The sequence below is a fragment of the Pseudopipra pipra genome, chromosome 20 (assembly GCF_036250125.1).
Source record: "Pseudopipra pipra isolate bDixPip1 chromosome 20, bDixPip1.hap1, whole genome shotgun sequence".
Lineage (NCBI taxonomy): Eukaryota > Metazoa > Chordata > Aves > Passeriformes > Pipridae > Pseudopipra > Pseudopipra pipra.
Genome location: NC_087568.1, coordinates 1 through 266,348, shown reverse-complemented (window position 1 = coordinate 266,348; position 266,348 = coordinate 1). Strand labels below are relative to the sequence as shown.

At 42.7% G+C, this 266,348-nt stretch overlaps 11 protein-coding genes and 13 long non-coding RNA genes across 50 annotated transcripts; 21 read left to right on the top strand and 3 right to left on the bottom strand.

Moving 5' to 3' along the window:
• Positions 1-43,283: 43,283 nt before the first annotated feature.
• ZBTB43 (zinc finger and BTB domain containing 43) lies at positions 43,284-52,511 on the top strand. Of its 4 annotated transcripts, none has more exons than XM_064676488.1 (3): positions 43,304-43,393; positions 45,354-45,514; positions 45,601-52,511. In XM_064676488.1, the coding sequence occupies exon 3, from the start codon at positions 45,624-45,626 to the stop codon at positions 47,016-47,018; it is 1,395 nt and encodes a 464-aa protein (XP_064532558.1). In that variant the 5' UTR covers positions 43,304-43,393; positions 45,354-45,514; positions 45,601-45,623; the 3' UTR covers positions 47,019-52,511. The 4 variants fall into 4 exon arrangements, with proteins under 4 accessions (XP_064532557.1, XP_064532558.1, XP_064532556.1 ...); XM_064676489.1 differs by lacking the exon at positions 43,304-43,393 and adding an exon at positions 43,587-44,598; XM_064676487.1 differs by lacking the exon at positions 45,354-45,514 and having other exon boundaries at positions 43,284-43,393.
• On the top strand, positions 43,317-65,466 carry ZBTB34 (zinc finger and BTB domain containing 34). 3 transcript variants are annotated; one of them, XM_064676483.1, is made up of 4 exons: positions 43,317-43,393; positions 52,692-52,804; positions 53,354-54,023; positions 62,349-65,466. In XM_064676483.1, the coding sequence occupies exons 3-4, from the start codon at positions 53,641-53,643 to the stop codon at positions 63,868-63,870; spliced, it is 1,905 nt and encodes a 634-aa protein (XP_064532553.1). In that variant the 5' UTR covers positions 43,317-43,393; positions 52,692-52,804; positions 53,354-53,640; the 3' UTR covers positions 63,871-65,466. The 3 variants fall into 3 exon arrangements, with proteins under 3 accessions (XP_064532553.1, XP_064532554.1, XP_064532555.1); XM_064676484.1 differs by lacking the exons at positions 43,317-43,393; positions 52,692-52,804 and adding an exon at positions 61,273-61,387 and having other exon boundaries at positions 53,909-54,023; XM_064676485.1 differs by lacking the exons at positions 43,317-43,393; positions 52,692-52,804; positions 53,354-54,023 and adding exons at positions 54,093-54,679; positions 61,273-61,387.
• A 7,318-nt stretch (positions 65,467-72,784) lies between these two features.
• Positions 72,785-151,960, top strand: RALGPS1 (Ral GEF with PH domain and SH3 binding motif 1). Of its 2 annotated transcripts, XR_010435406.1 has the most exons (23): positions 72,785-72,923; positions 74,156-74,272; positions 77,088-77,183; positions 79,058-79,180; positions 80,811-80,918; positions 82,756-82,806; positions 85,754-85,837; positions 86,315-86,404; positions 87,856-87,948; positions 89,013-89,139; positions 118,124-118,261; positions 119,951-120,044; positions 126,368-126,435; positions 137,565-137,691; positions 138,570-138,718; positions 139,929-139,980; positions 140,269-140,349; positions 142,510-142,615; positions 143,703-143,795; positions 143,970-144,075; positions 145,072-145,163; positions 150,691-150,839; positions 151,811-151,960. XR_010435406.1 is itself a non-coding variant. In XM_064676468.1 (22 exons), exons 4-22 carry the CDS (start codon positions 79,124-79,126, stop codon positions 145,539-145,541), a joined length of 1,746 nt encoding a protein of 581 aa, XP_064532538.1. In that variant the 5' UTR covers positions 72,785-72,923; positions 74,156-74,272; positions 77,088-77,183; positions 79,058-79,123; the 3' UTR covers positions 145,542-149,215. The 2 variants fall into 2 exon arrangements, 1 of the variants encoding a protein (XP_064532538.1); XM_064676468.1 differs by lacking the exons at positions 150,691-150,839; positions 151,811-151,960 and adding an exon at positions 145,512-149,215.
• On the bottom strand, positions 93,038-109,722 carry ANGPTL2 (angiopoietin like 2). The gene is made up of 5 exons (XM_064676469.1): positions 109,253-109,722; positions 100,017-100,870; positions 95,561-95,754; positions 95,125-95,395; positions 93,038-94,643 (listed from the first exon to the last, which is right to left on the bottom strand). Exons 2-5 carry the CDS (start codon positions 100,819-100,821, stop codon positions 94,444-94,446), a joined length of 1,470 nt encoding a protein of 489 aa, XP_064532539.1. The 5' UTR covers positions 100,822-100,870; positions 109,253-109,722; the 3' UTR covers positions 93,038-94,443.
• LOC135424879 (uncharacterized) lies at positions 126,442-135,326 on the top strand. Its single transcript, XR_010435408.1, has 2 exons — positions 126,442-130,732; positions 131,809-135,326. It is a non-coding gene; the product is annotated as an uncharacterized LOC135424879 (long non-coding RNA).
• A 137-nt stretch (positions 151,961-152,097) lies between the features above and the next one.
• LOC135424878 (uncharacterized) lies at positions 152,098-159,119 on the top strand. 2 transcript variants are annotated; one of them, XM_064676480.1, is made up of 3 exons: positions 152,098-152,918; positions 156,989-158,365; positions 158,701-159,119. In XM_064676480.1, the coding sequence occupies exons 2-3, from the start codon at positions 157,050-157,052 to the stop codon at positions 158,711-158,713; spliced, it is 1,329 nt and encodes a 442-aa protein (XP_064532550.1). In that variant the 5' UTR covers positions 152,098-152,918; positions 156,989-157,049; the 3' UTR covers positions 158,714-159,119. The 2 variants fall into 2 exon arrangements, with proteins under 2 accessions (XP_064532550.1, XP_064532551.1); XM_064676481.1 differs by adding an exon at positions 154,199-154,332 and having other exon boundaries at positions 156,989-159,119.
• Positions 159,120-159,264: 145 nt separating this feature from the next.
• Positions 159,265-179,903, top strand: LOC135424876 (uncharacterized). Of its 7 annotated transcripts, none has more exons than XM_064676472.1 (3): positions 159,464-160,103; positions 165,720-165,806; positions 165,967-179,903. In XM_064676472.1, exons 2-3 carry the CDS (start codon positions 165,759-165,761, stop codon positions 167,320-167,322), a joined length of 1,404 nt encoding a protein of 467 aa, XP_064532542.1. In that variant the 5' UTR covers positions 159,464-160,103; positions 165,720-165,758; the 3' UTR covers positions 167,323-179,903. The 7 variants fall into 7 exon arrangements, with proteins under 7 accessions (XP_064532545.1, XP_064532542.1, XP_064532541.1 ...); XM_064676471.1 differs by having other exon boundaries at positions 159,464-163,620; XM_064676470.1 differs by having other exon boundaries at positions 159,464-163,717.
• On the bottom strand, positions 170,067-177,408 carry FBXW2 (F-box and WD repeat domain containing 2). Of its 3 annotated transcripts, XR_010435407.1 has the most exons (7): positions 176,919-177,408; positions 175,419-175,613; positions 174,492-174,625; positions 173,803-173,889; positions 172,969-173,138; positions 171,601-171,718; positions 171,350-171,513 (listed from the first exon to the last, which is right to left on the bottom strand). XR_010435407.1 is itself a non-coding variant. In XM_064676478.1 (6 exons), the coding sequence occupies exons 1-6, from the start codon at positions 177,406-177,408 to the stop codon at positions 171,225-171,227; spliced, it is 1,365 nt and encodes a 454-aa protein (XP_064532548.1). In that variant the 3' UTR covers positions 170,067-171,224. The 3 variants fall into 3 exon arrangements, 2 of the variants coding, with proteins under 2 accessions (XP_064532548.1, XP_064532549.1); XM_064676478.1 differs by lacking the exon at positions 171,601-171,718 and having other exon boundaries at positions 170,067-171,513; XM_064676479.1 differs by having other exon boundaries at positions 171,350-171,718.
• Positions 178,207-179,903, top strand: LOC135425132 (uncharacterized). The gene is made up of 3 exons (XM_064677092.1): positions 178,207-178,213; positions 178,673-179,310; positions 179,527-179,903. Exons 1-3 carry the CDS (start codon positions 178,207-178,209, stop codon positions 179,563-179,565), a joined length of 684 nt encoding a protein of 227 aa, XP_064533162.1. The 3' UTR covers positions 179,566-179,903.
• On the bottom strand, positions 178,860-220,681 carry GARNL3 (GTPase activating Rap/RanGAP domain like 3). 7 transcript variants are annotated; one of them, XM_064676465.1, is made up of 30 exons: positions 220,482-220,681; positions 215,175-215,244; positions 212,761-212,835; positions 211,235-211,334; positions 210,762-210,880; positions 210,068-210,132; positions 207,590-207,653; positions 207,316-207,342; positions 206,858-206,933; positions 206,144-206,242; positions 205,518-205,621; positions 204,233-204,341; positions 202,905-202,950; positions 200,358-200,464; positions 199,388-199,509; positions 198,539-198,643; positions 195,994-196,068; positions 194,947-195,058; positions 194,117-194,215; positions 193,430-193,546; positions 192,609-192,781; positions 192,138-192,296; positions 191,338-191,404; positions 190,301-190,408; positions 189,757-189,875; positions 189,198-189,333; positions 187,938-188,147; positions 187,518-187,629; positions 180,470-180,531; positions 178,860-179,611 (listed from the first exon to the last, which is right to left on the bottom strand). In XM_064676465.1, exons 1-30 carry the CDS (start codon positions 220,535-220,537, stop codon positions 179,586-179,588), a joined length of 2,919 nt encoding a protein of 972 aa, XP_064532535.1. In that variant the 5' UTR covers positions 220,538-220,681; the 3' UTR covers positions 178,860-179,585. The 7 variants fall into 7 exon arrangements, 6 of the variants coding, with proteins under 6 accessions (XP_064532535.1, XP_064532534.1, XP_064532537.1 ...); XR_010435405.1 differs by lacking the exon at positions 178,860-179,611 and adding an exon at positions 186,082-186,786 and having other exon boundaries at positions 180,460-180,531; positions 220,482-220,680; XM_064676467.1 differs by lacking the exon at positions 178,860-179,611 and adding an exon at positions 186,082-186,191 and having other exon boundaries at positions 180,460-180,531.
• A 2,225-nt stretch (positions 220,682-222,906) lies between these two features.
• Positions 222,907-226,345, top strand: LOC135424871 (uncharacterized). Of its 4 annotated transcripts, XR_010435403.1 has the most exons (6): positions 222,915-223,130; positions 223,587-223,658; positions 224,114-224,243; positions 224,340-224,911; positions 225,184-225,322; positions 225,744-226,345. It is a non-coding gene; the product is annotated as an uncharacterized LOC135424871 (long non-coding RNA). The 4 variants fall into 4 exon arrangements; XR_010435401.1 differs by having other exon boundaries at positions 222,907-223,130; positions 224,340-225,322; XR_010435402.1 differs by lacking the exon at positions 224,114-224,243 and having other exon boundaries at positions 222,909-223,130; positions 224,340-225,322.
• A 516-nt stretch (positions 226,346-226,861) lies between these two features.
• Positions 226,862-232,240, top strand: LOC135424866 (ATP-dependent DNA helicase PIF1-like). Of its 3 annotated transcripts, XR_010435397.1 has the most exons (7): positions 226,862-227,122; positions 227,769-227,875; positions 228,432-228,519; positions 229,061-229,206; positions 230,183-230,374; positions 230,714-230,854; positions 231,531-232,240. XR_010435397.1 is itself a non-coding variant. In XM_064676459.1 (6 exons), the coding sequence occupies exons 2-6, from the start codon at positions 227,825-227,827 to the stop codon at positions 230,768-230,770; spliced, it is 534 nt and encodes a 177-aa protein (XP_064532529.1). In that variant the 5' UTR covers positions 226,862-227,122; positions 227,769-227,824; the 3' UTR covers positions 230,771-230,869. The 3 variants fall into 3 exon arrangements, 2 of the variants coding, with proteins under 2 accessions (XP_064532529.1, XP_064532530.1); XM_064676459.1 differs by lacking the exon at positions 231,531-232,240 and having other exon boundaries at positions 230,714-230,869; XM_064676460.1 differs by lacking the exons at positions 226,862-227,122; positions 231,531-232,240 and adding an exon at positions 229,651-229,691 and having other exon boundaries at positions 227,771-227,875; positions 230,714-230,869.
• A 10,100-nt stretch (positions 232,241-242,340) lies between these two features.
• Positions 242,341-244,228, top strand: LOC135424870 (uncharacterized). Its single transcript, XR_010435400.1, has 3 exons — positions 242,341-243,026; positions 243,193-243,261; positions 243,419-244,228. It is a non-coding gene; the product is annotated as an uncharacterized LOC135424870 (long non-coding RNA).
• An 84-nt stretch (positions 244,229-244,312) lies between these two features.
• On the top strand, positions 244,313-246,193 carry LOC135424869 (uncharacterized). Its single transcript, XR_010435399.1, has 3 exons — positions 244,313-244,991; positions 245,158-245,226; positions 245,384-246,193. It is a non-coding gene; the product is annotated as an uncharacterized LOC135424869 (long non-coding RNA).
• Positions 246,194-246,263: 70 nt separating this feature from the next.
• On the top strand, positions 246,264-247,439 carry LOC135424868 (uncharacterized). Its single transcript, XR_010435398.1, has 3 exons — positions 246,264-246,957; positions 247,124-247,192; positions 247,350-247,439. It is a non-coding gene; the product is annotated as an uncharacterized LOC135424868 (long non-coding RNA).
• Positions 247,440-248,230: 791 nt separating this feature from the next.
• Positions 248,231-250,126, top strand: LOC135424865 (uncharacterized). The gene is made up of 3 exons (XR_010435396.1): positions 248,231-248,924; positions 249,091-249,159; positions 249,317-250,126. It is a non-coding gene; the product is annotated as an uncharacterized LOC135424865 (long non-coding RNA).
• A 78-nt stretch (positions 250,127-250,204) lies between these two features.
• LOC135424862 (uncharacterized) lies at positions 250,205-252,092 on the top strand. The gene is made up of 3 exons (XR_010435393.1): positions 250,205-250,890; positions 251,057-251,125; positions 251,283-252,092. It is a non-coding gene; the product is annotated as an uncharacterized LOC135424862 (long non-coding RNA).
• A 70-nt stretch (positions 252,093-252,162) lies between these two features.
• Positions 252,163-254,058, top strand: LOC135424864 (uncharacterized). Its single transcript, XR_010435395.1, has 3 exons — positions 252,163-252,856; positions 253,023-253,091; positions 253,249-254,058. It is a non-coding gene; the product is annotated as an uncharacterized LOC135424864 (long non-coding RNA).
• Positions 254,059-254,128: 70 nt separating this feature from the next.
• LOC135424863 (uncharacterized) lies at positions 254,129-255,744 on the top strand. The gene is made up of 3 exons (XR_010435394.1): positions 254,129-254,821; positions 254,988-255,056; positions 255,214-255,744. It is a non-coding gene; the product is annotated as an uncharacterized LOC135424863 (long non-coding RNA).
• Positions 255,745-256,093: 349 nt separating this feature from the next.
• On the top strand, positions 256,094-257,697 carry LOC135424860 (uncharacterized). The gene is made up of 3 exons (XR_010435391.1): positions 256,094-256,787; positions 256,954-257,022; positions 257,180-257,697. It is a non-coding gene; the product is annotated as an uncharacterized LOC135424860 (long non-coding RNA).
• A 364-nt stretch (positions 257,698-258,061) lies between these two features.
• On the top strand, positions 258,062-259,957 carry LOC135424859 (uncharacterized). The gene is made up of 3 exons (XM_064676458.1): positions 258,062-258,755; positions 258,922-258,990; positions 259,148-259,957. The coding sequence occupies exons 1-3, from the start codon at positions 258,384-258,386 to the stop codon at positions 259,358-259,360; spliced, it is 654 nt and encodes a 217-aa protein (XP_064532528.1). The 5' UTR covers positions 258,062-258,383; the 3' UTR covers positions 259,361-259,957.
• A 507-nt stretch (positions 259,958-260,464) lies between these two features.
• Positions 260,465-261,896, top strand: LOC135424861 (uncharacterized). Its single transcript, XR_010435392.1, has 3 exons — positions 260,465-260,721; positions 260,888-260,956; positions 261,114-261,896. It is a non-coding gene; the product is annotated as an uncharacterized LOC135424861 (long non-coding RNA).
• A 96-nt stretch (positions 261,897-261,992) lies between these two features.
• LOC135424854 (uncharacterized) lies at positions 261,993-263,608 on the top strand. The gene is made up of 3 exons (XR_010435388.1): positions 261,993-262,686; positions 262,853-262,921; positions 263,078-263,608. It is a non-coding gene; the product is annotated as an uncharacterized LOC135424854 (long non-coding RNA).
• A 348-nt stretch (positions 263,609-263,956) lies between these two features.
• On the top strand, positions 263,957-265,823 carry LOC135424849 (uncharacterized). Its single transcript, XR_010435383.1, has 3 exons — positions 263,957-264,649; positions 264,815-264,883; positions 265,040-265,823. It is a non-coding gene; the product is annotated as an uncharacterized LOC135424849 (long non-coding RNA).
• The last annotated feature ends 525 nt before the right edge of the window (positions 265,824-266,348 follow it).

Genomic DNA, 266,348 nt, shown 5'->3' with positions numbered 1-266,348 from the left:
TGCTCTCCAACTAAACACCCCTTGGGACTAGGACAGCAGTTCTTGCTGTGTCAGTTATCCCTTCAGAGTCTTCTCAAACACAGGCAGCTGTTCCTGTACTTATACACAGCTGGTTATATTGCATGTATATTCTCAGGTTGTCTCCTAAAGCTTTCGAGACACACACTAATTCCATTTTTTGTATTGAAAGGTTGCAGCCTGATCTAATCATGGGAGGTCAGGAGACAGGGGTCCTACAGTCATATCCATAATTTCCTAATCCAGTCCTGACAAATGAAGTTTTTGCAGCATAAACCACTCTCAGAGAGCTATTTCTCACTGAATTCCTTTATTTTACTGGAGATAAATTTGCTGCTGTTCTCACTGTGAAGAACTACTGCCCTGAGTTTAAGCAAATTCTGTAAAACCCAACTCCTAGGTAAAATTCCTGAAGACTTTCCATTGCCATAGACCAGGACAAGGTGGTTGCAAGGTCTCATGTCACCTCCAAGTGAGTAGAGAAACAGTATTTGCTTGCCAAAAGCTGTTCATATTGCAAATCCTTTCTAATTTTTCTTCTTCTCCAGCATTCTCTGGAGCAGTCACTGGAGAAAAGTAACCAGAAGAAGCAGGCAGTTCCAGTAACCTGCCTCTCCTAGCACACAATCTGCCATGGGTATGGGTGTGCTCAGCTCTTAGTGATGCAGAACTCACTCAGCAGAGACCCTTGGTATCTCTTTTTAATCAGTAATGGCAATTTAAAACAATAGTTGTATGGTTTTTCTCCCTTCTGTTTGAAGTATCCCAGCTTCAGCCTTGCTCTTTGATGCCAGAGTATGTGTTCACTAGGGGGTGTGATGGCAGTAAACGGACCCAAACCTCACAACTCACAGAGACTGAGTACAACAAAAAGTTTTGGTTCCCAGGGATTCCTGGAAGCTGCAAACTACTAAAGATTATCTGAAATTACTGTTCTCTATGCACCCAATGGTGAAGTCATGCTGCCTGTCTGAAACAAGCACCTGAGGAACAGCACTCCCCAGCACTTGTGTTACAAAGGTGCTTTCCTGCCCTTGAGACCTGCAGATATTGCTGTGCTTAAATAGGAGTAAGAGGAGAAAGCAACAGAATTCTAGAGGCTAAAGTGATCACTGAATCATGCCAGGGAACTCATACCAGGCCCGTGTCAGGCTACAGCCCACAGAATGGCCAGCCCAGGACACACCAGCCCCACACACCCCCAAGGATCTCACCCAGTTTCTCTGGGTTCACATCTCCCATGTTAGGATGGAAATTTCTCTCCATGGCTGCATCAGTAGCTGACTGAAATAGGAATCTAGTTAGTCTTTAGAGCACACAAACAATAGGTATTATGATAGCTCTGGTAACTAGAGTGTTACTGGTGCTAACAATTAGTTGCTGTAATTTTAATAAAGTATTAGTAGTGTAAATAATTAAATCTGCATGAGAACATCCATCAGGAAACCCAAGCAACCAAAAGAAAATCACTTCTAAAACTTAACATCAAATTGATTAATTTTTAAGGCCTGAATTTCTTCTTCCCATGGGGGCTGGTATGGGAGAGCGAGGTTAGACCCAGCTAGATGCTATTGTGTCTCTATGGCAACGGGGGAGTTCAAGTAGTCTCTGCCATTCCCTATGATTGGCAAAATCACTACACAGTGGATAAACTGGCCAAGAGAAGCAGCAGCCAATAAATACAGAAAATCCTTAAATCAAAGAGACACAGAAATAAGAGATGGAAACAACCTGTTAGATCATCTTGCTCATTCCCTGAGGCCCTGTGCAGTATTATTAACAGCCTCAAGAACCTTGAAAAAATCCTAAAAATTCCATCCAAGATACTTGTAAAAAGTTAGTGAAGGGGAGAGCAATTTCTCAGGAAGTTTTAAAAAATCTTCCTAATCTGCTTTCAGGTGTGTACTGAGCATGCTTAGACATCAGGTTCTCCAGCCTTTGAGAAATGGGATGCAGGGAAGAAGTTTAAGGGCATTACTCACCCTAACACAAGTACTTTTGCCAAAAATGAGACATCCTTCAGTGTCAGCTATATCCCTCCAAATTCCCCCCTCCTCACCACAGAACAGTTTTCTGTATCTTCAAAGCAGAATAACTGTTTTAAGAGCCTGGTTGTCCATTTCAGCTGGTAGTTCCAGGTGTCCCACTGATGAGTTGCAGAACAAATTTCAAATAGAAAGAAGATATTTTAGACAAGCATTTGTGTTAAAGTTATAGCTCCCCTCCTGCTTTTTCAGTGAAAGGGAAGAGAGGGATTAGACTGCTTCAAAACTTGTGAACCTCTGTCAGGAATACAGAGGGAATGCCCACATGTGCCAAAGCATCCTAGTGTGCCACACTCTGCAAAAGCACACACATTCTACTTTCAATAAAATAATGAAAAAAATGTATCATATGTATCATTCAGGTGGTATAAGACTGGAGAAATCTACCTGGTCTTGTTCTCATTATTGCAAAGCAGTTGAAGACATGATGGTGGAAACCTGTGCCCTCCTACCCAAAGTGATTTACACCTACCAGGTCAAATACTGCTGTTACACAAAACTGTGCTGCTCCAGAGTAATTTTCTAAAGCCAACAGCATTAATATAGGTTTGCTCAGGTTAAAGGAAGATATATCTTTGCCACAGGGATTATATGCTGTCTTCAGGCAGAGCTATGACTACAGGTGTGACATCATCAGCAGCACAGATATATCCTAAAGATATATAGATATATCTAGAAATATGGATATATCTTAAAGGAGTGCTACCTTCACTTTGGCATTAGGTTATTGCTGTACTACATAACACAGTGACTGAGGCAGCTGCAGTTTCTACATCTACAGCTACATATCTACAGTAATGGGGCAGATGTCACCAAACACTTGAGAAGAGGTTGAATGTTGGCTGGATGAGGTAGGAGCAGGACTGTATCTCCTCACCCTGCTCACCTGTCTCCCCCCAGCCTCTCCTGAACTGCACAGCCTCAGGAATGAACCAGGGCTCATGCCTGGTCTGCACCCCCCAGTCAGGGCTGGGCTGCTGGGAAGCATCCCATTACTTCCCAGCCTGAGAAGGACTAGCGAGGAAGAGGGGACTCACCTCTGGAGCAGGAGCTGCCAGGAGAGTTCTTCTGCAGCTGCTGAACCAAGCTATTTAGTCTGTCAGCAATTGGCTAAGCAGAAGTAATGCTCAGCAGCTGACACAGAAGTTCTGGTATCTCTGCACATGCTTTATTTTCTTGCAACCACCTATTGATCACACTCAGCCTCTCAAGAAGAGAAAATAAGACATCTCATCCTATATTTTTATTTCCTTATTTTATCCCATCTGCTGTTCTTTCCAAGTGTGGGACCCTAATTATGTTCATATTCAGGATTGACTCCTCTTCTGATAAAGAAATGTGGACTTTGAAGCTAGCCCAGCCTTGGATCACGTTACCAGGCCAGTTACATTCCCAGTGGAAATGAGTCTTATTTTATTTATAGATAAAAAAATAAAAACTTAGTATTGTCTATTATCCCAAGGGCATTGTTTACATTAATTTAGCAACTGCTTCCAAGGAGCTACAGCGTTCAAGAGCATTGCTAAACAGTGAGAGCCCATCCTGGATTGAGTTACTGACAGAATTACAGCTGACACTAAGAACTGCTTGAAATGTCTTGAGGGGAACTGCAGACAATGGGCTGTATTATTTAGCAGAATAGAGGTGAAGTTACAGGGGATACTAGAGAACAAGAAAGGCAGAGTCAGTGAATCTACCACAAGTATCTGCTGTGGCTGTACTAACAGCTAGCAGGGATCCCAGATCAAGAAAAGATGTTAAACTTGAAGTAAGCCAATTTGTTGAAACTTCAGCAATTTTTATTCTTTCTTCTGTAACATTCAGCCATACATTGGACCATCAGATACACTCTTTGCTTACTGTTCTATCAATGCCTTCTTTATAATCATTAATACAAAAGATGGAAAAACATTTGAGTTAGCTAATAAAACCACAACATATTCATGGTATTTCACAGGTAGAATAAATATGTCAAAGAAATTATTTGCTGGACATTATTCTCCAGATACCTCATAATTAGTTAAAGACACCAGGCATAGAATGCAAAAAAGAAATGAAAATGTTTCTGATACCAATGTTTATTTACCATGGGGATACTTTATAATTCTCCCATTCCAGTGGATGTTTTGAAATTTCTTTCCAAGACAGGTGTGATATTTTCTTGACAAGTATCAAGTGGAGGTATTGTAGTGATAACTATGTTATCAATAGTGTTGAATGAATCTCCTGTTTGTAGTTAGCTAATAAAGCATAAGTGTCTTGTGCTCTGCTAGTAGGGGAGCATTATTGCATTGTGGGTAGGGACAGTGGGCAGAGTTTTCCCACTTCACACATAATTGTAGCTCTTGGCTTGATATTTCTGCACTTGGCTAGTTTGTGGAGCACTATATGAAATTCAGTCAGATCGGTTTCTTTTACTGCCCCTATGTCAGGGCAGTTCTCAGCCTCTTGAGAAAATCTATAGAGAGCAGTAAAGCCAGATTGTCCAACCAAGCTCAGTAATTGGGTCAAAGCACTATCAAGGGGTTCAAAATCATTTTTCACTCAGCGTTTCTTATGAGTAGTTACTCTCTACTTTAAAGCCCTTCTCCACAGCATATTTGCATCATTACTGTTCTAGCACTGCTTAAGGCCTCTGAGCAAAAAACAAGGATTGCCTAAATGATAATTTTGTTGCTTACTTCAGCTAGGGTATGAGGTACAACCAATTAGCAAGAGCTCGCAGCCTGTCAGAGGTATGTCCCACAACACCTCTCAGCAGAGCAAGTGCAATAGCAGGCACTGGGATCCCATGACAAATTACTTCACTCTTCGTTTAACTGCTCTGATAAAGAAGCCCTAGGAAAAAAGTCTCAAAATCACAATTTTTTTCTTTTGAATGAAAGAGCAAACACAGAGATGGAACTGAAGACTGAATTCCAGAACTCTCAGAATAAAGTGGGAACAGTCTGACATGGTTGCATAACCCTGTAAACATGCCTGTGCTTGAAAAGTTGTCTGCTTCTATAGCTATTTACAGTAAGCCACAAAAGAATAAATTTGCACTAATAACCTTGAGGGTTTAGTTTCCACCTGCACATCATGACACTTACAGCTGACACTGCCTGTTCCTTTTAACTTCTTGACCCACAACTTTTACCACTAACTCAAGCAAACAGAGCAAGCTGAAAATAGATGGATGAGATTGAAGAAATCTCCAAATCCATTCAGTCTGCTCCAAAGCTGACTTTTCATGTTGCTGGAATGTCTCTATTAGCAGCAATTTCCAAACTGAAGTCTTAGCTGAATGGTGACCTTCCCATACTCACAAACACAATCTGTAGCTGAGTATTTGCTGTTCTTCTGGACTGTGGCTTCAGCTGCTGCAGCATTATCTCAGCCTCATCCTGAGGATGAGCAGTTGTCATGGTTTTCCACACAGATTTTGTGAATTTGCACTGAAATTCAGGGGTTGGACTCTACCAGATGGGCACTGGCAAATGCAACATCTTCTATTTTGAACCTAATTTCTATGCGATTTTTAATCTGCAATTCCCCAGTTCTGGTCCTCATAGTGTTCTGTACTATGGTCTTTGTCCAGGTAACCACTGCAAGCATCACAAAACACATGAGAGGTCTTTGCAAGTAAAAGTGTCTCTGTCCTAAGAATCTTGCTGTCAAGTGACATCTTGCCATGAGCTGTCATGCTGTCATGCCCAAGAGCAGCCCCTCTTAGTGGTGCTCTGCAGTTCTGCTTCATACAGCTGCTGGACCCTGGGCTGAGGCCCCTCGTGCTCAGGGGTCCACAAGAGAGCTTCTGGTAGCCTTTCACAGGAACCTCAGGCTGAATTTGATTGCTTCTTGAGGACCATGGAAAACATGCACCAATTTTCTTCTCTTCCCTGCACAAAATACCTACAGGAGATAGCAATAGGAGTGTCTACCCTGACAGCGCCTGCTGGCAACTGAATTGGGCTGCAAAGCTGCACCCCTTGCTCTGGACATCACACACACAGGTATGCACAGACAAAGCTGACGTGGCTTCACTGTGAACGGGCAATTTTGAACTCAGAGACCATGGTCAGAAAGCCCATTCTTACCACAACAGCAGGGAAGGAGGTGGGATATTTGTCAGCACCAACTAAATTGTTATCTTTCCAACTGCTGCCAGTGCAACTTTTCACGAGCTTGGAGAGGGTGATTCCCTTCCACAACATTTCCTCTGCGGTTGCACTCCAGCAGCAGCGTTTCTCTTTGCAGATCACCAACCCTCCATATGATTCCTCCCTGCCCTTCCTCTTCTCTCACGCCTTTTTCTTCTCCACCTTCCCACAGTGGGACTCAGCCCTAACAGGACTCTGCAGGAAGGCAAGAAGGAATCCCTCCTCCCCTCCATGAGCAATAGGAGATCATTCCTCACATATTTTATTCAATATTATTTTGACATTCTGAAGTTAAAACAAGATCACTTGGCAGTAGGGCCAGCAGAGTAGTGTCCTTCTTTGATCACAGGTCACTGCACAGCCCCTGCTGGGCTACCTCACAGTTTGTGTTCAGTAGCTGTGCTGGGGGGGACTGGGAACCCCACCACTGCTCTGGCCCCAGACAGTGCACCATGTAGGTGTTTCTCTACCAAAGTCACACATAGCAATGAAAATCACAAAGAAACAACAGCAATGACAAGATCCCTGAGCCACAGAGAGCAAAAGGCTGCTGAGGCCGAGTTTGTGTTGATCACTCCACACTCAGCCTTCACCCCTCCAGTCAGGGTGAGTCAGGAGAACAGCTGGCATGAACTGCATGTAAAATGCTGAGACAGTGGCCAAATCTTGGAGGGATAAATACAGTGATGACATCTCAGAGAGAATCCCTCTTCCCACTCCTTCTCACCTGTGTCCTGTAGGTACCATCTTTTCCAGAGCTGGAGGGAGATGAAATGACTTATTTCCAGCATGAGAACTTCACTGAGCAATATAGCTCAGTGTAGTGCTAAGCCTGCTGCACATGCCTGACCAGCCCCATCCAAACTCATGTTGTCTTCCCAGTCTCTGGGCTATCCCAACACATACTATCTGCAGCAGTATTTGTGCAAGAACAGGAGAAGCAGGTTCTCCTTCCCTGTGCAGCCCTCCAGATAGAACCCAGGCAAAGCCCCTGGATCTGAGGAGATGGGAGGTAAAGCACAGGAGCTGCCCATCCAGGCAGATACCTTTCCCAATAACCTGCTCAGTGGAGGAAGCACCCACCTCCAATGCCAGCTTCCTTGAGTTTGCAGGTGATTGGATCTCTATTTCAAAAAGAAAATGACAGCTGCTTTGTTCCTTCACTCCAGCTGAACACTGCAGGTTTTTGCTCAGCAGATGTGCAGGAGGGAAGATAATTTTCCCTGACAGCAAGGCCAGAAGAACTACAGAATCTCTCTCCTCCTAAGCAGCAGCTCACTGTGCTGAGCACAGTCTCCAGGAGAGGGAGGCCAGAACAGTGGGTAATTCACTGAGAGGGGGAGTATGCTGCTTCTGCTGGTCCCAAGTTGAGACTCACAATGTTGATGCATGTTTTACCACAGCAATCTCATAGGATATCCCATAGGATACTCAAGGGATAGCGAGTGTGATGTAAGGTAAGAAATAAGGGGATAGGACCAGGTTCTGGTGTCTGTAATTGTAGGCAAACAAATTATAAAAATAATAGTAATTTTGAATGTTTCAAGAGATTAAATCAGAGATAACATTTACATCATAAAAATGTAGCTGTTTAAATTTTACTTGAAAACTGTAATGAAATCTCTGCAACTGGTAGCTTTTGCTGTATATCTCCCAGTTATTCACATTGATCTGCTAATAATAGGATATAGAATGCTTTTCATCACCAGAGAAGCTGTAGTTATTAGTCAACCTTGGAGTTTTTGATTCAGTTCATTATTCTCAATTATGCTAATGAAAAAGCTGATGTGGAGAAATGAGCCTGTTGATTTTCCTGTGATTGCTGGAAAGCAGGAGCACCAGGCACCTCCCTAGGTCTTTGCTCTTACCAGCTGCTCTTGCCAAGCTGATCAGAATGTCCTGGATCCATGGACAAGAAGTAGGAATGCTTGTTTTCTCAAAAAGGTAAAATAAGGTCTAAAGCAAGCCAGGCCCAAATATCTTGAGCAGTACCCCTACCCCACCTGCTGTTCTCCTAAGCTATGCTGTGGAGCTTATCTAGGAAGCAGCTGAAACAAAAATATCTAAGTCAGGGAACATTTGTTTTCCTAAAATTTTCCCTGGTTGCAGCCAAAATTCTTCCAATGGAGCCAGCTGTTCAGGTACCATGGTTGAGTCAGGATTAAAGGAGCCCTCAGGTGGTCAGTAGCTCTGAGCTTCATTCACCGTTGGTCACTGGCAAAGGTTCAGGATTTGGCTCCCTTACCTTTTCCCATGAGCTAAGCCTCAGAACTCAGCAAACAGTGACAGCTGTCTGTACATGACCTGCAAAAAGACGTCACATTGAACTCTGTGGATCACTCAAAACTAGAGAAATTACATCACGAGCTGGATTTGATCTGCTGAGTAATAGCCATGTCCTTTCACTGCTGAGCAAGGTCAGACAACACCATTAAAAGCACTAAATAAAAAATACAGGTAAATAGGTAATTTTATTGTGTGGCATTCCTATCGGCAGGTTATGAGACAAATCACTTCAACAGGATTTAAAACAGGGCAGATAAGTTGGCAGAACCCAAAATAATGCAAACACATAAGCTTAGGGAGTGATGCATAACAAAGCATGCTCTGGTGTGTAAAGTGACTCTCTGCATGTCAGAGACACCTCTGGCATGTCAGCTCTCTGCAATTGGCACAAACTGCAGTGAGAATGGTCAGGGGTGAGAAGGTACTCACGGGACCAGGGCCAAGGTGAGGGCAGATGACAGATTCCACACCCCCCACGGCACAAAGGCTGCGGCACGGGCGGGTGGCAGACCCAACTGACCTGGAAGAAACTGTTCTCCTCTACCAGCTGTTTTAATGGTCAAAATATCTTTTGTGAAAAGTACTTCATGCATTCCCACATTAGAACTTAATCTTGCCCTACAGATTCCTTCTTAGAGCTGTTCCTATTTGCATAATTAAAATGAGGACAGTAGAGTCTTTTGTGTCCTTTTTTTTTTTTTTAACTCAAGCCAGGGGCACCACCTAATGGCCATTGAATCCCCAGCTTTGCCTCCCTGTGGCTGGAGAGTTGTTCTACCAACACTGACACTACAGGTAGCAGAGATAAAATCCAACTGTTAAATTGAGTTTGAACTAACAATTACTAATCCTGAAAACTGGCAAGATTGATCAGGGTACTTTACATTATACAGACAAGCACACCACCACACTCAGCCATGCACACAACTGATCTTCAGAAAGAAAATTAAGCCTCCATGGGTCACCAGGCCCTGAGGGCATCTGGCAAAAATCAGGAACGGCTCTGGCTTTTAGGGCTGGGCTAGCACAGCAGACAGCACTCTGTCCCAAACACTTCTAGCCCTTTTGCTTTTGTGGTTGGCCACTTACTCTGAGCAGTGCAGCTCAATTAATCCTCAAGATGGTTCACAGCATCTGTGATCTCACCTGCAGATAGTGCATGGCAAGGACAGGAAGAAAAGAGCACTTCTTGTGCTTTTGTGAAATCCAAATGCTGGTAATTTGAGTGTTTGGAGGAGTTGCAAAACTATAACTGAATAACACAGATCAACATATTTAGTGGCAGAATGTGTTACAAACACAGGGAGAGTGTGAAGTAGGAAGATACAGACAGTCTAAAGAGCATGTTCTTCTAACACATCCAGGAGGAAATTTATTCTATACTCTCTTCCCTTCATCTTTAGATAAAACACTGGTTTATAGCACGCTCGTGGGAAATACAGAGATTACTCCTTTTTCTGTGGATGATGGCAAAGCACAGTTCAACTCATGCAGCTTTGCAAACTTGCTATACACACCTGTACAGGAAAATTTGTCCCACTTTGAAGTGCTTCTTTGGGAAAGGAAACTCACGCAACTAACCTAACAATTACATCAGTAAAATCACATGAGAAAAAGGGCACTTTTAAGTTTTTTTCATTAAAGACTTTGGGTCACAGTTCAAAACTTGCCAAGGAAGATGGTTTCTTAATAGTTTCTCACAAGAGTTCATCAAAACTTAAAAAAAGTAATACCTCTTCTCCTTATGCTAACTGGGCAAGTCTAACTCTGGACAAACTTTGAACGTGTGCAAATGTCACCTGTATAGCTGGAGGGACTCTTCACCTACACCAAAATGCTTCCTATACAGTAGCCTTTTGCCACCCATGTACCTAGACCTGCTTTAGCTTGTCATCTTTTATAGTCATTGCTCTCCAATTAACTTGGGGTGTGGACAGTTTCCATCAGGATAGCTAACTCCTTCATGAATCTCTCTAAATGTTTTATCATTTTCTAACAATTTCAGTGGTTCTCTGAAAAGCAATCCCCCCATCAGCCTCATTTATTCAGCATGATGTGTCAAGGAACTGCTTTCACTTTAACATAGTGTGAAATTCATAATAAAACTTTCAATTTCTATAAATACGACACAAATTATTTCATCTCTAAGTATTACATAGACAAAAACATCTGGGAAGTTTCTGTGGCTTTCTTCTTTGTCTGCAGAGATGTATTTGTCAACCAAAAGTAAAAAAATGACACGACTGCTCATTACTGCAGTAAGCAAGGGCTTCTGGACTACAGAGCTAGTGCCCCAGATACTGCCACTGAGTATGTTCAAGCTGCTTGCTTTCTCACAAAACCTCCTTAGCAGCCAGGTGAAGATGATTACTGCCCACTCTGATGAAAGTATGGTGTACTTCTGCTACCTTTTGAAAAATGACTGGCTTTGTTTGTTATAATTGGCAAAAAGGGACCTAACCTGATTTCAGCCTTGATAAAGTAGAGATATGGGCACTTTGCTCTCTTTTTGGAAGAGGATATGAGGAATCTTTACCTGATATGACCTTCACTTTAATGCTTTTTTATAGCTTTATATTTCAAAATAAGTTTGGACATAATGAATTGTTTTTACCACCAACGGGGTGTAAAATCTGCATGTGCCCTACCTGCACTGCAGCAGCAGGCAATGCTCTGCACTGCTGCAGGAGTCAGCTCAGCTTAGGCCACAGGAGGTCAACAAATAATCCCCAAAGCATTGAATAATTTAAAGGGTAATTCGGTGGTCAATGAATGTCAGATCTTTGTAATTCCATAAATCATCTCTCAAAATGATCAATAAATTGCATTACACAATGAATTTTACACAGTTCTCCCATTGACTGTCTGTCCCACATAAGTATGGATTTCAGGTGGGTAATTGTATATGCTCCAGTTGTTCTGATGATTTGTAGGACAAGGAAGCCAAGCTGAGTATTGCCACTTGCATTCAGAAAAATGTGTGACAGTGTCCTACCAAAAGATAATGCAGTAGGACACCATCTAGTGAACACAGAGGCTCACAGAGTTTGAGGTTGCTGTCCTGAGGGTTCATCAGGAACACTTTGTTCTACATGAGCTTCATTTTTATTTCTTGATTTGTTTTGAAAAAATGGAGAATGTTAAAATCATGAGCTGCCTGACTTCTGTAGACTGTACAATGGATTCTGTCAGCCACCCATTTAATTGAGCTGAATCTGAATTTTTCCTTCCTATAAAGTTTTTACTGAGCATACCCAATGATATGTGAAAGTGTCTTTTAACTAATCTTCTCCATATTGCTTCTTTAAAGTTCTGAAGTGGACATGTTCTTTTTCTGTGCTTTCTTCCAAGTAAATCTGTCTCCAGCAAGTAACTGCAAGGTCAGGGCTATTGACATACAGACAAGGAATGGGCAAACCATGAAAAGAGAAGCTTAGTGACATCTTTTCCACCTCAAGCCGAGCGAAGGTGCCAGCCTCAGTGTCCCCTGTGGCCCAAGGCAAAGCACAGGTTCTTTCAGTCCAAGAGTCAACAGCTCTGCTGGGCAGTTACACCTGGGCAAGGCAGACCTAACATGCCTGTAGTACTTTCCTCACCCCAGAAATGCCAACTGTCTCCCTGGGCAGCCCAAAGTCACTTTGTGGGCAATCAAGATTGTTTTTTCTGAGGCTTGTTAGTAGACTCCACAAAGCGTAGCAGACAGTTCTGGGTGCTTTTTTGTGGTGCTGATCTTATGTTCCCATTGCTATTAGAAAACAATGAAATATAGAGGAAACTAATATATCCATCTATTTAACCTCGAAAACTGATGAGCAGATTATCCAAGGTTACTGTACCTGCTTCGGAGATTAAACATCATTTGGAAGTCAAAGGGCAACTATTTATCGGCTGCAATGTATTTAATTCAGAGCCTTGAGCAGGATTATGTTTCTCATGGGTATTTGTGCTAATTTCAAAGGCTAGACTGACAGACAGTGTCTGAAAACAAAAGTATAGAGGGATGGATTTAAACAGAATGTTTTTCTTTCCAGAATCCAAAGTGGCCTTATTTTTCAGTTGGTGGACTGAAAAATACTTCCACGTCCTTGGAGGATCAAGGGCTATCAAAACAGACAAAAGGAAGATCTGTGATTTAGTGGCATCACAGTTCACATGGTTTGTATTTCTACTAAGCTTCCTGTGCTGTTTCACAGACCATGTGGCTTGGGATTGCTTTCAGACACAGAACTATGCACGGAAGTACAGATTTAGATACAACCTAAGATACATCCACAAATATTTTGTGCTTCTGAACAATCTGTATTGAATCAAACCTGCTTATATTAAAGTATTAAGTACATGTTTTCTTTAGAAATTTTCAAAGGCATCTTCGGGAAGTTGTTATGTGGAAAATTTAAGTAATAGCTTTAGACCAAAAGGACAGTGGGCCATCTGAACAAACAGAGCCTGCAGAGTATCTTTTAGAGTGAAGGACTATTTCACTTGTAATTACCACAGCAGCAGCATTGGATTGTATTATTCTAGCACATGCTTTCAACAAACCATATTTTTCAGTTTCTTCTTGATTAAAACAATTATTTTTGCATTCATTCAGTGCTCCCAGTGCAGTGTGAGGAAAAAAAACGTCAGAGAAAGGTCTGAGATGACTTTGGGAGTGGAGAGTAACTCTTGAATCCTGAGAAAGTACTGCAGCTTTTACCTGACAAATGATCTGAGGTAAGTTGGAAGTCTAAGTTGCTGTGCCATGTAAACGTTGTGGGTTCCCCCTGGTAGTAGCTCAGCCTCACACAGCCATTGACTCACTCTCCAACTGCCCCCATCAGCAGGATGGGGAACAGAAGAGAAGTGGAAAGGCAAAAGTGGGAAAACTCATGGGTTTTACAGTTTTACAGGTTTTACAGAGATAGTTTAACAGGTAAAGCAAAAGCTTTCCACACAAGCAAAGCAAAAGAAGGAATTCATTGCTCACCTCCCACAGGCAGGCAGGTGTTCAGCCATCCCCAGGACAGCAGGGCTCTGGCACGGGTAACGCTGAGTTGGGAAGACAAATGCCATCACTCCAAGCATCCTCTCCTTCCCTCTTCCCACAGCTTTTATTGCTGAGCACGATGCCATATGATGTGGGATATCCACCACTGGTCAGTTGGGGTCAACTGTCCTGGCTGTGTCCCCTCCCAGCTCCTGGTGCACCCCAGCCCCTTGCTGGTGGGCTGGTATGAGCCCTGCTCATCAGTAACTGGAACACTGGTTACCAGGGTGTTATCAAGGCTGCTTTGGTCACACATCCAGATCACAGCACCATACCAGCTACTTGGAAGAAAAGTAATGTTATCCCAGCCAAAACCAGAAAAACAAAGCAGTAGTAAAATTTGTTCACCAATCATATGCAGTCATAGTGGACGGTAGCAGAAAACAGGGATTTCTAAGAGAAAAGAACAAGCATTTAGAAACCAATCAACTTTCTCCTTGAAAACCTGCAGTGAACAAGTAGATCCAGGTTTCAGCCTTGCAATGTGCATCTGAGAGGGAAGCATTACAAAATCTTTGGCTGGATTTGAGTCATTCTTCTAAGCAAAAATAATCAGCACTGTGGGCACTGGTTGTAAATTAATGACCAGCTAAAAGAGTTGGCCTAGGACATGAACTGTAGTGAGTTATTAACTCTGTAAGCCCCTGAGCCAGTGTCATGACTGCTATGCCCCCTTCAGGGTTCCCATTCTGTTCGGAGGAACTCGTCCCACTCTATTTGCAGTGTCAGCTGTCAGCAAAGGCAGAGCTGATGGATACGTGCATCCCTGACACAAGCATCTGCCCATTCCTTCAGGTCATGCCAGTTCCACAGGCTCTTTGCACACCCTCTGACCTGATCCACTGCCAAAATCTTAGTCAGAGAGAGCTTGTGTCATTCTTCCTTACAGTACTCATTACCTACAAAGTAACACTGTAGCAGCACGTATAGCAAACAGTACTCCAGGATTTCCATGAGCCTTTTGTCTAGACTGTGAGCTCTTTGAAGCCCTCATCCTCAGCAGAGGTGGAGGGGAGAGTATTTAGGCACTGGAGATACTAAGGTTTTAGCTCCACAGCTAAAAAAATCTGCTTTGGTGCTTTTCAGTTCCTTTCAAATTTCAGAATTCCCCAGTCTGGGACACAAACAGTTTCAAATGCAGAGAACTGAGTCTGGACCCCTTTAAGTTTTGCACAAGAGCTGCTAAAAGCAACTGACTAGTCAAACCCAAAGAGCAGATTTGTGCTGATCCTGGTTCTTGATGCTGGGGTGGAAGATTTCTCCTTCAAAACAGCTCTAATCACAGTTTCAGAATATAAGATGCCTTTTAGGATGCCAGACCACACTACTCACACTTGAGGTCCACCAGCATCCCCTTCGATCTGCCCTCTGCTCTCTGCAGGGTACTGCTGGTTGTCACAATCTGTGTCAGGCACAGCCACACACCTGCAACCTGCACAAGGTAAGACAAAGCAACAGGGAAAGGAATTTTCAATGTAAGACAATGAGAAGCACTCTTGGAGGAATAGGAGATTGCAGGGTTTCTTCACAGTACCTGCAGAGTCTCTGCTCCTTGTTCCCCAGTCATGGTGTCAGCCATCTGCAGAGAACCCTCTGCAGTGTACCATCCCAGCACCTCTGAAATGATGTGTCTGGAGAACCACACACTGGTTCAGATCACTCCAAAGCCCCCTTAGTGGTTAGTGCTGTGGGACATTAGTTCTGGATGACTAATTATTTGGTTTAAAAACAGGGGTTTTGTTTCTTGGGCTATAAAGACAACATGACCACTTTCTGTACTTTTGACCCCAGGGAAAGAAAAGCCACAGATAATAGAATTAAACCCTCATTTCACTTGACATAATATTTGTATAAGCTCCCTTAGTAAAATGTCGTGTACACTGCCAAGTCTGCAGGTTATCACTTCCACAGTTTGAGTGTTTGGAGACAGGGCTTGGAAGTAGGGGGTATTTGGGTGAAAGCTCTGAGAATTATAAGACCTGTAACTGTAGAACGTTTTTCCTTCTCAGCCCAACATTTCCTTCAAGACTTGAGCTCAGACAGAATAACGGTTAGGATATTTTTTATTGGCCCAACACAGGAACATTTTATGAGGTTTCAAGGCCACACAGATGATTTTCCCCCTTTTAGTAAGACTCTCTGTAGACTTTGCAGGGAGAAGAATCAACACTTTCAACTATGATTCCAACCGTGCTCCTCTTTCAAGGGATTATTTTAAAATTCTAAGCACCATGAAGCAAGAGAGCAAGTCCTCCCCATCAACACTCAGAGCCTTTTCCTTATAACTCTGAAATCACACCAACAATAATAAAGCTTCTTGGCCAAGTGTTAGTTTGAGACATGTCATTCCATTCCAGGGAAGAAATGAGCTAACCCTCCCTTTTCCTGCTGCACTCCTATTGTGTTTGGATGCCCATACAGTTTCAGGTAACCAAGATTATTTCATTCCATAACACTGGAGCCAGTCCTTCCACTGCCTTCTCCCTTCCCCAACATGTTATCTTTTTTGCTTTGTAAATTGCAGTACCCGTTGTGCAAAAAAAAAACCAATGGCACAAAGAGAATTTTAAACTCTCCTTGACCTAGGTAGCACTCTGAGCAAGTTGGGTGATCACACAATACAGAGCTTTTTTAAGTGGCTTGTCTTCCCAATAAGGAAATGAAATTGAGGAACTTAACTTCAAAAAGTACAAGTCAATTTTTTAAATATTTATTATATAATCAGAACTTCTTAACTGCAGAACACCACTCCAGCCTTATCTGTGAAGGAATCTAAACTACCAGTTCTCTATTGTGCCTGTCCTCTATCAAATCTCAATACACTTTTTTAGGGTGCACATGTTCATTCAGTCAATATACCATGGTGCAATGTTTTCCTTAATTCACAGCTTCCAGCTGTTTCTCCTGTCTTTTTATCTCCATGACAGAGTTGTAGAGGCAAAGCCCTGGCCCGGTGTGTCTTCACGTACAAAGCTGGTTTCTGTGGGCAGGGAGGGCTGCTGGAACTAGTCAAAGGAAAACAGGAGAGAAAGAAAATATTAGCTCTGCTTTGTGCAGTATCTTTGGTGTCTTGTTACAGAATAGTCTGTCTACAGCAGCAATCCACGTCCCTGCACGATGCCACTGATGCCGCTGAGACCTGACACAGCATGCACGTGCATTTATCCATGCTTTCATTCCATATCCCCCTCACAGGCTGGTGTCCGCAGCAAGCAGCTCCAGAATGTCTGTTTGAAGCACTTGTCCAAAAATACTGAGAAAGCTGAGCTGTAAACAAGTTCCAAGAATGAAATGGACAAAGGCATGAGGGAGAAAGTTTGCAGAAAGCAATTAAAGCAACCTATATTGTTATGACTTTGCTGCAGAATTCTGGGGTTGGAACAACATGAAAAACACTGGAAGTGGAAAGATCCTGTCCTTCTTGAGTCCTTTTCATGCTTCTGGCAATGGCTAGTCCAGTAATACCTGACAAAAAGAAACATGACCTGGCATACGGGAGACTGGCTTTGTTGGTCACAACCAGAAGCACAGCCTACAAGTGGAACTGCCCTACAGTCACCTCCGCAGGAGACAGGCACTTGTCAGTCAGGACAGGCACAGCCCCAGCTCTCGGGCAGTGCCAGCTGGAGCCTTTACTGTCCACTGCTCCAGAATGCCCATGCTTCCAATCGGCCCCAGAAGATTTCTGCAGTGACTTGATGCCTCTGTGTGCATGTGTTCAGGTGAACAGACGCACACAGATTTGTTTGGTATTATCTCAGATATTTGTATAGCAGTTGAATGAAAGAACAGGCTGTGCACCGCTTTTATTATCCCAATTTAAACCTGGCACATGGCCTCCCAAAAGCAGGTGCTAGATAGAAGAGCCTGTGGTCTTGAAGGACAGCTGTACAATACACCACTTTTAAGGACATAGGAAGGCTTCTGTGGTTACTTAGTGTACACTATGATAGAATAACAACCAATACAACAGTCTCTTACTGAAAGGAAAAAAGAAAGGATTGTTTGAACAGAAATCTTAAAAATAAGTAAATAAATAAAAATTTCCACAGTAGTTTAAACAGATTATTTTAAAAATCATAGTATTAGTAAAGCCTTTAAAAGTCCATGTGAGAAGGATTATACAGCCAAAATCCAAGAGAGCAGTAGCAGATAACTTCTAGTTGTCTTACTGTTCAAGCAGAGTCCTTCCCAAGAATTTCCACTACTCATCCTCTGTTTCCATCCCTCCAATAGAAAAATGAATAAATGATCTGTCCTCAAGTATTTCAAATACTTACTATTGAGCAATTCAGGATCCAGAAAAAAAGAAATCTTCCAAGTCTCCTTTTTCAGCCTTAAAAATGCTACAGAGGATATAAACACTATTTCTTCTCTTTAGCAGGTCACTTGTAATAGACAAGCTGCTTTTGATGCATTCCATGCTGGGACCAGCTATAAGCCATGCATCTGCTGAATTTAGGAATAAAGAGCTGGTCCATAAAATGTGGAATCAGAGGAGTGGTCTCAGGGGCATAATGGTGCATTTCTGCTGTGAGATGAGAGTGTTTCACTGAAAGATATATATTGTTACAGGAAAAGGGCTTCGATGCTTTTTGATTCTGTCATTATTTATGGTTGGCATTGCTCGTTCTGTGGTGCTCGATCACACAGCAGAGAGAACTCCACAGCTGGCTCTGAAGCTCACATTATTTGCCGTGGCAAAGGAAAGTTTTGTTATTAGAGCAAGTTGTGTGCAAGAACATTTAAGCTACTGCTTAAATGGAGGCACTGAGCCTGTGGATTGAGTGGTGGTGGCAGCAGGGTCACCTGCAGGGTCACCTGCCCTGTGACCCTGCACACAGGCAGGAGGTGCAGCCCTTCACCTTCTCCAGGCACCGAGTGCCACCAGAAACAGCAGCAGACAGGCAGGTGGATCTGCAGACTGTGGGAAACGCCCGCTGCAGTGCAAGGGGATGGTTCTGTGCTATGCATCTGGTTTGTAAAGATGATACTTTCCTTATAGAAAGCCTTGTCACTCTCATACAAGGTGTCCTTTATTTCTTCTGAACAGCTCTTGGCAGCTACAAATGGAGTTTCTAGGTAAGATGCCAAAACAAGCTTCATCTCTGTAATCCCAGATCAAGTGAAAGCCTCCAGAAGATTAATTTGGGAATTTTCTCTACAGGGCTGCTCCTGGAGAGCTCCAAAACAGACCCAGAAACTCTGGTTTGCTCTCATTTTAGTTCCCATATTTTTACTTCAGGGAAGGCTCTGAGGAACAAGTGTCTAAGTACCAGCATTAATGGGGCCTGTACTTGCCCTTTCCATCCCCTGTCATTTTTACCCCTGGAAATGGGAGATTCGGCAGCATCTTTCCCCAGAGGACAGAGCTGTTTCAGACTGAAAGTTATTGTTGGAGACTGTGTGTAGGGTTAGAGGGTAAATGTGAATTTGTTTTTTATAAAACAGTTTCTCCTGCACTGATTTGTCAAATATTGACCTCAGGGTCCTATATTTCCCATATTAAATTGATGATCTCATATATTCTGCTTAATGTGGTACCTGTTCTATGAGATATTGTATCTAAATATTTCTTTGGAGATGCATTTACCTTACATTCCTGCTGGAGACAAAACAGCTGAGATTTTATACTGTACTGGGATTCATTGTGTGGTTTTTGGTAAAAGTTTGTGAACCTCATTTGAAGGTATTGGGGTTTTTTCCAAAACATATATGGATGCCTGAACATACTGCTAGATATTTCACTGAGGTAATGTATTAATATTCTGAGAAGATAACGTTGGTGAATGCCTTCTTTAATACAAATACCATACAAAAGGATATAAGACATAAAAATTGCATATATATGCTTGATATTCAGTCAGAAAGTCATCAAACTGGTCAGAAAATGTAATTGCAGCAGGGTGAAATGCAGAGAAGTGGTTCTGTACAGCCACAGCCTCATCGCTCATGGGAACATATCAGATCTGCCAGCCCTAACCCACTCCAAAAGTCAGTGCTGAAACAGCCAAGTTCTTTCTGGACTTTAAAGAAAGAAATTAGATGCAGAAAGAGAACTATGTCCATTTTGCAAGGATGAGTACTAGGTTAGGGGTCTTTATATTTTTTTGTAAGGAAAACCTTCATGAGATGGTTATCCTCATGAACAGTCAAAACAGACATCCTTGGGACAATAGAATATGAAACTCCAGAAACATAGCTCAGGATCAATCCCCTGTTCATATACAATCTTTATTTACTTTGAGCTTGGGGGGGCAGGAATTAGTTTTAGTTTGGGTTTGGTGTTTGTTGGGGTTTTTTTCCTGTTAAGGTTGAGGGGCTTTTTAGCTTGGATTTTACAGCAGTACAAGAAAAAAACTCAGTATTGATCCTTTAAGGTTAAGAACTTGGTGCACTTAAATTATTCTAACCCAGAGAGTTTGAAATTTATAGTCCCTCTTGAACCTCCCTGCCTCACCAGCTTCCTTGGGAGGACCCTGCTGCAGGCTGCACGCCAACTGCAGTAAAATTTAAAGAGGTGAGAGAGAAACTTCCCAGAAAATATAAACATTTCATGGAAATGAAATAAGTCTTCCCTTATAGGAACTCACCTCAGCAAGCTTTAGATAAATGGAAAGGTATTCAGAATTGTAAGTGGATATAAAGTGTGGTGGTTTAGATACATTTGTTTACGAGCAATGCAGAAATGCACATTGTCCTGGAGGGTCTGGGGGCCATCAGTGCCCTTGTCCTGGGCCAGTGGTGGGCAGGGCCAGCGGGTGGGTTTGTCCTTCCCTCTGAGGTGATGGCAGCCCCATACACCTCTGCCCCCAGGGACACCCTCTCCCTGCTCACTGCAGCCACAGCACTTGAGCCCGTGACATCCACACACCCTGTGAGAGAGGGAAACACTTGAGTTCAGAGATGGGAAACTTAGAAAAACAGCAGCAAGCAAGGCACAGGAACACACTCTGCTCTCGTGTCCAAGGTCTCTGCTGACACAACACAGAAGACTCACATGGCTGCACAATAACAACAACTGTGGGGAGAAATAAAGTGTGAGCACTAGGAGGGCTGTAAATTCCTCAGCCCCACTCGCGGGTACCGGCTCCAGAGGCCTGCTCCTCCTGCAGCTTTCTGTGACCCAGGTTTCCGCAGAAATCTCACCACATCCGTGGAGCGTCTGGGAAACTGCTGGAAAATGACATGCTGGAGGCAAGAAGGGGTTTTTCAGAGGGGACCCTTTTTATGGCCGGGAAGATGCTGGAGAATTCAGATCCAGTGGTGGCTCGGAAACATCATGGGGTTGATGCCCATCTGGTGCTGCTCTCCATGAAGGTCCTTGTCATGACCTCAGGAGAGACCTGGCCATCCCTCTCACATGGTCACTCATTCAACCAACAGTGATTTCAGCTAAGAACGTGGGTGAGCACAGCAGAGGTGTGAGCTGGCTCTGCTCAGCAGCCCTGTGTGGGTGTTTGCTCACACTCTGTGCTCCACCCCATCGGCACCTTCTTGTCAATGGTTAATTGACCCCAAGGTGTACCCAGAGCAAACCAGGTGTTCACATCTGCATATGCACAGAAATCACAGATAAAATCATGCCCTTATCAGGCTTGTCACATTTAATAGGAAATATAGGAAGGGAAAACAGATGCACAGGACAAATCACATAGTTCTACCAACTAATCCTAAGTCTTTAAAGACACTTAGCAAACACTCTGCAGTTTAATCCTTCTAAGGTTTCCCATGTCCCTCAATGAATTTTAACTCTACGCTGCTGCTGCAGCCACAGTTTATGTGGATGCATTGCCATGAGAATGAACATCTGTGAATGCAGAGAAGTGATGCTGCACTTCAAAATGCCATTGAGCATCACAGGACAGGTGCCAGCATGTTCCTAATGCATAAAGCAAGGTAATCACTGTCCTTCAGATGCCAAATGGGTACCAGCTGAGGAAGAAAGAAGACAGAAGGTTCTGAAATACATTATGTGCATTGAGAGCTGATTAGGCCATGAATCCCATGATGTAACATGTAAACAGTAAGAAGTCACAAAGCCGGACATTTCCACATGCTGTTACTGACTGAAATGGTTCTAAAGTCAGGTTTTCCTTTCCCAGTTGTTTCTCCACAAATGTATAAACTCAGTTCATGTAGAAACTTAAAATTCAGCAGTTTAGAGATAAAATTTTTCACACCAATTCTTTTGAAATGGGTGTCCTGGTGGTGTACATCTCTCTCAGAAAAGCTTTACTGTCCATAATTTAGTTTAGATGTTTTTTTGAGTGAAGTTGCAGATAAAACAAGGATGTCATTGCTTTAGCCAAAGGCAGATAGAGGTATGGACGGGTGGAGTTGTAATGCCCCAATGCCCTCCCCATTCTTCACACTCTAAAATGTAATCCTGCAGGCTCTCTGGAGTCCCAACTTTGTCCCAGTCCCTGGGAGGGCTCTCCCACTGCCCTATGTGAGCTCTGCAAGGGAGCCAAGAGGAGCCAGGGCTCCCTGTCCCTGGTTAATGTATCTACATTGTCCTGGAGGCATGTGGAGGAGGCAGAGGGATGGTGGCACCTTCACTCTTTTCTATGACATATTACATCCAGAAGAGAAAGAATTGCCTTGTAGGGAGCATAAATCAGGGGCTGCTTTCAGCTTTTAAAATGAGGTAACGTTTGTATGAATATAATTACAGCCTCTGATGCAAATAAAATAAGATGTGACAGATACAGAAGGCTGCCACTACTAAGCTAATGCTATAAAACTTCAGTAAGTGACTAGCAGTTGGCAGGAAGTTCAAAGAAGATTTTACTCCCTCTGACATTGATATTGTGTCTAAGATATCTCTTTTCAAAGCTTTTTGTTGAATTTTATATACTTTTTTAAACATTGATTAGTTAAGATTGCATTGAGCTGCATCATTTAAGCCAAATTTATTGATTCCAAAGTACCAAATAAGTTTCTTCAGTCCCAAAACCAAAGTTATGCTCTTTGTGGTATTTGTTTCTTGGCAGTGATGTTACATTTTCATATGGCAAACATATATTCTATTTTCTAGATTCAGACTAATTGAGGTTATTACCTAATGTCTCTCTATAGCCAGTCTTACCTCATATCTTTGAAAGACTACATCACTCCATACGTCTCACAGACTGATACATATGCACAGACATGTGTGTTCACCCAGCAGCAATGAAGAGTTCAACTCCTTCATACCCAAAGCAACTTCCTACAGGGACCTTAAGACAAGAGGAGCTGGGTGTTTTGGGTTTTTTTTGTTTTTTTTAAAAGAGTGCTTTCCTTATGTGTGTAGCAGAGCAGTGTTCAAATACTTGGACAATGTTCTCTATAAGGTGCACAGGTTTCATAAGTAGACATAAAACAATATATGCCAGGTAACCATTGGACCAGGTACACAGTATCTGGAGGACTGTCCTGTCAGGAATTTGCAGGATTTAGAGACTCTCTATTAGAAGTCACCCAACTGTTCCCCATTTTACTGCTCAGATACTCATCAAGTAATCATTGACCATGACTCCTCACAAAGATAACATTCTGAGTAAGAGTAAATTACAATGATGAAATCTCTAAGGGACTATCTATACAAAGTATAATTGCAAAAGGTTACTCTCTATGACACTTTCAACTTCTTATCACCAAGTCTTCTACAATTTGTTACCTTAATTACAAGTTGCCCAATTTTTCTGGTCTAATTTCTAGAATGACCAGAAATTAGACTGCCTGGTATACATTCCATGTTTTGCAAGGCTAGGCACTGTAAGGGTCATAGTCACCACTGCCTTAGTGGGATGAATCACTGACATAGACATTTGCACCAATGTCTTGCATTGCTTTTACTTCAATAAATAATTATGTTGTTGGCACATATTTTCCCCTGCAAATAGAGCATGGTGCTGGCTGCATTGGTCTTCAGTAGTATCTCTGTGCCTCTCTGTGACAGCCTCTTTTTTTGGTGGCAGGTGACCTTTAAATCTCAGGTGTGCCTTGCCATGTGACTCCGTCTCAGAGAAGTTACTTGTGAGCACAGCTATTCCTGCCCAGGCCATGCCCTCTGCAAACTCAGAGCAAGACAGAACAAAGCACCATGTTTTGCTCCCTCTGTAGGGGAATTTTTACTTTTTGTCCCAGGATAAAGTATTCTACGGTGAGCTAATTCCAAAAGGAAACTTTCCTTTTGTCACCTAGCTGCAGCAGTTCTTGTCACTGAAGCAGATCTCTCCATACAGTGTCATGCACACATTTCAATGTCAGTTCTACTCTCAGAAATCTCTCTGACTTGTAAGAATGAGCCCTCGTAGCTACACAGGACAGGGAGAGCCCAGCAGCCCACAGAACTGCTGGGATGAGACCCCCACGGAAGTGAACAAGGGTCTGGTGCCACTCAGTGCAAGTGTCAGCTTTTGTGCTGCCAGGTTAGGAAGGGAGTGGCTGTAAATCTCTGACCAGAGCCAACTAGAACCTCAAATGGAAAGATCCTCCAGAAATTCATCCAGGCACCCATGGGTTTGCAGTTTCTGCTCCATTGCCTCTACCATTGTTAACCCTAAAGCCAAACCTAGAGGACGGGTGTCTTGCTCCAGGCTGCACAGCAGAGTGGATGCAAGGAAAGAGGAACGCAAGTGGCTTTCACAGGCCAACAGGCTGTCTTAAATCTCAGGTATAACAGGAGCTGCATTCTTACTGTTTGTCTTCCTTAGGTCATTGCAGCAAAGGCAAGGGGAATGTTACCATGTGAAAAATGGGATACATGACATAAGAGCTGGTCATATCAGACCCTGCCATCCTCCTTTCTCTCTCACTATTGCTGGCAATTTTGTCTTCACCTCCAGCAATTGTGAGAGCCTTCTGAATCACAGCTGCATTCCCTCTGAGCAATATGACTTCCACCAGGGTATTTGCTGTTTTGAGCATATTGAAAGTTTTACAAAATGCCCTATTTTCCACCTCACTGAATGAGACTATTCAGTAACCTAACATCGGTCAGTGCCAAAGAGCAGGCAACCTTCAGTACTGCCAGTTCAATTTTCCTCCCCATGCCCCAGCACCAACTCTACTCTGAGATGTCATCACAGACCTCCTGAAGGAATTAGAGACAAAGAGTGACAATGGCAGCAGAGATCAGCCTTGTGCAAAGGAGAACAAGGAGATCTAACCCCTACAGCACAACAGCCAGCAGCAACTCACTCCAGTGATACTGCCACAGCAGAAGCTGTGGGCCAGTGCTGGAAAGGCCATGCAGCAGCTGTGGTTCACACTGTTCAGTGAAACAATTAATGCAATCAATTACTTTTCAAGAATGTCTTGTCTAATGAATCACTGGGCCATTAACCTGAACAGTTGTAATGTATATTCCCAATGTCGGTATTGTTTGAATAATCCCCAAGGGGTTAATTAGAAGTGCATCACAGGGAGGAATGTGTAATACATTACTGGATCCTAGTAAATACTGTCAGGGATTTAGAAAGGTGTCAGTGGATGGAAGACAAAGAGGATGAGAGAGAGGCATGATGTGTGTCTTGCTGAGGTAGCTGAGGTTGATACCTCACTGTGAGTTTAGAGAATTTTTCTATCTCCTTAGGACATCAAGACTGAAGATGTGAAGCAGAGAAAGAAGGAAGTTATTTAAATTCAATGGTCAGATTGTTTCTTGATATGGGATTTAGTCCTCCCTGTGGCTAACCTATCAGTCTAACTTGCTCCCTATTTAATATAGACCCTGGTGTCTATATAATCCATTCTTCAGTCATGGCACTTCACACTTAGGCTCCTCTCTAGTTAGCCAGTTAATTCCACCCTTGAAGCAACCCAAGCAGAGCTAGCTGAGTAATTCACACAAGAGATACTCCAAGAAGAAATTATACACTAGAAGAGGCAAATTGCCCTGCCTCTGTCCAGGATAGGCATTTAACACTACATCAAATGCCTCCATCCACCTTTGCCACAAGATACAGAACATTCATCCTCCATGCAATGTTTTAAAAAATTATCTAGCCCCCTCCCCTTACCCCCTTTCACTACTACAGAAATTACAGTTGTGTGGTTTGGGAGTACAAGGCATGCAAGGAAAACATTACCAACTTCTGCAGGTATGGATGGACACACTGTCCCCCAAAGGATGCTGGCCATGACCAACACAGACAGGAGCTATCGACAGAGCAGAATAGTGTCTTTGTCTGTCTGCCTCGATTTCCCATCCTCATAAGCTGTTATTGGTATTAATATTTATTTAGGTCAATATTAGGACCTAAGCACTGTTACAGCCTGTGTCTCTACACAATAAGAGCTGGTAGGCACAGTAGGATAGAGATATGACCCTGAGTCAGTTATTTCAAAATCAAGCTAAGCTGGCTCCTCATAAAAACCCTTTGGTAGAAAATCTCACTTTACACACCTAAGACTGTGACAAGATATAAAGGATTCACTGTCCTGCATCTTTCTTACTGCAGAAAATATCCTAGGTAATACAAACATATAAATGTAGATATACATCTACCATCCACATTTTTTTTCTCATGAGGATGAAGGGTACATTAAGTGACCTTCCTCTCCAATAGGATGAGAAATCTAATGCCAGCTTAGGAAACTTAAAAGTTGTTAGCAGTTATATATTACTGGCAACATATTTTACACTAGGCAGCTATGAAAAAAAAATCATAAAAATGCAATTAAATGTCTGAACTGTTGCTATTTTGGAAATTAAAACAACACACAGTATCCTTGCTGCAGCTTATATTACTTACTTACGACTTGTGCACAGTTATTTTCACCAGTTTAACCATGCTTCTTTTCCATAAAAGTCTGCTGTTAATAGGTCCTTTGGGAACCCTGAAAATAACAAGATCTGTAATAAAAAAATTAATAACACTGAGAGAAAACTCAAGTTGGAAAGGGGTTTTAGAGCACATTAAATGTTCTATGAAAAAAAAAAGAAATATTTGCAGAGAAACCCCCCAATGCTCTGTAGCAGGTAGATCTGAACTGTCACTGTGGAGAAGTAAGAGAAGGGAGATGCAGTTTTCAAGAAACTGAACTTTATAGTTGTTGGGAATACTACTAGACTCTCTGATGTTGCATTAAAGAATCGTTTTCTCGTGATAAAAACATACAGAATAACATTGCCAGTGAACATCAGTCATGTTTACATTATTTCTATTTATAAATTCTTCCTGTACATGAAAAATTCCAAGGCAGCACAGCCCAATTCAATTCACAAAGCAGAAGGTAGAAACCAGATTCTTTTACGGTTATGAATATTCCAACTGAAAAGTATAAGCTAAAGGAGAGAAAGAAAGAGAATTATACGAACAAAACAGATCACAGAACATTGCCAACTGGTAGAATGCTGAATTCTGAACTTTTGTGGTTTCAAAAGCTAATGGTTTGTCTTCCTTGTTGCTCAAAACTCGTCACATATTTATCTAATTGGGACATTGGTGTTGTATGCAGAAGGACTACAAGGAGTTCTAAAGATCGTGCTGTTTCAAATGAAAATGGCACACTGTCTGGTAAGGCAGAAAAAGACGGTGTTCAGCATATATTTCTATCCCAAATGTGAGAAAAATTAACCAAAAATGGTTATATTGATGGAAGGTGATGAAACAAAGTTCATCAGAGTGAGTCTGATGGTTACTAAAGGAGCAATAATTAAAGAAAAGATGGTGTAACCTGTTTGGAAAAAGGTGATCTACAGTGGCTGGGTGCTGAGAGAAGCATCTCAGGGAATGTGTCTTCTCCTCTTTCCCAAAACACCGAGTGCCTGTCCTGTCTTTTTTTTTTTGAAGTCAGAAGCAAACTGAGGAAATACCACATTATGCTGGATCTTTTGGCTGCAGTCTGTGGTCAGGGTTTTGAATCTTAGACAAACTCTACGCTTTATAATTCTATTTCATTTATTTATTGATTTTCAGTCCTAGCCCTTCTTTGTAATACAACGTAAGTGCTCAAGCAATCAAAACTAATAACAAGAACTGACCACACCCAGAGGAGGTCACCATCTTTGTTTCTTCTTGTGATATCCAGACACTGTAATGTAAAACAATAACAGAAGAGCACTTTTGTACAGGCACATGCAAAAACTCCTTGATGTGATGGAAACAACTCTGAAGATAAGTTGTCAAAGCCCAGATGTGTGAGAAGTCCAACTCAGCAGACTCTTAACCTGTAGATTTTGGTGTGAGATATATTTTAACAACTAAAGTGTCCTCTGTAAAGATGATCAAAGACTAATAGACTATGGCATACTACATTGCCATTAGAGCTGCCAGTTTTATTATTCATTATCCCGGCACCCAAAATGTGTCAGGCAGCAAACAAATATGAAAGAAAGTATTAACATACAGGTTACCTGAAGGAGAAAATTGAAGACTTGTCATACTAATCCTGTCATGTAAGAAACTTTGTATGATTTGAACTTTATAACAGCAGGCAATTGGAAGTGCTTACTAAATGCTAATTGTACGTGAGGTGACAAAACACCTTGATTTGTAGTTTTATAGCCAAACATTGCTGGCAATGTTTGTATAGTACGTCAGCAGTGGCATCCAAGACCCAAATCTCTGATAGCTGCTATGGGCTCAGAGCAAAACGCTGGTAACCCACACAATTAAAATATTAAATGATTATGGATTATTGAAACCTTCTTCTGCTTGCTCTCTCTAAAGAACACTGTATGCAGCTGAGAACTGCCTTGCTACGGGGAGGACTGCCTTGCTACTCTGAGAAGCCAAACAGTTAACAGTGAACTGACATCTGGTGCTCCAAAAGAGCCAAGAATGTTACTCCAGAGGTCACAAGGTGAGTGGCGCAGTCCCCGAATAAAATGAACTGGAAGATTTCATGTAGAGTATCACATTTCTGAACATATTCCTGACATCTTGTCATATACACATCACCAGTGTTGCAAATGGGATGTAATAGCAGTTCCCTTAGAATGCAGTGCTTAAACAGCCAATGTTCTTCCAACAAATTCTCTGGTTTTGAAGAGAATTGAAAGTTGTACATTTTTAAAGCAATATGTTCAATAGGAATAAATAACAAGTCCCTGCAACGTGTAGACAATGACTAATCCATGGAGACAAAGACTTTTACACAATTTCACCCAACTTTTCATTTAGTTCTTCTATTCATCTACCCATGTACCTGGCAAAATGGCAGTGAGATAAGCATTATCTACAGAAACTATTTTTGGAATTATGAGGACGTAAAGTGTTCTTGGAGGTTGGTGGTTTGGTGTGACAACCTCAGTTGAGATGTGGCTGGCAGTGGTGGTCACTGCCTGCCCTGCCCCTCCCTGGCTCAGTCCAGCCCACAGCAGTGGTCATGGCCCCATTAGCACCCAGGTACTGAAGTAAAACCAGGCACAAACACGAGGTAAAACACATTGGTGTTTTCTCATGAGTGAAATGTAAAGCAAACTATTTTGTTTTGCATTTGTGATGCAATGAGTGCAGAGAGAGAGATGTGCTGGTTCTGCTGATATATAGTAATTACCTACACTGTGCTAATGGGATCACGTGACCGAGCATTTTGTCTTATTTAATCTGGGTATATAAATACTGGGCTGTTTATAACCTAATTGCTGGTGACAGCCCTCATATACCATCTAATTTCACCTTTCCTTCTGTGCCACAATGCTGTGCAGTCACAGCTGGAATACATGAGGAAATGCCAAAGGAAAACCCCCTTTCTACCCTGCCAGTGAGGTGGCTGAAAAAACTTCCATTGTGTGCTAGGAAGGAAGAGAACGTACTTCTCTGGACAGAACAGTGAAAGCAAATCCAAAACTGTTAGTATAATATTATATCTTTTATCGTATCAGTGTCAGACAAGCTCCTGGGTACACAGACACCCCTCGTATCTGAAATAGCAGCATATGATAGAGAGAAAAGAAGAGAAAAATTCAAATTGGAGAGGAGAAGAAAGGTGGGGCCAAATCTCCTCCATAATATTCTGGCAGTCGGACACTCCATGTGTTCATCTGACTTCCCCTTGCAGGGCCACTTTCTTCCCAAACACAGGGTTAGTGCTTGTCCCAGCAGAAGCAACAGTTTTTAATATCTCTAAAGGTGTGAAAGAAACCATGATATTATTTCTTCCACTGTTTAAAATCTGCTAAACACCTTCTAAGCTTCCTGTGCATTCCACAGGATGACCAGGAAGAAGAGCCTTTCCTGTCCTCAGCTGCATTTGTTCTTACATTATGAGCAAGGATAAATGTGAGAGTATGATTTTCTGTGGACTCTTTTGATTTCTCATTATTAGATTCTCTCATTTTCATCTCTTCTCTCAACAAAGCCAAGCTATTTACTGTAAAATCAAACGATTTTTGTTGCCTGCCTCTGGACTCACTGATATTTGCATTGTATCATTTTAAGAATGAATGAAGTGGACAGAGCAGCCCTAGAGCTTGGATCTCAGTAATATAATTCTAACAGATTTTAGTAAGTTTGCCTAAATTTTATGTACTACTTGTCTTTGACTAAAGGTTGCACTTTCTCTGAAGCATTTGCTCTCCCAAACCATCTGTTCTCCTTCTTGCCAAAATATGTTCTCACTCCTCTCTAAGTCTGAGGGCACCCAGGCATCCTACATCCACAGTGTCTGCACGTCCAGAGATTTTACCTTGTGCTGACTCTGCATGTGAGCACCAGCAGCACTTGATGAGGATTCCAAGAGTGCAATCCTGGCCTGAACACCACCACCCCTTTGCTGTACTTTTGTATTTCTTTCCTTCACTGTAAGCCTTCTATCACCAGCCCCACCAAGGCCCAAGGCACCTTATCACCAAATTAAAGTTATCTTTTCTCAAAAAGCATGTAGGTAGAATATGTCAAAGCTATATACATTGTAAAATTCATACTTGATCCCAAATAATGTCTCTCAGTGGGTTCATATGTGTTTGTTCCAAATTGTCTTTTTAGTTCAGTTTCTCTGTTGTGTTTTCTCTGGCCATCTGACAACATCCACTGACCAGCAGTGACATGGCAAATCCAACAAGTCATTGGTGGTTTTATGAGTTGTAGCTGAGACATCAATTAGCTAAGATGTAAATAGCCTTCATGGGCCTCATAAAGTCACCTCCAACATCTGCTCTGCTAAGTGCAAAAGGCATCATGGTTCCAAGCCTCTGTCACAGCACAGCACTGGAGGAGCAGCTGGTGATGACTGCATTATGAGAGATATTATCTACCTATGCCAGCGACTACCAACTGCTGAATAAATGTTGGAAGACACAGCAGGGCCATTTCAGTAGAATGCTAAGGATCAGCTGTAAATTGGTAGCATGACCACTCTTCAGGCTTATGATAAGACAGGCTAGCAAAAATTGTATTCTGCTAAACACACCTTTCTTTCCCGGACACCAGCAATGAGCCACCGAAGGGCAATCTCCTCACAACAGGTCTGAGGCAACAGTGACCCAGACTCCATGTTCCATAGAAAAGCAAGGAGAATTACATATCCAACTCCTCCATTGCATCCATTCACAATCCATAACCAGCATTTAGCAAAGAAATTTTTTTAAGCTTACTAGCTGTTTCATTCTTGCAAAAAACATTTCCAAATCAGTTAACTGTCTATACAGAAAAAAAATCTGCTATATGGTTAAAACAAGGGCCAGACAGGAAAACCTATTCTGCTACAATGTGGCAGAAGTGGCAGAAACCCTGTTAGTCACTTCTGTAGTTTCATCCCAGAGGAAAAACTGGTTAAGGGGCTGGCAGCCCTGCCTTTCCCACCACAGTCCAGTCCATTTCCAATGCACTCTGTGCTAAGATCTGAGGGTGCAGATCCCTCCCAGTTCTTTGGGATTGCACTGGGAGCTGACTCTTCATCACCACTTCTTTTTGAATACCTATTGTCAGCGCTGACAAATGTGCAACTCTGCCTTCAAACAAGAACTGCAAATATTACTGGGATTACCTTGCATGTCAATGTCACTATCCAGTCACTTAACAATCACTCAAAGAAATGATATAAAATATCACTTTTTTACATAGATGAATAATAGAGTGTTTGTCAGTCACTTCTAGGCTGACTGAGCCCCTTTAGCTCATGGAAACCAGAGTCCATTTTTTTTCCTAAACCTCACGAGAAAATGTTGACAAAACAGGCAATTTTCTGTAATTTCTCTGCAAGCTTCTGTCAGCACAAGAGGCAGCCAGAGCCCGCTCATTTCAGATAACACCACGGGGTAACCTTTGACATCCACCCCCTCGCTGCCATTGGAGGCTCCTCTAAGTGCAACAGTTGTGTCTTTCAGGTTGCAGGATGCAGGCCCACAATTTGGGCTCTTGTTCGCTGAAGGCTGTCTTTGTTTCCCAGCTGACTAAGAAGCTCTTATAAAAGGGATAAGAAATGTAGTTAATAGCTTGAGAGTGGCCTAATCATCGGCTGCTATTACCCCTCCAATATTAGGGAGGATGACAGACCTATCAATAACAGAGCCCCAGGTGAGGTACGGGAGCTGATAAGGTGAACTTTGGCTTGATCTTTGCTCTGCAGAGCACAGCACTTATTTGAAAGAGAAGCCAGCATCTATTTTGTTCTTCATATTGTGCCAAAAATCATTCAGCTGAGCAGCTTCTGTTGTGTTTTTCTATCTTAAACCACAGTGACTTGACCAATTTAATTTATAAGCAGAGATGAAAATTTAAGAATTCTCCTATCGGACCATGTAAGCTAGAGATATGCACCTGTGTGATGTGTCCACTTAGGTGAAAGTAAAAGGAGGTGAAATGAGAAAGCAGGTCTCCATGTGTTACTCATCTTTACATACATGTGAGTGCAGACACATTTTTGCACAGATTCGCACATGTGCTCATCACACACATACTGGGTTCCAAGCAGTTAGTGTTTCCTTGAGTAAACAACATGCAAAAACTAAACATATAGCAAATGCACTGTAACAGCATCTTATGGTCCTGACAAATAAAAACACAAGCAGAATCCACAGATGAGACCAACTGGATATACTTTTGCTTGGAAACAAGAGTACAGAGTCTCCTTTAGTATCACATAATCTCAGAAGTTATCAGCATCTCCCTAAGAGGGAAGAGACTGGGAGCTGCTGGAGAAGGAAGATGAAGGTCCAGGGCTGATAAGAGGATAAGGGAGCCAGGGCAGACAATGGACACGATGATTCACTGACCTCTCTCCTAGTTGCATTCTCTGCCTCCAGTCTGGAGGGGAAATCAGGACAGATCCTTATAACCACAGGCTTAGTTCCAGGCCTGTGGAAAGGGGTGGGAGTCTTTCCACCATCTGCAGTGTGTTAAGGTCTGGGGCTGTAAGCAACTGGTGCTCAAGCAGCTGGTACTGGGACTAACTCACTTTCTGTCATACCACTGAGAAACTTAGGATGCAAACCACAGCCCTCAGCAGGCAGCTGCATGCTCCCATTATGTTGCACTGAATGAAGGTTAGTATTTAGAAGAGATCACAGCTAAGCAGGTTTTCTTCATTGTCAAACTATGTTCAGCTTGTTTTGTTTAAAAAAAAAATCTGTTTAATACTTTTCTTCTGAAATAAGGGAACTTTCAATATAGGCAAAGTGGATGCTGTTTTTAAATAGATACAGTCGTTTGAGAACGGCTTTGTTTTCATCAGGTATTTAACTGGAGTTTTGTTACTAATGCTGGACTTACAGCAGCTAAAGCCAATATAATACCTTCCTGAAATATTGCTCAGAACTGCTTAAGCTAATATTTCCAAAGCCAGACTTCTTTAAAAAGCTAAGGGCACAATCTCAAATGGCTCAGAGCCACATACCACAAAGTCTGACTCTAAAATGTTTTTTAGGCAAGTTCTGTGTTCTTAAACTGTTGTGGCAATTCTTGTACCAACTCCTGTGACGGCAACCTTCTCCTGAACACAGTCCTGGCACTGTGAAAAGCATGTGAATTTATAATCCTAACCCTGAAGAGAGGATGCAATGAACAGATTGGGATCTAAACCCAAGGAAATGTGAGCCCAGAAGAAATAATCCCTGTGAATGCCAGCAGCATGCTAAGGTGAAGGAGCCACCCTGGCTGTGCTTGGGGCCCTCTGTGATCTCCTGGCTGAGAGGATTAGGCAGCTCTTTGCAGAGAGACAGCTTCGCCCCACAGATGTTACCTTGGTCTGCAGCTCTAGTTCGAATGTCACTGTGGTTCTGGAGGTTCAGCCCAGCTGCAGATGGGCCTTAGGGCAGAGCACCCCAGTGACCACAGCAGCTGCTGTCCCTGCTTTGGCAAAGCTGGCCCCACCATGGGCCTGTGCCCCAGCAGAGAGCTGAGCACCAGCTGCTGCTCAGCTCCACACTGGGCTGAGACCCTCACACGCCCTCCTGGCTCAGTCCCTGTGCCTGCAGCAGCACCAGCTGTGTTGCCCAGCCTGGCTGCCCTGTCCCTTGAGAGCCACGGGGGGCTGGCAGCCTTGCCATGATCACGGGCCGGCAGAACACAAACAAGGCCCGGAGAAAGGTGCTGGTTTTGTAGAATGCACAAAATCTGGCTGATCTGGCTGTGCTTTTCAAGTTCACTTCCACCAGCATGAATCCGGGCAGCTACCACATCTTATCCAGCCCAGGATGAGCACTTGGAACATCGTCCTTTGCCTGCTAAATTCCATCTGTTCTCTGTGAGTGTGGCAGGGTCGATGTCTCCACTGTGACACAGCAATGCCATTAGTTATATTAACCACCCTCCACCCAGAAATGACAATACAGCATATCTCCAAATTAGCCTTTTTATTGAAATCAATAAAGGAAAAAAATACATGGCACTAAACTATTTGGTGGCAGCTTTTTTATAAACTCATTACTGGAAAAACAGCAGCTGGACAGACCTTTAACCACAGCCATTGATTCCAGCACAGCAAGGGTGATCTATGGAGTTAATCAGCGGAGTCACTGTGGACAGCCCTGGTCATGTGCTGCCCTGCCTGGGACTCGCCCACATGTCAGCAAAAACTCCCCGTGTACAGGAGAGTTGTAGGCCAGGTATAAGCCTCACAAAAGCAAACCTGACACCACCACCACTCCCCAAACAGACTGATTTTAAAAGCAGTAGTCTCAGTGTCAAACCAGCTGGCAACACTCACTTTGGCCTCTGCAACCATTTAGTAGTGGGGGATGAGTTGCTTTCCCCAGCGTCAGGTTTGGGGTTGCTGCAGGGGTTGGACCAGCTCACCCTTTGCTGATGCCTTGGTACTGCTCTTGAGCTTCAGAAGATTCACAGCCACACAGAATTGGCTCTGCATGAGCAGCTCAGAGCACACTCCCAGTTTGAACAGTTCTGCAGAGACATGTTTTTAGGAATTGAGCCGAAGTTTCAAAGGCCCCACCCATAGAGTCAGTTTTGGCAGGGCTGACCCTTTCTGACCCTCTGCCTGTGTCATGCTCAGAGTTCTAGCCGTTCATATGTGGGTAAATTTCAGGACTATTCACCTGAGGAAATGGCTTTTTTCCTCATGTAACTACATTTTTAAAGCTCCATTTGTGTTCCTCAGAATTCCTTTTTTATCAAGGTTGCTGAAAGAGGAGACAGCATCAGCATGAACACAGTGCTCTATGTCTCATTCCTGGCCTTGTGACAGAATTTAGACAGTAAAACACTTAAAATCAGATTTGTTTCACAAGAAAGAGTGAACTGAATTTTTGCAGGTATCCAGTATCTGAAACCTTTAAAGAGCCAGCATCTGATAACAAATATTCCTTCAAGAGCCTGGTATGAGTTTATTCCTAAATACATATTTACTTGCAGTCATTTGCCATCAAGCTGCTTTTTGAAAATACCAGGATACAGCATGTAACACCAACTAATTTTTTAACATTCTTTTTGTCCACGATGCCCCCAGATAAGTATCTTCTCATAAGTGCCTGTGCAGTTTAAAAGAAAAAAAAAAAGAAATTCAGATGGAAAGCAAAAACATTGTATAAAGAAATGCCTGAGAATAGGGCACATTTTTTGAGGCATGTGACACAGAATTTTCTATTTTCCACCTCAGAAAATCTCTATAATAACAACCACAATTTAGAAGTAAATTTCCAGGTGCTTCCAGCCACATTTGCTGTTGCCATGCAGCTCCTGGAACAGGGTGGGACAGGACAGCCCATCTCCCTCAGCTCCTCAATGCTGGTTCTGCTGCCTGCCTGAGACATGGGCTCTGGCTGTCACCAAAGATGGGCAGGGCAGGGCAGGGTTAGGGTTAGGGTTAGGACTAGCCAAAGCCACCACCTCGACATCAGAGATGCATCCTCCCCCCAGCTGCTGTATTAAACCTGAGCTAAAATATTTTTCTTCTTTATAGATCTTTTTTTTAATGGATTTTCCCATGCAGGCATTCATTTCTTTTTACAGGATACTCAAATTCACCCCAGGGAGAATTTATTCTACTTACTCAAATGAAACTCAACTGTTTTCCCTGGGAACTTTCTGCAGGTTTCTCCCTGGGATGAAATTCACTATTTTTTCATGGAAACATAGTTAATTCAAGCTTTAATGACCTTTACAAACAAAATTTGGATTAAAAGATATGTAAGGATTTTCGGCACTCTAGATAGCAACAAGTCTATGACTCACAGGCAGGCCTTATTATGACTGAAGGGCTTTTAGTTTATGGTATAAGAAAATCCTGCTCCCAGGTCATTCTATACTTTATTGTGGCTGAGGTAGAGGTACTGTAGTTTTCTGTAGCAACAGCACCAGATAGTCGTGGTGTGAGTTGTGTGCCGAGAAGATGATTTTTTTTTTCTCAGTGTGTTATACTGCTCCTTCTTTGAATTGCCTCCTTTCATACCCCCGGCATTCAAAACTTTCAGTGGGATTATTGTTTATTCTTGACTGTCTGTCCTGGAATGTTATTAATTTAACGGTTTGATTCTGTACATCCTCAATTCCCAGTGATCAAAGTTGCAAGAACTTCGGTCAAAGCTGCATCAGAGTTTTAAGTTGTGAAGTGCTTTGTGATGTCCTCTGCTTATGCAAAACTACATAACTTACAACAGAAAAGAACTTTTCCTTCCTACTTTTTCCTTGAACTGTTAAAATGACCTTGTTGCTAAACATCAGTATTTGGCACATAAAAGGTCAAATAATTTTTCCAGAGCTTTATTTAACTCCTGAAAGGATGTGACAAGTAACTAGTCATATATTGGTCCAGTATTCCTTCGGATACCCAGGAAATTTGGGAAAGACTCAGTGGTTGCCACTATTAGAAACACAGCCAGCAGAAGCATACTGTGCATCTTGTTGAGAAGTTCTTAAGCTACACATTCTACTTTAGAATTATACCCCAGTTTTTAAGTTCCAGGATAGTGGCTTCTCCAGAGACAGTTTGGGGGTGTCATGCTTTGATTCCTCATTCAGTTCAGAGGAAAGGGAACAAAAGGCAAGGAAAGCATTTTGTTCAATGGCCAAGTTCACCTTATTCCCATCATATTGCAGAGTCAACTCCAGCCCATTCCAAAGGGAAAGAAATGAGATACTGCTATAAAGTGCACAGACTCAAGCCCTGATTTAATACTGGAACAGACTAATGTACCTATCATGGGAAATATATAAATACAAAGCTTAAAATAGCTCACACAGTGCATTGTAATGGGATATGTGTTCAGATATAAATATAATAGAAATTGTTTTGAAAATACAAATGAGGAGAAACATACAGATACTGTGTATTCCAAAACTTCTAAATTTTGGTCTTTGCATGGTTTTTTATCCTTGATCCCATATCCAACAAAATTAGATTTACTGTCCTCCTTCTTATGAAATTACACAGAGGCTGCAGCTTTATTCCTCTCCAAGACAGTAAAAAGCAATAAAATTCTTGCAGATTTTGACAGCAGGCAATTCAATAAAAGGCTATGTATATTTTATAAGTACAATAAAGACAAGTCTATAGCTGAATCATAAATGGGGTTTTGTTTGGTTGGTTTGTTTTCTGCAAGCATCAGTGTTAGAGTCTGTTTTCAACACAGGTTGGTCTTCTCAGCACACAGCCTTTCCTTTTTGGAGAGAAGCAGAATGAAATTTATATCTTTATAATGTATTATTTGATTTTGCTCAAGGGATTTTGCAATGTGTGTCTATTTAAATTTTAAAGCTGTTCTGGAACTGAATACTTTCCTGTTCTTGATTAGTGCTATAAAAATTTACTTTTTTTTTTTTGTTACATTGTAAAGTGTATCTATCTTATCATTGTGTCATTCCCTTTTTTTATGAGCAAACAACAAATATATGATACATACACGATTATTTCCTAGACTTCCATCAATGCTCAGGGATTTTTACTTCTTCAATAATATAAGATAACATGGAGATTAATGGTTTGGTGTATTTCTGAACAATAGTGCTACAATGCATTTACAGTGTCTGTCTACTGAAATACAAAATCTTATACAAATGTAAACCCAAAATTGACAACATGCAAATGACCCTCCCTACATAATTGCAGATGTGTCAATTTTTTCTTCTCACTTGAAGAAAGAAATTTTAAAAATACGAAGAAGCTGATTAAAGAAAAAATGTCCTCCCTATTTGTCTTTGGGATGAGTTCTCCAGCACTGAAAATCAGCAAGAGGTTTATCTGAGTGGAGTCTGTGGCATCAAACGCCAAGTTTCCCAGAGAAGGAAACTTTACTATGTATCTGCATAGAATCCACAAGTACCAGTTTGCCCTTCTGAGTAGTTTGGTAGTTAAGGGCTGACTCATACAGCAAGATATAACTAGTGTAATCTTAGAAGATTAACCAAAAATACAAACTTTCAGAGTGTATGAACACCATGGGACAGACCTAAACACATTTTTCTCACCATCTCTGTGCAACTAAAGCTGCTGTTGTCCCTATTGCAAGAATTATAGAGACATTTTGTTTATCAACACAAGGGGATGCAGACTATCTCCATCTCAAAATCCAAACAAATATGATTTGGAAAGACACATATGTCAGCCTGTCAAATGTCAAGAAAGAATTCCCTTTCAGCTGACTTCTTAGAACATTGTGTTTCTTGTTATGACAGAAAAAGTATGAAACCCACCACCTTAAAAATAAATTTTAATTAATCACAGCAGGGAATACAGAGGAGGAAAAAGCCACACTATTACAAAAAAAGTATTCAAGGAAAAAAATCATGGTCTCTAAGTTTAGAATGATCAAGATGTGAGTGGGGGAAAAAAAGAAAAGCATGAGAGCTATGGACTCATCTCAGATTTCTGTTTCCAAATTGTTGGTGATTTGAAACCTACTCCTAGATACCGTCCCTACCAGACCTGGTACTCAGGATTGGCATGTAAGTGTTAAACCCTTCCTAAAATAATTGCAGGCTTCTACTTTCTGCCAAAAACTAATGATAACACGCTCCTTTGGCATTGTCATTTTGCTATTTCAAGATATGTAATCTGGTGACTGTATTAAAAATCTATTGATTGACACCTCACACCCAAAGACGCAGCTTCACAGAAGCACATGATTTTTCCTACCTGGAGTTCAGACATGGGTCCAAATTCCATTAGTGAAAGATGGAGGTAACACTGATTTTTAGCACCAATTTTCTCTCTCAGCAATGTAAAATAACATCAGTGCAACTGCATGCCTGGACACTTGCTCATGACTCACAGAGTCAAACTCAGCCCAGCAATCTATGCCAAGCAACTAAGAGTTTTAAATCAGACTTTTCTTTGCTGAAAATTAATTGGGAGTTGGGGTGTCTTATTCTTTTTTATTAGTTTTAACAAACACTTATAAAGGGTTTGATTTGTCAATGAGAGAATTTAATGAGTATTTCATTTTAAGGAGCTAAGCAGTTGGCAGTGCTATTACACAAAAGAAGTATTTCAGGTATTTGGCTTTGGAGATCACAAGCAAGATACTTCAAAATAATTTCTCTTGCACCAATATGGTGTTTCTATTTTCCAGTAGTAAAAGGAAATGTTTTACATTTCTTTTTGAATGGTTTAAAAGTAGGCAAGACCAAAAATTTCCAGTGGTTCAATTCAATGTCAAGAGTGGCCAGATGACACCACATGGGAATAAAACAAGGGTTCCCCTCTACAGCACAAGCTTCTGGGACGGTGCATCCAAAGCTCTGGGAATTACACCATCTGTGGCTTCCTGCTGACCACAGTGGGCCCTGGAGTTATGTGTGACCATCATGGCTCAGCTCATGAGCAACAACCAGGCAACATTCCCAAAGGCTGCTGCCTGCAGGAACAACCAACAGGCAGGCATTCTTCCAAATTAAGTTAATTCTTCTTAAAAAAACATGGAGAGAGATAAGCTTATGAACCACCTGCACGGTCCATGCAACTGGTAACAAAGGAATAATCAGTCTGTAAATTGGGCCAGTTATTTTATCTCTGCAGAAGACTCTTGGTAAGAGAAAGAGGCCAAGTTGAGTTGCCAACCAGCTTTTCAGTCAGCATCCTGCTGCTTGTCTTCTTAGTGCACCCAGTGAGCACCAGGGAAAACAAAACCAGCTACCAAAAATATCCACATCGAAACTAACCTGGATGGGTTGCATAAGTATTTATTAAACATCCAGCTTCTAAAAGATAAGAACAGTATTAGCACCACATCCACCAAAATCAGGAGAAAGGAGGGAGGCCAAATATATGCTCTCAAGTATGCAAACTGCAGTGCCCCAGGCTATGAGCAATGCTCTTCAGTAGGACCTCTTAACACAAACATCTCACTAATTGAAGCTGCATTTTTGTGTAATACTCTACAATTCTAATATTCCTATTTTGATGCTGTTTATAACAACCACTAGCCTTTGGGCCTCTGTTTGTGCTGCAATTAAAATGCAAATTAAACTTGTACATGCTAGTAATAGACACCAAAATCTAGCACTTGGTTTCGATTCACGAGGGTTTTAATGTTTTGTTGTGACTGTAGATCCTGAACTGAAGCTTCATTATTTACAGGTGTCTAGAAACACCAGAAAGTGCCAAAAATGGTAATATCCTTGCTTATATTCGTTAATTTGATCCAACCTTTATAAACTCAAGAAAAAATAAAACATAAATTAGTTAATGCTGTTTCCATTTGTTTCCTATGTAAAATAGAAATTTTGATTTCGTAAACTAGCCTTGACCCTGCAGCTCTGCTCCAGCAGTCAGTGTTATCACATGGAAACTGCAGAATTAACCATGAAGGAAATCCAAAATGCTTTTCAGGCCATGCTCATGGTTAATCATAACTGGCATTGAGACAGATTTTATCTTTAAAAACAAGATTTTTTTTCTGAAGAAAATGCAGGATTAGGAAAGCAGGAAAATGTAGCAAAAGTAGCTGTTAATTCACAAAATCCTGAAAAGTAAATAATTACTGAAATTCACAGCACATCTAACATGCTAACATAAGGAGTGCTCTCTGTCTCTTAACTATATAGAATGATTTTTTCTGTATTTCAAATAATAATCATATATTACTCACACCACAATGCCTTTCTCGCACTTATTCCACCCCCCGAGTGTGCTGCAGCCAGCTGCCACGCCTCACGTCTCTTTTTCAACAAATATTTGGGCAGTAATGTCCTTTGTTTGTTCATTATTCAGCTCTATGGGATCCTGACTCTGATGGGGACTGCCAGTGCTATTTCAGTATAAATGCTGAGCCTATATAATATTCCAAATCTTTCACTGAGAGTGTTAGGAAAAGAAGCAATGTAGCATGCATTCTTTAAACCTGAAGAAAATGCAAGACTTCCTGACTGGCAAAGGATCAGGTGGGACAGAGGACAATGCTTTATTTTTAATCCTGTTTAAGATTCTGTATTACAGAAATGTAGAAATAAAGTAAAAAAAATTAAAAGAAAAGAATTTAGTAACTTCCAAAATTATGAGGAAGAAAATGTGGGTTTGATTTGTAATTCTTCACCGTGATTTCAGAATTCTACTCCTTAGTTCAGAGCTGTACCAGGTGCTTCCCATTGCAGCTGACTTCTAGACACTGCAGAGGCTGAGGCCGTTTCAAGGCAAGGAGGAGAGAGGATTCTGGCAGGTGTATAATCATCATCACCTGACTAATTTATCAGAGAAGGTAGCAGCAGATTTTAAGACTCTCACTGAGGCCCCAGTTTGCAGTACGAACCTGGCATTAGTCAGGATATCTTCTAAGTTGTGAGATTTGCTGGTGCAGGCTTCTTGCTGGGGAATTGTGGTGCTGTCACAGCCAGAGGATGGATCTTATTGAGTCAGGTATCAATTGTGTGTGTGTTTTGACTCTTTACAGAAATCTCCCATTTAAAAAGTACATGATTGCTTTCCTATCCAGATGCTTAGCAAAGCTACCTGGCAGGCCAAGCAAGGTGCAGAGTTAATACTGTGGTGGTCTGGAGAGAAACTCCACAATACGTCCCTACGAAAGTATTTTATGCAATCAGTTCCAGTGGACATTAGATGACTCTTATAAGGCTGTACCTGAACAGCTCCTACCAACAGGGAGTACTTGAACCCCCACATGTGGAGCAACTGAACCCTCTCTCCTCTCGTCTCTTGAATGTGCAACAAAGGCTGCCAGGGCAGCTCCTGCTGTTTATGCTACTGGCAATCAGGTGAGTTCTCTTCTGTTGTTTCTTTCACATTGCTCTATGGATCTTTATTCACTTTTTGCAACACTTTGCACTTTTAACTGTGGGATCACAGTGTTCTCCACACAGATCAAAACATACACTTCAGTTAGCTGTGTACTATTTAATCTCTCAAAACTTCCTTGTTTTACTGCTTATCATTCTTATGCGGTGCTTAATTTGCTCGTGTATTCTCATAACGGCTATAAAACAATGAGATAATTGTGTTGTATTAAAAATTGGCTTTCTCATGTTTGTATTAAAGTTTTTATTAGGCTTCCCATTAATGTAGGAAGGATATGGACTTAACCCAGCACTATGCACTACCAGACTTGAAAATACACACAGACCAAATTCTGTTCAAACACAGCAGTTGCTAAAGCAGAGGTGGCTTCTGTCTCAGAGAACTCCCTTAGCTCCCGTGGCATGGGATGCTCTCCCTCCTCCCCCTGGATTTTAGCGTGTTCCCTTGCCCATGCTCAGCCCCACAACCCCTCCGTGGCTCTGGCTCGGCCGCAGTTCTCTGCCGGAGGGGCCCTGGGCCGGGGCGGCTCCGCCTCGCGGGCTGCAGGTCGGGGCCCTGCCGAGGCCGCAGCCCGGGGGCTCTGCGAGCCGGGGGGAGCCGGGCCGGTTGAAGTCTTTGTGACGAATTTAAAACCCAAGCTATTATCGCCAGTTTTCCTTAAAAAACCCAAATAATTAAAGCTTAAGCAGATTTATTACTAAATTTGTACGGGTTTGATCGGGGGAGTCTTCGGGCAGCAGCCACGGGCGCGGGACGGGCCTGGGCGGGGAGCAGCGCCCCCTGCAGGCGGGCCCGAGCGGGGTCACGGGGGTGGGGGAGCGTGGCCACGAGAGCGGTTCGGCTGCAGGACAGTCCCGGCGCTGGAGCGCGTCAGGGGCTGTGCGGGACACGCGGGCCGAGCCAGCCCCCGGCGCGGACAGCGGGCTCCAGCCGTACTGTCTGGTGCTCCCGTCCTGGCAGTGCCCACAGCAGCGCTGAACGTATCACCCTGGGTAGCAGCTGCGGAGCAAAGGCAGAGGAGAGGAGGGGAGGGGAGGGGAGAGCTCAGCCCGGCCCGGCCCGGCCCAGTGGGTCTGTAAGACCCCTGCGAGCCCCCGCGGCTCCACCAGGGGGCGCCGCCGCTGCCCCGGCGCGAGCAGGATGCGTGTCCTTCTGTCACGTGACCGGAACGCGGAAGTGCCTGCCGGAAGAGGGGGAGCTGCTTCCGGCGCGGGCCGGGCTGGGCGCGGGCAGGGACGGGGCCGCACCGAGCGCCGGGGCCGCACCGCCCGCTATGCGAGAGACGCCGCAGCCCGTAGGTGAGATGCTGCCTCTCGCGGCCACCAGGAGGCCGCGCTGTCGCCGGGCCCGCCCCGCAGGCCCACTCTGGGGTGGGGCGGCGCGCGAGGCCTTCCTGCCCTCCGCGGCCGCGGGTCCCGCTCGCTCCGGGGCGCGGGGGCCGCCCCGGGCCGAGCCGATCGGCAGGGCCGCGCGGGCGCGCGGGATGCCGGGGCCTGTCCGGGCCCGCAGGCTGGAGCCGGGCCCCGCGCGGGGGCGTTAGGAGGGTGAGAGATCGGTGTCTCTGTGTGCAGAGGGGAAGGAACTCCCTGCCCGCACTTCTTCGAAGTAACGTTATTTTAAAGCAACTAATATGTGCCTTGTATGTTTCACTCAACCCTGCAGCATGGAGACTAATTTTTTTATTATTAGTTGAAATAGAAGGGCTTTATGAGTTTGGGGTAAACAAAATGCAGAAACAGAACAGGTTGTAGAAGGAGGAAGTGAAACCCCTTTGGAAAACTGAAATTTTCCTGATGTTTATAGCTTTGCTAATAGAAAATATTTTCCTTACATTTTGTTTTCATGAGACCTTAAAATGCATGAAAGTCTGCTATCACCTGGATTTTTTTCTCTGGTGACATGCTGAGTCCTTGCTGAAAGTTGGCAGTGTAGATTAGCAGGAATTATATATAAATTCTACAGGCATCTACAGGCATATATACAGAATTATATATGAATTCTACATGTTCAACTGTCTTTAAATTTCAGTTGAACATGTCCTGAAGGCTTCTCTTTTTTATAGGCTAGTGTTGAAAAATAGAATCTGAAATCTGAGAATATTCTAAAGGGAGGTAAGGACCTACATCTGTATAAAAAAATCTGATTGTTTAAAAAAAGTAGGCATAATGTACACAAGGTATAAGGTAACTCAAAGTACTTAAATAATTATGTCAAGTTATTTTAAGCAAATTGGTAAGAAAAATAAACAATTAAACTGGCAGGCACAGAATTCCATTGCTCCCTGGAAAAGTATCGGTAGCTGATTTGGTCTCCTGGTTGGTACTTTGAGGAGAAAAACTGAGGAGTGCTGAAGACAGTAGATTTAAGGGTGGTCTGCAATTGTGTGGGTGGCAACTTCACATAACTAGGCAGAGGATACCCCTTGCTGCCCTGTGGCTCTTTGGGAATCCCACTGCCTTCAATCTTCTCATTATCAAATTGAAAATGGCGCAAGTTAAAGGAGGTAATGTTGGTCTTTCATGGTTGGATTTAAATTTCTGTAGTTTCTAATGATAGTAGCATGCAAACTTATCTCAAATTCAATTAAAAAGTTCAATCATGCTTTTTAGAAAGTTGTATTACTGCTTAAGGGACTTTGTAGTGAGATGTCTGGATGATGTGGGAACACAGATGTGAAAATCTGGGAGCTCTTAGCTGAGGTTCTGGCACATCGTTGTTGTGTTGTTACTAATATTCACATTTCAGGCAGGAAAAATTCTGTACAGCAGAATATCAATTTCCTGATTGACATTTTAAATTCTGTAAGATTTTTCTGAAAGTAATGTTATAATAACATCTCGATAGGCTCGGAATTAAAAATCGGATTATAGTCCTGCAGCTGTACAAGCTGTTGCTGTTCTACCTTCCAGTTAATGAAATGACAGGGAAATGTCAGGAGAAGGGTCATAAGCATCATTTTCAGTGGGGTTCTGCCTGTGCTGCTGTTGTCATGGGGTGAGTTGATACAGTCGCTTTTGAAAACTTCATCTGAAGTGAAATATTTCATGAGTACAATCAGTGTTTATTGGGGGAACAAGGAGGTTGTTGGCAGTTGAAATACAGAATCTTTCATATGCTGTTACAAACTCTGGGATATCCTGGAATTAGAGCACTACTGCTATAATTTCATGAAATAACTGGTTTGTTATCCAAAACTCATGCTTGAAATGCTTAGTCTATCCCAACTGGGTAACATGCTGTTTGTATCTCCTGCTGTAGTGGATGAGTCCTCTTGGAGAGAAGAAACACAATAAAATGTGCTGGCATAGCAATTTGTGGCCTCAGTATGGCTTTCAGAAGAGAGAGAAATGAGGTGGAGTGGGAGAAATACAAGTACAGCAGTGACATAAGGTTCCGGAAGATGTTGGGTTGAGTTCCACGTGAGTCTGTTAAAGTTTAGGTGGAAATGGAAAGGTCAGTAATTGACTAAGCAGAATTTCTGATTTTTTTTTTTTTTCACTTGCAGCACAACACTTAATTTGTAATGAAATGGAGTCTGGGTCAAGCTCATTTCGAGTGGAATTTCCAGATTTTTCCAGCACCATTTTGCAGAAGTTGAACCAACAGCGCCAGCAAGGACAATTATGTGATGTGTCCATTGTGGTTCAGGGCCACCTCTTCAGAGCCCATAAAGCTGTTCTTGCAGCTAGTTCACCTTACTTCTGTGATCAGGTTCTCCTGAAAAACAGCAGGCGAATAGTCCTGCCTGATGTGATGAATCCCAGAGTATTTGAAAACATTCTTCTGTCTACCTACACAGGCCGGCTGGTAATGCCTGCACCAGAAATCGTCAGTTATCTGACAGCAGCAAGTTTCCTTCAGATGTGGCATGTAGTGGATAAATGCACTGAAGTGCTAGAGGGGAACCCAACAGTTCTGTGTCAGAAGATGAATCATGGCAGTGACCATCAGTCCCCAAGCAGTAGTAATTACAATGGCCTTGTTGAAACCTTTGAACTTGGCTCTGGAGGACAGACAGAATTCCACAAAGTACAGGAACTAAGGGATGGCGAAAATGAAGAAGAAATCTCTAAAGATGAGCTGTCGTGTCAGCTGACAGAACACGAGTACCTTCCCAGTAATTCTTCAACAGAACATGATAGACTTAGCACTGGAATGACCAGTCAGGATGGGGAAGAAGGAACTAGTGATAGTGCAGAGTACCAGTATACCAGACCAATGTATAGCAAACCCAGCATCATGTCTCACAAGCGGTGGATCCATGTGAAACCTGAAAGGTTTGAACAGGACTGTGAAGGTGTTGATAATCCTTATGATGAACACCAGGTTTCTGAATCCATGAATGCGATTCAAGCAGATCATTCAATCCAGTCTTCGGGTGTTGAAGACTTTCACATAGGTGACAAAAAGATGGAAACAGAATTTGATGAACATGCAGATGAAAGTAATTATGATGAACAAGTTGACTTCTATGGCTCATCCATGGAAGAATTTTCTGGTGAAAGGGCAGAGGGCAATTTAAGTGCTCACAGACAGGATCTTATGATAGCAGCAGGCTATGGTGAGGGCATTGATATGGCTGCTGGGATTAAAGAAGAAACATCTCTCACTGGATTCTCCCATGCTGATAAGCTCTATCCTTGTCAGTGTGGAAAAAGTTTTACACACAAAAGTCAGAGAGATCGGCATATGAGCATGCACCTTGGTCTTCGACCTTATGGCTGTGGTGTCTGTGGTAAGAAATTCAAAATGAAACACCATCTTGTAGGCCATATGAAAATTCATACAGGCATCAAACCATACGAATGTAACATCTGTGGGAAAAGATTTATGTGGCGGGACAGTTTTCATCGGCATGTGACTTCTTGTACCAAGTCCTATCAAGCTTGTAAAGCTGAGCAGAGTACTACTGAGATGAACTAAGACATTAGTGCTTACACTTGTCTAATAGAGTAAGAAAAATAAACTAATTATGCAAATAATGTCTGGTACTTGCTATTGTACATTCTCAAAAACCAAGTTTTAGTGATTATGCTGGTATAAACAGATCAAACATATTTTGCTTTCTGCAGTATTACTCCAGGTGTTCAGTGTGTGAAGTGCAAATGGTTAATCTGAAAGGTGCTTGTAAAAGGAGTCTGACGTTGATGGTAATCACAGCAGTATTTAGAAGCCCTCTTGTATTTCTAAGTCATCTAAATTCACAGTAAAACTCAGCTCTAAATTGACAAAAATCCTGAAAATACCTAGATGAAGCGGGAGTCCAGGTAGCACTACTTAATAGAAAACTAAGATGACCAAACTGGGTTATATGATTCACATTTTAATGAAAAAAAAAATTAGAATTTCACCTCAAACTGAAGACTCCAATGTACTTCCCATGAATCATTAGATAGTCTATGTCATTCAGTAGCCTTTGCTGTATTGCTGAATGCAAGGCAGTGGTAAAGGTGCTTTGGCTTTCCTTTATCTGTCTTTCATTTTTTTAATCTATCTTCAGTAAAACAAATGTCTAATTTTGTGCTAATTTTTATTTAAAGTCTGTAAAGCACTTAAATGTAGTTTATCAATATATAAACTTCAATATGTATTAAGTATAATTTGTCCTTGCTCCTCTAGGGTCTAATGCTGTATGACTCTTGACTTCATTAGATTTTAATTGCTACATCGTGAGAGCTTTTAGAAGTGTGTGTAATAAGTATGAAAAAAAAGTAATATGTAACATTTGGAACTTACTCAAAGTAACCATATATATTTAAACTGTAGGTTTTTGTTCAAATTTTTGTGACTTACTACAGTAGCAAGTACCAAACTGGGTTCATGAACTGACTTTTTATTGGTACAAAAACTTCTTTGAGAACTTCTATCTAGTTTTTGAAACCTGCCTTAGGAAAATTATGTAGTCATTGGTAGGTATTTATACTTCTAATTCTTTACTCTATAATTCTTTATTATAGTAAGAACTATAATATAGATTCTTGGTACTAAACTACTGTGACTGGTTAGGTGTGATCACGAGCAGAGTTGTTTACCTCTTCAAATGAAGTTGCTTGTGAAAAAAAGTAGGAAGTATGTGATTTGGATCTTCTAATGGTACTGCAGAACATGGTACCATGCTTATGTCTGAAGTTGGGATTCTTGCTGGGAAAGTGGCACTTGTTCTTTGTTAGGATTAGGATCTATGTGTGGGGCTCTCGTTTGTGGAGATGGATGGAGGAGTGTGTACAGTTCTGAGAGATGCTGCCAGCTCTGAAGGGAGAGGGAAGGCATGAGTTGTAAAGGTGACAACAGGATTTTTGGGTTGAAAGCTTAATGCAGTCCAATGCAAAAGCAATTAACCCTTCTCAGTAGCTTACTGAAACATAAAAAGGAAAGAGCCTTTAGAGCATGCATAGGCTATAATAGAGAGAGGTGATGTCCAAGTACAGTGCTGATAACATAGGAAAAATATTAACCAGCATTGAAGGCCCGAGCCTGCGCGGCCCCAGTTTCTGTATTAGGCACTGCAGTGTGCAGGATAATGTCCTGAAACAGATGACCCTGTATAGTGAAGCAAAACCACACAAAGATTATTACTCTTCAGTTTCTTTTTTGCAGTTTCTTTTTTAACTCCCAGTTAAAAACTGTCTTAGGATGCAACTGAACTGTATCCTGAACATGAATGTCTGCTATGAGCTGAGGGTTTACTACTCAGTGGGCTGTAATTACTGTAATTTCTTTACTGGCATTCTACTTACAAACTTTAATTTTTTTAAGAGGCTCTTAATTCTTAATCTTCTAATGCTTCAGATATTTTTCATATGGAGTTTTGTTAAAACAGATATTCCCAAATACAATGAACCCATTGCTGGCAATGGGCACGAATGGTCAGCACCACAGAGTTCCTGTTCTTCGCACTTAATTGAACTCTACAAATATTATGGTGGCCATGTATAACCCTTGTGATCAAGGTACCAAAACAGGGATTTTGCTCACTAACACTGTAGCCTGCTTAATGTATAGAAGCACTTTGTATTTAAACAAAAAAAAAAAAAACAAACCATAAAACTTTATAAGTATGTTTTTTAAACTTAGAAATTATATTCCCCTTATGGTTTGTTTCCACACTGCTAACACTGTCTTTTTTAATATTTAAAAAAAAATTATAATGCTTGCCTGTTTACATGAGTGTAGTGGAAAGGGTTCTTGCACTCTCTGGCCCTATTTTTCCATTCTCGAAGGCCTTACCACATATAGGGTGTCATTTCTGCAAGTACCATCATCACGTTTGAGAGAAGGCATTAGAATCACACAATCATAGAATGGTTCGGGGTGGAAGGGGACCTTGAGGATCATCTAGTTCCAGTGTCCCTGCTGTGGGCAGGGACACCTTCAACTAGACCAGGTTGCTCATCCAACCTGGCCTTGAATACATCCAGGGTGTTCCTTCACATACTCATTTCAAGAATGATCTTGTATATTACATTAGTTCTCAGCCCCTTTGAAATTGTCACTTTAGTTTTGCATAAAAAGGTTAAGAGTGCCTCTTCCCATTTAACCATAAAAAAGGCTGGACAGAAACACCAGTCTGAAAACCATGGTCAAGCAAAAAATATGTCTGTCAAACCCAGACCATCCTACAGAGCTGCCAGCAAAACTGTTTCTTTTACCAGCTTGGAATGACTTTTATGTGGGATATTTCAAGGTTAAACATTACTTCTATTTGCAGTTAGATTACTTTGAAATAAAGCTTTAAAATAAATTGTACTGCGAGAGACACTTTAAAGGTTTTATAACAGGTCCAGTAGATCATATTATGGAACCATGTCCTTTTTTAATGACTTAGCATGCATAGTAACCTTTTAGTATTTGCCTATAGCTGTTTTACCCCATATTTTTGGCATTGTCTTAAAAGTCCAACAAATGTTGCTCCACTGATCTTGAAGCACTTGGCTGATGTTAATTTACATGAAACCAATTGATTGCAGGAAAATACTGATCTGATTGTCATGAGATCAAGTTGAGAGGTTCAATGATTTAAGGGCAGCTTCAGATACATGTCTAAAATCCTTACTTTTGCATGGCACAGGTGAAACAGTTGTCTTGTGGTGTTTTTCCTGAGTTCAATGAATTGCCCTTTGACAAACTTCTAATCACCATTTCAGGTATTGGGGGGAACAAATGACAAAAAATTACTTAAACACTTAAAAAAACATCTTTCCTCTCCCTGCTTCAGGCTCATCTTAAGTCTAACACCTCTCCTCCCTGCCTTTGTAGTCTCAGTTTCCCTTGTTTTCACCAAGAGTTGCATTTCCTGCCATTTCCTTTAGTGAGGTGAGGGTCACGCAGGAGGTTGGGCTCGTATGCACACTGCCTTGTCTGATGCTCTTCATTTCTTAGTGGGTGTCCTCTGGTGCTCTGGGCTGGTTAGTGTCACTGTTCATGGTGACGCCGGGCCACAGTCCCTTCAGGGATGGGTCTGTTCCAGTCTGGCTCTCCTGTGGGCCTCAGTTACTTCAGAGGTGTACTGCTCTGGCATGGCTTAGCTGTAGGCCAAAGTCCTCTCAAAAGTAAATCTCAGACACAGAGCGTGTCCTTCTGTGAGTATGTCTAAACATATCCTCAGTGACTTCTCCAGGTATTTTCCCAAGAGCAGTTCTTCAGTTTCTCCACATGTCCCCAGGAGTATATTCTCTATATGTGTCTCCCTGCACCTCTTGCTAGCAGCTGCCACTCTTCCTTAAATATGTTTAAACAGAGGCAACACGCACACCTCTGGTTGAGATTTTGGCATGCAGTGGATTGTCCACATCTGTTTTGGTGCAGGCTGAACCCCACTTGACTAGCACAGGGCAGCTCAGAAGCTCTGGCCACTCATCCCCCCTGCAGCCCCTGCCACTGGTGCCACTGCAGTTCTACATAGCCAAGATACACAGACAAGGCTTCTGTCAGGCTCTTAATCTTTGCTAATGGAGTGGTCTTGTTCAAGGTACAAAAAATTATTTCTTGTTTGTGGGGAGGAGGGAAGTGATCCATATATATATATATATATATATAAAATATGAATGCATATGTATACAATGAATTTCATTAATCTTCCCTTATGCTTCATTACCTTCAATAATGTGGCTTTTGGCTGTAGTAAAGTGTCATCTGAAAACCAGCATCATTGTACACACAGGAGGCTTTCAGAATTTCCTGCTGCTGTGAAGCCATTCATTGTCCTAGCAGTGGTAAGAATACTTGATGATACTACAGCTAAGTTCCTTTTCATTCCATTTTGTAACTCAGATGTTAATTACCATGGAATCTGTGTAACTGCCATTCTGAAATATTCAACTGTTAGCAGGGTTGCTTAGGTGGATATCAAAGCCTTTTGAGGTTGGAGGTTCTTTTATTTCAGATACCACTGTTGTTTTGGGGTGTGTTTTTTTGTTGTTTCATTTTTTAAACTTTACCTTCTTTGTTTCATGGGTGAGCAGGTAGACTCTAGAAGGTACTGTCAGTACAGTTTTTGGTCTCAGCTTTTTTCATCTGAGGTGTGTCTGAAGTTGAGAAACTGTTCTGTATCATGAGCAAGGCAGATGATCAAAGGCTGATGTACTGTGTTTCTCATTATAAAAAGAATCCTTGACGTCCTTGTATTATTGAGCCTGAAAGAATGGAGGCACATCAGGGTTTGTAATCTCAACCCTTTTGCTTTGTGCCAGCAAGGTGACCTGTCTGAATTATGAGACCTACAGAAGTATATTGAGTATTTTGCTTTAACAGAATTAGGACCTTTCTCAAAACAATAAATGAAAGTTGTTTTTTTGTCATTTAGTTGCTTCATTGGATAGCTTGGCTTCTTTAGCTATTAGCTGTAAATTGTCAGTGCCCTAGGGGAAGATGCTGGAAAAGAAAATGGTATATTTTTAATGTGATTAAATTGTAAGTTCTGATTTTTGCTTGAAGCCTGTGTCTGTCAATTGCTGCTCTTTTTTTTTTTATTATTCATGGGATTCCATATTTCTTTCAGAAATGTAACTGTTTATGCAAGTGAATCTTCCTTAATGAGCTATAAGTTTTTATTCTAAACAAGTCATTTATAATAGTAAATTTGCATAACTTGATATTTTGTGAGATGTTATGCCTGTATTGCAGAGGTTGGATAGTTTTGTCTATAAATATTGCTGTCCTAATTGTACAGCATGGTTTTAATTTAATGTTACTGTTCAATATTTTCTTCTTATAGAAGAGTCCCATGCCCCTTTTTCGTATAACATGTTTTAATAAACGTTATCTGTCAACTTTGTAAATGTTTTCTTAAGCTTGACTGAAAGGAATGCATGTCTAGTACTAGTATTTAATATTTCACTTTGCCAAAATAAGTGCTCAAAGAAAAGTACAAATTCAAAAGTTGTTGATATATAACTTTATTAAATATATAAAGAAAAAGTATCTGGTAATGTGTCTTCTTGAAATATTGAGAACATGCCAGCCTGGTCTAATTAAAAACTAAACTAAAACCTGATTTTTATAACACAGTAAGTTTGATGAATTTGTAGAATTGGACCCATTTCCTTGTTGCTTTAAGTAATTAGTTTCCATAGGTTTTGTTATAACTGTCTTTTGCAGAATGGTGATCTCTGAAGTTACAATACAGAATGTACATGCTGATAGGGAAATTCCAAAACACACAGACAGAGTAGCAGCAACTGCATGTCTCCAAAACCTCCTGGTACACTTAAGTAAGTACAGATAAAATATAGATTTTTTTTTTCTTGTCTAAGTATGAAAGAAATTTCATACTGGGAAAAGTATTAAAGACTAAGTCTCCCTTATCTTCCTGTGAGGATTCCTTCTCTCCCTGACTAAATTCATATACTCATCCTGAACAATTGATTTTGTCCAGCCTCCATCTGCTCTGCCCTTGTGGAACCATCCCAGCTGCTGCTTGCTACCTAAGCAAAAATGAACTCGCTCTCATTGAAAGCATGTTCAGCTAATTCCTGGAGAAGGCAATATTTGTATACCAGGCTCCTCAGTTTTCAGCAAAATCAAATGGACTATGGTACAATCAAATTAATTTTCTCTTGCTGTTGGTTACACTTACTGAATGCATGTAAGAACAAGCCCAAAGTTTTCGAGTTTCTTCTATGTGAGTGAACAAATACAATTTGTGTGTGTGTTCTTTAGCTCTATTATTTGTGCCCTCATCAGGATGCTCCCCAGGCTGCTGCTTTATCTGATCAGCATTCAATGCCTAATTTCTGAAGACTGTGTTCTGTGTTTTATAGGGAGAGAAAGACATACCTTAAGAAGACAGAATGTGGTGTCCAAAGTTAGACCAGGTGGATATCCCAGCAGGACCTACTGCACCAGTCACTCTGACTTTAATCGTAGTACATCAACTGGTAAAACACTGAGTCGTTGCACTACCTGAACGACAAGTATGTGCAAGATAACAAAAATCCCTGTGCATGCATGCTGAAGCGATTTGTGTGAGTTACAGGGACAGTGTAACACAGGTGAACGTCTTAATTCTTTGCTCAATAAAGGTGGCAGTTTACAGCTGGGGTGGGGGATGTTCTCCCTCAAAAGCTTCCTCACTGCCTCTGTAAGGGCCCAGTGGGGTTCTGAGCGCGTTTGTCCTCGGGAGCTGCCCCGTGGGAGTTCTCGGAGCGGCTCTACCCGTATTCACGCCGGATTCAGCCACAGCTCGAACCCTTCTACCTCCCTGGGGCGCCGCGCCGGGAAGGCGGCTCCGCCCGGCCCCGGGAAGCGCCGCGGGCGGGCTCCCGGACGGCCCCGGGCTCCGCCCGCTGCCGGGGCGGCACCAGGAAGCGGAACGGCCGCCAGCGGAATCAGTTCCGGGTGCGAGTGGCTGCGGGAGCGGGCGGGAAGCGGCGGTGGGAACGGGCCGGGCCGGCCGGGGACCCGCCATGTGAGAGCCCCCGACAGCCCCAGGTGAGCGGCGGGCGCGGCGCTCCCGGGCGGGACGGAGTCGTGCTCGGGGAGGGGGTCCCGGCCCCTGACAGGCCCCGCGGGAGCGGCGGGCCGGGGCTCGGCTCGGCTCGGCCGCCCGGAGCGGCGGCAGCGGCTCCGCCGGGGCTGCTCTGGCCCGGCCGCGCTTCGCCGGGGGCTGTCGCGTCACCCGAGTCGGTGTCTCCGGTGCAGCTTTGCCGCGGAGAGAGCGGGTCGGGCGCGCGTGTCGGGTCTGCTGTCACCTCGGGCGAGGCGTCACATCCCCGGCCCCTTCGGGGACGTGTTCGTTGCCGGGACGTTTGGGACCCTTCAGCCGCTACTGTTCCGTCAGAGGAAGTGGAAATCCTAAGTGAAAACCCGATCTCTTTGATGCAAAGGTCTTTCCAAATCCCCGCAGATGTGCACGGCATACAAATTTGGTTTTGGTCTAGAATAAATCATATTTGAGAGTGAATTTGGGACACGCCAGAACAGTCTCAGAAACATTGACATAGGAGAGCCTGGTCGCCAAGGGAAAACCAGGCGGTATAGGATTAACTGCACTGCAGTCGATAAAGAATCCTCAACATCTGTGTCAGAATGTGACTGTGCTTCATCGCCTGTCTAGGGACAGCCACAAACTGTTCCGTCTGTCCCAGGTAACGGGTTGGAAAAATGCTGTGAAAAGGGCTCTTCACAGCTACTGTAAATCTACTGCAAAAAATGTTGCTGATATCTGGAGAATATAGTTACTTCATTGCCTAAAAGAAACATTGAAGCCAAAAAGTTATGATTTGCTGAAGAATGACTAAGCCTTAAAAAAAAAAATAGAAAAGTGGATGGATTAAAATGCACAGTGGTGATGAAGTATTACCTTGGTAGTAAATAATATTGTGATAGCAGGAGGTTCAAGAGCCCTCTCCCCCTCCTCTCACTCCCCACTTGTGAAAGTTCTACCTATATATGTATCCTGAGTCTCAAAATATAAGCTGGTGTTTTTTTATAATTATAGTGGCTTCTCAAAGCATAGGTCTCAAAGTTGTCAGATATTCAGATGTGACTATTTAGCATTACATAATGAGGATATTATGAAATTTGTGCATAAAAGTTTTTGATCATTTTTACTTGTAAGATCTTGCTGATTTGAAGTGCACGTATCACCAACATGTCCCTTTGTTTTATTTATCTGACAGAATACTTTCGTCAATATTGGAATCATAGACTTACAGAATAGTTTGAGTTGAAAAGGACCTTTTGATCTTGGCTTGTCTCCAGTTTGCCTCCTAGTGACTTTTTTTCTGCATTCAGAAATAAATACATACTTGTAACTTCTTTTGTAGTAATTTAATTTCTAGAGCCAAAATTTAGAGATTATTTCTGTTGAGGTTTCTAATTGTTAAGTGAACCATTTTTTATGCATTGATGGTTGTTTCATTTTTACTCTTTCAATCACTTCACACAGGCAAGCAGTTGTGAGGAAAACAGTTAGAAACTAAGGGATGAAGGTGGCCCTTGGACTTCAGTTTTACATCTGCTTGCTTTGGATATTTGTTCAAATAGGAGGCTCCCTTTTTTTTTTTTTTCCCCTATAAAAATGCTAAATATGCAATTTCAACAATTTCCCTGCTGCACCATGCTAACCACTGAGAATGGGTTTGTAGTGTTACTGGTATTGGAATGTGTCTATGCGTGCATGTGCATATATGTACATACATATAAATAAATTGGTTGTATTTTGATATTAAAATCATCCACTCTTTGAAGTGGTTTTCTGTTCGTCATGTTGTGGACCTTGGTGAGGTAAAAATAATTCCTTTTAAATTTTGGTTAGACAAAAGTCTGAATTAGTAAAGCTGTTCTGAACCGAGTGTCAGGAGTTACTGCGTTGCTCCCTGGGCAGCTGGTGGTGTTGTGTCCTGCAGCACTGAGCTCACCCACCAGGCAGGACCTCTGCTCGTGGCTTCACTGCAGGTGTTCAGTACTTAGGGAAGAGCATGGCCTCTCTGGCTGCACAGGGAGGATGATGACTTTCACTGGAGTGTTCTGATATTTACTGATGCAAGTGTGCAAGAAATAAGCTTTCTAGTAACTACATTGCAGAACACACTAAACTGGCTTCAGTTTTTGAGGAAACTGGGTATTTCCTGCATGTTTAAGAGGTAAAGTAACAAAGTTTTTAATTGCTTTGTAGTCTTCACTACTCTATCAGATTCTGTATTGTAGTCTAAAATAGAACTGAAGCAAACTGATTTTCAAAGCTGTTTTCTAATGAGTAATATTCCACATGCACTCTTTGTTGTGTGCTTTCCTACAGATAATTTGGGCAAACTGTCTGTTTCTTCTTTGATTCTGATGGGCACTTCAGAAGAAGTGAAGAATTGATGCAAAAACCAGTTCTACATATTTGCATTGTATTTGCTGCTTATATTATTTTAAGTTTATTGTAGTTCAAAATTATCTCAATTGCTGGGAGACTATGGGGTTTTTTCACCTTCTTTTGGTGGTTTTTTTTTTTTTTTTTTTTTTTTTTTGTTTTTTTTTTTTAGTGGCTGCAGTATTAAAATCTGTTTTCTAGAGGTGGGGAAGCTACCCTCCTTTGGGGTTGGATCTGCAGTGAAGCAGTTGTGCTGTGTGGCACACTTCTTAAAGCCATGCAAGGGCACTGTACGTTGACTTTTAAAAGATAATTAATACTTTACTGCTATGAGAGGTATAAACTGGTAAAAATATTCTATGAACAGTCTCTTCCCTATTTTTAAAAGCTATTTAAAGAGTGTCTTAGAGACCCCCTGTAGCCTGTGACATACCTTATGGCGGTTTTTCTTGGATACAGCCAGAATTAATTAGTGTGGCTGCTGTAAATCTGAAGACTAATGCAAATGCAGTCTGAAAGGAGTGAGAGTGATGATGATCTTTGCCTAAAAACTTCCATGATCACAGCTGATAGGTTACATTCCTAGGTTAAAATTCTTTTGAATGATGATACGTATTTGCAGTGATGTCTTGAGTTCTCACACAGATGGTGTAGCAGATACTGACTCCTACAATATGCAAGGGGGAAGTGCACTGCTCTATATAAATACCTATTTATTTTTGTGCTTTTTCTCTGTACTCTGAGCAGTAATGTATGGAGGGAGTATCACAGAATCATTAAGGTTGGAAAAGACCTCCAAGGTCATCAAGTCCAACCTGTGACCGATCACCACCTTGTCAACTAGACCAGAGCACTGAGTGCCATGGCCAGTCATTTCTTGAACACCTCTAGGGATGGTGACTCCACAACCTCCCTGGGCAGCCCCTTCCAGTGCCTGACAACCCTTTCCATGAAGAAATTCCTCCTAATGTCCAACCTGAACCTCCCCGGCACAGCTTGAGGCTGTTTCCTCTTGTCCTGTCACTTCTTGTTTGGGAGAGGCATTCTTGGTGTCATGGAGCACTTTGCTTTGTTTTTGTCTTAATTTTCATTATGACCCTCCTAGCTTTTCTATGTATTCCTGTTTTCAGACATGCTACAACAGCAATGGTTTTTAATGTGAGTTTTTTCCCAATGATCCCTTGTTGCTGAGCTAACTTAAGAAAATGCAAGGAATCTTTTCTCACACCTTTGTGTGAGTTAAAATGAGTGTAATTTGTATCATTCACCTGTCTGTGAGAATGGTGAATCATACTTCAGTGAATGAAGGAAATTAAACAGGTGCAGACTTAGAAGCAGAAACTAATACGATGTTGGCAGACACACAGCTTCGTGTTGTAGTTATATGATGCTTCTCTGCTGCTACTATATGATGTCAGTAAAATTAAATACCTAATGTGATTTGTCACCATCTATTCTTGGTTTTTTTAAATTAAATAAGAGCTTTCATAGAACATAATTTTTAAAGTAAGTTTCTTTCAAAATCTAATGAGAAATGTTAAATGTCTATCACTGGTGTTCACAGGTTACTTCAGTGAACAGTTTTGTTTGAAGATGTAGGGCAGCAATTCACTACTAGTAAATTCATTCTGTGGCCTACATTTGCTGTATAAAACCCCGATGAATAAAGATAATACAGATGCAAAGAGAATTTATATGATTCTTTTAAGTGCAACTGGATCATCTACAGAAATACAGAGGAGGCTCAACACAGAGCCCTGCTAGGACTTATTGAACCTGGTGTCCAGTTCTGGCCTGTGCCTTCAGCCAGTTTCTTGGATACATAATAGCTAGGAAAATTAAACACTTCGATCTACTTTTGCAGAAAGGTTTAAGAGAGGACCTATCTGTGAATAGGTGTGCAGAGGTGGACTGAAATTCTACAGGACTTTGCCCGAACTTTACACTAACTCAAGGCAGGAGTGAAAGCTCAAGCAAGACAAAATGCATTACTTTTAACAGTGAGAGTATCTAATGTTGCTGTGAGTTGTCTTAATTCTCACTGCCCCCCAAATGCTTGAGTTTGTTTATCGCAAATAAAATTGTCCTCATTCTGAACTACTGTTCTACATGGCTATCCTGAGCCTAAATAACAGAGGTTCCCTCTGCATGTGCCGAGATATTATGGAAGGTACTGAACAAGACTTCTGACTGAGCATTAATTTTTTTTTTCTTCACCTGTGCTAATTCTGTAAAGAATTATTATGTGTGTAAGTTTCATTATGACTGTCTGGTTAACTGCAGAGATAATTTTTTTCTTTAGAGCACACAGTGAGTGCATCCAAAGTTAATTTGTGCTTTACAGTGCCTTTCTGCTTCAGTTTAATGCTACATGCCTCACCCCTGAAGGGAAGAGATTAGGGAGATGTTTCAACTTGAAGGAAGCTGTTAAAAAATTGGGGGGGTTCTTATTAGTCTTTTCAAACTGTAGTGATCTTCCAGGACTGTTTCAGAAATGTTTCAGTCATAAATCACATTGGCTTGTAAGAGCTACTGGCCTGCCAGCACTGATGAATGATTGAGCATTATTATGGTACAGTACTTGCTGAACATTATTTTGGTTAATGTTACTAGAATTTTATTATGGAGCTTTTAACTTGATCCTGTATACAAATAAAATCTTCTTGTGTATGGGAATATAATCTATAGATTACTTTTATTTTCTAGCTAGTGACATTCGGGATCTCTGTGAATAAGATCATTCTTCTTCTGGCCATTATTCACCAGTAAAACATGGCTAGTGGTGCCTGTTTCTCTGATGCGTGTAACACCCAGGTTTTTCCCCAGGTCTTGCTTTCCCTAATTGATGGAAGGAAGGTGGGGTGCCCTGATACTAACCCTGGCAAAATTACTGCAGCCTCAGTGCTGTTCCTGCTACAGTCCTGCCTGTTCCTGAATGGGGTGTCTATCAGCAACCTGATCAGTTCCAGAATCTCCAGCTGGAGATACAAGGTTGTGGCTGAAAGCAGAAGTAGGGTTCCCTTCTGTCAAGTGCTGTTGCAGTTCAAAATTCCTGTCATTTAACCCCAGCTTTCTACCCCAGATGTTTTCAAGGTCACAGGAAGTGTATGAAGGAATAAACTGAGGTGGAAAAGTAGTCACAAGTGCGTGCTGTCACTTGTTCACTTTGTTTTTTAAAAGCAAGTGGATATAGAACCTTGTTGTCCACTGCTTTGGGGCTTATTTTTGTGTACTGGACCTGTTTGGTTGTTTTCAAAGCAACACTGTATGTTCCCTTGGTCCCTGTTGCTGGTTTTCACTGCTTTTCTGCTGCACTGGCAACCAGACTTACAGACTGTTAACTCCATCATCCTCTGCACTCACTGCCAGCATTTGTGCTGTTTACTCCTAGCATCTTTAGCAAAATAAGCTGCTTTTTTCCCCAAAGAAAGATGAAACAACCCTGAGAACAAGGAATTACTTGTAGATATGTATATGCATATGGAGTTAAGGGAAGGTTCTAACAGAGTGATAATGTGCAGGTATCACCCTGGTTCCATTTCTCCTTGGTGTCCTTCCCTCCTGGTTCTCACACTTTCTCTGGTGTGTGTTTACAGTCCATTTTCAATGTGTGGCTGTGTCCCAGGACTGTGAATTCATTTAGAGATGCCAAGATGCCATGATCAAAAGGACATTTTTTTTTTTCTCCATGGTAAGGCATGAAATGTGCATCTTTTTTCTACTCAGGTGCCTATCCTTAGTTCATTCCTTCTGTCTGGTCCAGTGCTAGTGGTGACAATTTGCATTTTAATATTTTCTCTAGGAGTAAGTTGTTCTTGATTTTGCTAAGCAATAGCCCTTACAGAAGTATGGGACAAGGAAGAAGCCCACTATCTGTATGAGACAAACTTTCTGTACATACTTGACAGGAATGACAAATTATTGCTGCTGGGGACTGGTCTTTTAGTTTGTACACAGTCCTCAACCCAGGTAATTTGTCAATTCATGTCACTTCAGGTCAGCAAAAGTTCTTCCTCCACTTAGCATGGAGAATCATGAATGATTAATCAGGAGTGGCTGGTGCTGCATCTGTGTGTAGCTAATAAGCCCCACAAATTAAAGGTAGCGAGCTCTGTTGGGTTTGTAAGAAGCCTGCTGCCCTGTCAGACACCAGTGAAGGTGACAAACAGGCATCCAACTGCTGGGACTCCTGTCTTCCCTGTGGGACTGGGATAGTGGTTCTCTGTACAGCATGCAGGGATGCTCAGAATAACAAGGTTAATCTTGCCATGTAACTGCCTCACTGTTGGACTGGGGTTGATTGTGTGTTGTACTGTTTGATTTCTGACTTAAATCAGCTTGCAACTCTGAATCATTTTATAGCTTTGTTTGCTGAATAAAAGAACTGTCCTGCCCAAGCCATCTCTGAATGGATCGCTGTGATCACATCACTTCTGGTAAACATCTTGCAGTCCTTATTTCCCACCTCAGATATAACAGGTGGGAAAAATGTCTTTCCCCCTTCTTTTACATCACAACTGTAAAAGCTCAAATGAAGGCTGGCTTACCCATTTTCATTAATGACACCGATAACTTAGAGAACATGTTTAGCGATTCCGATAACTTGATTTTGAAGGCTCTGTGAGAGGTTTTTCCAGTTTTCTAAATAGGTATTCATTACCTGGAGATAGTGTCCAGTCAGGAAGCTGGCTCTCTTGTGTTTGCTGAAAAGAAGTTCCATTTGTGAAAATTATGAATGTTAGTTTTAAGTGAAAGTCAGCTGACAGAGCTCCACTTCTTCCTTTCAGGCTTTTTATTGTATTTCTACCTGTTGATTTTGTTTTTAGAATACCTGAATTTTCATAATTTGATTTAAATTGTTCATATGTCCCATTACAGCATGTAGCATAATAGAAAAAAAAATCCACTAGTATATTGTGATACATTGGACATGCTTCCTGCATCCGAAGTCAATGGATGATGTTGAGATCTCTTTGTTCAATTGGAAAAGCAGGTATGGTGGCAATATTGTGTGTTTATACTTCTGCATTAATAAGAACAAGAATAGCAATAAAAGTCTGAAGATTCTTGGGCACTTGATTAGTGTCTTGGAAATGTAAGATGATGCTGCAGATAGACACTCTCAGGGTGACAAGTGTGTGTGCTTTCTACAATAGTACTCTGTGAAAAGTGCTTTTCTTTAGCTCTTGTTTGGAATTCTGTACATTTCTTTAAAGCCTCTTGGAATATCCTTTCCTGGTGGTTGAGTACCCATGGCTTTTAATTTAGGTTAGAATTTAAATGTCAAATCATTCTACATAGGAAATCACTGTTACATGAAATGAGCTTCAAAGCTCACATTATGGTTTATTAAAAAAAATAATTAAATCACAAAAGAAAATTTTTTTAAAAATTGAAAGTCCATGGGTGGCTCAAACACTTTTTTTTTCAAATGCACACACACACACACACGTGCCTGTGGCATTTCTTTGGCAGGTTTTTCAAACTTCATGAAGTACCTTCCAACAATAATTCTTGGGCAATTTAACAATGCAGTTCCTTGCAAGTATCACTGTAGTGTCTGGCTTGTACACCTACTCAGGGTTCTGAAGTGTTAACCTTGCTTAGTGGCTATAAAACTGGTATTCTTTTGGAAGGGTGGAGGTATTGTTCTGCAGTTCTTGCTAGGGAGTGGAATTGTAAAGTTTCTTTGAGGACACAGACTGTCCCAGGGAGCCTGTCATGTATTCTGAGCAATTCCATTGTGAATGTCACAGAGGAATAATTCACATTATAGAAATGCATAGATTAAAACTCTACTTTCTTTATTATATCAAGTATCTATGCTTACTGTTTTGTTGTATTGCACCTTTAACAGATCAGTGAGGTGATGTAACTTAAATATTTGCAAGCATTTTTTAAATGGAAAACTCCATATTCATTCTCAGCTGTAAATCTTTGTATTTTTCTTTCAGATTGCTCTTTACATCAGTAGAAATGGACAGCAGCAGTTTCATTCAGTTTGATGTGCCAGAGTACAGCAACACTGTTCTGAGCCAGCTAAACGAACTCCGCTTGCAAGGGAAGCTCTGTGACATAATTGTGCACATCCAGGGGCAACCGTTCCGCGCCCACAAGGCTGTGTTAGCTGCCAGCTCTCCATATTTCCGTGACCATTCAGCATTGAGCACCATGAGTGGCTTATCCATATCAGTAATTAAAAATCCCAATGTTTTTGAACAGTTGCTTTCTTTCTGTTACACTGGAAGGATGTCTTTGCAGCTGAAGGACGTTGTCAGCTTTCTGACTGCAGCCAGCTTCCTGCAGATGCAGTGCGTCATCGACAAGTGCACGCAGATCCTGGAGAGTATCCATTCAAAGATCACTGTTGGCGATGTTGATTCTGTCACTGTTGGTGCTGAAGAAAATTCAGAGAATCGCAATGGCGTTAAAGACAGCAGCTACTTTGCCAACCCTATTGAGATCTCTCCTCCCTATTGCTCTCAGGTGCGACAGCCAACAGCAGGCAGCGATCTGCGGATGGAAACTACTCCAGGCAAAACTCTACGGAGTCGTCTGCAAGAAGAAGGACATTCAGACCGAGGGAGCAGTGGGAGTATCTCTGAATATGAGATTCAGATTGAAGGTGATCATGAGCAAGGAGACCTGATAGTAAGGGAAAGTCAGATTGCAGAGGTGAAAGTTAAAATGGAGAAGTCTGACAGGCCAAGCTGCTCTGACAGCTCTTCCCTCGGGGATGATGGATATCACACTGAAATGGTGGACGGAGAGCAGGTGGTGGCAGTAAATGTTGGTTCCTATGGGTCTGTCTTACAACATGTTTATTCATTTACCCATGCCTCATCCCAGGCTACAGGTGTGTCAGAAACCTTTGGGAGCCTGAGCAATACAAGTCCTTCAAGGTCAATGCTGAGCTGTTTCAGAGGGGGTCGTGCACGCCAAAAACGAGTACCTACAGGTCACTTGCATAGTGATGTCCAGGGCTTGGTGCAAGGGGCTGACAGTGAATCCATGGTGAGTAATCCAGGATATGAAAATAGTCCACAGGAAAGAAATGCAAGAGGTCACTGGTATCCATACAATGAAAGGCTAATTTGTATTTACTGTGGGAAGTCTTTCAACCAGAAAGGGAGCCTTGATCGACACATGCGATTGCACATGGGAATAACTCCTTTTGTGTGCAAGTTTTGTGGAAAGAAATACACCCGTAAGGACCAACTTGAATATCATATTCGTGGTCACACAGATGACAAACCCTTTCGCTGTGAGATCTGTGGCAAATGCTTTCCTTTCCAGGGTACACTAAACCAGCACTTGCGAAAAAATCACCCTGGGGTAACAGAAGTGAGAAACAGGGTCGAGTCTCCAGACAGAACAGAAGCATTTGTGGAACAGAAAGTAGATAATGATGCTTCAGCTTCTGAAGCCATGGATTCTAGTATGGAAATTCATGCAATGTCTAACACATCTGATTAAAATACTACATTTTAAGTGCAACACAGACAAGCACACTACTAGTGTATTTTTAAAGTATTTTATTCTTTTAGTAATCTTCAGTACAAGTGTAACAGCCTTTTAATTTTCCTGACCTTCTGGAAATCAGTTAGAAATGGTTTCTGGAGAGGACTACACAAGTATTCTTTGTTTTTGAAGGAGGCTGAGTTGTTTGGGGTTTGTTTTTTACTTTTGGAGATGCTCAGAACATAAAGACTGTGCTGGGGAAAAGATAGGAAGAGTCTGCTGAAGTGTCCCTATTGATTGATCTGGCGAGACACAAACTCCAGTGGAGAAAGATATTAGAATAAGATTGGCAGCTCTGCTGGATGCTCCAAGAAGCTGTAAGTTCCCTTATTTTCTGAAATCCTCTTGCTGGTAATGAGTTACACAGCAGTGGGGAGAGAGAGAATATCATAGCTTTGATTCTTCTTGTGTCACAATGAAATCTATTCTTACTAACTGGTTTTGGTAGTGAGTCTGTTTATATATATAAATCTGCTTTATATATATAAAATGTTTTCACTTTTCCTATTCTGGTTGAGGTGAATGTAAAAGTATGTCAAGGCTGATACCATATACCACTCTTTCAACTGCTAGGACTCCTCTCTGCTTAGGGTTTAGGACTTTGGACTTTGGGAGGATGGTTTTGGTTTTAAATGAATGTTGTTTGGTTTTCATTTTATTAAACTATTACTTTGTGTGCAAAAGTGAGCAAAGTGAATTACCTTGTTTTAATAGCTTTGCTTTATAACATATGTAAACCAAATGCCATAAATCTATTAAATTATGGTTAAACTGTTGAGGGGTTTTGTTAGTTGTCTAGAATGCAAGCTGGACAACCTGTGGTGCTGACCTTTTTATATATATAGAGATAGATATATCTATATATATATATATATATATATATAAAAAATATTAGCAAACCTAAAAGTAGCATTGTGGTTTTAAATGTGTTTTGGCTGGCCTCAGAATCTACCTTCATTTCGTACTGTAGAACCATACCAGGTAATTAAATTTAACTTCATCACTCTTCATGGTTGGTTAAAACCAGAGAGAGATGTAGTTTCTACCACAGTATTTCCAAGCAGTATTTTAATAGGTCTCTTCACAGAGAACCGTTTTCAGGTGCACGTTGACTTCCTACTTAAAGCTCCAAGTGATATGCCAGCACTTGGAATTTGTACTTTTTTTGTATAAAAAAACAAATATTCTATGGGAATATTGAGCAATATGTCTGTTATTTCATGTGTGAGTATTACAGAGTTGCTATGGCTTCTCTGCTATTTTCAGTGGTTGTTTTCTGTATAAAGGAGCTACCAACAACTTTAAAAATACTCTAAATCTTTTTGTTTCACCAAATATATGTTTTTAAAATGGTGCTAACTTCATCATTTAGGTCAGTATAATATATAAAATGTGAAACATAATAGTAACAGTTAAGAAAAAAAAAAAATTCCCTAACAATAAACAAACAAAAGCCCCCACCCTACACAAACCACCCCCTAAAAAAACCCCAAAGCCAATAACAAACAAACAACAACAACAACCCCCCCAAAAATACCACAAAAAAATCAATAGCTTAAGAGACCTCAAAAGCATGGACTGGCAAACACTACTGTGTAACATTCTACCTGAATTCTACCTGATGAACAGAATTAATCGTTAAATTAATCACATAATTCTTTAAGATACAGGTTTTGTATTATTGGGTCTTATGTTTGTTTAGCTGATATTGAAAATACGTCTGTGAACATGCTGTTTAACTCCTGAAATTTAGAAAATAAAAGCTTTTCTAAATTACGGGAAAACAAAAAGGTAGGTTTGCTATGTTGTACAGCTTTTTGGCCCCTGTGAAGTTGGGGCATATTTGTGCAGTAGCTTTATTAAATACACTAGTTCTTAATATTGTGGCAGTCTGCAATAAGAATTAATTTCATAAAACGTGGATTTACAGTATAACCCCCACCTGCTCCATTGGAGCAGTTTCAGTTAAATTGGGTACATCATTTGCCTCTTTGTCCCAAAACTGCCTAAATAAAGAGGCAGAGGGTGGGGAGATGTTTCTCTCCTTGAAGCAACAACAGAACTTTTGTGTCCAGTAAGGGAAGGGATAGTCTGTGTCTAGGGCAGGTAGTCTGTATGTTTACCCACCTAACAACATGTTGCTGTTTCTGATATAGTTTTTTCCCTAAGTGTATGTTTTAAGCAATTAAATGTAAAAAAAAAAAAAAAAAAAAAAAAAAGTTTTGATAAATTAAGTTTGAGACATGCAAAATCCAAGAAATGTACAGTTATTCCTAACCCTTTATCTTGAACCTGTGCTGTGGTGCCTTTGGTGTGACTTTTTCCCTTGGAAGAATGAGTTGAGAATAGCAGGATATGGGTACAAATTTTATATTTCTTGAATTTCTCTGTGTCACAATCTTAACATTATTTAAATCTAGTTCTTTGTATTTGTAAATGTATTAAAATGGTTTGAGTTTACCAAAGAGTGACTTATCCAAAATTGTCTCAGACGAAAGCAAACAAAAAACCATCACGTTGATTGTACAGGTTCAGGTTCAAACCATTGTAAGGGGACTGTTAAGGGGCAGGAAATGATTCGTTTCTGTACAAGCCCACGATCCAGCAACATGCAGGTCCTGCTTGCCCTGCTTGTGCCCGTTCCCTCCCCGGGGGCAGCGTTCCTGATTCCCAAGCCATAGCCCAGCTCTGCCCGGCCCCCCGGGCTCTGCTGAACACCAACAGCACCCCTGGCAGCAGCAATTCCATTGTGCCTTGTCACTCAACGGGGTGCCAGGATCAACACTGTCACAGACACGAGGTGTGACCTGATGAATTCATGTCACCAGCCCAGCGAGCAGGAGGCTGGGATACTTTAGCAACCATGGAAACACTGTACAATGTCTCGTGTCTGTCCAGTTCTCAGCACAGAGCTGTTACACATTTCATTTACAATAAATGCAGAAGTCAATAAAATATGTGAAGAAATATTTGACAGCAAAATAAATGGTGAAATTATATAGGCTGGTTCATAATTGAGTCTCTTCTTAATCTACCTTCTTAATTCTAGACAAATGTGAAAGCAGTGACAGTGTCCTTTCTTCTAGATGCTTAACCTATTTTGACAAACTGTGAAAATAAAGGATTTTATACCTTTGCTAATGTCTGTGGTTTTAAACTGTTATTTTAATTTTCTTTCTTATTATCTTCCAGATTATTTCTTTTAAGCTTGTAAATACATTTAGAAAATAGCTTTGTAAATACTTACAGTACATGACAAGTTCATTTTGGTCACTAAGGCCCCAAGATTGGCTCTGCTTTCTTGGTGTGAAATCTTTCCGTAGCATAAAGGATACTGTCAGTTCACTGTCAGCAGGGTAGACTGTAGGCCTAAATTGAGAGTTTTAATGCAGTCTTCCCCAGCATCAATTCATGGTTTATGCTGAAGCTTTTGGTTTACTTTTAGACAAAGCAATGAGGCCTCTTAATATGTTTAGGTTGAATTATGGGAAGAACAATAGGAATAAAATCAAGGGCTGGGAAAATATTGAATGAGCTTTACCTTTAAATATATATATTATTTAAATTTTTGTATTAGTTTACTGTGATTCTTTTATTGTCATTTTTCTAAACAGGTTTCACATGAAACCATTGAAAGGGACTCAAATATGCAACACCTAATCTATTTTCCAAGGGAATTTTACCCTTGAATGGTGCTTTTTGACTGGTCAGGGTTATTTATTAAATTTTATATTTGAAAGTATTTGGGGAATTATGTAAATTCTTTATATGAATCTCTTTATTTCATGAATTGTAAATTTCATAATACTCAGTGATTGAATTGGAAGTTTAGTAAAGTCATTCAAAATGTTCAAAGTTTATAATCTCTGTGCATTTTACATGTATTTTAACAAGTGCCAGAATAGTTGTATTTAATATTGTAGATTTAATAGTACTTGCACATCCCTGTGACAGCATTAACTTAAGTTACGCAAGTTTACATTAAAAAAAAAAAAGCTAAACAAACAAGTAAGCCTGGGACATGTGTTCCTGTATTTCTTCAGGGGATGTGAAGCCACGTATCTCTGACTGAGCAGGTTTGCCTCTCGCTCCTGTAGCTCACTCCTGCCATGGCAGATCCAGAACTGCTGACTCTCATTCCCACAGGGATTCAGCCTTTGGACTCGGACTGCGAGCCTCTGGTTATAGGTCTGGGTAGAGGTAGAGCTCTTGCACGATTTTAACAGTATTTGTTTCTGACTGAAAAATTGTATTTTTAAAAAACTTTTATTTGTATGGTTGTTTTTGATGATAAATAATTGAACAGTTTGAATGACTTGACTTGGTGTCATTATCTTGCAATATAAACCGGGAACCTCACACCTCGCACTTCATTGCCACGTGAAGTAAATGAAGCTAGCTAAGCTGATGCTGTAACATCTAGTAACTTTGCCATTAAGAATTATTTTATAGCATGAACTTTAAAATATTTATTCAAATGATATTTTACTCTTGTATTCACTTTGGTTTTAGATTTGTGACATGAATATTTCTGTGCTGCTTTATTTTGTTCTGATGAATTTGTTTCTTGCTTGTAAATTGCTTTTTTTATGGTATAAAGTCAATCGGAATTGCTGTTTGTAAATTAAAATGCTTCTAGAGCAAATCTGTGGTGTCAGTGTCTACATTTGGTTACTTACTCACTAAGGGGCTTGCATTTTAGATGCTATTCCTGAGGTGTGATTAAAAAGTTGCATTTTAATACTCATGTACCAACTAGGAGTCCAAAATTGTTAGAGACAAACTACTCTTGAAGTTTCTCTTTTTTGCCAGTTATTAATTGTTTAGTTCTGAATGGATGATGTTTGAGTTTTGTACTTTTATGAAGACTCATACTTCTACATCCACCATTAAACTGAGCTTATTTTCTTATTACATAAGAACTATGTGTATAATAACTGTGAGTGGGCACAAGAGATCTCCCTTTCTCCCAAATAACTGAAGTTCTGGCATTAGAAAAAAGGGTGAAGTAGTATCAGGGAAGATCTTCTCTATGATGGGATGCAACAGAAAGCTTACGAAGGCAGAGCTCTGAAAAAATGTCCATCTGTACTGTGCTGGAACTATAAATGAGACCCTTGTTCAAGACACACGTTCCGATATGACTTCCTCAGAAGGCTTGTATTGTGTAAAACAAACGACAACAGATGTAGGCAGGAGAGGAAAAGATTAAAGGGTTTTGAAAAGAGTACCCATAGTGAACTCTTTCCTGTCATTAAAACAAAGGAGGGTTCTGAAGGAGGATGTTTTGAGGCAATTTTGTGAGGTTCATCAGTATGAGGCAGTATCACAGAAACTACAGAGGTGCTTGTTTGAAAACAAAGTAGAGAAAGGACAGTGACTCTGGCTAGGTATAAGGGAGATGTGATGGTAAGAAAACAGACATGTTGAGGATTAATGGAAAAACACGTGAAAGTGGAAGACACACAACTGCTTTTGGAAGAGAAAACTTGGGGAAACAATGAAGGGATATCAGCAAAGCAACAAGATTATTGTAGGTTTAACGAGTCTGACTAGTCTTTCTGAAGACTGATTTCTCTCCTTGTATAGTGAGGAAAATCTGGTACAAAGACAAGGAGTTCCACTGTGTTCAGTCACTTGTGTGTGCAAACTGATTGGCAGTTTCAAAGAACCCCTTCTTTGCTAGTTTAGTCCACATGAAGATGTGGAAATAAGGGAAATTATGGTGGTGGGTATCAGATTATTTTAAGATTTTAAAAATGTCTCCAACTAATAGAATAATTCTGATATCCTTTGCCCTTAACACTTAGAAATTATTCAGTTTTTCTTTTAACTCCCTTTCTTTCTAGCTAACCTTATGATGCATTTTTGTTGCATGGGATTTCAACTTTATCTAGTTCTGTCTAGGGATACACCATTGACCTTGGGTAGTTCGTATTTGTTTAAAGTTGCGATCCATGGCAATAATTACAGTGTCATAGTACAGTATGTGTGGTTAAACTTCAACTTATCTGCTTGCTCCCTAATAATGTAGAAAGGTTATTTCAGCAGGGATATCCAATAAAAGAACTATTGCATAAACTAAAGTAATTCTCGTGAGACCCCCCACCTGGAGCACTGCATCCAGGCCACAGAGATGGTCAGGGGGCTGGAGCCCTTCTGCTCTGGATAGGGGCTGGGATAGCTGGGGGTGTTCAGCCTGGAGTAGAGAAGGCTCTAGGGAGACCCTAGAGCTCCTTCCAGTACCTACAGGGGCTCGAAAAGAGCTGGAGAGGAACTTTGGACAAGGCCCTGGAGGGACAGGACAAGGGAGAATGCCTTCCCACTCCCAGAGGGCAGGGCTAGATGGGGATATTGGGAAGAAATTCTTCCCTGTGAGGCTGGGGAGGCCCTGGCACAGATTGCCTGGAGAAGCTGGGGCTGCCCCATCCCTGGAAGTGTTCAAGACCAGTTTGGACGTGACTTGGGGCAACCTGAGATAGTAGAAGGTGTCCCTGCCCATGGCAGGGAGTGGAAAGAGGTGAATTTTTAAGTCCCTTCCAACCAAATCTTTCTAATTTTATGAATGCTCTGAAATACCTCAACTTCTCTCATCTTTGCTGGCACATCTGAATTCAGCATCAAGGGAAAAACTGACTCAGAGATTGGACACTTGTTTAAAAAATGCTATAAAATACCATTCTCAGCAAAGCAGGAGATAGAAGAAAAAGATTTCATGCAGAAGTTTAGTTAAGAAGGCTAAGGAAAAAAAGTTTGTTTAGGTTAAAAAAACCTCAGTTCTGTTTACCTGATTGTTGTGTACATGCAGCTGTACTGTTTAACTTTTCATAATGCAGACTTCTTGAAAACAGCTTGAAGGGAAGCTGGAATAGCCAGTGAACATGACATACTGAATTTATTCTCTTTCTGCAATAACCATGCAGGAAAAATGAAGCCTGATCCCATGGATGCTACATTTCATGAATAACGTGAAATAGCATACTGCAATTGTATTGTGCATTAGTTTAGGAAAAATTTAAATTTAATGTTAAATCAAACGTCAGTTGAACTATAGACAGAAACTTTTCATTAAAATTTTGTGAAATTATATGGCTAATGACGCTGTCTAAAGTAACGTTACTTGTCCATGTGTTTTTTTCCACCAGAGGGTGCTGGCCAATTTTTTAATATAAGTTACTTAAGGTGCTGTACATTACTGAAACCTAAAACAGGAACAAAAAACAAAAAACAAAAAACTCGAAACCAAAACAACAACAACAACAACCAAAAACCCAAACCAAACAAAAAACAAACAATCAAACAAAAAACAACAAAAACAACAACAACAAAAGGCTTCCAGTCTTTATTTTGACAACTTCAAGAGGAGCAGGTGCTGAGCAATTCCATTCTCAGCAAAGCAGGGTTTACACCCAGGATTTCAGAGATTGTTCTGCTGTGCTGCATGAGACCTGTCTGGGCAGAGGACATCATCATTTTACAGTGCTTTAAGCATCAGTTTGGAAATTCTGACTTGGAATCTCATAATCATTCAGATAAGAAGTACCTAGTGTTCAGACTGTTTTTTCCTGAATTCTTGTAGAAATATGACTAACTAATGTATATTTTTTAAAGAGGACTGTAGTCCATGAACTGCTGTTTTAATGTCCTGGCACAGTGAGACAGAGAGGAAAACATTTTGCCAGAGAATACCTTACTCTTGCTTTAGTGGGAGCTGATGCTGGAAGTTTTAGAGGAAAGTGTGTGTAGTGTGAAAGTAGTGGCAGTACTTAGTAGGACAAACTCAAATAAGAATAGTCTATTAAATGATTAGTGATTCACATGACATCAATTTTAATTCTTCAGCCTCTCTGAGGAGGAGGGAAATGTAGGGAAAATACCTTCCCATATAGTGCTTTTGGCTTTGATGTGGTTATTGGAGTTGCATCAGTACTCACAAGCAAATCTCAAATCTATGTTAATTTTTATAGTTTATTCTCAAATTGAATCTTTCTGCTTTGAAAAGCAAGCTCATACAAGTTTAATTGGGATGTCTGAAGATGTTTAAAGTGCTCTGGCTTTGATAGCGATTGAAAACCTTTAGCAAGCAGGAGACTGGAAAGATGCCTTCTCAGTGTAATCTGGGCATCGTGCAGTATCTCGGAGCTTCCTTCAGGTACCCTCACTTGGTTTTTGTTCTCTAACGTGCAAAACTGGAGCCCGGTGTGAGGGGCTGGATTCAGCCCTGCACGTAGTACCAGTGCACAGAGCCAAGAGCACACTGTACCCTGAACGGGGCTTTTAGAGAAGCTGTCAATCAGCTTTCTTTCGCCTCGTATCTTCAAGTATCAACAAAGTATCTTCAAGAGGCCCACAAAGCTCTGTTTAATGGCCTTGGAAGAACACATACTATTCTGTCCTTTCACTGCCGGGACCTGGAGCATCAACGTCCGGACCTGAAGGCGGGCCCGGGTTCGGTGTGGGGGTTCCCAGAGGTTCGTCGATAGGAAGGGCAAGGCACAGCCAGTGCTGCCGCGAGGGGAGCGGATGGACGGCACTTCTCTGACCCTGCCCTAGGGGCTGGGACTCAGGCGGGAGGGAGTGCGGGCGCGGCGGTCTGCGGGACACCCGGGCCGTGCGGGTCCGGCCCCGCGGCCCGGCCGGGCCCGGAAAGCCGCAGGCGAGGCCGCCAGAGGGCGCCCGGGAGCGCGGGCGGGGCGGGTGTGGCCAAGGCCGGCGCAGCGGCACCTGCGCTCGCGCGCTCCCGCCCCGCCCGCGCCCATTGGCGCGCGCGCTCCCGCGCGGGGCGGCAGTTGGCTGGCGCGCGCGTCAATCCGCGCGCCTCAGCCCCGCCCCGCGGTCCCCGCCGGGCTGGGCCTCGTCCTCGGCGGCGGCGGGAGCGGCACCGGCACCGGCGAGGGCCGGGCTGGCGGGAGCGGTGCTGAGGGCGTTTCCCTTCCACCCCCGCCCCGGTGCCGTCCCTGCGCCGAGAGGGCTCGTGGGCGACGCTGGAGGCAGCTGGCCCCGAGCAGGTGAGACACGGACGAGCCCCGCGTGCCCGGCAGGACAGGTGGGACCGGCCGCCGCAGCCCCTCGCCCGCCCGCCCGCCCGCCCGCCCGCCGTCCCCGCTTCGGGCGTGTGCTGCGGGCGCAGCTCTGTGGCACCGGGCCGGGCCGGGCGCCCACTCTCCGGGGGCGCCGCTTGCAGGAGGCCGGCGGCTGCCGGGCCCCCGAGGGGCGGTGCGAGGCGCAGCCCTATCGCCGCCGGCCGTGCCGGGCCCGGGCCGCCTCCTGCGGGGCGCGGCAGGTGCACGGGCGGAGGACGCCGGGCTCTGGCAGGGCCGGGCAGCGCCTCCCGCTCCGCTGGCGCCCGCCGCGCTCCGCGGCCTTTCTCGGCAGGGCCCCGGACCCCCACCCGCCGGGCGATGAGGCTCCAGCGCGGCGCTGGAGCTCCGGGGGCTCCGAGGCCGGCCCGGTGCGGTGAGGCGGAGCGTGCTCCATGCGGACACATGGGGCTGGTGCTTCGCGGTGCGAGGCCGGCGGACGGTGGAAACAGCCTTGGTACGGGTGTGGGGTGTGGGGGGAGCAGATGGAAACCATTTGGGGTTGGCCACCTCCAGCGGTCTTTAGGAATAAATTTGAAAACTATTTGTATATCATGTGGATGATACTGTGCAGGTCCTGTTGAGAGCCTTGGTTGGCTGAGATCTGTTTTCAGATCACTTCAGGCAGTTTTTGGTCTGGCTCCTGGAGGCTTTGGTCAGTCTGGGGCTTTGGCAGGTAGTGGAGAAGGAACCGTTGCTGAAATTCTCGATTGTGGAAGTGCATCAGGCCCTTTGTCTGCGGCCTGTTGTTCTTAACCCAACAAAATAGAGCGTATGTAGTCCCTTGTCTTACTGATTATTGAAAAAAATGAAATCTGTGTTGGTCCCTCTAAAATATGAACAGATATTCTTTGCCTCAGAGACCTTATATATGAATGTAGCAATTGACAGAGTGAGGGAGTTACAGACACATATTTGGAGTATATTTAGTTATGAAATTCATAATGTGTTACTCTTTCCTCTGTGATGTATTCTTTTCTTTTGTTTGGGAGTTTCTCACATACCAGTGAAACTAGAATGGGGGACTAGCCATGAGAGTTGAGGTGGAGAGATAAAAACAAAAATACCAGAGTGCACGTATTAGGTGAACAGTGCCCAGTTTGAGAAGAACTGAGTTTTAAAGCAAATGTCACTGTAATCCTGTTTCCTGTTATTTACAGGAATGTCATGCTTTTAAACAAGAGATAAACCTGCTGAATAGCCAGAGCTAGACCCAGCAAAGGACTAATGGAGGTGTGCACCAAAATGGGTTGAGTGCACAGCTGCCTTATTCCACTGTAAGTATGCAACTGTATTTGAAGTTACAGGTATTTCTATATTTTCACTTACATTTGATACCAGATCGCAGAGATTACTGTCTGTCAGTTCTCTTCTGATAGAGAACTTAAGATAATTTTCTTTTCCTGTAACTGTTTCATGAAGATTACCTTAAGGTATAACTTCCCTAAACATATGCAAGTTTGCCAACTTATGAAGGGTGGTGACTGTTGGAGGAGGACTTGGCTGGAGAGAGTGCTCCAGCTCTTGTCTTGATATGGATCAAGATGGTATTAGGTTCTTCACTTGGGGGAGGTTTATTATATATTTGTTTTTTCTTGAGGACATGTATTGCTTTTGTAGTTACTGTTAACATAGAAATATTTTTCACTTTGTTTCCTTTGACATGCAGAATTGCTTTCCTCCTCTTCGTGTTCATGTTCCATTATCCCCAATATAGGGATTTATGTACTAAATTATGAATTTTATTTCCCTTAAATTTTCATTATTCGTCATTAACTATAGTAACAAGTTTCTCAGAAAAGGATGTGTATGAAAAAATGTGCATGCTAAATTGTCCATGGTGTATTTTATCTATAGGTGGTACTGTTGCCTAGAGCATAATGAACTATATTAGGGACTTTCAGGTGAAGTGGATACTGAAAATACACAAGAGTGTTTTCCTAGAAGGATCTTTAAAAAGACATCACATTTATATGACTACTCTTCTGTAGCCTGATTGCTTTTTTCTTAATAACGTGTTAGTAGAAAATTATTATCTAAATTCAGGCATTTTTCGTGTTGTACAAAATGTCCATCAAGGTCTAATGTTGAATTACTTCAAAAGGGCTTTTAGAAATTAAAAGAGCTTTTTTTCTATAAAGCATTATGAGGGTTTACACAGCTCCACTGTCCAGTCCCAGATCTGTGTTTGTGCATGAAGCATATGTGGTGAAAGGGCTCTGGTGGCAGACAGAAGATTTTGAAATCCTTTTGAATTTACTTTTTTTTCTGTTTTTAATATTAAAATGATGATACTAAACAAAAGAAACAGTGTGAAGGGGGAAATGGTATGTAATATCTAGGTATGGAGAACAAGCAGTGCGTGGTTTTAGATACTGTGATGCTAATTGCCTTTTGGTCTTTATTACCAATAAAACAAAAAGATTGGACTTTCCCCAGCCTGCCCCTAAGAGCCTCTGGGCAGAAGCTGGACATGATGTAGCTGGTGATACAAGTTTCACATCAGCAGCTGATTGCAAGCACAGAGGCAGAAATATAACCCTGTTATTGTTTGATTCTGTTTTCATAGTAAAGTCCTTTTCCTCTTTTAGTACGTTAGCTGTGCTAGCATATTGCCATTTGTACTCTACCCCTACAGCATCTGAGTATGACTTTGTTGTTCATCAAGGAAAGAAAGGTTGTAATGGTGAACATCTGGAGGAATAGTTTAGGAGTGAAGAAAGAGGAAAATGAATGCAATGATGAAAACAATTCAGAACTGAAAATGAGCTCTGTGTGGTCTGTTGTAAATGTGTCCTTAGGCTAGGCGTTGCCGATGAAGTGCAGTAGTACGTTGTTGGTCTTGTGGAAGGCAGACGCTTTTGGTATTCTTCATTCCCTCATCTTGATGGATGACAGCTAATCTTCCTGATACCAAATACTGGAAGACATATCCTCTGAGGAGCAGCAGAGGGCTTTATGATTGTCTAGTTTGGAGAAAAGGAGCTTGAGTAGCAACCTCATTGCTCTTCTCAGCTTCCTGAGAGGGGATGTGGAGAGGGAGGTGCTGATCTCTTCTGCCTGGGATCCAGGGACAGGCCATAAGGGAATGGTTCAAAGCTGCACCAGGTGGGGTTCAGACTGAATATCAGTAAGCATTTCTCTGCTTGAGAGAGTGGTCACACCCTGGAACAGGCTTCCCAGAGAGGTGGCTGGTGCTCCATGCCTGTCAGTGTTTAAGAGCCTTTAGCGATGCCCTTAATAACATGCTTTTGGTCATCCCTGAAGCAGTTAGGCAGTAAGACTAGATGATCATTGTACATCCCTTCCAACTGGAACTCTGTTCTGCTCTAAATTTATTTAAAAAAAAAATAAAAGCAAACCCAGCTGGTAACTTCCGTTGATTCTAACCAAGTTTATCCATGCCCAGGCAGGGACCCAGTGCTCTTTAATTATGTTCACTGAACCAGTTGTCCAACTAATTTAAGCTTAAGAAAGAACAGTTATATTTTGGTAGAATACTGAAGTATTTTTTCCTAAAAGGATGCTGCAGCTCTCAGTTCATGACTCAGTGCTGTTAGGAAAACCATAACCAACTAATGAAAATAGTAAGTAAATGGGGTTTGAAATCAGCTAAGCCAGTTAACTTGTGGAGTCCAGAAGGGCTGAACTAGGGCTGATCAGAAGGGTGTCTAGCTCAGTACTGTTTCCTCCAATAAGAAAATCAATAAGAACAACGACCATCAGTGGTTGCTGACGTGGTTCTTCTTGTATTTGCTGAGAGGAGTGTGAACAGTCAATAACTTCCTCAGATTGCTCTGCTAGCATTCAGAAATTAGGCCATAGAGACTTCCTTGGCCAGAGGTGATATCTGTGCTTAAGAGTCTCAGTGACTTTCTTGTGACTTGGGTAACTAGTACTGAGAATGAACTTATGGGCACTTGAATTGCATTACATGCATATTACTAACAGCAATGTGAAATTTGCATTTTTGCTTTCAGAGAGTGTCACTTCTGTGGCATAGATAACAAAATTCGATAAATGCTGTTAAAATAATGGCTATAGGGATTATGTCTGTGCTTGTTTTTGATGGTGTTTTTGTTTTTTTTCCAGTTTAGTTGTTCTTACACTGTCTTCAGTTTTGCTTCAGAGTGCGCTACATATCTAAATGGGTTTGTTAAGTTGGCAAAGAACAGACAACCTCTGGTGGTATGTATGTTTGCATCCTGATTTATCCACTTTGTTTCTGGCAGACTGTGAATGAGATCTGCAGTGTGCGTGTGAACCCTCTGTGCAAACAGAGAGGGTGTTTTCTTGGTTTTGATTTTTAGCACTGTTTGTGTAATGCATAGTTTTAATTATTAACCTGAGCAAGTTAAAAGAAATTGTAAGAATTAAAAGCTATGAAAAGAAGTTATATATCATTTCACTAACTTTTTACTTTTTATTGCCAACATATTGGACCTTTGATAATTTTCAGAATTTCAGAAATTTTTTAAATCTTGTTGGAGGGAAATATTGCAAGTGTGGGGGAGCATTGTTTTTAATATCTTTATGTTGTCTGACAGCCTCTTGTTACAGTAGGCTTAGTATTAGCTCCTGTGTTACTCTGTGTGCAGAGTGATCCTTTCTGTGATAGCAGGTGTGGAAATACTTCAAATGACTAGGTGGATTTGACATAAAAGGATAATTGCTCTCTCTGACTTTCCTCAAGGCAGCAAAGCAAATGGGTGTGTATAGAAGTATTTTTTTCATAGATGTAGATCTTGGAGAAACCTCTACACATAGGAAAAAGCAGTGCATTTTTAATGCTTGTGTTATATTTGAGACATTTAGGGGGAAAAATCTATTTCGATGCTTTCTAGAATGAAAGTTTCTAGCCTTGCAAGCTTTATTGTATGTACTGAACGTTGAAAGGCAAAAGTGCTTTTGGTTTCAGATATTAGAGCACTTCTGTCTCATTTGGATATAATGAACATTAAAATTTGGAGTAAAACTGAATTTAGGCAGTATACAACTTCACATATGGGATTTTTCTTCCCATTTTTGGAGCATTTTGGAGCCCCCATACACTGGAAAGCCTAGTCAAAAAGGCAGGGAAGGAGGACATAAGTATATTTTTGTGGCCCTGATGTAAATGCCACATATTAAAGAAATTACATCTGCAAAATTCCTTTCCAATTCAGTATCTCTAAGGACTATTAACAGGAGCAACTCCAGACCTAGAAATACTTTGCAGTCTGTTAGCGCTCAAAATATGAGTTAATTTTATCAGGACACAAGATAAAGGAAGTTGCTTCTTGACTTGTCTAACAGGAGATTTTGGCATTCTTTGAAGCACAATTACTGCCTTGTTTCATGTGAGACAGTGGGGAGAATTGTTTTTTGTCTTTGTAGGGTTGAGAAGTGAAGACCTCATCCTTCTAAAGAGGGTAAATAAGAGGTTCCTTTTATTCTCAGCTGTTTGCGTTTCCAGCATTTTCCTGTTGGTGTAATCAGTGTTGTGGGGAGGAGCAAGGATGCAGAGGGACATGCGGCAGAGTATCCCTAGTTGCATATTTGAGCAACTACAGATTTTGCTGCCAGAGTCCATGTGCAGGAGTCAGTGGCAGTGGTGGCCGTGGAACTCGGCTGTGTGTGCCGTAGGGAATGATGAAACCACCCTGCTGTTTGTTTGCTCGCTGTAAACAGAACCAGAGCTTCATCTGACTTGGTAGTTGTGTAAGCAGTTCTTGGTAGCCTACAGTTTCTGGATGCATACTGCCTGGCAGGGACTTCATATATAACCTAATTCAGCGACAATGGTAAATAATATTCTGTTTTCCCCATAATTCTTGAGATGAGTGGAAGTAGGGATGATAAGGACTTGGCGTGACTTTAGCGATATTTGCTTGTACTCGTTTACAGTTTGGTGCCTGGAAAAGAAAAGAGAATCTGTCTCCTGAGATAATTTTGTTTCATAAGTTCTTTGCTCTGAGAAAGAAAAATGAAATCTCCTTTATGGATGGGGTTTTTTTGTGCGTGTGTGTGTTGTGGTGTTTTTATAAAGTTTATTTATTTCCCCAAATACATTTACTTTGCAGGAATTTCTGTTTTCTGTTTTCAACCAGTGCTGGCTGAGCTGAAACTTCCTGTGTCTTGGGGAGAGCATGTATAAAAGGAATGACTTCATGGCCAATGTGATGGTCACCTCTGCCACTCCAGAGGTACAGTTCCTTGGATTTTATTAGCTCCTATATCAAATTGGAAATTTTGGCTTTTTTCAGCTTTTCAGAAGCCCTTTCCACTGCTAGTCAAATGCCACACCGTTTGTAAGAAAAAGGACTGGCATGACAGCAGAGTAAATTTAGAACACTCCGTGGTTCTTAGTGTTCACAGACACTTTTATTTGTCTTTGTTGATGATGATTACTCATTTTGATTAGTTTTAAATAGCATTTTTGACCTGTCATTCTGTAACTTAGAGCAGCCGTTTATTATTTTCAATTAAGAGCAACGTAATGTACCATCAAAACTGAGCCAGAAATATCCAATTGCATTTTTTCTTCTTTTTTTTTTTTCAATTTACTAGTCTGCTAGTAAAAAAGTGCTCTAAGATTTTGTTCACGTTAACCTTTTGTATCCTTTGCAGACCATGCAGCTTTTTTGTGTTGCTTCCAGAAACTGCCTCATTCTGTGTTGAGCTGCAGTGCACAGCTCCATGAGAGGCAAGGGAGCACTGCTTGGGAATTACTGCCCCCACTGAGCTTTTCTGGTTTTTCTACTTTCATCTAATATTATGATGAAATATTATAAATCAGCTACAGTAAAGCTTGCCCAGTAAAGCACACATTTTAAATGTGGGATTGGTGGTACTTTTTTCCAGCTTTAAAATGGAGACTTATACTGCATATGTATTCCAGAGTTGGGTGCACCATGGATTTATAAAGGAGCGTATTCATAATGCATTATATATTTTTTCCTTTCCTTTTCCAGACTTAGTCAAATCTTGTGAAGGCCCTTTTCAGTTTTTCATTGCCAGTTTTGGGGGTTTTTTTCCACATTTAAATAAATAAAATGAAAATCCATAGTCTGCAATAATTCTACACTGTTTTCCAGGTTGTTGAATATATAATAAACATCACTTATCTGTGCATAATTCTCTGCTGATTAACATATTTCTAGTTCTTGTAACAACTGTCTTGTAAATAATTTTTTATCATTGCAAGGACAGTCTATGCTAGGGCTTAATGGCTTTGGAGTGACGAACCACATGAAAAATCTTTGGAAGTCTAACAAGACTGTATTAATCTTGATCCTTTACCCACACGTCTGTCGATACTGAGGCAGTGCTTCTCTTTCTGAATGCTGACTTGGCACTTTCATGATAAAGCATACCTATCTGCCTTTCTGCTAATGCCCCTTTATTCTCTTCTTGGGTTTGACCAGCACAAATGTCAGGCTTCCTAATCAGTAGTTTCCCAGTTAAATTTCAGGATGTGTCAATTTTTCCCTTGTTTATAATGTTATGGATAGAGCAGCTTGACTTGGATCTACCCACTTTTTACGTTGCGTATTTTATTTAAATATTAAGCTCTTTTATTTAGTTTGTGATTTTAAAAGTGGTTTACTAAAGCTGGAAATTTTGTAGAGCTAAAATTGTATGTCACTAAAGTCTGCAGAAGAAAGTCAGAAACAGTAGTGAACAGTGCTAAACTAAATTTTATAATTCGGTGTCTGAAACTTTGAATTTCATACATTTTGTTGTCATTACTTAGTATTTTTACACATATTTATTTTCTGAATTTGAGATGCAATTCATCATTCTGCAGATAAGCCTACTATTTTTTCTTTGTAGGGTAGTAGCAGCTCAGATTCTCTGGAAGGGCGAAGTTCAGATTATGCCAATAAAAGCTACGATGCAGTTGTATTTGATGTGTTGAAAGTAACTCCTGAGGAGTTTGCTGTAAGTAGAAATGTTATTTTTGCATTTAAGCTTGTATAACATTCAAGGCTTGCAGGGTACAAAAAAAAATCTATAAAACCTTTCTGCTTAAAAAAAATATTTTTAAATGAACTTCCAGTTTTCTTGAAAGCAAATTTCTGATTATATCAACTTCAACAAAATAAACATGTCTTGGCATTTAATTACTTGGTACTGACCTGACACAGCATATTTGTTTTCCTATGTGAAGCCATTTGAATTTTTACTAGTGTTTTAAAAATCCTAGAATAGGTTTAAAGATGTTACATATAGAATCATAGACTCCTAAAGATTGGAAAAGAGCTGCAAGATCATCAAGTCCAACCTTTGACTTAATACCACCACGCCCACTAAACACAGTCTGGTTCAGTTTTTTTTAACTGAAACCACAAATACTCATCTTTTCTGCTGAAACATTATTTTCTCAGAAAAATCAGTTTCTTAAAAGCAAGGAAGAAGGTTGTAGAGAGGAAACAATTGGCATTCCTTAATACCAGTTTTTCAGTGCTAAACCGAAAATAGAACTGCAGTTTTGGCAAACATTCAGTGCAATTCTTGTCCCTTGCCCCTTGTTTTTAATTTGCATGTTAACTTGCTGGAGAGCAGGAAAGAGTGAGGATAAAAGCTACTGTACATAGTTGAATGTTTTCATTAACATTCTAAGCATCAAAATGATGTTTTGTTATTTGGCAAAAGTTCGTATAATACCTTTTTGCCAAAAAAAAGTCTTGGAGATAGGACTACCTTATTCCCATAAGTTTGTCGCTTTGGAACAGATTTGTGTGGGTCTTTTTGAACACTAATACACACTACACAGATGAGAGCTGTTGTTAGGTAAAATTATAAAAATACTTGGATGGCAAATCCGCATCAACTCAGTAAAAAATCATTCCTGTTTGTCCAAGTTCAGATGATTCATGGCCATGGACTGCCTTCAGAAATTAACAGAGCCACAGTTAGACAGGACTGTAAAATCGTATGAAAATAGATATGTCTGATTTCATCACAATATGAATATTAAGTCCAAAGACAGCCCAGAACATAGAGTGTAGTCCTACATTTGTGGTTAACCTGGAAATGTATCTATAAAATGATCGAGTCAAGGTAAGGTTGCTCGTAACTTCAGGCTCATCAGTTTTCTATTCCAGCTGCTGTTGGTTTGAGATGGAAGCTTGTTGATGAGGGTCTTGATTTAGTGCTACACTTTAAAAACATACCTGTATGTAGCCACACCCCCTTATATCATTGTAACATATTTTTTAACTCTCAATTCCAAACTTGTGTAAGCTGCTTTTTTCTCTCCAGTCCCATTTGCCAGCTGTAGCCATGAGCAAAACAAAGACCCTACCAACCTGCAGAGAAACCAGAAATTTAACTGTTTGTCTTTGGGACTGAAAATCTCTGTATGATTCCCTTAAAGCCTATTCCAGTCATAACTAATTAACACATAATAATTTATTGCCTTTCAGCCCAGTGAATGTCAAATGTATGCTGTTCTCTGTGTGAAATAATTCTTCCTGCCGTTACTGTCCAGACTCTTTATTACATAAGAGGAAGACTCTCAAGCACAGGCTTGTCCCCTTAGACTGGCACAGGTACTGAAATTCTTCAGCGGGGGACAACCAGAGTGTAACATGGTGCCTCTCAGGAGGGGTATTTGTGCTCGTGTATCAGCCTGAAGCAAGGGGGCCAAACTCAGGCTGGTCAGTTCTGGTCTGTGAGGAACATGCGGATGGTTTGTAGTTATTGAAGGGCAGATGGAAATATGTCATTGTTAGCTCTTCATATTACATGATTTAAAATTCTATCTTTATTTCAGAGTCAGATAACGTTGATGGATATGCCAGTATTTAAAGCTATACAGCCTGAGGTAGGTTTTCTTAAACCGTCTGCTTACATCTTTGGAAATCACTGCCTGAGGAAATGTAACCATTTAAATAATGCTTTTTTATTCAGAAATGCTCACCGCCTTGCACTGCACTAATATTCTTCTAGGCTTATTGCTTGTTAGCACTGTGAATCTGTAACCCAGCCTGAGTTACTTTGATTTGTTGCTTGTTGCCAAAGGAGATGACTGTCTTCTGGAAGTCTTCCTGTCCTGCTTTGTGTTGAGCATTTCTTCAGGATAAATTTATCAAACGTAAAAATTCTTTACTCTCCCTTCTGGTGCTGTTTTTCAATGCACATCTGATTTCAGAGTTTGACTCATGCCTCTGGCCATAACCTGTATTTTAGGCTGCATCAGCCACTTGGTAAGCTTTTTAATTTGTACAGTCACGTTTAAGATTCAATTCTGAGGGAGTAAATCAGCCCAAGCCCTTAAAAGTTAATGTGTTAGTGTCCTTTAAGTTTTTAATGTTTAAAGAAAGCAACTTGAGGCCTGTTGAGGAAAAGCCATGAAAGTTAACATAGGCATTTGAAAATTAGAAATAAGAACTTCAGAAATTAATAAAGGTAGTTATCAGAATATGAAAAATTGGCATAAAAACATCATCTCGGTATTTTGATTAAATAAATATATTTACTGCAGAAGGTACAAGAATCACACCATTCCTCCTTCAGGTGCTTCAGTATAAGAACATATCCTTAGATCCATTATGGCTTCTTGTCTTCCTTAGGTGGAATATCATGAATATATATAAAGGACAACTCCACCCCTCCCTTCTGTCAGTGGAACTGAATTTCTGACAACATCAGTAGGGACAGTCAAGTCTAGAAGGTTCTTAGTAGAAGCTCAATCCATCTAATTTGATCACCAAGAAAACAAGTTGTCCTATATTTACCATCGTTCAGAGAGATTACCAGCCCTCTATTTTGAGAAAGTATAGGAAAGAAAATAAAAATTTGTCTGTCTGATGTCTGTCCTTCCTGTCAGATAAATTAATCTTTTTTTTTTTTTTTGTCCTTCCCCCTGAAAAAACACCAAGACAGTTTGGTTGCTGAAAACACTTGCATGCTTCTGAAATTACATGTGTTCTCCAGGCAGCTGGGGAGACTTCTTTCCTGCAGGGAAAAAAATGGCAAATGAACAATGTGATAAGAAACCATCAATACCCATAGAAAAATCTGCTAACACAAAACTACCAATATTTACAAACTGATACATAGATACTTTTTGTGAAGAAATTTTGTTAAGAAAAATATCAGTTAAAATAAAACAGATGGGTTTTTTTGTTATAACCACCTCTGCCAAAAGTAGAGCCAGTGTCATACTCTGAGGAGATGAATGAACGAAAAAATAAAATATAAAACTATAGATACTGATATTTAAAGTGAATTTTGCATTTGCTTTAGTTGCTATGAAACATCTTTGCCATATAATTTTATAGCAAAACAAAATACCAATTTGCTGTTCTTCTTTTCCTTTGTCATTGCTTCGTTTTGACTTTTGGAAATGAAATTTCCTGAAATGCTACTCTGGCAGATAGATGTAACTTAGTGAGGAGTTATCAGAAAAAAACTAACGTATTTTCAGCTCCTTCTAGAATTCAGGTTTGTGAATAAGTAGCAGTTGCCATAAACTGTTAGTTTTTTAATTGTGCTTTCTGACTTTCACTTTATTGGAATTACCAATATTATTTGTTTGCCAAAAATAAACAATTGCTTCTATCCTGAAATTCTACTAACTGTAGGACTAGGTTTTAAAGCAAGAAATACTTTGTGTATTTGTCATCAACCTCCATTTTGTTATTAGATAAGTTATTAGACTAAGAAGGTTAACATTTTCTGGTTGAAACTTACTGTTTTATTCTTTTAACATGGGCCTATGCATAGATGGAAATACTTAAGATTTTAGAGTTCTAGTTGCCAAGTCTTATCTCAAACACACAAACATCCTTTAAACCTGGCACTTTCTGGGGTTTTATCCTGCTTTTTGACAGCTATTACTAAAAAACACATCTGCATGTTACTGTGCAAAGTTCAGTAAGAGGATGTCTGGTTAACAATTCTTTGTTCTCCGGCAGAAATAACTACCCATACATTCTCGATTTCTGTGTAACTTTATTTAGAGTTTTTTCCAAGTCCTGAAGTTTGCAATCTCCACAAATTTCAGGGTTTTCTTGCACACTTGATGGGAAAGTTTCTTGTGACTGCGTGCATTGAGGAAACTGCCAGCATTCTTCCATACAAAAAAAAGGGATGAAGTGTGCTTCTAGAACACAATATATTTCAGCAGTATAAAAAAAATTCAAGAGGGGTATGTGGGATCATTTATCAACCTTCCTATCCAGTCCAGATTTGAAACCTCGTCAGATGATTTTGCCATGCACAGGATTTTCCATTGTTGCTTACTAGCCCTCTGGCAACTGCTTAATATCCTTAGGTTACTGACCTCTTTGACTTCTCTGATGAAAGTAGATTTTGCTGTCCCTCGTAGAGTGTCTCAGATTCTTTTTCTACATAAACATACTATTTCCAGTCTCATAAGACTAGACATGGACTGATCATGTGTAGAATCTGTGTCTTGTCGGATATAAATTGGCATTTTTATGTGCAAAAGGTTTACGTGCTGGAGATTGGGATTCAAAATATGTTTGGAAGTGCTTTTCCTGATGCTCACACAGGCACATGCAGATCTCTAGTGTATGTTCCATTTATCATCATGTGCAAAGTGCTTTTCAGAGGTAGAATTCTCTTTGGCTGACTCTGCCTTTTCATGTAAAGGCCTCCAAAGTTAGTAGTACACATTTGGAAAGTTGAACAATATTTTGATTGAAGCTGAATTTGTGGTTCTAAGAAAAGAAGAATGATTTAGAACTGGTGTTAAGGAGGACTCATTTCTGGTTTTCAAGGCAATTTTTAAATGTGTTTCCTAGGAACTAGCCAGCTGTGGATGGAATAAGAAAGAAAAACATATCCTCGCTCCAAATATTGTTGCCTTTACTAGGAGGTTTAACCAGGTAAATAATTTGATTACTGTCATGAACAGGTACTGTTTGGCAGTTGTCTTTGAGTCTGAACACAACTATTCTTGTGAATTAAGACTATCTTTCCAAATGAGGATTAAGATTTTTAAATGACAGTTCTTGTTTTCAATTGCTTTGTCCACATTTTCATCTTTTTCCTCTAGACCATTTGTTCCTGATGTATTTTGCTATTGTGTCATGGTACAACATTAGCAATTCTGTTCCTTTTTTTCCTGTTTCACTTGCTCTTTCAGTTATCTTGGTGTTGCCTCACTTCTCTACCTACCTCTTATACCCAGTGGTAAAACTTTGGGGCAGTTGCAACGATACAGATGAGAATTCATGGGATAAGAACTCTTTTCTTTCCTTACCCTGTTTTCTCCCTGGAGCATCTTGAAAGTTTGCAAATATTTCATCTAATAAAGTCCATTTTTTTGTAAATAAATTAAGTTATATGTGTTTACTTTATAGGTCAGTTTTTGGGTTGTACGAGAAATATTAACAGCACAGACCTTAAAAATAAGGGCAGAAATACTGAGCCACTTTGTGAAAATAGCTAAAGTAAGTGCAACATTCTTATACTATCGTTCAAACTCTTAATTGCTTTTTGTTTGTTTCTGCACTACCCCTGTGAACCATTCTTGGATTGCAGAGGGTAATGTTCTGTTTTGGTATGTCTGCTACGTTGTACCACTTGAATAGGATAAAGGTGTAACAACTGTTCTTTTCTACTTGATTAGATGAAACTACCCAGTTCAGTGTGACTCGCCTTGGACCTCTGCCTACCAAGTTTAAAAGTGGTTTGGCTTGTTGATGGTCAACTGTTTGTTGCTAATGTCAAATGTGGTTGTAAACTGTTCTGGATTTTGTCTCCCACCATTTTCAAAGTTTTCTGAAAAGAAATTTCTTGCTTCTAAAGCAGCTGTTTTGAGACTTGTATTCCTACTTGTAATGTGTACTTGCTGGTATAAAGTACTGCTGATAAAGCTCTGTTATTGTAGTGACTTCAAGCACTACATTTTACTCTTGAAGTTTTATAAAAAGTTTTATACAAAACTTCTTTGTATTGTGAATATTTCCAATTAGTTTACTTAGTATTTTTGTGCTTATAGAAGAAAATTTGTCAGCATGAGTTCCTGGTACAAATGCATAGTCCAAGTACTAGGACGATGGTCAACTTGGAGGTCCTGGGTTGTTCTTAGAAATAAGAGTTACAGTGTTTGTTTGGGGGATTTTTCTCCTGCAAAAAGGGGAACACTGCCCTCTTTTTTTCTCTTTGCTTTTTTCCCTTTCCTTCTTTTCCCTCAGTAAAGTCCAGATCTTCCTCAAATGCTTCTGGGCAATGAATAAGTGGATCACTCAAGGATGAACCCAGCTTCTTTTTAAGATTTACAAAGAAGCTCCATGACAGCAATTCTCATTTTTTTATTTTACTGGAACTGTGTTGTAGCAAGCATTATCATTTGAGACAACTTTATTCCCAAGTATTGTCTACTGGAGACCAACATGTTTTGAATAATTGTCAACACAGAGTAAATATAAAGTACATTGAAGTGAGGCAAATTTTTCCTGTGAAACAGATTACAAAATCAAGCATTGTTTTAATTCTGAGAGGGTCGTCAGCATCTTTGGGGGATGTTTTTGGCTTGATTAAATTTTAATTTCTCCAGTTATACCAATTTGCAAGAACCATATGTCAAATAATTTTTTCCTATTTTCTGTTCCTGGAGGAGCAGCCTTAGAAAATAACAAATTCAAGTCAAATACAGTTTATATTCTCACAACTGAAATGCCTGTTGTATCAATGGATATATTTGGAAAATTGGCAACTTTTAAAGTGGTCTTAAGAATTTTGCACATGACAGCATTGGATAATATCGTTGTCTGTAGTCATTGATGGAAATGTTATATTTTATTAATGAAAAAAATCATGGTTTATTAATGGAACTTTGAGATTAATTAATTTTGTGTCCCTTTTCGATGTGCTAAAAGCTATTATTCTCTTTTTTCAGAAGCTTCTAGAACTGAATAACCTTCATTCTCTGATGTCTGTGGTGTCAGCACTGCAAAGCGCACCCATCTTCAGGCTGACCAAAACCTGGGCTGTAAGTGTTGCCTTGACTATTGTTGGAAGATAAACAGGGAAATTTGCTCCCATCAAGTGTGTGACTGATTTGACTTAGACCTAAAGAGGTGTGAGGCTCTTTGTAGGCACAGTAGTTCAAAAATAAAATACGATGCAGAGTCAGGGCCTCAAGGAATTCTCAGTGGTGATTAAAAGAAAACAGCACAATTATCCTGAAATATTTTCATTTGTCTCCTTTTTGTTATTTTTTTATTAAGAGCTAGTAGTACAAGCTAAGTAGTACAGAACTGGAATTTTCCAGAGGAAGAGTTTATGAAGGAATGTGCTATGGAGCAGCTGTCTACTATCAGAAAGGACACATGCAAGAAGCCAGTGTATAGTGCCATAATTCTCCACTCACTCTGACTCAACTGGCTTCTAAAACCATCTTAAAAATATTGCTGGGGTTTCTCAAACCAGCTGAAACAGGGAATGTGTTTTTATAGCTACAGTTGCCTATCATGTTTACTTTTCAGTCTTCTGTCACTAGGATTTTTGCATTACTATATGTTTTTCTGGTTTTCTGTAGTAAGTCTAGCAATAGAAAATGTAGATTTAATATCAAAATGGTTTACTTTCTTTATACTTTCTTCCAAAACTTGACTTTTAATAAGACACTGTTGAAATGGCACAATTTACATTTATTTAGAGCATTTTCCATTGTTGTTTGTACTTTTAAATTCAGAGGATTTTAGCAGTTCTGATGAGTTATGAGAACATTGGTGACTGTATAATAAATATTTTTTCTCCAAAAATGTAATATTGCTGATCTTATTCAAAACTGATGTAGTGATATGGGAATCCTTGACAAAGTATTCAGAAATAATGGTCATATTTGTTCATAGCTTAAGACTTGTGCTGAATTGCTTCTTTTTTTCTTAACAGGTAGCACATTTTCAAATATTATGCTGGTTTGAGTGATGATAATGAATTTAGTCTTAAATTTACTATGCTTTTCTTTGTGTGATTCAGCAAGCTGTTGATTGTTGTTGGCTTTGTGGGGACTTGTCTTTTAAAATTTTATGATCTACATGTTCTCTGTAGCTTCTGAATCGTAAAGACAAGACCACCTTTGAGAAGTTGGACTACTTACTGTCTAAGGAAGATAATTACAAGAGGACACGAGAGTACATCAGAAGCTTAAAAATGGTTCCTACAATTCCATATTTAGGTGAGTGTGAACCTTATTTATCTGTAGCCCATTGACAGACAAGTACTAATGACTGACATGTTGTGCACATGAAGAATACTGTATATAGAAGGAATGGTTCACTCCATTTCCTATTCAGAAAAATGGGGTTAGGTTGAGATTTTTAGGTCATACAAATGCATATGTACTTTTGGAATGAGTATTTCTCTCGGGTGCTGAATAAATACATGTGTAATACAACATAAAGATGTATTAAAAAGAAGACCTGTAGTTAAAATGCTGTCCAGTGTTCATACTGTCTCCTATTCTTTTGTGACATGCACCAAGTAGCCATTTGGTGAACTGTTTTTGTAGTCAGTATTTCACCTGGGAATATTTCTGCACACAGGTCATTGTTAGTGAATGTAGTCCAATATAATGAACTGTTTAATGGTTTTACTTGTGATTTAGTATGATGCTAAACTGGAGCTAAAAAGGGTTGATGTTTTTAAATCACTGAACCTGGATAACAAGAGATCAGGAATTCTGCTCAGGCTTCCTGGACCAGAACTGCTGTCTATATTAGTGACCCCCAATGCCTCGATGGATTCCTCGTCATGAACTCTTACACTCTCTCTTTAAACACTTGTAGGCTCCTTGCATGCTCAGCACCCAGCTGGCAGGATTTCCTCAGCTCTGTCCAGTACCACATTCTTTGCTTGAATTGAACATGGTATTTTCTACCTTCACTAGATAAACCCTACCTTGTTTCTTGTGCAACTTGAGGCTACTCCTGACATGATGGACTTCAGTCATTATCTCTGTTACCTTCCCACTAAATCTTCAGTTAGCTCTCTTCCAAAAGGAGGAGTCCTTGGATTACTTGAGCATGCCTTGTACAGATGCCAGTTGGCATCCTTGACAACCTGCCAAGGCAGTGTTTCAGTCCTGGATCCTTTTTTTAGTGGGAGAGAGTGCACATGGACTGCCTGCAAAATGCAAGTAGAAATGTGGGTTAGATTTATACTGTTACTTCAGAAAATTTTTTTGTGCTCTGCTTAATAATTCCTAACATTCTGTTAGGTCGATGTTTAGTAGCCATCAGGAACTGTTTATTGAAATCCCAAGATTATGCGGTGGTTTGCCCTTTTTATTTTATATGGAAAGTTAAGACTTTTTTCCCCCTTGTATATGCTGTCTGTAGATCTTTCATTTTCTGTTTTACTGTCCAAGCAGCTTATCTCATAAATCTTTCTGCAGTTCCTCTCAGTCAGACCTTCTCTTTGCTCCCCTGAATTAGTTAATATTATCAGCAGATTTTTGTTCCATTGTTCACTCCCGTTTTCAGGTCACTTGCAAATATGTTGAGCAGCATGAGTCCCAGCACAAATTGCTGTGGATGCTTATCTAAAATATTTCTTATTTAATAAATTTGGCCATCCCTAGTGGCCGTACTTAAAAAAAGTGTTGAGAACTTGGTATGAGTTATTGAAACTTCTTAGAAAATAATTTCAGGTTAAAGGAATATTTAGCTTATCAGAATATTCAAGGGGACTAGTTTCAGTGAATAAGTATCTTCTCGAGGAAAACAGTATTACGTATAGAGCAGCTTCTTTAGTCTGTTTAAATGAACAAGTAGACTGATAGATCATGTTAGGAGTAAATAGTGAATATAAAACAAGTGAATGAGAGTGACAGAGTCTAAAGATGTACAGTTAATGGGGGTCACATTTCATGCTGAGCCTCTTGTCTCACTGCAAGAAAGTTACTTAGTTATGTTCTCATTCCATCTATGACAGCCTGAGATTGTTTGAAATGAGCTGGAGAACGTACTGGGAAGCTAAACATCCACTGAAGTTGTCTAGGTACTCTCATTTATAGAATTGGCTCGCGCCCTTGTGTAAGGAATGTTTTAATACTACCCAGTTATAAGGACATCAAGCCAGTCCTAAATAAAAATTAAAACATTTCTGGAATGAATGTGTGTTACAAGCCTAATAAAAGACCTGGGTAATGAAAGTGAAAGGAAAAAATCCATGTTTGAAAAATCTGAAGTTCCTGCTGGTGTCTAGGCAGCCTCCTGGAGACTTTGAATCCTGCTGCATATGTTGTATTTCGGGTTTCGTGCATCAGAGGCCGTCTCCCCGCTGATTGGAAAGGCTAAGCAGTGTTTCTGCTCTTGTAAAGTAAGGTTTTCCCTGCATCCTAAGAGGTGCAGTTGAACCTTCAAGTAATCAATACAGGAGACAATTACTGGTATGTTTACAACCTCAGGCTGTAATATGAGAGACTAATATATTCCTTACGATGTTTTAAAGTACCATTAAAACATCCAACAGTTGTTTTGTTTCCAGACAGGTCTTCCAAGTTTAAAAAGAGAGAAAGAAAGAAAGAAAGAAATCAATCATGGGATTGGCAAGGCTGTAATGTGAACTGTTGGAAGCATTTAGCCACAGTGTGATCTAAGAAAAAAATAGCAGTCGCAGTGTTTTGAAAATTCCTGTGTGTGGTGGCTACCTACAGCTTTTTCCTGTCTTCACTGCTGGTGATCTTTCAGGTTGTATCTGTATGTTACGGGATAGACAAAGATGGGTATCATCTGTTACAATCTACAGGGTTCACTGAGTTGTGGTGTTTTGTTGTGTTGTTTGCTTTTTTTTTTCTTGGAATATAACAATGGGGCTAATGCTGAAAATTTTGAATGATAATAGAAGAGTTTCAGGAAAGAACTGTTAGGAAATATGTATACAAGAGAATAACTGGTTGTCTTCTGAAGTAACTTCAATCTTGTGAGAGAGCTTTTTGTCTTCAGTGCTGTAGGTGGATCCCTGCTGTTTCATTCCTGATACATAGATAATATATTAGTTGACAGAATTTTCTTTACTCTTCTGAAAAAGGTAGAGATATTTCAAAAATTCTGAAGAGCAACCTAAGTTTCTAGGAGTTTGCTGTTGCAGAACTATTTCTATGGTACTTCTTGAAATGAAGGAGGATTACAGGAGAATCGAAGCTGTTATTCTCCACAGTACTGCAGTTCTCTCCTATATAAACTCACCTTTTACTAATGATAGGTGTGTAAGTGTACTGTATATGATTTTTAGACAGCATGGTGTTGTCAGAGATGTACTTTTGAGGAGTGATGAAATAAGAATGTAATTGAAACAATTGGAGAAAATGAGGGGAACAGGAAAAACTAAGGCCTTTCATAGTTTATAGTTGTGGCATTGCTGTAGTAGAGGGATCTAGTGCAAACAGTTCTGTTATGTGAATTTAAAAAAAATAAGCATAATGAAATTTTGCAAATCTGTGATTCTGCCAATATACTTGCCAATAACTTCACTGTATAAGTTCCAAATTCCCTATGTTTAATTGTTTTTGATGTGCCAGCCTCTGTGTTTAAAATTATTTTATGCAAATTTTATGTAGAAAATTAAGTTCTGTTCTCAGACATATCTCCAGGTCTTCGTAACCTGACTTCTGTGCATTATCGTTTTTAATTACATGGACGAGTCTCTAGGTAAATCGCTCACCTTTTAGGTAGAAAGGTTAAGAAATATGATTATTTTAACAAAAGACTGTCGTCTTGGACAGGGGTTTAAAGCCTATTTGGTAGAGCACTCTGGCCAGCTCTAGGCCAGTAGGTGTGTTTAATATTTCTTACCTAAATCTTTTCCAGAGTTCAGTAGCTAAACCAGTGGCAGGTAAACCTTGAATACTGTTTGACAATTTAGGGCTTTTCAGATGACCTACAAAGAGTCCTTCCTTGTTGGACTATGTGGAAATTCAGTATTTTTCTCAGCTGAAAATTGTTTTGCTTTTGATGTTGCAATATTTAAACACAACACACATGAATAGTAGTTGTATATCAGGGTTGATTTAAGTCACGAGGCAGTGATGTGAAGTTAAGTAATCTGAACTAAAACAGGATGAAATCTGAACATGTCAAAATAACATTTGTTGCTTTATTAAAGAATTACAATATGACGGGTAATCTAATATATTAAAAAACCTACTTTCAGTTATATACAACACATGCTACATCGCACATCATACTGTGGTAAAGAAGGGAGGAGGTAACGAGGGGAAAGTATGCAAGCACACACACATAAACACACAGTAAGTGTCTTACAGGCTTAGTGAAAAATATTGAACTTCTAGAGGCTTTTACTCTGCCTCTTTTATGCATTCTTTAACTTTTGTTTTGCAGTAGTTGCTGTTTTGAACTGGGTGTGTTAACTATCTGTTCTAGAAACCTACCTCAGAAGAATGTTAGAATTATCCCAGTATGTATTTCTTAAGTGTGACTGCCTCTAAATATAGATGAGTAAATCTATTTAATAATTTGACAGTAATATGTTATATTTGTGAAATATGTTAAAAATAACTTCTCTTGGCTACAGATAACTTTTTTATATAATTTTCATCTCTAGGCTAAGGATACTAAATAGATTATAAACTGGTATCCATCATTTGCCTGCAAAGTTGGATAGTCCCTTTAATTTATATCTAGCCATTTCTGAGTACAGAGGCTACACAACAGGTAATGACTGAAGTCAGGTACAAAATACTGTGAGTTGTGTATAACATGTTGGCTATATAGCACATAATACTTGTTGTAAATCTGGATTAATTTCCATATGCAAGTAGCTACTTCATTTTGGTAGGAAAAATCATTAGTGTTTTTAATCTAAACGACTTGAATCAGTGGTGAATTCCACTTTGTAGGAGCAGATTATTGAAATGATCAAAGTGAAGGGGAAAGACTGGATTTATCGTGACAGTACTGGTTTGGCTGTCTGCTCTCAAAACAGAATTATATAGTACTGACTTTATTCATGGCAGTTAACAAAGATTACACCATAATAATCACACTAATGTACATATACCAGCTACACAGTTCAAAGGATATGATTTCCTGTGTCAAATGATTGCTCATAATAATAATAATAAAAAAACTCTTGCTGTACAGTTTGTAATATTTCCTGTATTTGAGAATATTTATACATAACATACAAAAATATTTAAATGTTGTGGCAGTATTTTTACCATCCAAAATTAATTTACAGGGAATAAAAACCAGGAAGCTTATCTACAGTTCATCTAACTGCCAGTTCTAATAGTACCAGTTGTACTGGTGTTCTGAACACTACGGCAATTCCTTTTTTTGTTTCTTCAGCTTTTTTTTTCCTGGGATTATTCTTGAAAATACACTATACAAGCCCTCATATCTTATCAATAAATGTACAATATCTTACATTCCTCATTTCTGAAAAGATCATTCCAGGTTATATCATATCTTTATGTGATTTTTTTAGAACAAGAAAGCAAACCAAGAGAAGAGTTATTTCAGTGAAATGTGTTAGGGTTAGGTCTTATCATCATAACAACTTTCTTTAGTGAGTATGACCCCCCCCGGAATTCAGCCCAGTAAACGCCATCCTGGTATCGGCTGCGGTAGTGCCCTCCCCGGTACCAGACTCCATTGAGATTGGAGTGAGCACATGCATTGTACCACCATCCTCCCTTCTGGTAATGGGCACAGTTACCTGCAAAAGAAAGTTCCAGCTCAGTGTCAGAATTCAATGAAAAATATTAGAGCAAGCAAGCTAAGCAGAAAACTTTTTTTTTTAACTGTATGTTTAATATGTAGATACCATGTAGTAAAAGGTGAATTTAGGCTTCTTCAGGAAGCAGCTCAGTAGTTATGTTCTACAGATGGAGTTCATTATTGGTATTCTCCCTTGCTGGAAGATTTGTGTGCAGTATTGTCCCACATAACCCTCCATAACATATTTTACAGACTCTTGTCTAGTGTAAACAAATTTTTGTTTTGGTGTTATTATTTATAAGGGTTGACACTATCAGTCTGTGCTTCATAAGGTAAAACTGACAAATCCTTTTGAGAGTGCAAATTATGTGTGTGTGTATGGCTATTAGTATTTTTCCTTTTTCAAAAAAAAAAAAGAAATAAAATGGGGGTGGGAGGGGAGGGCAAAAAAAAGGCAAGGCAGCTCAGGGCTCCGGTACCTGTGTACACGTCATGGTCCCTGTCCAGCGTGGTGAACTGTTTGCCATTGTGCCAAGTGAAGGAATCGCCTGCGTTGCCGTTGTAACGGCCCAGCCTCAGCTTGTAGTACTCACTCTCAGGCTCCAGCCTGAAGCTGGCATACTCAGCAAACACCTTCCGACCTGACCAGTCCTCCATTGTTATGAGCAGTTTGTAGTTGCCTTGATTTGTTAACCAATAAATGTTTTCTAATCCGAGCCAATATTCTCCATCTATATTACCAAATCCTTGCTGTAAAGGAAGCAAGAGAAGCACGTTAGTATTCTGCATCTGTGTTAGTGGTAAATCTGAGCGCATTCTTAAATAGAAATCTGCAGTAATTTATTTTATAGAGACGTCCACTTTACCAATAATTTTTAGAGGGTGGAAGACATTAATCTGCTCATTTGTCCTAACCTTGTATGTCTCCCAGTTCCTGAAAAAGTTGACAGAGCCATCCAGCCGCCTTTGAATGACTGTCCAGCCCCCAGGGTCGTGCCGTTGGTCACACCAGACCTGCATCAGCTGGTTTGTGTTCTCTGGTTTCACAAGATAGATGGAGCTTGTGTCATGGCCATCTTCTAATGCTTGTAGACAGTCTCTCCAGGGCCCTGTGTCAAAACAGAAGGGCTGTGCATCAAACTCCCCTTGAGCATATCTTCAATGCAGGGCAGTATTTGAATAGGCAGCTTTTTACAGTAGATGGTTTCGCTGAATAGTGCATTTGTTTTTCTTCTTATTGAAGGTACAGTATCCACCAAGTCTTTTCAAGTGGATTAATTTATTGTAATTTTATTTCTGGAACATTCCACAATAAATTACTGATAAAGGTAGATTTTTTTAAAATTTAATTTTTTTAAGGCAGCTCTACTGTGGTCATTGATTACATCTTCAAAGAAACTAGGTATGAATGACTCCATTGACATGTATTAAGAATTTCCTTTAGAAAACAAAACAGTTTGATCTTGATTCTGTCTTTGAGAAATTCAGCTTTTTAGATCCCCAGAAATGTTATTTGCACAGACATTAACAATGGAACTGGCAACATGAATTCAGATTATAAGTTTTACTGTTGTAACCTTAATAAATGACAACACAATATAGAAATTAAGATTTTTTTAACATGGAGTGCCTGTGAGAGAAATGTTATATAAATGAGAAGACTTTTAAAATACTTTGCATTCACAGAAATTACAGTTAATGCACTTGTGTTTTCAGAAGAATATATTTTTTCCTTGAGTTCAGTAGAGTCCATGAAGAGCTTACTCTTTTTGACAGTATTTTATATTTATGATTTTAAAAGAAATTTTCTGTATTGGGAAGATAGATTCCATTTTAATGAGTCTGAGAAATTTAAATATAAATGATTTAGGAGTCTGTGTTGATATCTGCATATAGACTCCCCCAGCTGCTTTGCTTCCTGAGCATAAGGGTGAAGTCAATAAGAATCCTCAGGATTTGAGATCAGAGACCCTGGATTGATTCCCCCTGCCTGCTGAAAGAGGAAGGCTTGTCAGATCTTCCCATTAGGAGCCTTACTGAAGCACATGTTGCTATCAGGAGTAATTTCTGTTCTAAATTATTTCAGTTCTTCTACACTTTTTCATAATTCACTGCCCAACACTAGTAATGGTACTCAGGAAATGAGTTAGAAATAAATTAGTTTTATAGAAATTATCTCAAGTGTTTGGGGGATTGAGGGTTTTTTTGTCTTTTTAACTATTTTAATCAGTAAGTCAGTGTACCAGGAGGCAATCCAAGTGTTTGTTCTGTGGCCATGCTGTGTTCTTGTTGCCCTAGTCATATTCAGAGACTGTACCTGGAGCTGTGCTTCTAAGTCCCTTTTCCATCTCTGATGTGGCTCACTGTTCAGATTTCTGGCAGTTTAGGTGTAGATGCAGTGCTCTGTCACACAGTTACATGGCTCGTTATGAGAAGTGGGAGAAAACAAATGTAAAGGGCACTGGTAATTTATATTGCTCATGTTTATTTAATCACAATGTGTATGTAGTGGCACTTATTAAAAACAAAAAAGAACATGTTAGTCCAAAATCATTATTGAACTCCTTAAATAGTCAACCACAGAGCTTTGATCTTCATAAAAAATTATAGCAGTATACAATGTAGTATTTAGAGTGTTCTAATCTTGCAGTTTCTTTTAGGCCACATGGCAGCAGTGCTCTACTACACATAGTTCTTTCCTCTTGAAAGTGATTTAAGATGAAGATAAGTACTTCAAAGCAGAATTTGCTACTACTTTTCCATGACAGGTGTTTTTTTTTTTGTCAGATATTAACTTTTCAAAATGTTGGCTAAGGTATGTTCCCTTGAAAAAGTGTGAACACCCTGACTTTCAGGTAGGTAGTTTTGATAAAATCACCTCTAGGGAGTCAGAATCACAGAAAGGCTTGAGTTGGAAGGGATCTTAAAGATCATCTTGTTCCACTTTCCTGCCATGGGCAGGGACACCATGCAACAGACAATGTGGACAAAATGTACAAAATTAATTAAAGCTACTGACAGTAGTAAGACTGTTGTAGTCTGTGATCAAGGGAGAGTGTTGGTCTACTACATTGTGAGAAAGGAAAGCTGTCAACAGATTAAAAGAAAGCATTTAATGTTTTCTTTCTGTTTTGCTTCAGTTTTCATTCCACAGGTTGGCTGTGATCAGATGGTTAGTGCAGCAGTCAGGAGCTTTGGTAAAGGTTGAGAACTCAAGAAATAGTACCAAAAGGACTGGATAAAATATGCATGGATTTTTTTAACAGCAGCTGGGCAGTGGTGGTGGTGGGTTTTGTTTGTTTTGTAGGATACTGCTTATGGGTTTTTCCTAGTTTATTCCAGGTATGACTAAAGCTTCGTTCTCGGCATTAATTGTAGGGAGAGTTTTGTTTGAGATGTGCTTTGTGAATGGAGAACATTCTGGAGGATGAGGAAAAGATATCAAGTGTTTCATGCCCAAAAAGAAAGGGGAGGTGAGGGGAGGAAGATACCCTGAAAATGATAGGTTAATTAGCTTAACTTCAATTGTTGGAAACTTCCTTAAACAAATCAAAGCTGTAAATGAGAAAATAAGGGGAGAAATTACTATTATAACGAATTTGTGCAGAAGAAGCGTGAAACTTCTTTCCTAGTAAGTTATGTAGTCTAAGGAGAAGTAGCAGATGTCAGATCTTAGAATTGTGGACTGCAAAAGGGACCTCTGGAAATCAACACGAAAAATGGCTGGATAAGCAGCACTTTCTCAGGTGAGGATCTGGGGGATCTACAGGGTTGCAAATTGATCTATGTTAGCATTTGACTTTTCAAAACAGGAAATATATGAGGATAGATAAGCAAAAGTACTGTGCACTTGAATTAACTTTTCTATTCCTGCTGTGTGATAGTGAAGCCTCAGCTCCAGTTTAAGCACTTGAAAGCGCAAGGAGGATGTGGAGCAAGAATGAGTTTTCAAACCATGTAACAGGAAAGGGAAAGGTCTTCAAAGAATGCTTGAAAGGTATTTCCCTTACAGATAGATAGGGAAATACTGTACAAAGCTTGAACCTACTTTGAGATGAAAGTCAAAATGTAATTAATAAAGAGGCCATAGTGTATTGCTGCAAAGGAGTTGTAATAGACCTGATTTTCTTCTGAGAACTTTTTTCTTGCACAGTACATTAGAATCATGATATTTTTGGCAGAGGTTCTGCATGCCAGAATGCAAGATTTGGTGAGTTCATCTTTGGCAATACTGTGGAAATACTGCTTTGTAGCAGAGTGTTTTAGAGACTTTACAGACTTTGGAGACTCAGTGCTTTGGACTGAAACACCTGCTCAAGTTTCTTTAATTGTGAATGTTTCCATGGAGAAATAAGATGGGGGTCTTTTGGAGGGGTTTTTTTAACATGTGACAGTTGCATTATTTGATAATTCTAAAGAGTTTGTTGATGTCTTGTTTGTTGTAAATAGCCATGAAATACACTGAGTGCAGTTCCCATGCATTACTCTGTTTCAGCTCTGAGTTCAGATGTCTGTGACACCCCATCTTTTTTCTGTCTGTGCAAGTCTGTGTTGCCTGCACACAGACAGAAGAACAGACTTCTGTGTTGCCTGCACTGAAGAACAGACTTCCCTTATATGGAACATATATCTGAACTGTTTGTGGTTTTTTTTTTTTTTAAATCTGAGGGACCATAGGTGAAATTGAATTCTTTACTTGTTAATTATGTTACCATGTAGATCAATTGATCTTTAATGTGATTTCAGATCTTCTAATCTTGCTTGTGACAGAACTCCTAAGACTTTCAGTGAGGGCTGTATAATATCTCATACTATTCCACCACTTGCTTCCCTTTTGCTCCTGTGTAGGGCACAGGTGCCCCATGTAAGGTATAGAGGAGATATTGATTCCTTTTGGAGTTACACAAGCACAACGTTATTACATAGATCAGCAAACTTGTCATAACTTCACAGATGTTCACACAAACAGTGCTAAACCCCTTCAGGTGTCGTGAATTGTAGTAGTTCAGTTTTGAGCAAAGTTAAATAAAATTTAGATGACTGTTGAATAATAAGATTTTTCTGCAGGTCCTTTATCTCATACATGTAATATAAATGGTCAGTTTGTCTTGGCAAAGTAACATGAGAAAAATCTGTGGGACTAGTGTGTCTGAATCTTAATTTTTTTGCTTTCTTTCTGTGCTTGTATGTACTACAAGATATCCAGAAGATAATTACAGACAACATCAGATCTAAGAAATCTCAGTTCAAAATAATTAATTGCATTTATTTTGCTAAACAAATTCTGACTGCATTTTTGATATTACAGTTAAAATGTTTGCCACTGCATATTAGCATAAACTAATGAAGCCATGTTAGTAATATTACTTACCAGATGGTTTATCAGTTGAAGTTGGAATACTAGTAACTGCAGGCATGGTTGGTAAGGTAGGTGGCAGAACCTTTAAGTTCTGATCACTTTGAATCTCATTAGTAGATATCTGGTTATTAATGCGATTGTAAGTAGGAGGCTGATACACTTTATGTGGTGGTTGTGGAGTTTGTGGCAGTGGCTTTATGGATGGCATTCTTTGACAGTGTTCTTCCAGCTGGGCAATTATCATTGACTGATTATTGGCAATTGACATCAAATGTTGGTACTTGTGCTCTAAGTCTTTGTATTTGCTTGCAAGCTGCAACATATCTGCAGTTTGGTTCAAAATCTTATTTTCAAGTTGAGAAAGTTCTAAGGCGTTATCACGTTTTCGGATAATTTCATGTAGTAGCTGCATGTAGAGTTGTGTGACACGAGAATTCATGTTTCTGCTCTCTTTTCTTAAGAGTTTAACTTCATTAACAATTCCACCGTCCACCTCTACCAGTTGCTGGAGAGTTTCTATTTGTCTCTTTTGTTTAAGTAGTTCATTGTTAAGTAACTGTAATTCTTGTTTATTTACCCTGTTTTCAAGTAGAACTTCAGGCTCCTTAGAATTAACACAAATGGCACCTGTCACTCTCTGCTGAGGTACGATAAAGGTGTAAGTGCATTTGTCCTGCGTATCACTGGAACGCTTATATCTGTTCATGTAAATGAATTCTTGATCTGTTTCCTTGTCATTGCCTTCAAATTCCTGTGCTTTACTTGTAGTAACTCCCACAGCAGTTACTAGCATTAAACAGATGAATCTTGTCATCATGATCCTCTAGTTCTGGTCAAATATTCTTCTGCAAAGAACTTCTTAAAATCTGTTTTAAAATAAATTTAATAGTAAATAACAAATAGGAAATCAATGTGGATTTACAAGTGATAATCTCTTCTAAAGCAGTACCTATTAACTATGTACACAAATGAGGTATTTTTCTTGTCCAGCCTGAATTTACGTTAGTTAAAGTGGACATCATAGGGAATAGTTGTATCATTCTATGCTCAAAACTGCAATTACGAGTTGCTAGTTCATCTAAAGGCTGCCAAGAACCATAAGAAACTAAGCAATAAATACCAGGATTTGAACTGGCCTTTCTTCCAGGCAAGTACCACAGAAGTTTCCAAGACTAGTGCTTTCATTTACATATGAATTACATTTTCAGTTTCTTACAGTTACAAATAACAGCCTTTAAATGTAAACAGAATGTAAGTTAATATGTGTATTAATGCTGATAAAAGTTCTAAAAATATCAAATATCTCATTTGCAGTATTTTATAACTGCATGTATATTGCAAGAGATACAGCTTAGATGAAGTGTAACAATTTTACTTTATTCAGCAGTATTGAAATTCCATGGCTTAAAAAAAAAAGAAAAACTTTACATTAGTCCTTAATAATTATAAATTAAAAACTCTGCTACCCTGATATCATAGGCAGTAAAATCTGTTATTTTTCCAGACTAGTGGAATTTACAACTGAAACAGTTATTGTGACTCTCAGTGGAGACACTGTCTTTACACTCAGCCTGATCATCTCACTTCACAGACCCTTCTTGGAAGGGGAAGAATACCTGCATATGTGCTTGGTGGACAGAGATGGTGCACAGCAATCCCAATCAGCTGGAAATATCATTTGGCACAGTGCACCAGTTCCCTTTTGGTGACATTACCTGAACTTAGTTCTCCATGCGGATTCATATTCAAGGTGGAAAGCTGAGGCCTTCACAATCTCTTAAAAAATAAGTCAGTCCCAGAACTTGATAGGCACTGGTAGGCCTGGAAACGTGGGCTTAGGATTGTCACTGCTGCCAGGAGCACCCCTGTCACATACCGCTCTCTTATCAGCCACTTGGACAGCACTTTGATGTCATATATTTCTAAAAGCTTTTTATTGTTGAATTTTAATAATCATGTATTAAAATAAATGAGGGGAAAGTGTAATATGGAGCTTTTTCAGCACATAAAACCTGTTTGACACTTTTTAAAACCAAGATGGTGTTACCACATCGTGTTTTTCTTTGCCTGTAAAACATTTCACATGGAATAATCATTCAGTATTTGAGTATCTTTCACCTAACTGCTTGGTCATCTTTAGTACAATGAAATTTTTTGAATTACATGAAATGGTGATAGTGACAGCTGTGATGAGAAACTGGAGTGAGTCCAGCTGAGCACAACCAGCATGGGTAGCATGGACAGCTGAAGGCTGCAGATGTGATGTATGAAGAGTAGCAGGAAGAGTGAGGTCTGCACAGCCTCCAGAAGAGAAGGTGAAGGAGATGTTTTATTGCTGTCTTCAACCACTTAATGGGTGTTTGTAGAGAAGACAAATTTTTTTTCAAAGTGCACAGTGAAAGTATACGGTGGATACAAATAACCTCAGGAAAAAAATGGGTTTTATTAAAAAAAGAACTTCACCATGAGGATGTCTGAGGACTGAAGCAGTCACCCAAAGAGGTGGTAGAATCTCCACTTCTGGAAATCTGAAGTTGTGACTTAGGCAAGGCTCTGAGCAGTCTGATCTAATGTTAAAACTTGCCTTGCTTTGTGAGATGAAGATGAGGTCCCATCCAGTCTAAACTGTTCTATGATTCTAGGCAGTTTTTTAAGTTTCAAGATAATGATGGATATGCATCCTTAATTATTCCTACTGAGAAGAGTACTGAGTTGTCATTCACATTTTTCTGTTTTTGTGAAATAAACCATAGATATTTCTCTAAAAGATTCAAACAAAAGTGACCAGGACTTGATCTTTCTTAAAATTTTTTGATATATACTTTTGCCTCAGTTTCTTAGTTGGAATAAACCCTTTTTCATTTTGCAAATAGAAAGGAATGGTGCTTTACAGAACTTGTCAAGAATCTTGAAAACACGTTAGATGAAAATTTGGAGTTTGACGTGGTTTCTGCAAGCAAAGGAATGCTATTTGGAGTCCTGGAAAATAGGGAACATAAATTCACCCCAGACAGCTTTAACTTGCATAATCAGCATTTGCACAGCAGGTCACACTTGGAAAACCTGGCAGTTTTCCAGGCCTCATGTTTCTGCACAGATGACTGGTTTTGCAAATGTCTCTTGCATATAGGTATAAAATGGTTTTATTTCACTGCTGGAATTGTAATACCCGTTTTCCCCTCCTCTAAACCTGCAATTATTGTGACCACTGAAAAGAAACTGATTTTTTCCTCAGCATTCACTTCTGTCTTTATTACAGCACCTCATGTCTTTAACTGAGCATGGGCTTTGGGGTGCACATTCTTTTCTGGCCACAGAAATATAGAGCATCATATAACAGATTTTTCTCCATTTTTTAAGAACTGTGTAAGAAAATAATGGAACAGAGTTCATCAGTCTCGTCCTAACATATCATCTTAACCATCATCTAGTCCCACCACCTGACATCAGAGCTGACCTGGGGCACTGACCCCCTCTCTAGGAAGCCTGTTCTAGGGTTTGATCACCAGTCACAGAAGGCAAGCCACAGTGAATGACATCAGCATGATTACGCTGTGCTGAAATGCTTCTCTGTCACGATCTTGCCTGCATGTCACCTTTTCTAAGATATTCTTCCTATATGAAAAAAACAGTGGAAGGACAAGGATGTTGGTAGGAGAATACCCCAGTACAAACAGAAACAACTATCAGATGTCCTTCCTGCAGTCTCTTTATTATGATATTCTTAAGTCTTTTATTGTCTACTTGTTTGGTTAAAAAAAAGGTGTTTAGAATGAGGCCTATTTGTTGCATATTGTGAAGGATCACATAAATAAAGGACATTTTTTCCGTTCTGAAGCTGGATTAAAACGAAGTTCATGGAGTCAAGGAAGTGAGGAGAGAAGTCAGTGAAACAGTTTTAAGGAAGGATTTAATTCTTTTTAGTATCTTCCTCGTTTTGAGTAGCAAAACAGCAGATTCTTAGAACATTAGGACTCCTTCCCATGTAAGAAGAAGATCATATCTGACATCTAGGACATTAGCTTTCAGTTTTGCTGTGTTGTACTTATGCCCAGGAATTGATACTCTTTGTACCTGACTAGTGCCATTGCTGGTCACTCAGTTCTACCTGTTTCTCCCCCTGTGGGGGCTTAGCCCCCACTTCCTCTCTCCCTCTGCCAGTAGCTCTTCTTCAGTGGACTGGGAGGGAACTATATTCCTAGGGCCATATTTGTCCCCCGTGCAAAATTCCACTTAGGTAGCTGTACACTTTTCAACCTAAAGCAAGTATGTAGGTTTGCAACAAATTTTTTTAATTACTGGAAATACAGTCCCTTATCCTCATGTGTACTGACAGAACATTAACATTAATTGTCTTTTGCCAGCATAACTGCATCTGTATGAAAACACTTGGCAGCATTATTGTGTGGCACATAATCACAGCAGTTTTATACTCGAGCCAGCACAAGCACTTTGGTTAGAATTTTGGCTCGTATCCCAAATATTGGCCTATCTGTGTATAGAACTGGCAGTAGGTAATAAGAAATTGTTTGATTTGCTCATTCGTTGTTTACTCAACTGAGGATGTTTCCATGATCTGGTGAAAAAAGAGGAAATAAACTTTCTGAAAGGGATATCAGATGTTTCAGCATTTGATTGTTTTTTCCTGCCCTTTAAAGGGAAGAAATAAATAAAATCTTACTTTGGCTTTGCTTTGGAACATTCTTCTGTCCTGTACTTTATCTTGCTTATATGGGACTCTTGATTAGTCAAAATGTGTTACAGTTTGATTGTTACAAATATCTTGACATTTTTCTTACGTTTCAACAAAATTCAAGAATTTTAAAATCTAAAATTATACAGGTGTTTCACAATCTATTTTTTAATCACTATCATGATCCTGAAATGCTAACGGTAAAAATATTTCTACATGGAAAAATATTACTGTCTGGCAAACATTCACTTTTATTTTTTAACCAGGTTGCCTTAAGAGGAAGCATTAAAAGGAGCAGTGTCAGTATGATGGCCTTTTTGGTTTGCAGCTACAAAATACATTTCATTGTGGATATTCCAGACTGTATACCTTTTTTCATTAGTTGTTGATTCTGACGCCATGCTTCAGAGGATCTCATTTTACAAAAGAGACTGGTTAACTGTCTCTCACTTTACCTGTGGGATTTTTGAGTGCAATTGAAGGTCTGTCTCCATCAGATGAAAAATAGGACTTGTAATAACATAATCCAAGAATCATTAAGCTTATCTAAAAATGCTACTGGTAGCGTTTCAGTGCTGTGGCTGTTTTTCGTTGCATGAAATTTGTTCATAAAATAGACACTTGCATTCTTACTCTAGAAAGAAATGTGTTTATGAAAGCCTGAGTATATACTGTCAACATTTGCATCTCGATCTCAAGTGGTTTTGCAGTGCTGAGTCTTTCAACCATTGAGAGACTGACATTTTGTGTCTAGGAGTTTGTACTATGTCCTTTTTACACCTGTGCTTTTCCATGTCCTCCAAAAAGTAGAGATGAAGCGGTAGGAAGACTGCTGGGTGGTGGCTGAGCACTGAACTTTGTTATGTGTTACTCTGGATTACAGATCAGTTCAAGGAGGAAATGTTTTGATGTTTAAGAAGACATCATCTGTACTATAGCATTTTGGAGAAATACGAAAGCAAAATAATGACCTCTGTGAATCTTGTGTGGAAAACCTTACATAAGACAAAAATGTTAAATAATTAATTGCCTGGATTTTGTACCACGATAGAAGTTTTGTATCTTAAATTGCATTATTATGTTATTCCTGCAGATAAGCAACATAATAGATCTCAGTAGGTAAAAGCAGTAGAATTGCTTCTTGCTGCTGCTCTTGTTTTTCTATAGATAGTAAACTGCTACAAAGCCAGAGAGCCATAGGTGTGACAGCATGATGCTGATTCATGGAAAGGCAGCTTTTGAATACGTGGGATGTGACACTGTCTACCCTTGGGGGCTGCTTTACAGAGAAGGTGATTTTCTGAGCTAAAACTGTGATGTTACACAAGCATTTCTAGGGACTTCAACATCCACTTGGATTGCAGTCTAGTTGAGTTTAAGATAAGCAAAAACACTACCAGTTTTGGTTTGAGGAGCTGGTCCTCAGCTGATTCATCAGAACCTGGTATATGATGAAGACAGCAGCAATTCTCACTTTAACAAGTTAGGATAGATTTTTAGTGGCTTGTATATCACAGCTGAGGAATTAAGGATAATTATTGTAAACAAGGTGAAGGAGTAGGTTTCCTATGTGACTTCCTACACTTAAGCAGGAGTGCTCAGTAAGCTGTCAAATAAAATAGAATTCTCCATTTAAGTCATTGTATCTTTGAGATAACTGTTGGTTTTACAACAGTCACTGTCACTCAGCCCTCAGCCTCCATAAAAAGGCTCCCAGAGTATTACATCCCTTAGAAAAGTTAAGTTCAGAATTTTGGGGATTTTTTTTTTATTATTTCCTTCTAATTTTTTGTATAGGGTTTTATTTACGTGTCTTTTTCTTGTAATAGGTGATTTTTATTTCATTAAAGAGTGGACAGGCAAGGTCCAACACTTAGCATTTGTTCCCATCTCTGCAAATTTCTCTAACTCAGGAAGAGCTCATAGTCTAGAAGCTGGGTCGTTAAGTGTGTGCAGGTCCAGTGTGCCAGAATTGAATGCACAGTAATTACACTAACAATATCAAAGCCTTTTAGAAATACACAGATAAACAAAAAACACATTGATAAGAAGGATGACACACACACTTCTGCACTACACTCCTGTTTTCTGATATTGTTGTTTTGACTACGAATTAAAAAGCAGCAATGATACCCTCCATAGAGATGAGTTCATTCAGCTACACAAAACGACTGTTACAAAATCAGCTCTGGGGGTTAATTGGCTGTTTTGTGCTGGTCAGATTTAGTTTAACAAGACTACCAGTACCTGGATGGTCTGGCTTTTCCTTCATACATCTGCTATGCCATCTTTTATGCAGAGTCCTCAAGCACTTACATACGTAAAGGAAGGCATGGTGTTAGCTATTGCAGTGTTTATCCTCTAAAAGATAAACTGCTGTATGTGATTGTGAATTCACACATAGTTTGATAATTGTGCATTCTAAAGAAGAAACATGAAAAGCTAGCAACAAATCTTCACTGTTTAATACTTTTGTCTTTGATATTAAAAGGGTTTTTTAGGTTTACATTTTTATTGCATTATAAAAGCAAATGAAGCAAGGGTGTTGAAAATGTAAAATCCTACTATGAAAAGATCAGACAGTTTGGTTTTGGTTTTTGTTAACAAACATTAGTTTTTTGCTTCTGCAGAATCCTTTGATAGCCAGTGTTTGTAGACTTACAGTTAGCTGGCATGTTCCAGGCACCAGGCCAGTAATATGATCTGGATTTCACAACACCATTGTGATAAGACAGACAAGCATGAATTTTCTGCATCTGCTTGCTTTCTTACTCCCTGGCCTTTTTCTCAGAGCTCATGTTCTCTTTTTACTCCTTCTCCCAAACATTTTCTTGTGTGGAATTATATTAATCCATCCTCTCAATTTTTACCTCTCAGTTTACCTCTCAAAGGTAATCTTCATACTTGATGCAATTTATTAATTTTTGCTCTTTTGAAAGGAGAGGGACTTCCACTGGTACAGGGTTTCCTTTAGAATTAACTCATGTAGCTTGATTTTTAGATGAAGAGTACTGCTGTGAAAAACCTGGATACTGGTTTCTTTTTGCTTTTGTAAAAGGAAAGAGCAATTCACAGTGAAAACACAGCACAGTAATATGTATGCCACATGTATTGGGAAAAGCCTTAAAGTTTTGTTTGAAGTTTTAAAGTAAATATAGGGAAGGGCTGACACCTAGTAGCATGCAGTTTTAGTTACAAAAACATGATGTAAAACTAAATTGAAAAATTTAAATCCAGACTTATGGAGGGAATGACTTCTGGGGTTTTGCCACTAGTTACTTGCTTCCATTATAAGCAGTGCCACACTGACATTAACTTATAAATTGCTTTAAGATACTCGTATTATAATGCAGTCACTACTCAGCTCTTCTGTCCACTTAAAACTGGTGAAATTTTGGTTCAAGCACTAGTTCAGCCTTGTTAAAAGGAAATAGTTTTCTCACTGAGGGGAATGGATGACTAAAGCAGCATTTCAGAACGAGAGTGTCTTCATGACCTCTTGGAGAATTTTTGTTTTGAAATACTGTCAAGTGCTGCAAGAAACTGCAGAAGGTTATGGATCTTTTGCTGCCATGTAACTTTTTTCAAAGTTTGGCAAAAGCCTCTTCTTATAAGAAGTACAAATTTTCTTCTGGATTACCAAGAATTTTGGTCATGCTACTTGTGAATTGTTCTTTGTGCTTTACTAAAGTTCTGTCATAGATGTGGAATGTAATTACTGAAAGAGAGCACTGCTTTTGTTGTTGCTTCCCTTAACAGCGGCCTCACCTTATTTTCACTTAATCCAATCACTACCAGAAAGTGCTCATACTGTGTGTGCTTATATATGTGCATGAACATTGTCCATAACAGCTCTTAAAAATATTCACATTTTAATAAATATGACTCATTTTGCCCGTGAAAAATAGCAGTTAGATCATTTAATAACTATTTAATGCTTACACAAATGTACTTATAAATGCTAGGCTCTTTCTTTTTAATTAAATTTTTGCAAAATATTTCAAATACTCATTTTATAGAATCTGTGAAAGTATCACGAATTTTAATATCTCCCTGATCAGACATGAGTGTAAAAAAAGACTGAATAGAGATTTCCTATAGTATGTCCTCGAAAATTTCTCGAAAGGCACATGCATTTACAGCAACTTTAAGGAAGTGTGAAGATCAGAGTTACACACAGAAATCAATAAATAATATTTTTTAAAAATATAATAATATTCCTGAAAATAATATCAAGAAGGTTTTCACTGCCTGGCATGTAATGTCTCAGCTCTCTTTACAACTCTGTTTTAATACGTGACGGATTTTTTTGTTTGGCTCGGGGGTATTTTTTTGTTTTTTAAATGCACAGAGCAGGCTTGCCTGCTCCGAGGAGTGGTGCTGTCTCTGCCAGGCTGTTCGCTGCCGGCTCCGTACCCCGGGCACTGCCCGGAGCCGCGCCCGTTCAACACCCCGGCCCTGCCCGTCCTTACCCCGCCTCCTCGGGCCTCTCCCTCCGGCCCCGGGAGATCGCCTCGGTGACCCGCGGTCCGTGCTGGGGCCGGACGGGACGTACCTGGGGGAAGCGGCGCAGTTCTTCTCTTTTTCTCTGTTCTGCTTGCTCAGGACCGTTGTGGGCTCGGCCGCCCAGGCTGAGCCCCGCGTCCGAACCGGGACCTTCCCGCGGGGCGCTCGGCGCTCCCGCCCGTCCCCTCACGCGGCCCGCGGCAGCCTCATTTGAACCCCAGCTCTTTGTGGCGGCTTGTCCTGGCCGGGGAAGGGAGAGAGAAGGCAAGGCAGCGGCGATCTGCCCGGCGCTGGTTGGACGGGCGAGCTGCCTCCGCCCCTGGGCCGCCGCAGCAGCGGCGCTGCCGGGAGGGGCTTCGAGCCTCGGCCCTGCCGGCTGAGCCCCCCCGCCCCGGAGCAGGACCCGGGCGCGGGGGAGGCCGAGTGTCAGCCGGGAGGCACCGCTAATGCCCGGGGTCAGGCAGAATTCGGGAGACCGCCGGTCCGGTGTGTCGGATGGAGTGAGGGTGTGGAACTGCTCGGGACTCGGCCCGAAACGCCGGGGGGGCACTTCCTGCCGGACTGTCCCGTCACGGTGCACTCGGGCAGCGCAGCTGGACGTGCCTCAGTCCCGGCTCCCGGGCAGCGGCACCCGGGGGAGCGCACCGGGCTCCTCAGCACTGCCCGGGTCGTGTCTGTCAGGCAACAGCTCGATCCCAGAAATAAAGGAAGATAAAATTATCCAAATTCAGGCAAGCTCTTGAAACAGTCTAATGCAGATTGAGGATTCATAATTTGGCTGAACCCCAGAGCATTTTGTAATGTTTCTTCCCACTCATCGTGGTAATCTAAACCCTGTTTCTCGTTTGATTGCTGTGAATTCTTACTATTTTCCTAGAACCTTTTTAATAATTTGCTATTACAGAACCTTCCGTGTGTCGAATGTTTTTAGTTATCAGCTGTCACCTCTGGGTTTAAAAAAGGTTTGTCCAATGAATGAATATATTTAAGATGTGTTTATAACTTGCTGGGAATCTTGCAAAGAAATTACCGAAATTAAAAGTGAAAGGTCCCAATATAAAATCATACATTTTTATTGCAGTTTAGCAAACCAAATGGTTGTTTCAGTCATTGTATATCATAGCCATCTTCAAAAAGCTATACCATAATGAAATAATGGGTTTCTTTGTAATTTATCTGTCAGTTTTAAAGATCTTTGGGTTTTGAAGAGATGGAGGAAACCAACATGAGAACACTGAGTACCTAAAGGACAAATAAAGAGGTGTAAAGACACTGGATTAAAACAAACTATTTCTGTTCAAGTTAAAAAGCAAGTAGTTGCTATTCTAATAATAAATTATTTCCATCATAAAAGTGGATGTTGGAAAAAAACCCACATCTAAATATATTGCACTAGCAATTCAGTACACCTTGGACTTTTTAAGTTCCTTGTACCTTTACTGTATGGTCTGAGATTCCTTCAGGGAATATTAGCACCTCTAATTATTTTATGTTACCATTATTTTCTATTTTAACTCAAAGCTTATTCATTTCTATTTCTAAAGAGGAAGACACAGGGACTGGAGTGGCCATTTCAGTGCTATTTAGTAGCATAGTCTGGATTCTTGGGATTAAAGTTGTCCAAAGCTTTTCCAATGCACCAGTTTTATACTGAAAATTGAACCAAAAAGTGATAATTCTATTCATTTTTGACAGATTTATCAGTAGTCCTATTAAGCTTTCCTTTCAAGTTCTATGTGATTCATACTCCTTCCTTTCCAAGGTGCCTTTTCAGCCTAGGATACACAGAGCTGCTCAAGGAAGGGTAGTGGGAGCAGGAAGAACATAGGGAGTGGTTTGCCATGAGTGTTTACCAGGATATTGAAGTGGCTGTTTCCTGTGCCGATTGGTTTCTCCAATTTCTAACTCCTTGTAGAGCTGGGTAGGTGAATCCCTGCCTAGATTACTACTTGGCTGGAGTATCTAGTTTTCATTTTAAAAGTAATATTTTTAGATTCTTTGCTTTTGTAGGAAAATAAGGTTTCTAACTTGCAGTAATGCCCCGCAGCAACAAGGTTCTTGAAAAAACAGAATTTCCTGGGGATGAGGTTGTTTATTTAGGATGATATTTATAAAGCATCCATAATGCCTTTTAAGCTCCTTAGCATATAGTTAAGATCCATTGATTTTAGGTCACTTAAATAAGTGCAGTTATATGCCTAAAAATTTTACCCAATGAAGGAGATTAGAGACTTCTCTTGTGTGTTTTTTAGTCAATGTCAGTAAAGTTCTCTTACAGGTAATTGTGTTATAAATCAAAATATTTGAAAAATCAAAAATAGACAAACTATTTCTTTTCTGTCCTCTTTGAACAAGAAATGTATTATTACACAGATCAGCCTTCTGATTAAGTGCTGAGTGCGGCTGTCTTTTTAAAGCTAAGTAAGCTGTTCCTGTAAGCTTTTGTATATGGCTCATTCCAAATCACATATGACGAAGCTGCCATGTTTCTTTGACCTGTGTCACTTTTGTCTACAGGGAAAAAGAAGTTGTTGCAACTTGATAGATGACAGGGAACTTTTGTTTGGATGTGCCGAACATTTGTAGGATATCTGAATTGTTTGGATAACAATAGGGGTTTGCTCTTTGGGAAGGATTGAAGAAAAAAATGGGTTATGCCTTTGTGTGGGCATTCTGCTTGGACCAAGTGGGAATGCCTTTTCCTTGGATTTGTAGTACTGTTTGTTGCTTTTGTTAAAGGTTTTTGGCTGAATGATGTGCTTTGCAAAAAATTTCATAGTTAATTTGTCTTTCATACTGACAATCTCAGGAATCAGCTTGTATTAAAATCTGCGATTGGAGAATAACATCCAGTAAGGTACTAACACTCCATTATTTCTGGCTGTGGAAGCTGACAGTCGTCAGCAGCAGGGTAATGCAGTCGTCAGGGAAGGGTTTTGGCTTTGCAAATGAGTGAAAATACTATAAAACAGCTGGTCATAAAAATTAACTTAGGGTCAGTGATCAGAAGCTCAAAGTAAACAAAAGAGATAAGAATGTGCCAATCTTGAAAAGGTAAACTTTGAGAAATGAAACAATTTGGTTTTTCAGAGAGAGTGCAGTTCAATTGCCACAATACCTTTCAAAGCTAAAAATTAAAAAAAAAAAATGTTTCTGTAAGAATAGCAGAAAAAGCGAACAGACAAATTCAGAGAATAAATCTTGTAAAGAAAAATTACCACCCAGACTTAAACCTAAAAGTGTTTATGTAAGATCTATCTCAGGAAGTCCCTTAACCACCACTTGCTGCTGACAGGAAGCTACATCTGGAAAACAGCTATTGTACCTTTGCCTGTTTCCTATACTCTTTTTTGAAGCATTCTCTGCTTTCTGACACTGGATAGCATATGTTTAAAAATGTTAAAATGCAACCTTCCTAAAGTATTTATTCTCCTGTAATATATTTTTCCTGATTTTTGGGAAAAGTATTAGGAAATAGTTGGGTTTTGGGGAAAAAAAATGAAAAAAAAAATTGGCAGTACTTGCAAGAAAATCTGATTCCTTTAGAGGGAAAGCTTTGCTAGAAAGCTCCAGACAGCTTCAGAATTTTTTAACCTGCTTCAATGAATAAGAAAATTATTTGCACCGGTCAGAAGTGATTCAGGGTACAACTTCCTGAACATTGGTAGCATTTTCTTTCATGTGGTGGTATCTTAGTTTGAAAATTACTTGGTTTTTGCTGCACTTACTGATCTGTTTTTCTCTGTTAGGCTTCATTGCTGCAGTGACAAAGGTGGGATGATTAATTCCAGTGATCCATTAGGGTGAGACTATTCAGGAAAGACCACAGTGTCAACAACATCAAATTTTAATTTTGTTAGTTGATATTGCTGAGGCTAATTGAGCCAAAATAAGGTAGTCTCTCTAGCTCTACATTTTTATAAAGTAAATTTTGCTTATGTCTCATGATAAAAGAGATTGCTTGAAGTACTTGCTTTATTCACTGTTAAAATCGGCGTCTGTTGCCTACTTGTACATGCAGAACCTTGCTGCTGCAGCAGTTTAGTCTATCTAACTGCTGTACTCCAAACTCCCCTACAATAATAGATGTGTGGGTATAGGCTAGCACATTTATCACATTTATCGTAGAATAATAGAGATGTGGCTGGAACAGACCCCTGGAGATCGTCCGGTCCAGCCTTCTGTGGAAAGCAGGGCCGTAGATTCGGTTATCCAGGGTCCAGTCAAGCCAAATCTTGGAATATTTCCAGCAAGGGAAGTTGCTATCCCCTACCAGGGAACCTATTCTAATATTTCATTGTACTCACAGAAGAGATTTTTTACTTATATTCAGACCGAATGTCTGCCGTCGCCTCTTGTCCTGTTGCTGAGTATCACTGAGTATTTCCATCTTCCCTGTAACTACCTTGTAGGTACTGGAAGAGTGGTCAGGTCCCATTCCTGCCCTTTCACTTGTCTAAGCTGAACAAATCCAATTCCTTTAACGTTTTTTCCTGTGACAAGTTTTCCGACTCTGTGATCACCTTGATGCCATCCGTGGGAACATCTCATAATTATGTAATGTCTCTCTTGAGACATTTTATAATGAATGTTTCTGTGTGTTACAAATCCCATGGTATTGCCTTTGCAAATGTTTGTCTTCCGTTGTTTTTAGAGTACTCCAAGTCCTACCAAGGTTAACCAGTATATACATTTGGTTCTGTAGAAAATTTTTCCAGCCCTTACTCCATGGAAAATATCCAGTCTTCTTGAAACCAGCGATACCACAAAACTGTTGGCTTTTCTGCCTATGAGCTCATCTCCTAACAATGGTGTCTTTGGTTTTACAAACTGCTGACTGAAGTAATTTGGACTTTCTACCACATAGTAAATTGATAAGTTTCTTTCCCTCTGTCCTCTACTTTATTTAGTATGGTACAACCACACTACTGTATGTGGGAAAATGCTTTCATAAATGTATCTGACTACAAATTGGAAACATATCTTCATCTCTTCTGGCTCTTCTATCAAACTAGTGTCATTATTCAATTTTTGAGGAGGAAAAAATGGAAAACAATTACTTTCCGTGGGTTCCCTTCTGTTATGTGTGCCAGTTACTGCACGTCCTGCAGACACTGCTTCCTGTCCTGGAGGAGTGCTCTGTTCCCAGGCATCCATGTAACACGGCAGCACATGTGCATTTAGGGGCTGTGAATATCCACAGAAGTGTATATGATTGTAAGTAGGAACTAAATTGTCTGAGACTGTAAGAAAGAACTAAATTGTTCATTAAAACATTTAACTTTTTTCCTCCTCCTCTAACAGCGTGTTTGTGGTTTTCACAGTAACAGTACAATTTTCCAAACAAGTGTGGTAGTTTATTACAGTATTTGATCAAAATGCTACTTAAGAATAACAAATTGAAGTCCCCAGGCTAATCAGAAATACTTCCCCATCAGCTAATTATTCTTTGTTGCAAACTAGTGAATGTCTGACTGACAAAAATACCATACAGCAGCTGTTTCCTAACTTGCATTTGCAGAACAGGCAGCAGAGCACTGTGCACTAATGTATATGTCAAGTGTACAGTAGTGGTATGGTTTAACCACCTAATTTTGGGTTTGTTAGTCCTACTATTTTACAGGATAGTTTTATATCCATTAGAAAAAACAAGTTTAAAAAAAATAAAAAGGAAAAGAGACACAATTAAGAATGATGCAAGTTTTCAATCTTTATCTGCACAGGTTTTTTATGATCAGTTTTGCAACACTGTGTATTTGTGAGAAAATTTTTGGTACTGAAAGTTTTGGATTACGCTTTGTGCCCGCAAATTGTCATAAACCTCCAAAGAGATTTGAAATTCTGAATTTTTAAGACTAAACGGTGCTGCTCCTTCTACAGACTGTACATTGTTACGGTATTTCTGTGAGGAATTTAACCTCCAGTTTTGTTAAGTCTTCCTGGTCATATTTATTTTCATGAGGTCTTTCTGACAGGGAAATGCTCACGCTCTCTTTCTCTCTTAACTTTTGGGAAATAGATGATAACGGTAACTTGCCCTGGTCAAAGAAATCTGTGAAGGAAAAGAAAATTTGAACCCAGGCTTTCTAACTTCCAGGCAAATGCCTTAAAAACCAGATTTCCCTTTGTTTCTGTTACTGCGGCTTTTCTCATTGGTATTTTCCTTTGTACATGTGATTTAGTGGGCGGAAAATGTTTTGTCTTTCATAGGATGTTATGTCAGTCTTTCTTAATGAGGAACAAATTACACACCATAGCTGTTCATGAAAAATTTAAAGCTTAGATACTCCAGCTGAGATTCATCAGAACTGGGTGAAGCTGAGTAACCACTGATTTCAGAAGGCTTGGGAGTATTTTTCTTAAGACCTTGTTGTTAGTACCAAACAACTCCCCAAAGTATGCTTATTTATTATCTGCCTCGGTGCTACTTTCTTTTTCACAGAAGCCTTGAGTATTGAATAGAGAAAATAATAGGAGAAACTTAGCTGTGAATCAAGACACCATTATATAGACTTAGGTCTGCATCCTGCTGAACACTGCAGTTCTCCATAAATATTTTTTTCAATAAAATTTAGCTTTGGAAGTTGTTTTCTGGTGGACGGAGCATTCAAAATGCATTATCTGGGTGGCATTGACTGTTACATTTCAAGGTTGCTTTTTGTTGTACTAATGTTTCCCTGTCTTTAAACTGTTAGTAATATTATTGCTTTGTTTGCGCTCTTCAGTAAAAATTTAAGAGCTTGGTATTACAGGTTTGGGGGGTTTTTTGCCAATTTAAAAAAAATACTCTTTACATTATTTACATTTATTTACATTTACAATATTTTTAAAAATAATCACTCTTTACATAGAGTGATTTTCACTGATAGATTTAATTCTGGATTATTTGACTGTACTTTTTCTTAGTCCATGTTAGTTTTTCCATGATGCCATAAACTAATGAAGCACAATGTTGTCTGCATACAATACCCAGCTGCAAAATTAGTTCTGGTAACAATGGAGAAAAGTGAGTATCACTGGAAAATGATACTTGCCTGTGGAAGAAGCTGCCCATGAGCTCACCCTCTGGAAAATATCCTGATGGCTCCACAGCTTAGAGAGCTTTTTTCAGTGCACAGTAGCACAAACTGAGCCAAAGTTTGAAAAGCTAGTGCTGTGTGTTTGCTTTGGCATGGGGTAGTCCTGAGCCTTTCCTTTGAGAAACAGATCTTGAAGTCTTTTGCTGAAGGGTATGATTTTGTCATTCCTTGGTACAAAATAAACTGATTCTCATCTGTTCCTATTATCACGTCATATATGTAGAAGAGTTCAAAATGTCACTGCCCAGATGCAGGCTTGTAACACTAAAAAAAAAAAATCAAAGAATCATCCTTCTTGCTTTAAAAGAAGAGACAGAGAGAAACAACCTTAGAAAGGTGTTGCTTGGTGTGTAATTACAAAGAGTTTGGGGTTTTTTCTTACACTGTAAGGAAGAAAACTTCTAGTAAGTCACATGCTTTCCTTAGATTTGCTAGACTATGCTGGTGGTCTGTAACTTGTAGTTCTGTAGGATAGTAATGAGGCATTACTAGAGAACACATAAGAACATTTTCATTTGAGGAAAGAGTTTATATTTTCCCAGATGGAAATATGATTTCTAGGGTTTTGGGTTGTGGGGGTTTTTTTGTTGGTTTGTTTGTTTGTTTGTTTTTTTACCTGAGTAAGTTTGAGGCATACTTACAACCAGGAAATGACGTGAAAATAATTTGTTTTCACTGCACAAACTTAGTATCCTTCCAATGATCTGATCATTATCAGTAATTAATGCAGGCATACTGAGATTCTCTCAGAAGCAGTTTGCTTAGGCGTGCTGCCTGCATTTCCTTCCCCTTTGAAAAATTGTGCTTGACTAGCATAGCTGCATTGCCTGTTGTTTTAATAGGTGGGTTTTGTCGAGGAAATGTAATGTTGTAAAGCTAGAAGAGTGAAAGCAAGACAGCAAGCTATTTTCCTGGAATTAAGACTGTTCTTTTCAAGGCAGGGCAAGAAAGCATGGGCCAAAGGGGGAGTCATTAATTATAAACATGCTCAAAAACCAGTATGGAAAATCCAGTGTGGAAATATGGTAGATTTTTATGCTGCACAAATTATTTTCCTGCTCAAAAGAACGTTCCCTTCTTTGTTATGCAACAAAGAGGCACTAACTTTCCTGCACAGGTCACAGAACAGTTTAGGAATATGATAAATTAGAGTTTGCCTTTTAGCTGACCCTAAACGTTTGAGCAATCCTTTAAAAAAAATCAGACCGAGATAATGTTTTTGACACACTACCAATAGCTGCAGTGGCCCCTGAATGGAGCACATACAGACATTTCTGTTCAGTCTACAACATCCACAGCAGACTCAGCACATTTTGTTCTTGATGGAAAAACTACATTTTTTGATGCTCTTTTCTAAATTAAGAAATCAATAAATAAAAACCTTTACTTTATGCTTTCTTAAATCATTACATAATTAAGCCTAAGTATCTTCTCCTGATGTCTTCCAGCAAAGTCAGCCTGGAGCCAGAGCCAAAGCTGCAGTAATTCCTTCCAGCAGTGACTAGTGGCATTGCAGGGGGCTCTGGTCATGTCCCCATCCTCACTCCACCAGTCAGGGCAGCTCTCACTCTCTTTTTTTAGTGTCCTTGTTATGGTCCTGCAAATTGCTCATAGTAGGCATTAGCCTAAGTGCACAAAAGCTTTTCTGTCCTTTTTTAAGAGGTGTCATAGAACTCAAGCAGTAATTATGGAATTTTTCAATATGCAAATGCCAAGGTCTCCTTTGTTTAATGGGTCCAGACCACAGTGGGAGTAAATAGCTGCTGGCTGTTATTAAGAATTATGCAACTATTTCTGTTTGAAACACTGGATCAATTGGTTGATTGATTTGTTTGTTTCAGGAATTTATCTCTTGGATTTAATCTACATTGATTCTGCATATCCCGCTTCAGACAGCATTATGGAGAATGAACAAAGATCCAATCAAATGAACAATATCCTCCGAATAATAGCTGATCTGCAAGTCTCCTGTAACTATGGTTGGTAAATTTTGTTATGCCTATTAAGCCTTAGCTAAAATTTCTTTAGTACAACATTGTGAAAGCAGTTTTTGGCCCTTAGTAAAGGCAACACAAGAGGCTAACATTGGTAGAGTTGGACACTGACAAGTGATACAACTTCCACTCCTGTGAAGCTTTGGTCTTACCAGTAAATTGGGCAGATAAATATGTATTCAAAATTGTAAGAGCTATAACAGAGGTTGCATAGAGTTTACTGCTACATGTGGGCTACAGAAGACGTACTTTCAAGTGCAGCTATTGCATTTGTGTTATATTCCATTTCCACCCGAGGCAATTAGAGAGAATTATTTTAATATTTTCCCTTTACCGTGCAGTAGAAATGATGAGTGTAGAACGTGTCGTTTCATTATAATTTTGTTGTTAACATCGTGATGATACATTTACAAAATGAAATACAAATATTTCAGTCTATACAAGTTGTTCACTTGTGTTAAGCTTTTCCGCGTATGTTGCTCCTGGATGAAGTGATGAAAATGAGGGCTAGTTCCTTTTGTTAACACGATTTTACTCTAAAATTCATTTCTGCAGTTCTAGCCTGCTAGTGAAGCCGTATGTCAAGAAATGTGCTGAGTTTGGGATCTTGATGAATACTCGGCGTGCTTTTGGGGACTTAGCATGACTTTTCATTGCTTAAACATGCAACAAGCTGATAGGCCTTGACAGCAGCTATACAACTGAATAAATTTAGGACATTTAAATGCTACAGTTTTGGAGAGTTTAGTAAAAAAAAAATGAAATGTTAGATTGTGAGAACACGGGGCAAGAAATTAACTGTGTATGCTGAAGTATCCAGCCCTTGTCCTTTGGTATTATTGTCAACTTTGGTATTTTAAAGTATTTAAAGGTAGTGACTAGCCATAGTAATGTATGCTTATGAATACCTAGATTATTCAGATGTCATTTTCTTGTTGTAAATTTCATTTTGTCTCTGAATACTTTGAATAACAAAGAAACCTCATTATTTCAGTGACCCTTGCCTTTTGACAGTTTTGGTATCTTCCTGCAGTGCTATGCATTGAGTGCTTTCATTAAAACCAGGATGAAAATTAAAATATGGCCTTGAAGAAACAATGTTCTGGAATAATGGGTGCCTTTAAAACAGTTGTCTTGTCTTTACAAGAGCATGAAAGTTAAGTTAGGTACTACGAGGCATATTCCTGTCCATGCACCCTGTGTCCAGGGGTTCTTCTGTCATTAAGAACTTAGTGTCTTTCATTCTTGGTATTCAGCATTGTAATTTTTAATTAATTATTTAATAATTTTTAAGTCTCTTCAATTCTTGTTCATAAGAGAACCACTAATAGCCGTGGCTGCAGGTTTTGATTTTCCCCAGAACTATGAGCAAAAATTCTAGCAGAGTTTGCAGCAAATAACTCTTTTCCACCTGTAAGACAACATCTAATAAAATCCATGAGCTTTCCTGATGATTAAGTGTATCTTTGTTTTGTTTAACAACTGAGAGCATCACTTTTGCTCCATCTTTAACATCTTAGAGTCAAAGTAGTATTTCTGCCTGATTTATTCTTTAGGAAAGTTCAAATTCTCTTGTTTCCATTAAGGTAACCGTGAGAACCAGAAGAAAAACCTGAAACAATAATTGATTTTGGATGTTCATCTTCTTTGTTTGTTTGTTTGAACACTCCACAGATCATCTTACAACACTCCCCCATGTGCAAAAGTATTTGAAGTCTGTCCGTTACATTGAAGAACTTCAGAAATTTGTAGAAGATGACAATTATAAGTAAGTACTGTTCTTTTCTTCAAGCTTTGGGAAATTTAGAGGAAAGATCACTTGGTTCTTAGTTTGGTTAGGAGCTGAACAAAAAGGCCTTGGCTGAAGATGTTTTGGAGTGTTTCTACTGAGTAAAATCCAGAATCACAGTCTTCCTTTATGACTATAAGCAGATTTACAAAATGAAATATATTTGTAACAGTTAAAAGTAGATGAAAATCTAGTCTTTATTCTATTACATGATGGTCGTATGCTGGGAATTTTGTTCAGTAACCCTAAAGTCATCTCCAAGATTGACTCTCTGGTGTTATGAATAATACATTAAGAACATCTACCAATTTCAAATAACTATTTTTAATAAATTGGTGCTTAAGATTTGGAGGTTTAAGTTTTGGGGGTTTTTAAGTGTGTCAAACCAATGCTTACAGAAGACCAGGAGAAGAGCTAACCCGCACAATGGTTTGATGTTTTCACAGCAAAATTTATCTGCTCTGTGGAATTAGAATTCCTGCCAGAGTACTGATGCATGTTCTTCCTTTTCACATCCCATGACATTGTATATGTTTCACATATAGAGACAACATTGTGCAAGAGATGCACATTGACCATGAGCAGTGCACACAGCCTTTAAAAAGGTCAGGCAGACCAAGACATTTGTTAAAGGTAGTCTGAGAATTAAATCTCAATGTTAAAATTTAACACATCGTCATTATTTCCTAATTTCCCCCATACTTCCATTCTTCATTAAAGTAATGAAGATAGAGCAAAATTAAACTGAGTAGTCATTGGTAAAGGTGAAGACTTGTAGTTAGGATAGGCTTTACAGCCCTTGGATTGGATTAAAGAAACTGGTCATGTTGTTTAGTTTGATTTTTAGATGGAGTTTCCTATTGACGCAAGTGTTTATACAATAGCTTTTATGAACTGTACTATCTTAGAAAAACAAATTAAGGAAATGTTTTCTATAAACAAATGATATTATGACAATATTTGGAAAAAATGCAAGTAATTCCATTTTAAATTTTAATATTAATTTAACTTTAGCAGCAGCCTTGCTGATAATGCTGTAAGATATTTGATGTATCTTAAAGATCATTTAGTACTTTTTCTTTTGATTTAGTTATCTGTGAGACTAATTCAATCAAGTTGAGCAGTTTTCTTTCTAGGCTTCACTGTGGCAAGGAGAAACTTGACTAAAGTCACAAATGGTATCAAAAAGAAGGAAAGATTAAATTCTTACCACAAGAAAGTTACTGCAGCTTACATACATTGGAGAACCTTGATCTTTTTCTGCTGTGTTTGTTTCGTCAGACTAAAGCTTTAAATTAAAAAAAAACCCTATTAATTTAAATTCATCAAAACTCATCACATTTAACCTTAGAGGAAACTCTCATTCCTCATCCATTTTTGCATTTGGTAAGAAGTTTTTGGATTTTCTTTTGAATATTTGATTTCACATTTTCCTCTTAGTTTCCCCTAATGGATCTTTAGTTTCATAGCATTTTCTAGTCCCGTGCCAGAAGAAACTTTAAGCCTAAAAAATGCAGAGTACTAAGTTTTTAGAGTGGGAAAGAATCTCCTCTCTCTTCCTCTTTCCAGTGACTGCTCTTTTTGAGCCAAGGACAGCATTAGTGCTCTCTGCAGAGATGTATGTGTGACCTTTGGCATGAAGAACAGAACTGTCACACTACCAGGCTGTCAGGAAAAGAAGCTTAGATAGTTGCCCTAAAATGTATTGGCAGAATCCCAACACACGTTTCACCAAATGAGAACCTCAATTACACTGAAAAGGAAAATTTGGCAGCCAGTTTATATAAACAGAGCTTTTCTCTACAATTTTTTGTGCTAGTCCAATTGCTTCCTTTAGGTTCATGCTTGTCAGCAAGTAGGAATGCTCCAGAAAACCCCTGACAATGATATCATACCCTAAAAATAACAGATCTTTCTTGCGCAGCCTATATACCGTTTTTTTGCAGAAGCTGCCCAGTTATAGCAGTATATAACATTGTGGCACCATGCCGTATCCTTTCCTAACCTGACATGCCTTGCAGCCATTCCTAAACAATCTTTCTGCTGACCTTTTGGTATCCTTAGGCCACTCCTTTTATTCTCCACAGTTCTTCTTTGAGTAAAACCAGTTTTAAGATTATTTTTTGTATTACAATGTTACTTGTCTGGACAGGAGAGTCAGGATTGGAATCCTGTTGTGTAAGCTTCTATCTATACCTATCTATACCTGTAATTCAGTCCTTCAGAGCATATTAATTCAGTCCTTCAGAGATATTCCAATATAGTAGTAAGATGATTTATTGAAAAATCAGTTCAAATTTAGGTTCAGATAGGCAGGATGCTACTGGAAAGCATCCGAGAGAAATTAATAGGCAATTAAAAGGTTATACTGACTCCTAGCAGTGCTGGTGCTCTAGAAGTGCGAGCTGCACCGTGTTAGTTCTAGTCCTGTGGGAACGGGAATTGAATGGCAGGTGCTTAAAATATTAATACTGATAACAGTGAGCCTTGGCCACAGTCCATCTTAAAAAGGCCTCCCAGGCAGCTCTAGTCTCTGGACCTTTTCCACCAAGAATTGTGATCAAAGGCAGGGGGAGGGGAAAACCTTCACTGTTAGTCTGAGATGCATACTGATCCCATGGCCACATGGTTCAGTAGCTATAGTTGTGGCTTGACTGCCTCTTTTTCAGGATACAGAGTAGAATCATAGAATCATGGAATCACTAAGGTTGGAAAAGACCTCCAAAGTCATCAAGCCCAACCTTTGAACAATCACCACCTCATCAACCAGACCAGAGCACTGAGTGCCACATCCAGTCATTCCTTGAACACCTCCAGGGATGAGGACTCCACCACCTCCCTTGACAGCCCCTTCCAATTCCTGACAGCCGTTTCCATGAAGAAATTCCTCCTGATGTCTAACCTAAACCTCTCTTTGCACAGCTGGAGGCTGTTTCCTCTTTTCCTGTCCCTTGTTCTCTGGGAGCAGAGCCCAACCTCCCCCTGGCTCCACTCTCCTGTCAGGGAGTTGCGGAGAGCAAGAAGGTCAGCCCTGAGCCTCCCTTTCTCCAGGCTGAGCCCCCCCAGCTCCCTCAGCCGCTCCTGGTGCTCCAGACACTTCCCCAGCTCCGTTCCCTTCTCTTGATGCACTCCAGCCCCTCAATGTCTTTTTGCAGTGAGAGGCCCAAAACTGATGCCAGGATTCAAGGTTTGGCCTCACCAGTGCCCAGTACAGAGGAACAATCACTGCCCTGGTCCTGCTGTCACACTATTACTGACACAAGCCAGGTGCCTTTGGCCTTCTTGCTCACCTGGGCACACCTGGCTGATCTTCAACTGCTGTCGACCAGCACCCCCAGGGCCTTTTCTGCTGGGCCGCTCTCAAGCCACTCTGTCCATCCCCAGCCTGGAGCATTCCATGGGGTTTTTGTAACCGAAGTGCAGGAACCAGCACTTGGCCTTGTTCGTCTTGGCCTATCAGTGCCACCTGCCCAGATCCCTCTATAGAGCTTTCCTGCCTACCAGCAGATCAGCATTCCTACACAGCTTGGTATTGTCTGTAAACTTATGGACTGTGCACTCAATCCCCTCATCCAGGTCATCAGTAAAGATGTTAAACAGGACTGAGCCCAAAACTGACCCCTGGGGAACCCCACTAGTGACTGGCCCCAGTTGGATGTGGCCCCATTCCCCACCACTCTCTGGGCCTGGCCATTAGCCAGGTGTTTCCCAATGAAGAATGCACCTGTCCAAGCCATGGACTGCCAGCCTCTCCAGGAGAATGTTGTGGGATTCTTGAGGACGGTGGAGCTTCCAGCAACCTAATGTTGCTGAACCTCCTGTTGTAGGATCTACTGTTTAAATGCTAGACAGGCAACCAAAAATGTTTCAGATATGTCAGACCCATTTTGTTTTGTATACAAATTGTGGTCAGAAATTGTGCCCCGAGGGACAGCTTTGAGGACTGCACTGCTTTGTTGTGACTAACATTGTCCTTGTCTCAGCATTGCCTTAAATCTGATAGCAGGTCATAGCACTTCCCCTGATGTACATATTCATAGACAGTATTTCACCTGTGCTGTTTTTCAAATGTGCAAAAGCTGTACTGAATCTTAGACCTTGATATGCAGTAAGCTGATGAAGTTGGTACAAAATGTAAAGTTAGACAAGTGATTTCTGGCCTTCTCGGGGACGTGAGGTAGTCCTGCTACACTGGTTCTAAATAATGCCTGATTCTGTAAATAGTTGTCTGAAATTATAGACTGGACCTGCTTAATGAGAACAATTCAGTTCAGCATGCTTAAGAATAAAGCTAGTTTCTAATCCTTATGTACAGATTTAAATTCCTTTTATTCTAACAAAGCATTAAGTCTTCAGGAGGAATGCATTACAAATCACATCACCGTGAAAGAAAGAAGCGATTTGCTTACGTGGACTGAATTGCAGTCATATCTCTTTGCAGTGGGCTGATTAGACAGATGTTTCCACAGTGACCAAATAAACTGTAGCTATTGCCTGAGAACTAATAAAACTGAGTAACTTACTTGATAACAGGGTAGGGAAAGAACATCAGAAATGAGCTCCTCAAAGCTGGCAGAAACTAAACATGCCATTTTCACATATGGGGAAGAACAGGTAACATCTCCCCTGTACAGACAGAAATAGAAGAAATTAACAATTGTGGAACAGTGATGGGTTAGCAGGAGGAGGGGTTGTCTGCTTCTGTTTGGAGAAAAACTGAAGCAAGTTGAAACACATGTTCTGCTTTGCCTAAGGACTTTGGTTTGTCAAATATGAGCTAACCTGGTAAAATGAGCTTAATATCTAAATTTTTCAACATCTGTATATGGCACAGTTCTGCAGGAGATTATTTATAAAAAAAATATAGAAAGCTTTCTATGCAAAAATCAAGCTCACAGCATGGAAACGATAAAGCTCTAATATAGTGAGGAACAGATCACCCTTAGAATAACTACTGGGCAAGGGATGCAACTGGAACATTTCTACAGACATGGAAGATAAATTCACACAGTAGGGCCCTGTTTACAGGGAAGTTCCCCCTGTTACAAGGGAAGTTCTTTTGCCATTTTTCCATATTGAAAGAAATTCCCACGTGATCAACATTTGAATCATGCACTTGTATTGTTGTAACTCTCTCATTGTTGGCTTCTAGGAGAGTCATGGTACTGCTTCCGAGTCACAGAAATCATGCTTGCAGAAAGAAAAGGTAGTCTGGAAAGGAACAATTGATTCATTACCTACTTGAAATACATTACTTTGGGTAGTTAAAAGAATGTAGTACTATCAAAAGAATAGAAATTCAGTAACATGAAAAGTGACCATATGTTTGTTAACTGACGTCACACTGAAACATAGTTGACAGTGTTTGAATACTGTGAAAAAGGAACTGGAAGGTATTCCCCATAAACAGGGTAAGAAAAATGATAGTTGGGCCATACATGATATTTTGAAATGCTCTCATAGGTTCTTTCCCCTGTCCCTCTGCACATTTTTGTGTGCAGTCAGAAAGCCTTTCCTGGGTGCACAGTTGAGAGGTGCTCGAGATCTCCACAGCTGCTGCGTGTGTGCAGTGCTGTACAGTGACAGCAGCTATTTCCTTTGGGGTTATGACTATTCCATTAAAACTTACTTAACACTGTAGTCCTCCATACCTTTTTGTCAAACTGTGTGTACAGAGTAAAGGACCCATGAATGTCAAGTGCCTAAACTTGAGAGATGGCAGAAGTGACGTGCGGTGGGAGATGGAGACACATTGGAGTGCTGAGATAACGCCAGAGCGAGTGAGGTCATCATAGAACTCAAGGAGTTTGGCAGAGTGACATATAATATTTTCTTCCAATTACCTTCTTTTCTATTAAGTGTTGGTAACTTGGTTACTTTTCTGTAAGTCATAATAACTAAATAACTGTTTCTGAGTGCATGTTTCCACATGGTAACAGAGTAAATTCACTTTCATGCTCGGAGGGAATAAAATGTTTGCTGTTAGGTTTGTATCTAAATTATTAAGTTTTTAGAGGGGTTTTTTTCCAGGTAAAAGACTATATGAACTTACAGTTTTACACTGAGAGGGAGGATAAAGTAACAATTTCCCTTTTTGTTTTCATAGACTTTCCTCACTGCTTCTTTCTTGGTTCTAACAGATAGTGATTTACTTTGAAAAAATTATTGTTTTGTTACATCACTAAATAAATAACTACACTTCCAAGAAAGTAAAATTCCTACTTAGCACTGCCAAAATAATTACTTTCAACTTTTATTGAGAATTTTTTTTGTTAATTTCTCTAAAAACTTGTTTTTTCCAGATTGTCTTTAAGAATTGAGCCAGGTAACAGCTCTCCTCGACTGGTTTCCTCCAAAGAAGATCTTGCAGGTATAAAACATTGTTTGAAAACTTGAGTAAGGAAATAATTTAATTACAGAAATCCTTCACTGAAGTGTATGAGAAAACCCAGAGGTACATCAGTAGCATGAGTCAACAATAAGAATTGCTGACTTATTTAGAAACAGTTGCAGGTCAAGGGATGACACAGGGTGTTTGCTAGCATTGGAACAGATGTCAGATTGTGGAATTTTTCACAAATGCTTGTATTTTTATGATTATTTAATAAGTGATGAAAAAAGGGCCGTCTTTCAGTACAAACAAATCAGTGCAGTGAATAACATAGGAAATTGTCCTTTCAGATTTCTGTGTGATCATATAAATTTGAGACAATTTCATTGTGTAAAGCAGGAGAACAAAAGCTTTGTAATAGCTTCTAGCAACGTCTAAATAACTATGGTACCACCCATAAGTTGACCAAAACTAATCTGTTTATTTCTATGAACAGACTAAGCAAACATCAGACTGTATGAAATGTACCTACTGCTATAGGAGCCATTATCTCAAAAGCTGTTCTTTTTTAATCTCTTGAACCTGAATGGCCAATTTTCTGTCTCATTATGTTAAACCACATGCGAACGTAAAAGACTTACGGGGTCCAGACCACATCTGACAGGCAGTTTCATTTGGCATTCAAAGTGTCTTTTCTTCTCACTGAATGAGAGAAAGAAAAAGGAAGATACTAAATATGAAAGAAAAAAAAAAGGGGGGGTTTCATCTGCCTCCCAGGTCTTCATGTTGGCAGCTGTCAAATTACCATTTTTTTATAGGGAACCTCTTGTTTATCTCAGGAGTGTGATTGCTATTCCCAGAGCTTGATAAACAGTTGACCTGGTCTTCAGTTTCTTTAGGAAGGTGCTTTCCCTCTTCCTGCTCAATGCTCAGTATTATTAATTGTTGTGGAATAGGAATAAGGAAATAGTTCAGAGGAGAATTTTTTTTTATTAGGTGAGTTCAAATGTAGTTGTTAATGAACACGTGCATTTGCAAGTTTACTTCTCTGTAGCAGCCATCACAGTGCTGTGCTCTGTGTCTGCAGCTGGAAAGTTGTGGATACCTTTCCAAGGTATCAGGCTTCTGCTGAAGTACCAGACTTCTGCTAAACAGTGCCCACAGCACCAAGGCTGTCTCTCCAAACTCAGCCCCCTGCCAAAAAGGCCAGTAGGCTGGGTGTGGACAAGATGTTGGCAGGGGACATAGCCAGGACAGCTCATTCAAGCTGCCCAAAGAGATATTCCATACCATATGACTTGCTCATCAATGAAGGCTAAGAGAAAGGGGGGAGGGAGGCGTTTGTTACTAAGGCATTTGTCTTCCTGAGTATCTGCTGCAACGCTTCGGTCAGACTGTGGCTGCTCATTGCCTGCTGATGGGAAGTAGAGGATAAAACATTTTTTTGTTTGTTTGGGTTTTTTTTGCTTCTGCATGCAGCCTTTGCTTTTCTGTGTTAGATTGCCTTTCTCTCAGCTCACGGGGGTTTTTGTATCTTATTTTCTTCGCCCCATCCTGTGAAGGATGGAGAGTGATGGAGCAGCTTGGTGGGTACCTGACAGCCAGCCAAGGTGAACCCACCGCTTCATGTCATACTTTCTTTTGCTTTTGTGATGATTAGCTTTTTCATACTAGGAACTTGAAACTAAGTCATTGCCTCTCATTACATATTTAAAGCAGACATATGAGTGAACTTTTTTGTTTTCTGGCTTTTGCTTTGTATTGCTCATGTTGACATGCTCAATATTTGGGCTTTGAAGCTAACATTTCATTAGGGTGTTTATGGAATTTCTAACTTTGGTCATAACAGCATAGTATGTGATCATTACCAATACTCTGATTCTTAATCAAGGTCTGAGACTTTATTAGAACTATAAAGGAAGACAATTAAAAATACAGTTCCAAAGTTGGAAACAGGAAGTTTGAACTCGCCTGAACTAGGCAAGTAATATGGCATGATACTGCCTTGAGTTCAGCTGGAGTCCACAAAATAATGATGACAATGTTCAGTAGTACCTACTCAATTGACTATGTGATCATGTGGTATCTGGCAGTATTAAGAGAGGATGAATTTTCCCTTCTAAGTCTGCAGTGACCCTATGTGCTCTGTAAGGTTGCTTTGTTGAGAGTGAGAATTAATGTGATGACTAGAAACCAAGTGCTGACTCATTCCTATTGCTCTGTTTTTCTCTTAATATTTCCTTCAAAAGCTTGACCAACTTGTGGGCTGCTGTATTTCTTGCTCAGCTAGAGAGTTTTCACTTACTGCCAGTTAGACAATGAATGCCATCAGCATTTTGTAATACCGACAGGAATTTTTCAGTGACCTGCACCTATGTGGCTGCAAAAATGCTACTAAAGGGAATCCAGTGTATTTTACTGAAAAAGCAGATTTATTTCTGGAGAAGGTTAGTTAAGTAAGTTAGCATGAATTTAAATTGAAATTTAACTTAGCATGAAGGCAATAATTTATTGTTTATTCCACAGCATTAATAAATAGGAATATAGCCATATGGTAGTCTTAAATAATTCTGAGCTAAAATACTCAAGTATCAGTAATGATATATTTGACCGTGGAGAATTAAAAATAGCACATTTGCAGGTATTTCAGTCAGTTTTATTTGGTTTCAAATTATAGTTTGAGATTAATTCCACTTCAAACGTTGTGCATCATAAGTAAGTCCTTTGCAGTCAGCAAGCTGTAATGATAATAGATGATCTCAAAGGGCTTTGGGCAGTAGTTTAATGTTCCAGTCAATAGTTTAAGTCATGTGAGTCTCGTTATAGTAATTTTAAGGTAAAATAAAGGTTCTTGGCCCATAAGGACAGTCATCAGTTCAGTTCTCTCAACAATCCAAAAGTTAATATGTTCCTAATAGCAGTTAGTCTAGTCGAGTTCTCCCTGTGACATGCTGCATCCTCACACAGGTCGGTGTGTGTTTCCAGAGACAGAAAAAAACCTCAGTATCATTGGTAATAATTCCAAAGTCCATAATGGGCTTAAGTGCAGGGAATAGTGTCATGTTCATGTCCTAAAGTATAATTGTTTGTGTTCATGATGGAAATGGATTTTACTTGCCAGCACTGCGACTTTATCTTCTACTGAGTTTTCTCTTTCGAAAGAATATTAACAGTTTACCCTAGCCAGGGACATTGTGGTTTTCTTTTTTTTCCCCTTAAAGTATCTTTATGAGTGTTGGGCTCAATAAAAACAGTTAAATCCTACAGTATTTCTGGAAAGTACTGGAGAAAAACCATGTGTCCATTTTCCACTTTGTTTGCCAACTGGTTTTCCAGTAAATTTGAACAGGAGGTAGGCATCTGATTAAAGTGACTGTCTCACAACAAGCTATGTTTTGTATATTAGTGGCTAAGAGAGTCTCATTTAATTACCAATGCATATATAATTGTGAATAGTGCTTTCACAGGAAGATTTTATATCTTCCATGATGCTGCAGAGATTCTTGTCTCTTGCAAACAGCATTTAAAAAGGAGCTTTAAGCAGTTTAGCTGAATGCTTTCAGGATCTGTGTGATTCACACAGCTTCCTTGGCAGCAACTTTTCATTCTGCCTTGCTGTGGTTTGAGAGAGAGAGAGAGAATGTAGCTGGAGAGCTTATAGTATGCTAACTGTTCACAGTTTCCAGTTGAATTAGCTGTAAAAGACATCTGTGTTCCTGCAGCGTTGGCTGGAAGGTGCTTGGCATTTATGGTACGGCTGTTAGGTTGTTTTGGAAGGTATAACTCAATACATTTTCCCAGAACAAAAGAAGATTTAATGCAATATATGGTAAATAAGTTAGTCTTCTAAGCATCCGAAGTTCCTCAGAATTCGCACACAAAGTGTCGCTCAGGAGAGAAAACTTTATGTATGTTCTGTATTATCATGTTGCTTTGAAAAGTTTAGGGCACAGTGCTAATCGAAATTTAGAGAGTGGATACTCATTCTCTGAAATATACCATGTTTATCCTGTCTTGAAGAACAACATACACAGTTAAAATAATATTAAAATAATTATCCAGAAAATTGTGTCTAATAATAAGTGAATCAAAGACCGATCCTAACGATTCTGTGATTTTTAGCAAACCCCTTCATTAAAGTAGCATCTAGCATTAGAGTTAGCGTTGAAGTTAGCAACAGCGAGGCCTCCGCTGTGGGTAGCCCTTATTTTGGGGGTTTTGTTATGCAGTAGTCAGGGATGGACCCTCACCCCCTCCCTTTTTTTTCTTTTTTGTTCCCCAAGTAGGTCTTTTTGAGCCATCCTACCAGGAATATGGAGTAATTAATCTGAAACAGGTATATTCTCTTCTTTGTTATTGGGGTAAAATTAGCCTTTTGTGCTGTCTCCATTCAGCTTTGACAGGTAGTTCATAAACAACTTTTAATATGTATTTTAATTACTTAGAAGAGGTAAATTTATTGGATGTGGAGGATGTGTTATGTAGGAGTTGAAAATGTAGAAACAGAAGAAAGAAAGACTGGGATGTTTGCACCTCTGAAGTAGGTATACTACACTGGTGATACCTCTACAGCAGTCCCAGAATTTTAGAATAAAACCCTCCCACCCTGTCGCTTTCTATGTAAACACTGAGTTTGACATTTAGTTTTCCATTTGTTTTACCGGTTGCTTTGGCAACTAATAAATAGTTTGCGCTAAGTGCATTAGCAGCCAATCATTCTGTGGAAATGAGCATTGTCTAATCCTTGTGCAAGTTCTTGGCCATTGCTTCATGTGCAGTGTCTGCTTTTCTTACACGGGACTTAAGGTAGAAATGGAAGAACTAAGTTTTCTTTACATAAATTTACAGACTGTCCAGGAAACTTTGCTCTTTCATTTCCAATCTCTTCTTCTGTGATACTTTCCAGACAAATTTTTACAAGTCATTGGAGTATTTTTGAAACAAATTAATACCAGACAAATCTGTGGGATTCACATGTTATCAACCACTAAATCCAACCGGAATTAATGTACTTGGGCTTTTTCTTAGTATACCAAAGGTCCACCAAAATTGTAGAAGCATTTTCTATCAAAACAAATACAAAGTTTCCAAGGAGAGAATGATCATGCTCAGTTTTTAATTTGATCACTTTCTATTACTTTCTGTGACTTCCTTATCAAAAAGCCTAATGTCCTAATTCATTGATGCTTATTTTAACTACCAAGCTGTTACTCCCAAGGAATGCTATGAACATGCAAAACAGCCAGAGGATTCGGGGCTTTTCTGTGCTGGTTTTTGGGAGTTTAGTTGTTTTTGGTTTTTTTGGTTTTGACTCTTTTTTTCACAGCAGTCACCTGAAATAGTTTTTCTGTAAAAAGTTGGGGTTTCTTTTATGAATTGGTTAATGTATTTGGTTGAACCCAAACTTCACAGTTTCCCTGCAGCTAGGCTCTCACAATGGGTACGTCTTCACTGCCAATCTGGATGTCACCCAAGCCCATACACTGCTCTGCAGATCCAACTGCAAAAAAAGTCAACATTTTTGCTGAAGTGCAAGTCTGGGTTTTGCATGTTCCACTGGTGCAGAGTAAGTAACACAAATGCTGACAATTAGTGACACCTGAAATCAGAAGTATCACTTCTACCCAGGAAGCATTTGAAGGAATTAGACTCAGGTGTGCAGTCAGAAGGACCTGTGTGTGTGTGAGTGTGAGTGAGTGAGAGAGCTTTTGGGGAGCTTGGGGGAGCACAGAGAGGTGCAGCCAAGGACTCAGATTCTTGTTCTTAGTTTGCTCTTGTCTGAGAAGCAGCCATAGCAAACAAGTCTCTTACACGTTCTATGTGTTAGTAGGCTTTCACTGAATTGTAAAGCAATACTCTGAAAATTAAAACTGTTCTTTTACAATAGCTGTCATTCTAGATTTAATTTTTGGGTGTCATTTTTGATTCTGTGCACAAAATTCTTCTTAAGTTCTTTATTGTGTGTTTTGTGAGTAGGTCTTTCTCTTTGAAAGTTTTAATTATCACCCACTGACTTTGGTTACAATAGAAACAGAACAGTAAAAATTTACAGCAAAGATTTAACTAGAGAGTCTGTGACTTGGAATGTCTTTATTAAGTTTTAGAAACAGAGCTGGTAAGTATCAGTTTTATTTCTTAGCTGCTCACCAGAAAATAGTGAATAGTTGAGACTGTTTTACCTTCCTGAAAAATCCCTCAGTTCTTCATCATATAATATGCAACTCATTTTCAGTTTTCTGTTTGCATGTCTAGTACTGGTTTATTGATAGCTTTCTACTGGAGAAAAATTGTGAACTGTAACTCCCTCACTCTGTTGCTTTTTTTAAAACCTCTGGAGACTGTAAATGTTCACATGTTTTACTGAAGGATTGCAAAAGTAATGTTCATTTATAACATTTGAAGGATTATTCATGGAAAAATTATGCAAAGGAAAAAACAGTGAGATCCTTTGGGATATGTGTAAACTTTTCCAAATGTTCTTGCCACAGATCTCAGAACAGCACTCAGCTCACTCTGATGAAGTTGTCTCACGTTCCCTAACACAAACAAATTTTTAATAATCTTTTAATATTTTTATAATTTTTTTTGTGCATGTCAGCATAATCTTGAAAATGATGCTGAGAAATAATGAAAACCAAACTAACCCTTGTTCATGCCAGCTGACTGGAAAATCCTACTAAGAGTGCTTTGTCTCCATGAAAGGCAAAATAACAGAATAGCAATCATGGTAACAGTATGCACTAGGAGTGGAGCCAGGAGAGTAAAGAGGAGAGTTAGCAGTAGCAGATGACTTCACTTATTGGAAAAAAGGGGCAAAATAACTCCATCTCAAATGAATTTAAATATTTGAATTTTGTTATCAGCAGTATTGGGCATAGCTTCCCCAGCTAATTGCTCAACAGTCTGGTATGTCCATGAACATCCCTTGGTGCAGCTTTCATCAGTGTCTCACCACTTATCCTCTTTGGCATCCTTCTTGGCACAGGCTCTCTTTGTCTCTCACCCCTTTACAGAAATGGGGTCATCTCCCCTCTGCCCCTTAACTCATGCTGACATTCTCTGTACCCCACACTTGCTGCCCTGAGAGTGCCCAGCAGCACAGATCCTGCCTGACAGAGCTCTAAAATTCACCATTCTTCTTCGTAAACATTTGGCAGCAGAGCAGATGCAAAGACTTTGTAAAGGTTTTTAAGTTCAAATTCTTTTTATCTTAGCGAGGGTTAACAGAGCCAAACTGTATATCTTTCCCTCTCTTGCCTTGGAGATGAGAATATGCAGAACTACACTGAGTATGAATTAGAGTAAGTCGCAGAATCACAGAATGGGGCGGGTTGGAAGGGCCCACAGTGGGTCATCTGGTCCAACCTCCCTGCTCCAGAAGGGTCATCCCAGAGCACGTGGCACAGGGTTGTGTCCAGATGGTTCTTGAATGTCTCCAGTGTGGGAGACTCCACATCTTCTTTGGGCAGCCTGTTCCAGTGGTTGGTCAACCCAGGCCCATTTCCTCCTTTCCCAGGACTGTTACAAGCAGTTTTGGTTGCCATATATAGCAGTAAGGAAGCCAGGCTGTTAGCTTAGGTTGTAAGGCTCTTCTACCTATTTCCACAAATTCTGTCACCCTTGACACATTTCACCTTAAGCCAGGCAGTATTTTTACATGAACTGAAGTTTTGTTTCCTAGTACTATTTTCAATCCGAGATGTGCAGTCCTTTTAGATATACGACTTGATTTTTAAGTAATTGTTTTTTTAACAAACCTTTTCTGTTCTGGAGCTATCCAGGTAATAAAAACTCTTTCTTAAATCAAGTTATAATGATCAAACTTTAAATATTTTTGTGTTGCATTCATATTACTGGAAATTTCACTCCATGCTCCCCAAGCGGGGTGTCTAATTTGAAAAAAAAAAGGGAGTGTAGAGTGAAACCTCTCAAACTGTTCTTTTCTTGCTTGATGTGTTAATCCTTTTAGGTTATAATAGCGGTAACATTTGAACCTATCTCAAGTCAAATCCAGCTAACTTTGATTTTGTAATGGCTCGATTGTGTAAGCACCGGACTTGTTATTTTGCTGTTCTTTCTCTAGGTAAAGTGGTTTTGATGCAGTCTCAGGCTTTGTGTCAATATCAGTGTTTTAGAATCAAAGTCATCAAATAGTCTGCTTTCAGCTCTGTGACTCTCCACAGTGAGAAACTTAAACCTTTAAACTATTATGTATTACAAAATTTAACAGTTATTTTTACATGTGGCACGGGGTCTGTGGGAAAAAGCACTGCACTGTACTGGTATTCATTTAGGGCTGTGCCTTAAGATACTCTTTCAGAGGCTGTAGTTTCAGCAGTTTGTTAAACATAATGATTCGGTATCACTCAGTGAACTTAGAAGAACTTAATGTCATACACTTAAAGAACTTAATGCAAATTGGGATTTAGAACTGGCCCTAGAAAGACCTGAAGGACGCAGCAGGAAGCAATATAAAAATGAACAAATCTTGCAGCTAATTTAAGGGACAAGCCTTGGAGTAGCCACTGTTTATGCTGAGTTTCAGATTAAACTCTTACTGACAAATGCTCATAATTTTCAGGAAAATTCTTTTTCAGCTGCCACTATCTTCATACTGGGTCTCAGTTCCAATTTATTTTAAGCTTCTTAACTGGTAATAAACAGCTCAGTAGTTCTAATTTTACTGTTCACAAATTGAAAAGTATCTGATGGAAAGGCACTACAAACAAAGCATGTAGAGTGCTCCTCCTTGGGAACCTAGTCCATCAGAAGGACTGGAAGTTTTCAAACTTAAGAGCTTGTAATCATTTCTGAAACTTCTGAATGCATTTGTTTTGTCTCTGCATGAATTTTAAAAATTTAATGAAAACTTGCGGTAGAAGACTTTAGTGAAATATATATTCTTGCTATTAATGCGGCAGATAAGATTTTCAGATCTAACAATGAAATATGAATCCATACACTTTTTACACTAAACTAGGCATCACATAATTTTGCTCAGATTCATACTTTTTCTGTTCTAACTTGTGCTTAGCCTCCATGGTAGAAAGGGAAGATGAACTCTGTTGGTTTCAGGGAAGAAGCTTCCAATATCATATTACGGCCCAAATGCATAAAAGTTTTAGTTGAAAATACAGCAGAACATTGTACTTGGCCCTTTCCAGTCTCCCAAGTGTGTGTCACTGGTTGAATCTCTGGATCAAGTAATGATTGAAAGTGCATTTTTTAATGTGGTCATGTGGCCATTTAACATAAGACCTTCTCTGAAGGCGCAAAAGCCTTCTACTGATGCTACTGGTGTCATTTTTCACATGTGTGTGATGGTAGCAAAGACAGGCAGACAAAAATGCTATTGTATATAACTTGGTATATAGGAATAAGGTAGAAAACAGGATTAAGAACTGTTTTTTCTTTTTGTTCTCCTACAAAATTGATGACCCAGTGAATGATCTTACTGAAGTTTCCTCTAATGAGCTTGTTCTTCCTCTGTTGCTAGAAGCAGTTTCCTATTTTTGTTTATCCTGAGGCTCCCTTCATTGTTAATTAAACAGCACCATGAACAGTTTGCTCAAATGTGCAGAACACTGTGGATTACATTTTTCCTCTTACTGCTAGGGGAAAAACCTTTGCAATTCTTCATAGTTACGACCCAGTTTGTGGTGAAATTCCAGAGTCTAGGCTATGGGGAAATAAAAATACAAGTAATTTGTAATTAATTTTTATATTTCATACAACTTGATACAGTGAGTATGGATAGTAAATCGTCTTGTGTTTATTTGTACTATTTTTTGCCTCTCACTGGGAAAAACTCACTACTGGTTCTCCTATTTCTTCTTATGTCTCATTAATCCTCCGTTCAAGGCAGAAGAAGTTGTTAAATAAATTCTGTGCTTGGGGAGAGATGGAGTAGCCTATATAACAGATAGAAACATGGAATATCTCAAGTTGGGAGGGACCTATAAGATTCACTGAGTCCAACTTCCTGCTCCTTACGGGGCTACATAAAACTAAATTATATCACTAAGAGTGTTGTCCAGATGCACCTTGTACTCTGACAGGTTTGGTGCCACTTCTCTGGGAAGCCTCATCCAGTCAGTGACCACTCTCTCAGAGCCATTTCTGTTGAAGGTGTACCTTCACATCTGTTGTCAAACTGTGCCCTGTGATGTTGAGGGTTTGTTTTATTTTTTTTTCTTCTGTTCCAGTTTATCACTTGAGGTCAGACACTTCTGTAAAGATTCTGAGGATAATTCCATGTGTTTTTTCACGTCACAAAGTTTCTCTTAAAGGGCTGTGGTTAGAGGTCAGAAGCTGACTAAGCTGAGGTTGCTGGAGCCTCCAAGAAGTGATTCTTTTAACGTAGAAGAAAGTCTGTTCTGCTGCTAGCTGGGCTGTACCAAGGAAAAGATATGGGGCAGGCAGCCATTTTCATGACCACTTTCATCACAAGCACCAGTGCCATAACTATGTGTTTAAAAGTGAAATCTCAAGCCAAGAATACCATTGCATTTACTGAGGATGGTGATAGGTTGTGTTGCTCTCCACTGTATGGCAAAGTTCACTGCCAGCCTTTTGTGAACAGGATCAAGGAACTGGAACAAGAACATTTCATCCATGTTTTCTGTGAGGCCTCATAAAACCTGTAAAATGAGTGTAAGAATGATTGCAGTGAGACATCTCTAGGGCTCATAGATGATTGAGAAGTAATGCATTTGTCTGGCCATTAGATAAATTAAAAGCCTCTGCTTTCTCTTACATGCTCAAGCTATGAGTCAGTATGAGCAGATTGTTTAGAGTTTATTCACAACATGAAGTTGTGAACAAAATTCAAAACATGTGTGAACATTCCTGCTCACACCCGAAGTACAAACTGACTTCATGGTTCTACATATTACACTTTGGCACATCCAGCTGTTGTAAGGATGCCAAGATTTTTTGTAGTTCATTGTTAAAAGTATGAGCAAAACTGTAAAAAACTACTTTCAGAGAGTTCAAGCATATAGAGATGAATTTATAACAAAAATGGATGGTGTAACCCTGATGTTCAAGACACAGTGCTTCAGAAATGGTGCCTTTGGGTTATCTGTAACAATTCATTTTAAACATACCAGCCCACAAAATTTCTGGGGTTTGCACCAGTTTAGTGTTAAATGATCTTTGTCTTTTAGGTCCGTCCGACATGTCAGCAATTGTGAAATTCAGCAGGAGACCCACGTGTCCTGATGCCTCAGTAGCAGCAAGTTTCCCTACGCCTCCTGTGCCAAGGCACCGGAAGAGTCACAGCCTGGGGAACAAGTAGGTACTCCCAGCTATCTCAGCTTGGGCAGTTTAATGCATCACAAATGTTTAAGATAGCAGCGGAACAGGTGGTATTTGTCCTTTCCATTTCTTGTATTGCAAGAGTGCGTCAGGCTTTACTGTGTATTCTCTAGGTTTTCTCTTGACACTTTGTTATTTTTGCTTACTTTTTTTGTTATTCTCTGCTGGTGCCAGGCATTGGCAGTACTTGAAAGTTGCATATCCACTTTGGTCTATGGATTCCTGTTGTGCATAACTTTTATTTGTTTTCTTTTGTTTTTTAAACATCTTGCTGATACATCTAAGGAAGCTTACTAGCTTGGTACACCTTATTTAGGGAAGGTACACCTTATTTTTGCACTGTTTTACCTGGGTGCTATGGATTAGAAACATTTTTCTCTACCATTTACCTAGCTAAGTGAGAGCACCTGCTCCCCAGTTAAGGTTTCAGCATCTACCAAATTTCACAATTAAGGGGTTAGGGGAAGAGAAGTTCATGTGACTTGTCCCAGGTCACGGAGCGATGGTGTGTTAGTTCAGCTTAGTGAAAGACCACCAAGCAGTGACTTAGCTGGATTCTCCTTTTTCTACTTTTGCTGCCACCAAGGGTGTTCGGGTTTTGTACACAGAGGAGTCAAAAAACTTAAAACTTCCCAGCTGCAGAAATTTAATAATTGTTATTGACAAAGAGCAGTAAAATCTGAAACTTGTATTGGTAGTCAAGGAGCATCTGTACAGTAAATGGTACCATTTAATTGCGTGCTTGTTAGTATCCTGCTGATGAGGCAGAGGCTGAGTGGAAATACTGTGAGCCAAGGGTGGCTGTTGGATGACATAAGAGAGGTTTCACGTTCTTCTCTTCCTCCCTGTTCCAGTATGATGTGTCAGCTGAGCGTCGTGGAGAGCAAAAGCGCCACCTTCCCGACAGAGCGGCCGCGGCACCTGCTGGATGACAGTGTCCTGGAGTGTCAGAGCCCCGCGCGCGGACAGCCCGGCGTGCGCCTGGCCAACGGCCTCTCCAGAGGTACCGGCACCCCTACCCTGTGCCAGGGCGCTGGAGACTCACAGGGATACCCAAAAGTAGGGAATTAGGACGGTCATTAGCAACCATGCAAAGACTGGTTGCTTTCATGGAAGAAGGTAGATCAGAACTGCTGCCCAGATACCTGTTGACATTACCCCAGCTTTCTTCAGTTGCCCACTGATGGTTTTTGTAAAAGTGACATGAAGGAGGAATGGTTTTGTAGATGCTTGGTTTGTGACACAAAGTGTTTGTCAGACTTCACCAGGGAAAAAGCAGGATATATATTTTGAAACCTGCCTTTTCACAAAGAAAACTTTAATTTTAACTATATGTTTTAGAAGATGGGAGAGTAGTTTAGCTGTGCTCTCTGAGACTTCAGAAGAAATGTAAAATGCACACATTATGATATTATAATTAATAAAACAATTATTATAATAGCAACAGTGATCAAGAATCTATTCTAAGCATGAGAAAGCCACTTTTTAAGTGACTCAGGTTATTTCTAGAATAGGAAATAGACTCTGAAAGATAGAAGATTACTTGACCAAGAGTTAGACACTGAGATGATCTTTGCTCTTCTGAAATACAGGCACAGCTCACTGTGCTAAAACTGAGCATTAGAAAATCAGTCCTGGGCAAATTAAAACTGTGAGCTAAATAGTTGTGCCAGGAAAGGAGGGAGAAATTGGTCATAGGATTTGGAGGAGAAACAGGAACTGTTGCAATGAATGCCATCATATTTATTTGTCATGACTCCTAGCAGCAGCATACAGCTAACATATCCTCTGTTACAGGTGTGCTTGCTTATTGAAAACAAACAATGATATAATGTCTAATAACTTTAATCAACTTATAGATGTTGTGGTAGAAATATTGTCTTACAAAGGAACTGGATTTTATGTTCCTGAAGTGCTCAGCTTCTGAAGGAAAAACAGCAAAATGAAAATTAAAGCATCATGTAGATGTCTGGTATTTAAACACAGCAGTAATGCGAGTTATCAGTGAGATATTGTAAATGGGGAGGCTCATGTTAAGCCTCTTCCAGCTAAAGATTTTACCATGAACTCTAAACACTTCAACTTCAAAACATGACTTGAGTAAGCAATTCCATGGTACTATATAAAGAGTATTCTGGTGATCCATATACATTGGCTTTGTATTTTCCCATGGGTGGTTTTCTTACTCCTTCTCTGTACTACTCTCTTTCTAGATAGCAGTGAAAGCTCAGAATTTAGTGAGGAGCTGCCGTCAGGGCTTGAAAGGTGAGTTAGTCTTCATGTACACTCACTGAGCACTCTGCAGACTTAGCTAAGAAATTCACAAATGGTCCCTGACATAGGTAAGCCCTAAATCAATAGTTATTTTTATCAAATTATTATAGTTAGGAAAACAATGGCAAACTTTTTAAAATAAAGCACTGTAAAGGTTTTGTGTTTTTCTTCCCGTGGACCTGAAAAGATTGGAAGCTATCTCTGTCATGTTTACCAAACCCTAATTGTTGAAGTCTCAGACTAGAATTTCCCTCATCAGATATTTGCATTCACAAACAGGGGTCGTTTATATGCCACACTGGGTCCTAACTGGAAGGTACCGATCCGGAATTCTCCTAGAAGTCGAAGCTGTGTCTACAGGTACAGTTTGGGTTCTGCCTTGCTCTGTGTAAAATCCATTGCTAAATCCATTTGGGTCTCTACGCTTTCCTAGAAGCATAATGTATTTTATGTCCAGATATCTTTGTATGACCGTAACACCTCACAGGAGTCTCTCCTTCCTGCTTGTAAAAATTCCTGTTAATGCTAAAGCAGGTATATGGCCCATTCAGATGAAATTCAGTTTAGCTATTGATTTAACTCATTATGTAGCTATTGATTTAACTCATTATGTAGCTATTGATTTAACTCATTATGTCTGGATTCTGTTTTGCAGAAAACTAGGCTTTATTTAGGGGTTTATGAGATTACAGTAGCAGGTTTGTCATGAAGGCCATCTCTGCCTCCTGTAACAAGTAATGATGTTAGAAGGATACTTTTTTGACCTTTTCTCACAATCTATTTCCTGATTTGCAGGACAGCTACCCATAGCATCTATTTGTGTCAGAAATCTATAGTATGAAGTGTTTATTTTGTACAGTAAAGAGGTGTTACCTTGGACCCTGAGTAAGAGAGAGAATATCTGCAATGGCATATATAGCAGGCACTCCCAATGTTGCTAGTCATTAAGACATGGACTTTTCAGGAGCAAGTAATCCATTTACAGACCAAAGAGAGGTGACACGGAAAATTGTAGGTAGTTTGAAGGATAAAAATCATTGTTTGCATCCATACCAGACCTGGACTTGGTAAATTCTGTGGCAGTGGGAGATGAAGGTGTATGTATGAACAGTAAAGAAAATAGGGCCCTGAAACAGTATTCTGCAAACACTGTGATTTAGTTGGAGTTTAAATGCAGTCAAATTTTATTTTGTATAAATTAGTTTGCTTCAGCCATTGTAGAAATACTGATATAATGTGTAAATGTAATTACACCTGCTTTACCTGAGCCAGTAACGTCTGATAGCAGCACAAGTTAGAAGTTAGACAGGAATAAAAACACATACATTATAAATTAGTAAAGGAATACATTTTGGAATGGTATTTAAGCTATTATACCTGCTTCTGGAAAATACTCTCTTAACATGACCATGGTAGATTTGTTTCAAAAACATATACAGGCTAGAAATATAAATGTAAGGAGATAAAAATGTGAAACCCTAATAAATCCACAAAGAAGAATTATTCCCTAAAATACATTTCTTATGTTTGTCCACCATCAGGCAATTCTAATGCTTGTGTTCATTCTTCCAGTTCTGGGATCTTCTACTGCCTCCATCAGAAATACAGAACTGGCCAGAATGCACATTAGCACAGAGCAGGCAGGTCTGTGCAATGGGGGAAGATGCCCCTGCCAGCTGGAAGGGCTGTGCTTGTCTAGGGGCGATTATGTATGTCACCTGCACCAGCATGTGCTCATACTCATTTGGGGACAGAATAGTTTTCTTTCACAGCTGAAAGGTAGATCATACACGTCCTTTTCCTTGTATTCATTATTAGACATGATTTAGTTGGCTCTGATAAACCTCATCGGTGCATATGAGAACATAAGTGTTGTGATTCCATGGCAGTGAAGAGAGGTTAGCACAGATAATTCTAACAGATCATCACAAACCAATCAGTGTTTAGTTGAGACATTGTTAATGACTGTTTGCATTTCGAACTTTGCCTGTACTTGGCTCTTCCGTTGTAGCTCTTTCTCTCTGTTGTATGTGGGAAGCTCTGTGTTCATCCTGGAAAAGCAAAAAAAATGTTAATCACTGTACAGTGAATTATTTGGCATTTTTATATGTAGTTTTCCAATTAGCCAAGGTAGTTTAATTTGATTTAAAGTTACATTTGTGGGAGCTCCTATTAACAAAATTTTAAACTGTAAATTTTCAGAAATCCAGATAATTTCTGTAATTTACTGGAATAAAAAAAGAAAATTGCTTGTTTTGCCTTTGACTTTGGGCTTCAATACTTATTCTATTTTGTTTTTCATATCTAAGCCCCCAGAATAGAACCTTTTGTTGATTTGCTATTTTGCAAAAATCCTGGTTCCTATTTGATAGCTAGGTTAGGAAAATATTCCAGAGTCAAGTGTCAGATGATATAATATATGTAATGCAGTGCAGGACAGATATATTTAGAGCTAAATTATATTGCTTACTTCTTGTCCTTATTTCCTCAAATACACAGAACAATGTTTTGTCTTTCCAGCCCAACAGGCACCTGCAGCTGCACAGCAGGTGGTTCCACAGGAGTCATTACCATGGAAGGGCCATTAAAAAGAAAAACACTGCTCAAAGAAGGCAAGAAACCTACTGTAAGTGATTCTAATTATAATTTTTCCTATGATTCTAATTCAGTAGTGGCTGGTTTAATTTTCAGGATTAGATTAAACCTGCAGCTTGATAACATGCAAGACAATGTTTTTATCAATTGTAAAGTAATTTTCTGATCAAAGTTACAACCAGGTTATAACAAGGTTGTAACCTTTGTGTGTCATTTGATCTGCAGCAGTTTTGCTTCTCCCTGCATTTGCAAGTCATGTCTCTGGCTGTAAGAGCAGGGCAGGGGTGAGCAGCTGTGTAACCAGCAGGTATTGTTGTGAGGGCAAAAATAAATCTTGTGGCACTGCCTGACGACCTGGAGCATCCTGATATTTTCCAGCTAAATAACCCTGACAAAGGTAAATGTTGCAGGATGGGCATTGTCTACTTTGTCTGCAGTATATTTCTGTGACAGGAAATAAGGTAATCTCTGTTAATGAGTTTGTAGATTACAGAACTTGCAGTGGCAGTCTCATAAAAGACTAAAGAGGGAGATCTTCAATACAGAATTTTCAAAGAAGAGTACAAATGCAATTGAACATATTTCTACAGTATACTGTGGTACTTCTGTGGTATCGCATTGAAGTGGAAAGGCTGCAGGGCACCCACCCATAGCACAAAAGTCATGGCAATTCATACTTAATCTAAATTCGTGGGTTTCACATGGTTCTAGTTCTGTGCATTTGGTAATTTTTTTGTTTTCTATAGAGTTGATTGATATGTTTTACATGCAACTCTACTGTTCAGAGCTAAAAGATTTGAAGAATTGCTGAGTTGTCATCTCAATAAATTTTATTGATCAAAAGTCTGAGATCTGTAGAAGGCAACACACTATTTTGCTCTGAAACAATCAGTCCTGATGCTTTTATGAGATACCCAACTTAGATGGACTGTATTCACAGCCAGCCATCCAAATTTAGGTAGCTGGGCTGATTTACACCAGAAGACACTCTTTATCTAACTCTCCATTCCTTGCTTCTGAAATTACCTTTGGTAGCACTGGGACTTGCTTGTGAAACGATTTTTGAGATGTTAGAGATATGCAGAGTTTTTCCTCATTTTTTTTCCTTTCTGATTCAGCTCTCCTCATGGACTAGATACTGGGTTATGCTTTCAGGATCAACTCTTCTGTACTTTGGAGCAAAATCTTTAAGAGGCACTGAAAGAAAACACGTAAGCTTTAAATTTATTCTAAACCCCCGAATTGGATATGCATAAGCAGATCTGGAAGGGTGTTGGAAGTGTACTTTCTGTTCTGGGCTAAAGCATATGTTTGCACAACTTTTACAGTCAAAAGTTAATCCCTGCTACAGTCTCAACTGTGATTGACTTGTCTGTCTCTTCCAGTATAAATCTACACCTGGGAAAAAGGTCTCCATTGTGGGCTGGATGGTGGCACTGCCTGACGACCCAGAGCATCCTGATATTTTCCAGCTAAATAACCCTGACAAAGGTAGATATTGCAGGATGGACATTGTCTGCTTTAATTTCTGTGACAGGAAGTAGATTAGTGTCTCTTAATGAGTTTGTAGGTTACAGAACTTGCAGTTGCACTTATTTAAAATACTGAAGATGGAGATTTTCAATATAGAATTTTCAAGGGAGGGTACAAATTAAATTGAACATATTTCTACAATAGGCTGTGGTGCTTCTGTAGTGCCTACAGAGGTATTGCTTTATCTTGACAGTTACTGCAAGTTTTGCAGAAATTCCCCAACCAGTGAAAAAGATTGCAGCATGTCCGTGTGTCCACATACTCTCATCTCCAAGTTTCTGAATAGCTTCCTTAAAATCAGTCAGTATCAAATCTTGACTTACATTAGGGCCAATTAAAATATCAAACCATTTACCAAAATAAGCCTTTTAAGTAATTATTAAATACTTTTTAATAATTAATTTTGAGGTGCCATAACTCTTTTCCCATGATTAAACTTGAAAAACTTCAAAAGACAAGGTAGCCCCCTGCAGTTATATTGCACTTCGAGTGGTTACTTACAGATTTTTGAGACTTCTTTCACTTTTCATGTTTTCGGCTTTGGTGCTGGATATGGATTTGCATCTACTGTATGAAGTGCATGATTGCAGGAAACAATTTGCATGGGGACATTGAAGAAAGCTAAGTTTAGAAATAAGAAAAACTTCCTAAGAAGTCTTAATGAGAAGAAAGCCAGGCTTAAATTAGATGTGACCTAAGTCGTCCTTTCTGTGGCTATAATTTGGCCTTTCTGCCTGTGAGACTATATATGGTTCTCATACTTGCTTCGACAAGGATTGTTGGATAAACATGCCTCACATGGGCTCTGTTATATGAACAGCATCATATCTGAGCATTTGAGGTGCAAATTAATTTAACAGTTTACTTCAGGGCTTTGGCTTCTGCACAGAAATCAGAATCCCGTGGAAGTACCTGTCTGCAAATTTAGAGCCTTTGATTTTCTTATTTTTGTAGGCAATGTTTACAAGTTCCAGACTGGCTCAAGGTTTCATGCAATATTATGGCATAAGCATTTGGATGATGCGTGCAAAAGCAACAAGCCTCAGGTAAGGTTGTGAAACTTATTTCTACCCACTTTTTCATGTTTTACAGAAAATCCTTATTAGAAAAGGTACCTCTTTTCAATCTCTGTGCACACACAGTTCTGTGGGGACAAACATAATTATTTAAAATTACAGAATTCCCATCAAATCAGGATTTGTGCAGGTCTCGCTATAGGTTTGGTTTCCTTAACAGCATAAAACTTCTACTCTCAATTGCTTCAAGCAAGGTAACATCTCTTCTTCAGAAGGGGCTTTCGCATGGACAGTGGAACTATTCTAGGATGGACTTGATGATCTTAGCAGTCTGTCTCAAACTTTATGATTCTATGAGTAATTTACATTCTCTTCCAGGTACCCGCTAATCTAATGTCATTTGAATAATTTGCTCTCCTACCTGGCGCGACTTCAAGTGCCAAACTGAAGAAACAGGTTATTGTTCTCTGAGGAGGAAGAGGAGGATGGTTTTCCTGACATGAGCCAGCCACAAATATGTCAGCACTTTCCTATGTAACTTGATTCTGGCATAGCTTTTAAAAGCAGAAAGTGAATGTTGTCCCTAGGACCAGATATAGTCTTATGCACTGAGTGAAAGCAGACAAGTTAGGTGGACAGAAGATTAATCCTGACTCCTGCAGGATTCTAGAGCCCTCAACTATTTGTGGTCAGAGACTGCATGAACTGATATTTGACCACAAGCTGAGCATCGTATCTTCTGCCTATTCTTTTTTAAATGGTTCTTTTTATTGTTAAGCTGCTTTGTGTGACTGAAGAATATTTGGCCCATGTTGGGTTTCAATTCTTTCTAATGCACAGAATGACTGACAGTGTTAACTTGCTGCAAAGTGTCAATTAGAATAGAAAATTGTGGAACAACATTTTTATAATCTAAGTGCACTGAGTTGCTTGGCAAAGTGGCTGCCTCAAATTTTGTATCAAATCTCTGGACAATTGTGCTGTTCACATTTGAGCTATTTGGGAAAAATGTATTTTGGCATAGGACAGCTGGATTTGGTTTTATTCAGTTATTTTACTCAGAAATGCCCTAACAATGGATATAAGGCTGTTTAAATTGCATTGTGCTAAAGTTTGTCTTTCATTCTCTTACTAAAGGCGTAGTTGCTTACAAGTTTGGTTTTTTTAATTCAGTCTGAATGTTGTTCATCTTAAATACCTTGGTAGGGAGGCAGGTAATCAGATGTTATGTATCACGTGGCCCAAGGTCCTCAGAATGATTCCATATCATTGTTCCTGCTCTGTCTTTCTGTGGATGACTTGGCTCCACTCAATTCCGGTTGCAATTTTAGGACATTAGTACTGGCAGAGGGTACTGCTATTATGAAATCATGATGGCAGTGAAAGCTAGGGAAGACTGTCTAACAATGGAGCAAATACAAAGAAACCTCCCCATCGGTGTCCAGAGAACAAAAAAAGAAAAAGCATACACCTGAGCCTTCTCTGAAGGAACTGTCCTGACATCACTGTGTCCCTGCTGTGCCCTCGCACTCCTGCACTCAGAATCTGTCTCTGTTCGTATGGTAAGTTCATCACTTCTTCTGTTTGAAATTCTTTTGCCATGAGGCATCAGTATTCAGACTTCATCAATCACCAGAAACCCCTTCTGAGTTTCCCAAGATTGCATAGAGGAGAAATTGGCAAGCCAAGCCTGTAGCTTACAAACCAGGAACAACGCGGAAGTTAAAGTGAACAGAACAAGCTCCCTGGCACTAGCAGGATATATTCTGTGGACTTGCGTGATTTTCTAAATTTTTGTTTTGAAACTTCTCTAAAAACAACAACAACTGCAATACCTGTACTGTTAAATGTAGGTTAAAAGTTTTGTTCTTTTAAGAGTTCATGTTACAATCCTGAAAGCCTAATACATACCAGCTTTTCAAGAAAATCAGTTTCTGATGACAACTGCACTTAGATCCTGGGACATGTGAAAGTGTATGTAAAGTGGACAAAGTTTATTTGATAGTTCAGATGATGTGTGAAAAGAGTGAGAATGAAAAATATGTCTATACCATTTTTTCTCTTATTTTGCTAAGTTAAGACAACTTTGAACTAGGTATCTGCAGGGGCAGAACATCGAATGCCATTGGAGATGATGTAGAAGCTTTTGAATGCGGTAATATCCTGTCACCAGTAAATGACTTCAGATTGTAAGAATATGATATGGCTTGAATTATTCTGCACCTATGGACTTTTGTGATTAGTTATCAATGAGATTACTCACGTGCATAGCCTTTTTAATGACTGTGCCACCTATGGCCATGTGTCATGTGTGCTGTCAGTATTCATAGCGTTTGAACAGTGCAGAACAGTGACCAAAATGATGACACGTGAACCAAAACAGAACTGTTCAAGTTAAGAGGGTTTTTTTAAGTTACTAGTAGCCCTTTCCCCTTAAAAGGGAATGACCTGATCTGTCTTCAATATAAGCTAAATTTAAAATCAAACACTTATTAGCATAAAGTGTACACATACATTAGAAGCATGTAAATACTTATTCATTTCCAATGTGGAAGTGAACACAATGAGGGCTTGTGAGATTTTTTCCAGCATATTGCAATGGAAATAAACTAATGGATGTTGTAACAATTTTCAGTTATGTTTAACAAGCCTCCTTGGAAAGAACAGTAACTGCTGACTGATATGGTAGCAATAGAATGAGCCTGTACTCGCTTAGAATTTAATGGCTTTTAGAATTTAAGGGTCTCTGAAGTGTTACATATGTTGTTGTATGTACAAGAGGTAGAGTGTTCTAGCCTTCAGAAATACACTTCTACTCAAAATTACAAGCCATGGAGCTTGCTGGAGAAGTTACAAAAGTGTCCATTTTCACTTGCTTGTAAAACAGATTCCCAACCAGAAAGGAAGCAGCTTTGGCTCAGACTATGATGGGCCACCAAACAGTGTGGCATGAATGAAAGGCAGTATTTAGCAATGATTCTTATACTCAGTCATTTGTCACTGTCAGAAGATGAAACTGTGGAAAAATTAAACCCTTCAGTCCGACTCAATATTCAAACTCAGATCGTAATCAGAACCTTGTAATTTGGAAATATGTCAAAAGTACCTTGAATTTCCTCACACGACTGTCATTTGAATGTAAAAAGCATTATACAGAAGAAAGATGAATGTAGCAAATAATAGTTTTACACGATAGTCCGGTTAATGTTTTCAGTATAGCACAGTTGTGAAATTGCTGCACAGTATTAAAACATTCAGATTGATGGCAGTGTAGGAATACTACTAAACCATCTTAAACCAACTTCAAATTACTTTTTAAGAATGAAAAGGTCTGCTGCTGCTAATTAGAGATTTTATGGTGTCATTTGGTACCATTTGCTGTTATCTGGTACTTTTATGGTTAATTGAAAGCTGCTATTGAAATACACTATATTGCCTATCAGGACTGATTATTACAGCATTTGCACAAAAAATACCACAAACCATACAAGTTTTCCTCCATCAAAGAGAGAATAACTGCAATAGTTACGTAAAAGTAAACATTATGTCATAATTACTGTTTTCAGAATTGTGAAGATATAAAAACTGTAGGTAATATTATTTATTTAACGTGCAATTTTTATGTAATTCAGTGCCAAAATGCATGTTTTTCCAAATAGCACTAAAACGAGGCAAAGAAACTGGTTTTCAAATTGCGACTTACTTGTCACATTATAATGTAAACCAATTTCAACATTTTCGTTTGTTTTGTGTGAAAACTGTTGCACTATTTTTGGCTGTATTTTCTAGCAGTCCACTGCATGCCATTTGTGTAAAGAATTCTTTCTATAGTTCTTGTGAACTGTCTCACCCATAAGAACCCTGACATTGGAATCTAGGTTTTTGGCAAAGTATTTTGTTACCTCAGTCTTGTATCAAGTTGCTGTGTTTTTCAGTTTGTTACATTGATAATGATTGTTTCATTAATTAAATACTTTAATGTAAAAAAAATTCGTTTACTTCAACAGCAGTTGGATTTGGTTGTAAGTTTAAAAATGTGCAGAGTATGTATGCTGTTAACAATAAAATATTCAGAAAAAGAATAGTAGAGGTACAGAAGGAACATTTTAGCTCAAAGGCAGTAATTGTTTTATTTGTGAATGGATGGTAATACAGCGTAACAGATTTTATAGTGCATAGTGTGTAGCCATTTAATAGTATAAATACAGCAGAACCAAAATTTCTGAGATAAAATTGAAAAACCCTCCAAATTTTCAGTTTCTTCAAGTGGGATTTGGAAAGTCCAAAGAAGCAGAGACAAACCTAAATTTCTTGGCACTTAAACTCAGCAAATTTGCAGATGACGTCAAGCTGAGGATGCAGTGACACATCTGAGGGACGGGGCCATCCAGAGGGACCTGGACGAGCTCAAGCAGTGGCTGAGGCTGGCATATTTCTGATGAACAGACTGAGAGCAACCCTGGGGAGGACTTAAGGGTGCTGGTGGGTAAGAGGCTGGACATGCCCCAGCCACATGTGCTGGCACCCAGAAACACCCCGTGTGCTGGGCTGATCCCACAGCATGGGCAGCAGGTGAGGAGAGGATTCTGCCTCTCTGCCCTGCTCAGGTGAGACCCCACTTGCAGTGCTGCCTCCAGCTCTGGAGTCCTTGGTATAGGAAAGACATGGACCTGCTGCAGCAGGTCCAGAGAAGAGCCACAAAAATTATCCTAGGGCTGAAGCACCTCTGCTGTAAGGAAAGGCTGAGACAGTTGGAATTGTTTAGCCTGGAGAAGAGAAGGCACCAAGGAGACCTTATTGCCACCTTTCAAGTACTTCAAGGGGGCTTATAAGAAGGATGGGGACAGACTTTTTAGTAGGGCCTGTAGTGATAAGAGAAGGGATAATGGTTTAAAACTAGAAGGTTGATTCAGACTAGATATAAGGAAGAAACTTTTTGTGATGAGGACAGTGAAAAACTGGGTTGGTTGGCCAGAGAGATGGTGGCTCGCCCATCCCTGGAAGTGTTCAAGGTCAGGTTGGATGGGACTCTGAGCAACCTGATTTAGTGGAAGGTGTGCCTGCCCATGGTAGGGGACTTTGACTATGTGATCCAACTCAAACCATTCTATAATTTTATTATTCCATATTCAAGGTAAATAAGCTCCGTATTATGACTGGCAATGAAGGTCCTTTAATTTCTGCAGAAACATAATTTCATTTGCCTGAGAGAGAAATTAAATGTTACCTAATGTGAAGATGAGAGCAAAATAAACTAATATAAAGTTGCTATTTTTACAGCTGAAAAAGAAAGCTTATATCCTTTCACTAAAATGGACTCTTTTTCCTGTTATACCCCAGAAACAGGAAGAGTGTTTAAAGACTCTTTTATTACTTGGTAGTCTTAAAAATAAGTTGGATCTAGACAATTTTCCTCCAGGTCATCTCCAGTGTTTAATTGTAAATATTTTATCAAGGAAGCATCAATAAGTGTGTCTCATATTTACCAAATGGTTCTTTTCACTAATAGCATCAGTTAAAATGGAAAAATTGATTGGAATTATTCTCCTTCCCATAGGTAACAGGATAGAAAATACACAAAGGAAAGAAGGGAAAAAAGTTAGAAAGGAAAACCAACAGTCACAATATCCAAGACTGACATTGTTATGGAGTCAAATTGCAGGGGGGAGAGAGGACTACTTTCTGCATTGCAGTTTTCACTATAAGGTAACATACTTTTGTCATACAACACCCAAAGATGAGTACTGAAGAGCTTATGAAATGGTCATTATGTCCAAGCCTCTTGTCTTGTAACCTGGGAGAGAAAAACCAAAAGGAAATATCAAATAACTTTGTTCCTATGTTAGATGCCAGGCTGTGCTTAGGTATGCAAGGAATGGCACTGGTAAATTGCATTTATTTTTCTTCTGAAATCGATAATGGTGTTGCGGTATTTCTATAGCTGTGACCTATTACTCTGGAGATTTGTTTATCAAATTTGGAGAATATACCAGACCTTTCCTTGGGGGGCTGTGAAGGAAAAAAAAAAAGTCAAAGTTCACATGTCTCAATAGACCTCAGAGGTAAGAGCAAGTCAGATAAGCACATTAGGAAGGATGAAAACACCCATTTTGCGTCAATTAAAACACGGTTGTGCTAAGGAAGTGCAGATAGTAATGAATTGGAGGAAGTATCTTTTATATTTCTGGACTTCATCTATAACCATGTTCTTTCTGCCAGAAATCAGCTTTTCAGCTTCAAGGAAGAATAGGCTGGAGTGGGGGTTGGGTTAGGGTTAGGGTGTGTTCCAATGATTACTTGCTTCAGACAATCCATGCTTTGGGTTTGCAAGCATGTTGTAACTGAATATAAAGCAAACAAGTAAGGTCAGAAAACAAATAAATTTCTTCTCACATACATATAAAGAAAAATCCATCAAATTCTACAGAATAAAAGTAGCAAATAACCAGCTAGGTAAGCTATTTTAAGTATAATTTGTTAATTGACACCACTGTCCTTATAAAGTAAAATAATTTCTGAACAAAAAGGAACACCCTAGAGCCCTGGAAATGCTGAAAGTTATTTGTAACAAATGGTTACCCTTTCTTGTAATAATACAAAACTGCAAAATTGAGCCTGTCTGACATGAATACAATGAATATATAACTTGTTGAACATAATGTCATACTCTCTTGCAGGGCAAAGAGACAAAAAATGGAAAGCAAGGAAAGGGGCAACTAGCTGGTGCAGAAAGGTGAAGGTTTCAAAAAAACCCACAAAACAACACTTCCTTTTAGATTACAAGGTGTTCTTTGCTGCTTTCAAGTACAGCATACTTGGAAGTCCAACTAGTCCTGTCTGCATTGTTTAGCAGTGCAATTGTTTTAATTCTTTCAACAACAGGGAGAAGGGGAGGGAATAGTTTTTATTTCACCTACCAGCCTCCAAGAGGGTGCATTCATAACTGCTGAGGAGACTTGATTTTCGAATCCTGAAGGTGAGTTTTTATGGGCTTTTTTTTTTCCCTGCATATATTTATGGAAAAAGAGAGGTGATGTGGGACACACATAGACACGTTTGAACACAATTCACTCTTGGGCTTACGCTGAACTGCTGACTTTGGCATGCACTGTGAGGGGTGTAGGGCTCCAAGATCACCAAATGATGATTAGGTTTGAATTTAAAACTTTTCTAAATTTGCTGAATTTTTTAACTGAGAGAAGGGGGAACAAGAGAAGAAAGGGCCTTAAGGCTGCCGGGGAGGGGGCATTGATGTTTTTATTTTTCAGTTTTTATTTTGTAAATCTTTCTCATGAGCTAATTTCCTTGCCTATGCTTTAAGGTAAATGGCCCAAGTAATTCTTTGTGTTTTTAAGTGAACCCTTTGGTCTCCTTTCTTACCTGTGTCTGAACTTTATTGTTTCTCTTTCACCTTTTACTAGGCAGAACAAACAGAAATTCTCAGTGAACTTTCTGTTTCCACAGAAACACTGGAAACTTGTCAGTGTACTTCGGGATGTTTTTTAATGTGGCCAAACATTCCCCTCTCTCTAGTTAATTAACGATTAATGTAGCCACCAAGGAAAGCTGTGCCAGGAATGAGGGACATATTGGTACGAAGTCCAATTGGCAGTGACCTGATTTTTTCCTCCCGTTATTTATACTGAGTCACAAAGAATCAGACTGAGACACCTCTTGCTGACTTCTGCTCTTCCCTCAGCTTAGTAAACTCCTGATATCACAATAGGTGCCAGGAGAAGAGCCTTCTTAGAATGGAAATTTCAATAAAGAAACTGGAAGTCAAAGGTGAGTACAGAAGTTTGGAGTAACCTCCATCTATGAGGTGACACAGTTGCTTTAGAAAAGGAGGAGTCCAGGCATGAACACAAGCCCTCTGGAAAATCCATATGCAATGGTGCCCAGGGCAAATTGATGCAGCTCTGGCGTTGTGGCACAGGTTTGTGAAAGTAAATGTGAAGTCTTAAAGGCGAAAGACTTTTTCTAATATTTTTTTGGTTTTTCATAGTATTGGTGGTTTGTTGGTTTTCTGATATTCTTTTTTCTAAGTAACTGGCCTTTATTATAAGCATATATGTTGAGGTTTTGCACCTCAGTTGAAAAATACCTTTTTAAAGCATTCTGTGAGGGCCCTGTGGGTACTAATTGCCATAATGGCCCTGACCAGCCCATCTGGCACACCCTCCATGGGCCCAGGATCCCATTTAAACTCGGCTCTGGGCCCTCAGCCCCTGCCTGAGATCTGCCCTTTAAGGCTCAGGCCCCACAGACCCTGGGGTCCAGGCCCTGACAGCAGGTTGTCTCAGTTGTGGTTTTGCATTGTCCCCTGGGGACCCTGAGGATCAGCTTCTTGGCTTGGCCTCAGACCTCTCTCATCCCACAGACTTGTTGGGTGGTCTTGGGTTCTGGGGGAGGGAAGGGAGTTGGCTGTGGCTATGGCCATGGCCAGTCCTGCTCTCCTTGCCACAGTACCAAGAGAGTGGGTCCTGGTTTTTGAGGCCTCTTCCCCACCAGTTTCTTCCCCGTGAGTCCTAAAAAGAGAAATTGAGAGGTTTTCTCTCTAAATAGCTAATAAAGCAGACAAATCCAGCTTGCTCCCCCCCAAAAAAATAAATATTTCTATGTCTGCTCACCCAGTCTGCACCTTCATTTAAGTTAGTGTTTATGTTGGCTATTAATACAGGTCCACCGGCCAAGCAAGTGTTGACTCAAATTATATCTATCTACTATTTCAAACACCTGCTGTGCTAGATTAATTTGATGTGATTAAATACGAAATTTTATTTTCTGGTCTCATAACTGTGTACACAATTTTGTATTGATTTTATCATTATAAAGCTAAAGAGATAATCTTGGCAGGACTTAGTTTACCAAAAGCTCCTCTGAAAAACACAAGGGGCTATTTAAGATGAAACACATGAGGCTACAGTTGATCTAATGGAAAATGTTTAAATCCTGATCAGAGAAATCTCCAAGTCAAATTTGTTTATCCTGAAAAAATAACAGAAACAGAAAGCAAACTAATTTGCTGTACAGGAAGTTAACAGAGTCACGGGGTTTCCCCACAGACAGTCAAAAGCATTAGTACAATTGTAGAGGAAGCAGATGGGGAAACACGCAAGGTTGTGAGGTCTCTCATTTCAGTGGAAGCAGAATTGGAGCACTGGAAAGCATGAAGTACTACACAATGAGGCTTGAAACTGTGAGTAAATATACTATCGTTTGATTCCTCTGATGTTCAGAAGTGCATGATTTTGTGCGTTCTGGTGAAATATCAAGACTGCACATAACAAACACAAACTCCATTTTTTTTCACTTTATGTAACTGAAAAGTGCTGCACTGTTGTCTTAAGTATTCCAGGCAAAATGAGTGACAGTGTTTTATAAAACTTCACTACAACAGTTATTAAAAGCAAAGTTCTTTTTTTGGTGTATGAATAAGTTTCTCAAACTTTGTTCATATAACACACCTTGCAGTTAAACACTGTCTTCCGGTTTCTTCTCTGTACTGCAAGTAACCTAAGCAAACAGAGAAGGTCCGGAGTGGCTAACGTGTTTTAAAATTCCTCTTTTGAAGAGGAGATATAGTTTTCAGTTTCTGAACACAGAAAATATTTTCTTCGGTAACAGAGACCACAGCGATATCAGACAAGTGGAAACAGTGCTCGTTTGTTCCTTACTGGAAGTAAGGCTTTGACAATACATGTTCGTCTGAACAAAGGAAGTACAAAGCAGTACAATAAGTATCTCTTAAGTCCTTGTGTATAATCCTTTTTCAGAATGACAGTGGCTATTTCTGGTGAGAAATTATTGCTGTGACAATAGTTGAAATGCTGCATTTTTTAAAGATCCCATCCCATCTGAAAAAAGAGAAACTTAGTGTTTTAATCACCTGGTTCAGTTGATATCAGCTAATGGTTGCAGCCTGTGGATTCCAAAAGAAGTGGCACAAGCCTGAACCCAAAATCATATTTCATATTTGGGAACTGATGCCATCCCTTTCTTGGAAAATTTGTGTATCACCTAATATCCCTTTAAACAGGTCAAAATGAAAGACAGAAATGGGATGGTGCTCAGTAACCACTGAAGCTTACCAGAAATTAAAGTTATTTGATGAATAGGTTATTTAAACAGAGTATATGGATCTCTGCATGTCTCTGTAGTTTGTATAGACTTCTAAGTTCCTGTGTAAAAAGGACTTACTTGTTTCTTTAGTGTCCCTGTCTGTAAAGTTTTACTCACATTCACCTTTCATACCCTACAAAGCCCCTGGTTTCTAATTCGAATGCTAGTCTACTTTTTTCCAAATCAAGTGGATAATAATGCTGTTGGCATGCTAAAACTACCAATTGATTGTTTGAAAACAAGTTATTGGGATGAATTTATATTGCCTAAATTGGGTAAGGTATACATACAAAAAGTGAAGAGAAACAATAGCAAAAGTTTGTTTGTACATAGTTCAAAAAGGAGCAGGAGATTGCTTCACCTAGGAGACGTGAGGGACAAGGGAACATTTGAGTGAACTTCCTGCTTTGCATAACTTGTACATAAAACTAAGATGAAGACTTCTGTGCAGAGGTATATACAGGAATTGCTCTCTTTATATTGGCTAGACAGTAGTGGTGTTCCAAAAGGTAAAGCGTATTTTAAGATTTGGTCTTTATTGCAGGAAGACACTACTAGTTTTCTACTATTTCTTAAATCTTAAGAATGCAATTTTCCTGTAAGTTTCCCAGGCCTAATTTAACAAGAATTATTCAAGGCATATTGCTTCCTGCTGTAAGACTGATGATTGAAAACATATTTCACCAGAACAGTGTAATGATTTTTTGCACTTAGCATGTGTATAAAAACAAAGAAACAAATGAACAAACCTGGATCCTGTATTTCTGCAAAAAATCATGACAGACATTAGAACTTTATTATCACTTTGTTTCATCTCCCCCTTTAGTAAATTTGTCCCATCTCCTATGCAGTAAATCATCCTCCACAGAAAAGTTTCTATCATGATGCTCTGGTTTTCTCTACCTTCCTCAGTCCTTTTTATGCTGAGGACCCCAGAGTTGGATGCAGTTCTCCAGGTGGGCTTTCATGAGAGCAGAGCAGAGGGGGAGAATGTACTTTTGATGCAATCTAGGACACGGGCTTTCTGGGCTGCTAGTGCACATTGCCAGGTCACGTCAAGCTTCTTGTCCAGCAGCACCTCCAAGACCTTCTCAGTCCTACTGAAATCAACTGCCAGTTTAGAACTGTGGTCTGAGACTTAGCATCTCTAGTGGCAAAAGCAGTTTACGCTTACGTAATCTCAGTCGCCTTATCAAATGAAAAGATCCTAGACAGTGTTGAATACCATAGGATCCTACTAGGCTCCAAAAAACATTTTCATTGTGACTTGGTAATCAGGATACTGAGAGACTGTGACAGGATCACTCATACAAATGCAGTTTGTGTTCACAGCACCTTTTTAGGAAGAACAGGGGAAAAGATAATTCTCCAGTTTTACAAACTTCTCAGAACATCAAATGATAAAGAATGTGGGTTCTCTCAAATATAAAGTTTCTTCTAGGCCTCAAAGGGATTCAAATTACACTATATTACCATTACTATATATCAAAACAGCTGAACCTGTTGCACTTCGCCCAATTGTAGAGTAAAATATAACAAAGCTCGGAATGAGAAGGTGTAAGAGAATCTCTCACTTTTTTCCAAACCTTTATGAAAAGTCAGCTCTTCATACTAGGTTTTGAGGTATCAAAACAGTAACAGTTGTATTTAAGAGAGTACAGGTCCATACAAAACATTACTCCTTTTTGTCAAATCACTAAAAGTGCATTTTTTGTGTGTTTGTTTTGTTTTAGAGAAAGTGAATTGAAGACTGAGTATAAAAGTCTATTAATTTGCAAATTGTGAAATTCAGCAATGATACACTGTGGAAAAAAACATATATGTGCTGTTGTTGCATGTATTCTTATTTTTGCCAGCATTTTAATCTGCTACTGGAAAGATCTTCAGCTACCAAATACAATAACTAGAAAAATCTTCCCCCAGGCAACAACTGCCAGTCCAGCAGGTCAGCTTTGTAGGGGGAAAATTGCTCAAAATGCAATAACACCATTAAAAGATAACAAAACTTTTATTATATCCCCATACTTTGATGACAGAGAAAGCAAAGTCACTCGTGTGATTGGGATTGTTCACCACGAAGATGTGAAACAACTATACTGCTGGTTCTGCTGTCAGCCCAATGGAAAGATCTATGTATCAAATGCAAAAATTGATGTTCACTCAGATAGATTTGGATTCCCTTATGGTGCAGCAGATATAGTTTGTTTGGAACCTGAAAACTGTGACCCAACGCATGTATCAATTCATCCGTTTGCACATGGAAATATTGACCAGCTGCCAAGGTTTGAAATTAAAAACCGCAAGCCTGAGCCCTTTTCTGTTGACTTCACTGTGTGCATCTCTGCCATGTTTGGAAACTACAACAATGTCTTGCAGTTCATACAGAGTCTGGAAATGTACAAGATTCTTGGAGCACAGAAAGTGGTGATCTATAAGAACAACTGCAGCCATCTGATGGAGAAAGTCTTGAAGTTTTATATAGAAGAAGGAACTGTAGAGATAATTCCCTGGCCGATAAACTCACACCTCAAGGTTTCCTCTAAATGGCACTTTTCTATGGATGCAAAAGACATTGGCTACTACGGACAAATCACAGCTCTAAATGACTGTATATACCGTAACATGCAAAGGAGCAAGTTTGTGGTTCTTAATGATGCCGATGAAATAATTCTTCCTCTTAAGCATCCAAACTGGAAAACAATGATGAGCAGCCTTCAGGAACAAAATCCAGGGACTGGCATTTTCCTCTTCGAGAACCATATCTTCCCAGAAACCATCTCTACTCCCATGTTCAACATCTCGTCCTGGAATACTGTGCCAGGTGTTAACATATTACAGCATGTTCACAGAGAGCCTGACAGGAAAGATGTTTTCAATCCCAGGAAGATGATAGTTGATCCACAAAAGGTGATTCAGACTTCCGTCCACTCTGTCCTACATGCCTATGGGGACAGTGTGAATGTTCCCATGGATGTTGCCCTCATTTATCACTGTCGGAAGCCCCTTCAAAGAGACCTCCCCAGAGAATCCCTTGTCAGGGATACAGCCCTGTGGAGATACAACTCATCATTAATCATGAATGTTAACAAGGTGCTATCTCAAACCATACTGTAAGTTCAAAAGGGAAACCTGAGTTCTAAGGAGGGAAAGTGGAGAGCCACCCTTACTGTGGGAAGGCAGAGGAGATTGGTTAAAGAGCACATCAAAATGATTTCCACATGAGGTTACATTTTGCAGTGATTTAGGAAAGTAGCCCTTTTATGTACTGTGTAATTATATATGCATTTGATATGTGAACTCAATCAATGTATCCAGGGAAGAGATTTTCAAAATTGAAAAAATTATTTGGTTCACAAATAGTGTTTGAGGCTTCAGTCTACTATTTTTTAATGATATTTACACATGATTGGGAAGTACCTGATGACACTGTTATATGTCTTTGCAGGAAATTGGTGTGACGTAGCTCTTATCAAGGATAAATCCCCTTGGAGATACACATCTTTGGCTTTGAAAGTGGACTGTGTTGGCTATGCTACAATTTGAAGTGTAATAATGTAAAGGTGTTGCCATACGCATTTAATGCTACCTTCTCCCCAGCAATAAATGCATTGTATGTTTAAATTCTCTAATACTCACAGGGGAAAAAAAAGGTCTGTAACTTATGACCTTTGACAATAGAAAAAAGTATCCCACCATGGAACTCGTTCAAATGGTAACATTGTATTTTGTTGTAGGAATGATTCAGCTATCAGGTCTGTCTCCAAAAGTAGACAGGACTCCTGTAAACTACTGGATTTTATCGTTGTGTATTTATCAAATTTCCCAGTACTTTTTTAAAGATTGATTCGGATTTCGAAAATATAATGCTCAGCTTGTGTTTCTCCATTTTACACAAGTTAATGTGTAAGTGACAGTTCAGCGTCAGGGTCGAGTCCGGAGACTTCCCCGAGCACGGTGCGGCACTGCTGAGGTCCTTCTCCTGCACCTGGGCTATCTATGCCGCTCATTCCAGGGATGCGTCTCCCCGGCACACGGCACGTGGACCTGGGTGATCGGGCAGACCTTGCTCCCCGAAATGCTCCAGGACTGGCCGCCCCGTCTCGCCTGGGGCCTCCCTGCCCAACGCCCCGGGGGACGGGGCGGTAGCGGGCGCGGCCAGAGGCGCAGAGGTGAGGTCACCGCCCGCCCCGGGCTTCCCGCCGCCTCCGGCCGAGTCTCCCCTGCCCGCCGGATGGGCCTCCTCGGGCCGCGCTCCGCTGGGGCCGCTGGCAGGGGCTGCTCGCCCACCGCCGGTGCCGTGTCCAGCGATCCGTGCGGAGGCACAGCCCGGCTCGATACTGCGAGCAGCCGCCCCGGGAGCGCCGTGCGGGGGCGGATGCGAACGGCCCCACCCGGACCGCGGCGGGCGGGGGCTCTGCCTGAGGCACGGCCTGGGCGAGGACTTGCGGGGTCTCTCTGGCCGCAGCCGGCGCCGCCTCGCCGGGCGGCAGATGACGGGATCGAGCGCACCTGCCGGGCTCGGCTCAGGGGCGCCTTGCGGCTGCTGCTGTCCGTGCCGCGAGGGCTCCGGTAGCACCGGCCCACCTCCCGCGGCGGTGCCCGCACGGGGCGCTGGTGGCGGCGGCGGCGGGACCGAAGGCCGGGAGAGCCCCCGCTCTGCCGTCGCCGTGTGCGCGTGGTCGGCCCGGCGGGACCCGGGCGGGACTGGGCTGCGGCACCCGCTCGGGTTCCTGCAGCTGGCATCGCTCGCAGGAGAGGCTCGGGAGTTCATTTCCATTCAAGAAATGTAAAATCAGATGGTCGTCAGCTACAGCATTATTTTACGGTACTGGTGCTAACCACTCAATGGTAAGTTAAAGGTACAAATCAAATTGTCCAAACCAGACTTTTTGAGTCTACATCTAAAGACATGCCAAGCGTGGACTTTAATCTTGGATTTAAAGCATGCATAACTGCTCTAAAGAGTAGTTCCAGTGTGTGGTGTGGGTTAACCCTGTTAGGCAGCTCAGTTGCTCACCCTTCCCCTTACAGTGGAATGGGGAGAGAATCAGAAGGGCCAATGTGGAAAAATTCATGGGTTAAGAGTGTAAGAGGTAAAGCAAAGCCGCGTGTGCAAGCAAAGCAAAATATGGAATCTATTCATTATGTCCCCTTAGCAGGCACATTTATAGCCATTTCCAGGAAAGCAGGGCTTCATCAGGTCTGATGGTAACTTGGAAAGCTACATGTTGTCAGTCACGTGTCTCCTCCTCTCCCCAGCTTTGATTGCTGAGTGTGGCATCATATGGTGTGGGAAGGGCCTTGAATCAGTTTGGTCAGCTGTATCCCCTGCAAGCTTCTTGTGCTGCCCTACTTCTGGGACAGGAGCCACATGAGAAACAGAGATGGCCTTGGCTGTGTGAGCACTGCTCAGAGATAGATAAACAGCAATGTGTTTGAAACACTCAGTTTGGTCACCAAACACAGCACCCTGCTGGCTACCGTGGAGAAAATTAACTCTGGTCCAGCTAAAAAAACTACAGTGTGAAAGACAAAAAGATGAAATAACAATCTTTTAAATGTCATGCAATTTTGATTTTGCCTGATCAATTTTTTTTCCAGTGGACACAAAGTCTAATTGTTTACCATAGGAGGAGTTTGCTTAGGGATGCACAGCAGATTGTCATGGAGAAGTTTATGAGTGTACAGGGAACTGTGTGGTTTGTTAGTTCTAATGGCACAAAATAAGTATACGGCAACACTGTATATTGGTCTGGCTTACCATCTGTGTATTTAGAATAGAAATGGCCAGTTTAATTTTTTTTAAGCAGTATTTTATAAGGAGTGGAATAATACTGCCTTCAGTTTAATCCTTCAAACAATATGCTCCTGACTTTGGATCTTATAAGAGAGGAAGGGCACCAGTGTGTCAAAGAGTCTTTCTGAAAAATGTAATCTATGAAAAGATTAGCAACAGACAATCTAGATAAAGATGGTAAATGATTTGGAATTTTTATTTAGCACCAGTGGTTTGTGTTGTTACTTTTGACAAAAATCATAAAGTAGAGGATAGAAAATACCTTTTTTCAGAAATAATAAGTTACTAAGGCTGTTTGTTAGTCGTGGGTTTTTATTTAGGCCCTGTGTAAACCAAGGCTTAGGCTGTCTATTATTTCTGTACTACTGAATCCAGTACTTCGTATTAGCAACTGAAGCTCTGCAATCACCTCTATCAGTTTGCCCCCTATCCTTACCCTAGATTGGGAGATAAATAAACCGAGAGTTATCAAAAATTTCACTCAGTGTAAACTTTGTGAAGATACTGAAATGAGCAGCTTAAAAGGTCTTCAGCTGTCTCCATGCAAAGAAAACAAGTTACAAAGGAAGGCCATAATGCGGAGAGCATGTGAGGAAGATAAACAATTACCAAGAAATGCCTCTTGAACTAAATTAGCACTTGGTTCCACCTTTTAGTAAGGACAGTGTCAGTTGTGGAGGATTAAAGACAGATGACGGAAAAGAAGTTCTGGAAGTAGAAGCTGTGCAGCAAAGGTAAAAACAACATCTAGTTGGAAGGCAATACAGAACAATTTCCATTTCAAAATTCTAAGAAGACAGACCAGGTATTGGAAGAATCTATAATAGGAGTTTATTAAAAAGTGTTGTGAGCATAGTGGTACAGTGTGGCTAAAGCCTGAGTGATTCCTTGGTTTAGGAAGGAAAAAAAAGATGATTTAAGTATATGAAAGTTTGTAGGTGCATTCTTGATCCCATACGAGCTTTGAGAGAAAATTTTAGAAGGACTGTGACAAAAGAAATAAGAAGAAATGTGATTAATTTGAGCAGCCTGATCTACTGAAATATGCCCCTACCTACAGCAGGGAGACTGGAACTAGATGATATTTAGAGGTCCTGTCCAACCCAAGCCATTCTATGATCGTAACTGTGACAAGAGCTCTTTATTGTGACCTTGCCGCAGAAGAAAACACATTGTGTAACTGCACTTGGCCAACAAGCTGGGCAGATGTATATTAATCATTGGCTGATGACAAGCTCAGAGGTAACTGCGCAATGTGATGCACCTTCAAAAAATGTAATCCTGGCATGTATTAAGGAAGAAAATTTCCAACAATGATGAGGGCTTGTTAGTTGTCATGCACAAATGGACAAGGGACAGAGATTTCTAGTCTCCTGTATTGGAGATTAATTGAACCTTGGCCAAGCACGCGGAAGTGATTGGTAAAGGAAGAGTGTTTCTTCTGAGGCGGTTTTAGAACACCTTGTCTTGCTTAATGAAACAGTAACAAATACAAAGACTGGGAGGTGATATGACTGCAGTCTGTCTGTCAGGGCAGTGAGGAGGAACAAAGCCTGCTTAGGGGGAATACTGCAAAGTAGCCATCGATACCAGTAGCTAAATTTAGCATTAAAACAAATTTGTATAATTTGTATCATGTTCTACTTGCATACTAATTGGAATTAAAAGATACAAAATTGGACTTAATTATCATTGGTTTTATAAAAGAAACCCTTTTAAATATGCTGAAAGCATACTTTTGAAGTTAAAATTTGCCAAGTACTCTCTGTAGTGAAGAAATTGAACGCTCCTAATTACACTGACTTTATGTATTTTCTGACTACGGATCTGTGCTGTTGATTTCAGGAGGTCAAAATTAATGAGTATGTTGGGGAAACCATGATTTTCACTCCTTAAATAACTGCGTATTTCTTTTCTTTAAGATTCTGTGTTCTGGTATGTCTTGAGCTCTAGATTTTGCTCTTTTTCTTTGCTTCTAGAACCTGCTGTTGTTTCAGTACTCTCTCACAGGTCCTCACAGGATCTGTATTTACCTATTTGAACTAGGCCTATAGTGTGTTAGGAAAAAAATTATTGCCCAATAAATACAGATATATGGTATATTTTTTCTAGTTCTTTTTAAGTAGGTGTGTGAACTGGGGATATATGGACACGAAAGATTAATTTCCAGAAGGAAACTTAAGTAGCCTTAAGAAAATCACCTATGTTTGATTTGCTTCAACAACTCTACACTCATTTGTAATTTAAATTAAGTTCTTGTGGCACAACTGTATTCATTGCTCAAGAGAAGGAAAACTTGTTTTTCTAGTAGGTGTGGCTGCTGTTACTGACATTAACAGAGCACCAGCTATCTGAAATACAGTGTGTCCATAGCTGACTTAGGTATTGTACCAGGATTTTTTTCCCTCTGTATTGTTCTGTATTGAATAATACTTGCAATTTACCTTAAAAATATTTAAGTTTTTATCTGTTTGAAATAAACAATTGGTAGATTATCTCAGCAAAATACCTTAGCAAAAAATAAATGGAGGACTGAACAGAACTTCACTCAGCTATCTGCTTTAAAAGGTACTTTTTCCTTTCCAGTGTTCACTGTTTAAAACAGTTGAAAAGATGTATTTCTTCTTGTTTATTATCTGCTAGCAAAAGCAGAAGAAAAAAGCAGGTAATAAATTGATTCTGTTATTTAATGTTGACATGTTTTGATATTTCTTTAGTTAAAAACTATTCTATAAGACTGAACAATATTTTTAAGTCATAAATAGATAAGACTAAGGAAAAAATGTTAAATGTGACCTCCTCTATGTTGTAAGAATGCTAATTTATATAATAACATCCTTGGAATGAGAATGCTTGGGGAAACTTTTTGTACTTTAGAATGTTTCATAAAAAGACTTAGAAAATTTGAGTTGTTTTCAGTCACAAATCTCCAGCTGGAAGTCATGTTGAAATAGAAAATGAAATAAAATTTATCTATGTTAATTTAGCTATGTAAGTGTGACTTTGCAAAATGTAAAACTGCTTAAAAGTTTCTGCCCAAACTGTGGCAATTAAGATAAAAATAGTTTAGGGAACAGGGAAGGCTTTTTAGCACATAGAGAGGGGTGGGGAACCTGAAACTGTTTGAAGTGATAAAACTTTATGTAACTACTCTATAATGGTAAGAATAGGAGGTAAAACTAAGTGTCTATTTAGGTAAGGCAGACTGCAAAAAGAGTGTGTGTATAGATAATTTTAAACTTGCTACTTTCAAACTGTATAAAAAGCTATGGTATTCCTTTGCTCAGGGGAGTGCACTGGGGAGAACACCTGCCCCTTTGCATTCCCCGGCTGTAATAGAAGTGCTTTTCAGATCGTTCAAAGGTTTCTTTGAATCAATGTGACAGTAGCAGACTCTTACCATGTATTTGCGGTTCTGATCCTAATTGTAAGAACTTCTGGGGGAAGGACTTCTCCGTTTCAGAGACAGAGGAGTCAGTGCTTTCTGCTGCTCCTTTTCTGCTTTGCACCTAGTGGGATACAGTGAGTTTTCTGGTGCCCTGTGACTGTTCCAGTCTGTAAAGCAGTTTCTTGGTAGCTGGCAAAGGCTGCTGTAACTCATAACCCTTGGCAAATGGGGCATTTTAAGGAGTATGTTGTGATTGTAGTTCTCCTTACTTGGCTTTCTCATGAAAGAGCAGTTGTGAAAATATTTTAAATTATTCTGAAGGCATGAATGATTATTTTTTGCTTACTAGAAACATTTTCTTCATCTCTGCAACAGCATCGCTTTGTTTCGTGTTGGCATTTTACCCCACACTTCTTGCTGGCAGCTGGGGAAACTCTTCTTCCAGTCTAGTTTTCTGATCTGGCGTGAATTTGATTAATCTGGGACACACTTTTTCCAAAGATCCTTGTGATACAAGCAGGCCTTTGAAGAGACTTGCTGTTACTTTACTGTTTATGGATCATATCTCAATGCCTAAAGATGAATTTGTAGAGAAAACTTCAATCTGAGCTCCATTTGCAGAAATTACTGCTTGAGAGTGCCCTGAGCTCCAGTCTGGGCATTCACACTTGCTCAAGACTGTGGCCATGCAGCAGCAGGAGTGTAAGAGCCTACCACCAAAATGTTCCAGGAGCTGAGCCAGCATTAAAGCAGTGTGAAGGGGCCCTGATCTCCAGTGAGCATTAATATGTGGTGACCTTTCCTGCAAGCCCTTCCTTGTACAGTGCTAAGTAGGGTAGAGCTGCCAACTGAGAATAAGTTTATTACCTGCATAGATTTCACCTGTCTACTGCTGGATTGTATGAATTGACCTTCCTCCGTATGTATTGCCTCATCTGTGGTGAACTGCAAATTAGGAAATTTATAAATTAGCAATTATATCTGAACCATTGTGTGCAATCCCCAATTAGTATGTTTATTATGAACTTGATTAATTCTATATACATTTAATTTATATATCAGCCTCTTGCTTGTCTGTGAGAAGTCTGGTTGCAAGGATTTTTTTTACATAATATACGCTGTAGGGGAAACAAAAGTTTTGCTTTGCTTTAAGAATTACTGCCTAATTATTAAATTGGTTATTCTAAAATTTGGATTATAGAAAATATTGATTAATAATAATTATTAATAATTACTCCTTGTGCTGCTGTATATAGACCTCTGTTATATTCTCCTACAGACCCCTCCATGTACAGAAACTGCTCCAGACATCTGACAAATGGAGGCATTCAGAGTGTCACATGCAGTATCATCCATACCATTAAAGGTGTGTTCTGTGGCTGATTTTACATAAAAGCACAGTAGCTGGGTCTCTGATTAAGTCAGTGCAAAATGATAGAGATTTACCCCCATCTTATTTGTGAAATTCTTGAGCAATTATCATGAGTCGATATTATCTCATACACTACGTATTTTCTTTTCTGCAGATGTGGCAACATAAAGTACAAGGACAAAGAAATTTACATCCACCTTTAGATAAATTCAGAATGTTGTGTGGCAGGAAAAAATCTTACTTTGTTGCTGCTGTGTGCATTATTACTCTAACTTCAATGGTCACAGTTTCTTATCTTAGCTTGCAGAGACTTTCTCACCAGCCAAAAGTAATTCAAGAAGGTAGCAAATGTAGAGGGGAAATTGCCAATAGCACAATAACACCATTAAAAGATAACAAAACTTTTATTATATCCCCATACTTTGATGACAGAGAAAGCAAAGTCACTCGTGTGATTGGGATTGTTCACCACGAAGATGTGAAACAACTATACTGCTGGTTCTGCTGTCAGCCCAATGGAAAGATCTATGTATCAAATGCAAAAATTGATGTTCACTCAGATAGATTTGGATTCCCTTATGGTGCAGCAGATATAGTTTGTTTGGAACCTGAAAACTGTGACCCAACGCATGTATCAATTCATCCGTTTGCACATGGAAATATTGACCAGCTGCCAAGGTTTGAAATTAAAAACCGCAAGCCTGAGCCCTTTTCTGTTGACTTCACTGTGTGCATCTCTGCCATGTTTGGAAACTACAACAATGTCTTGCAGTTCATACAGAGTCTGGAAATGTACAAGATTCTTGGAGCACAGAAAGTGGTGATCTATAAGAACAACTGCAGCCATCTGATGGAGAAAGTCTTGAAGTTTTATATAGAAGAAGGAACTGTAGAGATAATTCCCTGGCCGATAAACTCACACCTCAAGGTTTCCTCTAGATGGCACTTCATGCAAGATGGAACACACATTGGCTACTACGGACAAATCACAGCTCTAAATGACTGTATATACCGTAACATGCAAAGGAGCAAGTTTGTGGTTCTTAATGATGCCGATGAAATAATTCTTCCTCTTAAGCATCCAAACTGGAAAACAATGATGAGCAGCCTTCAGGAACAAAATCCAGGGACTGGCATTTTCCTCTTCGAGAACCATATCTTCCCAGAAACCATCTCTACTCCCATGTTCAACATCTCGTCCTGGAATACTGTGCCAGGTGTTAACATATTACAGCATGTTCACAGAGAGCCTGACAGGAAAGATGTAATCAATCCCAGGAAGATGATAGTTGATCCACAAAAGGTGATTCAGACTTCTGTCCACTCTGTCCTACATGCCTATGGGGACAGTGTGAATGTTCCCATGGATGTTGCCCTCATTTATCACTGTCGGAAGCCCCTTCAAAGAGACCTCCCCAGAGAATCCCTTGTCAGGGATACAGCCCTGTGGAGATACAACTCATCATTAATCATGAATGTTAACAAGGTGCTATCTCAAACCATACTGTAAGTTCAAAAGGGAAACCTGAGTTCTAAGGAGGGAAAGTGGAGAGCCACCCTTACTGTGGGAAGGCAGAGGAGATTGGTTAAAGAGCACATCAAAATGATTTCCACATGAAGGTTACATTTTGCAGTGATTATTTAGGGAATCTATAGCAGAGCCAGGAGTCATTTAATCATATTAAAGTTCAATGTAGATTGCACTCTTGTAAAATGTAAAATTTGTTTTCAGTTAAAAAAATAAATTTAAAAAATCAGTATTTCTCAACTGATTCAAATAATGCAAATCAGTTTTCAACTGTGCTAGAAATACAGCTATAGTCATTAGTATTAAACCTAAGTTGCTTAATTCTTGAAGTTTGTATGTCACTGGATACAAAATTTGTATGCACCAATTGAGTAAAAGGTAAATTACTTTGTTAGCTCTACATTTCAACTGTAAAAAAATTAACCCCTCATGTTCTTGGAAATAGTGTCTGTTAAAGTGGTGATGTATTGTCACACTAAACAGCTGTTGGGAGTTTTGCTGATCCCAGTGTCTGTTCAACTGGGTTTTTGAGACATGTAAGTTTAAGAAGAAGAGTGATCACTCTAATTACCCAAAGTTGTTCTGAATTACTTAAGTGGTAAGTGCTGAATTGTGTTGGAAAGGTTTAAAACAGAGGCAAGGGAAACAGCCTGGCGTTGAAGAGACTTTTGTGAACTGAAAAGAAGCTATTTCGAGGAGGAAAAAAATGGATGGCTGAACAACTGTTTATGAAACATGTTAGTTTGTTGGGGTTTTTTTTGGGACCTTGAAGCCTCATAAGAAAATGTTTCTTGATGAAATTTAGGCATGAGTTGCATTTTTTTAGTCCATTATGTGGTGGGTAAGTTGAATTATATTGCTTCCTTGTGTAGGTGGTAAGGGTACAGAAGCTGCATCTTTTCCAACCTTTATCTAAAAATAGTGCCAAGTAGTTACTAACTTCTGCTGAAGGGTCAGATGGAAAGCAAAGCAAACAAAAAAACCTCAGTGTAGTTCCATGGTTTCAGTCATATGTTTTCTGTTTGATAAGTCCCCAGAGCTGTATGTGCTGTACTGTTGTGGCATTGTATTAGAACATTCATTTGAAGGCACATCTGAGGGCAGTCAGTCTGACACTGGTGTCTGACAGAGGGAAGTGTGTGAGAGGTTTGCTTTTTTATATTTCTACACCAGTGTCACTCTTTCATCTCTTCATCTATTTTGTGGTGGCACATACCCTTAAGGAGCTCTGTCAGTACTAGATTAGTATTATTAGCTAGCAGATGTCCAAGAGGAACTTTACTTAGAGGTCTTCAAGAGGCAGTCTTTAAAAAACTATTTGCTAATTGTGTTCATAATTATTAGCTGCTATGTTACTGGTTAAAATTTCATTTGTAAAACTAAAAGGGTAGAAGAGCAGCATAGTGTGTACTGGATGCTTGTCATTGTGGTTTCTGCTTGCATACTCTGGGGCAATGTAGAAAAGGAAAATTTAGAGTTCTGATTTAGAATTCTGATTTAGTTTAAACTTTTCTGCAACTTGTGAAATACCTGTGGCAGAATTCCTTTTCAACTACCACTTCACAGCTTTTGGCTAACTGCAGCATTTGCTTCGGAGTGGCTGCAATGTCTCCGAAAGTTTGTATCAACAAACTGGCAGCTGTGTTTACAGCCCAGGTGCCTGCTGCAGGGGTACTGTCTTGCTTAGTAACAGGTCCACTTAGAAGTTTAGACTCATGTAGTTTGCAAAGGGCATCTGGAAGTCCAACTCATAGCATGGTTTGCTCAGGACTTTGTCTAGGCTGGCTGGACACACAGTCTCTCTGGGCAACCTGTTCCCGACTTAACCTAACCTCTAACAAGAGAATTTCTCTTGTTGCAGTTTGTGACAATTGGCCGTTGTCTTGCTGTATGAGTCTGACTTTGTCTTCTTTTAGTTCCTTATTAGTTAGCTGGAGACAGTAGCAGGGCCTCCCCTCCCCTTGCCCACCACCACCTTCCTTTTCCTCACCGTTCTTTCTGGAAGGCTGAACTTGGCTTTCAGTTTCTCAGTCATCTTGTGCTCCACCCCTCTGGATTCTGCATCATCAAGGTCACTAACAAAGTAGTTACCCACATTTTCCTGTTTCACTGATCTGGGTACAATGACATTTCTGGCATGCTCCTGTTTAATCTTTCAGTTAACACACTGTTTTACAGGTGGCTCCTTCAGAGGAAGCTGAGTTACCACACACATCATACACAGTGTAGTTACTCCTACATTAAGAATGATGAAAACTTGGTGTCAAGACAAGTAATTGAAAGCTTTCTACTTCATGTAAGCTTTCTTCACTTTTGAGTGCAGTTTGACTTGAGAGTTGTGAATTTGGGTTCAATTTTTTAAAATCCTTGACTACAGAAACATTTTTCAAAGTAAATTGGTATGAATAAAGGTGGAAAACTGAGTGCTTAAGACTCTGGCCTTGAATTTAAGAGACAGTGCTCCACTGTGACTTCATGCAATTCCTATTGCATCACTCAAATACTGATTCTTGCATATGAAAACTCCCACTGGTGTAATTAATACTGCAGACATTGGGGAACCCTGGCCTTCATTCAGTACTAAGTATGAAATTGGGTCTCCTTGGAGAGTGGGAAGAAAAAAATCATATTAACAACAGTAATGCGAACAGTTTTGTCTTTTCAAGGACATGAGCCAATCTTCATGAAAACTCCTGTTTTCATGTTGTGTAAAAAAAAAAAAGACATTAAGGGGAGATTTTATTTTAAGGGAGGAGGGGAAACCAACCTAAAGCGTTTCTAAAGCACGTGATGTCATAGATACAGCTTTTAAGTACATGTTAAATAGCACAAAAGTATGTGAACAAGTATTTGCTACTCAGCAGTTACCTTCTGTACGTCAGGTCTCTGATGATCAATAAGACCTTTTTTCAACTCCTGTGCTTTCCGGCAGACTTTTGATTTTTTTCTTTTTTTTTTTTTCCCAGAGATGTGGCATTCTGTCATTTGCCCCTGCTTTCCAACTCTAGATGTAGCAAGTACTTTAAGTGCATTATGTTAACTGCAACTTCTGGAAAAAGTGAATGGCTGGTAGACATAATTTAATATAAGAAAGTGACTTATTGTAGAGATCGAAATCACCTTCCTATTCACTATATTTCTACCTACCTGTGAACTAAATTATGTTCTAACACAAACTACAGGAAATAAGGACTATAAAATACTGATCAAGCCATTCTGAGTTATGATGAACACTGTCAGAGGTTCTCTGCGGTTAACTGCGATGGCAAGCTCTTGCTGAGGAGAAATCATATTGACATGTTCCTGAACTTAAAGAAATTATTATTGTTAACATCTGATCCTAGTTAAAGGGCTCATTTGATTCTTCTATTTCAAAGGCTAAGTATTTAAAGCTACCAGAAAGAAAAACATTTTGGAGAAAGATTCTGGAGATAGAAAAGGTTTGCTATCTTCTCATTTTTGTTAAGCAGCCATGCACTGTAACCAGTATTTGCTGTTAGATGTATAAAAGCCTATGGTTCTAAAATAGTAGCTTCACCTTCTGTTTCAACAACAAAAAAATAGTCAGAAGTCAGGTCAAGCACTACTTCATTTCAGACTTGATAGCAGACTTGAATGGTTTAAACATTACAAGCTATGCTTCAGAACCCAAATAGGTATATTTAAACATGAGTATAGACAAAATGTTGTGGTGAATACTGTTAGCATGCTGTATTGCATTATGTCCAAAACAACCCGTTCCCAAATGCCCAAATAAAAGTAAATGATTGTGCATTGCATGATGATACCATTGGGTGCGCAACTTTGGTTCATGCAAAGTCTCATTTTATGGACACGCTGCTGACAGTCCATATATTCCTGAAGATTCTGCATATGTGAGCTTTTCAGCCATGTTCTTTCCATAACACCAAATGGATGCTATGGTCTGGCATACTGGTGGCAAAAACCAAGCCCGTATCATTTTGGCCATTTAGTCCATTTAACCAAGACATTTCACCAGCCAAAAAACTTGAACCTCTCTTTGACTTTCTATATTCTGGTAGTGGCCAGCGGCTTATCAGTTTTTCTGTCCTCAAGTCCATTATATACAGGTATCTGTTATCAAATAGTAGAGCAAATATCTCTCCAAAGCCCAGCAAGGACACATTTAAGAAGTCTGGAGGTTTGATAACCCTAGAAGACAAGAAAACAGTGTTAGAAACTCACAATGCAGTCATGAGCTTGAATTACTAAACCAAATCCTTAGGTGTCTATACTCACCCTTCTGAAAGAATTTAGCAAGAACTGGATGCAAATTTTTCAAATTAAGCAACTGACACTTAGCTGCAGTCAGGCCTGTGGTTTCAGTTCTGACTTTGTGCATTCAGGACAGACCCTTCTGAACATAAATAAAAGTTAGGGTTTAAAAGGGACTGTTTTGCAGAGCTCAAGGGAAAAAAAGCCTTGTTTCCAGATACACACAGAAGAACAAATGTAATCGTGTTTTACAATAAATTTCCATATGGATTTCATGTCTCAATATCTTAAAGAGGTAAAACATCTTGCTAATCTTTTGACCACTCTTTTAAAAGGCAGAAGTAAAACACAGAAATGCCTTATTGTGATAGGCAGGTAAGATAAATCATCCAAGACTGGTCCTTAACAGAATGCTGTTTTACTGATATAGCTTTATGCTAAGTTAAGCATTTTCATCCTGGGGAGAAAGAAAAATATTTGTTAGTTCCCCAATATCTTTACGATATTTTCCCTTATTAAATAAAACTTGGAAAAGAAATTAAAGAGTTGAGGTTTCCACAACTGGCTGTACATTTGATCATAGCATTACATAAAGCACAGAATTGAGGCACAAAAACGTATGGAGCTGAAAATCCATTCGCACCAGTAAGAGAACATCTTTCTCTTTTGAAAGATGGGAGGGTGAACTGAGAGGTGAAATTACCCAGTTACTCTTACTGATAAGAAGCATGTCTTTAGGAGTAGATCTTTCAATGGTAGACACTCCCCAAATATTCAGGCCATTTGAATTAAGAGTTAACTGCTAGCAGTTCTGAAATGCACTTTTTTCTTTAGTAAGTTACAGTCTGATGCCACCATTTCTAATTGATACAGCTTCATTCTTTTTATGGAAACAGAATGCCATCATGTTTGATCCTTTACTGCAGTCTGATAGATTTCACTACCATTCCACAGCATTATCAAGAATGATAGATCAGTAGTGCTGTAAGGAAAAAGTCTTTTTAATTTCTTGTCTGATCAAAGGACCCTCAGAAATGTCTGCCTGGTTCTCTTACAGCAGTCTCTATGGCAACATTAGCTTTGGGTCACTACAGTTTCCCGTTCACAACTCCTGGCACTGAAGTCTGATTTAACTCTATATTGAAACACTTCAGCTTACAGAATGAAAATGTGAAAGAGGAGTACCATGTGGCCATAAACCAAAACAGCAATCAAGTGATTTGTATTATCAAATAAGAAATTAGAATTTAACCTGACAATATGCATGAAGTAAGATGTTTACAGAATTTTTATCAAGATTCTTTGGGTCCCATCTAAAGTAAGTCATTAAAACTAGTATGTTCTACTTCTTATTTATTTAAAGAACACTGAATCCTAAACTGGAAGGTTTACCTGAGAATATCATAGCTGGCAAAGTCCCACTGGTACAGTCCTAGTGCTGAACTGCACACTATGTATTTACCATCAAAGTGCAGTCTGGGCTGTAGGGAGATGCTGCGATCTTCAGAAACAGACAGTGTTTTTAAGCACTTGCAGTTTATTTCCCTTCCAATAGGCCAAATCTGCAATTGAAACACAGTTTAAGACCATAAAAAAGTCACATTATAAACTGTTACACAGCAAGCCTCACAGTCTCTCCAGGCATCAGGTAAATGTGTGCGTGTTTTTTCAGATATATTTATCTTCTTTAGGTAGGAGAATCAATTCTCCAAGTGACTTGTCTAACACTATTGTTGCAGTATATGTTGTTTCTAGCCTAAAAAACTCCAGTGAAAATGGATGCTTTAAAGAATGGCCAAAAAAAAAAATAAAAAAAACCCCAACCATCCAACTGGGACAGAAATCTAACAGCGTTTCAGTTATGAAACACTTCCATAGCCACAAACTTACAGCACTCTCCAACCCCAAAGTCCCCAACAGCAACAGTACTTGCAGCTAAGTGCTTCACTGTCAAGTTAGCACATCAGGCATGCACTGAAAGCACCGATTCTTTGCACTACCATTCATGTAGAGCAATCGTTTAAATAAGCACTGATAATTAGTGCTTAAGATAAGCACTGAAAAATTAGCTTCCAAAGAGTTTCATGCCTTGTATGCAGCCTCACAAGCAGAAAATATGGGAGAAAATAAAGCCTTATATTATTTGTAAACTTCAGCAAAGTACTCAAGCACTTTATTTCCCTGTGTACCAAAATGATATATATGTGATATATATATAGTACATACCTTGATTTCATACTTATCTGCACTTAGGAGAATATGATCCCCAGGACTATGCATAAGAGATTTGACTTTGCACTTCTGCAAAACTACCTGTAATTGAAGGATGCAATAATTTATGTCGATGCTGGTAAATAACAAAACTTTCATTTGTATTTGTCACTTCACTAACCACCTGCATAGTGTATCCTTGTATAAAGGCAACACAAATACTTTTAGCAACTGAAAGAAAACCAGTTTACGCTTTTATTGTTCCTGCTAGTGCCAATTTACTCTATTAATAAACACACATACACCCTTCACCTGCAGAGTCACCCCCGATCTTCCAAGTTCTGAAATAATCAGAAGAAAAATACTGTTTCATGCTTAGATTTTTGTTATCAAGATCATTAGATTTTTTTACATCATTCTTAAAGCAGCATTCTTTCAGAACCAATTTTTATTCAGTCTTTGAATCAAACACTGATTCCTAATTTTACTTCAGCTGCTTTGGAATAGAAATATCTTCAATGGTCTGAAAAGTTTAATTATAGCTTACTTTATTTTTCCTATTGAAATATTATTTTGCAGAATTTCCAGATGTTCTCCAGATTCTACAACTAGTTGCAGGGTTAGGATTAGAAAAACAAAATTTAGAACACGTTACAAATTCAGTGCAAGTGTTTGCGAGATTAATTAGAAATCAATATTCCCACCTTAGTGACCCATTCTGTGTGTCCAGTAAGGGTATTCAGGCACGTTCCTGTTGATAAGGCCCATACTTTCACAGTGAAGTCTGCAGAGCCACTGACCAGAACATCAAGTTCATCATTGTAATCCACACTAAAAACTACAAGCAAAGAGATACTAAGTAAGGAATATCAGTTTCTGTGTTCTTCTGTGAGACACTAACTAGTAGCCTCCCTATGAATTTAGTAGCCTCTAAATTCATGTGCTACTTCATCTTTAACTGTTGTTCTTGAACTGTATACGTGAATTGTTGCTCTGGATTCTTAAGTTTACATTGCAAAATTACTGAGGGTTTTGTCCAAATTAAGAGCATTTACATCAGTGGTTCCTTAATGGCTGGATTATGGCAGTGTAACTAGTTCTTATTTCCAGAGTTCTAGTAAGACAATTTCAGCAGGATTAGCACATTTGATAGATCTCTTTACTCATAGGGGAACAGACCTACAGCTGAGTTGAGGATATTTTGAAGAAGAGGACAGAGAATTTAATTATGAGGGAAATGCAAATACAAATTCCCAGGTCCTATTCTGCTCTTTGCTGTAAGCTGATCTACAGTCTGGGGATATAAAGAATGGTCACGGCCATATGTTATCTAAGGTTTGCATCGTTTTGGTAGACATGAAACTACTGAATAACCATGGCATTTAGTATTACTTCCATGGAACTGCAAAATACTACATGGCTAAGATAAGCTCTGGCATATTCGAGGACAGATTTAGATCTGTTCTGGTCGCTTCCCCTGCTATGGGGGAACTGAGGTGATTCAAGTGACTGAGGACAGAGCCTATAAAAATCAAAAAAGCTAATGTGCAAAGAGCTAACTAAATTATAATTTGTTTGATGATGATACGTTACTTGACTGGTGAAATTACAAATTGAAAATTTCAACATACCTGCACCAGTGTGTCCTCTAAAATGCTGTGTTTTTGCTCCAGAGCTCCATTCCCAACAGGCTACTGTGTTATCAAAAGATCCTGTGACAAGCTTTTGTTCATCAAACTTCACTGCAGCACAAGTGTGTGTCTGGATACCATATATGCACTGACCTGTGCTTACATCCCACAGTTTTGCAGACAAGTCATCTGATCCTAGAATATAAAAGAACAGGATAACTGGAAGCAAAGAGTAAATAATATTTCCAATCCTATACTCATCTTTGTTCGTTATAAACATAGCATTTACACGGAATCACAGAATGGTTATGGTTGGAAGTGACCTCTGGAGGTCAATTCTTCCAGTCCCGCTACTAAGCAGGGCAACCCACAGCCCAGGACTATGACCAGACAGCTTTTGAGTGAGCCCAAGGATGGATTCTCCAAACCATCCTGGGCAACCTGTGCTCAATCACTCTCACAGTAAGAAAAGTAAAATCACTCTCACATTAAAAAAGTGTTTAAAGGGAACCTCTTGTGTTTTAGTCTGTGTCCACTGCCTCTTGTCCCATCACTGGGCACCACTGAAAAGAGCCTGGCTCCCTCTTCTTTGCACCCCCACTTCAGGTACTGATAACATCCTGAGCCCTATCTTCTTCAAGATAAAAAGTCCCAGCTCTCTCAGTTTAAGTTGTTGGTTTCTAGTAATCATCTTACAGTACCAACAAATGTGGGAGTACTTAGTCAGGATTCTCAACTTAGCATATAATGTTGTCATCTCAAATGATTGGGAAATCCTTGGAATATTCTCTAACAGCAGTTCATTGTAATTCTGTTACTGTTCTTTCACACTTAATGCTTCATATATGTTCTGTCTGTATTCTTAAGTTCAAACTGAAATCTTGGAATCTGCAGTGTTCAGGGAGGAAGCTGAAATTATGTGCAAGTCAGACTAGTAGCAAGGTTAAATCTAGTTTACATGTCTTCATAAAGCACTTAGGTTAAGAACTGAAAGTGCTTACAGTCTTGTTTCAAGGAAGAAGATAGAGGACTTTTTCTGCCACACTTTGGGAGACTGAAGTGCTCAAACAGCCCAAACGAGGCCCCTTTACCTGAAAGTTATCCTCCTAGAGGATAACTAACATATCCATACTTCTCAAATGAGCTTACTAATAGCAACAGCATGAACAGAGTCATAGAATGTTCTGGACTGGAAAGGATCTTAAAGATCATTTAGTTCTAACCACCCTGCCATGGGCAGGGACAATGATACGTGCTGTTACTATTTTTTTAACTAACAGAGAAATTGATCTCCTTGTTTTCTTATTTAAGTGACTAATGGGTTTATTAGTGCAGCAGGTGTTTCAGAAATTGAAAAAAAAAAGTAATTTTGAATCATCTAAACTGCATTTGCACTATGAAAATAATCTGTCTGGTAAAGGAAAACAAAACTGTCAATAATCATAGGAGGGGAAGAGAAAATAAAGAATTGTAAGACTCCAAGTTGTCTGTCCTTCCTACCTGTACACAGAAGTCCATCTTTATAGTAAAGTGCATATACTCTGGCACTGTGTCCAATTAAAGAGGATGTCTCAAAGGCTTCGTGGTCCTTCAGTTGCTTCATCCTTAAAATAGCCTTTAGGTAAACCTTCTTCCAATGTAGAGGATCCTGAACAGAGTCATCTATCTGCCAACCCAGATTCTTACATGCAGTCTGCCACACCTCTGTACAGGCACTTATAACCTTGTTCCACTGCTTAGAGACGAGGCAACATGTGAGTAAGGTCTGAGGATCAAGCCATTTTAACAGATAAAAACTAAGTTCCAATGGAAGAAGTTTGAGGAAGTCCCTCTTGAGGAGAATCTCTAAATTATTGGAGAGGTGCCTGAGCTGGACTGCTCCACTCAAGCTAATCAGGTGATCCAGAGTTTCATTTTTCTGCAAGTCCGTCAGAGAAAGAAATGTAATAGAAATGTTATCAAGCCATGCTTCAAAGTCCTTTTTCTCCATAAGGTTATGGAAAAATTTACCTGTGATACATCAAAATACTGTATTAGTTCTGTTCAGAAAACAAGGTAAGAATCATATCTTTATTACTGGTACATCAGTATTCCAAATGGCACGTTAACACATAGAATGAAGCGAACAAATGCTTTTTAAAGTATTCAGGACTAAGCATTTGCATGCACTTTGAACTATCATTTGTCCCCCATCAGACTTAAAAGTAAATTGTATGCAGGTAGTGAATGTTAGTATTCATTATGAATGTTAACATCTTTCTTGTTTTAGGTTAACACTTGCAAATTCTGAGTCCAATAAGGTAAAGGTTAGTTTAAGTTTTAAACCTATTATAACAAGTAAACACTGTCTTAGTTTACTCATGGATTATACTGATAAAAGAAAAAAACCAAAGCACATAAGCAGAGCAATAAGCTAGTTACTGACAGAACTTATTCGTATCTTTCTCCTGAACTATTTTAAACACAAAGCAGGTGGCTAGTAATTTTTAAAAAAGATACAAAGAGATGTCCAACAAATTGGGTGAAGGATACATTAGTCATATTTGAATTTGGCTTGGGTAAGGACCTGAGCTTGTGCTGGTCTATTATCAGTTTTGACAGGGTTGCACCACTTTGACCTAGATGCATTAAAAAAACCCCTCCTCTGTCTTTTTTCCTATTTTCCATGTTTATTTCCACTGAGCACTAACTGTGAAATTGAATACCACCTCCTGAAATACATGATCTGCATGTACTTATACTATCCTGTGGCGTCTCAGCTTCCTGGAACCATTGATTAGCAAGACAAATGTCAGGTAAACAGTTTAAAAATCATAATTATTTATTTTCTCTGGAAGGTCTAATTCCATTCACTAGACAACTGTCTGAATTTAATGGAAGCTCCCAAATGGCAAGAATTGAGGAATCTGAGTGGGACTCAACAGTATGTTTATTTGTACACACTTCACCTTCATAGAATAAGATCTTAGAGTACACCTCTTAACAGGGCATAGTAGTACAGAAAAGTACAGTCTTCACTATAAAAGGCTGCACATGGCATGCCATTATTGATAAAAAACACAAGAAAGTTCTGGGTGTCAAATGCACAGAAACAGCTGCCCCTATCGAGTCACAAGTTCATACAGTAACTTTTAACTGCTGACAGTTTTCCTCAGCACATATAGCTGAGCACATCTGCTGTTCAGATAGGCCTGTGTTCTCTTTAAAACATTCTAACAGGCTGTCTCTGAATAAAAAATCCGGTAAGCTCTAAGGTGTTTGTTGTATTCAATATGTGAAGCTAATACTGAAATTAAGGGCCGCCGAAAGCGATGCTGGAGCCCCGTGCACGAGGCTGTTTCCCAGGCGCTCCGCAGCCGGCGCGATCGGCTCCCCTCGCCCGCCCCAGGTACCTCCGCACACAAAGAGCACGCCGAAGGCTGGAGACTCCGCGCCGCTCACCTCAGGAGTCGGCCCGGCGCGGGGTGTCCTTCGGCGGGCAGTCGCCACTGCTCGCGCGGCCCCCCGGAGCCCGGACCGGGCTGGGGCTTCCCTGCAGCCATCGCTCCACGGCAGGACCGGCTCCCGGCACTTCCGCGGCCCGCGCCACAGCCTACAGGCACCCGCGGCGGGAGGAAAGGGGGCGAGCCCGGGGCCTGAGGAGCGCCGAGCGCTGCAAGGGGCGGGGGAGGCCGGGCCTGGCCGAGCCGGGAGAACCGGCGGCACCGGGAACACGGAGCGCCTGCCGACCTCCCGTCAGGTGGCTTCCGGCGCACTCCTGACGTCATCACTGCCCGCCGCGGCGCTCCCGCTCCCCGGGCCGGGGCTGCTGAGGCGTCTCGCTGCCCGCCGGGGTGCCCTGCCTGCGACTCGTACCCGAGGGCGGCAATTTCTGCTCGTTAAGAATATTCCTGTAATTAATATGATATAAAATGCACTAGCGTTTATCATACTGCCTTAAAAATCGCTTATTCTCTGTCCTTCTGTTAGAGGCAGCGTGTTGCTGGAACCGTCCAAGAATCTGAACATGAAAACTGCATCCCCCTTACTGGATTAATTTGGACATTATTTACTTTTTCCTTTAATATGTACTTAACTTGCATTTATTCTCTTCTGTTTGTAATTGCAGGGTTTGCCCGTTGCTGCAGTCCTGTTCCATGGCTGGTGATACCCGAAATCTTCCCACGTTTAGCTTGAGGTGTGTCCAATGCTGCCTGTGTTAAGGAACTGGGTTATGGCCTTCTTGGTAACCAAAGAATTTAATGTTTTTATATTAAGCATCATAAATTACAATCTGAAGTGACTTTTCATAGGGAAATTTATTAAAGATGCTCCTGAGAGAGCCTTGAGCCACAGTCTTCTCTGGCAGAACAGAGCTGTAGCTGTATGGGAGTGAGCTGTAATAATGTGGATTCTTGTTCCTCCTCTCATGAGAAGACATGCCAGTATCTTTTCTTCTACTATGTAAATTAGATTTTAATTTTGTAAATAAATAAATTAAATTTCCTTGCTCCACTCTACCTTTTTTTTATGGCGTGTTACAGTGAAGAAGGTCATGATGTAGCCTGGGTAATGTTACTTGCAGAGTGCAGTATTTGACATTTGTATTGCTGCTGCAATTTCTGGGATGCCTGACCACAGACTAAGTCTTAATCCCAAATGGAGATGAATGCTTGGCCTTCACACCTGTGAGGGTTTTTTCCTACTGCTGTCAAGTTGGCTAGGAATGCATTTAAATCACAGGAAGGGCTGGAGCTCTTAGGAGAATGTCTCCAAGACTTCGGGAAAGATTGATGCTTTTTCAAAAGGAATGACAGGGTCTGGGAGACAGCAAGAATGTACACTTAGTCAGAAAAGGAAAAATACTATCTTTTCTAGTGTTAATTTAAAGGGTAAAGATCTCCAAATGAAGCAGGTCTCAAGTCTAAAAGATGCCTGGAAACATAAACCAATTTGGATTATAGTTTTGGTCAAAGATGGGTAAAGCTTAAGATACAAACACCAATCTCACAGGTAGGATATAGCCCTTCAAAGAACGCAAATGGAATCGGTAATCCAGAGCTCTATGCTACCTCCTGTCTTTTTAATTTCTTGTCTTTTTTCTTTCCAAATTTGGAGTTCACTAGTTCTGCATCTGTGAAAGAAAGAAGTGAGGTCAAATTTATAGTTTATTACATATGAAGGAATAAATCCTCTGTTTCTCCTTCACAGAGGTGATAAATAGCACTTAAACAGTTCCAGATGTAATAGGACTGTTTCTATTTGGATGTCACATCTAAAACACAAACCATACACGCTATCAAATGACATTAAAACCAATGGTAATACATCAGCATTTAAGACAAGTGGTAAAGAGTCTTTGAACACAAATGTAGCAACAGTCTTAACAATATGCAATTATTAAATTACAAAGCAGTCTGCTACCATTCAAAGGCTTAATTAAACTGACATTTCAGATTGATAACACTCTGCATAAACCTTTACAGACATAACATTTTCCATTCAACCAGATAAACAGCTAATAGAGCTATAAATAAGCAGAAAATAATATCTTAATTTTCTCTTCAAGTCATGTGCTAATATCACAATTTCCAGTAGCAAACAGGAATCAGTCAGTTACAGGTCAGCAACAAAGGGAAGCAGCTAGGCAGTATACAAGCTGATGAAATTGCTGTGCTCAACTAATAAGAGTAAAAATACTTTCTAATCTGCATGCAAGTACCAATATTTGCTGCATAATCTCTGGAGCCTTCCCATATTGTTAATATTAGGTTCCCAGGGTATAATTTATTCCTTCACAAAATCAGACTAAGCCTATCTGAGAAAATAGTGCTTTAACAGAATTAGCAAGCACTGTGCACATGAACCATGACATCGAATTGTTAACAATGAAAATAGTATGGTACTCATTTTCATACACAGAAGCCAACAAAAATTATTTTTAACTTCCTTATTGCTTGCAGATGGGACTTTTCCCTCCCCCACCTTTTATGATCCCATTATTTTAGATTCCTATATATATAATCTTGGGACTTTTAATCCCCTAAAATTTATGGTGGAAATTACAAATATATATATATTTGTATATGTGTATATGTATATATATTGAAAACCAAATCCAAACACAAAGGATTATATATTTCAAATGCAGACTAAGCCAACAGCTCTGGAAAAGCCATTGCATCTGCAAGCACAAGTTATAGACTCACACCTTTAAGAAAACATACATGAGCTGGCTGTTACTTGGTCAAACATACATAGAACAGCAGAAAGTATGTCAGGAGCAGCAACTTTGACCATACGTAACTGGTTAGGCAATAGCGGTACCCGTCCCCTGCCTTATTAAGCACTATTTAAATATTTATTCAGTTGACTATCACAGTACTAAAAAAAATAAAATAAAAATATCAATTTGAATCTACCAATCAATTCCAAATGCTTGTGCATTTATAGAAATAATCTCATGAAGGCAGATAGCAAACCCGCTATTCATTCTAGGTGCATACTTGCATGTATGTTATGCATCGAAAAAAACCAAAAAACCAACCACTCACTGCCAACAACAAAAAAACCAAACAAACAAAAAACCAAACCAAAACCACAACGAAACCAACCAACCAACCAAAAAAACCCCACACCAAACACACTCAACCCCAAGAAATCAAACCAACCAAAACAAACCAAAAGAACCCCACCTCAGCCCCAGACAAGGGAAGGACTGTAACTACAACAGGCCCTACATTTTCCTTGCCAGCCCGGAAAGAATGTATGCATGCATCCATTCACTGCATGATCTCTTGCTACCCATGAACAGCTATAGACCTTTCAAATTGCATGTGGGTCTTTGTTTCTTATTAGAGGGAAGTGTTTTGTTACTTTCAAACACTTTTAAGATTTATGTGTACTGCATTGACACTAGAAGAAAGAACTGGACAAAAATGACCATTAGTCTGCAACAGTTTCTAAAGCCCAAACTGGGCTTTAGGGACCTTGGAAAGGGCCCATCAAAGCCTCAGCCTTAAGGGCTGCATATTGTGTGTGTGAAAGAATTAACTTAGCTCACGTGTCTTGGGGTTCTTGAGTCACACTTCAAAGCTGGATAGTTTATATGCATGCTGTGATTCAAATGCAGGACAAAGATGATGAGTAGCTCAAAGTGCTGCATACCCATTTTGAAAATATTTTTGAATGGAAGTTCATGGGGTTGGGTACTGGACTACATGATATGCAGTGGTCCCTTCTAACCTCAACTATTTTGTGATTCCATGCATCATTACCCATGCTGGTGCCGAGGCACAAATACATTCTAAATTAACTGCCTGAACAGTCTAACGCTTGCACCAAAGTAAATGACCTGTAATTTAGTCCTCCTAAGGCACAGTGCTGAAGTGGTGACAATACCATTATCAAAAAGGCGTTAAGAGCCCTGCTGCTGCCAACAAATCCAGCACATTGGGATAGAAAATATTTCTTGCAGAAACTTAGCCAAGAGTCCTGAACGGGCCTTCAGTTAACCTTAGCTTGACAGAAAGTGTTCAACCTGGTAACAATTCTTCCATCATGGAAACAATGTCTTCCATCCATCTGTAGCAAGATTTTTCAGTTTTCCTATTAGAACAACACCCATCTCATATAGTTGTAGATTCAAAGATTATCTTTTCTCCCAACCATGAGATGGTCAGCCAACATCAAGAATGCAGCCTACAGGCAGCTTTAACATATGATGTTAAAGTAGGAAGGGTTGTGCTTAGGGTACACATGGCTACAATTTCTGCCCAGGATTACTTTTTAAGTTTTAATGAGTATATGCATGCACATGCTGGAAAAGCAGAAGGGAAACAACATGGCTCTAAATGCTGGAGTGAAAGATAGTATAGTTGCCCATCCCAGCAGCCTTCTAACAAGCCTTGTCCTCTTACACCAGTCTGAAGTAGGAGAGGTTCCACAGATGTATAAAAACCTTGCCCTTCATAAATGATGCACAAGAGCTTATCTATCAATACCACCAACTGCCTCTTGATTTTGATTAGCAGTCTGAACGGTAGGGATCTAAGACAATATTTTGAGAGAAACAGTGACTAGAAGCTAGTTCAGAGAATACCAACTCATCACACTAAGAAGCACAGAATTCATGGTAGTCGGATGAGACTACTAAGAACACACAGAAACCATGTCCTTGTACAGTAGATATTTGTCCTGCTATGCCAGCAATTTCACATTATTGTGTTGATATTTTGTCTTTTGACACAATAAATGAGATACAGAATTTGGTTCTTGTGGCTCATGTCAAATGAAACTGGAATATTATTACCACGTTCTCTGCCTTCTACCTATACTCTGCTGCTCTCATACAGTAAGTAGGTAGTAAACTACACTTACATGACCCTAAAGCCTCAAATACCATCTCCAGATGTCACATAAAACAAACTAGAAGTTGCATCATCCCTCCCTACTTCTTTTGCTAGGTCTGATATTATCCCTATAAGATGCACTGATTAATTACAGAAGCAAAAACTCAGTAAGTGGAAGCCTTGTTAAGGCACTTACTGGACACATTAAGAATGAAGATACGTAATTTTTTTCCCAGGGTTCAGATACTTCCTGTCCTATATGAGTAACAGTCTGTTAGGTCTGGCAGTTCTCACTGTGACCTGAGTAACAGCTTCTACCTGACCCATCAAATCAAGCTATAGAATAAAATTCAGGTGGGAGGTAGGAGGGGATGCAGTTGCTGGGCTGCCCTCTTCAAATGATACCAACATCCTGTTCCAGATAAGTACAAGGCTGATCTGGTTTTCTCTAGCTTAAGCAATCAAATATCTGTACTCTTACAGTTCATTGGCTAGATATCATCAATGCTGTGATTACAGGCAGACCTTCAAAGGATCTTTCACTCACACACACACACACACACTCTCCCACTCTCTCCTTATTGGAAGTAATACTTTACAGCTACTGCTGTAGTTCTGGTTAAAGAAAATAACTCTTGCTTTATGGTCCTTTCTTCTATAATTATATCTAGAATTCACAAGTGCCACACCTATATGCATTCTGACTACCATCATAGGCAGGAGTCAAGCTTTCTGTCAAGCTCTTCTCATTTTTCTTGATCTCTCTAGTGCTCCAACTCTAAGGCTAGTCTTTCAGGATACCTAAATATGTATTTGTTCAGGTACTTCACAACAAGTTTTAAAATCTCCATATGTCACTTCAACTGGTATTAAACCATAGTAATAATTTTAAATTGTGCTATAATAGCACAGATGAACGTCTGCAATGTATTTAAAATCTGATATCCTAACAGGGCAAAGCAAAGTTTCCAGTTAAAATTATATTTTAACTAAAGTCCCAGTTATGCAACACACTGGTATATTCTTCAAAAACACCCACACAACAGAAATTAAATACTACGTTGAGAAATTTTATTGGGAAAACGTGGTTCTTTTGCTTTCTAAAAATACTTAAGTGCTAGCAGTGTCCCTGGAAGTGGATTCAGTACAGAAGTGTTTACAGCTTCCAGGAGAATAAGCACCACGTGATACTTTCAGATTGATTTTTTAAACCTTAGCTGCCCGCATAAATAAGGATAGGGTAAATTAACACAGTCTCTGGAAATAACATTCTCAAAAAAGAATTATAAGCTCTTGCAAAGACTTTGCTCTGGTACTTCCTTTTAGATGCTTATTAAGGCTCACCCCACATATCTATGAGCGCAAAACCCACTAAAGTAATAATAGCCTTTTGCTCCTAGACTAATTGCTGTTGAAAATATTGCTTCTTCTCTTGATTAGCCACTCCAGTTGAGAGTAAGAAATGATGCTTCCAGATAAGGCCTTAGATATTTTCTTAGATGGAGCAATTCAGCCGTTATATACAATAAACTGAGAAAAAAGTACTTTGCAAAAGCAGTTTTACATTCAGACAGACGGCAGAAAAAGGCACACATCTCCAGATGACCAGACTTGAACAGAAAGTGAAATCATGACATGTGAATGGTACTGTGAAATAAAATCAAGGATACGGGAGTATTTCTACATAAATAACAAGAAATACTTGCTAATAAAGCTAAAAACTTCATATATAAAAAGGTTGGAAGCATCATGCTTTCATGAAAAAAACCAAAACCAAACAAAACAAACCCCTTGCAAAGGGGTTCTGGAGGAAAGGGTTAAAAAAAAAAAAAAAGAAATCAACTTTTCAATATAAAACCAATATAAAACATAAGAGCCAAGATGACTATTTCATCATAGAAAACTAGCTTATTATTAGTGAAATTTCAGTCTCCATCCAGTTAGAAAAATACAACTGTCTGGAACAATGACTTACACTGTTGGTGCTAGTGCAGACATCAGCTAACGGCTGATGCCTGCACAGGAATCTCTGTGTAGTCAAAACAATCGGGGTTGGCTCTTCTGCCTGTAATGGAAAAATCTGCAGATGCACTACAATAAAAGTTTTCCAGTAGATGGATTGGGGTTTTGATTTAGGGGTTTTTTTGCTTGTTTGTTTGTGGGTTTTTTAGGGGTTTTTTACTTACAATTCTTAAGAAATATTTTGAAAGCTTGTGTTTTCTATAAAAAGTTTCTCTGCTCAAGGATTCTTAACACCAAAACAGTTTTCAAGTTTCTCTAAACAATGTGCATGGACAAGCCAAAGCAAAGAAATCAGTATCCTCATATCTTACCTGATTATTCAGTGAACATACCAGAGCTGCATCATTTCAAAGACTGACTGCATTGCTTAAAATGACCTTGCCTGCAAGCCTCTTTTTTTTTGTTGTTGTTTTGTTTAAGACTGAAAAACCAAAAGCATTGATTTATATTATAAAATTCCTCTTTTTACATGGCATACACTGTTGTAAAACAACTCAGGATAGACACAACAGCAATTAACTTTGCTGCATGTCATTCAGGTACTTCAAAGTATAAGAAGCTCAGAACAAGTAATACTTCTCATTTACTTCAGTTTCAGCCTAAATCTATTATTGATTACCTACTTGTTAGAATGCCACAAAAAGTAATGGTTCATTAACTGAGAAAACATACCTATGTCAAAGATATAAGCATCACCAAATCAGGCTGTGCTAGCCAGAACAACATGGGTTCTATGAAGATTTATCACCAGTACTTCCAGCCACATTTTATCACCAGAAGCAGTGTTTGTGACATTCCCATAGAGCTCACAGAGTTGTAAGAAAATGTGAAGTAAGGAACAAAGGTTTTATGACTGTCTTCATTTCAAGTCAATGATGTCTTCATCATATAAAGAAATCAGCTGAAATGGATAGCTAGATGGTGAGCTCCCCTCCCTGTGTGCTAAAGTATCAGGATCTGAACTAGTGGAAAGATGACGTGTTTCAGAATAGCTTTCAAAAGAGCTTGAGATTATCCTGCAAAGACGAAGACAAAAGTTACTAAAAAAAAATACACAGTTTGAGGCAAGAAGGAACAATAGCTATTTCTAAACTCAATCAAGTTATCCTAAAGACAGATACAGACCACTGCAACTGAGTTTCCTCCTGTTTTACTCTACTGAAAATAATCAAAAGGTAGTATTAATGAAGCCCCTCATCCAACAAACTTCCAAATGGAGAACTAAACTGAACATGGTTTTACACTGCAGCAGATTTTTTGTTTGTTTGGTTAATCTCAGTCTCCTGTATCTTGGCTGAATTCTGCCAGTATTCTACACAAACACAGCTTATGAAAACAGTGAAAACAAGAGAATGGCAGTGGGGTCAGTGCCGAATAGACAAATGCTATGGTGTTTCTTCACAAAATTTATTCTGGAAATAGCAACACAAGAGCATATGAAGGAAAAAGCAAGAGAGTCTGCAGAGTGCAGACTCAGTAGTCCAAATCTTAATTACAGGCTCAGTTGCAGCAGGCCTCCACAAAATCCCATTTAGTCTTGCTTTGCTCATCAATGTGTCTTAAGCAAAAAGTATAATTGGATCAGTACTTACCGTAATAAGATACTCTAGCAAACACATTAGCATGAAATGCATATGGCTATACAAAGGTCTCAGTCAGCCCCAGCCAACTGAGATAAGCATGAACAATCAATTCTGAATATATTTACAGTCTAACTCAGTCTCTTTTCTAAAGCCAGTATATTTACCTGTCACTACTAGTCGATCTTACTGCTCCCTGCTTGGGGTCTGACTGTCTTCGAGGAACCTTTTTGTGCTTCTGTGTGCTTTCTGTCCTGGGTATAGGCTCATCCAAAAGGCCTCAATAAAGGAATAAAAGACTTAATACTCTCAACAGAAAATAAAGCATTCATGAAAATGTTAAGGTATCTGTTGCTAGTTTCCATTATTAACCATTTCTACCTGGCTTAGAATATGGTCATCTTACACATGATCAGACAATGGCTGTACTATTTGCAAATAATGTTTCCTCACAGTTTCATTTTGTTGTTCATTTTAATAATTTATGAATACTAGCTGCATGTTACAAATCTAACTGTGATGGCCCAAAGATTAGAAAGCATGTAATTGGCAACTGATATATACACTGAAGAATGAGGAGAGTTTACCCAGCAATTCTTTACGTGTTCTGCTTGCAATTTCTTTAATTTCCATACGAGATAAGGATAGTGAGTGTGTAACTGGAAGTGAGGCAATGCCACTGGATGTTGTAGTAGCGATGACCTTGGGAGCCAAAGGTGACTTCAGAGGTCGTTCAATGCTTCGCCCAACCAGATTGCTGAGAGGAATTTTGTACAGGTTTCTGCATGGAATTTCACCTGAAATACAGAAAGAAATAAGAATGTTTCATTTTCACAACAGAATCAGTTCTTAACACTTCCAAATGAAAAGTTATAAAGGAAAGTTATACTTGTTGAGCTGGGTGCTTTTTAACCCAAATGACAAAGATTCTTCTTGCTCTGGAGATCTTTCAATATAAATAAGATAGGAGGAGGAAGAAATAGAGAGAAAAAGAAGATTGATTCTTGGTGACATGAAGAACCAGCAGCAGACCCAGGAAGTAAATTAATACAACTTCAGGCTGGTACTTTGACTATTACAACACGACTCTGCACTCTGCAATATTCCCTATGCATTTTAACATACTGCAAATATATTGGAGCCTGGATCTCAAGTAGCTTAAATTATGACACCTCCTCTTAGGCAGCATAAAATAGCATGTTTTCCTAATTCCTAGAAGAAAACTAAACTGCCTTTAAAACACTGAAAATGTGGTTACCTTCTCCTTCCCCCTTCTGCTAACAAGTGCACCAGCAGATTTAAAGAAGAAAAGCATACATACATCTTGCATTATCTAGTTAATGTTCTCTTGTTTCTCCATTATTGTTACACTATAGATTGATTGTTCACAGATCATGTTACACTAAATTGACTGTGCAAACTTTTTCAAGGCTAGAACTTACTTTTGGTTCACAAAAGAGCTTTAGCTATCCAGTGGTAGTTTAGCTTTTCTTAAATGAAAGGCATGGTGTATGCAAAATCTTAAGTTTTCCCACTATTTTATGCTTCTTTTTGCATTATTAGTCATGGCCATATTACCAAAGATGCATCAAGCTACTGAAGCTTAATTCCTCCCTTCCTACAGAAATTATTTCTTCAGAACGGTGCTACCATGTATTTAGAAAAGATCGTACAGGGCAAAAGCTCAGCCAGGTAATTCATATCTGTCACTAAATAGAAAACCTCTTATCCTCCAGACTCTCAGCTAGGAACTCAAGATCTTTTACCATCTTTACTAAAGATCAGCTTCACTGAGATGTGATAGCTATTGGAATTATTAGAGACCATTATTCAAGCTGCCACATTACCTTCTAGAGAAGAAAGAGGACATTCTGGCTTTTCGTAAGCTGTCGGTGTTTGAGGAGAACTCTTTGAACTCATTTCCTTAGAGCTGCTGTCTGATGATCCACTTACTGCAGCAGTTGCTTTAAAATAAATGTCTGACTGAAATGACAAATAACTCATCATTAGTACAGTGAGCTTTTCTTAACCATCTTCCAAGTAAGAGTTTGTCCACTATGTTCTACTGTCACTATTACTGTATTGCTGCTTGGTCAACAAGGGTTGGTCATAGAAAGGTTATCACTGTAAGTGGAGGGAACATCTGTGATGTTGAGCAGAGCATTTGCCCCATAAACAGCCAAGTATCTTAGAACTGTATTACCGCAACCAATAAAGGGCAGCATGATCAATCCTGATTCTCTTTGTACTTGATATAAACTAAAAGCAAACATGAACAGTCAACACAGATCAAATAGCACATATTTCAGTTTTGGCTTGTTAGGTTTTTAGCTGCAGCAACTTTTATGTGAATTAGATCCCAATTATATCACAGAAATAGTCAAACATGATTTTACTGTGTCTTACCCTTGATGCTACAAGTTGAAGCTCAGGCACAACTGCTGTGTGGACTAAGTTCCCATTCACCACTAGTCGGATCTCAATGGAATCAGTAGTGAAAGCAAGGATATAAGGGAAAGCACAGACTGCAATGAAAGAAAAGTTATTTGGCAAGGAAAAATGGTGAAATTCTTTAATGTGAAAGTTTTTCGGATGCTCCATGAAAACTGTTCTTGATCTCTTCTGGCATCTCCCTTTCCTATGAAAAGTTTGTCTAACTGGACGGACATGGAGCTACATCAAGCCTGAAGAAAACTTCACTCTCCATGCCTGGCAGAATGTAGAGAGAATGTAAAATGAAAAACAGAAGAAAGAGTTCAGCAAAGGAAGAACTTGGCACCAAGACTACACTTTCTAAATTTAATCATATGCAGAAACTAAGCTCAAGTGGCATCATGAATGTAAAAAAGTAATGAAGTGTTCCTAGAACATGGTAATTCCACTAAGAACCAAGTGCAAGCTAAAATTGTAATGAAAAACAACCATCTAGTAAAAAGAGATATTTTCTTACCAACAGCATAAGGAACTTGATTCCAGCTGAACTGGAAGTCATAAGCTGATGGCTGGATCAGCGGAGAACCTCCACTGAAAGGATATACCTTTCTGTATTGGCAAACATCTGTAACAAAATAGAAAAAAGCAGCATCAATAACCAGAGGAGGCCACGAAGTTGGTAAGAGGACTGGAGCACCTCCTCTGTGGGGACAGGCTGAGAGAGTTGGGGCCATTCAGTCTGGAGACGAGAAGGTTGTGTGGAGACCTCATAGCAACCTTGCAGTATCTGAAGGGGCCTCCAAGGAACCGGAGAGGAACTCTTCATCAGGAAATGTAGTGACAGGACAAGGAGTAATGGGCACAAAGTAAAAGTGGGGAAATTTATGTGAGATATCAGGAAAAAATGTTTTATTGTGAGAATAGTTAGATTCTAGAACATGGGAGGTTGTGGATGCTCCAACCCTGGCAGTGTTCAAAACCACGTTGGATAAGGCCTTGAGCAATCTTTTCTAGTGGGAGGTGTCCGTGCACATGGCAAGGGGGGTTGGGACTAGATGATCTTTAAGGTCCATTCCGATCCCTTAACATTCTATGATTCTATATCCAAGACCATTTTATAAAAGGAGATTGAGAGAATTACAATGAAATAATGCAATAGTGCCAAGAAGTAGACAGAAGAAAAAACCACAAAGACAGAATGGGACATCACACAAGGAAAAAGGGATGAAATGCTAAATTGTACATGTCTTGAAAACACCTAATAACTGTGTAACTACCTAAAGAATGAGCCAAATCTGAAAAAAACGGGACTTTTTTTAACATGGCAACATCTATAAATATAGAGATGCACATCTATAAAACAGCTAGTATGTCTAAAATAATACTTGAATTTCCAGTCTCTCCAATATGCATTTAAGTTCAAAAGACTATATTTTACAAACTTTCCAGGAAATACTAAAATTTATTTTAAAATACAGACCTGGACTCCAATGAAAAAAGAATTATGTACACAGATTGGGCTATTACCATTTTTGTCCTTCTGTTAACACTTACAGTTATAACACAACAGTAGACCAGCTTCACCATCTTCATATACATCAATAGCCGCAACAAAATTAACCTGCAATGATAATGGAAAAGGTTAAGAGCAGGCAGAAGATATTGTGATTATTCCAGCAGGGTTTTGACTAACAAGCAAGACAATCAGTTGGAGGATAAAAGAAAAAAAAAGAAATAAGTAAGTAAATAAATAGATAAGCATGTTCTAAATGCAGACTCTTATGTTATTAATTTTAATGTCCAGGATAGAAAGATTCAGTTATTACTTGACTGGGCAGCAGTTTCTTAAATAGAAATATAAGCTATGTGTAAAAATCTTAGCCATAGTACATGCAAATAGGCAAATCTGAATGAGATACTGGTGGCCAACAACTGAAGTTATTATGATGCAATTTCATAAACAACAAAACTTTGATACCACAAAGATGAAGCGAAAAGCAAACTGTTGACTAAGAAAGGAGAAAAATGAATTTACGATGGTAACAATATTCCAGAGCCTGAAATACAGTCTCTTTCCTGTGGCTGGGTGGGCACCTGGTGTCCAGCCAAGGTCAACCCACCACACATATCATATCTTATAACTACTTCTCTTGGGAGTTGTTATTATCACATATCCCAAAAGGAACAAATATCTCTGGGTGCCATAAAGCAGCATTATAGAAGTGAAAAGTAACAGAGACGAGGATCTCCATAAATTACACTCCCAGAAGGTCAGCATAGGATGCACTGAGTCTGCAAGAAGTTATGTTCAGTGGGGCTCTGCGAAAACATAGGTTTCAATGATGCAAACTTACTTTATTTGTTTCAACATGATGCAGTCTGTAAGACTCCCCCGTGCTCTCATTGACTAAGTCAAACTGGTGCCGATATGCTACACAGATCATATTGTCACTCTCTCCAGTAGGTCCATCCACCAGCGTCATAACCACTGGAGGGTCAGAAAGGCATATTTCCTATAACATAAATAAAGGAATTATTCTCTTTTTCAAGCTCCTACTGTGGGTGCTGCAGGTACTCCATGATTTTAAAGGGATGTGCTCTGAGCACAGCAACATAACAAAGAACAAGCTGAAACTTAATTTCTAAAAAATCTGAAAGATTTCTTTAGCATATATATGATCGAACTCCATCATATGACATCTCACTTTTATTTGTCTGGAGGTTTGGGGTGACGATAATGCACGTTCTTTGCCTTTCCCACACTCCCCGCACTAGCTGATTGCTGCCCAGTCTGTTAAGGTAATTTGTAATTAGATTACACATACCCGGATGTACTGGAACTCCTCTACTGGAGATTCAGTTGACGAGAGCACAGAGCTGCTGGTTAAACTGTGGTGTGGATTATATTTCTTTGTGACAAGAAGTAGTTTGTTTCGAATAGCCACAACAATCCTCAGTTCACTTCCATGGTGAGTATTTATGGCATACAAATGGCAGCCTGAGGAAATAATGTTCTAGACTGTAGGTGGTTGGAGTAGGGTCTGATTTTTTTTTCTGTATTTGTATGATGATTAGTACAACAGGATTCTGATGCATGTCTTAGCAACACAGAATGAAACCCCCCTCAATAGCATAACATCAACTTCTAGAAAAAGACAAAAGCCTATGACTCCTTTGAAATCTATTTTACCCTTATTCCTAAATACATGGATTTTCACTTTCTGCAGGTTCCAGCTTTCCACAGCAGCTTGCTTCTGAAGACCAGAAAATGTTTATGTCTACTAAAATAATCAGCAACACCCAGACTAATCTAAGAACTACTATTTAATGGAGATTTGCCAGTGTTCCTTGAACTTAAAGTGCGCTTTATTTCAGTTTAAATCCCTGCAAAATTCTTCTCATACCTCCCAATCCTGAAATCCTATTTTTCTTTAACACTTTTCATCAGCAGCAATTGTCAAGTAACATGATACTTTTACAACATTCTAATTCTGGATTATATCATGCTAGTTTTCAAATACAAGTTTAACAAAGTTTGAATTAACTGTCAAGAGAAAACGCTAAAGTGAACACCTACAACTGCCTCAAGGGAGCTAAAAAGCCCCTGGCAACTACTGGCATCATATCACAGTGGAAATAAAATCACCTTTTGTTCTCTCTAGTTTATTTTCTCTGCAGTCGTATTTGCTTCTTATAATTTGCTTTGTCTCTATATCTTTTCGGACAGCACTGAGTCTGAAGACAAGGAGACGAGAGTCCTTCCCTGACACAGGAAGAGAACCAGGAAACAAGAAGTTAAAAAAAGAAAATGTCAGTTTGAAATTAATACTTCCAAAGAGAAGCAGCATCTAACAAATAGAGCAAATACAAGCAAAGCATAATGCTTTAAGTTGTTTTATACCAGAAGCTTCAAGAAAATACATTCTATAGCTCTAGGATGTGGTGACATTTAACAGCATAAATACCAACAAAACACATTTTGTAAAATAGTGACAGCATAAGTAATTACCCCCATGTTTTTGTGCAACTGAATGAATATATAATTCAGTCACAGATATTTGCAAAAAATGTCAAGTTCTAATGGTGGCCATAAACTGACAATATGACCAGTTTCAGGCTTGCCTTGAAGGAAGCACAAATGAGCATTTGGGTATTTCCACCTCCAACTCCTCCCCAGCCTTTCAGAAAGTAACAGCAGTTTCTGTATGTGCTCCTTCATTCTAAATAAGGCATCTAATATACCTATGCTGATAGACACAATTGCCTCATGAGACACACATACCCAGCCACAGTCAGATTCATACAGGAATCAAAGAACAGGGACCTCTCCTACCTTTGTCTGTTCGGGCAATCAAAAGATCCAGAGCTTCCAAAACATGCATCTGCTTTATCTGGAGAGTTTTATCAAATACTTGCACTGATGGTTGACCATCTAAAAAAGAAACACACACATGTATTCAAAATCCTGCTAAACTTTGCTAGTCACTGGTTTTGAACTCTTTCTTTCTTGTAATAAAAGACTCGATTTTTTTCTTACAAAAATGAAGAGAGGGAAAAAAAAAACCCTCCACAAAGCTGCTACATATACCACAGCATCATAGTCAATACTACCTCACAAGAGAGTTTTATGATTGCCATGGATCAGATTATGCAACTGAAACCTAAAAGGGACTTTCCTTTGGAAAGTTCAAGAACTATGACCAAGAACTAACTTCATTCCCTCAGTCCTGCTGGCCTTATGTGGCACACAGAAGATAAGGGGTCAAAGAGCAATATCAATGCTAATGGAAGAAGCAGGCTTTCACTGTCACATAAGCCCTCAGCTTCATGCTCACTATCATCAAGGGCTAAGAAATCAGACAAGCCATTTAAACACTCCTTGAGCCTGGATGCAACCTCCTAAGTCTTTTCAGATGATCAAGAAAACAACATCTGAAATAAGCAGAAATCTGCATTAACATTTATTCCCCAATATGGCTTGATTCCAGAGCAGAGAGAATTTTTGCAGCTAGGTTACATAAATGCAATAAATTCCCTTGGACTAGTAACTATCCCTATATGTAAAGACCTATCAATAACTGAACAGACCTTATGAACATACATTTTCAAGAAAATGGTCAGATACACAAAAATTGACACAAAAACACTGGATCATTTACTAACCATCTATTAACAAGATGCCAGCATCTGTAGAAACCAGCAAGGACTGGCCCCAAGAATCTGCACAGACAACCTCATGAGGAAAATTACTGCAGAAAGATTGAGATTCCCAAGGCTATGAAGCAACATAAGGGATACAAATTAAGTACACTAAGAAATACAGATCATACAGACATAGAATGTGATGGACAATGGCAAATAATAATATGTAAATGCTTTTGGCAGGATACATTTCCAAACAGTATATTTTTTGAAATATCAAAATTGTGTTAATTTTCTTGCAGAGAAAATTCTGTATTAATTCTGGCTTGGAGACTAGTAAATCTAAGACACATTCCTGAAACACTGGAATTAAAATGCATGCAGCTGATACTCAGTGCAACCCTGGAAATACTCCATATGCATTTTACTTTAAAAAAACCAGATTGATAGACTTAAAACATATGTACCACCACGCATACACAATTGCTTACATTTTATGGTTCAGTTTGTGATGTTTAGTCACTAGCACATGGTATAGTTAAAACTGCCTTTCTACTGAATCGTTCTTTCATCCTGTGTTCTTCTCTGTACTTACCTCCCAGAGTCTGCCCCTCCTCTCCCAGTTTATATACTAGCTAGAATCTGAAATTTTAGATGCCGTTCTGAAGCTTCTGTATATAAAATGCATGCAGAAGTGTGCAGTTTGCATATTTCACTCCCTAATGATCTCAAACAAAATCTGGTACTACACACCAGAATGAATAAAAATCACAACTAAATTTTTTTTTAAACTTGTTGAAGTTAAAATAAAAGATGATTGCATTTGGAAAATGGCACTTTCATCAAATTTTCTCAGATATAAAAATGTCCACACTTGCTTTAACTTGAGAAGTGCTTCTGCCCCCAGGCTCATCCTTTATTAATCTGATAGTGACTGCAGAATCACTTTGATACTACACATTTCATTTTTTCTGCTGCAGCATGTAATTACAGAAGTAAATAAAGAGATGCCATACTAGATAATGTTTAATTTTTCAGAAGTTTTCTCAGACAGACAGTTTCACTCACCTCCTTTTTACAAAAGCTTGTGGTTGCCAAGTGAGCTGTGGTATCCCCTTTCACAGTGGTTTTCAATTTCAGTGCCTAATACAAACAGATGTTTTATTTAAACTGAGTTTTTGTCAGCAATACTCAAGCTAATGACTACATAAAAAGGACAATTTAGGGCGAGAAAGTAATTCCAGTTTGGAATTCCTATACCACTTTAAGTAATTAGAAAAGAAGTAGAATTTTGTACTCTGAACAAAGTCTGCATGAATTACCAGATGGTTACTACGTATCTTCTCAGCCAAAACATATATTGGCTGGTTTTTGTTTAGGTTTTTTTGCTTGTTTGCTTTCTAAATGGAAACTCAAAATCAGAAAAGAAGAGTCGAACATAATAACAGAGAAAAACCTCCACCTCAAACAATACAAGCTAAACATCTGCACAATTTACTGTACAATCTAGCTGGATAGAGGATTCTTTTATCAATTACACAAACTGGCTTTTTACTTGCAAAACTTCCAAACAAACACTAAGTCAAACCATCTATCTATCTATGTATTGCTAGGTATCCCAAGGACACACAGTCACAGGATCACAAATTCTTCAGCTAGAAGAGACCTAATTTTGAAAGGGTCAAGATCTCCAGAGAAATATACATACTTAGTTTCAGTGAGCTGCACAATAAATCTCTTTAAGGTATCCTATATACCTTCATTGCTAACTTTTACAGTCGTATTCCTATAAAATGGTGACACATGGAATTGTCACGGCATTCCTTAATGCAAAGCTCAGAACTAACATAAAACTAATTTTATTGCCCCAAAATTTGCCTACAATCATGCATAGTCTCTGTGAAGTGGCAGTAATCAGCTGCATGTACCATTTGCACATTTGCATTAAGCATGGCTGTCAGCTTACAGAGATACACGAAAGACTTCACTGTATGAACATTTTAATTCCATCTCACCAGTCAGAAGAGATCACCTTGACAATAACTAAATGATTTAAATATGCTGCTGAATCAGTCTTCAGTGAGTTTTGTTTACCGTCTGAAAACTCAACTGACTGCAACTAAAGGAGAAAGACATTCATAGTTTGGCAAGAATGATTAACAGCTACTTGGAAGGCATCTTGAAATGTGTTCAAGCCTATAGTTTGTAACTTAGAGGAAAGATATTTCAGACAAGGGAAAGATTTTAATGTGAAAAGAAGCTCCAAGAAAAACGCAAACAGGTATCCATGAAGTTTTTGCCCACATGTTAGATTTCCCTTCAATGAAGATCATGTTAAGGACGGAAGTCTTGCTTAAGAAATGAGTCCCAACTAGATTTGTTACACGAGTATCTTATCAGTGTTTAACCTGTGGGAGGTGGAAGGGGCTCAAAGTTATAGGTTTCTATACTTTTAATAACCTTTTTTTTCCCTTAACTTATGTAAAGTAAACTTGGGGAATAAAATCATTGGTTACTCCTGTCTCAATATTACAATCACATTCATCTTTTTTTTTTTTAACCCGCCTAAAGTGACTGGTTATTTCAAGGTGATGGGGGATAGGGTGGGCAAAGCACAAAGGAGCAGACTTTGCAGTTCTTGTCAATGCAAGCTTTAATAGCCCTGAGATTTTTCTGAACCAGCTCTCAACCACCCAGTACCATTCACTTCCTTTAACCAGACCTAGAACTTCTCAGAATCATCTATTCCTTAGATTACTAAAAAAAAAAAAAAAAAAAAATAGAAGGGAAGACAAGAGACTTGGGTTTTGTTGGTAACTGTGAATTTTTGTTTTGTTTCTTTTTTTTTTTTTTTGTTTTGGTTTCCTGGTCTGTTAACTCCTGCTGAGTTAAATCAGCTCAGAAAGAGACATTCTTAAGATAAGCTGCAGAACCATGACACCAGTCCAGAATCAAGAAGAAACAAGTGAGAAAGGACAGGGGAAGCATAGACACTGTTGACTTCTTTGCTACAGTGAACTGTCAGATCAAAGCAGACTATCTTAATCATCAGGAAGCTTTACTCCTCACTGAATCAAGATATTAATAAGCCCATAGAAGATTGGAGTTAGCATCTGTTATGTTCAAAGATGTGTGGCAACCTCTGATTTAGCAGAAATATTGTTGAAACTTCTTTCTGACTAAAGTAGACTAAGTATTTTCTAAGAAATTCAATCTTAATAAAACATATGGAAGAAATCCATGAAAGTTTATGTTTTTCCAAAGCACAGAAAAAGACAGAGCACTCTTCTGCTTGGAGGCACAACGCATCTGCTGCATAAAGCAGAGAAAGACCTTCTAAGTTTGATTCTAAGGTCCGATTTTTCCAACCTTCATTTAGCTTAGGTACTATATAAGCATTTGTACTTGTGTTGTGTACCTTAGGTGCTACAGATAAATACTTCTATTCATATTTTATTTTAACATAGCTTAAAATAATGCAATACTACAAAACTATTTCTGATCACAGAAAACTCCGTGAAGTCCTGACATAACTGCAAGCTAATCAAATTCTAACAAAAGGGGTAACACAGCCTTTGTAACCCTACCTGCATACCTTCTAAACTGACCCTACCTGACCGAGCCGAACAAACTCTGCTTGTCGAGCTTCCTCTTTCTTCCGTGTTGATTTTGGGGACTCTGGTAACACATCACTGAAGGACCTTCTATTGAGCATGTTCTAAAACAGAAAATGTTTCTTTTTTAACCTGAAAAGTTTTCCAAATCTTTTCATCTGAAGTAACTTAATGTGACATCATTTAAATTTTCTGGTTTTGTATACTTTCCTGTAGTGATGAATCTAATTGTATAGCTTCTCAGAGAGGAGAAATTTCAACTCTTCCAATCCTTGAGTGCTTTACCTTCCAACTGGTCATGGTTTACTACTGTCATGTGGTAAATCATACCACATGAATATACGACATAAATATATGGAAAAAAAGGTTTAGGCAGATCTATTTAGATAAGAGAAATAGACAGTGGGGAAGAAATAGCACCTCGTTAGTTTCAGAAGTATTGAGCTTCTTTTTAGTTAGTTAGGAATTACCTTATTAAGAAGTCTTCATCCTCTAAAATAGTTATCTCATCTAACAGTAAAAATGATCCAAATCGACACATAACAGAATGAGTAAATGCAGTTTTTATGGTGACAAGACTAATACATATAATATTTTCAGTGCCTAAATTTCCTACTCCCTTGCCATGGGTAAGCTTACACTAAGTATGACATTGTTATGCTTCTCCTCACACCTGGTATCCAGAAAGGACGGTCTGTCAACTTTCATGTAACTGTAAAATAAGTTATATGACAGTTCACATTTAGTCGTACGCAATTCAGTGCTCATTAGGATGACATGACAGTCTTTTAAAATATCAAAACAGTGAGGAGGGCACATGTGAGGGGATGCAGAAAATTCTGACTTACATTTACCCTGTGTAGATCAGGCATCATGTCTTGGTATAAAGAGCGGATCAGCATGTCTAGAGTGCGTTGACGTTTCTGAGAAAATGTTGGTGTTTCCAAGGTGGCTTTTTCCCCATTTATTACTAAAAAATCATGAAAAAAAAAAAACATTACCTAAATGAACTTTGACAACTTCCACTGACTCTAGTTTGCTTCTGTACCAAACCACCTGTTTTGCCCTTATTAATTTATAGTTGCCTCCTTTTTGCATTTTTTTTTTTGGTTTTACTGAATAACAATCCCTTAAGCTTAAAAGAGAAAAATTATTAATAGGAGAATTTCACAAGGCATCCCAATAAACACCTAACTAATAAAAAAATTACAGACAAACTGCTAATCAATTTAAGTATTAAACAATTTAAATACATGAAATGAGTTATCAGTCAAGTTCCTGTCAGGTAAGCATCTAATTGTAATCATCATGAGTAGTTCTCAAAGATTTCCTTCTCGCTGATTTAGAAGGGCAAATAAGGATCAATGAAAACTGGAACTGAACCATTACAGAATTAAAAAGTGCTGCATAGGTGCACTTCAACACCTTTAAGAATACATTCAGAAAAGCTTCTATTTTCAGGTTTTCAGAGATACTAACACTTTCTACTACTAAATTATGAACAGCATTATAAATTCTTTCAGATCTCCAAATCCTTTAAGAAAATGTAAAGCTAAATATGGCTGCACATTCTGCAAATGTAAAAGTCAGCTTGTACCTCGTGGCCTAAGAAGCAGAGAAAAGCAGGTTTTTTGTTACTCTGACTAGAACAGTTTGATGGAACCGACATCCCACCTACGTTACTGATTTGGAAAAACAAATTGTATACAGATCAGCAACATACACAAAAAAATATGTTTACATTTTAAGCATCATGAGTTTCAGTTTGTTAAAGCACTTATTAAAGAAGTATTTCTAACAAAGTAAAAACCGACTTACATTTCACCAACACAAAATCCCTGAATTCCTGGTGATTTGTAAACACAGGTGGGGATGGAAGAGGAGGCCCAAAGAGAGGAACACTTTCTTCTGAAAATATTTTCAGCCTATTGGAAGTACAAATCTTTATGTATATTGAGTCACATTCAAACTCTACCCTTTTTATAGACAGTATTCAAAACAGAAGAAATGGAACCTGTCATCTGGGTATGTCTTATATAAGAACTCTGAAGGATCTAACAAAAAAGATTCACTTGAAATAACTCAGTAGAGCAAAATTATGCTTCCTTTACACAAACTAATACTGGGACACTAAGAATTAGAACAGAACTTTGCAGTTCTACTCATAGAACAATACTTCTAGTGGCACTAGCAAAATCTAGTTGTTTTCCAAAAAAAGTTCTTTGCCTACAAGACATGCTCTCCTTACAGACTTCCACCTTACCTATGCATTCACCACAGCATGAAACGTTCAAATCTTTCTGAATAACAATGGCTTATGACATCTGTATCTTGGGAATAGCAAATTCATTTTCTCTGAGGAAGAAAGAGTCAGAATGACTTCTGTGACAGCTGGACCTGCTGAGTTCTTGTGATCCATAAAGGATCCCACATAGCAAGAATGAATGGCAGGTACCAAACCCATGTACACAATATGTTCAGCAGGCATAGCTTCTATAAGTTACCATTCTTTGCTATTTCAATTGACAGTCTGCAGACAAAGGTCTTCCAAGTGGCATGTGCAGATGACGCAAGCCACAGCAATTTAATTGGTAAAATTATTGATTCAACCCATCTCTACTGTTACACAAACCAGAGTCAGAATTTGCTTCCTCAAAAAACCACCAGTGAGTGACTGCTATTGAGTCTAATGGATTGTAATGGTTTCATACAGTCTTTTTTCATGACAGCTTGGAAACTGTGCATACAATCTGAAACACAACGAATACTAATCATTCTAATGTTGATTTCACGTATTTGAGACACAATTTCATAGATGCCCTATGTCTATTTTATTAGATCCAGGTAAAAAAAATAATCATTTATCACTACGAAAGGTGTGAAATGTTCCTTGAGTAGAGTAGAATGAATTAAGACAGAGAAAGCCAAAGCAAAACCAACCAAAGAAATAGATTTCTTGACTGAAGTAAAATATTCTGCATTCTAAGCAGAAAGTCAGTGTCAGATCTCACAGTGGCATTGCATTTGAAACACGGAAGATTTGTCTCAAAACACCAGAGCATCCCCTCTCTCCTTTGACTGACATTTTGGTCACTTGGAAGACCATCCTCACACACAAAAAAAATAACAGAAGGAACAAGAGTTCTATTCAGGCCTAAGATGAAAGGACAGAAGGAAATGTAATTAGGCCAAGCTGAAATATATGTATCACACCTGTCATACAGGGAAAAAATACTGCATGACATGTACTGCAGTAAGATGTGTCAAGACTGGCAGAATGAAGCAACTAAAATAAGATGGACTGATCTAGTAAAAGCAGCCAGTTACTTAGAGTGAGAGAGGCAAATTTATCTTAATTATTGCTACTCATTTGCCTCCCAAATAAACAGCAAGGTAAAAAGCATTTTACCATGGCTAGCCCATCTACTGACTATCAGCTTACAATCAGGACAACATTCACTTCTAAAAGGAAATGAGGGATGTAAGCTCAAGTTTCTGTCCCAAAACAGGAAGAAAAAGGAAAGAAGTATCTGCACTGTCACTGCATACGGGAATCATGAACATGTTTTGTGCCTCTCACAAACCCAGGAATGCTGAAAAGCAGAAGCTATGAGGACAATCAATTTTAAAAAAAATTGCGAGAAGGTGCTGACAAGATCTTCAAACAAAATAAAACTATTCCTTAACTGTGCTATAGATATTTCCAAAACAAACTGCAGCTATAAATGGGAGGGGGGGAAAAAAAACCACATATGCAAACTGAAGTATCATGCTATTGGATACTTCTCTGGAGCTAGATTTAATGGAATGCTGAAGAAACATAGTAATATGCAAAATTCTAGTAGGTTTAAAGCATGTGACGTCCAATTATACAAATACTCTGTTAAGATCCCTAAAACTGAATTAGTTTGCTCAGCTACTGCTGAACTGAGACTTGCAAGGATCTGCAGTCCATGGCTATCACATCATCATACACATCTAATTAACTTCCATACATCTAAGTAACTATCATACATATAGTTCACTATGTCATTGATCTCATTAGGTCAGAACATTCCAGGTATGTCTTTCATAATTTTGTTACATTTCATCTAAAGAATAGTTTTGTTTTTCCCCCTTAGCTTATGCCTGTTACAGAATTTAATTTTCCTGATGGTTAGAAACACACAACTTATAGCCAGTTTAGAGACATCTGCATCGAGGTCCATGTTGCTCTTCAGCTTCTTAAGTTCATTTGGCCTCCCAGCATACAGATGGGTGAACCTTCTGTACACCAGGAAATCTCCCCATTGCCAAAACGTTATCCCGTTTTCTCTAAACCATCAGAAATTCAGTGTGAAGTTATTTGTTACAATCAGCACCTACCTGTAACTATCATTCTGCTTATTGTATCTCACTAAAGCAAAAATATCTGCCATGCAGTTAAGGAAGTTAATCCACTTCTAATAAAGATCACATGTACTTTAATACACTTTTTCTTCTCCTGCAGTTACATAGCAGATTTAATAAAGGTAAAACACATTAATCAATGTAAATATATAAAACATTCTAAACTATACAGATTTTGCTATTTATAAAGGAGGTCCCATACAGAATTTTATGGCTTGATCAAGTTTTAAAAATCAAGCTAGTACCACAAATTCAGCATAAAACATGCTGTGGCTTATGTGTGTTTGATAGATTTGTGACTAAAAATTCTTTTAGTTGATAGAAAAGTACTGATTCCAAACTTCATTTATACCAAAACTTCTACTGAAAAAAAGATTCCAATGAAATAATTTAGTTAACAAAATTATAAGAAAATGGAGAGAATGATTTGAAGTGCAAGTACACAAAAATGTATGAACCTCAAAATATTTGCCAAAATCAAAAGTAGGCTGTATCAATGACATTGTGACAAGTTCTCCAAACAGCAATAAGGGAATAATTATTCCTTTTATACTAAGGCTGACACTAACGAAGAGGTACATTGACTTGGTAAACAATTGTTCTTAACATTTAGTTTCCTCTGATATCTAAAGGTTCTTATTATAAGAGTTTTCTTCTTTTCATCCATTTTTATTCATTCCACTCCATTTAGTCTAATGCCATATTCTACAGATTACTAGTCTACAGATTACTAGTGTGACCCCATGATAATCCCAAGTGATTGGCCACTGGTTTTGGAATCATATTGTCTTCACAATGTTTTCAACTGAAAGTCTGAAAAACACAGGCTGACAAAATCTGGAGAATATATGGTTAATGGTCTGAAAGATTTGAGAAACACTGATCTAAAATACATAAATATGTAAAATAAACAGCATCTAAACATTAAAAGGCAATATTCAGTCAAACGTCAAAATTAATGTCAATGCCAAATTAATTCACATAACTAACAAATATTTTTATGAATTTATATTTTATGAAAAGGTATAAAATTTAATTTGTGAAATTATCCAAATAAATGCTTTCGATAATAAAAACATGATTTAAAAATCACATTCTTGCTTTTACCTTATCTTCTAGGGGATTCAACACAAACTTTGTTTTATGTTGCAGATTTGGAGACTCCTAGTCAAGCAGCTGAAGGTAAAGAATGCAAGAATGCAACTGTCTTTCTAAAACAGTTTTCACTTCCATAAACAGCATGCAGGAATTAAAAGTAATATTGATCTTTAAAAAAAAATTAGAAAATGTAAGGAAAAAGATACGTGTAAAATGAGAGCGAATCATGGATGGCTTGAATGCTGGAGAAGACTCTTCACCTTCCTGAAATACTATAGTGACAATGTCATTTCCAATATGTCGCTTCCTTTCTACCTGGAAAAAAAAAAACCAACAAAAAAAAGGAAAAAGAAAGAAAGAGAGACAGACACAAGGACTTAAAATACATAAATAAATATCTTAACAATTCTGTGAGAGAATGGTAAAACAATATTCCTAAATTGCAAACAGAAAAATGATGGTCAATAGTACTAAGGCCAATATCAAATTATTACCTAACTGTAAGCAAGTCTACCTAGCAATGCCACAGTGGACACAAGAAGGTTCTAGAAGAGCAGATATTGCCTATTTTTAAGTTAGAAAAGCACTCATCTTTTATATAATTTACATAATTATTATTCACAAATTGGGCATGGAGGTCTTAGCATTCCAAAAAAGCAAATCTACCACTTGAAATAAAAGGAAAAAAAACTTTGATGCTGAGTTATTCTTTAAAAATAAATATCCTGAATGGCCTCTGTTTTCTTCTGTTATCTTGTTATCGGGCCAAGGACAAAGCATGGGAAAACTGACAGAAATAAAAAAGGGACAACATAATGGTATAATCTAACTATATTATTATAATACATAATAAAAAGTAAATCAAGTAATTTTAGGCAAATCATTATGAATGTATGATGTATAATAAACGCATGCGCTTATAAAGTATTTTTTCATCATATAATACAAAGAAAGGTTTGAGCAATGGATGACAGCACATTTGATCAAGTACCCAAGAACCAACCTAGTGAACCTATGAGAATGTGACAGCAGTGCTTTAGCGCCTTGACGTGCTCATAACGGGAATTTCTTTCAAGCTGCACTAATTGCTTCCCGACTTTGAGTTTTGTATTACACATGTGAATATTCCTACAATTCACACACAAGGCTAATTTTCAATTTTCCTAAATTCTTTGAGGTAATAATTGAAGCAGTGCAGCCCTTCAAGTCACCTGGACAGGACAATACTCAATTACTTCTCAGTGAAGCAATTTTGACCTTCTTCACAAGTATCTTTTCTACCTTAATAAAGATGACAGGATGCACTGTTTCTAACAAACATCATGAAATTTTCAGCATTTAGTATAATATTGCGAAAAAACCAGCAAAAGTCTTAAACCCTACATTTATAAAATATTAACAGGCAAGAAATCCCTTGTTTCTCCTAAAGTTTTGGAGTTTGTGATTTAGTAAATAAATGAGGGGCGGGGAGAAATAAAGAGAACCATGTACCTGCTGCTTGTTCTCTCTAGAATATGGTAGCATAGTTGAAACATGGAACATAATTTCGTGCCCTTGAAAAATTGTATAGATGGAACAGGTTCCTGTTGTATCATCTGCAAGGGAACACAACATTCTCAGCAGGAATATGCCCTCTAAGTTTTCTAAAGAAGAAAAGATATTCCAAGTCTTTCTACCAAATATTCTTCAGTTATTCTTTTTTTCTGATCCATTTAAGAAAATATCCACACTGCATGTTTTATGTGAGTCCAAACCCAAGTTTGGAATTAATCTACCTATTCACACTTAAAACCTATGATGTCCTTCACCTACCCTCTTGCAATCACACAGTTCTTCAAGCCTTGAGGTCCTACCACCACAAAGCAAGTAACGTGTCAGGTTAGTCTTCGTTCGAATTTAAAACAAAACTGTTCATCTTGAAAATACAGGTCATATAAATACTTTTCTTTAACTGCATTACATATCAGTGACTTAAGCTGACCAGACTTTTTTCTGGTGAAGTAGAGCACTTAGCATGCACATGAGGAAATCCATTTTGGGATTGTATTATAACTACAATACATATAATATGCACATGCAATAGTGCCCCCTCTTTATTGCTTCAGATAAGCTCTTACTTTTAGTGTCCAGTCCTCCTCTGTAGCCTGTCCAGCCTTTCAAAGTAACTGTGTCACCCAAGAGATGCAAAAATCTTTGAAAGCTTTCACTTCCAGTTTCTACATGTGGGAGAGAGAAATGTAAAAAACAAACAAACAAACAAACACATAGTTACAGGACATGTATAAAAAATAATCAAAATACAGAAATAGGTACCGCTTCCGGAACACAAGGACCCAAGTTTCAGCTGAATTAGTTTCTCTTCATGTCATCCAAACCTTCTACCTTTCCAGAAACAGCAACCCAGCCTTGCAGAATAGGCATCATCATGTGACATTAAAAAGTGACTTCAAGTGCTAACATCAAGACTACGCTGTTCAAGTGAACGAGAGAAAGTGATCATGCTGCAAAAACGTTAAGAGTGAAAGAACTACAAACAACAGGGAGTAAACAAGTTGCCTCCTTCAACTGCTTCTTTTTTCTAAATGTTATGTTGCATAGTTTAGGAAAGAAATTTCACTATCTTCCAAGTCGTAATAGTACGATTCCTACAGCAACTTTTTATAGAAACAGAAGGTTCTATGCTACAATTTATCACCCAACATGAACATGAAAACCAACAAAACTACGGTTTGTATAACAATCACCTCCCTTCTGTCTTCCATGTGTAGGCACTATTTTCCATTTTTTTATTCATGTGAATAAAACAATTAAGAAAAAGGTGAAAAACTCACCATTACTGAACATTTCATCATCTGTTAGCTGACCATCCTTAGCATAAAGGACTCCAAATTTAAAATTCACAGATCCCTGAGAAATAAACCCAAATATTATATGATAAAAAGACAATCAAATAGAAGACCTAAAAAATGTTTTCTCTAAGGACTTTTAGATATATACCTTGGTATACATCCTACACATGGGAATATACATTTCACACCAACTACTAATACATAATAATTTACCTTCAAAGTTTTATGGTATAGCATAAAATTAATAATCTGAGTGGGTGCTATATTAAGTTGGTGCTTAAAATTATTTTTTATCTCATATGTTAAAAAACCTACATTTTTTACTGTAATAAACAATTGATTAGTAAGTTGTTACAAGTATATCAGTGCAAATATTTCAAATAAAAAAACTGTATTCATTGAACAGGTCTGTGAGCTAGGAGAGGTAGGTTTACATTTACCTCTTGCTCTTCAAGAACCAATAAATCCTGTAAAGAAAAACAGTATCTTTAGCACACTGATATTAAAGATAACACAAATAAAACTAACAACCTTATATATTTAAGTTTTGATTTGAAGTGGCCAGTTCAACTGATAAAGACAGTTTAGGTAGTTCACATAATCCTACTCATTTTTATCCTGGTACTGAAAGAAAGCAATTAGTAGCACTTATACCCCATTACTTATATTTCCACAAAATAATAAAGAAAAACAAGCGAACAAAAAAAGGCCTACCTTTTGTATCTCAGGATGAAAAATTTCCCTTGGGCTCTTCTCAAATTTATCAAGACTCATAGCACTGAAATGCAAACAAAATACTGCTTAGTAGAAGGGCAAGTATACATTTCAGCAGTAAAACACCAACTGGTTGCTGTTACAACTGGTTACAAAATTAATTGTTCAAAGAGTCTCTCTTAGGTGGAATGTTTTGTGGAACTGCTGTTTCTTCCACAAAATATTAGCTTCCAACACTTCGTAACTTCTTTTGGATTTTAAAAACAGAAATTAGTAAGAACCTGCATCAAGATCAGGTTTAAATTTATTGACTTATAAAGGACAGAGCTTTATTTCATCATCCTTCACTACAGATTTAAACATAATCATGGTGAGCATTTTAGAAGGACTCAATAATCGATTCTATTTTTTAAGCTTTTATTCTCTCCTAAAATAATTCAAGGCAAGCCAAATGACAAATGAGAAGTTCAGCATCTGATTCACATACCAAAGACCCACAGACAGAACTGAAAAGATATTTAAATAAGATCTACTGCCTCAATAAACAGAAATATCTAATTCATAGCATTTTTCCCTAAGTTATGTTTCTACATTTACTATTATTTTTACTCCCTTTTTTTCCCCCAATCATTAAGTTATAGAACTGTGCAGCATGTCATGGAGTGCCAAATGCAGTTTGTGTGGGGCACAGTGAACTAACACGGAGGTCAAATCTTTGCATTTTTGCTTATGCTAGATCACAGTGCAGACACAATTTGTTTTAGTACTTTTTGAAAGGGATTAAAATGTTTTCATCAATTTACAAAAAACAGGTTTAATAATGTAACCAAAAGCCTTTGAGACAGTCTTTACCTAGATTCACACTAGGTACGAAAAGGTTGAACTGTCAAAGGAATATCAGTCAGGCCTGAGGGATGGCTCAAGGACCATAAGAGGAAAAAAATAGTCAGGGAAGAGTTTTCAGTCCAAGCTGAAGCAGGCAGAAGAGGATGACATTTATGCAGCTGACTGCATGTGACACAGACCCTGGAAGAAACGGGGAACAAGGTCTGAAACAAGCCTACATTTTTCTCTGTAAAATACTGCAGCATCACAGGATGGAACATGTGAGGATGCTTCAGCAAAAGAGTTATGACCCAAGCTAACAGATGACAAAGTTTCTCCACTCTGGAATGCCTGACTGAAACGGCATATGTGGCTGGAGTGGAGTGGAGGGAGAGGCTGGGTTGGAAAGGGATGTTAGGAAGAGATACTTCAGAGACTGGTGGGCAGACAGAGAAAATCAGGTACTTATGCAGGTAAAGAATGCAGTACAGACTAGGAATACTATTCAAGCCAGCGCTGTAGGAATTAAAAGAGGGCACCTAGCTCATCTTGATGAAGCTGAAAGACATCTGTCAACTCACCATCTTGACATTCCAAAATGGAGCCACAGCCCAGGAAATCAGATTTACAAAGTGAGACTCAATGGCCCAATAGTGTCTCTGGAAAATTCAGTGGTCTGGGACCTCCCATAAATCTTGAGCAGTAGTAGGAACATGCAGATCTGGTGGCAGTGGCTTCACACCACAACACATGCCCTGCTTCCAGAATTCCCCTCTCACATAGGCATTGGCAGTGTTAACCAGTGGCCTCACTTCAATAAAGCAAGAAACATTTGTTCCTACTCTATACAGATTAAAGGTTTTAAGGATGTGCAGACTGCCCATTGATCTGCTACACATGCCTTTTTAGTAAAAGGCAGCACTTTTAATGGGTTTCTCGAGGAGTTAAAACCCTTACAGAAGATCCAATTGATGACATTGTCAGTGAGGGACTTGAGAAAAATACACCACATGATGAGATTGTAAAAACTGTAGATTAAATTTGAATGAATGGTTTCCAAAGAGGTGCTCTAACATGTCAGCTGATTATAATGTTCAAAGAAATAGAAACAGTGTTGGGTTTGCTCGCTTCATATTCTCTTCTGCCACAAAAGACGCAGGGTAGAGTACAAGCACGATCATCTGGCTGAGAGAAGAAATTTTCTTGGCTTCACTGTGCATAACACGCCTGTAGTGAAACTTAGACGAAGACAACCAACTGAAAAAATAATTCTTGGCTTCTTGACTGCTTGCTTCCTCGTGCTAATCACCTCTCTAGGTAAAATCTGCTCCTTATTGCCTACCTAAATTTAAAAGATATTTCTTCTCAATCAGTGCAGTTTCATTTAGCATCTGTTTTCCAATTACCTTGAAAATAGTCCCTCTGCTAAAGAAAAAGTGCTAAGAATTTTTCTCCATTTTAAGTTGTGACTTTACCCATTATAGAACAGGCTTTAAAACCACTTTTTGCTGCCTTCAATGATTAAGATTTTCAAAGTTAATTTTTTACTCTTTTTATAAATCTATAATGAAAACCATGGAACACAAGCTCTGAATTACAGGAAAAGGCATATCGGCAAATATCTTACATGATAACCTATGTGTCAATACATACCTTAATATAGATTTCACTGATAATGTTTTTGTGGGACTATAAGGGAGACATATTTTCTGAGTACCCTATAAAGAAGAAAAGCCAGGATATATTACAGGACATACTGACCTATTCAAGTAGAAATATTAATAAAAACAATTAAGCAAAAAAAACAAAGAAGAAAACTGAGCTAGTTTTATTTAGCTATATTTAATGACGGTTTGGAGAAAAAGTAATGATGTTGCAGAAAAAAAACAAAAAAAAAAAGAACCATGCATGCCTACAAGAGAGTTTTAAATCAATTGCTTAAATAAGAGGCTCTTATGGAACCTTAAGTGGAAAAAAATGTAATTAAATAATATTAGTGAAAACAGTATCACACTTGCCTATTTTCTTACCATTATAAAAGAAAACAATTGCCTAAATTGATCACAGGACATAATCAAGAACAATTTAGGCAACATTTCTAAAAAAAAAGCAGAGTTGCAGGTAAGCACAATTAGAAAATATCTGACATCACAGATTTCTGTCAGAAAGTTTAGTATAATGTTATCTACAAATTTAGTTTAATTTTATCTACTACAGTAGAATTATATGTTCTTATTGTATCAAATGAAATTATATAATACATACTGGAATTCTGAAGAAAAAGTGTATGATAAACATACCCAAACCAAACACAAGTCAGAGTAGCAGTTAAATATTTGTTTCTTACTGTTTTTCTCCAAAGTATTGAATGATATTGAGGAATGCGCTGATTATTTTGGTCAGACAGTACCACAGACAGAAAGAAAGGGTTCTTCTCTGCATCTGTACCTATATAATTCTGATGAACTGTTGGAGAAAAACAAGACGCAGTATCAACCATAAAGAAGACGTGCACACCCACTCATGCAGAGGCTGAGAGAGACACCTGTAAATCTATGCATTCATATGTAAAATATATAATTGCCTACATAACTAACTATGTTTTTATATACAGATGTGTAAAAAAACCCCAAAAGATAAGTACAGATTTCAAAGCCAAGAAGGTTTTCAAAACATCCCTTGTAGGTAGCAGAGGTTTCACTGCTCACAGAAACCCAAATTAACACTACACTTTTTCCATATTGAAATAACAGCCATTCAAAGCTACATTACATTTTCATTGATTCAAACTCCAATTCCTTCACAAACAAAAAAAATTACCTTTCCCTAAAAAATATTTGAAATACCATCTTGTATGATACTCTGGGTTTTCCAAATGCACATCTGTTCTGTGCCATGTACCCGGTGTGTAGTCTGTATTCTGAAATAGAATTGAGAGACTGTTACATTAAACACCAAGTGAAAAAGAAAGACAAAATATAGGTAAAAGCCGAGAGTGGCTGATTCATCTGAAGTTTTAGCTGTACACTGCTTTTTAAAAAGCAAGAATTATTCTGAAGTCAGTTGGCATGTAGCTGAAATTGAAACTTTTCCCTCTCCTGTTCTCTTTTTTCCCCATTTCTTTCTAATTAACTACAGACTTATCCTAGTGTACCACTATCACAGGCAATGGCTTAGAATTTCAGTGATTTCAATGTGGAATTTGAAGAAAAGCATTCTAAAACTTAAAAATAAATAAATTAATGAATGGAATTCTGCGTCCATTCATTTTCTCAGTTCTTCCCAAAATAATCCCCAAGGACTCCTTGCTTGACAAAAGCATGCTTTAGAAGTTCTTCAGTGTTGTTTCTGGATTAGCCAGTTAAGGTGAATTCCCAAGCATCCCTCCAGTCCTTTTCCACTAAGAATTACCATATGCAAAGAAAAAGCCATTCTAAGTATTCATTCACTATGTGGCCATTCATCGCCCACTCTGGGAATCTTTCTGTGATATAAGCTAATCAGCTTTTGAACTGCATGAAACTGAACTAAAAAGACAGAGTATCGAACATGACCCCACAAAAAACCAATGCAGAATACTTAGATTGCTTTAAACTCTGCACCCAGTGCTGATGCAAACTGATGATCAGTAATAGTTTGCCGTTAATATTAGCTCAATACAAATGTACCAAGACCTTACATGTATTTCAAGAATATGAGGTCTTCTTTCTTTCTATATTAAGATGGTATTTACAGATGAAAAAGTTTTACAAAGGAAGATAATATATGAAGATAAGCGAAAACCTAAGTGTCACTGGAGTGGTTGCAGGGACACACTGTGAGTTTAGCAGCACAGGAATCTGGAGGGAACGACTCTAAGGCTCCACTCACCTCCTTTATTCCTTATTTAGAGATAAGCACAGCTGCCAAAAGACAACTAAGGGGACAAAAATGAAGCTGTAACTTCATCACGCCAACAAAAACAAAAGCACAAAGGTCAGCTTGAACACAGTTGTACCACCAGGACACCAATATAAAGTCACAAACTAGAGACTATGAAGTGTCATTCAGAGGGTTCATATTTTTCTCCTATCGTGAACTGGTGAACAAAAATGTTACCAAAATGAAACAAAATGCCAGCTTTTCCCTTCGACTACATACTCTTGAATGAAAAACTAAGCTAGTCTGTGAGAGGGGAAAAACCCACCAACTTACTCTTCTTAGACTCTGACATTTTCATATCATTACTTAGCATTTTTCAGGTCCTCTTTACTTAGTAACTGACTGCAAACACATCTTTCATTGCTGAAGAACTACTGAAGCTGAATTATTTTTTCAGCTTTCTGTGAGTATTTTTAGCCACCTACCTCATCAGAGGAGCCGTTTTCCACACGGAACCGCCCAGCTCTTTGAATGGCTCCATCAGCATCACTAGATATAAGCTACAAGAGAGTTTAAGATAGAGGTTCTAGTTCCAAAAATAACCATACCATCAGCAATCAAAGCTTACTACCATTTCTTCTTGTTCCAGGCATCATATAACTAGCCAAAGAGAAGAGATCGGCCCAGCTATTTCCAATTTGACTACAGGCTTTGAACAGCCCAATAAGAACTCTTAAGTAGGCACAAATGGATGAGAGATTCACTCTCTTGGTAGATCCAAGTACCAAGCAGAAATTCTCCTGTCTCAGATTTTGGCTGCGCCAACACACAGTACTCCTAAAGAGGGACTTGTCTGCCTTCCAGAAATTGATCTTGAAGATTGCTCCTTTCCAAAAAATGGGTCTTACAAGAAATGATGATTCTTGTCCTCTCAGCCTTGCAAAGCCTAAAACTCTACCTGTTGGCAATATTACTGGGACTAGCAGTTTTTTACTGCATTTTATTTATTGATGTCTTCCTTTATTGATATTTTTAGGAGACAGAGAGCAACAAGAATCTCCAAACACAATGCTCAGTGATGATGCTGAACAACACAAGGTACAGGAGATGTCCTGGTCTGTTTCCAGCATTAACATCAGAAAATAGGGCTTGTTTCCAGCTGAAGACTTCAACAATTTCAAAAATACTCTGGAAAGGCTGCTTGGTCTCTTTATAAGGGAATCCAGGGATTCACAGAACACTGAAACTCTTTCTGTTGCTAAAGAAGCTCTTGAGAAGACAGTAAAGCAAAGGATAACGAAGTAATTCTCATGTGTCCTGCAACACCGCTTAGGATCCCTACAAGAGAAGGGGAGGAGAATGCTGCCAATGATATTGCATGTTACTCCTCCCTAAACTGTAAAAAGGGTGATTGTCGCATATTATACCAAACTTATGAAATGGGATCTGAACAACAATAATGTAATTCATTGCTTTCCTCTAGTAATCTATGTTATTCTAGGAGAACATCTTCTTCCTTCACTTGGTAGGAGAGTTATCACATTTTGAAGTTTTCTCCTTGTTTTGAAGCACCCTGAGGCTATGTCAGAAATAAACTAACAGGGCAAAACCTCCAATGCATCCTCGTGCTTTATATAAACTGTAAGAGAAATTATACGGACAACTGGCACACAATGGAAAAGACATACGAAAAAGTGTTTAGGGCAGAGACAAAATGATTTGGAAAGAACTGAGCAACTAAGATGCTACTGTGGAAAACATTAAGCAAGAAAAGTTAAATACCGAACATTTAGAAATTTGAAAGGGCAACAAGAACCTTTATATGTTTGTACTCCAAAAGATAAAAGGACACAATTTCATAAAATACCAGCAGAATTTTAAGAAAACCAACCAAAAGACAAGACCATTTGTGTGAGCTTACTGCGAATTTATAATTACAAATAACTTTTTCTTTTCTAGCAAAAGAGTCTAAGTATTAGTAATGAAAGAGCCTCTTAGCAGAAAATGGTTCACTTGTATTTTTTGATTAAAATATCACATCTGTTATGTGGAATGTATGGAAAGAAAAGAAAGATACCTGGTGTTCTTGCAATGCAACTTACAGCAACTAAGCCACCAATATACACCCAATTTACATACATATTAATAAATATATTACCCAAGAACTTTAAATTACAACTATAGCTAGTGGAAAATTCGTGATTTCTTCCCACAGTAAGAGAGCTGGAGTTCATTTTCTTTACTTCCTCTCACTTCTGCTTTCCTATAGTAATTTATATAATTTCATTATGACCTTGTAATCAGTGACACTATTTTAACTGCTGATATACTGCTATTTTCACAGCAGAGAAGAAATTTATGTATGAGAAAAATGAAATGCCAACCTAATCTTGGAATTTGAAGAAAATACAGGATAATTGACAGATTTTAGGGAATCATTTTCAATATATTTATTCTAACTAGTTCTTTTAGTTTTAAACCTTCTCCCACTACTCTGAGGCCTGTACATACAACATTATACACATTTGTACACATGTGAGCATGCAAACAGTTTATGACTTACATAATAGCAAGTATTTCATTAAATACTACCCTAATATTTTGCAATCTTCAGCTTATAAGACAAAAAAAGGCTCAATTTCATCTGGAGGTAAAGATAATATTTATATAACACTTTCTGACCTGTTATCATGAAATATTCGTAAATAAAGCAGTAAAAATATTTCTAATCACAGGCCTAAAATATCTATTCTGAAGACTCTTCTTATTAGTCTACAACTGCCAAGTCTAGCTTAGAAAGCACATTTTCCAAACTAAATTCAATCTTTTTACCTGGAAATGAAAAGGATTTCAGCTCTGTATAAGGTGATAAATCAAAGGACAAACTACATAAACTTACAAGCTCCACAGATCCATAATGCTTTCTGCTAAAGTCTCCACGTCTGCAACCCAGATCTTCAGAGACAGACCTGGAACAGAAACGCTTCATCAGTGTACACAGATCAACTGGACTTACATTTCCTGCAATGCAATACTCTAACATTAAAAAAAAAAAATCATTCCTGCTGAACAAGATTCACAGTGTGTGAACTCACTGCTGCAGAGAACACTCCTTATAGCCTACACAATCTCTAGCAGCCACTGCAGTCTGGCTTTCATATTACCCCCGAAGGAAAAGAAATCATAGAATCAGCTGGGTTGGAAAGGACCTCCAAGATCAAGTCCAACTCTTGATCCACTACCACCGCAGTTACCAGACCATGGCGCTAAGTGCCACATCCAGTCTCATCTTAAAAACCTCCAGGGACAGAGAATCCACCACTTCCCTGGGCAGCCCATTCCAATGCCTGATTACCCTCTCTGTAAAGAATTTCTTCCTAATATCTAACCTAAACCCCCCCGGCACAGCTTAAGACCATGCCCTCTTGTCTTGCTGATAGTTGCCTGGGAAAAGAGACCAACCCCCACCTGGCTACACCCTCCTGTCAGGGAATTGTAGAGAGTGAGGAGGTCTCCCCTGAGCCTCCTCTTCTCCAGGTTAAACAAACTCAGCTCCCTCAGCCTCTCCTCAGAGGACTTCTGTTCCAGTCCCTTCACCAGCCTTGTTGCTCTTCTCTGGACCTGCTCCAGCATCTCAATATCCTCCCTGAACTGAGGGGCCCAGAACTGGACACAGCACTCGAGGTATGGTCTCATCAGTGCTGGGTCCAGGGGAAGAACCACTTCCCTGGTCCTGCTGGCCACACTGTTCCTGATCCAGGCCAGGATGTCATTGGTCTTCTTGACCACCTGGGCACACTGATGACTCATATTCAGCTTCCTGTCAATCCAAACTCCCAGGTCCCTTTCTGCCTGGCTGCTCTCCAGCCACTCTGTCCCCAGCCTGTAGCGCTACAGGGGGTTCTTGTGACTAAAGCGCAGGACCCGGCACTTGGCCTTGTTGAACCTCATCTCGTTGGAACCAGCCCAACTCTCCAGTCCGCCCAGGTCCCTCTGCAGGGCCCTCCTGCCTTCCAGCTGAGAGTCTGGGTCTTGACTGGAAGTAAAAGCTACGATTAAATTCAATATTTAGGTATGATGCAATCAGAGTTCCAAAGGGGGTAGTGGCTTATAACCACATTTGAAAATCTAAGGGAAGAAAAACCTACGGTAAACTTAATGTTTCAAATAGGACAACTGCACTATACTCAATAAGACCACACTTTGTACATTGCTACTGATTTTTCCAGTCTCTTTTCAGGCTCCACATGAAGAAAAACTAAACCACTTAATTTCTTACACTTAATTCATAAGGGTAAGAAAACAACAGCATTTCATAGGTTTCCTTCCACCACCTTAACAAAGACAGAATTATCAAGTAAGCCAATATAATCCTAGAATATGAAGTTTAAAATCTACCTGCATTATCACATATAATCTCGTACCATCATATCACATTAAGCACCACCTCCTCTAACTATAAACACTAAGCCTCTTGTCTTTGCAATGGAGATATACATGTTACAAACACAAGCTAAATAAAGATGCAGGTGGAAATTTAACATAGACCTTGATTACCCAGACTGTACCAGGGCCAGCAGATCAACCCCTCCATCATATTCCAAACTTACAGTTCTCCCTTCTGTCAGCAGTTATGAAAATAAAGTTATTTAGTTTTAATGGAAAAAACCCCTAACCAAGTGAAACAAGAAGAAACCCTCCATCTAGCAACATGAGATAAAATTTTCTGAGAATTATCAGTACTATAAATTGTAATGTTACATCAATAAGCAGAAGAAATATCTAAATTTTCACGTAACATCTTCATACGTTTTACTTTTAGAGAATTAGTTAATCATAGTAGCACTAGCATTTTTTTGTGTGCTCCTTTTCTTCTACAAAATCTGTTTTTGTGACTAGGTGTGCTAGTTGCCTTAGAAACCACTGTAAAAGCAAATCAGATCAATAAATACTTGGCACTGTCAGTACTGCTGGCAGACATCTGGACAAACCCAAACACAAATATAATACAAATCAGAAAGTCACCACAAAGAGTATCTGGCCTATGGTGTTTGGAATGGAACCATTTCCACCTGGATAATTTGTAATTGTCATCAGTCATGCAACAGCTCCACAAAGCAGCAGAAAAAGCAAGCTGAGCTTTATAAAACTGAACTACTTTCTGCCTTGTGGCAAAGCTACCCTCAAAACACATGAAATCAGGGGAAAATGCCATCTTGTGAATTACCTGCATGATAAAGCCAGGGAGTTATGGAGGCATTTGAGAACTATCTGCATACACAAACTAAGCCCTATATCTTATTTTGGTGACATTTTAGCTGAGTGAAAGTCAAACTCTCAGAAAAAAGCATGCTAAGATCTGAGCATATTAATGCTGCAGAGATAACAAAGTCAGCAGCTAACAAAAAGCTTTAAAAAATAAAACATGAAACGAGTATTCAAACCCAAACACAGGGCACAGAAATAAGAAATGGCTTTGGCATACAACACATGTATGCACTAATGTAACAAAATACTGGTTATTGAGTTAAAGAAAGACATGACATGAAAACCATTTACTCAGAAATACAAAGTGCCAAAGTAAAGAGCCTGGTCTGATCAAGACACATACCAACAATGACTACTGCAGTAACATTTCCCAGCCAGAGAGTCAAAACAACAGACAAAGCGAGGTGCAGAGTTAAGTTGGGGTTGCTACATAAAAATCTTTTTTTTTTCCCTCAACGTGGAAAAAACACTCTCAAGTGTTCTCAACATTTCTTCTAGCAAAATTCTGAAGACAGATTAGTTCAAAGAACAGTTCACCATAAAGACTCCCTGATGACCATGAGAGAGAGGATGTTGAAGGAAACCCACTGATATACAAACTTGTGGTTTATCTGTACTTAGAAATACAGAGCTCTTCACAACTGGTGTGATGCCTACAAACTATATTCTCTACCATATGAATATATATCCTCTATTCTAGGTTCTCAAAGAAACCCTTTTTATCTAAATAATTTCAGTATGGTTATTAGATTTTTCTTTTAAACATTTCCATAATGTCAAGCTATAAAACAGTTGCCTTTAGGAGGCACTCCAACATGCTCCAACATTTCACATTTCACCAGCTTTGCTGGTGACAGAATGACACAGAGCAGGGCTGTATTAGAGTTCTATACACAATGATAAGCACAGACACGATAAGCATGCGGACAGGAGCAGTATATATACAATAACAAGGAGACAGCACTGTCACATTCTGCAAGGAAACTGGAAGAGGCTTCACATTCATCAGGTCTTGAGATGAGTTACCACAATACCACAGCCAGCCTCTAGTGCAATCTCACAGTCACAGACATTTATGGTGACACAGGTGAAAAAGAAAGATGTGATAACCACGCATGCCTTGTAAGGTGAATCCACAGGACTCCATCCCAGCCCAAACGCCTAAGATCTATTCCTACCAAGGTTACATAAATTCACAGACCTAGAGAGACAGGGTATATTCATCAAATGATGTGGAGAACATGAGGAACAAGCAAGTTTCATTGGAGAAATAATGTTTTCTCAGACGACATGATACAGAGGGAAAATACAGACAAGCTCAGAAAACACTTGAAGAGCAGTTTGTGCATCAGAAAGGTTTATGGTCCAATCCTCTCCACAAACTGCACTCCAATGACTTGAGGAAATATAGTGGCTTGTCACAAACCATACCTTCGGGTATTAAAAGCATTTTTCTCACACTGCTCTCACTAATTAAAAAACCTACAGTATATCTGAACAAATGATTAAAACAAGTGTTTTAATATTAATATTCTAATCCATTTGTGTCCCCAAACTACTGAAAACATACCTAACTTTCAAACACACTAGCAGTCCTTTGAAAAATCAGAATTATACCCAATAGCTAATCTCTGCTTCTTCTCAACCTAACTACTTCATATCATAAGTGTCATCTCCTTTGTATCAAGTAATTAAAGCAGAATCTCACACCAACACAAACGCTACACAGACAACCTCACGAAAGTTAGGCGTCTTAGCCTCGATTTATGCATAGGTAAGATTTACATTATCGCACTATTTGCGTAAGTGCATATACTCCCTAATGAATTCTTGCCTGTGTACCTCTTTGGCTTTCTGTTCGTGGTTACCATCATGATTTGTACTCAACTCTCTGACACATCACATCAGCTAATTTAAAAAACACACTGTGATTTACATCAACTGTTTATATTAATCTTTCTCATTGAATTACATCCTTTCTCAGTCCTGACCTGATCTACTACATCAGAAAAACTGTTGCTCCAGTTATGACAGTTTTAGAGTAGTTTTCATCCTATTAAGATGAACTGCCAGCACCGAAGAGGTTAGTTCCTCAGTGGCTCAGATCACTTTGACTTATTAAAATTTACTTATATTGCAAAGTGTTTAAATACAGATGACCCTTTACTGACGAAAAAATTAGCTCACACGCATTTGTACAGCACCTAAGGTACACTGCACCTCTCTCTCCCATTTGTCTAGAAACAGGTGCTGTTGTATAAACGAAGAGTAATGATGAAGAGGAGATAGGACTAGCTTCCTCCCATTTCAACAGAAGCTCCTACAAACTTCAACAGTCCTGAAAGTTGAACAACGAAGCATAAACATATTTGCTGATCTAAATCTATACGGTTTTAGGATCCTAGTGTCAAATCACAAGTTTTGGCTTTTAAGAGTTCGACACTGAAAAGCACTTTAATTGGGGGCAGAAGGGTAGTGGCAGAAGGGAACGAGTTTGCAGATTGCACCTGTGTGATCACAACGACATAGCACGCGTGCCTTCTGGCTCGCCATTCTCCTCACATTCCACATGTCTACTTGCCAGTATGGGTCAATCTATTTTCATCTAAGAAGCAGTCACAGGTACAAGCGCAATCAGCAATCGGATAATTGCAGAGATATCCTAGTGATATCTGCTTGCGCGAGGGCAACGCTGAATAAGCTCCGAAACAGATTCCGAAGACACTCGTCCGACTCCGCTCACGCCACCTGCAGCAGCCCTGAGGGAGGCGGCTGCGGCTCGGGGGCTCCCGCCGCTGCGCTGCCCGAGGGCCGCCCGCCCGTTCGCGCGGCCCCTCCGGCCCCGGCCGGTGGAGGCAAAGCGCCGCCTCTCCACCGCGGCCAGGGCGGGTCCGCACCGCGCCGCGCCCCGCCCGAGCTCAGCCCCCGTCTTCGGTACCGCTGAGTGAGGCCGAGGAACCGGGTGGATGCCGCCTCTGCGCTGCTCAGCTCCATGCGGGCGGCCAGACGGAGACCTCACCCCTCCAGCGTCGCTCCCGCGACTCCGTCCCGCGCGGGAGAGGCGCCGGGAGCTCAACGCGCACATCCCGCTCCCGGCGCACGGTCCCGCGCGCCCGCCTCGTCCCTACGGCCCCTCCCACGGCGCATCAGGCGCGGCGCCGCCGCACGGCCCGCCGGGAGCTGTAGTCCCGGGCTGCGAGCGAGCGGCCTGGCCGCCGCCGCCGGGAACTGCAGCCCCGCGCCCCTGTGCAGCGAAGGGCCTCGGCCGGCACCGCCTTGAGGGGTCGGGCCCGCAGCAGAGCCCCTCCCGAGCGCCGGCTTCCGAAACGTAAAGGTGTAACGTAATTTCAGACACCTGCTGAGAGTTTTCCATAGAAAGCACGCCTATTCAGTATGCCTGAAAGTAGCAGAAACTAGTCAGCTTCAAGATGGCCAAGTGCATAGGTCAGGTTTACTGTCCAATGCTGCCCTCAAGATGCCACACTAGAACGATTTGCATTCACACTACACAACTAAAAGTGCACTTGTGTGGTGACTTTCCTGCCAGATGAAAAGCAAAGGACTACGAGACATATCTCGATGGCATTGTACTGGATACTGAGAAAAGCCAGTCATCATAGTACATGCACAGATCCAATATAAAAAATATTTTACTATCAAAAACAGTTTACTTAGAACTAATAAATTAGAAGTGCCACAATAGCATTCTCTTAAATGTAGTCAGCATCCCATTTGACACCAACTAGATAGGGAGAATTTTGGTGTGCAGTGGAGAATTTTGATATTTGAATGCCAGTTCTGGCTCACTAGAAACGAGGGAAGAGTTCTTGCACTGATTCAAAGAAGGGTGAAAAATCTAAATAAAATCCTGTAAAGCCAGTAGATCCCAAACCAGAATGCTAGCTGTTGGTAAAACACCAACAACCAAGGCAGCTCCAACATGGGGATAAAACTTCAATGACTATTTTTAAGAGAACTAATACATAAAATATGTAACTCATGGAGAAAAAAATCCCCATGACCATTAAAGTTTATTTCTTCGGAGGGGAAGGTATATTACATATGTAGAATTAAAGTAATTATCGTCTAAAATGCACTCAAAACTTCACAAGATTGACTGAACGGTAGCTATTTTTTGCAGATAACTGGTTGAGTCATCCATTTCCATAAAAAACAATCATTCTCAGCAATTAAAATATTTTAAATACCTCAGAGAAGCAGCATATCGAGAACAAAAAAAATTTTAGGAAACCAGTATAACATCTTCCTTTATTTAAAAAATGCTGATTTCCCGTGGAAATGGAACAATTCATCTATACAGTTCTTAGTATAGTTTTGAGTGGTTTTTAAGTCAAATTAAAAAAATTTCTATTCCCACAGGCAAGACTAACTCATGTCTCTGAGAATAGGTGTATGCCTATCTGTACATATACAGAGACATAAGTACAATTGAATCTATAGAGAACATTGATGTCGACGAAAGAAAATGTAGTCTTATCAAGGTCTCACCCCCACACACCCCCAGCGTGGGGGCGTGGCCACCTCACAAAGCTTTTAAGGAAAACAATAAAGAAATCAAAAAAACAAAGGCCTAAAAAGAAGAGAATTAGAAATAATATAAATACAACCCAAAGAAACGGAAATTTGAAAGAAAAACAAAATCAAAAAAATAAAATATAGAAAATAAAAATAACATTAAAATAGGAAATATATAAAATAAAACAAACAAACAAACAAAACAAGTAGGCAAAAAAAAAGTGCCGGAATCGCTGCTGCTGCCCTTTGGTGCTGATCTCGAGATACTGCGCGTGCGCGGTAACTAGAAGCGTACTTCAGTAAATTAGGGCACGCATGCGCAGTTGCTCCAACGAAGCCAAATCTCATGTAGGGAAAAAAAAAAAAAGGGCAACGTGGCGGCAAAAAGGCGCATGCGCAATAGCGAAACGAAGTCAATGCTTCACCGAAGGGCAAGATGGCGCCATTTTGCGCATGCGCAATCATTTCAACGACGACTACGTAAAGGGCGCTTCGGCCGCGAAATGTCAGGGAGGGGCCCCAGAAAAGCGGGCGAGGCGCGCGCAGTAAGAAAGAGAAGCCGGGTGCTCGAGTGGTGAGGGGCGGCAGCCAAGGTAGCGACTCCGGCGCATGCGCAGTCGTTAGCAAGACGCCGGCGATCACGTGGTAATTAAGGGCGGCCAGGAGATGAAACGGGGACGCATGCGCAGTGGATCTTGTGCCGGTGCAGCGCTCCCTGCTCAACTTAAAAGCCGGTTCCGGCGGCAGGGCGGGACTCGCGGTCTCCCGTCTCTCCCGGGGTGTGTGTGGGGGGAATAACATGAAGCTTTTTGGGGTGAAAGCGCAGGAATTAGCGAGGGACGCTAATTTAAGTAAACTCGGTCATGTGGGGGATTGTTTGTTTCTTTGTTTTTATTTTGGTGGGTTTTTTTTCTGTATTAAGAATCTGGCTCAGTTACTCTCTAGTTCTGGTGTGTTTTCTTTTCCAGGTGGTTGGTATTTCTGCAGTGTTTGGCACAGGACTGGGTGAGTTTTTTACCCAGCTTTCTAAAGCTGTAGATGAATAGGAGAGGTAAGGGGATAACTTCTGGTCCGTGACTCAGTGACCTCTTCCTGAAGGTCCTGATTCATGAGTCTGCTCCTTTGATTTGAAGGAGTGCACAGTTGCCATAGCCAAGGTAGCTTAGGGTGTCCAGTATCAGCATAAAAAGCAGCAGTAAAAAGGAACTATTCAGAGATGAATTTTTGTGCTGTTCTGTGAAAAAGTAAAAGCTATCTGTGCCAGCAAGTCTGTGAAGTAATTTTTTTCTTGTAGTTCCATACCAAGTTTTGAATTGTTGCTGTTTTAATGAAGTATGTTCATTGATTTTGCATCCATTGGTTTCAGAATCCAAATCTGGGGAAAAAAGTACTGTTAGTCTTTCTGAAATGTCTCTCAAACATGAAAGCCTAGAGAAAACTTTTTTTTTTTGAGTAAAAAGAAGCCTCCAGGATGATCCTTATGCAATACAAATCATGTGTTTTTCAGACTGAATGCACTCCCTTTATTCACCTTTTCAGAGAGTATCGGCCAGAATACGAGCGCCCGAGAAAAACACTGGTAAGTGTTTTTAGCTGTTTTACACCTGAACAGTGTATCTTGGGTCACTTTTGTGCACACAATTGCCTTTACGTTGAGAGGGTCTAACATGTCATTTACTAGTCGTACTCACTGTGGGAAAACTCCTGTCCTGAAGGAGTCCACCATTTGCCTTTTTTTTCCTAGATGTGGTGGAGCATATCTTTACAAAACTAAAGATTTTGTAAAACAGATGTTGCTCACTGGTTTAGTGCTAGTATTTGAGCTAATTGTGTGAAAATGATTGGGAAATAAGATTGTGTCTTCCATTCAGATGGACAGAGAGTTCTTAAAAATAAATTTCCAAAGGGATTTGTTGAGACTATCCCTGTATCTTCCTGCACCAGTGAAGAGTACTAGTTTGACTTAGTAAGAAAGACTGAATTGCAGTGCCAAAATCAGTAGCTCTGCTCACCTTGAGTTCTGGCTGTCCAAAGGACAGTTCTCTGCAGGCACAGCTACACAGAGTTTGGCTTCCCGGCGCTGCAGAAAACGTCCTAGAATCCCACCTGACTGGAGGTTGCTTTCCATGCTTAGTCAGAAGTTCTGTGTAACCTGAGTTGAAATGTAAGACCTGCGTAGTGACTTCTGCTCTCTGACTGGGGGACAGGCTGCTGGGTTTGGGTGAGGTTTCTCTTCTCCTGATGTTTTAAATGTTCTCAGAATCCACATGTAAATCTTTGTCTACGGGAGAAAGCTCAAAATAAACAAAAGAGAGAGCAGCTGGAACACTTGTGGAAGGACATGGGCAGCGTGTGTGTGCAGGGCAGCACACTGGCAGGTACCTCCCCAGGAAGATAAAGTTTACTGCAGAAGTTTTCTGAAGAGTTTGCCTTGTGAAGTAGTACAGTGCTTCTTTGTCCTCACAGCAGAAATGTGAAAGCAGCTCCATGTTAGAGGAGCAGGGCTTTAGTTCCTGTGGGATTGGTCACACTCAGCTCGTCCTGTGTCAGTCACAGGTTTGGAAGAAACCCCGCTGTGTAGCTAAAGCAGTGGACCTACTAGAAATAATGAAATACTTTAGAAAAGGCGAAACAGTCAGATCAGAATATGAGAAAGTTCTGCTGTTGGCTGCACTGTTCCTTAGATGAGGCGAGTAGGTGCTGATGGAGTCTGTCCTGTGTCTGGGATCCACAAGCAGCTTTCTGTCCCCTTAGAGCAGGTGTTCATTGCTGGGTTTCTGTGCAGATAGAAACCTTACCTTTAGCAAGCTGCTGTGCTGTGTGTGCCTGCAGGTAAGAAAAGCTGGGAGTGCAGTCCCTCTGCTTTGATTGCTGTGTCCCTTTGGTAGTGATTTTGGAGGGGAATCCCAGAGCCATTTGGTTTGAAGGGGACCTTCAAAGGCCAGCCTGTCTTCCGTGGGCAGGGACACCTTCCCCTGTCATCCCCGGTTGCTCCGAGTCCCGTCCAGCCTGGCCTGGAACACGTGCAGGGATGGGGCAGGCTCAGCTTCCCTGTGCAGTGTGCTCTAATATCTCTCCACTGGCATCCTGAAAAATGTTGTCAGCGTGTTTTGTTGGCCGACGGTAAGCAGGACCTGGGTGAAAAGGACATTCTCTGAGGTGCTGGGAGAAGGAGGACTCGTGCGGGCACCTCCAGAGACAGCGGGAACGGGAGCGTGCTGCGGAGAAGGAAAATTCCAGGGGGTGGGTGCCAAGAAATTTGTCCTTCCCTTGCCCTGTGCTCTGCACTTAGCAATGGGTCAAGTGCAGAAGTTTCCTGGGGACCCTGGGAAATGATGCCGGGTCTGCTAAGAAAAGTGGGGCCAAGGGAGCAGGACCTGGGTCTGCGAGCGTGGGAGAAACAAGGGCCGGGTCATCCTCTGCTTCCAGGAGGGAGGGCAGCAGGAAAGGCCACGGACTAAAGCACTGAAGTGCCGTTCCCCAGGGAGCCCCTGCCCAGCACTGAACTTGCTTGTGCACTTGCTGTCCCTTTCCCAGCGGAGCCGAAGCGTCGGGTGCGGGTGCCGGGGGGATGGAGCTGCCAAGGACAAACTGGGAGGGTGTTTGCGAAGGAAGGGGGGAGAAGGAGCTCTTGACGTGCTTTTTTTACTTCTTCATCCCACAGAATTGCCACGAGAGGAAATACTTCAGAGGGGCTTCCCTCCAGCTAAGCCCTGAATATGCCAGGAGGTTTCAGCCGGGAGGAAAGGAGCTGTGGAAGAAAAGCAGCCTAAAAATAGCCAGCGGGGATCATCAGGTTTTCCAGCCAAGAAGAACAAGGAGAGAGATGAGGGAATCGGGTTCCAATTCCTAATGATTTGGTGGGTGCAGGAATGATTTCTGTGTGTTTTCCAGTCCCTTTTGATTCCTGAGATGATTTGAAAATGATGGCTTTAGCAATCAACTAAATCGGAGGTGTTGTTTTTGAGAGGAAATGATGCCAAATAAATGCAGAGTTTTGGGTCAGTTTTTGGGATGATTTGAGTCAGTTTTTGGGGTCAGTTTGGGGTCATTGTTTGGGGTGATTTGGGTCAGTTTTGGGTCAGCTTTTGGGGTGATTGGGGTCAGTTTTGGGTCAGCTTTTGGGATGATTTGGGTCAGGTTTTGGGGTCAGTTTTGGGTCAGCTTTTGGGGTGATTTGGGTCGGTTTGGGGTCAATTTTTGGGGAGCACTGGGTGTTACTGGGGGTTGTTGGGGAGCACTGGGTGTTTACTGGGGAGCACTGGGTGTTACTGGGGGTTGTTGAGGAGCACTGGGTGTTACTGGGGTGCACTGGGAGAGCAAATGAAAAATAAAGGGAATAAAAAATAACCGAAATAAAAAAGGAAATATAAAATAGAAAAGGAAATTAAAAAAAAAAGGCAAAAAAACTAAAAAGGAAATAAAATGAAAATGAAATAAAAGAGAAAAAAAAAAATAAAAAGAAACCCCTTCTTGGGCACCCCGTTTCCTCTCCTCCCCCCCCCCCCGAACCGTAAATTGCGGGGTCATCACCTCTCAAATGTGAGAAGGGGACCCCAAAATGTGGGTGAGGGAACCCCAGGGAGCCGAAAAAGTGGAGGGGGAGCCGCAGTAAGAAAGCGAAGCCGGGCGGTCGGGCGGCGGGGTGGGGGGGGGAGCCAAGGTGGCGACGCCGGCGCGTGCGCAGTCGTTGGCAAGACGCCGGCGATCACGTGGTAACTGAGGGCAGCCAGGAGAGGGACCGGCGACGCATGCGCGGTGGCTCTCGTGCCGGCGCAGCGCTCCCTGGTCGAGTTAAGGGCCGGTTCCGGCGGCAGGGCGGGACTCGCGGTCTCCCGTCCCTCCCGGGGTGTGTGTGGGGGGAATAACATGAAGATTTTTTTGGGGTGAAAGCGCAGAAATTAGCGAGGAGAGACGCTAATTTGGGTAAACTCGGTCCCCGGAAGTAGAGCGACCGGAAATCCTCCAAGGCCCCCGGCCCTGGGGCACCCATAAAAATGATGTCGAAATAACTAATGAGAGACGCTTGCAACAGCTATCAGGTGAACTCCCTGGTGGAAACTGCTGGCTCTGGGGTTGAGCTCTGAGTGGATGCAGTGGGGATACTGTGGTGTCAGGAAGAACTAGTGGTCTGTCATGCACAGCAGCCCCAGTCAAAGCTCTGTGTGTTGGAGTTCGGCTGCCTGGGGAAAAACTTCAGGTTTTTTGTTAAATATTCAGTGTCACTTCTTGGTATGTAATAGACGGCAAGCTCATTGATTGCTATTAAACAGGGTTGGTCATTTATTGCCTTCACACCTCTGCTTTTTCTTTCTATAGCATCTTATTAAGGGCTTTCTCAATTTTTGCCTCCCTTTCTGGCAATATTTTCTGGATACTTCCTTTAGTGATCTGATGTTGGCAGCAAATGAAACTAGTCATATGCTCAAAATGCTGGCTGCTCAGTTCTTATTTACTGCTGGCCTTTGATTCCTGTGCCTTTTCATGCTCTGCAAATTCTGTTGGGAAGAGAGGCAATAGTGAGCTCTCTGTTGTTAGATGTGACAAGGTTTGTGTGAAGATGTCCTAGCAGCAGAGTAGAATGGATATTAAAAGAGAAATTGCTATTAGAAATAAATGCTGAGCCTCCTGTCATGCTGTGTATAATGTGTTCAACAGCTGCAATTTGTTATGTCTTTCTTTCCTTAACAGAAGTGCACACGTTTGAGGCTTTGGATAGTGACCCAATGCTAGTGAAGTTAATTGATGCTCAAGTGTCCTGTGGGTGGTAGAGTTGAGCTGAAGCTTGGAGCTCAGGTAAGTATGTGTACATACACATGGAATAGAACAGCAGATCAAATGGTATAAGAAAAATAAAGGAATATCAGATAAATATATAGAGTAGATTAATACACAGAATGCAGATTCAATATAGAATGTCTATGCCAGGCCAACAGAAGATTCTGTTCCAATCTTTTATATTTTCTCTGCTTGGAATCTTATCGAAACAGAAAATGAGTTTGATTTGAGTGCAGTCCATGTCTTGGGGACAATGATGATTGCTGTGACTTTGACACACTTTTCCAATCAGGTTTAGAAGCTTTCAGTAGCAGAGAGCATAGGCAGCTCATAGCTGTGGATGGAAGCAGCTCAAGTGAAGTGTTCAATGCTGTAAAATAGCTGGGAATCCTAGGAAGGAAAGGCTATGAAATAATTTCAGTTGAAGATGGTGCTCTCTCCTGCAGTAGGCAGGATAGGATGATATGGTCCTATCAGCCTGATGTGCTTATGCTTCCTGGAAAGAAGCTTAACTGCAGGTGGCTGAACAGGCTGAAAACCCAGTGCACTGAAGGATTTTTCTTTTTCTCTGTAGGTGATGCTAGCAAAGAATCTGGATGTGTCTCAAGGGCTGGTGAACGGGGCACGAGGCGTTGTTGTAGGATTTGAAAGTGAACAGAAGGGTAAGTGAGCTTCTTGATCTCTTGTTGAAGGAAGAGGGGGAAAAATAACAAAACGATTTTTCATTGATGGCTGATGACTTCTCAACTTTGTTTACTGCCTGGTAAGAATAATTAGAGGGAAAGCAGGGAGGAGATCTCTGCAGGCTTGGGGCTCTCACCAGCTGTGATGTCATGCACTGCATCAGCTGTAGCTATCTATGGGCCTCTTGTGTTTGCTTTTCTGTGTTGTCTAGATGTGGGTGCTCATTTGCATTTCCTGTTTTCTTTTGTTCAAGCAAGTTTTTGTTTGTTTTTTCTCAAAGAATAATGTTCTGCTACCTGCAATGTGTATTTTTCTCTGCATCTCAGCTGATAAATTACCTGACTTTAATTCTCCTGCCTTAAGTAGGTGCCAAACATCATTTCAGTGCATGCTATTTACTGTCTGCGGGTTTAGGTTTGGTTTAGGAGGGGGGGAAAAAAGTGTTCTTAGGCTGCTGACTTCCTGGCTTTTGAGTGTCAGGAATACATCTCTGTTTCTCTCCTGCTCCCATTCCTACAGGGCTGCCTAAGGTGAGGTTTCTCTGTGGGGTCACACAGGTCATAAGAATGGAGAAATGGGTCTTCAAAGGACCATCAGGAGTTCACCTGAGTCGTCAACAGCTGCCTTTAAAGTTGGCATGGGCCATTTCCATTCACAAGAGTCAGGTGGGTGTCCTTATACAGCTGTCTAAAGACTTGCACACCATCATAAACCTTATTTCCTGGGTGAGCTTGCATTGCTGGTAAAACAGAAGGGAAAGCTGAAAGGCCCTTGTTGGGGGGGGAACTCCAGAATATGTGTGTTTAGCTGCACCTCTTCTGCTCATGATACCTGCCTATAGGGTCACAGATGGACTAGATACACTGCTGGAGTTTCCATGGGGTGCTGCCATCTGCATAGTTGGTGTTGGACTATAAAGCAGCATTATTTACCATTGTGGGCTGATGAGAGCAGTGTTTCCTTGAGAGTCATCAGCACTAGAGACCCTGAGGTTTACAGTATAACTGAGGCAGCTGCCAGAGCCACAGCTCTCTTTGGGCTGATGGTGGTGTGTGTTTGGTTTTTTTCAATGTAACAGTGTAACTTTCTCAAAGTTCCTTGCCTTCCAGAAGGCTTCATACACTTTGATGAATACTGGTCTTGGAAACCTGTGAGTTTGTTCCCATGCCACTGCTTATTGTTCCTGTGCCACTGTTTAAACCAGGGCAGGCTGTAAATTCTGCTGTGCCCAGGACAGCCCTGCAGACAGGCCTAACCCAAACTCTCTGATCTGCCTGAGGACTGCTTGAGAATGGTGACTGCTCTAGTTAACTACTAGGAGTGAAACCAGCAGGATTTCTTTCCCTGCTGTGTTGATTAGATGGGATTTATGGAGTTTCATGCAACAAGAGGTTCTCTGGAGTTAGTGGATTCTACTATCTGCTAGCAATTTACTGACAGTAGGAAACTGCCTTTCCTTTCTGATTCTCGTCTTTTAATCAGTTACACAGTAAAACAAAAGACTTCTTTGTTTTTTTCTTTTTTTTTAATCAAGCCCTTACACCAAGAACGGTACCTTTGACAGACTCACAGGTTAGTGTTGGTACAGCACAGTGTTCTTGTTTGTTTGTTCTGTAACAAAGTTCTCTGTGTCTTTGGCAGGGCATGTCTTTAGATTGTGTGGAAATCTCCCTGTCTCGTGTCTTTGAAAGTGGGCAGGCTTACGTAGCCCTCTCCCGAGCCCGCAGCCTTGCAGGTCTCCGTGTTCTGGATTTTGACCCAAAAGTAGTGAGAGCTGATCCTTCTGTGCTGCACTTCTATAGACAGCTGAGGCGTCATCAGCTTTTAACCCAGGTAAAGAAAAACCTCATGCTAGCAAAGCCTGCTTTGTGCTACCAAGATGAGAGGTGTTGGCCCTGAGATGCTTCTTTTTCTTCCTAAGCAAGACCATTCAAATTAAAACTTGTAGTGGCAGGAGAGATGAAACTGCAGAGAGAGCATGTGGCAGGGCAGCTCTTGGTGGTAAAATAGCTACAGTAGTTTTGGGATTGTATAAAACTACCTGGCACTGTGGGTGAAAGGATAGGTTGAGATTCTTTGGTCTTCCTCTTGCAGTAAGGAATGAAGGGGAAGTGGGCACAAAAGAAATCTGTTCCTTTTTTTTTTTTTTTCATGTCTTCTTTCTCCCCAAAGGATTCACTACACACCTATTCAGATGCTGATGAGAAGGAGAATGTGAAATGCAGCTGATAATGTTCTCCTGGTTTCTGTGAAGTGTCAGCACAGACAGCTGAGATGCAGTGATCTTGCTATTGAGTATATTTGATAACACAGGTAAAGTCAAAGGAATTTTTTTAGCTGTTTGCTTCATTCAGCTGACTCTGGATATATAGAAGTGTAGAGGATTGGTTAGAAATGCGAGGACATATGAACATGGCTAAGGCTATGGATGAGCTGCTAAAGTATAAGACGCAGTCTGACTAGGCCCATGAGAAAGTCTGAGATAGCAGGGCCGTGAGAAAGCAGCAACGTCCTTGGGTATTCTAAATTGAGCTGAAGAACAGGAGCTAGGCATTACCAAAACAGAGACACTTAACGAGCCACCTGTGTAAACAATGAAAGACAGTTAAGATGATATCAGCACCTAACTGAGCACCAATAATGAGCCTAATTTCTGTAATATTCATGAACCTATTATAGAGTGTATATTAAGCTGTTGTCAATCTACAATAAACGAAGTTCCTGGATTCTCACATTGAGGTGTCTAGAGCTTTCCGTCGCGACATAGAAGTATCCCCACCTTGTGCCTCTGGAATTTGGAAGGCTTCTGCAGCCCCCTTCTGAGCCCACAGACCTACGTAAGCACTTCTGTGTCACAGATGCAACTCTAGCAAACAAAATGACTGAACAAGGATGTTCCTGAAGGACTTTCCTATGGTTCTATCCTGCCTGCCTAGTTGCATTTAATCCTCCACATATATAGACTGAAACTTGTGTCCCTTTCTTCAAGTATACCACTGTTGTGAGATGGAAGGTGTCCGGATGGATTGGACCAGTTCACAGGAGCTGCTGACACAAGGGAAAGCAGTGCTAAGTATCTGGAATACACACTTGATTCTTCTGCAAGCAAGGAGCTGGGCTATTACTTTACAGCATGCTGAGGTGTTCCAGATGCTTGACACCAGGAGGCTTTGCAAAACTTCCTCCACAAGCAGAACTGCCAGTTACATATTGCTTGTTATGCTGATATGTAGTGTTTTTATTAGTCTGTTGCATAAGATGTGATTTTTATTTTTTTAACCCTCTGAGATGAACTGGCACTGTTTAAAGACAGGAGGAATTCCTACATCTTATACCTGTAATTATGGAACTACAAGAATTGTGAAGTTCTGTTACTCCATTAGGGAGAAGATGGGTACTGGTGAGAGTTCCTCTTGTTAAAACATGAGGCTTGCTCAAATGAAAGTTGTCCCTGGAAAAAACCTGTCTGACTAATAAGGTGGAAGTTTAGTGTGAAATAGGGAATAATGGCTATGGACATGTGAAGTGAGCTGTAATGTCACCTGTTTCAGCAAAAGCAGAGATAAGCAGAACTAATATACTGTCTTAATTAAGGCAAAGCTTTGGTCTTTGTATTTTAGCACTTTGTTTAAAGCTTAAGTGACTTGTATATTTTAAAATGTTTAACATCTTAAAACATGACATAACATTCAGCTGGAACTCATCTCTTTCAGGGTTATGTCTCTAACAAAACCTCTGCTGTGTGAGTGAGTTGAAAGTCACTTCTTGGCAGCTGCTCTCCTTAAAGCCAGGAAAGGATGTTGATTAGCCAGTGGTTAATATAGCAGAAAACAGTTTTAATAGGATTTCAAAATGCATATTTTAAGTGGGGGTTGAGGGTTTTTTTTCTGGGCTTGAAAGGTAGAGTTTTGGAGGGAGTCATAGTAGAAGACAGAAGTGTGACTATTATTCAGAGGGGCTCTTAATGTATCAGCACATTGTTTCTTCAAAGAAGTCTGGTGGGGAGTGGATGAAGTAGCTGGAGCCTGTGGAAGACAAGCCCTTTCCCCCTCACACTGCAAGCTGTAAACTTTTTAAATTATTTTTTTTAAACAACACATCCCAATTCTTTGAGCTGGATGTAAGCTGTTTGTCCACCTTGGGGAGAAACTGAAGATTAACTTCTCCCTGCCCACACAGCTGGCAAGGAGGGTGCTGGCACACTAAAGCATCATTTCTGGTGCAGATGAGCACTGAGGTGTGATTGTTTGGCCTGCAGCTTCCAGAGCTTCCACTAGAGCTGGGTGAGGGCCTGACTGTTGCAGGCTGTGTCCCCCAGCTGACAGTGCCAGTACCCAGGTGGGGTGCCCATGAGCACGGTGTGCTCAGATTCAGCCCCCTCCTCCTGTGGTAGGACACAGGGGGTGCAGGTGTGGCAGGCTGGCTCTAGCCTTTCCTTGGACACCTCTTGTTCCCCCAGCTGCTGTGTCCCCATCTTGAAGCACTCTTGCTCTTTCCTCATGCTGCTGTTCTGCAGTGGGTGCCTTGGCACAGAATCTGTGCTGTGCCACTCATGCCTCCTGTGTAATTCCAGCTGTGCCTCAATGTGCATCCTCCACCTTGGTGTGGGTTGAGTTTTTGCTTTTTGTTCACCCCCCATGCCCCTTGTGCAGGTGGCAGAGGCTGTGGGTACCCTGATCATCAGGGCAAGGCTGTCCAGGCAGGCAGGGATGCCCAAGGGGTAGCCTTAAAGCCTGTATGCTTGGTCAGGGGGCTGGGCTGGGTCCAGTTTGCACTCTTTTTAGAGATGGGATGCTGCAGTATGATCCAGTAGACATGATCTGAATTAGAAATAATAAAGGAGAGTCTGATGTTATCACACAGTATATTTCATGCATCCAGTCGGTGGCAGCAGCCCACAGATGCTTAGGCTAGAGATGCTTTAGTAAATAGAACAATTTGCAGCATTGTGTGAGCCATCAGCACAGCATAATAAAACCTCACGGAGGTATGTGGTTATACCTTTTTCTGAAAAAAGAAAAAAAATTTGAAAAGCACAAAATAACTTCTTATCTGCAAGAGTTCATTAACAACTGCCAGCTATGTATCATACAAGTGAAAGGAAGAGTTCTTTAAATGGGAACTTACAGAGGTACCATGGCACTTGAGTAATTAATACTGTACCCTTGTATCAACTATCTCTGCGTCTTGTTTAAGGGAAAAAATACCACACACTTTTTTCTTGTCATGGTTTTACACTGCCATCCAACACCTGACACACACAAATGATCGATATTTAGCATCTGCTCCCCACTCTGGTCACATCCATTGATGATCCATTCAGAGTTAACTCCTTGCAATTATCATAACAAAGACTGGGGATAGACATGCATACGTGGTACTAAAACTGAATAACCACAAAGTATTTCGCACAGGCATTCTCCAATTTTCTCTTCCATTTATGGATAATAACACTATTTGCAGAAAGGGCAGCAAAACTTTTCTCCGGGGATTTATTTATAACACACAGTCTTGCTTACTCAAATGTAAATAACAGGCACCGCGACCCGTCTGTAGCCAGGGTCTGGGCGTGTGCCCGCGTTGGAGACCCCTGTAAGCAGGGCGGCAGCCTGTTTGGCTGTTGAATGGTTTAGGATACAGGAATCTCTTCCCTGAGGTTAAAAAGCCTTTTAATACATGGTATGTTCTCCGTGTGTTAGTACTTCTCTGCTACAATCAAGTTACTTTTCAAACTCTTTTTTCATAAGCTTAGCGAATTGCATTCATTCTGTCCTTCACAGTAGGGCTTTTTTTCAAGCATTCAGACAATCTTTGTGGCTTTCTTCTTACACCGCCTTCATTTCTCTTCCACTGTTAGAAACACTTGACACCTGACTTGTAAGCAATATTCTAGTACTGCCTTCATTAAAAAAATTGCCTTCCTATTCCTACACACTGCCTTCCTGAATAGATTTTAAAAGTCTTCTTAATCCTGTTTACCTCACACACACAACAGTGTGTTGACTCAGTTGTTCAACATGACTTATAAGCACTTTTCAAAGTTGCTGTTTTCAACGATACTGTTCTCCCCTCCATACTTAAAAATTTTATTTTTTAGACATACAGCTCTTCATGTGAATATATTAAAACAGCAGCTAACTGCACGGGTTTATTCTCTTTACCAAACTATCCATGTTACTCTGTGTGACTTCAGCATCATTATCTGTCATGCTGTCAAATTTCTGTGTCATCTGCATATTTTGTCCATGGTGATTTTATATTTAAATCCAGGGGATGCATAAAACTGGCATCACTTTTCTTTGAGTGCTTTCCTTTGGAAGACACAATTTTAAACAGCCTCACTGGATGATTATTTCTCACTGGCAATATTTTTCTAACCCATCAGTTCCAGACTGTATGTGCTACAGTGCCAGCTATTTTAAATGAGCAGTAGCATATTGAGCTCGCTAGATTAACAAGCTAACAGTTAAAGCATATGATATCTCCACAGTAGGATTACACCTGTAATCTCTCAAAGAGTTAAATTAGGCCTATTGTCTATAAATTACTTGTATTAATTTAATTCTTCATCACTGAAATCCTTTGCCTTTTTCCTCTATTGCACCTGGATCATGTCAGGTTAACAGGCCCTTTAACTACAAGTCCTTCATAAATATTCCTAAGTTATTCACAGGCTTCATGCTTCTGTAATTTCCCGAGCATTCCAAAATTCATCTCAAAAATCTGGTTAGTGGGTGTGAAGTGCCTCAGCCAAAGGACGAAAAGGGTGCTCTGGACGGTCACCAAGGCCCCCTGAGGGTGCCCTGAGGGAGACGGGACGGGGCGGGGCGGGGCGGTCGCCATTGGCTGCTTTTCCCGCCCTCCCCCCAGCCCCCTCAGCCGCCTCAGGCCCCTCAGGCGCAGTGTCCCGGCACTCCCCGGTCCGTGAGGCGCGCGCAGGTAAAAGGCGCTTTGGAGAAGCTCAATAGAAGGTTGTGGAGTCGCTCTAGAGAAGATTTTGGGCTGTTACAGGCGTAATACAGTGTTCAGCAGCAGCGTCAGAAGGGCAGCACGGTCTTTCAGAGGAGTTATTGAGGAAAAAGCTTCTTGAACTTCGTCACCCTTGGTAAGGTAAGACAAAGGGGACTAAGAGTTTCAGAGAGGTAAAGCTGAGGGAACTTGGAAAGCACATGCAGGGGATGTTTTGAGGGAAGATCTCAGGTAAAGTGTGAGGGACAGACTGAAAATCTTGGAGGGAAAAGCTGAGTAGGGGACATTTTGGGGGTCAAAATATGTGGTGTCCCGAATGTCACTGAGGGGTTTTGAGGGTCACAAGAGGAGGAGGCTGGTGCCCCCGGTTTCACTGAGGGGAAGGAGGATGTGCTATGTGTCAGAGGGGCAGGCAGGTTTCCCGCATGTTGCTGAGGGGAGAGGCAGGTGCCCGATGCGTCCCTGAGGATCTCTGAGGGGGAAGAGGGTGCCCCGAGGGCTAAGCGGGTGTCTCCTGTGTCCCTTTAGGGGCTGTGAGGGACACAGGGCGAAAAGTGTGCTCCGAAGGGTTACCGAGGATCCCTGAGGGTGCCCTGAGGGAGACGAGACGGGGCGGGGGGGGCGGTCGCCATTGCGCTGCTTTTCCCGCCCTCCCCTCAGCCCCCTCAGCCCCCCCAGCCCCCTCAGCCGCAGTCTCCCGCCGCTCCCCGGTCCGTGAGGCGGGCGCAGGTGAAAGGCGCTTTAGCGAAGCTCGATAAAAGGTTGTGGAGTCGCACTAAGGCAGATTTTGAGCTGTTACAGAGGTAATACAGAGTGTTGGGCAGCAGGGTGTTTCAGTAGAGTTATTGAGGGAAAAGCTTCTTGAACTCCGTCACCCTTGGTGAGGTAACACAGAGGGGACTGAGAGTTTCAGAGAGGTAAAGCTGAGGGAACTTGGAAAGCCCATGCAGGGGATGTTTTGAGGGAAGATCTCAGGTAAAGTGTGAGTGAGGTGAAGTGTGAGTAAGGTGGTGAATAAGGCACAAACGCCGCCGGTGACACAATCAAGTGCCAGGGCAGAATTAAGGTTTATTACAAAACAGTTTGGTTTAAATACAGCGCTTAAGCATGTCACATGATCTTCCAAACAATGACAATCAAGTATTGACTGAGCATGTGTGAGAACGTGGAAAACTACAACTCCCATAATTCCTTGCCACATCTCCCCTTCTCTAAATAATTAACAAATTGTAAAACAATACATTTTTTAAACATCCTTAATGTAACCAATCTTATCTTAACTGTTTATAAAAACCAGGACCTATCATCACAAGGCCTTTATTGAGCTGTTTACAACTTTATTGGTTCGTGCAATATTCAAGCAACCTTGAATTACTCAGGGTTTGTAGATGTGTAGAATCTTTTATCTGAGGGTAATTTTGTGTGATTGGGTAAAGGCATCGTCTTTATTTGAAAGGGAAATGTGTTGGGTTGTAGATGTTGTGTTTGAAGTAGTGTTGTTTGAGGTAGTGTTGTTGAATGAGTGTTTAAGATATCTTGCTGTAAAGTGTATTTGCATTCACACACATACATATCTCCACTCAACTTTCTCATTCACATTCCGGTGGCCACTGTTTCATTCTCTCCTAACACATGCATTCTTAAACCCTTTATTGTGTTTGAATCATGGAGTTTTGGGTTTGTATTGGTTACTGTTTGTGTGTTTCTTTTGCTTCTGTTTATTTATTGCTTCTTTGTGATTGTTCCTGTTTTGAAGAAGTATTAATGTAGATTTACACATATAGGGACCAGACCCATATCTCTTTCCCTCCCCTTTTTGTGTTTTTACAGCATGTTTCTCAATGTGTGGTGTGTTCCTTTTACTATTGTTGGTTATGTTTCTTCAAATCCAATTTCTTCACTCATTTTCTCTGATGATTGTTTCAGTTGTGAGGGAGGGCTAATATAAGGCCTGACACATTTAGAAGAGATCCTTTGTAATTTGGTACCCTTGGATACACAGGCATATATCCTCCCTCAAGTTCTGAGATGTACTGGTCCTGACCATTGCCTAGATATTAGATTTTTAATCATAACTGGTGCTTTGGAAGATGAAAGTATTTGAGTTTTATGTTGGTATTCATACCTGCTATGGTTTGTATCATCACGGTTTAAGAAATTTAGAACATATGATGCTTTCCATAAGCGTTCCTGGGGGCTATATACCAACTCCCCTCTTTTTTGGCTTTGAAGCATTTCTTTTAGTGTGCAGTGTGCTCTTTTTACAATTGTTCTGTGGGTGTGGAATGGAATATCCTCTGATTTGTGAGATCTGTTTTAGCTTTTGTTGAATAACATACAGGATCATTGTTTCTGTTTATGGTTTTTGGAATGTTTGAAATTGCAAAACAAATTAGTATTTGGTAGTATCTTTTGCCTTTTTCTAGTGTGTTGTATTATTCTATCTGGAATGTGTGTGAATGGATGTGTCTTATGTAAGAGTTAGATTTTGTGTGATTAACAAGGAATTATGTGGTGTGTATTTTTCTAGGTAAATGAGGGTTAGTGAAATCTCGAAGGAAGGAGGCTTCGAGATGTGAAAGTAGCATAGCATGAATCAATTATAACCATTCATAGGTTAATTACAAAACAATTTAAATGTCTTGCATATATGAGTAAGTTGTAAAACTTATACAGAGTCCCGGTCCGCGGTTTGTACCTTATTGTTCCGTTGTCTTCTTTAGTTTGTCCAGATGTAGATGGTCTTAGTGTCCCATTTCCTTACTACATCTTTCGTTGTGTAGTTTTCTTTGTATTGGAGATTCCATTGTTGGTCCTGTTAAATTTTTTTTTGGAATGTTTTACAGTCCCCATTTCTTAATAATATCAGTTAGAGCAACTGTAACCAGGTTTAATTCAGTCTCTCAGGTATTGCAATTTACAAGCAGCTATTTTGCACTCTTGTTGACATTATGTATGTTGTTCTGTGATAGCAAAATGTTTTGAGAATGTTTGAATGTAACAAATATGGGGATGTTTAAGATTCTATACTTATTATTTGAATAACATTGTTATGATAATTGCACGTATGTGGATGTATTTGAGAATTTAATAACTTCTAATAACTTTTATTTTTAATAATTCAAATAAAGCTACTGAGAAATTAATGAAAAAATAGGGAAAAAAATTTTAAAGCTGTAGTGTTCTGGTTTTGTGGAAATAAATGTTTTTGGTTAAAATGACACCAATTTACATAGTGAAGGGCAATAGCAAGAGCTTGTAGGCAACAAAGAGAATTTTTCTCTCTCTTTACACTAAGAAGGTTTCAAATCTTCTTTTTCATCTTGAGTCCAGCAATTGATTGGTAATCAGCATGCAATCTATGCTGAAACAATCTGTGGGTAAATTTATTTAATTCAAATTTATCTCCCTAGTAAATTGCTTATGTTGCTCCAGTTTTTATAATATGTGTAGCAATTTTGTTTGCTGATTGATAAAAGGTTTATCTTGCATTCTTTAGCATAGCTAGAAGAATATGAAACTGCTAAACCTAATGAAAGTTTTGTATCAGCCAGTTTTATATTTAAAAAATATGAATTAATGAATATATTGGGCTTTAAAATGGTGAGATGCTAAATTTTATTCCATGTGTAAATGTTTTTAAACTATTTTCTACCCTTTATTTCTATTGTTAAGAAAACAATTTACAGTACTTTTAAGAAAACTGATTTGAAAACAATAAAGAAAAAACCACAAATGTTAGAAGTAAAATTTATATTTTCTTGAAAATGTAAAATGCAGTGCTATGAGTGAATAGTTAACAAAGTTTTAGTTCGCTATGTTTTGCTTTCTTTTTCCCATACTATGTAAGAAAGGAGATTTTGAGTGAGAGATGAGAGGGGTTTGCTTGTTGTTTTCCTCACCAAAAGGCAAGTCACTTGTTTGTTTAGCCAAAGAGTTAGTAGGAAAGTTTTTATAGGAACAGGAATAGTGGTAGAAGATGACAAAATCTAATTCCACCCAGTTGTTAAGCAGTAAACCATTGTTATGTTTGAGGGGCAACACATTATTTCTTGTTTTGCAAAGGCAATTATGCAAGAAGTGGTTTTTATCCTTTTCTTTAACTCAAAAAAGTCATTTGTAAAATCTTGGTTTTCAAAAATTCTAATCTTTTTGCACTCTGAGACAGGGGTAAAAAATATGAAAATCCATTTTTCTCTACTTTGAGAGATTGATAGATTAGTGCAAGGGTTTTTGTACGTAGCAAGGCTGTGTTTATATGGTTTTCTAGTGTTGTGGAAATGCATCACCTCTTTTTTAAGGAAAGGCCACTGTATCATGGATTTAGGGCTATTTGTTTCTTGGGCCACTTGTGGGTTTAGCTGCAATGAAACTGCCTTTGGGAAAAATCCACTGTTAATTGACTTCCTCTTTGACTGAGGCAGCCTCTGTTCTACAGAATGGGTGATTTCAGTGGGTCCAATGAAAACAGGGTTAATGTCTGGGCTATTGCTGGTTACGATGTCTCTGTTTTGTTTTGGGGGTGCTAGTTTAAGAAAACTTGTTAAACAGGTTTGGATGTTTTTTAAGAGCCATTGTGAGGTTACATCTGTTCTGTTGTTAAAAATGTTTGATACTTCTGTCTTTGCCTCCCATTCTAATTGTTTAATTTGAGTATAGGCCAATTTATGCACGTTTGTGTTTTGAATGGATTTGGAGGTGTGTATTGCTGTATGTTGCAGCCTTGTGAGGCATCTTTGGGCTTGTGTTGTATGAGGGATTTGTTTGTTTTGCTTTATCAAGGCTTTTGCAGTGACTGTGTGTAAAGGGTTATGTGTTTCTGCAGTTGAAATTGTAATTGGTTGTTTCTTTGCTACTTGTTTAGGTTTGGCTTTCCATGTTGTGTATGGCATACTGTCTAACAGCATTTTAAAATAGTGAGAAGTAAATACTCGATTTAGGGTCCCTCCTAGTATTTCTATTCTTCCCCCCTGTAACACAAAAGAACCTTTTATAATAGTAGATAATTTGTCAATTAGTAAAGTTGTCCTTTTGTGACTTAGTAAGTTAAATATGGTAGCTGATAGATGTATGTCTGCTGTGTTTTGCAATGTTACCCTTAGATTGTTGGTTGTGTCAGTAGGTGGATTGTGTTGTTCCAGCTGAAATTCTCGCAGCATAAAACCAGCAGCTGCTATTGTTAGCAACGTAGCCAATATATATATTGTCCATTTTAACATTGGTAGCTTTGACTTCACTGATGGTCTCGGCTTGGGCCGAGGAATATGTTTTGTGTTTTGTGTGCTTTCCCACTCTGTATTCTCTTCTTCGAGCTGAAGTAGTAGCTGTAGCCATGTTTGCTGTTCTTCCTCTTCTGCAGGATCCAAAACTGCTTGTCTTCTATCTGGTTCTCTCATCTTGCTGAGTTCGGTTTGCCACAGCTCGGCTAAGATTTCTAGGGTGTCAATTTCTAATCTTCCTCTTCCATCAGGCCGTCTTCGGCATAGAAGCTGTTCTGAGGCTGGCAAGGGCTGTGGGTTGGTTTCTTGGTAGGAGTGCCACGGTGGTGTTTTAACTGTTGTGCATTTGTTGGCTGTTGGTTGAACTGGTGGTGACGGAAGAGGCACTTTAACTTGCGCCTCATGACAGGAGTAAGCTGGCTGTGTCCATTGTTCTGCAGAAGTCTCATGGCAACTGCGCGGCCAAAGAGAGTTACTGGACCCCCCTGACCCCGCAACAGCAGTCCATCCGTTGCCCCCTCGTCGCAGCCCCTGCAGCTGATGCTACTGCTGGTGCCCTAACCCAAGTGAAGTTTGGAGGGATTTGTGGAGGTGGGGGGACCTGTGGGAGGGTGGGTGGGTGGGTAGTGGCTTGGAGATCTCCCTCTGGGGGTGTAGGGATGTTTCCCTTCTTGGGGAGGAGCTGCTGTTTCTCAGGCTCAACTGTGTCCTCCTGCCTTGGCAGAAGCTGTCGGAGAAGAAAGAAGAGACTGGAGTGCAACTTCGAGGCAAGAGCGAACAAGAAGAGGAGCAGCGTCAAGCTGAAGAGGGGGCAAAACAGAGACCCTCTGGGCAAAGGCCCCTCCCTTGGCATCCCCGGGGCAGGGATCCCAAAGAGTCCGGCGGGCAGCTTCCGGCTGCGCCGGCCGGCTTGGCGCTGGGCGGACCTCCCTGTAAGCAGGGCTGGGTCCTTTGCTTTGCTTGGCGTTGGCCTTTTGCCATCGCGCTCCTGTGGCTGCCCGGAGAGAGGGGCAACCGCCCTGTAAGGAGGGCGAGAGTGCCCGCCTCCGCGCCCGAGGGGGGACACGGAGCTCTCCCGACCCCCGGCCCGCCCGCCCCGTAAGCGGGGCAGGGCTTTTTCCCTTGGCACCTTTGGTGCCTGCTGGCGGCCCCTGGCCAGAGTGACCCCCCGTAGTCGGGGTGTGTCACGGCCTGTGTCCCTTGCCCCTCAGCACGCCGAGGCCCTTCTGGCCCGCGCGCAGCCCGGGGCCACTAACGGGCTTCTCTCCGTCCTCGGGAACAGGGGGCGAGCCCGAGGCTCTCCTCCCCTGCTCGGCGGCAGGGCCGGCTCCCCACGGCTTGGCGCACAGAGCTTGCTCCCTCTTCTGGGACGTTCCCCCTTTGTGTCCTTGTCCCGTCGGTGTGAGTGAGCGAGCGAGCGAGCTGGTCCCTCCTGTAGCCCCCGTAGAGATGTAGGCAGCGTAGCTTAGACTTCCCAGGAGGGAAAGAGGGGCTCTGTGTGCCAACCCGTGGGGAGTCAGCCCCGCTGCCGAGCAGGAGAGGAGAGCCTCGGGCTCGCCCCCTGTTCCCGAGGACGGAGCGAAGCCCGTTAGTGGCGCCGCGGGGCCGCCGGTCCTGCTGGCGATGTGCCAGCGTGGGCCCCCCCCCCGTCCTCGGGGCTGGGGCCCTGTCCCTGCCGGCCTTAGGCCGCGAGGCCGTTGCTGGGAGTGCCGGGCCTCGGGGGGGGCGGCCCCCTAAGTGGGGCTTTGTGCGTCCCCCCTGCTCGGCGGGCGGTTGGAGGGACCCCCTGTAATCAGGCGGGTGTCCCGCGGGGTCCCCCGGCCTCTCACGGGCGTGGGGCTGGGCGTGTGCCCTCCCTGCCCTCGGGGCCCAGCTCAGGGCCTTAGGCCACGAGCCCCAGTGCCTGGCCCTTGAGCCAGGTACTTGATGCCGCGGGGGAAGGCCGAGCTCCGTGGCTCCCTGGGTGTGGACCCGCCTGTAAGCAGGGTCCGGGTCTGGGAGCCTTTGCGCTCCCTCAGCTGGCAGCCTGTGCGGGGCGACCGCCCCGTTAGCGGGGAGCGGGTCAGGTGCCCCCCGAAGCGGAGAGAAGGAGCCTCCGTAGGCCTTTGGGCCCAGGGCCCCCCTGTAAGTCGGGGTCAGTGCCCTGGTGTCCCAGGCCCTTTGTGGTCCAGGCAGCGGCCGGAGCCCCCTGTAAGCAGGGCGGCAGCCTCTTTGGCCGCTGCTTCGCGTGCCCAGCTGCCTTTGCCCAGAGGGCCCGGCTCCCCGCAGCGGGTGGGACTGCGCCGTGCGTCGCCGTGGTGAGTCCAAGTGAAGCTTGGAGAGTTTTGTGGGGGGAAGTGGGGGGGCCTGTGGGTGGGCGGGGAGGGTCTTGGAGATGTGCCTCCGGGGGCGTGGGGTCCGGGTTGCCTTGGTAGGGAGGAGCTGGTGTTTCTCGGGCCCACCTGCCTCCTCCCGCCCTGGCAGAAGCCGTCGGAGAAGAGAGCGGAAGAGGCGTCGCGCGGGACGGCAGCGCCGGCGCGGGAAGACGCCGCGGTGAGAGCGGCTGAAGTTGGGGGGTGGTGTGGAGGTGTGGGGGTCCTGCGAGTGGGCGGGCGGGTGGTGGCTGGGGCAGCTGCCCCTGGGTCCTGCTTTCCTTCGGTGCAAGGACTCGGAGCTTCTGAGTCCGAGCTGCGTCCTCCTGCCTTGGCAGGAGCCCTCCGAGAAGAAAGCAGAGCCGTGGAGCGGGACGGCGAGGCAAGAGCGAGGAAGAAGAGCGTCGGCTTCGCGCTCAAGAGGGGGCGGGAGAAAGGCCCTCTGGGCAAAGGCCCCTCCCTTGGCATCCCCGGGGCAGGGATCCCAAAGAGTCCGGCGGGCAGCTTCCGGCTGCGCCGGCCGGCTTGGCGCTGGGCGGACCTCCCTGTAAGCAGGGCTGGGTCCTTTGCTTTGCTTGGCGTTGGCCTTTTGCCATCGCGCTCCTGTGGCTGCCCGGAGAGAGGGGCAACCGCCCTGTAAGGAGGGCGAGAGTGCCCGCCTCCGCGCCCGAGGGGGGACACGGAGCTCTCCCGACCCCCGGCCCGCCCGCCCCGTAAGCGGGGCAGGGCTTTTTCCCTTGGCACCTTTGGTGCCTGCTGGCGGCCCCTGGCCAGAGTGACCCCCCGTAGTCGGGGTGTGTCACGGCCTGTGTCCCTTGCCCCTCAGCACGCCGAGGCCCTTCTGGCCCGCGCGCAGCCCGGGGCCACTAACGGGCTTCTCTCCGTCCTCGGGAACAGGGGGCGAGCCCGAGGCTCTCCTCCCCTGCTCGGCGGCAGGGCCGGCTCCCCACGGCTTGGCGCACAGAGCTTGCTCCCTCTTCTGGGACGTTCCCCCTTTGTGTCCTTGTCCCGTCGGTGTGAGTGAGCGAGCGAGCGAGCTGGTCCCTCCTGTAGCCCCCGTAGAGATGTAGGCAGCGTAGCTTAGACTTCCCAGGAGGGAAAGAGGGGCTCTGTGTGCCAACCCGTGGGGAGTCAGCCCCGCTGCCGAGCAGGAGAGGAGAGCCTCGGGCTCGCCCCCTGTTCCCGAGGACGGAGCGAAGCCCGTTAGTGGCGCCGCGGGGCCGCCGGTCCTGCTGGCGATGTGCCAGCGTGGGCCCCCCCCCGTCCTCGGGGCTGGGGCCCTGTCCCTGCCGGCCTTAGGCCGCGAGGCCATTGCTGGGAGTGCCGGGCCTCGGGGGGGGCGGCCCCCTAAGTGGGGCTTTGTGCGTCCCCCCTGCTCGGCGGGCGGTTGGAGGGACCCCCTGTAATCAGGCGGGTGTCCCGCGGGGTCCCCCGGCCTCTCACGGGCGTGGGGCTGGGCGTGTGCCCTCCCTGCCCTCGGGGCCCAGCTCAGGGCCTTAGGCCACGAGCCCCAGTGCCTGGCCCTTGAGCCAGGTACTTGATGCCGCGGGGGAAGGCCGAGCTCCGTGGCTCCCTGGGTGTGGACCCGCCTGTAAGCAGGGTCCGGGTCTGGGAGCCTTTGCGCTCCCTCAGCTGGCAGCCTGTGCGGGGCGACCGCCCCGTTAGCGGGGAGCGGGTCAGGTGCCCCCCGAAGCGGAGAGAAGGAGCCTCCGTAGGCCTTTGGGCCCAGGGCCCCCCTGTAAGTCGGGGTCAGTGCCCTGGTGTCCCAGGCCCTTTGTGGTCCAGGCAGCGGCCGGAGCCCCCTGTAAGCAGGGCGGCAGCCTCTTTGGCCGCTGCTTCGCGTGCCCAGCTGCCTTTGCCCAGAGGGCCCGGCTCCCCGCAGCGGGTGGGACTGCGCCGTGCGTCGCCGTGGTGAGTCCAAGTGAAGCTTGGAGAGTTTTGTGGGGGGAAGTGGGGGGGCCTGTGGGTGGGCGGGGAGGGTCTTGGAGATGTGCCTCCGGGGGCGTGGGGTCCGGGTTGCCTTGGTAGGGAGGAGCTGGTGTTTCTCGGGCCCACCTGCCTCCTCCCGCCCTGGCAGAAGCCGTCGGAGAAGAGAGCGGAAGAGGCGTCGCGCGGGACGGCAGCGCCGGCGCGGGAAGACGCCGCGGTGAGAGCGGCTGAAGTTGGGGGGTGGTGTGGAGGTGTGGGGGTCCTGCGAGTGGGCGGGCGGGTGGTGGCTGGGGCAGCTGCCCCTGGGTCCTGCTTTCCTTCGGTGCAAGGACTCGGAGCTTCTGAGTCCGAGCTGCGTCCTCCTGCCTTGGCAGGAGCCCTCCGAGAAGAAAGCAGAGCCGTGGAGCGGGACGGCGAGGCAAGAGCGAGGAAGAAGAGCGTCGGCTTCGCGCTCAAGAGGGGGCGGGAGAAAGGCCCTCTGGGCAAAGGCCCCTCCCTTGGCATCCCCGGGGCAGGGATCCCAAAGAGTCCGGCGGGCAGCTTCCGGCTGCGCCGGCCGGCTTGGCGCTGGGCGGACCTCCCTGTAAGCAGGGCTGGGTCCTTTGCTTTGCTTGGCGTTGGCCTTTTGCCATCGCGCTCCTGTGGCTGCCCGGAGAGAGGGGCAACCGCCCTGTAAGGAGGGCGAGAGTGCCCGCCTCCGCGCCCGAGGGGGGACACGGAGCTCTCCCGACCCCCGGCCCGCCCGCCCCGTAAGCGGGGCAGGGCTTTTTCCCTTGGCACCTTTGGTGCCTGCTGGCGGCCCCTGGCCAGAGTGACCCCCCGTAGTCGGGGTGTGTCACGGCCTGTGTCCCTTGCCCCTCAGCACGCCGAGGCCCTTCTGGCCCGCGCGCAGCCCGGGGCCACTAACGGGCTTCTCTCCGTCCTCGGGAACAGGGGGCGAGCCCGAGGCTCTCCTCCCCTGCTCGGCGGCAGGGCCGGCTCCCCACGGCTTGGCGCACAGAGCTTGCTCCCTCTTCTGGGACGTTCCCCCTTTGTGTCCTTGTCCCGTCGGTGTGAGTGAGCGAGCGAGCGAGCTGGTCCCTCCTGTAGCCCCCGTAGAGATGTAGGCAGCGTAGCTTAGACTTCCCAGGAGGGAAAGAGGGGCTCTGTGTGCCAACCCGTGGGGAGTCAGCCCCGCTGCCGAGCAGGAGAGGAGAGCCTCGGGCTCGCCCCCTGTTCCCGAGGACGGAGCGAAGCCCGTTAGTGGCGCCGCGGGGCCGCCGGTCCTGCTGGCGATGTGCCAGCGTGGGCCCCCCCCCGTCCTCGGGGCTGGGGCCCTGTCCCTGCCGGCCTTAGGCCGCGAGGCCGTTGCTGGGAGTGCCGGGCCTCGGGGGGGGGCGGCCCCCTAAGTGGGGCTTTGTGCGTCCCCCCTGCTCGGCGGGCGGTTGGAGGGACCCCCTGTAATCAGGCGGGTGTCCCGCGGGGTCCCCCGGCCTCTCACGGGCGTGGGGCTGGGCGTGTGCCCTCCCTGCCCTCGGGGCCCAGCTCAGGGCCTTAGGCCACGAGCCCCAGTGCCTGGCCCTTGAGCCAGGTACTTGATGCCGCGGGGGAAGGCCGAGCTCCGTGGCTCCCTGGGTGTGGACCCGCCTGTAAGCAGGGTCCGGGTCTGGGAGCCTTTGCGCTCCCTCAGCTGGCAGCCTGTGCGGGGCGACCGCCCCGTTAGCGGGGAGCGGGTCAGGTGCCCCCCGAAGCGGAGAGAAGGAGCCTCCGTAGGCCTTTGGGCCCAGGGCCCCCCTGTAAGTCGGGGTCAGTGCCCTGGTGTCCCAGGCCCTTTGTGGTCCAGGCAGCGGCCGGAGCCCCCTGTAAGCAGGGCGGCAGCCTCTTTGGCCGCTGCTTCGCGTGCCCAGCTGCCTTTGCCCAGAGGGCCCGGCTCCCCGCAGCGGGTGGGACTGCGCCGTGCGTCGCCGTGGTGAGTCCAAGTGAAGCTTGGAGAGTTTTGTGGGGGGAAGTGGGGGGGCCTGTGGGTGGGCGGGGAGGGTCTTGGAGATGTGCCTCCGGGGGCGTGGGGTCCGGGTTGCCTTGGTAGGGAGGAGCTGGTGTTTCTCGGGCCCACCTGCCTCCTCCCGCCCTGGCAGAAGCCGTCGGAGAAGAGAGCGGAAGAGGCGTCGCGCGGGACGGCAGCGCCGGCGCGGGAAGACGCCGCGGTGAGAGCGGCTGAAGTTGGGGGGTGGTGTGGAGGTGTGGGGGTCCTGCGAGTGGGCGGGCGGGTGGTGGCTGGGGCAGCTGCCCCTGGGTCCTGCTTTCCTTCGGTGCAAGGACTCGGAGCTTCTGAGTCCGAGCTGCGTCCTCCTGCCTTGGCAGGAGCCCTCCGAGAAGAAAGCAGAGCCGTGGAGCGGGACGGCGAGGCAAGAGCGAGGAAGAAGAGCGTCGGCTTCGCGCTCAAGAGGGGGGCGGGAGAAAGGCCCTCTGGGCAAAGGCCCCTCCCTTGGCATCCCCGGGGCAGGGATCCCAAAGAGTCCGGCGGGCAGCTTCCGGCTGCGCCGGCCGGCTTGGCGCTGGGCGGACCTCCCTGTAAGCAGGGCTGGGTCCTTTGCTTTGCTTGGCGTTGGCCTTTTGCCATCGCGCTCCTGTGGCTGCCCGGAGAGAGGGGCAACCGCCCTGTAAGGAGGGCGAGAGTGCCCGCCTCCGCGCCCGAGGGGGGACACGGAGCTCTCCCGACCCCCGGCCCGCCCGCCCCGTAAGCGGGGCAGGGCTTTTTCCCTTGGCACCTTTGGTGCCTGCTGGCGGCCCCTGGCCAGAGTGACCCCCCGTAGTCGGGGTGTGTCACGGCCTGTGTCCCTTGCCCCTCAGCACGCCGAGGCCCTTCTGGCCCGCGCGCAGCCCGGGGCCACTAACGGGCTTCTCTCCGTCCTCGGGAACAGGGGGCGAGCCCGAGGCTCTCCTCCCCTGCTCGGCGGCAGGGCCGGCTCCCCACGGCTTGGCGCACAGAGCTTGCTCCCTCTTCTGGGACGTTCCCCCTTTGTGTCCTTGTCCCGTCGGTGTGAGTGAGCGAGCGAGCGAGCTGGTCCCTCCTGTAGCCCCCGTAGAGATGTAGGCAGCGTAGCTTAGACTTCCCAGGAGGGAAAGAGGGGCTCTGTGTGCCAACCCGTGGGGAGTCAGCCCCGCTGCCGAGCAGGAGAGGAGAGCCTCGGGCTCGCCCCCTGTTCCCGAGGACGGAGCGAAGCCCGTTAGTGGCGCCGCGGGGCCGCCGGTCCTGCTGGCGATGTGCCAGCGTGGGCCCCCCCCCGTCCTCGGGGCTGGGGCCCTGTCCCTGCCGGCCTTAGGCCGCGAGGCCGTTGCTGGGAGTGCCGGGCCTCGGGGGGGGGCGGCCCCCTAAGTGGGGCTTTGTGCGTCCCCCCTGCTCGGCGGGCGGTTGGAGGGACCCCCTGTAATCAGGCGGGTGTCCCGCGGGGTCCCCCGGCCTCTCACGGGCGTGGGGCTGGGCGTGTGCCCTCCCTGCCCTCGGGGCCCAGCTCAGGGCCTTAGGCCACGAGCCCCAGTGCCTGGCCCTTGAGCCAGGTACTTGATGCCGCGGGGGAAGGCCGAGCTCCGTGGCTCCCTGGGTGTGGACCCGCCTGTAAGCAGGGTCCGGGTCTGGGAGCCTTTGCGCTCCCTCAGCTGGCAGCCTGTGCGGGGCGACCGCCCCGTTAGCGGGGAGCGGGTCAGGTGCCCCCCGAAGCGGAGAGAAGGAGCCTCCGTAGGCCTTTGGGCCCAGGGCCCCCCTGTAAGTCGGGGTCAGTGCCCTGGTGTCCCAGGCCCTTTGTGGTCCAGGCAGCGGCCGGAGCCCCCTGTAAGCAGGGCGGCAGCCTCTTTGGCCGCTGCTTCGCGTGCCCAGCTGCCTTTGCCCAGAGGGCCCGGCTCCCCGCAGCGGGTGGGACTGCGCCGTGCGTCGCCGTGGTGAGTCCAAGTGAAGCTTGGAGAGTTTTGTGGGGGGAAGTGGGGGGGCCTGTGGGTGGGCGGGGAGGGTCTTGGAGATGTGCCTCCGGGGGCGTGGGGTCCGGGTTGCCTTGGTAGGGAGGAGCTGGTGTTTCTCGGGCCCACCTGCCTCCTCCCGCCCTGGCAGAAGCCGTCGGAGAAGAGAGCGGAAGAGGTGTCGCGCGGGACGGCAGCGCCGGCGCGGGAAGACGCCGCGGTGAGAGCGGCTGAAGTTGGGGGGTGGTGTGGAGGTGTGGGGGTCCTGCGAGTGGGCGGGCGGGTGGTGGCTGGGGCAGCTGCCCCTGGGTCCTGCTTTCCTTCGGTGCAAGGACTCGGAGCTTCTGAGTCCGAGCTGCGTCCTCCTGCCTTGGCAGGAGCCCTCCGAGAAGAAAGCAGAGCCGTGGAGCGGGACGGCGAGGCAAGAGCGAGGAAGAAGAGCGTCGGCTTCGCGCTCAAGAGGGGGCGGGAGAAAGGCCCTCTGGGCAAAGGCCCCTCCCTTGGCATCCCCGGGGCAGGGATCCCAAAGAGTCCGGCGGGCAGCTTCCGGCTGCGCCGGCCGGCTTGGCGCTGGGCGGACCTCCCTGTAAGCAGGGCTGGGTCCTTTGCTTTGCTTGGCGTTGGCCTTTTGCCATCGCGCTCCTGTGGCTGCCCGGAGAGAGGGGCAACCGCCCTGTAAGGAGGGCGAGAGTGCCCGCCTCCGCGCCCGAGGGGGGACACGGAGCTCTCCCGACCCCCGGCCCGCCCGCCCCGTAAGCGGGGCAGGGCTTTTTCCCTTGGCACCTTTGGTGCCTGCTGGCGGCCCCTGGCCAGAGTGACCCCCCGTAGTCGGGGTGTGTCACGGCCTGTGTCCCTTGCCCCTCAGCACGCCGAGGCCCTTCTGGCCCGCGCGCAGCCCGGGGCCACTAACGGGCTTCTCTCCGTCCTCGGGAACAGGGGGCGAGCCCGAGGCTCTCCTCCCCTGCTCGGCGGCAGGGCCGGCTCCCCACGGCTTGGCGCACAGAGCTTGCTCCCTCTTCTGGGACGTTCCCCCTTTGTGTCCTTGTCCCGTCGGTGTGAGTGAGCGAGCGAGCGAGCTGGTCCCTCCTGTAGCCCCCGTAGAGATGTAGGCAGCGTAGCTTAGACTTCCCAGGAGGGAAAGAGGGGCTCTGTGTGCCAACCCGTGGGGAGTCAGCCCCGCTGCCGAGCAGGAGAGGAGAGCCTCGGGCTCGCCCCCTGTTCCCGAGGACGGAGCGAAGCCCGTTAGTGGCGCCGCGGGGCCGCCGGTCCTGCTGGCGATGTGCCAGCGTGGGCCCCCCCCCCGTCCTCGGGGCTGGGGCCCTGTCCCTGCCGGCCTTAGGCCGCGAGGCCGTTGCTGGGAGTGCCGGGCCTCGGGGGGGGCGGCCCCCTAAGTGGGGCTTTGTGCGTCCCCCCTGCTCGGCGGGCGGTTGGAGGGACCCCCTGTAATCAGGCGGGTGTCCCGCGGGGTCCCCCGGCCTCTCACGGGCGTGGGGCTGGGCGTGTGCCCTCCCTGCCCTCGGGGCCCAGCTCAGGGCCTTAGGCCACGAGCCCCAGTGCCTGGCCCTTGAGCCAGGTACTTGATGCCGCGGGGGAAGGCCGAGCTCCGTGGCTCCCTGGGTGTGGACCCGCCTGTAAGCAGGGTCCGGGTCTGGGAGCCTTTGCGCTCCCTCAGCTGGCAGCCTGTGCGGGGCGACCGCCCCGTTAGCGGGGAGCGGGTCAGGTGCCCCCCGAAGCGGAGAGAAGGAGCCTCCGTAGGCCTTTGGGCCCAGGGCCCCCCTGTAAGTCGGGGTCAGTGCCCTGGTGTCCCAGGCCCTTTGTGGTCCAGGCAGCGGCCGGAGCCCCCTGTAAGCAGGGCGGCAGCCTCTTTGGCCGCTGCTTCGCGTGCCCAGCTGCCTTTGCCCAGAGGGCCCGGCTCCCCGCAGCGGGTGGGACTGCGCCGTGCGTCGCCGTGGTGAGTCCAAGTGAAGCTTGGAGAGTTTTGTGGGGGGAAGTGGGGGGGCCTGTGGGTGGGCGGGGAGGGTCTTGGAGATGTGCCTCCGGGGGCGTGGGGTCCGGGTTGCCTTGGTAGGGAGGAGCTGGTGTTTCTCGGGCCCACCTGCCTCCTCCCGCCCTGGCAGAAGCCGTCGGAGAAGAGAGCGGAAGAGGCGTCGCGCGGGACGGCAGCGCCGGCGCGGGAAGACGCCGCGGTGAGAGCGGCTGAAGTTGGGGGGTGGTGTGGAGGTGTGGGGGTCCTGCGAGTGGGCGGGCGGGTGGTGGCTGGGGCAGCTGCCCCTGGGTCCTGCTTTCCTTCGGTGCAAGGACTCGGAGCTTCTGAGTCCGAGCTGCGTCCTCCTGCCTTGGCAGGAGCCCTCCGAGAAGAAAGCAGAGCCGTGGAGCGGGACGGCGAGGCAAGAGCGAGGAAGAAGAGCGTCGGCTTCGCGCTCAAGAGGGGGCGGGAGAAAGGCCCTCTGGGCAAAGGCCCCTCCCTTGGCATCCCCGGGGCAGGGATCCCAAAGAGTCCGGCGGGCAGCTTCCGGCTGCGCCGGCCGGCTTGGCGCTGGGCGGACCTCCCTGTAAGCAGGGCTGGGTCCTTTGCTTTGCTTGGCGTTGGCCTTTTGCCATCGCGCTCCTGTGGCTGCCCGGAGAGAGGGGCAACCGCCCTGTAAGGAGGGCGAGAGTGCCCGCCTCCGCGCCCGAGGGGGGACACGGAGCTCTCCCGACCCCCGGCCCGCCCGCCCCGTAAGCGGGGCAGGGCTTTTTCCCTTGGCACCTTTGGTGCCTGCTGGCGGCCCCTGGCCAGAGTGACCCCCCGTAGTCGGGGTGTGTCACGGCCTGTGTCCCTTGCCCCTCAGCACGCCGAGGCCCTTCTGGCCCGCGCGCAGCCCGGGGCCACTAACGGGCTTCTCTCCGTCCTCGGGAACAGGGGGCGAGCCCGAGGCTCTCCTCCCCTGCTCGGCGGCAGGGCCGGCTCCCCACGGCTTGGCGCACAGAGCTTGCTCCCTCTTCTGGGACGTTCCCCCTTTGTGTCCTTGTCCCGTCGGTGTGAGTGAGCGAGCGAGCGAGCTGGTCCCTCCTGTAGCCCCCGTAGAGATGTAGGCAGCGTAGCTTAGACTTCCCAGGAGGGAAAGAGGGGCTCTGTGTGCCAACCCGTGGGGAGTCAGCCCCGCTGCCGAGCAGGAGAGGAGAGCCTCGGGCTCGCCCCCTGTTCCCGAGGACGGAGCGAAGCCCGTTAGTGGCGCCGCGGGGCCGCCGGTCCTGCTGGCGATGTGCCAGCGTGGGCCCCCCCCCGTCCTCGGGGCTGGGGCCCTGTCCCTGCCGGCCTTAGGCCGCGAGGCCGTTGCTGGGAGTGCCGGGCCTCGGGGGGGGGCGGCCCCCTAAGTGGGGCTTTGTGCGTCCCCCCTGCTCGGCGGGCGGTTGGAGGGACCCCCTGTAATCAGGCGGGTGTCCCGCGGGGTCCCCCGGCCTCTCACGGGCGTGGGGCTGGGCGTGTGCCCTCCCTGCCCTCGGGGCCCAGCTCAGGGCCTTAGGCCACGAGCCCCAGTGCCTGGCCCTTGAGCCAGGTACTTGATGCCGCGGGGGAAGGCCGAGCTCCGTGGCTCCCTGGGTGTGGACCCGCCTGTAAGCAGGGTCCGGGTCTGGGAGCCTTTGCGCTCCCTCAGCTGGCAGCCTGTGCGGGGCGACCGCCCCGTTAGCGGGGAGCGGGTCAGGTGCCCCCCGAAGCGGAGAGAAGGAGCCTCCGTAGGCCTTTGGGCCCAGGGCCCCCCTGTAAGTCGGGGTCAGTGCCCTGGTGTCCCAGGCCCTTTGTGGTCCAGGCAGCGGCCGGAGCCCCCTGTAAGCAGGGCGGCAGCCTCTTTGGCCGCTGCTTCGCGTGCCCAGCTGCCTTTGCCCAGAGGGCCCGGCTCCCCGCAGCGGGTGGGACTGCGCCGTGCGTCGCCGTGGTGAGTCCAAGTGAAGCTTGGAGAGTTTTGTGGGGGGAAGTGGGGGGGCCTGTGGGTGGGCGGGGAGGGTCTTGGAGATGTGCCTCCGGGGGCGTGGGGTCCGGGTTGCCTTGGTAGGGAGGAGCTGGTGTTTCTCGGGCCCACCTGCCTCCTCCCGCCCTGGCAGAAGCCGTCGGAGAAGAGAGCGGAAGAGGCGTCGCGCGGGACGGCAGCGCCGGCGCGGGAAGACGCCGCGGTGAGAGCGGCTGAAGTTGGGGGGTGGTGTGGAGGTGTGGGGGTCCTGCGAGTGGGCGGGCGGGTGGTGGCTGGGGCAGCTGCCCCTGGGTCCTGCTTTCCTTCGGTGCAAGGACTCGGAGCTTCTGAGTCCGAGCTGCGTCCTCCTGCCTTGGCAGGAGCCCTCCGAGAAGAAAGCAGAGCCGTGGAGCGGGACGGCGAGGCAAGAGCGAGGAAGAAGAGCGTCGGCTTCGCGCTCAAGAGGGGGCGGGAGAAAGGCCCTCTGGGCAAAGGCCCCTCCCTTGGCATCCCCGGGGCAGGGATCCCAAAGAGTCCGGCGGGCAGCTTCCGGCTGCGCCGGCCGGCTTGGCGCTGGGCGGACCTCCCTGTAAGCAGGGCTGGGTCCTTTGCTTTGCTTGGCGTTGGCCTTTTGCCATCGCGCTCCTGTGGCTGCCCGGAGAGAGGGGCAACCGCCCTGTAAGGAGGGCGAGAGTGCCCGCCTCCGCGCCCGAGGGGGGACACGGAGCTCTCCCGACCCCCGGCCCGCCCGCCCCGTAAGCGGGGCAGGGCTTTTTCCCTTGGCACCTTTGGTGCCTGCTGGCGGCCCCTGGCCAGAGTGACCCCCCGTAGTCGGGGTGTGTCACGGCCTGTGTCCCTTGCCCCTCAGCACGCCGAGGCCCTTCTGGCCCGCGCGCAGCCCGGGGCCACTAACGGGCTTCTCTCCGTCCTCGGGAACAGGGGGCGAGCCCGAGGCTCTCCTCCCCTGCTCGGCGGCAGGGCCGGCTCCCCACGGCTTGGCGCACAGAGCTTGCTCCCTCTTCTGGGACGTTCCCCCTTTGTGTCCTTGTCCCGTCGGTGTGAGTGAGCGAGCGAGCGAGCTGGTCCCTCCTGTAGCCCCCGTAGAGATGTAGGCAGCGTAGCTTAGACTTCCCAGGAGGGAAAGAGGGGCTCTGTGTGCCAACCCGTGGGGAGTCAGCCCCGCTGCCGAGCAGGAGAGGAGAGCCTCGGGCTCGCCCCCTGTTCCCGAGGACGGAGCGAAGCCCGTTAGTGGCGCCGCGGGGCCGCCGGTCCTGCTGGCGATGTGCCAGCGTGGGCCCCCCCCCGTCCTCGGGGCTGGGGCCCTGTCCCTGCCGGCCTTAGGCCGCGAGGCCGTTGCTGGGAGTGCCGGGCCTCGGGGGGGGCGGCCCCCTAAGTGGGGCTTTGTGCGTCCCCCCTGCTCGGCGGGCGGTTGGAGGGACCCCCTGTAATCAGGCGGGTGTCCCGCGGGGTCCCCCGGCCTCTCACGGGCGTGGGGCTGGGCGTGTGCCCTCCCTGCCCTCGGGGCCCAGCTCAGGGCCTTAGGCCACGAGCCCCAGTGCCTGGCCCTTGAGCCAGGTACTTGATGCCGCGGGGGAAGGCCGAGCTCCGTGGCTCCCTGGGTGTGGACCCGCCTGTAAGCAGGGTCCGGGTCTGGGAGCCTTTGCGCTCCCTCAGCTGGCAGCCTGTGCGGGGCGACCGCCCCGTTAGCGGGGAGCGGGTCAGGTGCCCCCCGAAGCGGAGAGAAGGAGCCTCCGTAGGCCTTTGGGCCCAGGGCCCCCCTGTAAGTCGGGGTCAGTGCCCTGGTGTCCCAGGCCCTTTGTGGTCCAGGCAGCGGCCGGAGCCCCCTGTAAGCAGGGCGGCAGCCTCTTTGGCCGCTGCTTCGCGTGCCCAGCTGCCTTTGCCCAGAGGGCCCGGCTCCCCGCAGCGGGTGGGACTGCGCCGTGCGTCGCCGTGGTGAGTCCAAGTGAAGCTTGGAGAGTTTTGTGGGGGGAAGTGGGGGGGCCTGTGGGTGGGCGGGGAGGGTCTTGGAGATGTGCCTCCGGGGGCGTGGGGTCCGGGTTGCCTTGGTAGGGAGGAGCTGGTGTTTCTCGGGCCCACCTGCCTCCTCCCGCCCTGGCAGAAGCCGTCGGAGAAGAGAGCGGAAGAGGCGTCGCGCGGGACGGCAGCGCCGGCGCGGGAAGACGCCGCGGTGAGAGCGGCTGAAGTTGGGGGGTGGTGTGGAGGTGTGGGGGTCCTGCGAGTGGGCGGGCGGGTGGTGGCTGGGGCAGCTGCCCCTGGGTCCTGCTTTCCTTCGGTGCAAGGACTCGGAGCTTCTGAGTCCGAGCTGCGTCCTCCTGCCTTGGCAGGAGCCCTCCGAGAAGAAAGCAGAGCCGTGGAGCGGGACGGCGAGGCAAGAGCGAGGAAGAAGAGCGTCGGCTTCGCGCTCAAGAGGGGGCGGGAGAAAGGCCCTCTGGGCAAAGGCCCCTCCCTTGGCATCCCCGGGGCAGGGATCCCAAAGAGTCCGGCGGGCAGCTTCCGGCTGCGCCGGCCGGCTTGGCGCTGGGCGGACCTCCCTGTAAGCAGGGCTGGGTCCTTTGCTTTGCTTGGCGTTGGCCTTTTGCCATCGCGCTCCTGTGGCTGCCCGGAGAGAGGGGCAACCGCCCTGTAAGGAGGGCGAGAGTGCCCGCCTCCGCGCCCGAGGGGGGACACGGAGCTCTCCCGACCCCCGGCCCGCCCGCCCCGTAAGCGGGGCAGGGCTTTTTCCCTTGGCACCTTTGGTGCCTGCTGGCGGCCCCTGGCCAGAGTGACCCCCCGTAGTCGGGGTGTGTCACGGCCTGTGTCCCTTGCCCCTCAGCACGCCGAGGCCCTTCTGGCCCGCGCGCAGCCCGGGGCCACTAACGGGCTTCTCTCCGTCCTCGGGAACAGGGGGCGAGCCCAAGGCTCTCCTCCCCTGCTCGGCGGCAGGGCCGGCTCCCCACGGCTTGGCGCACAGAGCTTGCTCCCTCTTCTGGGACGTTCCCCCTTTGTGTCCTTGTCCCGTCGGTGTGAGTGAGCGAGCGAGCGAGCTGGTCCCTCCTGTAGCCCCCGTAGAGATGTAGGCAGCGTAGCTTAGACTTCCCAGGAGGGAAAGAGGGGCTCTGTGTGCCAACCCGTGGGGAGTCAGCCCCGCTGCCGAGCAGGAGAGGAGAGCCTCGGGCTCGCCCCCTGTTCCCGAGGACGGAGCGAAGCCCGTTAGTGGCGCCGCGGGGCCGCCGGTCCTGCTGGCGATGTGCCAGCGTGGGCCCCCCCCCGTCCTCGGGGCTGGGGCCCTGTCCCTGCCGGCCTTAGGCCGCGAGGCCGTTGCTGGGAGTGCCGGGCCTCGGGGGGGGCGGCCCCCTAAGTGGGGCTTTGTGCGTCCCCCCTGCTCGGCGGGCGGTTGGAGGGACCCCCCTGTAATCAGGCGGGTGTCCCGCGGGGTCCCCCGGCCTCTCACGGGCGTGGGGCTGGGCGTGTGCCCTCCCTGCCCTCGGGGCCCAGCTCAGGGCCTTAGGCCACGAGCCCCAGTGCCTGGCCCTTGAGCCAGGTACTTGATGCCGCGGGGGAAGGCCGAGCTCCGTGGCTCCCTGGGTGTGGACCCGCCTGTAAGCAGGGTCCGGGTCTGGGAGCCTTTGCGCTCCCTCAGCTGGCAGCCTGTGCGGGGCGACCGCCCCGTTAGCGGGGAGCGGGTCAGGTGCCCCCCGAAGCGGAGAGAAGGAGCCTCCGTAGGCCTTTGGGCCCAGGGCCCCCCTGTAAGTCGGGGTCAGTGCCCTGGTGTCCCAGGCCCTTTGTGGTCCAGGCAGCGGCCGGAGCCCCCTGTAAGCAGGGCGGCAGCCTCTTTGGCCGCTGCTTCGCGTGCCCAGCTGCCTTTGCCCAGAGGGCCCGGCTCCCCGCAGCGGGTGGGACTGCGCCGTGCGTCGCCGTGGTGAGTCCAAGTGAAGCTTGGAGAGTTTTGTGGGGGGAAGTGGGGGGGCCTGTGGGTGGGCGGGGAGGGTCTTGGAGATGTGCCTCCGGGGGCGTGGGGTCCGGGTTGCCTTGGTAGGGAGGAGCTGGTGTTTCTCGGGCCCACCTGCCTCCTCCCGCCCTGGCAGAAGCCGTCGGAGAAGAGAGCGGAAGAGGCGTCGCGCGGGACGGCAGCGCCGGCGCGGGAAGACGCCGCGGTGAGAGCGGCTGAAGTTGGGGGGTGGTGTGGAGGTGTGGGGGTCCTGCGAGTGGGCGGGCGGGTGGTGGCTGGGGCAGCTGCCCCTGGGTCCTGCTTTCCTTCGGTGCAAGGACTCGGAGCTTCTGAGTCCGAGCTGCGTCCTCCTGCCTTGGCAGGAGCCCTCCGAGAAGAAAGCAGAGCCGTGGAGCGGGACGGCGAGGCAAGAGCGAGGAAGAAGAGCGTCGGCTTCGCGCTCAAGAGGGGGCGGGAGAAAGGCCCTCTGGGCAAAGGCCCCTCCCTTGGCATCCCCGGGGCAGGGATCCCAAAGAGTCCGGCGGGCAGCTTCCGGCTGCGCCGGCCGGCTTGGCGCTGGGCGGACCTCCCTGTAAGCAGGGCTGGGTCCTTTGCTTTGCTTGGCGTTGGCCTTTTGCCATCGCGCTCCTGTGGCTGCCCGGAGAGAGGGGCAACCGCCCTGTAAGGAGGGCGAGAGTGCCCGCCTCCGCGCCCGAGGGGGGGACACGGAGCTCTCCCGACCCCCGGCCCGCCCGCCCCGTAAGCGGGGCAGGGCTTTTTCCCTTGGCACCTTTGGTGCCTGCTGGCGGCCCCTGGCCAGAGTGACCCCCCCGTAGTCGGGGTGTGTCACGGCCTGTGTCCCTTGCCCCTCAGCACGCCGAGGCCCTTCTGGCCCGCGCGCAGCCCGGGGCCACTAACGGGCTTCTCTCCGTCCTCGGGAACAGGGGGCGAGCCCGAGGCTCTCCTCCCCTGCTCGGCGGCAGGGCCGGCTCCCCACGGCTTGGCGCACAGAGCTTGCTCCCTCTTCTGGGACGTTCCCCCTTTGTGTCCTTGTCCCGTCGGTGTGAGTGAGCGAGCGAGCGAGCTGGTCCCTCCTGTAGCCCCCGTAGAGATGTAGGCAGCGTAGCTTAGACTTCCCAGGAGGGAAAGAGGGGCTCTGTGTGCCAACCCGTGGGGAGTCAGCCCCGCTGCCGAGCAGGAGAGGAGAGCCTCGGGCTCGCCCCCTGTTCCCGAGGACGGAGCGAAGCCCGTTAGTGGCGCCGCGGGGCCGCCGGTCCTGCTGGCGATGTGCCAGCGTGGGCCCCCCCCCGTCCTCGGGGCTGGGGCCCTGTCCCTGCCGGCCTTAGGCCGCGAGGCCGTTGCTGGGAGTGCCGGGCCTCGGGGGGGGCGGCCCCCTAAGTGGGGCTTTGTGCGTCCCCCCTGCTCGGCGGGCGGTTGGAGGGACCCCCTGTAATCAGGCGGGTGTCCCGCGGGGTCCCCCGGCCTCTCACGGGCGTGGGGCTGGGCGTGTGCCCTCCCTGCCCTCGGGGCCCAGCTCAGGGCCTTAGGCCACGAGCCCCAGTGCCTGGCCCTTGAGCCAGGTACTTGATGCCGCGGGGGAAGGCCGAGCTCCGTGGCTCCCTGGGTGTGGACCCGCCTGTAAGCAGGGTCCGGGTCTGGGAGCCTTTGCGCTCCCTCAGCTGGCAGCCTGTGCGGGGCGACCGCCCCGTTAGCGGGGAGCGGGTCAGGTGCCCCCCGAAGCGGAGAGAAGGAGCCTCCGTAGGCCTTTGGGCCCAGGGCCCCCCCTGTAAGTCGGGGTCAGTGCCCTGGTGTCCCAGGCCCTTTGTGGTCCAGGCAGCGGCCGGAGCCCCCTGTAAGCAGGGCGGCAGCCTCTTTGGCCGCTGCTTCGCGTGCCCAGCTGCCTTTGCCCAGAGGGCCCGGCTCCCCGCAGCGGGTGGGACTGCGCCGTGCGTCGCCGTGGTGAGTCCAAGTGAAGCTTGGAGAGTTTTGTGGGGGGAAGTGGGGGGGCCTGTGGGTGGGCGGGGAGGGTCTTGGAGATGTGCCTCCGGGGGCGTGGGGTCCGGGTTGCCTTGGTAGGGAGGAGCTGGTGTTTCTCGGGCCCACCTGCCTCCTCCCGCCCTGGCAGAAGCCGTCGGAGAAGAGAGCGGAAGAGGCGTCGCGCGGGACGGCAGCGCCGGCGCGGGAAGACGCCGCGGTGAGAGCGGCTGAAGTTGGGGGGTGGTGTGGAGGTGTGGGGGTCCTGCGAGTGGGCGGGCGGGTGGTGGCTGGGGCAGCTGCCCCTGGGTCCTGCTTTCCTTCGGTGCAAGGACTCGGAGCTTCTGAGTCCGAGCTGCGTCCTCCTGCCTTGGCAGGAGCCCTCCGAGAAGAAAGCAGAGCCGTGGAGCGGGACGGCGAGGCAAGAGCGAGGAAGAAGAGCGTCGGCTTCGCGCTCAAGAGGGGGCGGGAGAAAGGCCCTCTGGGCAAAGGCCCCTCCCTTGGCATCCCCGGGGCAGGGATCCCAAAGAGTCCGGCGGGCAGCTTCCGGCTGCGCCGGCCGGCTTGGCGCTGGGCGGACCTCCCTGTAAGCAGGGCTGGGTCCTTTGCTTTGCTTGGCGTTGGCCTTTTGCCATCGCGCTCCTGTGGCTGCCCGGAGAGAGGGGCAACCGCCCTGTAAGGAGGGCGAGAGTGCCCGCCTCCGCGCCCGAGGGGGGACACGGAGCTCTCCCGACCCCCGGCCCGCCCGCCCCGTAAGCGGGGCAGGGCTTTTTCCCTTGGCACCTTTGGTGCCTGCTGGCGGCCCCTGGCCAGAGTGACCCCCCGTAGTCGGGGTGTGTCACGGCCTGTGTCCCTTGCCCCTCAGCACGCCGAGGCCCTTCTGGCCCGCGCGCAGCCCGGGGCCACTAACGGGCTTCTCTCCGTCCTCGGGAACAGGGGGCGAGCCCGAGGCTCTCCTCCCCTGCTCGGCGGCAGGGCCGGCTCCCCACGGCTTGGCGCACAGAGCTTGCTCCCTCTTCTGGGACGTTCCCCCTTTGTGTCCTTGTCCCGTCGGTGTGAGTGAGCGAGCGAGCGAGCTGGTCCCTCCTGTAGCCCCCGTAGAGATGTAGGCAGCGTAGCTTAGACTTCCCAGGAGGGAAAGAGGGGCTCTGTGTGCCAACCCGTGGGGAGTCAGCCCCGCTGCCGAGCAGGAGAGGAGAGCCTCGGGCTCGCCCCCTGTTCCCGAGGACGGAGCGAAGCCCGTTAGTGGCGCCGCGGGGCCGCCGGTCCTGCTGGCGATGTGCCAGCGTGGGCCCCCCCCCGTCCTCGGGGCTGGGGCCCTGTCCCTGCCGGCCTTAGGCCGCGAGGCCGTTGCTGGGAGTGCCGGGCCTCGGGGGGGGCGGCCCCCTAAGTGGGGCTTTGTGCGTCCCCCCTGCTCGGCGGGCGGTTGGAGGGACCCCCTGTAATCAGGCGGGTGTCCCGCGGGGTCCCCCGGCCTCTCACGGGCGTGGGGCTGGGCGTGTGCCCTCCCTGCCCTCGGGGCCCAGCTCAGGGCCTTAGGCCACGAGCCCCAGTGCCTGGCCCTTGAGCCAGGTACTTGATGCCGCGGGGGAAGGCCGAGCTCCGTGGCTCCCTGGGTGTGGACCCGCCTGTAAGCAGGGTCCGGGTCTGGGAGCCTTTGCGCTCCCTCAGCTGGCAGCCTGTGCGGGGGCGACCGCCCCGTTAGCGGGGAGCGGGTCAGGTGCCCCCCGAAGCGGAGAGAAGGAGCCTCCGTAGGCCTTTGGGCCCAGGGCCCCCCTGTAAGTCGGGGTCAGTGCCCTGGTGTCCCAGGCCCTTTGTGGTCCAGGCAGCGGCCGGAGCCCCCTGTAAGCAGGGCGGCAGCCTCTTTGGCCGCTGCTTCGCGTGCCCAGCTGCCTTTGCCCAGAGGGCCCGGCTCCCCGCAGCGGGTGGGACTGCGCCGTGCGTCGCCGTGGTGAGTCCAAGTGAAGCTTGGAGAGTTTTGTGGGGGGAAGTGGGGGGGCCTGTGGGTGGGCGGGGAGGGTCTTGGAGATGTGCCTCCGGGGGCGTGGGGTCCGGGTTGCCTTGGTAGGGAGGAGCTGGTGTTTCTCGGGCCCACCTGCCTCCTCCCGCCCTGGCAGAAGCCGTCGGAGAAGAGAGCGGAAGAGGCGTCGCGCGGGACGGCAGCGCCGGCGCGGGAAGACGCCGCGGTGAGAGCGGCTGAAGTTGGGGGGTGGTGTGGAGGTGTGGGGGTCCTGCGAGTGGGCGGGCGGGTGGTGGCTGGGGCAGCTGCCCCTGGGTCCTGCTTTCCTTCGGTGCAAGGACTCGGAGCTTCTGAGTCCGAGCTGCGTCCTCCTGCCTTGGCAGGAGCCCTCCGAGAAGAAAGCAGAGCCGTGGAGCGGGACGGCGAGGCAAGAGCGAGGAAGAAGAGCGTCGGCTTCGCGCTCAAGAGGGGGCGGGAGAAAGGCCCTCTGGGCAAAGGCCCCTCCCTTGGCATCCCCGGGGCAGGGATCCCAAAGAGTCCGGCGGGCAGCTTCCGGCTGCGCCGGCCGGCTTGGCGCTGGGCGGACCTCCCTGTAAGCAGGGCTGGGTCCTTTGCTTTGCTTGGCGTTGGCCTTTTGCCATCGCGCTCCTGTGGCTGCCCGGAGAGAGGGGCAACCGCCCTGTAAGGAGGGCGAGAGTGCCCGCCTCCGCGCCCGAGGGGGGACACGGAGCTCTCCCGACCCCCGGCCCGCCCGCCCCGTAAGCGGGGCAGGGCTTTTTCCCTTGGCACCTTTGGTGCCTGCTGGCGGCCCCTGGCCAGAGTGACCCCCCGTAGTCGGGGTGTGTCACGGCCTGTGTCCCTTGCCCCTCAGCACGCCGAGGCCCTTCTGGCCCGCGCGCAGCCCGGGGCCACTAACGGGCTTCTCTCCGTCCTCGGGAACAGGGGGCGAGCCCGAGGCTCTCCTCCCCTGCTCGGCGGCAGGGCCGGCTCCCCACGGCTTGGCGCACAGAGCTTGCTCCCTCTTCTGGGACGTTCCCCCTTTGTGTCCTTGTCCCGTCGGTGTGAGTGAGCGAGCGAGCGAGCTGGTCCCTCCTGTAGCCCCCGTAGAGATGTAGGCAGCGTAGCTTAGACTTCCCAGGAGGGAAAGAGGGGCTCTGTGTGCCAACCCGTGGGAGTCAGCCCCGCTGCCGAGCAGGAGAGGAGAGCCTCGGGCTCGCCCCCTGTTCCCGAGGACGGAGCGAAGCCCGTTAGTGGCGCCGCGGGGCCGCCGGTCCTGCTGGCGATGTGCCAGCGTGGGCCCCCCCCCGTCCTCGGGGCTGGGGCCCTGTCCCTGCCGGCCTTAGGCCGCGAGGCCGTTGCTGGGAGTGCCGGGCCTCGGGGGGGGCGGCCCCCTAAGTGGGGCTTTGTGCGTCCCCCCTGCTCGGCGGGCGGTTGGAGGGACCCCCTGTAATCAGGCGGGTGTCCCGCGGGGTCCCCCCGGCCTCTCACGGGCGTGGGGCTGGGCGTGTGCCCTCCCTGCCCTCGGGGCCCAGCTCAGGGCCTTAGGCCACGAGCCCCAGTGCCTGGCCCTTGAGCCAGGTACTTGATGCCGCGGGGGAAGGCCGAGCTCCGTGGCTCCCTGGGTGTGGACCCGCCTGTAAGCAGGGTCCGGGTCTGGGAGCCTTTGCGCTCCCTCAGCTGGCAGCCTGTGCGGGGCGACCGCCCCGTTAGCGGGGAGCGGGTCAGGTGCCCCCCGAAGCGGAGAGAAGGAGCCTCCGTAGGCCTTTGGGCCCAGGGCCCCCCTGTAAGTCGGGGTCAGTGCCCTGGTGTCCCAGGCCCTTTGTGGTCCAGGCAGCGGCCGGAGCCCCCTGTAAGCAGGGCGGCAGCCTCTTTGGCCGCTGCTTCGCGTGCCCAGCTGCCTTTGCCCAGAGGGCCCGGCTCCCCGCAGCGGGTGGGACTGCGCCGTGCGTCGCCGTGGTGAGTCCAAGTGAAGCTTGGAGAGTTTTGTGGGGGGAAGTGGGGGGGCCTGTGGGTGGGCGGGGAGGGTCTTGGAGATGTGCCTCCGGGGGCGTGGGGTCCGGGTTGCCTTGGTAGGGAGGAGCTGGTGTTTCTCGGGCCCACCTGCCTCCTCCCGCCCTGGCAGAAGCCGTCGGAGAAGAGAGCGGAAGAGGCGTCGCGCGGGACGGCAGCGCCGGCGCGGGAAGACGCCGCGGTGAGAGCGGCTGAAGTTGGGGGGTGGTGTGGAGGTGTGGGGGTCCTGCGAGTGGGCGGGCGGGTGGTGGCTGGGGCAGCTGCCCTGGGTCCTGCTTTCCTTCGGTGCAAGGACTCGGAGCTTCTGAGTCCGAGCTGCGTCCTCCTGCCTTGGCAGGAGCCCTCCGAGAAGAAAGCAGAGCCGTGGAGCGGGACGGCGAGGCAAGAGCGAGGAAGAAGAGCGTCGGCTTCGCGCTCAAGAGGGGGCGGGAGAAAGGCCCTCTGGGCAAAGGCCCCTCCCTTGGCATCCCCGGGGCAGGGATCCCAAAGAGTCCGGCGGGCAGCTTCCGGCTGCGCCGGCCGGCTTGGCGCTGGGCGGACCTCCCTGTAAGCAGGGCTGGGTCCTTTGCTTTGCTTGGCGTTGGCCTTTTGCCATCGCGCTCCTGTGGCTGCCCGGAGAGAGGGGCAACCGCCCTGTAAGGAGGGCGAGAGTGCCCGCCTCCGCGCCCGAGGGGGGACACGGAGCTCTCCCGACCCCCGGCCCGCCCGCCCCGTAAGCGGGGCAGGGCTTTTTCCCTTGGCACCTTTGGTGCCTGCTGGCGGCCCCTGGCCAGAGTGACCCCCCGTAGTCGGGGTGTGTCACGGCCTGTGTCCCTTGCCCCTCAGCACGCCGAGGCCCTTCTGGCCCGCGCGCAGCCCGGGGCCACTAACGGGCTTCTCTCCGTCCTCGGGAACAGGGGGCGAGCCCGAGGCTCTCCTCCCCTGCTCGGCGGCAGGGCCGGCTCCCACGGCTTGGCGCACAGAGCTTGCTCCCTCTTCTGGGACGTTCCCCCTTTGTGTCCTTGTCCCGTCGGTGTGAGTGAGCGAGCGAGCGAGCTGGTCCCTCCTGTAGCCCCCGTAGAGATGTAGGCAGCGTAGCTTAGACTTCCCAGGAGGGAAAGAGGGGCTCTGTGTGCCAACCCGTGGGGAGTCAGCCCCGCTGCCGAGCAGGAGAGGAGAGCCTCGGGCTCGCCCCCTGTTCCCGAGGACGGAGCGAAGCCCGTTAGTGGCGCCGCGGGGCCGCCGGTCCTGCTGGCGATGTGCCAGCGTGGGCCCCCCCCCGTCCTCGGGGCTGGGGCCCTGTCCCTGCCGGCCTTAGGCCGCGAGGCCGTTGCTGGGAGTGCCGGGCCTCGGGGGGGGCGGCCCCCCTAAGTGGGGCTTTGTGCGTCCCCCCTGCTCGGCGGGCGGTTGGAGGGACCCCCTGTAATCAGGCGGGTGTCCCGCGGGGTCCCCCGGCCTCTCACGGGCGTGGGGCTGGGCGTGTGCCCTCCCTGCCCTCGGGGCCCAGCTCAGGGCCTTAGGCCACGAGCCCCAGTGCCTGGCCCTTGAGCCAGGTACTTGATGCCGCGGGGAAGGCCGAGCTCCGTGGCTCCCTGGGTGTGGACCCGCCTGTAAGCAGGGTCCGGGTCTGGGAGCCTTTGCGCTCCCTCAGCTGGCAGCCTGTGCGGGGCGACCGCCCCGTTAGCGGGGAGCGGGTCAGGTGCCCCCCGAAGCGGAGAGAAGGAGCCTCCGTAGGCCTTTGGGCCCAGGGCCCCCCTGTAAGTCGGGGTCAGTGCCCTGGTGTCCCAGGCCCTTTGTGGTCCAGGCAGCGGCCGGAGCCCCCTGTAAGCAGGGCGGCAGCCTCTTTGGCCGCTGCTTCGCGTGCCCAGCTGCCTTTGCCCAGAGGGCCCGGCTCCCCGCAGCGGGTGGGACTGCGCCGTGCGTCGCCGTGGTGAGTCCAAGTGAAGCTTGGAGAGTTTTGTGGGGGGAAGTGGGGGGGCCTGTGGGTGGGCGGGGAGGGTCTTGGAGATGTGCCTCCGGGGGCGTGGGGTCCGGGTTGCCTTGGTAGGAGGAGCTGGTGTTTCTCGGGCCCACCTGCCTCCTCCCGCCCTGGCAGAAGCCGTCGGAGAAGAGAGCGGAAGAGGCGTCGCGCGGGACGGCAGCGCCGGCGCGGGAAGACGCCGCGGTGAGAGCGGCTGAAGTTGGGGGGTGGTGTGGAGGTGTGGGGGTCCTGCGAGTGGGCGGGCGGGTGGTGGCTGGGGCAGCTGCCCCTGGGTCCTGCTTTCCTTCGGTGCAAGACTCGGAGCTTCTGAGTCCGAGCTGCGTCCTCCTGCCTTGGCAGGAGCCCTCCGAGAAGAAAGCAGAGCCGTGGAGCGGGACGGCGAGGCAAGAGCGAGGAAGAAGAGCGTCGGCTTCGCGCTCAAGAGGGGGCGGGAGAAAGGCCCTCTGGGCAAAGGCCCCTCCCTTGGCATCCCCGGGGCAGGGATCCCAAAGAGTCCGGCGGGCAGCTTCCGGCTGCGCCGGCCGGCTTGGCGCTGGGCGGACCTCCCTGTAAGCAGGGCTGGGTCCTTTGCTTTGCTTGGCGTTGGCCTTTTGCCATCGCGCTCCTGTGGCTGCCCGGAGAGAGGGGCAACCGCCCTGTAAGGAGGGCGAGAGTGCCCGCCTCCGCGCCCGAGGGGGGACACGGAGCTCTCCCGACCCCCGGCCCGCCCGCCCCGTAAGCGGGGCAGGGCTTTTTCCCTTGGCACCTTTGGTGCCTGCTGGCGGCCCCTGGCCAGAGTGACCCCCCGTAGTCGGGGTGTGTCACGGCCTGTGTCCCTTGCCCCTCAGCACGCCGAGGCCCTTCTGGCCCGCGCGCAGCCCGGGGCCACTAACGGGCTTCTCTCCGTCCTCGGGAACAGGGGGCGAGCCCGAGGCTCTCCTCCCCTGCTCGGCGGCAGGGCCGGCTCCCCACGGCTTGGCGCACAGAGCTTGCTCCCTCTTCTGGGACGTTCCCCCTTTGTGTCCTTGTCCCGTCGGTGTGAGTGAGCGAGCGAGCGAGCTGGTCCCTCCTGTAGCCCCCGTAGAGATGTAGGCAGCGTAGCTTAGACTTCCCAGGAGGGAAAGAGGGGCTCTGTGTGCCAACCCGTGGGGAGTCAGCCCCGCTGCCGAGCAGGAGAGGAGAGCCTCGGGCTCGCCCCCTGTTCCCGAGGACGGAGCGAAGCCCGTTAGTGGCGCCGCGGGGCCGCCGGTCCTGCTGGCGATGTGCCAGCGTGGGCCCCCCCCCGTCCTCGGGGCTGGGGCCCTGTCCCTGCCGGCCTTAGGCCGCGAGGCCGTTGCTGGGAGTGCCGGGCCTCGGGGGGGGGCGGCCCCCTAAGTGGGGCTTTGTGCGTCCCCCTGCTCGGCGGGCGGTTGGAGGGACCCCCTGTAATCAGGCGGGTGTCCCGCGGGGTCCCCCGGCCTCTCACGGGCGTGGGGCTGGGCGTGTGCCCTCCCTGCCCTCGGGGCCCAGCTCAGGGCCTTAGGCCACGAGCCCCAGTGCCTGGCCCTTGAGCCAGGTACTTGATGCCGCGGGGGAAGGCGAGCTCCGTGGCTCCCTGGGTGTGGACCCGCCTGTAAGCAGGGTCCGGGTCTGGGAGCCTTTGCGCTCCCTCAGCTGGCAGCCTGTGCGA

What these genes read in the sequence shown, in the direction of transcription:
- ZBTB34 (XM_064676483.1), top strand. Translation starts at nt 53,641, where the DNA reads ATGTTCTCCCTCAAAAGCTTCCTCACTGCCTCTGTAAGGGCCCAGTGG. An exon ending in AGAGCCCCCGACAGCCCCAG is followed by an intron (nt 54,024 to 62,348) that starts GTGAGCGGCGGG and finishes TTTTTCTTTCAG; the next exon opens with ATTGCTCTTTACATCAGTAG.
- LOC135425132 (XM_064677092.1), top strand. An exon ending in TGCTCGTTAAGAATATTCCT is followed by an intron (nt 179,311 to 179,526) that starts GTAATTAATATG and finishes TTGTAATTGCAG; the next exon opens with GGTTTGCCCGTTGCTGCAGT.
- RALGPS1 (XM_064676468.1), top strand. Translation starts at nt 79,124, where the DNA reads ATGTATAAAAGGAATGACTTCATGGCCAATGTGATGGTCACCTCTGCC. An exon ending in CTCCAAAGAAGATCTTGCAG is followed by an intron (nt 126,436 to 137,564) that starts GTATAAAACATT and finishes TTTGTCTTTTAG; the next exon opens with GTCCGTCCGACATGTCAGCA. An exon ending in GAGGCACTGAAAGAAAACAC is followed by an intron (nt 143,796 to 143,969) that starts GTAAGCTTTAAA and finishes TGTCTCTTCCAG; the next exon opens with TATAAATCTACACCTGGGAA.
- LOC135424866 (XM_064676459.1), top strand. Translation starts at nt 227,825, where the DNA reads ATGCTCAAGTGTCCTGTGGGTGGTAGAGTTGAGCTGAAGCTTGGAGCT. An exon ending in TTTCCATTCACAAGAGTCAG is followed by an intron (nt 229,207 to 230,182) that starts GTGGGTGTCCTT and finishes TGTCTTTGGCAG; the next exon opens with GGCATGTCTTTAGATTGTGT. An exon ending in GTCATCAGCTTTTAACCCAG is followed by an intron (nt 230,375 to 230,713) that starts GTAAAGAAAAAC and finishes TTCTCCCCAAAG; the next exon opens with GATTCACTACACACCTATTC.
- FBXW2 (XM_064676478.1), bottom strand. Translation starts at nt 177,408, where the DNA reads ATGGAGAAAAAGGACTTTGAAGCATGGCTTGATAACATTTCTATTACA. An exon ending in AGATGGACTTCTGTGTACAG is followed by an intron (nt 175,614 to 176,918) that starts GTAGGAAGGACA and finishes TTTATATTCTAG; the next exon opens with GATCAGATGACTTGTCTGCA. An exon ending in ACACAGAATGGGTCACTAAG is followed by an intron (nt 173,890 to 174,491) that starts GTGGGAATATTG and finishes CTTCAATTACAG; the next exon opens with GTAGTTTTGCAGAAGTGCAA.
- LOC135424876 (XM_064676472.1), top strand. Translation starts at nt 165,759, where the DNA reads ATGGAGGCATTCAGAGTGTCACATGCAGTATCATCCATACCATTAAAG. An exon ending in TATCATCCATACCATTAAAG is followed by an intron (nt 165,807 to 165,966) that starts GTGTGTTCTGTG and finishes TCTTTTCTGCAG; the next exon opens with ATGTGGCAACATAAAGTACA.
- ZBTB43 (XM_064676487.1), top strand. Translation starts at nt 43,369, where the DNA reads ATGCGAGAGACGCCGCAGCCCGTAG. An exon ending in AGAGACGCCGCAGCCCGTAG is followed by an intron (nt 43,394 to 45,600) that starts GTGAGATGCTGC and finishes TTTCACTTGCAG; the next exon opens with CACAACACTTAATTTGTAAT.
- LOC135424859 (XM_064676458.1), top strand. Translation starts at nt 258,384, where the DNA reads ATGCCGCGGGGGAAGGCCGAGCTCCGTGGCTCCCTGGGTGTGGACCCG. An exon ending in CTGCGCCGTGCGTCGCCGTG is followed by an intron (nt 258,756 to 258,921) that starts GTGAGTCCAAGT and finishes CCGCCCTGGCAG; the next exon opens with AAGCCGTCGGAGAAGAGAGC. An exon ending in CGGCGCGGGAAGACGCCGCG is followed by an intron (nt 258,991 to 259,147) that starts GTGAGAGCGGCT and finishes CTGCCTTGGCAG; the next exon opens with GAGCCCTCCGAGAAGAAAGC.
- ANGPTL2 (XM_064676469.1), bottom strand. Translation starts at nt 100,821, where the DNA reads ATGATGACAAGATTCATCTGTTTAATGCTAGTAACTGCTGTGGGAGTT. An exon ending in TTCAACTGATAAACCATCTG is followed by an intron (nt 95,755 to 100,016) that starts GTAAGTAATATT and finishes GTTTTGACACAG; the next exon opens with GGCCCTGGAGAGACTGTCTA. An exon ending in GGAACTGGGAGACATACAAG is followed by an intron (nt 95,396 to 95,560) that starts GTTAGGACAAAT and finishes CTTCCTTTACAG; the next exon opens with CAAGGATTTGGTAATATAGA.
- GARNL3 (XM_064676462.1), bottom strand. Translation starts at nt 220,537, where the DNA reads ATGGAGCTGAGCAGCGCAGAGGCGGCATCCACCCGGTTCCTCGGCCTC. An exon ending in GATTGCCCGAACAGACAAAG is followed by an intron (nt 193,547 to 194,116) that starts GTAGGAGAGGTC and finishes TTCCTGTGTCAG; the next exon opens with GGAAGGACTCTCGTCTCCTT. An exon ending in AGATCGACTAGTAGTGACAG is followed by an intron (nt 186,787 to 187,517) that starts GTAAATATACTG and finishes TCGTCTTTGCAG; the next exon opens with GATAATCTCAAGCTCTTTTG.
- LOC135424878 (XM_064676480.1), top strand. Translation starts at nt 157,050, where the DNA reads ATGATACACTGTGGAAAAAAACATATATGTGCTGTTGTTGCATGTATT.